The 243,793-nt window shown below is 51.8% G+C and overlaps 5 protein-coding genes across 9 annotated transcripts; 2 read left to right on the top strand and 3 right to left on the bottom strand.

The window, feature by feature from the left end:
• Nucleotides 1–64,768: 64,768 nt before the first annotated feature.
• On the bottom strand, nt 64,769–82,330 carry Mvk (mevalonate kinase). Of its 3 annotated transcripts, none has more exons than XM_021634760.2 (11): nt 82,236–82,330; nt 81,131–81,222; nt 80,053–80,200; nt 76,430–76,574; nt 73,829–73,984; nt 72,019–72,122; nt 71,477–71,522; nt 69,354–69,444; nt 68,927–69,043; nt 66,143–66,296; nt 64,769–65,345 (listed from the first exon to the last, which is right to left on the bottom strand). In XM_021634760.2, exons 2-11 carry the CDS (start codon nt 81,206–81,208, stop codon nt 65,197–65,199), a joined length of 1,188 nt encoding a protein of 395 aa, XP_021490435.1. In that variant the 5' UTR covers nt 81,209–81,222; nt 82,236–82,330; the 3' UTR covers nt 64,769–65,196. The 3 variants fall into 3 exon arrangements, with proteins under 3 accessions (XP_021490435.1, XP_021490436.1, XP_060238562.1); XM_021634761.2 differs by having other exon boundaries at nt 81,131–81,219; nt 82,236–82,303; XM_060382579.1 differs by lacking the exon at nt 82,236–82,330 and adding an exon at nt 82,121–82,140.
• Nucleotides 82,331–82,560: 230 nt separating this feature from the next.
• Mmab (metabolism of cobalamin associated B) lies at nt 82,561–95,657 on the top strand. The gene is made up of 9 exons (XM_021634778.2): nt 82,561–82,724; nt 83,936–83,997; nt 86,985–87,078; nt 88,920–88,977; nt 89,918–89,990; nt 90,239–90,336; nt 90,558–90,622; nt 91,776–91,835; nt 93,436–95,657. The coding sequence occupies exons 1-9, from the start codon at nt 82,609–82,611 to the stop codon at nt 93,521–93,523; spliced, it is 714 nt and encodes a 237-aa protein (XP_021490453.1). The 5' UTR covers nt 82,561–82,608; the 3' UTR covers nt 93,524–95,657.
• A 10,166-nt stretch (nt 95,658–105,823) lies between these two features.
• Nucleotides 105,824–149,201, bottom strand: Ube3b (ubiquitin protein ligase E3B). Of its 3 annotated transcripts, none has more exons than XM_021634684.2 (28): nt 149,149–149,201; nt 146,048–146,129; nt 142,992–143,173; nt 142,757–142,877; nt 141,528–141,587; nt 141,098–141,202; nt 138,675–138,771; nt 136,987–137,072; nt 135,980–136,062; nt 133,584–133,689; nt 133,190–133,310; nt 132,239–132,416; nt 129,766–129,929; nt 128,625–128,792; nt 126,344–126,515; nt 124,830–124,948; nt 124,239–124,353; nt 123,501–123,600; nt 120,997–121,116; nt 116,907–117,083; nt 116,687–116,797; nt 115,590–115,727; nt 115,269–115,334; nt 114,086–114,144; nt 111,707–111,889; nt 111,333–111,444; nt 108,474–108,566; nt 105,824–107,562 (listed from the first exon to the last, which is right to left on the bottom strand). In XM_021634684.2, the coding sequence occupies exons 3-28, from the start codon at nt 143,150–143,152 to the stop codon at nt 107,371–107,373; spliced, it is 3,207 nt and encodes a 1,068-aa protein (XP_021490359.1). In that variant the 5' UTR covers nt 143,153–143,173; nt 146,048–146,129; nt 149,149–149,201; the 3' UTR covers nt 105,824–107,370. The 3 variants fall into 3 exon arrangements, with proteins under 3 accessions (XP_021490359.1, XP_021490358.1, XP_021490360.1); XM_021634683.2 differs by lacking the exon at nt 149,149–149,201 and adding an exon at nt 148,811–148,969; XM_021634685.2 differs by lacking the exons at nt 142,757–142,877; nt 142,992–143,173; nt 149,149–149,201 and adding an exon at nt 148,811–148,969.
• A 24-nt stretch (nt 149,202–149,225) lies between these two features.
• On the top strand, nt 149,226–169,419 carry Kctd10 (potassium channel tetramerization domain containing 10). Its single transcript, XM_021634707.2, has 7 exons — nt 149,226–149,352; nt 152,898–153,111; nt 160,402–160,571; nt 162,814–162,900; nt 163,431–163,483; nt 164,649–164,844; nt 167,008–169,419. Exons 1-7 carry the CDS (start codon nt 149,350–149,352, stop codon nt 167,230–167,232), a joined length of 948 nt encoding a protein of 315 aa, XP_021490382.1. The 5' UTR covers nt 149,226–149,349; the 3' UTR covers nt 167,233–169,419.
• On the bottom strand, nt 169,007–229,901 carry Myo1h (myosin IH). Its single transcript, XM_021634706.2, has 32 exons — nt 229,796–229,901; nt 206,888–207,049; nt 204,922–205,037; nt 203,180–203,378; nt 202,316–202,396; nt 198,387–198,566; nt 195,442–195,540; nt 194,001–194,114; nt 193,603–193,674; nt 192,701–192,820; nt 191,533–191,600; nt 191,088–191,193; nt 190,378–190,458; nt 189,933–190,024; nt 186,548–186,642; nt 184,901–184,947; nt 183,780–183,860; nt 182,682–182,787; nt 181,570–181,687; nt 179,434–179,547; nt 177,974–178,050; nt 176,774–176,842; nt 175,285–175,369; nt 174,409–174,568; nt 173,621–173,704; nt 172,910–173,003; nt 172,718–172,773; nt 171,836–171,971; nt 171,578–171,648; nt 171,358–171,455; nt 170,703–170,802; nt 169,007–170,023 (listed from the first exon to the last, which is right to left on the bottom strand). Exons 1-32 carry the CDS (start codon nt 229,805–229,807, stop codon nt 170,000–170,002), a joined length of 3,117 nt encoding a protein of 1,038 aa, XP_021490381.2. The 5' UTR covers nt 229,808–229,901; the 3' UTR covers nt 169,007–169,999.
• Between the last annotated feature and the right edge of the window lie 13,892 nt (nt 229,902–243,793).

Consider the following 243,793-nt stretch of genomic DNA (forward strand, 5'->3'; position numbering starts at 1 on the left):
GGATGAGGGGGATGGAGGGGGAAGAAGAGAGTAGGAGAGGAGTAAGAGGGAGGAGAAGAGAGAGAGAAAGGTGGAGGAGGAGGAAGAAAAAAGGAAGAGGGAAAGGAGGAGAGGGGGAGGGGAGAAGAGGGAGGAAGAAGAGGAGAAGAGGGAGAAAGGAGGAAGGCAGAGAAGAGGGAGGAGGAAAGGGGCTGAGCTGGTTCCTAGGACAGCACACCCTGTCCTTTGAGCCACAAAGGAGCACAAATTGTGGCCCTGTCTCAGATTGGTGGGTCTGACTGGACAGAGCTGAGACCCTCCATGCTGCCCTCACCACCCCAGGCCTCTTTTCTGCAGCAGAGGAGAACCCATTTTGTCACACGGGAAGGTCAGAGCAGAGGAAAGAGCTGGGAAAACCACGTGAAGCCACCTGAGGCCGGGAGCCTCCTGAGATCTGCGTCTCACAGAAGCCCTACGATTAAACTGACTGTGCTACCCAGAAGGCACCGGGCTGAGCTGCCCTGTCTGTACTCTCCTCTGTCCCAGGCAGCTGGAACTTTCCAGGCCTACGGGGCATATGTCCATGGCTCTCCCTGAAGCCTGCAGCCTTCCACACCGAGCACCTGAGGAGCTTCCCCACCGCAGACATTCCTGCCTGGTCCACTCCAGCACTGGAACACGCGGCACACAGAACATCTTTAAAACTCCCCAACTTCATCTTGGGGTGTGTTCAGGGACCCAGACACAGCAGGTGAACTGCCAGCCCCACCCGGGCAGACAGCAGGCAGGGGCCTGGCGATGGTGCCACCTATAACAGGTGCCAGGTGAGTCTGTGCAATCTCTCATCCCCACCTGCCAGTGAGGTCCAAAAGGAAACGGACTCAGAGAGGTCAAGGACCCTGCCTCAGGTCCCGAAGTCCCAGTGTTTAAACCCAACACTGGCTTCTCTGATGCTAAACACTTTCGTGTGAGCCAGGACCAGCCTTTTGTCCATCCGTCCATCCGTCCATCCATCTATCCAGGCGTTCCTCCCCCCTTCCTTTCTTTTTTTTTTCAACAGGAGAGGATCTCATGTAGCCCAGGTTGGGCTTGAACTCACCAAGTAACCAAGGGTGATCTTGAACTCCTTAATCCTCCGCCTCCACTCCAAGTGCTAGGATAACGGTGTGCCTCCCTTTTATTTGGTCCTGTGTATCAGACCTAGGAGTCTGATATGCTCTGTCAACTGAACTACATTCCCAAAGCAGAGTCAGGGCTTCCGTGACGCCGAGTAACCATGACCACACCCAGAGATAAACAGAGCTGATAGGAGACCCTGAGCTTGGGCCTACCTTCTACTTTCAAGTGTCCGTCTCTGTGAGGAATTTCCCCAGGTTCCAGTCCAGGTAGCAACGGTCTGAATCTAGAATGTGCCTTGCCCGTCACAGGCCGACCAGCCTCTAGGGCCCAGAGTCAGCCCTGGCACCTTCTCTGTGGTCACAGGACACCTTGGACCCATCCCACCTCCACACAGGGAAGCGCCTCTAATGGAAGGTCAGATGTGTCACCAATGTGGGACAGGATAGAGACAGCCGGAAACCTGCCGGCCTTCCCAAATATGGATGTGACATTCTGGTACCCGGGATGCGTCCCTGTTCCTGCTCAGTACACCGTGGGCTTCTACCTGAGATTTACACCTAACAGAGACCTTCCTAAAAACCGGTGGGGGGAGGGTTCTGTTCTACAACATTTTAACAGTTTCATGGTGTCTGACCCTAAGACAGGTGCTAATTCACTGACAGGGTGGCATGGGAGAATCACTGTCTCCAGAAGGGGCAGTAGTCACATGATAAACCTGCTGTCCTCTGTTCACCTCTCCGTACCTTCTGTGACTATCCACTTTTTCAGCAGGAAAGAATGTGCTTGATCAAAGGGGCTCAGTGACTCCTCTAATGCTGTCCAGCAGGGGAAGGACGGATGGAAAGCCGGTGGCCACTCTGTCCCGTACCCTAGCCAACAGTCCGAGAGGCTAGAGTGATGCTCAGTGGATGAGAGGATGTGCTGCTCTTCTGGAGGATTCAAGTTCGATTCCTGGCACCCATGTCAGGAAGCTCACAACCCCTGTAACTCCATCTTCAGGGTATCCTCAGCCTCTGGCCTTGATCAACATGCCTGTGACCCCAGCACAGAGGGTAGAGGACGGGAGGCCCTCAGGAACACCCTGGAAGACTTGAGACAAAAATCACAATAAAAATTAAATTAAATCAAAAAACTTAACACTTGGTGAGGATGTAAAGAAATGCTGGCAGGGTGGCTATGCAAGTAAAGGCGCTTGATACCAAGTCTGATGGTACCAAGTCGGCTCCCAGGACAGACATGGTGAAAGAAGAGGACAGCTCCCTCAGGTTGCCCTCTGACCTCTGCACATGACCACAGCAGGTGCATGGCTCCAACCCCCAAATAAATACACAAACAAATAAATAAATGTAATGTTTAGAGAAAAAAAATTGAGGTATTTATAGCCTTTAAGTTAACATGTAAGCAAACAAACTTTTTCTTTTTTTTATGTTTTTGTTTTCTTGAGGCAGGGTTTCTCTGGGTAGCCTTGGCTGTAGACCAGGCTGGCCTGGAACTCACAGAGATCAGCCTGGCCCTGCCTCCCGAGTGTTGGGATTAAAGGCGTGTGCCACCATGCTCAGCTAGAAACAAACTTCTTGCATTGTAAAATGCTGCAGCAAGTGAAAAATAAAGTGGTATAAGAAAAAATAAAAGGCCAGAGTTGTCTCCGTGTCCCTCAGTTTCTCCCTGGAGGATGCTGCTGTGGGCAGAATTCTGTATGACTCTTTCCTGTGTAGTCTGCTGTGGGCAGAATTCTTCATGACTCTTTCCTGTGTAGGGTTTTGATCACTCTGGGCATGTTGGGTGAGCGCTCTGCTCTGGTAGACCCTATTGTTGTCTTCTGCTGTTTTTTTCAGACAAAGTCTCACTCTGTGGACCAGACTAGCCTCAAGCTCATGGTGATCCTCCTGCCTCTGCCTCCCAACTACTGGGATTAAAGGTGTGTGCTAACATGTCTGGCCTATATACTCTTTTTTTTTTTTTTTAAATCTATCCATCTATCTATCCATTTGTCTATCATTTATTTTTGGTTTTTCTAGATAGGGTTTCTCTGTGTAGCTCTGGCTGTCCTGGAACTCACTCTGTAGACCAGGGTGGCCTCAGGCTCACAGAGATCCTCCTGCCTCTGCTTTCTGAGTGCTGGTATTAAAGGCGTGAACCATCACCACCCAATTTTTATTTATTTATTTATTATTTTAGATTTATTTATTTCATGTGTATGAGTGTTTTGTCTGCATGCATGTCTGTGCACCATTTGCATTCCTGGTGCCCACAGATCCCTACCCCTCATCCATGTGGTGCTGGGAATCGAACCTGGTCCTCCAACTCTCCCACCCTGGCCCATAGCCCATGCACTCTTAGTCAGCATCGGTTACAGGCATGCTTCTTCGACACACATGGCCGTGCAGCACTGATTTGCCTTCCCTATCTCACGTCCACTCTCTCCTGTTCCAACACAGCTACTTCACTTTCTTTTCCTTGCTGCCTGCTCCTCCCTAAGTGAGTTCATTACAGTCTGCATTACTGTTTGCTCGGTTTTGGGTTTGGCTTTTGAAGCACAATCTCCAGGCTGGCCTCTGTCACTCTGTGTAGCAGAGGCTGGCCTTGAACTCCTGATCCTCTTGCTCCCATCGCAAGTGCTAGGACTATACCACTGCACACAGCTTTCTAATCTCCATTTCATCAGTCCTGTTCTGGCCTGGATAACTGTCCTCCGAGACCCATATGGTAAAGTCTTGGTCCCCAGGCTTGGCAGGTGAAGGACACTTTAAGGTAAGAGGAGGCACCCGAGTTGCTCCAGCCCAAGCTCCACGGTGGAGCTCCCTGTTGTCATAATAGAGGAAAACTGATGGACACGGATCCTTTTCAGAGGAAGAGGAACACCTTAGTTGGTTCCATTCTTTGGACTTTTATTTGTTTGTTCATTTATTGATTGATTGATTGATTGATTGTTCTTTGTTTTCTGTCTTTTTGAGACAGAGTTTCTCTGTGTAGTCCTGGCTATCCTGGGCTTGCTTTGTAGACCAGGCTGGCCTCGAACTCACAGAGATCCGCCTGCCTCTGCTCCCTAAGTGCTGGGATTACAGGTGCCTGGCTTCTCTGGACTTTTAAAAGGTGCCCATGGGGGCCGGAGAGACTCCTCAGTAGCTCCTGTTGCTGCCGCAGAGGACCCAGGTTTGGTTCCCAGAGTCCGAATGGTGGCTCACAACCCATCCATAGCTTTAAACCAGGGGATCAATGCCCTCTTCTGACCTCAGTGGTTACCAGGCATGTAGATGGTACACATACATATATGTGGACAAACAAATATTCATACACATAAAGTAAAATTTAAAGTTTGCATTTGTTTGTTTGAGACACGGTCTCACTGCGTAGCTCGGCTGTCCTGGAACTCACTATGTAGACTAGGCTGGCCTTGAACTCACAGAGATCTATCCCAGCCTCCCAGGTGCTGGGATTAAAGGGATACGCATGCCCAGCTAAAGTCAGTACAGTACGAGGTGGTCAGAGACATTGTGAGCATTACTTATTTAATTGTTGTGTGTGTAAGCATGGCACCTGGGAAGGAGCACAGCCCTGGTCACGTGTGGAGGAGGGAGGACAACCTGGAGAAGGTGCTTTTCTCCTCACTTCCTTGTGGGGTCTGAAGATGGGACTGCATCTCCAGTCTCGCCTGACTCCCTCTGCCGGCCCAGTCATCCCCACCACCCCGGGGCTCCACTTATTTCTTTGCCCAGTCAGATGCGCAGAGGCATCCTCTGCACAGCGACACCCTGCTGTATGGCCCTGCATGGCCTGAGCACCCTCTCCCTTCTGGGCTTTGCTCCTCACTGCCCTCTATATTGGGGAGACCTCAGGAGCCTCCTGGTCTCACGCCTGCTGGCTCCCCACGGCCCCAGCCTCTGCTGCCTCCTCTGCAGGTCCAGCCTACAGCCCTCAGCCTCAGCGGCGCTAAGATCGTTTTCACTTTCTACTGCTTCCTTTCTTTTACGGCAGGCAGGGGCCACTTCAAGTGAGACATCGCCCGCAACATTGCTCACAAGGAGTTATGACAGTGGACCACTGATGCCCCGGTGGCCGACTGCTATGAAGGACCTCTGTCGGCTCTGATGTTGGGTAGTGGCAATTCTAGAATGTTATTTTCTTAAAAAAAAACAAAAAACAAAAAAATACCACAGAACTATTACAAGAATGTGCTCGTGTTTTAATCCGAGGTGTAGGGATACGGGGCTGCTTTGGACTGTCCACAGCTGCTGACTAGGATTTGTCTCGTTCTAGCAGAGATGTGGTTTTGCCAGCTGCAGATAGTTCCTGTAATTGCATGACATCTAGAATTTTGGGAGCTTTTCAGAGGGTGCATAAATGCTAGGGCCTTGAGAGGCTGGGTTGGTGGGTGTTGGTCATTCAATGGGGTTGGTTGTGGTGCTCAAAGAAAAACAAGAAGAAAGAAACTAGGATCAAGAATCTCTCTCTCCTCTCTCCTCCTTTCTCTCCTATCTAGTGGTAGGGGGTGAAACCAGGAGGATAAAGGGTGGGGGAAAAGTGGCTAAGGCAGGTTACAACATTGCCCATTTAATGAGAGCTACTAGTTCTGCAAAAATCGGCCCTAGAGCCAGTGGCCCAGGGCATCGCCTAGGTCAAGGTCAAGGGCAAAACAAAAGACCTGTTACTGGGAAGAGCTAGCTTGAACTTACTTCTTCCAGGGAATGCTAGCCCTCCCTCCCCCAGAGGTGCCTGTCTTGTGTGTGAGTGTCTGGAATCTACCTCCTGGTCACCTTCTCTTCAGGAATTCACCTGTAGGAAGTGGCCTTTTTCTAGACTGTCCAGCGTCAGTCAGGAACTGGACTCTGTAGCTAGCTGGCTTTGCTCATGGCTACTGAACAGGTCTCTTCATGTTGGAATTTTGAATGACTTCTGGGTTTGCTGTAACCTTTGTACTTGAAATTTGAGCCCACACAGCTACCATTCATGCGTGCATAAAACATCGCACCGGTAAACAACAAACAAATATACCGAAACAGAACAAACATCCAAGATTTTAGAATGTCAGCTCTGGCGGAAGACAGCCTCCATGTTAGACGTGCGATGCCACTGCAATCGCCATGATGTGAGGAAGCACAAACCGGTCATGCTAGGAGGCTCTGAGAAGAAGAGGGGAGCGGGCAGCCACAACAGCCCCAGTCTTGGAATCTATGCCTTAGACATGTGAATACAAGGGCCACTGTAGGCATTTCAGCCCCGGAACAAGCAACATTGACAGCCAGACAGGGGCCTTACGTGTATTTGAAGTCTTCCAAGCCCCCAAATTGGGCAGAAGTCATCACAAATCGGAGAGAACTGCCATGTCCTTCCATGGTTCCAGGGACTTGGACCTGCCCAGGGCCGTGAGGAAATAAAGACAAACACACAGAGAGACACGCAGAAACGTCTGGGATCGGGTGGTCTGGCCTCTGATGGAGAAACCGCAGCACCCCAGAAGCTCAGCGAGCGTTTGTTATCTAGAGTTGAACAGAGAGGCGGGGTTTTTGCATACAGCTAATCAAGACGAAGGGTGTATGGTGCACAGCTGAATGAGGAGGCAGGCTTAGCAGTCTTCAGGCTGAAAATATCCAGGGTGGATGCTTTCCGTACCCCCTCTCAACATCCACACGCGGACCAGAAAGGAAGGCTTTGCCATTTCCCTCTGAGGCTGAGGCTCCGAGGTCCTTGACATGGCTGTGCTCATGTCAACAGCACACACTCACTTGGGCTTTGTTCATGCAGGGCTTCCATGGCTCTCTACAGAAGACACTCTCTCCTCCACGCCTGTCTTTCTCCCTATGCCATAGAATGCCAAGGGCAACAAAAGAGTCCTTGCTTACACACCGTATGCATGGTTTATACCCGGATGTGAATTCAGGTCCTGCCGTGGTTCTGTGCATAAAGGTGGGTGAGTCCCTTCCCTTTAGTGTGCCTCGGTTTTCCTAGCAATGGACTAGGAGCTGGAGAGTGTGGAGTGAGAACCTCTCCCGGGTTTCCTTCCTGAAACATTAGGAAAAAAACATGGTGAGGGGTACTGGGCCTCCGATTCTGAGTCCCAGGTTCGAGTCTCAGCACTGTCAGACACGTGACTTGTTCTCCAGTACAGCGCTCAGGGCTTCGCCCTCCTGCCTTCCTTTTTAGCTTTGCTTTCCCGTTGCACTGAAAATGTGTGATGGTAGATGTCACCACAGACAGAACTGTGGCGAACGCTGCAATTTACATTGCTGTCTTCAAGCGCTTTTGATGGTTCAGACATATTTTGGCAACACTGGGTGTAGGGGGGGAGGCTGTTACGGGCCATTGAGACGGCTCAGCGTGTAAAGTGGCTTGCTGGCAAGCCGAGCAACCTGAACCCATCCTGGGAGCCCACTGATGAAGTGAGCCTGATACCCAGAACCTACATGAAGACGGAAGGAGAGAACCAGCCCTACAGAACTGTCCTCCAACCTCCACATACACCGTTTGCTGGTGCCCAAACATGTAAGCGTGCGCGCGCACGCGCGCGCACACACACACATACACACACACACACACACACACACACACACACACACCCCAAAGGACCAGGGAGATGCCCAGGGGGTAAAGGCCCCCGCTGTGAAGCATAGTGCCCTCAGTTTCGCCCTCAGCCAGAGCCCACATGGTAGAATGAAAAACCAACTCTGACCTCTGTATCTTTTCCCTGGCAAGCCCCGCCCCCAAATAAATATATGTAAGGAAAAAAAAATTAACTGAAAACAGCATTGAGCATGATGACATCTATGTGGAGTCCTAGCACTTGGGAAGCAGAGGCAGGAGGGTCAGAAGTTCAAGGCCAGACTTGGCTGAACACACTGGACTACCTGTGACCTTGGTTATTTTGGTTTTTTAAAGAAAAGGAAAGGAAGGAAGGAATAAAAAGGATTCACACAGTAAACACTTTGTCTGTGTTAAGTAGCCTTCCTAGGTGGCGTATGCTCCAGCCTCAAGCTTTCTCTGAGCAGGACGGGGACTGTGGCACCCGTGTCCCCCCACAACCTGCATACACACAGCATCAGAAGACCGGCCTGATTAGAGTCAAAGGGTGGCTAAGATTAAATACGTGTTGATTATGCCAGCGTCTGTTCCTGCTTATTCTCATAAATAAGGCATGAGCCCCAACTCCACTCCCCAACCCGCGTGCCCATGCGCACCCTTCCTGGGGGCGGTATTTATTATATGCAAATCCGAAGTAATCACTTGTTTATCAGACGGCGTGTGGACCGGGTGGGAAATAATAACCTGGGGTGACGGTCTATCCGGATGCCACAGGCTTGCATCTGCCTCCAGAGAGCTCTGGACCAGTCATGGGCTGGGGTCCAAAAGGCTGAGGCAGCCTTGATCTAAGGCCCACTGCTTCCTGCCTGAACAGCTCAGGGCATGCTCTGAGCGGCCTTTGTTCGGTGAGTTAAGAAGGATGCAGGCGAGGGAAGCTGCAGGGGAAGGGCCCCTGCGGGGTGCTGCAGGTTGGTCTGGACAATGGTTTTCAGGAAAGGTTGTGGCCGGCCTGGTTCAAAGGTTCCACCTGCTGCTTCTTGCTGTGTGACCTTGACCTCGCTGCTGCTGTGCTGGCTCGCTCTCCATCTCTTTATCAGTCAGATGAAAACCACGGTTCCGGGCTCAGCAGTTAAGAGCACTGGCTGCTCTTCCTGAGTTCAATTTCCAGCAACCGCATCGTGGCTCACAACCATCTATAATCAAATCTGATGTCTGTCACACAAGCACACATGCAAATAGAGCACTCGCAAAATAACCCAATGGAGAGAGAGAGAACCACAGTTCTGTCGTGAGTGTGGCTGGAGTGAGGCACTTAAGAGTTCAAGTAGGCCCTTCCCCTCTGCCCATTTCCACCTGGAAGGAGGATCCACCTCTTAAGCATTTCTCCGTGTCTGGTACCCTGTGAATTGCCTGTAAGTGCTATATCCTTGTTAAGCCATTGTCAAACCACATCCACGCCAAAGCTCAGAGATCAGGACCCTGACACACTCGCCATCTTGAGACCAATCTATCCCTTGCCCCATTGATATCCTTTTTCAGCCTAGAAGTATGCTGCGGCTCCCTAGTGCCCTCTAGACAAGAAATCCACATCTTTGCTGTGTCCTCTGAGGATACGTGGCCTGGGCTCTGCCGCTCCATCAGCTACATTTTACGCAGCTGCCTCTTAAACGTTCAGCCTCTCGGATCCCGGCTCGGCCCTTTAAGCATGCCCAACTCATTCCTGGCCCAGGTCTTTGCCTTTGCCGATGTCCTCAGCCTGGAACTTCCGCCCCTGGCTCTCCTCGTGATTCTGTATTTACATGTCACCTCCCCAGAGGAAAAACGCTCTATCTAAATTAGGTTCTCTGCCTGTCATTTGCCCTCTCCGGGAACCTTGTCAGTTTCCTTGGTGACACAGACCCCAGTTTGTCACGGGGTTGCTTATTTGGGCTAACTGGCTTGTAGGTCTCTCTCTGGCAGATGGGGACGGGGCTGGGGTAGGTTCTGTTCATCAAAGTGGCTGCAGAGAGCAGGACCAAAATCTCTGTACCTCCAGGGTAGCTGTAAGCACAGGCAGGGCAGTGGGGTTTCTGAGTGGGAGGCTGTGTGCCCCAAGGAGGCGGGAGACACATTGTCCTCCAGGGATGCTTTTCTGCCTGTCCCTAATGACTTGACATACAAGGTCCCGGTGACAGAGCTCCCTCTGATAAAAGATGCAAAGTTAACATCTGGCGGTTAATTAATAAAGAACCAAGGTGTCTGGCGGGAGCGGGTGTGCTGACGAGGACAGTTTCTCCACCCATCCCAAGAGATGCTGACATGAGCTACAAAAATGGGGGAGAAAAGATCGATTCGGAGCGGGCCCTGCTGACAAGGCTCCCAAGGGGCTAGAGAGCCCCTTGCCTCCACTTAGGGGTTGATTTCTTTTCCCTCCTGTAGGGGCAGGGATGCTGCACGGGGGACCCGTATGGAGTATCCATCATAAGGCAGGCCCAGTATTCCCATGGCTTCTCCCAGAGACTATGCCTGGGGTCATATGAGGAAAATGAGGCTCTGTGCCCACCCCCATGCTAGGCGTCATCTCTTTTTCCAGGGAGCAAGGGCACCCAGCAGTGCCAGCCAAGGAGTCAGCAGGTCCCTGTGTCATGCTCCTCTGGGATGCCATACAGCCCTGCCAGCATGGGCCAGGTGGACCCAGAAGAGTATTAGCGAACCGAGGACACCAGGTGTGCCCCTGTGGGCGGAAGTGTTAATCCCAAAGATGGGAGGAGAAAGACCACAGACCCAAGCCATCGTGGCCAAATTAATTAAAGCAAGCAATTGATTAAAGTAAGCTTTTAAAATTTTTTATTCACACACACAGGATGCCCCCACTTAAGGCAGGGTTCAAGGGGTCAGCATTGGATGTAAGGAATACAAGACTTTTAGATTTTAGAGCTCAGGGGTAGGGGGTTTCCAAATGGGGGATTTGGTGGACAAAATAGGCGGGGTTACAGGAACAGAACATAAGCATAGCAAGTAAGTCATACACAGGGAGAAGGATTGATGGCCATTGATGGCTAGAGGGGTTGGGGGCTGCCAGAGGACGAAGCCCAGCTTTATTCCAAGTCACCATTTCCACTGATATCAAGCACCTGGGTAGGTTCAGCTCTGACGTCTGACCTAGGGGACTGTGGGTAGTCCCAGGTAGCCTCCAGCAAGTACGGGGGCCACCAGCCTTCTGTGGCTGGTTCCTTGGGTCTGGTTAGTGGCCACTTGCTGTTCTATTCGAAGGAACAGGGGAAGCATCACTCGATAGCTTCCTCGGGTGACCAGGAGGCCACATGGTGAGGCAATGGTGGCACAAGATGGGGAGGTCGGCACAGGGGCGGGAACTGGGAGAGTTGGAGGCTGCAGAGGGAGGCATACAGAAGGATGTATGGAACCGGGAAAGAATCGGAGCCCCTTTCTCCTTCTCTGTGGGTCCACATAGGGTCTTGCCTGTAGACAGCACTGGACACAGATGCTGAGGTACCTGAGATGCAAGCAGACTTGGCTATAACTATTGGTCTCAGGGCTCTGGGGCTACATGAAGTGCTGGCCTTGCCTTTCTAGGTCTCAGTCAGAAAAATCGGGTGACAGGAAAAGTGGAGCACAGGGCCTGGCACAGACGACAATCCGACATGCCACACAGAGTGTTCCAGTTGTCTTGGGGAGTCCCGAAGGCCTCCTTCTGCTTCTGCCTGGGAGATGCCGGGTCGCTGGCCTGGGAAGGGGCGCCAGTCAGCCCAGAGTCCCTTCCATAATCCAATTGTCCCTGACCTCCAGTTGTCACTGCCCGACCTGTCCTGTGACTCTCGGCCACAGATGTGATAATACACCATGCCTGCTGGCCCGGATGAAGACGCCAGGCACCAGAGGTCTGGAGGCTGGGAGCTGTAGCTCTGTCAAGGGCTTGGGGGCGTCTGCGTAACGCTTCTCTCCTACCTCCCCTAACGCCAGCTGCTGTGCTCTTCACCCAGTCTTAGTCCTGTGTCACACGGGGTGGGGGTGGGGTGCATTTCAGCCTCCAGCTTTGCTGGCTCCACTTAGGAAGATGAAACTCTGACTTTCTGATGGGACAGTTGCTGCCTTCAGGACCGCGCTGTATTTGGCTCACAGCTCAGGACACCTTCCATCAGCGCAGAGAGATCTGGGACTCAGGAACTGGAAGCAGGTGGTTACTGATTGACTAGGACAGAATGAGCTAACGGCGAGACAAAGCCGTATTATATATATAAATGCAGGTTTATTGGGAGAAGGGAGGGAATGGGGGAAGGGCAGCGGGCAGGTGTGCTGGGGATGGGGAGGGGGGAAGAGAGAGAGAGAGAGAGAGAGAGAGCAGGAAGAGGGGAGAGGGGGAAAAGGGAGGAAAGGAGCTTCAGAACCAAGATGTCTGGATTATATAGTGAAGGGCCTCTGGGGGAGAAGCCCCACCCCTAGGTAGAGGGCAGGGTTCAGCAGCCATGCCCTGCAGCAGGGAGCGACTTTCACAGATCAGAAAGAGAGCAATGAATACACCCTGCTGCCCATCTCTTCACTTACAGCACCCGAGATCACAGCCAGGGAAGGTGGAGTCCCACTTACCGCCCAGGGGTCCTCGTCCTAGGTAATCCCAGATTCTGACAGTAGCAGTGACCATCCCAGGCTCTCATACACATTTTCCGCTGGCTTTGAACTTGAGCCTGCTTCTTCAAGCCTTCCAAGGGCTAATACTCCAGACATGGTTAGCTTCACACTTTATCATAGAACTAGGCATTGTACTAGATGATGTCACCCGCCGTAGGCTGATGTCACTGTTCTGAGCACATTCAAGGTCGGCGAGGCTAAGCAATGTCAGTGTTCGTGGGGATTAAAAGCATTTTCGACCTAGGATGTTTTCACCTTATGATCGATTTATTGGGACTGGGCCTCTATCGCTAAGCCAAGGAGCGGTGAATGTGTCCTGCCCACAACAGAAGATCCTTGTGTTAATTCCACTGCTCAGCTGAGGCTGAGGGAAGGAAATAAATGTGTCCACAAGAAGGACAGAAGGAAGTATGAGATCAATACTTGAGCCCAGGTCTGCTGGTCACGTTTGTGTGCGTGTGTGTGCATGTGTGTGTGTGTGTCCCCACACGTGGAGGTAACTTCCTCAGTTGTTCTCCATCTTATCTTTTGACACAGGGCCTCTCACTGAACCTGACATCTGTCCAGCTCAACTGGCCAGAAAACCGCAGGGATCCTCCTGGTTGGGATTCAGACCCAGAACAAGCAGCTGAGGTACCTATTTAACCAAAGTAGCATCCCTCCGTCCCATCCCTACCTGTTCAGGGACATGGCTGGCATTCTCCTCTCTCTACCCTGACCTCTTCAGCCCAGGGTGGGGCTTCCTCTCCACCAGAGGCTCTTCACTGTATAATCCAGACATCTCTCTCTCTCTCTCTCTCTCTCTGCATTTCCTCTCCTCTCTCTCTGCACACCCACTTTCTCTCTCTGCCCCCACCCCGTTTTTCTGTTTCATCTGCTTGGTGACTTCCCTGACCTCCTCCTGTGAGCTCAGTGAACCTGCCTGTGAACGAGCTTTCGCTGGCTGGCTCTGGCTGGCAGAGAATCCTGTCACTCCTGCTCCACGGGGATGACTGCTGGCTTTTTACACTGACTGAGCCATCTCCCCATCCACTTTCCATTTGTTGTTTGAGACAGGGGCTCACCGTGTAGCCCAGACTGGCCTGCAACTAGGTGTGTCCTGCTCTGACCCCCGGAGGGCTGAGAGGACAATGATCCCAGGGTTGCCCTTGAATTAGAAATTACCCTTGAAACAGACGCTGCTTTTGCTAGGAAACAAAACTAAGCTAAACAACACCTGATCTCCAGCTGGGTTCACAAAGCTGGGCAAGGCTAAGTTCTTGTCCTAGACCTGATCATCCTGGGTTTCTAGGAAGAGCCTGACCTCACAGGGCCAGCCCACCCTCCGGATGGTCAGTTATAGCTCTTGTCCCCTCTCCAGTTCTCCTATTTAAAACCAGGGTTCACATCAGCATCATGAGGTTGGTGGTCGGTTACCCCATGTCATCCCTCTTCCCAATACGGCCACACTGAATGAATCCTCTTGAGCAATGCTTGTTTGTTGGACTGGCATACCCGGGTAGGTAGCTGAGCCTAGCTTGTTGAAGCTACTGGGGCAGACTTTTACCTCAAACCTCCCCTCGTCCTCCTGCCTCAGCCTCCCAAATGCTGAGATTACAATCCTGCCCTTCTCTGGCCTCAAGCCTTTCTTCCTCCTACTCTTTTTGGTGCATCTCCTACCTGGCCTAGAGAAAGGTTTGGGTACCCTTCCCTGATTCCATATATCCCCAGTCCTTCTCTTTCTCCCTGCCCTTCCTCCATCCTGCCCCGAGCAATCAATTTCTTCAGATATAATTTGGGATTCTAATGAACGGAGTGATTTGGCATTTAAATAATTATCCACTCTCTAACTGTTAGCGCTGCTGAGTCGGGAGAAATTTCCGCATCTTATTTATGAATATGGTTTCTCCCCCTCATGGGGTGGAGGTTTCCCAGCCCGCCCCTTGCTGGGCACCTCCTATTTTAAATGCCTTTTCAGCTCCTGCTTCCAGCGGCAGCCCCCTCCACCAGACCCTAAGAGCTATTAACAACTTCTCCCTTCCGCTCCGAGCCCCTGTTCACGCCCCTTTTTATCTTTACATTTCAATATCATTACAAATCCTAGTGTTATTCAAATTGCATCAATTATTCAATTTCTCCTCCCGAGTGCAGGCAGTGGCTTCCCAGTGGCTGAGCAGGAAAAAGCAAAAGTCTTTGAGGGAGGGTGAGAAAGCCACCGGGGAACCGTCTCCATTCCATTAACCTGGGCTTTCGGCTTCCACAAACCATGGAATTGATTAAAACACACATGGTTTCCATTTGGGCGCTAGAGAAGGCCTGCTGCTGAGAAACACACAGGGAACAGCCCAGAGAGAAATCGCTCCGGCTGTTCCCACATGGCCATCCATGGGGTGTTTGCCCAGCTCCTGCTGTAAGACCAGCAGCCCCTCATTGAGCACTTGCTGTATGCCAGGCACTGCTGCAAAGCTCTCTAGAGAAGCCACCTCCTGGAAGGTTAGGGCGAGCTGGCGGTGCACATTTCTACGGTAATTTCTTCCTCTTGTTTTACAGAGAGGGAAACCGAGGCTGAGAGGAGGAGGCTGCTAGCTCAGTGTCAACATGGGTTTTGTCTTCGAAGCCTGGGCTCTGAAGTTCGGCATGCACAAACTTAGCGTTTGCGTTCGTTTATTCAAGACTCTCATGAGAAGCTGCTTACACCTGGTTCTTGGGGGAGTGTCCCTTTTCTTCAAGGTCTTGGCAGTCTCTCAGCTGACAGTCTCTAGAAGCTGTATGTATAACTGACAGGATAAATCGGGGAAGGTGGTGGGGCCGGACCTATGGCGGGCCGTCCCAAGGTGTGCCCCTAAGAAATTACACCATGCAACAGATCTAGTGTAAGAGGTTTGTTGGAGGGGGGCAAGAGTGGCAACACGAGGGAAAGATAGAGACAAGACAGGCAGACAGAGAGAGTGAACAAGATAGGGAATGAGAGAGAGCACGAACGAGACAGAAAGAGAGGGAAGTTGAGGAGAAAGAGAGCTCTGGGGTGCCTGGGGCCTTTTATGCCCCACACCTGGCACACCTGGCACACCTGGTGGCAGCGAGGGATGACGTAAGCTGCCGCTAGGTCCCTGAGGGCAGCCTGGCTGCTGACAATGGCCACACTTCCTCTGCCTTGACTGCAGGGAAACCCTCAGCCCACGGGCAGCCATCTTCTCATCCAAGCATCTCTAGCTTTGCTAGCTTGGTAAATATTTGAGAAGCACTGGAAATCGTTCTAAAATGAGTTCAGTTATAAATGCCTGAAAAAAAAAAAAAAAAAAAGAAAGAAAGCCTAGCAGGTAAAGAAAGATGACCTGCGCTTGATTCCTGGAATCCATAGTGGAAAGAGACAACTGAGTGACTCTCCCAAGTCGTCCTCCGCCACATACAGAGGCATGTGTCCTTGTGTCCTTGTGTGCGTGTGTACACACTCTAAATTAATACATGTAAAAACATTTTTTTTTCTCAAGAGTTGCTATTAGTCAGGCATGACATCACTTGCCCCAGGACACACAGTAAGAGGCAGGTGGGGCCGTAGTCCCCAGGCCTGCAGAACCCCCTTCCCTCTCCTAAGGGGTGCCCCCCAACTCTCACATCCCTGCCACAGTCAGGAGACCATTGTGGAAAGACTGCACGCGTCACAGGCTAGTACACACTCCTTACAGTGTGCCCTCTCTTGCTCTCCCCACTGAATACAGTTGGGCTGGCCTTGGATTGCTCCTGTTTTAGAAGTCTATCTTGGGTCATGTGATCCTGGCCCCTCCTCTGAGTCCCGGCTGCTATCTCCCCGACCTGCAGGGGCAGGTGCAGACCCCAGGGAATTGTGTCACTGGGGTCCTAGGGTTTCCTGATGCCGGGGATGGAATATGACGGACACTCCCACTCCAGCCACACACCTCCTCCCTTGCTTCCTATCCTGGTTGGGGGAGGGGACTCGCCTCTGTGCTGAGCCAGAGGTTTGGCATCTCAGTGGGTCCCAGGCTGTCTAGGAAGGTGAGACACCCAGTCAGTAGGTGGAGATCCGCAGACCAGGAGGGTGTAGGCAGAGAGAGGGGTCCCCCAGGAGAAAGGACTTCGTTTTCTGTGTGCTACTCAATGTGTTACTTCCCCAGGAGCGCCAAGCTCTACCTTCATGGACAGCTTTTCTTGAACATCATGTGATTTATTTTGTGTCTCAGAATTGACATTTTAAGGTGACGCCAACATTCTGTGTGTGTGAGGGGGGATGATCTGCTACTTTTGAGTATCCTCTGTGACCCTGGTAGGGAAGCTGAGACAGAAGGAGGGGAGTTCAAGGCCAGCCTGAACTACGAAGCAAGACCCACTTCTCCAGTCTTTCATGGTTCCTCACAGCTCCCCAGCCAGCAGGGAAGCCACCACTTTGGTCTGCTTCAGGAGTCTGTCATAAAATGTCCTGCATCGGGCGTGGCCGGCTGCTCCTCTGTAACTTCGAATTATGGTTTTGGAGGCATATGCAGGCAGATCTCTGAGTTCGAGGCCAGGCTAGTCTGCAGGGTGAATTCCACCACGGCCAGGGCTACACAGAGAAAACCTGTGAACTCTTTCTAACAATCAGGAACAGGGAACCGTGACTTACAACCAGCACTTGTGAAGTCAGCTTGCTCCACACTGCACAGGCCAGAACAGGGAGTTCCCCTTCAGCTGGGGACCTCAGCAGTCTCCACTAGGCCCTGTTAGCACCTTCTGCGGTCAGTGCAGGCCTCGTACGTGCCAGGCCTTCTGCGCATGTGTGACCCTTCTGCGCCTGTGTGACAGCCCTGCTCCTACGTGGGAAGGTTATCTCGTCATAACCGTTTGATGACAGGTAGATTTTACCTGTGGACTCTGGAGTCCCCAGGTGTGCTTTCTCTTCCCACATACCTCCAAAAGCCACAAGACTTCTCACTGGGTCTTAAAAGCCCTCAACACCCCTGCCTGTAAATGAGTGGCCTCGAGGGCTTTTCTGGTTTGAAGGTGGAGGGCTGTAAACAGAACGAGGCTTCCCTGGGGCTGGAACTGCGAGTTCAAGCAGCCATCTCACAAGCCACTGTGACTGGCTCTGACGCTGGGCTGGGAAGCCAAGCGCAATCCTCCTAGACTCAAAAAAAAAAATAAAAAAAAAAGGAAATTGTGCATATATACCCCTTTAACAGAGGAAGAAATGGAGCCTGGGGACTTGGCCAAAGGGTGTGTGCTTATAGCCTAACCCCTCTGGCTTCCTTTTAGCTCCTGGCTGGCGTCTTTCCAGCCAGGAGAGCTCTGCCTATGCCGCCCATAGTCTACGACTAGAAAACTTTACACACACACACACACACACACACACACTTAGACAGACACACACACCGCTCTGAGCAAGCATTAATCATCCTCTTAAGTCTGGAGCTTCCCAGGTCTCCTCTGTGCTGAGGCGTTGGCTGTGGCAGGGGCACCCCTGCCCTGCGGAGGCGCTGGCAGCACTCTTCACGAGCCAGCCCTCCTCGTTCACTCATTCACCTTCCCCAGCTGTGGAGTGGCTCTGATGCCCACCCTTCCTATACAGACAGGACCCCGCAATACAGAGACATCGCATGACTTGCCCAGTGACACAGCCAAGGGTGGACCATTTCCCTTGGGTCCCGGGGGAAGGGGTGATCCCACCTTTAGGAACCACATCTTGGGAAGCGGGTTCCTTTAAATGAAAGAAAACACCAGGGTTGGATCCCCCCGAGTTCAGCTCCACTCCTGTAACCATGAGAGGTTGTATCCCCTCCTTTGACTCCCAGGCAGCACTGAGTTCTCTGGCCTCCTTCCCTCCCCTTCTGTGTTCCCAAGAAGAGGCGGGTGACACCCTTGAGCTCCCACTTCACCACCTCTCTGCACCCTACTCCAAGACTGAGGCTCGTGAGAAACTCCCAAGGAGCCCCCGCCCCCACGCTCACTGCACCCCCCACTCCCCAGTTTACTGCCAATGACATCCAGATAAATGGCTACTGTCAGCAGCAGTCCCACAGAAAGGCGTGCCGAGTGATGTATGGCATCCGCGCTGAGCTCCGAGGGGTGCTCTCCACCCCAGCAGCCCCTGACCCTCGACCACAGCTGGGCGGTGGGCTTTCCTCCTGCCCGGCCCTGGGGATGAGGCCCCTGTCCAATGCCATTACGGGAGTCTTTAATCACAGGCTTCAGGGACCTCTTCTATTTTCCCCAAACACCCACCCAGCCCCCTCCCTGTCCGCTCTAGTGCACCCTTGGTCTTCTGGGGCTCAGTACCCCAACAGGGTTGGCTCCAAGGGAGAAGGTCCAGTATAGCCCAGCAGGGAACACCAACAGGAGCCCGTGAGGCCCTGGAACACTGGGGCCAGCAGCCACCCAGAAGGGCCAATCAATCAGACTGGTCCTGTTATCACCAAAATGCCCTCTCCTGATTCAGGGCTTCCACCAACTGACAACTCCATCACCAAAACAAGAGACAGCTGCCCCTATAGCATGTCCAGGGTTTTCCGGGGTACAAGCCCCTACCAGGATAGTAAGCACAGGCCCTAAATTTCCAGTCGCATGTTATACAAAGTCACATACGGCGTTAAGGGGGTGACTGGGGTGAGCTGCAGGGAATTCTGGGGACCCATCTCTATCAGGTTAAGACTCACACCATCAGACACGATGCTGAGCCATTGAGACGAACACCCCAGAACTTCAACGTTTCCCTTCACAGACAAACAGCTGAGGCAGAGAGCTTCTCACTTGTCCAAAGACACACAGCCAGTGAGTTTCAGGGCTGGGTCTTGCTCTTGGGAGTCAGGCAACAGATGCCCTGCATTAGCTGCCACCCAGGCAGCAGGGCAGAGCCGGGGTGGAGATCCGGTGAGATGGGGAGCTAGTTCACGGGATGAGACACTTCCCAAGCAATTGTGAGGACTGGAGTTGGGGCTCCCCAGCACCCACATACAACAGATGGACAAGCATGGAGGCAGGGAAGTCAAGCCTGTAGCCCCGGTGCTCAGGCGTAGAAACGGGCCCCTCACAGCAAGCTGGCTGCCAGACTAGCCAAACCGTCAAGAGAAACCCTGCCTCAGAAAATACAGTGGAGAGCAGTCAAGGAAGGCACCCAGTGTCAACCTCTGCCTTCTGCACACGCATGCACATGTGCATACAGACACACGTGAACACGGATATAGACATACGTACACATCTGCAAAAAAAAAAAAATGAGTTCACAATAAAAAGTGCTTACTGCCAGCCCGGAGCCAGCAGACACCAGATCTCTTAGCCTGACCCTTGGGAGACAGGCTTGCTGTTCCTGTACCCCACTGTGTGCCTTTCCTGGCAGAAGTAGACATGGCTTATGTATGGCCTGAAACTTGCTGGTGAACATAGACACGTGTGCAAACAGTGTTTTCCCAGCACTTCTTTCTCCTTCCTCGGGGTTTAGCGAGCAACTCCTAGACATGTTGATGGGACAGAGGGAAAAGCAAGTTGCTCTGAGACGTTGTCAAGGTTCTCGTGATCAGCCTTGAACACAGAACTGCATTATGGGAAATCCAGTGAGCAGACTCCTGGCTTCCTGCCCACTCTCCTAAAGCCTGCTCTACCCCAAGGGGAGACGTTGTCTGAGCCCTGAGACCGTGGGAGCCACCCAGGCCATCACGCCGGCACTTCACTGAGGGCTTTGCTCCAAGGGCAGCCTTGAGCTCATGCGAACTGGTGCCTCTGTCAACCCTCCAGCCCCTCGAAGTGTGGGTGCCACACTGACTTGGGTCACTGGTGGGTCTCTGTCCTGTCACCTGCTGTGACACTCTGGCTCTCCCTTTATTGGCAGCTCACTTCACTCTGTCTTTCTCCTCTGCAAGGCCTGTGAGTTTCATTCCAAGGGAAGCATAGCACAAAGCTTCCTCCAGGTATGTCTTTTGGGGGACGAGCTGTTTGGAGGGGAGATGTGGTCCCTCTCCAGCCCCCAAGGGAAGTCTGGAGGAAATGGCCACCATGGAACATTGCCTCTAGTCCCTTTCACAGAAGGTGACAACTTGGTCAGAAACAACAGATGTCACTGCTGTGTCTACAGGGTCTTCGTGCCCCAGTCCATACCAAACAGCCTTCTCTTCTCAGAGCCCCTACGAGCCTTACTGTAAGCCACAACCGTTTTCAGCCCCATTTAATGAATGGCGCTAACATGGCTCAGAGAGGTCAGGCCACTCCCTGGAGGATACAGAGTCAGGCCTCTGTAAGCATCCTTCATACTGCTTTGTGATAGGAGAACCTCAGGAGTCTCGAATCCCAACTGCCCAGGTGGCAGCTGTCCGGGGCTTCGTCAGTGCTCTTAGAGGCCTGTGACAATCCCCCAACCCATGTGCTCCCGAGCAGCCAGGACCTGTTATCTGTTTTGCACACGGCTTGCGCCCGTCAGGGTAATGGACTGTGCCTGTCCTAGCAGAGGTGGCCTCTGGCAGGGATGATGTATGAGGCGCTATTGTTTGATATGAATGCATTAGGCGACATTCCCGATAAAGACTTTAACCAGCAGAACCGTGCGTGCTGGCAGCAGCCCCCATGGAAGGAGGGGCAGAGGCAGAGGGAGACCACCTTGGGAGGCAGACACACTGGGCTGGACGGGCTTCCACAACTTCTGGGGTCTGGAGCCACCCTCTCGCTCATTTAACACAGCCCACCAGGCAGCAGGCTGGAGCCCCACAGGTCTCACTCTCCCAGGGTCAGAAGCTGAAAGGCTATAGAGTCCTGCGCCCCAGCCCGAATGACTCCTCAGACGCAGCGTCTCCTCGGGGAAGCCTTCTGGAGCGGTTTCCCCGGGGAACCTGACACAGGTGGTTTTCCATCCAGGGATGACAGACCCTCCCTGAGTGTGAGTCTGGGGCCCTTTTGCTAAAACCCCTCCCCACGGAAATACGTAAATATCACCTAACCCTCCTCCCAAGGTCCCAACAATGAGCTGAGGTGCAATTTGGCCAAAGTTCACTCGGGGAAGCAGAGAGTGTGTTGAGCTTCCTTACAGAACGTAGGTGAGGGGGGCTCCCTCAAAAGGCCTCACTAAAAAGCCCTAGCCCAGTGGGGATGGGGCCCTCCCTTGTACATGCACTGATACCCCCCAACCTTCCACAGCCTATATTCTCCAGGCCTCCCCAAGGCCATGCGTAATTAAGGCAGTTGCATACACTTGGCAGAGAGCGGCCGGACACCCAGATGAGGAGGGTCTTGTTAGGTGCCCGGAAGTCCCTCCACCAGTCCTTTGTGTGTAACACAGTGGAACTTTGTCATGTTCAAAGTCACCCTTTGCATCCTGCACCTCCAGGACAAGGTGACCAGAAGTCAGACATGGGCCCTAAGATGGGCATCTTAGGGTACCAGGAAGGGTCTCAACAGAGATCGAGTGACCCGGAGTCCTGGGACATCAAACAGGAAGGTTAGATCCAGCAGAAGACGCCCCAGGAGAGGAAATGAGTTTGTGCTGGTTAGAAGCAGGGTAGCTTCCGGCACACAGCGAGTTCGGCCTATGGGAGTCCCACGAGAAAGCCAAGCCTCCTTAGCCCATCACTCCGCACATGGGGTCGTGGCTGTGTGTGGTGCTGTCTCAGGCTGGAGCTCAGTGGTTCCCCCAAGCTGAAGGCATGCCGGGGTGGGGGGAGGAGGAGATGCAAGGCAAATACAGGCAAAAACGTCATGGAGCTTGGACACTGTGCTAAGTGAAAGAACGCAGACACGAAAGGCCGCACACTCCATATCTGCTCCCTGTCCTGAGGCAGGTGAAGCTCTGTCTGGCAAGACAGAACAGCCTCAGCCTCGTACCTTAGCAGCCGCGGCCAAAGCCGCACAGCTCCAAGTGACACGTGCTCACGAATCCCTCTGGACATGTGCAGCCATCCGAGCCACAGTGTCCCCTAGTCCATCTGCCATGGCGGGGCAGGCATCCCTACACTCAGAAGGCAGACCCCATTCTTCTGGGAGGTACGCCCTCCCACACCATGTACAGGATTCCCCCAAAGGAGCCCCTCACTCCAACACGCTCAGTTTCACGGCTTATCCCCCATAGCAGGGCTACACGGCTGTTGCAGGCCAGCCACCCCGTACCACACAGGCATGTCAGAACTGCTCCCACAGACACTCCACCGTCGGAAGAGCCTGCGCATCTTGTCACCAGCGCCGCCCCAAGCTGCCACTTCTCCCATGCTGATCTTTGGTTCTCTTGGTCTATGTTTTGGCCCCAGTTGTCCCCTTTATATTTTTTTCCCCTGCCGGTATCAGCGGTTGAACCTAGGCACTGACACACGCCAGCCAAGTTCTCTGCGGGTTGACTACAGCTCCAGCCCTTGGCTCTCAGTCAACTGTGTTATTTGACTTTTTGGGGGGTATGGGGGGCAGAGATTTGAACAAATGTCTATTTATTCCACACAGGAAACCAACAACAGAGCAAAGAAATTATGTTGGGGTTTGGTCTGGTGCTATGTATTCAGATGTTAAGTTCTGACCCCCGAGATCTGGTTGCATTCTCACCTCTTCATTGTGTAAACTTTGCTCCCCAATTATCTCTGATTGGTTAATAAAAAAGGCTGGACAGCCTGTAACTGGGTAGAAGAGAAGTCGGTGGGGCTTTGGTTCCTGGGGCTTGAAGTCTCAGGTAGTGACCACGAAGCCAGGGAAAAGAAGCAGAGGAAGGAAGAAGGAGGTGGAAGGGAAAAGGAAGGAAGAAGATTCAGAAAGAGGACATGGCTTGATGGAGCAGATGCAGCCTAGACAGGAGGAATATTGGCAGACAGCTTGGGGAGTGTGGCTAGGAGGTAGTCAGACTAGCATAGCAAATTAGTTTAACTCATACCTCCCCAGTTATTGTGCTAAAGTTTAGTACCTGTATCAGTAGGTCTCTGTCTCAGTTATTGGAGAACTAGCTGGGTCATGGAAAAGCCCTCTAGAATTAATAAATATTCTACAACAAAATGATTCTACCTAAGTTGAGCTTGGCGAATTAGTGAGTTTACTGAAGTCCCTGGCCAGATTGTAGGCAGCTACTCCCAAGAGTTTCTTTTCATCCAGCAATTCATTTCTGCCCGTGTAACATAGGAGTGGGGCCTTCTGGGCCTTTTGAGTTCCTTATAACTTTTTATAACTTTCCTGGGAGTTATGAAGAGAGTATTTCAGAGGAAATCGCTATGCAGTGGAGGTTTTGAGCAGAGGGGACACGCCACCCCTTCTCTGAAGACCTTCCCTCTGGCACTTGTGTTGGGAATAGGTCAACTGAAGCAGGGGTGTGAGGGAGGCCAGGCTGAGTGGAGGCTGGCCTGATGCAGATGGGTGACCTTGACTGTGCTGGTGGGAGGTGGCTGGAATTTGGATGTTGCAGGAGGTGGCGCTGACAAACGGCTGATGGGGTGACCCTGTGGTGGGAGAGCTGAGGACACGGATGACGGAGCCATTGGTGACCAAGAAGAGAAACACAGGGAGGGAGCAAGGTAGGGCTGGGGACAGCTGGGGTCAAGCTGGCAATGCCTGTGGTGGCAGATGTTGGGTAACCAGCTAGAAACCCAGGCTTGCCTGGAGCCTATCAAAAGAGGCTGTGGGGTGGGGAGGTGTAGGTTCCACGCCTCAAATGCATGAGGCCCTGGGTTCCATCCCTAGCGGGGCCAGCTGGGGTGGCAATGGAAATAGAAGTATCTCCCAGGGAGGATATATCACAGGAGCATCTGAACGCTTGGTCCCCAGTCGGTGAAGATGTTCGGGGAGTCCTAGGAGGGGTGGCCTTGTCGGAGGAAGTATGTCACTGTGGCAGGCTTTGAGAGTTTAAAGACAGCCATTTCTAGTTCTTGTTCTCTGTGTGTGTGTGTCTGTCTGTCTGTCTCTGTCTGCCTGTCTGTCTCTGTTTCTCTCTGTCTCTCTGTTTCTGTTTCTCTGAGTCTCTGTCTCTCTCTGCTTTTTGTCCATGGGTCACAGTGTGACCTCAGCTTCTGTTCCTGTGGCCATCATTTCCACCTGCTGTTTCTGTTGCAGCCAGCATGGACTCTAGCGCTTAAGGAAACGCAAATAAACTTGTTCCTGGTGTTTGACTGAAGCAACAGAAAAGCAGCGGGTCCTGCTGGGGATGGAATCCAGGGCTTCATGATGTGAGGAATGCAACCCACCACCTCCCCACCCCACAGCCTCTTTTGATAGGCTCCAGGCCTCTGAATGATCCCAGCCCTCAGTTTTCTCATCTATAAAATGGGAGTGTTTTAAGGCACCCTCAGAAGGCCATGGCCAGGAAAGGCAAAGTGATGTCCAGGACTGGCTAAAGTGGCCCTTCCTTCCCAGCCCATCTTGGCTGGCTTAGAGACTCCAAACACCATAGGGAAAGCCTGGAGATGCGTGAGGCCACACTTGGCTCTCTCTGTGCTCCCCATTCCCACCTGCACTCTCTGAGTGGACACCAAGTCCCTGGCCCTGTCCTCATTTCCCCTCTTTTGACTTCTTGCCTCTCTCCAAAGTTCACCCCTCCCCAGCCCTGTCTCCACGCACCCCATATCCACCATCAGGATGTCTCCTTGCCTCAGTGAGCCACATGCCAGGAGCCCAGCCACACTCCACCACAGAAACTTTCGAGATAAAATCACAGGAGCAGTGGGGATTTCCAGCCTGAGGTTGTCCACCCTGCCCAACCAAGCCCTCCCCAGGGCTCAGCAGACACAGGCTTCACAGGGTAGGCCAGCAGGTGTGTTTCTTTTTTAAAGGTGTATTTATTTATTATGTATACAATATTCTGCCTGCACGTGAGCCTTCTTGCCAGAAGAGGACACCAGATCTCATTATGGATGGTTGTGAGCCATCATGTGATTGCTGGGAACTGAACTGCTGGGACTTTTGGAAGAACAGACAGTGCTCTTATCCTCTGAGCCATCTCTCCAGCTACCCCATTCCCCAGATGTGATTTTCAAAGTTAATTTTTGCTCCATATACACAGGCTCCAGATGCCAGGGATCCCTGGCAGATTTATCTGAATGCCAAGGGAAGGATGGGGAGGAAGGGCTAGGTCTGAGCCTGGGCATCTCCACTCAGCTTCTCCTTTCTCCTAGTCCAACTCAGAGGATAGCAGTTCGTAGTGTACCCAGCATTCATTGCTCCTTCCCTGAGCCCCAAGCCCTTGCTCCCCAAAACTTCCACGGTTGAGTCACAGATGGCAGGCAACCTAGGAATACAAGTCCCCTGCCATGGTGGCTCCTGGGCAATCAGGGTCTTACCCAGTGCTTCTAGGGCTGTGTGACACAATCCTCCACTGGCTTCAGTGGGTAGAATCATATGGTGGAAGTTCACGAACCAGCAAAGGGGGCCTTAATTAGAGATGCAGCCACCCATGGTTACAGTGATGGAGAGGCCTTCAAGAGTTATAATGGCTCAGTGGATAAGAGCACTGTCTCCTTTTCCAATGGACCCAGGTTCAACTCCCAGCATCCACATGGCAGCTCACAACTGTCTGTAACTTCAGTTCCAAGGGATCTAATACCTTCTCACTGATGTATATAAAATAAAATAAAAATATTTAAAAAAAAAAAGAGTTATTGAGGACCCTAACACACAAATAAGATCAGTACCCCTTTAAAAAAATCTCAGAGTCAAAGCTGAGGCTTTTTTGTCTTCCTGTCCTTCTGCGGTGTGGGGACACAGCGCTGTCCTCCTTCAGAGGACTTATCATGTCACCACCCTGCACACAGAGAGTGGCCATCACGAGGCCAAAATGGCCTTGCCTTGATCTCAGATTCCCCAGCCCTAGAACTGAAAGACTCGCCTTCCCGTCCTCTCCCTGTCAGTCCCCATTTGCGCTGCTTTGTCATACTGCCGTGGTCTGCTCAGATGGAAGAGTTAAGACAAGGGCCAGCGGCTGGCAGCCTTAAAAGAAAAGAGAAGCCAGGCACGACACACATACCTAGGTTTTTAGCACTCAGGAGGCAGAGGCAGGTGGATCTATATGAGCGCAGGGCCAGCCTGGTCTACATAGTAAGTTCCATGCTAGCCATGGCTACATTATGAGACTCCGTCTCAAAAAAGTGAATGAATGAATGAGAAGGAAGGAGGAAATAAATAGGGACTTAGACATGGAGGACTGCTCCCCGTGATGACAGACTCATATTTCAGGGGACCAGCTGCTACTAAAGAACTTCAAGGAGCAATAAAACCATCAGAAACCAGAAGAGATGCCTGGGGGTGGGGGCTGGCATGGTCACACACACCTGTGATCCCTGCCCTTGAGAGGTAGAGGCAGGAGTATGAGTTCAAAGCCAGGCTGGGCAACATAAGGAGACCTTGTCCCTCACTCCACGTCCTCCCCAAAAAAGAGGTGTGAGGAGTCCTGTTGAAGTAGTTTTCGGACTTCCTCCCATTCATGATCCCAACTGTCCTTGAACTCTCTAGGAACCCAGGCTATATTTCAGGTGACTTCAAAGCGAACACTGATGGTATGTCAAAAAGAAATTTACAGGCCCAGCTGTGGTGGTGCAGGCCTTTAATCGATCCCAGCACTTGGGAGGCAGAGACAGGTAGATCTGTGAATTCAAGGCCAGTTTGGTCTATATGGTAAGACCTTGTCCCCAACAAAACCAAAACAATTCTTTGGTGTATATACATGCACATACACACACACATGTCACTATATGTAATTTTTCATTTATTAATGATGAAAGCAAATTTGCATACTCATGAGATGAAGGCACTTATTTTTACATTGAGAATTATTGGCTAAATATTTGATACTGCAGGATCTTCAGCATTTTTGATTAACAAATATTGATTAACAGAGTTAATCGATATTTTCTAATTAAAAAGATTGGCGATGAGCTGGATAGTTTTATGTCAACTTGACACAAGCTAGAGTCACCAGAGAGGAGGAAGCATCAATTGTTAAAATGCCTCTGTAAGATCAAGCTGTAGGCAAGCCTGTGGGGCATTTTCTTAATTAGTGATTGATGGAGAAGGCCCAGCCCAGTGTGGGTGGGGCCACCCCTGGGCTGGTGGTCCTGGGTTCTATAAGAAAGCAAACTGAGCAAGCCAGGAGGAGCAAGCCAGTGAGCAGCACCCCTCCATGGCCTCTGCATCAGCTCCTGCCTCCAGGATCCTGCTTGAGTTCCTGTCCTGATTTTCACCAATGATGAGCAGCAAAATGGAAGTGTCAGCCAAATAAACCCTCTCCTACCCTATTTGCTTTTGGCTATGGTGTCTCCTCACAGCAATAGTGACCCTGACCAGTGTGTGGGCATGCGTGCGCCAGTGCATATGTGTGGTCTGAGGACGACTGTGGGGTTGCTCTTTTCCCTCTATAATGTGGATCTTGGGGTTCAAACTCCAGTCTCTGGGCCTAGTGGGGAGCACCTTTATCTGCTGAGCCATCGGACTGGCTCCCTGATTTGGGTTTATGATCGTCAGTGCTGGCAACCCTGACTCACATAAATACGAAGCAAAAAAATAAAAATGGGAGAAGTATGAAGTATGTTCAGTGCCATTTCAGGAATTGCTAGAAATTCTGTCCTCATCCTGAGCCAAAACCCAGCTAATGTGTTTACTTTCACTGAGGCTCAAGTCAGCAACTCAAATGGTAAGTTTTTTTTTTCTTTTTAAATCACATATTCTAACACAAGCTAGTCTGAAGATAGACTAATTTGACACTGAAAAATGGCCTGTAGGAAAACATGAAACCTCCCTGTTTTCTGTACTTAAACCACTGTATCTGTTCTTATGTGAATAAAAGCCTTTGTATATAGAATAAGAACATTGTAACTCACAGCATACAATACTCTCAAGTCTGAGCTGAGGTATCTGGGACAATGTTTGTTGGTGTGTGGCGTGATGTCTGTAGACCAAAGTGCTACAGGTGTGTGCCCAAGGCTGCAGTGTGGCTGCGTGACTCAGGGTGGATGGGTGGGGGTACTGCCAGAGGCACCTTAGACCCATCATGCTGGCTTGAAGATGCACTTCCAGAAACTTTTAACTGTGGACAACTTTTTTTTTTTTTTCGGGTCTCAGACTTCATTATGTGATCACACCTGGGGGCAGGGCCAGAGTGTGAGGAGCTGAGTCTTAAAGGATACTAAGTGTGCTCCTTTGCCTCTTGCAGGGGCTCACCAGACTAACACAATGGCCACAAGAGTCACGGTGGTGGTGATGGTAATGGTGGTCATGGTGGTGGGATGGTAATGGTGATCATGGTGGTGGGATGGTAATGGTGGTCATGGTGGTGGGATGGTAATGGTGATCATGGTGGTGGTGATGGTAATGGTGGTCATGGTGGTGGGATGGTAATGGTGATCATGGTGGTGGTGATGGTAATGGTGGTCATGGTGGTGATGGTAATGGTGATCATGGTGGTGGTGATGGTAATGGTGGTCATGGTGGTGGGATGGTAATGGTGGTCACGGTGGTGGTGATGGGTTTTTCTTTCTGTGTTAGTCTCTCTCAGTCTGATATTTGGCAAGGATATGTTAAAACCTCAAATATCTGAGACATACTGCCTTCTTTTCCTCTTCCTCCTCTCCCTCTATTCATCTTTTTCCTCCATTTCTCCTTCCTTCCCATCTTGTTCTCTTCTAGTACTTTCTAAGTTTCACCTTTTATGATACTCTAAGCTAGGACACTGGAGACCCGGAGCGGGGGCGACCACACCCCTACCTACCTCTGTGTGTGTGTGTGCGTGTGTGTGTGTGCGTGCGTGCGTGCGTGCGTGTGTGTGTGTGTGCGTGTGTGTGTGTGTGTGTGCGTGTGTGTGTGTGTGTGTGCGTGTGTGTGTGTGTGTGTGTGCGTGTGTGCGTGTGTGTGTGTGTGTGCGTGCGTGCGTGCGTGCGTGCGTGCGTGTGCGTGCGTGTGCGTGCGTGTGTGTGTGTGTGTGTGTGTGTGTGTGTGTGTGCATGCACATGTCTGTACAACACATGCATGCAGTACCCTGGAGGCCAGAAGCAGGTGTCGGACCCTCTGGAGCTGGAGTTATGGATGGTTGCCAACCACCGTGTGGTAGCTGGGATTCAGATGCCAATCCTCGGCAAGAGCAGCCAGTGCTCTTCACCACTGAGCCATGGCCACCTCTCCGGCCTCCGTGTCTCAGCCTCCTGCTTGGTTAGTGAGCGGCGTGAGAGGGTGAAGCCCACTGTGGACAGTGTCACCGCTGAGAAGGTGGGCCTGCTCGGTCCCTACCTTTAGGTAGCTTGCCGTCCAGAAGGGGTTGGGGCCTGAGCACAGCAGTGAGAAAATCAGCCTCACTGTGGTGCCCAGCTGGGGGGCCCACTGTGCTCAGGCCTCTCCATTCCTCTGCTCTTCTGAACTAGTTTCCTCTCTTTTGCCGTGATAAACATGACCAAAAGCAGCAGGAGGAAGAATGTGTCTGTTTCCTCTTACAGGCTTTAGTCTATCAGGAGCTCAGAGCAGGAACTGAGGCAGAGGCCCTGCAGGAAGGCTGCTCACTGGCTTGCTCCCTGTGGCACTCAGCCTGCCCTCTTGTATAACCCAGGACCACCTGCTTGGGGTGATGCTCTCCACAGTGGGCTTTACCCTCCTATGACAGTCATTAATCAGGAAAACACCACACAAACATGGCCACAGGCCAATCAGGTGGAGGCAATTTTTCAATGAAGGGTCCCTCTTTCAAGGCACCCTAGTTTTCTTCTGTTGCCAAGGTGAAACACTGGGGAAAAACAAGTTGGTAGAGAAACAGATCTATTTGGCTTACTGATTACAGTCCATCACTGAAGGAAGGCAGGAACGTAGAGGCAGGAAGTGAAGCAGAGACTGTGGAGCAAAATGGCTTGTTTTCATGGTTTGCTCAGCTTGCTTTCTTATGCAACCCAGATCCACCTGCCCAGAAGTGTTACCACCCAGACTGGGCTGGGCCTTCCCATACAAGTAACAATCAAGAAAATGCTCCATAGTCGTGCTGATGGGACAGAGGCAAATCCCCAGCAGAGGGTCCTTCTTCCCAGGTGACTAGTTTGTGTCAAGTTGACAAAAACTAACCGGCACTTAAGCACTTCTATAAACATTTGTCCTTTCACCACAGGTAAGTGTAGTCTTCACCCCTCAACAAGGAAACTTGTCTTTGGAACAGGCAGAGACCATTACAGGAAACCACAACCAATCAAAACGCAGAGTTGTGGAGCCCAGTCCCTGTGAGTCCATCTACAAAACACTGCTGCAGCGAAGGCTCGGAGAGCATTGAGGAAAAGGGGGCAGAAAGACTGTAAGAGCCCCAGGACCAGGGACTTTGCTGTGAGACTGTGTCTCCTAGGAACATCAGAAGGTACACCCACGGAGTCTCACCAGCATGGCCGCCCAAATGTGAGCTAAACAATGGACAGGCCAAAGTGCATGGAGACAACCCCACAAAGCCTCAACCCTACGTAAAGAACTATGGCATCTGAAGAAAGCTGGGAGCTGGAGAGGGGTTCTTCCCCAGGGAAGAGCACACTAATGGTTACCCGGTGTCAAACAGCCCTGAAAACACACATACAAGTAACAGTGCACAGACTGGGCTGGAGAGGTGGCTCAGAGGTTAAGAGCACTGACTGCTCTTCCAGAGGTCCTGAGTTCAATTCCCAGCAACCACATGGTGGCTCACAACCATCTATAATGAGATCTGGTGTCCTCTTCTGGAATGCAAGCACACATGCAGGCAGAACACTATATACATAATAAATAAACCTTAAAAAAAAAAAACCCTCATACAGACTGAGCAGGTTGTATTTACAAATACATACATACATATATAAAAGCAATAACAATTAGGTTTTTTTAAGGCCATGAATTTAAAGGAGAGTGGGAAGGGTTTGAAGGGTAGAAAGGGAAGGGAAAGTGTTGTAATTAAATTACAATCTCAAAAAAGAAAAAAAAAAACTAACCAGCTCAAACTCCAGCGTCTCTCCTGCTACTTCCATGACCGCAGCCTTCATGGACAGACCTGCCCTGTCTGGCCCCTGGGATCAGCAAAGGCTGCTGAGAGAACCAGTCATCTAGATCCTGGAGGGACAATGTTGTGGATGTAAACATGTTTTTGTTTTAATCCTAGGTGTGGGATGTGGGACGGATTCAGATGGTCCACAGCAGCGGACTATTTGCCTCATGCAGGCTCTGAAAGGAGCTCTTTGCCAGCTGCAGATCGTTTAAATCTGAGGACTCTGGAGAGGAAATAAATGCCAGGGCCCAGAGAGAAGAGAGCTCCAAGAAAGAAGGCTGCTGGTTCTCCCCTATGCTGCTCCTGGTTGCTGGTGATACAGTTCGATGACAAAAAGTTGGAGATATCCTGAAATGAGGATTAGACTTGTGCTAAAGATCCCAACGACCCTAGCCAGCAGGAAGTAGCTAAAGAGAACTCTGCCCCCTCTCCCCACTAACATTCCTTTTTCTCCCACCTGGTGTTGGGGTGTTAGAAGGTATTGGGATGGAGAAGGGAGGAAAAGACATAAGAAACACACACACACACACACACACACACACACACACACACACATATATATAATAAAAAGTAATAAAAAAAAAGTAATATCAGCAGGTGCCCCCCTGTGGGGCCCCTCCACTTTTCACCTCTTCTCTCTCTCCAGCTCACTGAAAAGGCTGTCCAGGGCTTCTCGATGAAAAGGCTAGGCTAGGGTTAGGGTTAGGGTTAGGGTTAGGGTTAGCCTTTCCCTGTCCAGGGCTTCTCGATGAAATGGAGAAATGACACACTGACACCTTAATTACAGCCACTGTCACAGGGCATCGTGGAGACTGTCTGATGATCCCTTGAGAACCAGCATTAATGGTCATCAGAGCATTTGATTCCCTGTGGCAGGCTGAAGAGGGAAACCAATGGTGATCCAGTCCACTAAAGGCCTGGAGATCCCTGCTGACCTCTCTCCTCACATTCCTTCCTGAGAGATCGTAACAAGGAGCTCCTTAGAGGAGACATGAGAGGCTGGTCTGCCTGTCTGCCTGCCTGTTACTTCTGGACTCGTATCTGCAGAACAGTCGCCTGAAGATCCCCCACCTGCCACTGGCAGACATACCAATGTGGCTTTGGGACCTGTTGAGTAAGAACATGTGTGACCCCAGAGCTGCCCTCCATCACAGCACCAGGAGAGGGTACCGTTATCTTCCCACTTTACAGACGGTGAGCTGCATGGTCCAGATGCTATAGAGGGCAGAGCAGGGAGTCTGGCAGAGTCAGCTAACAAAGCAGGGAGGATTTGTTAAGGTCACTGGATCTCTTGCAGCAGGGAGCAGACCGGGGCAGCAGGACCTCCGTGTAAACAAAAGGTTTACCGAGTGGGGGAGAAGAAAAGATCTGAATCTCTTTGCATTAGAGTTTTACAAACTGAGGGAGATCTAGGAAACTCTGGTCCCTGGAAGGCTAGCCACTTTTGATAGGAAAGAAAAAAAAGAAAGAGAGAGAGAGGGAGAGAGAGAGGGAGAGAAAGGAAGGAAGGAAGGAAGGAAGGAAGGAAGGAAGGAAGGGAAAGAAAGAAAGAAAGAAAGAAAGAAAGAAAGAAAGAAAGAAAGAAAGGAAGGAAAGAAGGAAGAAAGGAAGGAAGGAAGGAAGGAAGAAAGAAAAGCCACATTTCTTGTACAGGAACACACATCTGCAAACAGGACCTGGCTTCCAGGAGGAGGAAGGCTGGGCTTGATCCTGCAGACCATGGGCCTGGTTTGTCACCTTGGTAAAGGACTTCACATTGCCAATCCTCAGATTCCTCAGCAGTAGATGAGGTATTGAAGTGACACTTCCCTTCTGGAGACACCAGCGAGTGCCCAAGAAGGCTGGCTTCTGAACCCATCCCTGAGGACCAGCTCAGCATTCCCAGGATTCTTCCCCCACACACAGCAGAGGCCAGCGGTTCCTAAAGCACCTTCTCCGTGAAGCCTTGTCATTTCGAAGGTCCTCCAGCAGCTCTGGGATGGAACCTTGATTGTGTCTGCTCAGCTGGTGAGGAAGTTGAAGCTCAGAAGTGAGCAGGCTTGCTAAGACATGGAGTCAGCATTTGCTACGTTGAGAATTCTCCTTTCTTCCACCCTTCTCTACCCTTTCAACTAGATAGGAGAGGGGGAAAAAAGGATAGAAAGGAAAGGGGGTTGATGTTATCGTTAGACTACTTCCTGCTGATTAGGCATGCCTAGTTCCTTGGGGCAAGTTTGATTTTTGCCATAAAGATATCTGATTTCTTCTTGTTGTTGTTTCTTCTTTGCGCACAACTACTTAACAAACCCAAACCAACCACCAATCAACAAACAACCAATGAGGGTCCCAGCATTTATATACCCTCTGAAAAGTGACCAGATTTCCAAGCATCACACAGTCGCAGAAATTATCTGCATCTGGCAAAATCTTGCCGCTGATAGAGCACGAGGCAAATCAAAATCAGTTGCTGTGGACAATCTGAAGCAGCCCCATATCCCACACCTGGATTAAAATAAAACCATATTCTTATTTCTGTGGTTTTTTTTTAAAAAAGAAACCAAACTTCTCACTATAAAGACACTATGACAAGCTTGGTGGTTTGGATGAAAATGGACCCAAAGGCTCAGAGGGAGTGGCACTATCAGGAGGTGTGGCCTTGTTGGAGGAAGTGTGTCTCTGGGGGTGGGCTTTGAGGTTTCAAATGCTAAAGCCAGGCCCAGTGTCACCCTTGCTTCTTGCTGTCTGCCAATCCAGCTGTAGAACTCTCAGCTCCTTCCCCAGCAGCATGTCTGCCTGTGTGCCACCATGCTTCCAGGCATGATGACGATGGACTAAACCTCTGAAACTGTAATCCAGCCACAATGAAATGCTTTCTTTTATAAGACTTGCTCTGACCATGGTGTCTCCTCACAGCAATAGAAAACCTAATGAAGATGACAAGTGACTCAAGACCTCCGGTGACCATCAGGGCCCCTAGCCAGAGCACACCACTCATCACCTGAGAAATCCAGAGCTCACGAGATGCCATCATAGGGCTCAATTCTACAGCCCAGTAGTTCTACCCCTTAGTGTCCATTTGGAAGAAACCGAGGCTTGTTCATGCCCAGACTGGTATGGAATATTCTCAGCAGCATCACACAGGAGAGGAAAGCTCAGCCAGACTAACCACCGACCTGTGGAGGAGCAGGCAAGAAAAGCACGGCCTAGCTATACCATATGACCTATCCATAAATGGGAGTACTAAAGCAAACCGCAACACCATCACCATTTAAATGTCACAATCTGGAAGGTACTAGTCACACTAACCACATGCACTGTGTCCTTGTCAGGAGACGCCAAAGTCAGGCAAATGCACAGACAGAGTAGTAGGAGCCAATGGTTCTGTGTATACACACACACACACAGGAATGGATTCCTTGTGGGAGGGGAAATTATAAAAATGCTCTAAAATTTAGCATGGTTCTACTTGCAAAATTGAATATACCAGTATTTGCATAGATGATTCAGGAGGATTCACAGAGATCTGCCTGCCTCTACCTCCTTTAATCCCTGTACCCAGGAGGCTGAAGCAGGTAAATCTCTGTGATTTCAGGGCTAACCTAATATAGACCAGCCAGAGCTAAACAGTCAGACCCTGTCTAAATGAAACAAAACAAAACAAATACATGAACAAAGAATATATTCCCTCACAAAAATCTGGTTATCATAAAAAACTGGTGATATATCGGGGTGGAGACCTGTAATCCCAGCACTCTGGGAGGCAGAGGCAGGCGGATCTCTGCAGAGATCACTGCAAAACTGGTGGCAATGAGGATTGTTTACATCAGTTTGGCAGGCAGGCATGTCTGTGCAGCATTGTCTAGATTGCTAACTGATGTAGAAAGACCCAGCCCACTATGGGTGGAAGCATTCCCTAGGCAAAGGGTCCTGAACAGTATAAGAGGGGAGAAGGCTGCCTGAAAGCAAGCAAGCAGCGAGGACAGCTTTAGACTCTATTTGCTCTTGACTGTGGCTGTGACGTCACTAGCTGCTTTCTTCTCTATGTTTTTGTTGTTGTTTGGGTCAGCAGCAAGATAGTGACTCATTGAGATCCCGGGCTTGGGATGAGAGGGTTGGGAGAGGTGATGTAGAGAAGCCCCTGTCAGACTGACCGCCCTCAAGAGGCTCTGGATGTCATCTTTGCCACCTCCCTGCTCCATCAACCCTTCCTGGGCTGCTCAAGAGATTGCAAGAGAGCATCTAGGAGCCCACAGCCAAGGTCCCATGGCCCAGTCCCCATCACCACCCTGCCCCACTTCCGGCTGCCTTTGTACACACCATAATTCCTAACCACAGCAGCAGAGACCAGACTAGATTGTAACAAGACAGCTCAGAGTGCTTTAAGTTGCCTTTTTAAAGCCTCAAAACTTGTTGTGTCAGGGAGACCAGAGTCAAGGCAGTAAATGTTAATGGTTCCACCTGAAGAGCTGGCTGCTTTCCCTGCTGAGAGGAAGACCCACATCGAGGGCAATGAAACCATAGGTGGTTACCTGTCCCCACTTTTTGTTTCTAATTAAAAAGCCCTTTTTGCTACTCCCTCTAAACAAGGCAGCTAGGGCTCAAGACTCTCTTATTCAAGGTCTTTAAATAATAAGGCAAAACTTCAGCCCTACAGGAGGGGGTGTGGTAGAGATGGAAACCCAGGGCCATGGTCAGCAGAGACAAGGGATCCAGGCTCAGCCCCCACCCTGATCTATGATGGCACAACTATGCATTATTCCAAGAAGGAGCTCTGAGTCTTTCCTGTGGTGGGGAAGTATCCAGGCCAGAGATGATGACTCAGACCTATAAGATGTACACTACCCGTCTTCAGGGATCTCAGGAAACCTTTGTCTGCTCACCTCACATTACCTCACCCTGGGAGACATCCCTAACCACCATCATCTGATCTCTCATTCCTCCTAACGTTGGCTACCCAGACCTTAGCTGCTACCAACCTTCCATCCACCCACCTGCCATGCATCCATCCACCCATCCATCTACCCATCCACCTGCTTATTCACCTCTACTTATTCGCCTCTACAGCCTAACAAGGAGCCAATAGGCTCTGAGCCATTATTGTAAACAACTCCATGTACGTCTCCAATCAGATTCTCATGGACTATCAGGTACACTCCATCATGTTCATCTTACAGATGAAAAAAAAAAAGTAGGCTCTGAGAGATTTAGATTGCTTGCCTGAAGGCCAGGAAATGGACAACTAGTTGAACGCTTTTAGACTAGCCACAGGACACTGATAGTGAGTTGTTTGGGCCAGGAAAGAAAGACCTTCTGATCTAAATGATGTGCCCATGTCCCTCCCCAGCTCTGCTCCCCAAATCCCACAACCAGGCTCCTGGACCAGGCATCACCTGCCGTGCCGTCTCTTCCCCAGAGTGTTGTAGGAAATGGACAGCACCAGGACAGGGTGTCCATTGTGCCCGCTGGATAGCACAGGCTTCCTATTGTGTGGACGCAGCAGCAGGTGGACTCCAAGCTGCTCCTGAAGCCTAGGGCCTGTGATTCAGCTTTGATTGTCACCATTGTGTGGCTACAGGGGTCCTTTGTCCCCAGAGGGCTCTCTGCTCTGCCCTGTCCTGCCCTCCCATAACCCCAGTCATGTGGTTTACAACCAAGATAAAGGGAGATTCAGAATCTGGCTTGAGAGTCCTAGCCCCTTCTTAGAGCCTCAGTTTCCCCATCTGTAAAAGGGGTGATTCCTACCATGCTTTATCCATACTGATAACGAGGGTATGGCATTTGGGGGTCAACCTGAGTGTGGGATTGGGCCAAGCTCTTTCATTGTCTGCTGAGTGCCCTGCCCCCAAAGCTGGTTCCCCATCTTCATGGGGACAATAAAGCAGGGCCTGTCCACAGGAACAGTGTCACTCAGAGCGGTCAGCTCTGAACTGTGCCAACAGATGGCAGCTGCCACTGTGGTACAGTCATGGTGGCACTGCAGCTCGGTAAGGATTAAAGGGCTTGGCACCCCAGCAGAGAGGTATCCAAGTGTCCTCGATGCAGCGACAAGCTGTCAAGACTCCTCTTTAGGTGGTGTCCTACCTCTACTCAGAGAGGACAAGCAATATTTCTAAGGCCACACAGCAAGGGAGTCCTTAGCGTGGCTTCCAGATCCTCTTCTAGATTCTCATCCTCTAAAAAGGGCTTCTTATCTTTTTGGGCTTGAGATCTCTTTTTGCTGAAGAAACTTTCATGCAACCCCAGGTACATAAGCACACAAATCAAACACTTGCTGATGAGAAATAATGAATGTTGGTGAACTTTTATCGACTTTATTTGGGTTCTTATACCTCTACCTCCCTTACAACCCCCAACACGAGGTAGGAGAGAAAGAAGGTTAGAGGGAAAAGAGGATGTAGTCCTCTTTAGACTTGGCTACTTGGGACAAGCCCAATCTTCGTAGTTAGGATATTCAACAGTCCAGCGAAACAGCAAATAGCAAGTCCATCGGCAGGACAAACCAGCAGCAGGAGAAGGTAGCAGCTGGGAGAGTAGCAGCCTCCTCCTTCCTTCAAGTGCCCCTGTCCCTCTCTGGGCTCTGGCATTTATACCCTCCCAGAGTCCCTCAGAATTAAACTAGCTGCAGCTGGCAAAGATCAGCCCCTCTCAGAGCACTAGACAACCACAGTTAGCAGCTGTGGACAAACTAAAGCAGCCTCATATGTCATACCTAGGATTTAAGTAAAAACTATGAGCCAGGCCTGGTGGCTCACACCTGTAATCCCAGCATTCGGGGAGGCAGAGGCAGATGGATCTCTGTGAGTTTGAGGCCAACCTGACCTACAAAGCAAGTCCAAGAAAAACGACAAACAGACCATGTTTATGTAACATAACTGTCTTCAAAAAAAACTAAAATTTCCACTACAAATGAAATTTGTTTAAAAAAATTTCAGCAGACTGGTACGTTTTTATCATTTTATTAAAGATTAAAGCAGATTTGCATATTAATAAGATGGATGTAGGCTTGGCATTCTCACTCTCTCTTTTTTAAAAAAAAACCCATCAGTGACTGCACATGCCTTTGATCCTAGTGCTTGGGAAGTAGAGGCAGGAGGCTATCTCTGAGTCTGAGGCCAGCCTGGTCAACAGAGCTATTTCTAGGACAGCCAGGGCTACACAGAGAAAACCCATCTCAAAAAAAAAAAAAAGAAACCAAAACCCCAAAATTTCCAAACCCCATTGAATCCAGCTGGATTGACCAGGCACTCCCAGGCCTGGGGCCTGGAGTGTGGACACGTCAGCTATCAGCTATCACACCATTACAGCCCCCTCTTCCTGAGGTAAGCAAATGCTAAGAGCTCCTCAGGGACTTTGTGCCCACCCACCTCTTCCACGCTGGGCTTTTGTCTGGTGTGAGCAGGTCCTGTGTACTGTGTCACAGTCTGTGAGTGTGTATGTGCATGTGTGTTGTCGTGTCTGGAAAACAGTTTCCTTGGAGTCGTCCACCCCATCTGATTTTTATATTTCCATCCTTTCTAGACTTTCTTTTTTTTTCAAGACAGGGTTTTTCTGTGTAGCCCTGGCTGTCCTGGAACTGTTTGTAGACCAGGCTGGCCTTGAACTCACAGAAATCATATCTGAGATTTGAGGGAAAGTGTGTGATATGTATCTCCCATTTGGAGCTGAGCACGACAGTCTTTACTTTTCTGTACATTGACTGGCTGAGGGTTTCTGTTAATTGTCATCTACTGCAAGAAGCTTTAGTGAGACTCACATCTTCAACATTTTTCAGAGTTTCACATCATTTCGGAAATTGCTGGAAGTTCTGTCTTAATCCAAGCCAAAATTTATTGAATGATTTTTTTTAAAAAACCAAGTAAATGGTTTAAACAGCAATTTTCTTCCTTCCTTCCTTCCTTCCTTCCTTCCTTCCTTCCTTCCTTCCTTCCTTGGCTTATAGGTGTGTATCACACCACACCGGAGCTTTGTTTCATTGTGTTTCCAGTGACCCGGGCCCCTCCTGCTACCTTCAATTGCCCATGTAGCTGAGGATGACCTTGAACTCCTGATCCTCCTGTCTCCCACCCCACAGGTGCTGGGATTGCAGCCCCATACCTCTTCGTTTGGCTCCAAACAGCCGTTTTAGAAATAAAATATTTGGACATAATACAGCCTAAGGTACTCTGACACTTCCATGCTGAGGAATGGCAGTGGGAAAACGTTAAAACACTTGCTTTCTGCAATTATATTTCTGTAAGAGCAGAATGCTTAAACATCTAATTCATAATAGACAGTAATCTGGACTCTCTGGTAAGGTGGTTTGTGGGTGTGTCCATGTGTTCCAGGTGAGTGATCACATGCATGGTGTGTGTCCTTTTCCACTACTCCCGCTTTTTTTTTTTTTTAGACTGGCCTAGAACTTGCTAAGTCCACCTGGCTGGTCCCAAACTAATAGAGAGCCACTTTTGCCTCTGCCTGCCAAGTGCTGGGATTAAAGGTGCTCACTGCTGTGCCTAACCCCATACTGTGTGTACACAGATGGGCATACATGCCACAGCACACACGTAGAGGTCAGAGGACAACTTGGTGCAGCCGATTACCTCCTTCCGCTGTGTGAACCCCAAGGATTGCGCTCCGGTTGTCAGGCTCCGCAGAAAGTACCTTTACCTGCTGAGCCAGCTTTTCAGCTCCGACATCATCATCATCATCATCATCATCACCATCACTACTACTGTTTTTGCCAGAGTCTTTTACTGGTCCTGGGCCGAGTCCCCGAGTCTCCTGTCTTCACCTCGCCATGCTAGAATTAAGCCATCCCATCTGGCTTTTGTATGGCTGGGGCCCCAGACTCAGTCCTCATGCTTGCATGGCCAGCACTTTGCCTACCGTCTCCCCAGCCCTGAGGTGCTTTAGGCAGCAGTCCTTGAGTTGGATGACGTGAGGGTGTATCCAACGCTGAGTTACATGTCCGGTGCTCAGAACCAAGACTGTATGACATCATACATTGGCAAGGGCTGCCGGGAGCACATAGGAGTCATTCATAATGCATTTGACTTTGAACTAGTTTTTGGTATTGTGTGTTTAAAGCCCTTTTACTGGGCCTAATGTTCTTTACACAGCTCTGCATTGGTGCACAGTTTAAGAAACGGGCTCTACCTATGAGCACCTTGGGAATGGGGCCTTGGTCTGGGCGTCGTTTGCTTGGGGTGTGAGCTCAGCTGGGCTGGACTGGATCCCCAGGTCTGGAACCGCCCGTTGCAGGGGTGCAATGAAGGGATCCATAGAGGGCTGAGGGAGGCCCAGACAGACAGATTTAGGAGTGGCAGGAAAGGCTGGGCGGTGGTGGTGCACACCTTTAATCCCCCCACATAGGAGGCAGAGGCAGGTGGATCTCTGAGTTCGAGGTCAGCCTGGTCTACATAGTGAGAACCAGGACGGCCAGGGATACACAGAGAAACCCTGTCTCGAGAAATAGAAACAAACAAACAAACAAAGGGGTGATGAGGAAGGGCTCCAGGCCAGGATGGAGGATCCGATGCCTTCTGGGGGAGAAGTGAGAAAGAACAACAGGGCCGCTGCCCAGAGCGGTCACCCTACTGCAGTCCCCTGACACACCACCTCTGTGGCGGCGTCCTCTAAGCCTAGGTGGAAATTCAAGGGGTTGGGCGGGGTCCCTGGCCTCTTTGAGGACTCAGGGCATAGTCTAGGGTCCCCGGTTAGAGCCCAGAAAGGATTATCTCCACTTAGGCGCCTAATGTGACTGGACGGTGTCACAAAGCCACACAGGCCACCCAGACGGAGAAGCGCATGGCTCCCCAGTGGTCGTGGAGACTGATAAACGGTGCCGCACACACAATAACGTCACAATAGTGGTGCCACGGAAACAGACTGTGTCACACAGACATGTGGGGGTCATCCTGATGACGTCCTGGAGACTGGCAAATGGTATCTTCTACAGAAACAGATATAGTGCTGTCCCCCCCAACACACACACACACACACACACACACACACACACACGTTACTCATCCGTGGACCCTGATAAACAGTGTGATGACACTGACTGTGTAAACTCAGAGGGGACCTGTCACACCCCCTCACTTGCAGCGTCCTACAAGTGTTCCTGTTCACAGACTCGGACAGCCTGACGGAGGTGTCACAGAGAGAGCCCTGTACCCGGCGAATGAAATGCATCTGAAGGACACTGACTGCTTCAGTGCCTGCTCCCTCTCCTCCCCAGCCAAACTCTTCTACTTAGCTCCTGAGGTCAAGTGGCAACTGTGTCACACAGTCAGTCGGGTCACCTGCCGGTGTCCTTGAATGCAGATGCTGTGTGGCCAGCAGGCCCTGGGCATGCTGTCGCAGAGTCCCCATCACGCATAGTGTGAGATGCCCTACCTACATCCGTTCCCAAGGTCGTACACATGCCCCCTTAATTCATGGATCCGGAGCTGAGGGTCGGGACCTTCCGTGGGGCTCCGGATGCAGGCTGGATCCCGGTGTGTCCTCTTTGGGGGTCTTCTATTTCTTTTCTGCTGGGCCACTGTGTTTTCCAGAGAGAGGGTACAGGAGCGACTGTCCCACCTCACCCCACCCCACCCCCACCCCAGGCTCCCAAAGGCTTCAGCCAGGTGACATGCAAGCAGGGTCTAGTCCAGGCGGGCATGATGTGGGTGCTCAGTGTGCATTGGGAACGCCTCATGCATCTCATGACTGTGAAAGGCCCCTGGGTTCCCACAGTAGGCTCTGAATATAGGGGCTGGGCCTGGTCTCCAAGGCCTGGAAGCCCCCAGAACCTTGAAGGGTGGAGGGATGACACAGAAAGAGAGTCCTCTAAGGGAAGCGGCCCAAGACTGCATACCTCTTACCAGGAATGGATTTATCTTGGAGGACCTTGGAGCCCCTTCCTAGATGTAGGCTTGGAGGGGCCCAGGGCCTGTGCAATACTGACCACCCTCAGGACATGGGGATTCAGAAACCTGTTCTCTGTCCACCCAAGTCTATTTCCAAGGTCTGGAGGGCCCTTCTTGAAGCCTACCCAGGGAGCCTCCTTCCAGGAATGGATCTACTATGGATGGAGCAGAAGGCGGCCAAGGTACTTTGAGGGTGAATATGGACCCTGGAAGTGTTCCCACGAGTGTGCATTAGGCCCTTCCAGACACAGACAGTGGAGGGAGGAGAAGCTGGAGGACAGGCACTGGGCAACTGAGTCCACCCTAGTCCTTATCCCTTGAGTATCAAGGGCCAGCTGACAAAGGGCCCGGACATTGCAACTTCCAGGTTCTCCTCCCCACTGGTCAGGAGCAAGACAAAGCCCAAGCTTGAGACTATGAGGCTACAGCCTCCTGGACCTGCCATGGGACCGGTGATGGGAGCCAGGGGGTTTGTGCTGGAGCTGGTGATCAACCCAGGGGGCATGCCTCGATTGAGCTGATGACCTGGCTCAGCCCAGGGCACAAGTTTGCAGAATCAGGCCACCAGGAGCCATCCAAGATGCAGCAATCTTTTCATCCCCAGGTTGAAATTCTGGCCTCATCTGCTATCAGTCGTGTTATCTTGGAAACGTTCCTCGACCTTCCTGAGCCTTTAGTCCCTTTCTTCTGAAAGCCAGAGACAAACTCTGTCTCCTAGGGATCTCAGATCAAACAAAACCATGGAGGCAGGCATGATGCCATGCAGCAAGACCTTGTCTTGAAGAAGAAAAACAGCCAAGCAGTGGTGGTGCACACCTTTAATCCCAGCACTCCCTGGGAGGCCGAGGCAGGTAGATTTCTGAGTTCAAGGCCAGTCTGGTCTACAGAGTGAGCTCTAGGACAGCCAGGGATATACAGAGAGATCCTGTCTCGAAACCTACCCTCCAAAAAGAAAGGAAGGAAGGAGGGAGGGGAGGAAGGAAGAAAAGCTAGGACTATAGAAATGGCTCAGTGGCTAAGAGTGCAGACTGCTCTTTGTAGGGACCTGAGTTTTTAGTTCTCAGCACCCATGTCAGGTAGCTCACAACCACCTGCAACTCCAGCTCCAGGGAATCCTACAACTCTGACAACTCTGGTCTCTGATGGCACCATTCTCTCTCTCTCTCTCTCTCTCTCTCTCTCTCTCTCTCTCTCTCTCTCTCTCTCTCACACACACACACACACACACAGTGGGAGGGATTAAAATAAAGTAAATCACCAGGCAGTGGTAGCACACGCCTTTAGTCCCAGCACTCTAGAGGCAGGGCAAGGCAGGTCTCTGTGAGTTCAATGCCAGCCTGGTCTACAGAGTGAGTTCCAGGCCAACTGGGCTACACAGAGAAACCCTGTCTCAAAAAACAAAACAAAACAAACAAACAAAAAACACAACAAAAACAAACAAACAAAACCTAAATAAAAACCAGAAGGCCTGGGTAGTTCAATCGATAAAACTTCAGACCCTGAATCTGAAAGTTTAGGGTTCAATTCCCTAAACTTCAATTCACTCTGCCAGGTGTGGTGGTGCATGCCTATAATCCCAGCATTGGGGAGGCAGAGGCAGGTAGAGCTCTGTGAGTTTGAGGCCAGCCTAGGCTACAAAGTGAGTTAAGGACAGCCAAGGAAACCCTGGGGGGGGGGGGGGGGGCGGAAACAAAACACTAAATAAATAAATAAATAAGATCTTTCAAACAAAACAAAACAACCAGAGCTTTTAACTGTCTCTGCATCCAAAAATAAAACATCCCCAGAGCCAGTCTCAGGGAAGTGAGTGTCGAGTGATTTTTAAAACATAATGTACAGGGTAAAGGAAGCGGCAGCCCCCTGCACAGCTTCCAGGGCCCCGGCCCTCCCCTCCACTCTGCCTGTCTCTGCTGGAAGCAGCTGCAGCCTCTTCCTGAGGTGGGGACTCCCCTACCCGCTCTGCCGGCCCCACCCCGAGCTGCAGGAGGCCGGACGCATGTTCCGAGGGGGCATTATCTGTGCTCGGCTGAGTGTAAACGTTTAAGCGGAATTGACTGTGTACTCAGCCACTTTCAAACACAACTAATCTCCATCGGGGCGACGGGAAGTGAAATATGTTATTGTCGGTGGCAGTAAATTACCCGTGCCAGACCCGGTGCGGGAGGCATTACGGGGCTGGGGCCAGTGCACTCCTTCACCCGGCTGCCGCCGGCTCGCCCTGAAATCCATTACTGCCGACCACCCCGGACATCTCCCGCCAGGCCCAGGGACAGCCCCTTGTCCAGATCTGGCCCCCATCCACCGAGGGCCAATGAGGTCAGGGGATGGCTTTGTGCGTGCGTCACCTGCCTCACACTGTCTGGGTAGGAGACACAGTCACGGGGCTGATTCTTAGAAGAGCGGGATCCGGGGCCCCGCCCAGTTTCTGCCCCTGCAAGAAGGGGTCTTTCGGGGGCTGACACTTTACCACTCTCTCTAATGCCTGGTTTGAAGGAACGCAGCTGGACGCTTGCGTCTGCCTTCCACTGGGGATGGGAGAAGGTGCTGATGTGACTACAGCGGAAGATCAGGCCATACCCAGGTACCAGCCTGAAGAGGAAGGACACCAGGTTCTGTGATAACGAAACTCAAACACCACAGCTGAAGCCACATTCCTCAGCACGTGCTCAATCCAAACCCTTAGGTTTGTTTTGCTTGTGGAATGGAACATTCACATCGGTCACTGGGGAAATACTGGCTTGCTGAAGTCTATGGCTCTCCCAAATATTGATATATTTCACAAGGTGGTATATATTTTTTAAATTTAAATTACATTTATTTATTAAGGGTGCATGAGGTGGTTACAGGACAACTTGTGGGACTCACTTCTCTCTTTCTACCATGTGGATCCTAGGGTTCAAACTCAGGTCATCAGGCTTAGTGAAAAGTGTTGTTTTTGTTTTGTTTTGTTTTCACTGAGCTGTCATCCCAGTCCACAATATGATAGTTTTAACATGCCACATTCATGCACACCTTTAATCCCAGCAGAGGAGGCAGAGACAGGTGGATCTCCAGAGTTTGAAGCCAGACTGGTCTACAGAGCAAGTTCCAGAACAGCCAGGGCTACACAGAGAAACCCTGTCTTGAAACAAACAATTGAGAAGCCACATTCGCTAATACCACCACTTATATCTTCAGGAAGGAGAGTAGGAATGTCAAACCTGCCATGGCAGATGCAAGTTCTCCAACATTCTGATTTGGCGTGAAAGTCCAGCGCTGTCGCTGGCAACAGCAATGCAAATTGTTTTTCTTTTCTTTTCTTTTTGGAAAATAACTGCCAAAAGTGCAGCTGCAAAAGGCTAGATAGGCTCTTGTTCTAAGTAGCAACAGCGTCTCAGGCTAGGCCGCCTCAGCAGCTCTCCCCTTTTCTCCAGCAGAGTGGAACTGACTGTTTCCCCACAAGGAACTATCTGGAAGCTGTTCATCCTAAAGCTTCAATTTCTAAAATGAGTGACCGGCCATTTCTCACTAAGGGCCTCCTCAGGTGACCAGGGTCTTAGGGTTACCATTGCTGCGATGAAACGTCATGACCAAAAGCAAGTCGGGGAGGAAAAGGTTTATTTGGCTTACACTTCCACATCACTGTCCCATCACTGAGGGACATCAGGGCAGGAACCTGGAGGCAGGAGCTGATGCAGAGGCCATGGAGGGATGCTGCTTACTCTTCACGGCTTGCTCAATTCGCTTTCTTATAGAATCCAGGACCACCAGCCCAGGAATGGCACCACCCACAATAGGGTGGGCCCAGTGAGCCCTCCCCCATCAATCACCAATTAAGAAAATGCCCTCCAGGCTTGTCCACAGCCCAGCTCTTACGGAGACATTTTCTCATTGAGGCTTCCTCCCCTCAGATAACTCCAGCTTGTGTCAAGTTGCCATGAAACTGTCCACGACATCCAGGGGGAGAGAGTGATTCCTGGAACCTTTCCGTTACTCAGCTCATGCAGTCAGGCCAGCAGGCTTTTCCCTTTGACACAGGTTCTTGCTCTGTAGTCCAGGCTAGCCCCAAGCCCACAACCTCTCTGTCTTTGAATCTCCATGTGCTTTGTGGTCCGGTGCCCCAACTTTCTGAGGCCAGCTGTAGTTAGGGTCCGTCATCATCCCTTCTCTGACTCAAATGTCAGAAACAGTGACAAGGGTAAATAATGTCTTTGCAGTATTACTGCTTTAACCTCACAGACCCACAGGCTTGGGACTCGAGGTGTGTGGGTCCACTTTGGGAACCACTGATCCAGCCTGATCCTTCCAGGAAGTTGGGGGTGTGAGGAGAGGTAACTGAATTTTGTAAACGGCTCTCACTGCATCCGAAAGAAGCCACATCATGTCTGGGACCACCTGGACAGCCTCCCCATTTCAGGACGTCTCCAACCCCAGACCCCGGACTAGCTAAGGCTGCTAATAAAAATACTTCTATTTCTTTGAGACCCTGCCCCAGTGGCCAAGTTCTTGCTGAAGCCTTCCATCAGTGGGAGTCTCTTTTTCCTGATACAAACTGCCAGTAAGTCCACACTGTTGTCTTTCTCTGGCAGCCTGGCTTCCTTGCCAGCACCCTGTTCTGGGCATACTAAGCCTGCAACAGGCCCCTGTTGAGACAAAGGAATGAAGATGCCGTACAGGTCAGGGCTCATTCACCAGACTGACAGTCCCTTGGTGAGCAGTCCCGGAAGCTCCTGGGAGTTTTTGCTCTGACCCATGTACCACAGGCCAACCCATTAAGGTGGCTAGGGAGGTGCACGGCAGTCAGGGACAACACGGGCCACTGGTCATCTACAACGTGAGAGGCCCCATGCGGGAGGGGGGTGTGTTTGCCATGTTAGAGTGAGAAAGAGAGGCCGCGCTGAACTTCCTGATTGGTCCTGGATACCCACCACTTGTTCTGGAAGCTTGCAGCTGCTAAACGAAGCATCTGTATTGTATGTTAAAAAAAGGAGGGTGGGGAAGAACAACAACAACAACAACAAAACAACAACAGCAAGGAGTTGGTGGCGGCGGCCGAAGTTCCTTTCAGCTTCTGAATTCTGTGCGGGCCGCCTGCGCTGTTGACTCTCCTATTCCGGTACACGCCAGCTTTCTGGGCCACCGGCACTGGCGCGAAGCCCGATGCTGATGTTCGGATGTTCCCCGACGTCATCCGATGCTATTGACATCACGCTTGCACTTCAGCTAACCCGTGAAAGGGCTCGCGTCCTGACATTTCAAACGTCCACTGACATCAAACACTCCAGAATGCGTGCACTGTAGAGCACAGCCGGCTTCCTCTATCATGCCCACAGCCTGGAAAACCTGTGGTCCCTATGCGATCTCCAGAGTGAGACTCGGGGAGCCGTCAGCTCCCGCCTCACGGTCCCTTCTGTCACAGGGAGGACTGATGTCTCAATAACCAGCTAATGTCACTCCCACATAAGCCCCACAGTCTCTGCATTCGGATTCTGTTTTGTAAAAACACAGAGCTGTCAAAGCTGCAGCCCTGGCCCCCAAGGCTTCTCTGTTCCCCATTTTCTATCTAAGACCTCGCCACTGTGGGGCTGGGGGCAGAACCCTAGGGGAAGTCAAGACGTAGGGGTGGGCCCACAGGCAGGATCTCTGGGCCTGTCACCAGGCCTTCCCCCTCCTCTGGGTACTCCCAGCTCAGGCAGGGCAGCTAGGCATCTGTGTCACCCTAGGCAGCTGTCCAGGCAATGGCTCCAGCAGCCCTTGGATGGGCCTCACCGCTCTAGCTTTTCTTTTATTCTTTTAAGAAAGAAAAGAAATTCCTGCAAGTTGAACAATCACTGTGCTGGGTTTGGGAGATGTTATTCCTCGTGACAGACAAGGGCAATTACCTGCGATCCGCCAGCAGTTTTAGCCTAATTTCATTACTGCTGTGCGAGTTTCCCCGAGCAGCGAGTCTATCAATGTCTCGCAGAACGGATTAGCGGGCACTTTCTTCATCTTCAAATGAATTTTAACTGTCATGCCCTTGATGAATAGAGCAGGGACAGGCAGCTGACCCGGGCCTGGGAGTGGTCATGGAGTGGCCGGGAGTGGTCTGGCTCTGGTGGGAGAGTGAGGTTGGATGGCGTGGTCCTGGGAGGGGAGACAAGGGGCAGGGAGTCAGGAAGTCCACCTCCCTAGAACACTCTGTGCCCTCCTCATGACCCGAACTGAGGGATGCTCTGTGGTCTTGCTCAATGGGGTCTTAGGCACCAACATCCCTTCCTGAGGGCCGCTCCCTGGGTCCCAGATTGAGAATACAGAAGAGAATTTTCTTGCTAGGAACACCTGACAGGCACCCAAAAGCCCACCCATCAATACCTCACCTTCAGGATACAGGAGGCTTCCAAGGCCCCTGCACACTTCCGGCCCGGAGATGCCCAGATCATTTCACAGCTGGACAAACGGCTCTCAGCGTCCCTGTAGCCTGTCCTCGTGTATGGCAAGCACCCAGGGACTGTCAGATGACTGGACAATGCAGCAGAGGTTAAGAATGAGGGTGGGAAGGGCAGAGACCTAGAGTGCTCAGTGCTTCCCAGGCATGGCCTGCCTCGGCCACTACTCTGCCTGGCACTGGAGCAGGCAAGCTGGGAGCTGGCATAGGAGGGCCTATTTGGAGAGATCCAAGTATCAGCAACACCGGGTGAGGCTTGGGTCTGTTAGGACTCCTGGTGCCCGCTCCTACTCAGGAACCTCACCCACAAAATACCTCACTTCTTGCCAAGAGGGGCCATGGTGGTTTGCTCACTTTAGGTTTTAGTTTTTGAGACAGGACCTGCCTATGTAGCCCAGGCTAGCCTCAGACCCATGGTCCTCTTGCCTCAGTCACAGAGGGCTGAGATTACACACCTGAGCCGCTGTAATCACAGCCTGTGGTCAGTTTCTTCTTCCTGTCACCTGTCCATTCTCTTCTGGTCAGCTCTGTACCCCGGGAAGCTGACCTTCATGTTCACTCCCTGAGCCCTCCCCCACCCCTCCCCCAAGCAGGTTACCTGATGGGAAGCTAGGGGGTAGGAGGGAGTTTGAGGATCCCTGCTCCACTGTACCACTTTCAGGGGCTCAGTACAATGTTCCTGGTGCTGGCTGTGTCCTTCAAGATCACAGCTCACCTACGCTGTGCGCCCCAACCCTGGTGGTTCTAGATTCTCCTAGCTTTGACAACTCTAGTTTTGTCCCATTAAACCTGGGGTCAGCTTCTTCCGTAACGGTGGTACCTGAGCACCCTACATGCTCGCCTGTCAGAACGCTGGGGAACGGAAGGACAACAGTTTTATCATTTAAGCCTGGGCTACACAGTCAGATCCCGTCTCCAGTCAAAAACCAACCAACCAGATCAATCATCCACAGAGTCCCTCTTGCAGGAATTCAGGTTTCCCTGAGGCTTGTGAATCGGATGTGAGGGGCCCTAAGATTCTCAGCTGTACCATACCCATTTTATATGTGAGGAAACGGAGGCAAGGGTAGGTCGAGGCTGCCTGCTCGTCAGGCAGAGCTGGGAGTCTCAGACAGAGGCTGAGAACTCTGCATGGAGCCGCCTCCCCCCACTTTCCAATTCAGCTTTCTTCTCCTGCCCCCTGAGGACTCTCCCAAGTTATCGATCGCCAAGGCAACCTTGAGTCAATATGGTGCGCTTCGCTAATTAATCTCTTCCAGATAATTGCGGGAAATTATTGGTTGGTGTGAAGACAGGGTAGAGAGGCAGCTGCGCCTCCCAACCTGTCCAGAGCAGCCTCGGGACCCAGACTCCACTCTTTGCCCGTACTCTTGCCCATTGCCGCTCACTTCTGCCTCGCCCAGATGAACCTGTCTGGCATCCTTAGCCCAGAACACCTACCAAATTAACCCTTGCCTTGGGGTACCCCCTCTGAATGTGGTGGGAAGCATTGGGGCAAACTGTGGAATCAAATCCCAATTTTGACAGCGTCTTGCTGTGGGCTGTTTAGCTTCTCTGGGCCTCGGGTGAAAGTCAATACAGAACGAGCAATCCCTGCGTTCCCGGCTGACCTCCAAACAAAGCAGGCATTTCACAGCAGGGTTTGCCACTGATCTGCCCGACAGAAGCAACCCCGACAGCCCGCGACACCAAACAGGCTTCACTAAACGCTAATGCGTTTGGAATGTCTGATAGGTCTTTTCATTATCCCATTTTGTGGAAAGGGAGACTGAGGTTCCAGCTCGCGATCACACAGAGCCCAGTGAGAGGCAGAGCCTGGATCCTGAGTGACCAGACACTGATTCCTGCTCCACACTGTCACCAAGCCCAGCTCCAGATCACCTGAAGCTAGCCTTCCGCTGTGCTCATCTCGGGAGAAGGGAAAGTGGTTACTGGGGTGTCACAGGACACAGAGGCACGGGAGGTTTCCCCTCACGTCTAAATTCCGGTGCGCCACGAGGTGGACTCAAGGTCCCACGCTTGCCACCGCTGGGTGTGTTGGATGAAGTTTCCTCTGTGTGTGTGTGTGTGTGTGTGTGTGTGTGTCTTCTTCCTACCAGATATCACCATTTAACCCGTAAGCACACCGGGCCCTACCTACCTGCTCCTAATAAACCTCGAAGACGTTAATGAACTAAATAGCAAATTACTTTTTTATTCAAGAATGAAATTTCATCATATTCATAATTCATATTTTATTTCAGACATCTGCTGCTGATTACATTACATTTAACTAAAATTAGATGACGCTCAGAATGCAATTAAGGCTCTGCCAAATTCTTCGGCCCACCAATGCCGGCGGAGCACAGCGGGGGCCGCCAGGAACCTAATATGTAATTAGGAGCTATTTTCTAGCTGTTTTTAAAGTCTGAAAATTAGCTGCCTTTATTAATCACACAGACAAATATAAAGTGGAACCGACGCTCGCTGAAATTTCTAAAAGGGGTTTTTTGTTTAATTATACACGGCGGAGCGCCGGGACTCGTTTCGCATGTTGATCTGTTGTGCGTTGACATTTTGACAACTCGCTCTCAATTTGTCTGTCGTAGTTAGGCAACAACAAAGCCGACGGTAACACTTTAACTTTCAAAACCTTCAGTGTGCCAGGGAGTAGGAGAATGGCATTCCTTGCTGCGGGCTCAGGGCTTAGGCTCTGGAAGCCGCAGGGGTCAGAGGTACAGGGAAGAGGAAGGGGAGGTGGCAGAGGCCTCGGATGGTGACACTGGGCCAGGAGTCCAGGGGATGGGGCAGTGGTTTCTTCTTTCTTCTCGTCCCAGGGCTCAGTTTCCTCATCTGTACCACTGAGGCACTTGGAGTCCGAGATCTCTAAGGGTCTTCCTAGACGCCTAAGACGTACTGCCTTGTTTTCTCCACATGCATCATGGCCTCCTGACCCCATGAGTGGGATTTCTGGTTTTCCCACTGTACAGAGCATGAAGCTGGGACTCAGGTGGCCACTGCAGAATTCCAGCGCTCCCGGCACACGCCCCTGCCTGGGTAGCTCTGGGCCAGCCACAGCTGGGGTCCCACCATGGAGAGGGACTTAACTCCTGAGAGGGTTTCTCAGCCCCAGAGCAACCCCCACACTCACTTCATGCCTGAGGAGGCCCCTGTGCCATCCTGCATCGCCATGAGTGATTTCCTTTGGGCCCTCCGCAAAGAGTGTCCACTGAGGAGCCGGCCTCCACACTCCTCACCACACCTGAAGGCTTCTCTTCCTGTGCCTCGTACATGCTGACACTTTTTACATTCACTCCTCCTCAGACAGACTTAAAACCATACTGGAAATGTCATTGTCCCAGCCCGAGTTCAAACCCAGCTGTTGTTGCCTCTTCTCTGGTCACATGACCAGGATGCTGGACCTTTCTGAGCTTCTGTTGTCCCAGCACTAAGATGCCGATAGTGATGGTACCAGCCTTCCCGGGCTCAGGGTGACCTGAACAGGATAACAATGCTTGGCCTGGATTTGATCTCAGCCCATGGCGGTACCGAGTGCTCCCACTTGGTGGATGGTTATGCTGAGGCATCACAGGAAGAAGATCCTCCCTGAAGTGCCCAGCACCAAGCTGAGGAATGCCTTTGGGTGGGTGTGAGGTCATGGCCCATATTCCCACCCTATCACCTTGCCTCCTAAGTGCCACCTGGGAGACTGCAGAAGGTCTTGGAATTCTGTGGGGTCTAGGCCTCCCCAGGGCGCTCGTCATCCCCTGCCTTTTGTCCTCCTTTGCTCCTGGGGAAGGGGACACCGTGTAGGGTGTCCCCAGGGCAGGGACACTGGCACCACGTGTTTTTAATCCAGCTCTGCCTCCTCTTCCCACCCCAGCATCCCTGATGAAAATGCCAAGTGAGGGAAAAAGATTTGGTGGGGGGGGGTGGGGGGGAGACAATGAAACTGCCAATAAAATCTGGGACGAGTGCTGGGAGTGACGGTCTCAGTGACAGCTGAGCTCTGCCGGGAAGGAAGGTGGCAGGCTGTGTGCCGACGAGAGCACACTTCTTCCTGAGCACAGCCCGGGAAGAGGTGTGCCCAGGAGACCTGCCTTGCCCCAGTGCCACCCACCCTGTGGGTAGACCGAGCTGAGGCCATGAGAAGAGATGCCTGGACTCCTGGTCTCTCCAACAGGCGGCTCTTCCCTGACCCCCCTCTGAGTGCTAACATGTCTGAGGACCAAAGGTGCAAACAACCCGAAAACCTCTCTGCCAGGAGGATGGGAAGGGACAGCGTCCCTCCAAACGGACTGAACGGGTCTGGCCTCCTGCCCCCTCCCCCACCTGGGCCCTAGGGTGTGGCCTTATTAGGAAACTCAAGTGTCTGTAGATATATCCGGGTTTGATGAGGTTTGGGTGTGTTCTAACTCACTGGTGTCCTGGGAAAAGGCCCCAAGAGGCAGCGCAGAGGTGATGTGGTATGTTGCTGCACGGGAGAGACCCGAGGGCCACAGCCACAGCGGGAAGAGAGGTGAGGGAGGGTGCCCAGACCCTGGACTGGGAGAGGTGCTGCTCGGTGACGCTCTTCTCTGACACACAGGGTTTGTTTGCCAAACAGCCTCTGGGAGGAGAGTGCCAAAAGACAATGTACCCGGGCAGTGTGGGCAATCTGAGCCTCAAAGCTGAGAGGCCCCTTTAGCAGCCGTGAGTGTCCCCCCTGTCCCCACCACCCACCGTACTTGTGGCTTTAACACCCCTGTCCTGGAGAGCCACACCCCACTCTGCACCAGAGAACCAGAGAACTTTATGATTCTAGCATGACCCTGCCCTCCTACTCCTTTACTCACTAAGGCTCGCCTGGGCCCTTGGCTAAGTCCTGCACACTCACTCCATGTGAATACAGGAATGCCTGCACTGGGGGGGGGGGGGTGATGGGGGCAGGCCTCCGATGCCTAGCATGCTCTCCTTCACCCGGGACTGGTGGCTCAGTTAGGAGACTGTCTGCCTGGCATGCACGAGGCTTTGGGTTCGGTCCCTGGTCCCAGGCATCACATAAGCCAAGCATGCTAGTGGATGCCTGAAACCCCAGAGTCTGGAAAGTAGAGGCTGGAGGGTAAGGAGCTTAGGACCATCATGAGCTATACACTGAACTTGAAGCTAGCTTGGGCTACTGAGACCCAGTCTCAAAAGCAAACCAAACTACCTGGGTACCACATTCTTCAAGATGCCCCCTCCTTGTCCCCTCCCCAACCCCAGCCTGCATTGCAGGTTGGGAAATGCAGCCCTCTCTCCTTGCTGGGGCTCCATTGGGAAGTCAAAACTCACAGCTCTGTCACACCAATACTTGATCATCCCTGAGCCCAGAGTCCATAGCCTTTCTGGGCTGAGGCAGGGCAGGGCAGCAGGATAGAGAGGTCTCTGGGATCCCAGAGTCTGTGTCCCATTACCTGCTGGTGGGGGCTTTGTCCCTCTGAGCCTCATTTCCCTCTGTGGGGTACTGGGCTGAACTGTAGTGGTCACTAACGGCCATCTGTACCATCAGGACTATGGTGGTTATTACAGCACATCCCTGCCCAAGACCTGGGTGTCTCTTGTGCCCTCCTCAGATTTGTGAGTCATGCACATACCTTGTGACATATGGTTTCTACCTGATGCTGTCATAGCATTCTTGTCACCCTTTACATATGTATTGTCCTGGTTGGTATCCTGTGATGAAACACCATGGCCAAAGCAAGCCGGGAGGAGAGGGTTTATTTAGCTTACATTTCCACACCATAGTCCATCTAAATAGTCAGGGCAGGAGCCTGGAGGTAGGAGTTGATGGAGAGGCCATGGAGGGCTTGCTCCTCGTGGCTTGCTCAGCCTGCTTTCTTATAGAACCCAGGAACCACCAGCCCACGGATGGAGCCACCCACAATGGGCTGGGCCCTCCCTCATCAATCACTAACTAAGAAAATGCCTTACAGCTGGATCTTATGGTGGCATTTTCTCAATGGAAGTTCCCTCCTTTCAGATAATTCTAGCTTGTGTTAAGTGGACATAAAATTAACCGGCACAATTGACTCCTTGTCAACTTGACACACAGACACCTCACTGTCACGCCATAGCCTTTCCTTTTTGGTTCTTTCCCAAAATCTCACATTTATATAAAATTTAAAAGTCCCACAGTCTTTAAAAACTTCAAACACTTTTAAAAGGTCAGTCTTTTTAAAAATCAAAAAGTCTCTTTTAGAAGCCAAATTTCTTTTATAAATTCAAAGTTTCTCAACTGTGGGTTCCTATAAAATAAAAAATAAGACCAACACTGTCTCGCTTCAAGAAGGAAGAACCAGGACATGGTCACAATCAGAACAAAGCAAAACCAAATTCCAACCATAAATAACTCTAATGTCTTAGGTCCACTCATCATTTCTCTGGCTCCACCCTCTGCAGCACACACAGCTTGTCCTCTAGTGGGCTGGCTCCACCCCACCGCTGCTGCTGTTCTTGAAGGTCATCCCGTGGTACTGGCATCCCCAAAATGCTGCTCCGACGGGTCTGCAGTTTCACCAATGGCCTCTCCAGCTCGCTTCAGGGACTCCAGCCCTGCCTCTACACTACCAAGGTCAGCTGCCAGTGTGGGGCGCAACCTTGGCCGCCTCTGGAGCGCAGCTTCTGCGTGCCTACCCTGAGGAGACACTTCCCGAAGACTTTACCTCATTGATGCTGGTCTCCTCCTCCTCCTTTTTTTTTTTTTTTTTGGTTTTGTTTTTTTCCAGATAGCATTTCTCTGTGTAGCCTTGGCTGTCTTGGACTCACTCTGTAGACCAGGTTGGTCTCTTCTTAAGCTGATTTTTCAGTCTCAGCTGACCAGAACCCAGATTCTCAACTCAAAATAGTAAACATCCTTGACAGAGTTTTTAAACTTTCCTCTGGAACGTCATAAGCCAGGCCTCCACCGTCTGCAGTGCCCTCAACATTCTTATCCTCCGAGCTCCCACACAACAGCTCACTGAGCTCTCAACACTCAGTGGCTTTTCTAGCACAAAACCGCCAAGTCTTTCCACAATCCTCGCAAAACATGGTCAGGTCTGTCACAGCAAACCCCCACTAAGTTGGTTCTAGTTTGTTTTAGTCAGGGTTACTATTGCTTTGATGAGACCCCATGACCAATGCAACTTGGAGAGAAAAGGGTTTATTTGGCTTACACTTGTATATCACTGTCCATTATCAAAGGAAGTCAGGACAGGAACGGAAGCAGGGCTGGAGCCTGGAGGCAGGAGCTGATACAGAAGCCATGGAAGGGTACTGCTCACTGGCTTGCTTCCCATGGCTTGTTCAGCCTGATTTCTTATAGAACCCAGGAGCCCAGAGGATAGCTCCGCCCACAATGGGCTGGGCCAGCCCCCATCAATCACTAAGCAATGTCCTACAGCCGGATCTTACAGAGGTACTTTCTCAGATAACTCTGGCTTGTGTCAAGATGATGTAAAATTAGGCAGCACAGTTCCACACTGGGTTGGGGTGGGGGAGCTTCTTGAGGGGCTGAGTAACATCAGTCTAATAGGAATCTGAAACAATCCAGGGACTGGAGCGGAGGTGGAGACCACAGGGAGAGATTGCTTCCACCCAGCTAGCTCTGCATCTGGCAGGCCCTGAGAGCCTCACCCCTCTGAGAGTCAGGTTTTCTCTTCTGCGGCATGAGGGACGGTCCCTACCGCTCCAAGTGTCCGGAGACAATGTACATGAAGCAGCTGTCACACAGCAGGTGTCTAAGCTCAGAGACCTGGGTCTGGTCCCAACCCCAGCACCCTTGGGTGCTGACAACAGGTCTGACGGATCCCCAGTGAAGAATGGCAGGACTTGGAGAGGAGGAGAGCCATGGGGAGGGCTGCTTCAGGAGGCCAGAGGACCTGTGGGAAGGCTCTGTGAGGACAGCAGCAGAATGAGCCCTGGGCTAGTTGGGTTAACAGGGCCAAAAGGACCAGAAAGGCTATTTCCACCTGTTCCATCTTTCTGCACACCCTGTGATTCACAAAGCACCCAAGAGATGGACCTCTCCTGCAGGCAGGCCAGGGATGGGGCGGCTAGGCTCACCATTATTTCGCCAAGAGTCCTTCCTGCACCCTGCCACTGTAATAGCCTGGGACTGAAGTGTCACTGAGTGGTGAATGCTTCCGGCCCGGGGCCAAATGCCCCACCCAGCACCTCCCTACCCACACAGCCACCTGGTGAGCTGGTTCACTGGCTCCGTTTCCAGACGAGGGATCAGGTCCGGCCATGCATCTGGCTCATTAATCTCAGCTGAGGCAGGGAGGTTGCTATGAATTCAAGGCCAGCCTGGAAGGCATAGGAGAGCTGGTCTCAAAAAATGAGTCAAACAAGGCTGGAGAGATGGTTCAGCAGTTAAAAACACTTGCTGCTCTTCCAAAAGACTAGAGTTCAATTCCCAGCACCCACATGACAGTTCCCGGCTGTCTGTAACTCCAGCCCCAGGGGATCTGACACCCTTATACACACACACAGAGAGGCAGAATACCAATGTGCATAATATAAAAAATAAACAAACCATTAAAAAAAAAATGAACCAAATGAAGATGAATAGTTGGAGGCTCAGAGGGAGCCGGTGCTGCTCGCCCAGGGTCACACAGCCAGCACGTGGCAGAGCTGAGCTGTGTGCCCAAGTCGGGCTGGGCCTTCTTCCTCCCTCTGCTCACCGTCCAGGCCCTCAGGCTGCAAGATGGGGAAGGAGAACAGCAGAGACCAAGGGCCCCCAGCCCTGCTTGAGAGGAAGCAGGTCCCAGGGGGACAGTACCCTGGCTGCTCCATAAATAACCAGGTCCCTGGGCCCCGGCGGCAGTGGCTCTGTGTGTAATACAAACAGCTCTAATCCCCTGTCAGTTAGACTGGATATCAGAGAAGACAAGCTTCCGAGCGGGGAGGCCTAATTGAATGGAATTGAAAAGGCAGAATGGGGGGCGGGGCCTGGGAGGAGGGACAGTGGCCTGGCGCAGCTGGCTGGGCTCCATGGCCAGCAGGGCCTTATTTTATGCCCCGGAGGCAGGGAGCCAGGGGTTGGGGGGTCGATGGGATTGGTGGGGGGCCCTAGCCAAGGTGCTCCGCCCCTTAGGCCTCCTCTTTATCTGCTGGCTCTGCCGTTTTTTTCTCTCTCTCGCTGACCCTTTTTCTGCTTCCTCTGTTATCTCAAATAATGTCACTACCTCTTTAGAATCTATTCATCAAAGCAGAAAGAAGCCAATACTGACACTGATAAAAAAAAAAAAAAAAATTCTGTGCCTCCCGGGGACAGAGCTGGGTTCCGAGCGCTGGCGCCCTGCCGCCCCAGCCTGCCATTTCACCACACCAAGGTAATCAGATTCCACAGGGCAGGCCTCGTCCTCCCACCCTTGGGCCCAGCAGTCTTCCCCAGGACTGCTCCCTCAAGGAGGACTCACCCTGGAGACCTTTCAGCTTGGCCTGGTCTTTTTTTTTTTAATTGGTTTTTCATTCTTTCTTAACAATATTTAAAAACTGAATTGTACCATAACAGCCAGATTTTTGGAATCTCATTTTCCAACAAGATGGAGGAGGCAGGAATGGCTGTGGATATCTGTAAATCTCAGCATTTGGAAGGTGGGGAGTTCAAGGTCATCCTCTACTACATGGCTAACTGGATGGAGGCTAGCCTGAGCTATATGAGACCCAGTTTCCAAAAACATATATACATAAATAAAATAAAACAAATAATTATAAAACTCAACAGAGGACCAGGGCTGGAGCTACAGACCTGAGTTCCACACCTGACCTGACACAAGGGCTTGGACGGCGGCCCCATCCCTCCTCCAGGACAGTAGCTGGCTGGGGCCAGGGTCAGGCAGTGAACAGTACACCCCTCCCCGCTAGACTGGAGGTTGGTGGGGTGAGGCGCTTGAGCAGAGACTTTTCAGTGGTGTCAGAAGCTGTGGAAACCAAGGCCAGGCCACAGGACTGCAGAGCATACCCTCAGAAACAGTAAGGAGACAGGGCCCCAGGAAGGCAAGAAAACTGCTCACTCACCAGCACCCTCCTCAGCTTTCTGGCACAGGTGGGAAGTCCTGAACTTAGGGCTCTTTATCTCAAATGCCTCCAGTCCAAAAAGCCATGTAACTCCTGCATCTGGGAGCCCTCGGCCCTTGGGGCTGGCTCTGCTAAGCTCAGAGGGCCACAGGGAAGGGATGACAGCCGAGACAAGCCTGTTTCTCTAGCCCTTTGGTCTGGCTGAGCTCAAACCACTGTCCCCAGTCCTCTAGGAATCCGGGGCCAACATTCCAGCTTATTGCAAACAAACTGTGTCCAGGGGCAGGCCGCTTCCCAGCCCCATGCCTCAGTGTTGCCATCCACAGTGTGGAACCTTGTGGTTCCATTGGGGATGGTCTTGGTGGGTTCTGCTCTTTGAGGTAGATGGTTGGAGACAACAACCTGGAGGGTCGGCTGTGAGGGCCACTTGATGGCTGCCTAGGACAGGCCAGCCTGTGTGCTAAAGACCCCCGTCCTGTGGGATCACAGGGGCGTGGAACAGATGTGTTGTCTTGGTAACAAATGGCAGGTGCACAGGCCCAGGAAGCCTCTTCCTCCGAGGTCACGTCCTCCAACTCTCAGAACCCTTGAAATCCGGTGTGTGGGCACTGTGGCTGAGGCCCAGGGTCCAGCTCAGCACAGCCAAGCCCACCCTGCTGCCAGCCACCTGGAAGAGCAGAAATGACAGCTTTTCCTGCCTCTCCTGTAGAACCCAGGCTCCCCCGGAAATGAGTGGTGAACCTTCCCTGGCTTCAGCAGCTGCTGTTGTCAGGCTTAAAGCCTGGGTCTGCTGCCCCGAGCTCTTCCATGGCCTCTGTGAGCCTCAGTTTCCCCTGTAAGAACAATAGCAGCTCCACTTCCTAGATGATCAGGCAACACGTAGGATGGGCAAAGGAGCCAGTCTCCAACGAGGAGGTGGCCTGACTAACGTCCTATGAGTAGTGGGGGCTGCTGGGCCATGAGGCAAAATCATTCTGAGTACAGAACTCACCAAATGTCCATCAGCGGGAGGACTGAAGAAGACATGAGGTCAAAGGTCCTGGCAGTCAACACAGTTTCTACAGATAGGGAGACTGGGGCTCAGAGGGGGCAAAATACCTGTTTCCAGTCGTACAGCAAGCTGTCTCTCCTTGCCTTGTCCCTATCCTGGCCACTTTGTCTCTCTCATAACATCTCATCCACCAGCTTAAGACAAAGGTGGCGATGGTGTCACAGAATGAGCACTGTGCTGAGTCCAGAGACCCAGCTCCGGCCCTGATTCTGTGACTTGGAACATGGTCTTTCATTCTGGGCCTCAGTTTCCTTTTGAGGCTCGTGTACCTTCTTCATAAGCTTGGTCTGAGTGAAGAAAATGAAGAGCCAGTGGTTCCACTAGGGTAGGGTAGCCCTGGTCACTTCTCTGAGGTCTGGCTTAGTTCCCTGCACACAGTAGGGGTGCTGAGGACTCTGGGGCAAAGTCTGACAGCCTTGGCCCTTATAGGGAGGCAGCATCTTCCTCTGGGAGGAGGAGGAGGAAGCTCTGGGTAGCATCCTGGGAGCTTTAGGGAATCCTGGAGGAGCCCTGGGAACACCCCACCTCAGCCTACACATCAGGGAAGGGCCTCTGAATGCCTTCCCAGTCATCCGAACCTCACAGTGAGGGGCACGCAGGTCAGGCAGCGCACGGCCCTAAGCAGGCTCACCTGGCATGCGCCTCATCCCCTGGGTATGAGTTGGCTCTATTAACTGATGCACTCCAGCCTCCCTGACACTCCCTTAGGCAAGGAAGGAGCTGGGGAGGGGCTGGGAGGAGAGGGAGCCCCTTCCCTTCTCTTGGGCTATGACCCCTTTGGGGGGGACCCCAAGAGGATCCAGCTGCCGGAGGTGGGTCCCATCCCCCTCTAGCTGCAATCTCATTTATCATGCAAGTCTATGGTGAGGAAAAAAATAAATGAGACAGAAAACTCAGATTTGACTAGATGTGTGAGTCAGCAGCCCTGGGCCTCAAGCCCCTCACGAGACTCAGGCAGCATGGTAAGGGCCTGGCATAGCTGTCTCTTATCCGGAAGCAAGCTCTGGTCAAAATCAGCCAGACTGGCAGTGCTCAGATCCAAGCCAGTCACCCAGCCTGCCTGAGGGCACAGCTGTCTGGTTGCCTCTCTGTAAGATGGAAGGGTCACTCTGCCACTACCCAGGGTGCTCTGGGAAGGGTAATTCTGCTATAGGCGCTATTTTAAAAACTATTTTAATGAGGTTTCTTAATGCCTGTACCTCCCTTCTAACCCCCCAACCCTAGGTAGGAGAGAAAGAAGGTTAGAAAGGACTTAGTTCCGGCTGGTTAAGATCATCAGGTTCTTTGGGAAAATACCAATCTCAGTCGTCAGGATAGCTAGCAACAGCAAAAGGCAAATGCAGCAGGACAATCGAGCAGCCTTCTTCCTCTTCTGTCTCCTCGAAGCCCCTTCCCTTCTCTGGGCTCTGGTATTTATACTCCCCCAGAGTCCTCAGAATTCTACTAGCTCCAGCTGGCAAAGACAATGCCCCTCTCCTAGCCACAGGAGGCTGTTAATAGCTGTGGATAAACTAAGGCAGTCCCATATCCCACACTTGGGATTGAAACAAAAACATACTCACATAACATAAATGAGTTTTTAAAGAAACCCAAACTTCCATTACACTCTGCCACTACCCAAGATGCTCTGGGAAGGTCACCCTGCCATTACCCAAGAAGCTTGAGGGCTGGCGTTTATGTGACACAAATCCAACATTAGCTGGCCTATGCGGTCCGTTCTATTTTTGGTCTTTTCCCTGCTCAGTGAGACTCTGCACACCTTCACACAACCAGAAATCCCATGGTGCACTGCTGGGGACTCCAGACAAGGGGCTGTATGTGACCCTGTGAGCTGTGCCATGGGACCATCGCACATGATAAAGATGACAACCGCCAGGGTGTTGACCACGCTGCCTGGCTTTGTGCATGTAGGAAGGCAGACCGAGAGCTGGAGTGGATCCCCCACGCCAAGCCGGGCAGGGTGTGCAGAAGTGAGGCTGAGGTGGCTTTGTGCACAGCATTCTGGTGACGGAGAAACAAAGGCAAAGGAGAGCATGAGGTAGCCCACTGTGTGACCCTTGGCAGGCCTCTCGCCCTCTCTGGGCTTGGTTTTCCCATCAGTACCTGCTCGAGTTCCTTCCGCTACGCCACTGATTTTTTTTGGCTCACACATCTTTGGGTGACGCTGGGGGCGACTGTGCTTGTGCGTTTGTTTGGGGAAGACACGTGGAATGTGTGGCCTCCTTCGACCTGGCACCAGGCTTCCCTCACAGGTGAAAAAGCTCCAGGCTTACTCCAGAGAGAACGTGTGTATCCTCCGGAGCATCTCCCTGTTGTTTGTCGGGTGGAGAAGCTCCTACCCATGGGAAGCCTTCACGGGCTCCAGAAGCCTAGGGACAGGACACCTAGTAGCGAGAATGACCAGCACAAAATGGAGTGTGGTGGGAGTGTGCGCTTCGGGCTCCTGTGGTGGATTAGAAGGGATTTAGCGCTGGAGGAAGCAGCTGTGTGGCACTCTATGGGGCTCCACATTTGGGGCAAATTGAGGGAAATGTGCTGGTGGCCTGGGCACCAGAGATCTGGGCACCTGGGCACAGAATGGTGACTACACAACAAACCAGCAGGTTACCAAAGCATGCGCAGGCGTGGAGAAGGTGGGAACTGATCAAATGGAGTGGTTTGAGACAACACTGCTTTTCTTATGTTCATCACAGTGAACTTATGTGACTGTCAACTTTGGGGGGGAAGAGAGACAGAGTGAGTGTACTGTATGTGTGACTCTCACTATGTAACTCATAGCTGTCCTGGAACTTGCTATGTAGATCGGGCTGGCCTCAGAGCTGCCTGCCTCATCCTCCTGAGTTCTAGGGTTAAAGTTGAGCAGCACCAGGCTCACTGTTATACGAAATGTGTGAAGACGTTTCTAACGACAATGGCTAAGCCAAGAGCCCAGCCTGGAGCCAGAGACCCCAGCTGTGGAAGTGGCTCTCTAGTCCTTGCTGGAAGACGGCAGGTGCCTAGAGAAGTCCATCCAGAATGAGCCAGGCAGCCAGGGATCGTTCAACTTTGCTGGGCGAGACATGTGGAGTGGGGTGCCTGCCTGACCCAGAAGGGCAAAGCCAAAGGGCAGAGCAAGGCACGTGGAGGGGAGGTTGGCAGGTCAGCCAGGGCCTGCACCAAAGGCTGGCCAGTGGCACCAGGGAGAGCAAGGCTTCAACACCAGTTCCCATCTGGTACAGCCTTGGTGTCTGGAGCCCGCCTCCCCATGTGAGGGCCTGCTGTGCACTGGAGGCTGTGCAGGGTGCTGTCAGGGCCACAGCAGTGGCAGAGGCGCTGTCCTGTGCCTGGCAGAGGGTGGCAGGCCGTGTTGGTTCCAAGCAGAGTAACTAGAAGGGATGAAGCTGGGTAGCACTAGCGATTTTTCCACAGTGAATAGAGGAGTATCTGACCGGCAAGGCTGGTTTTGTTTTGTTTTAACCAGCATGAGGCACTGAGGTTTCTGGGAAAATTATTGAGCATCCTGGTGTACATGAGCATCACAGTGCCAAGGGCTTGCTGTGTATTCTCTCACTCGATCTTCACACGGATTCTCTAATGGCAAGTCCGTTCACCTCAACTTATTTCTTTCTTTTCTTTTTTCGAGACAGGGTTTCTCTGTATAACCTGGGCTGTCACCTCACTTTCTAAGAGAAAGTCTGCAAAGGTGACTTGGTCCGAGGTCACATGGCCAGAGGTGGCAGAGCTGGAATGGAGCTTGCCCAGAACTGAGCTCAGGCACCAGGTTGGCATGCCAGAGGTGACCTTGAGGCCCTCTGGTTTTAAAGGTCTCAGGCCTGAGCGTACGTTGGAAATTACCCAGGAGCTTTGAAAAGCTGGCAAGATGGCTCCCTTGGTAAAGCCAGTGGCCCACTAGACGGCTCTGCTGGTAAAGGTGCTTACTGCCAAGGCTGATGACTTGAGTTCAAGCCACAGAGCCCACATGGTGGAAGTGAACCGGCCCACACAAGCTGTCCTTTCACTCTCCACACACCCACCACGGCACACCACAAATAAAGGTTAAAGAAAGGAAAAACAGGTGAGGCCTCTAGCGCTGGGGCCTCACCCAGAGCAGTGAGGGCAGAATGTCTGAGGAAGAGGACACGGCTCTCTTGGGTCTTTGGGAAGCTCTGGGGCGGCTGAGAACAGCCAAGTGACGCCACTGTGTGAGCAGTGGCGGCTGCAAAGGCCTATCAGACGGGAGGCTGGGTATGGTGGCACTAGGTGCACAGGGTGGCCGTGCTGGCTGGGACACACGGGTGGCTGCTTCCTGAGGGCCAGGGCACCATCTCAACACCAGGAGCTGCACCCAGCCGCAGGGAGCACACAGACCCTGTGGATCTCCATCTCTGACACTCCTCTCCAGCTCAGAGCTGGCACGATGGCTCACCCTCCCCATCCCAGACTCCACAGTGGTCCCATGCCTCTTTCCCTGCTGCTCCTTCAAATAGTGTGGTAAAGAAAGCATCTGGCCCCGGGCTTGACCAAGTACCTCTGAAGGAGGGGGGAGTGGTGCTGGGGCAGAGCGGGTTGAGGGCAGGCTTTGGAGTCAAACGGCCTCTGAGGCTGATCAGCTGCGTGGCTCCAGACGGATACTCACCATCTCTGAGCTCTGGCTTCTCGGCTTGTTAACCGCGGAAGAGACTTCACAGACTGTCCCACTTGTCCTCAGGATGAACATTATCACTTCCTGTATTGTTTCTAAAGGGCAGGGCCACAGAAAACACACTGGGCCTTAACTTCTTATGGCCCTGGAGCTGCGGGCCGTGACCTCCAGGTGCTGCACCCCAACCCAGCTGCCACCTACCCTCCTCCTGAGGGTGCCGAGAAAGGCACCAGCTGCCCCCTAGCGGCTGAGGGCAAACGCACACTGATTCGTCTGAAATGAACTCAGCCTAGTCCATCTTTACAGGGGGGCCTGGCTCCCACAGGTTCTGTGGGGGAGGCACTACTAGTTCACCAGATTTTGGTGGTCCCTGCCATTCCAGGAGCACGGGAGAGGGGTGTCTCCTCCACCTAGCCAGCTGACATCAGAAGGAGGGGATATCTCAGGTCCTAAGTTTATTTCCAAGGCTTCAGGGCTTTGTGCACTGGTGGGTACCTGTGGTAGCCGCACTCTGTGCTGTGACTGAGGGAGACAGCCCCTGTCCCTACCCAGCAAGGACTACTCAGGAAAACTCCCTCCCTGAGCTACACAGCAAAATCATGGCCGTCTTATTTCTTTCAGCCCCAGAACTCACAGAGAGAGGGAGGGTGCAGTGGAAGGGCAAGAAGCAGAGTGCAGCAGCCCTACCTTCCCACAGGGCGGAGGCTTTGTTTGTACAATCTCTGTTTATTTCCCCCGCAGGCAGCTTTCCCACAAGCACACATGGAGAAGGAACAGTCAGCACACCTTGCTCAGCTCAGGATCCCTGAGAGGACGGCAGACAGGAACAGTTCCTAAGCAGCCACTGACAGCTGGACAGAATGGTGCGTGGCTAGGAGCCACAGAGTTTGTGCGAGGCAGATGGAAGCCAGGCCTGGTCAGAGGCACCCACAAGAGCTCCAGGGTGAAGGGCCTCCACATCAGTCTACCATCTCAGGAGATCCTACAACTGATGCCTGTCTGGCTCCAGGAATGCCAGATGAGTCACGGAAGCAGCGCCTCTCAGAGCCCAGAAAGCGCTACCACCAGGAGAGGTGTCCGGTCCCAGATACTCCAGCGAGGGGCTTCTTGGCAGAACTGTAGTGTAAGATCATCTCAGAGGCCCAGGGCTTGTCGGACAGGGCCAGCCACGGAAGCAGCTAAGTGCGCGGAGACCCCAGGTGCTCCGATACTGGTCTCCCAGCAATCAAACCCGCAGCCGGTTAGGGCCTGCTTAGCGGCTTCCACTTTGGCTCGCTCCAGACCTGGGGAGGTAAGGCACTCAGCAGATGCTCCTGCCCCCCAGGGGTAAGGCCCTCCTGCTGTGCGTCTCCTGACTTCTGTGGCTCATGGCAGCAGCTATGAGCCATGTGCCAGGCCCCACATGTCCTCATGGGCTTTAATCACCGAGACCCAGCCTTGTCATGCTCATGTGGCTTCAGACTTAACTCCCACGTGGGCCTCAGTTTTGCTCCCTGGGAACGGGGCTGACACTGCCAACCCCGCCCCCACCTGTGTCTGGCCAGCACTGGTGTCCTGGGCTTGCTCTTAAAGCATTGACTCGGTAGGCTTCATCCCTGGGCCTCCTAGAGGGAGGACACTGCACTCCTTGAAGCCAGAAGTCACTCCTGAGATCAAGGGGCTTTGGAAACAAAAGTGGGTTGTACAGAGTGATGGGACAGAGGGATGGAAGAGGAGGAGGGCAAGCAAGAAGGCCAGGAGTGGGCGGAGGTGGGCGGTATCGCCTACTGGATGCCTGAGCAAGAATTCCTCCCACTCTGGTGTGGTGTGGGGCTCCCTTCCCTCAAGCCTGTTCCTGGGTCTTTCCCCTCAGAGGCCGATGAGCACGGCCATTCACGACGAGCTTTCCCGGAGCAACAGTCCAGCAGCATTCCTGCTATCACCCTTGTTTTCCCAGAGGAAACAAAGGAACAGAGAGGTTAACTCACTTGTCCAAGGCCACAGAGCAGAGCTCAAGTCTCCCTTTCTAGGGAATTCTCTAGCCGGCCTTCCACCACAGATCATGCTGGCAACCATCTCCCGACCCCCATAGGCCCCGTACCCGGCTTCAGGAGGGTGATGCCACAGCCGCCGCCGCCTGCGCCGGTTAGTTTGCTGTGCAGTCCGTATGTAGCTGTCACCTGGCAGAGCTGGTCCAGGGAGGCGTGGCCCACACCGAGGGCGTTCAGATGGTGCTGGTTCATGTCCATTAGCTCCTGGAAAAGGTGTCATGTGTTCCTGCCTGAGCCACCGAGGGAAGCCTCCTGTCCCCTGGCAGGGGCTGATGCGGGCAGCTCATGTTCTCTGTAGGCCAGTACTGAGCCTGCCCTTGTGACTACGTGGGATGGGTGGTCAAGCAGGCAGAGGGTTCTACTTGAATGGCTAAAACTAGTGGACTTCAGACATTGGCCACTGAACCTCTCCACCTGCCCTGTGGTCCGAGATCACAGGAAAGACTCCTAACCACACAGCTTCAATCCCTGGATCCCGCTACGCTTGAAAGCGTTACCACTGCTCCCTTACTTAGGGGCCCGTTCCTCTTCCACTAAAGGCTAGTGGGGAAGGCTTTGCCATTTGCAGGAGAAAATGTCTCCAACAATATGTCAGTCTACTGCTGCCTCCTGGGCTGGCTTTCAGAATAAGAACCAGGTTGTCACTCCAGCAAGGTCATGAGTGAGGAAATAGCTAAATATTGGTCTAGGTTTCTTCAACTATGTGCAATAAAATTGCTGCTTGCCAAGGACCAACAAGGCGTGTGTGGATAAATGCTGAAGGCAGCCGCTGTTGGCCTTTTATTGGAGGCTGGGTACACAATGAGCACTGGAGAGAAGAGCCCACCCAGTCTCTGCACTCCCTCCTGGGCCTGGCCCTCAGGCAGGCTGGGCGAGGCGAGGCTCTGCCCTCCCCAGCGCTTAGGCAGGGTCCTTTGCTAGAGCATTTCTCCCATGAAAACAGACAGTGTGAGGTCTGTCCTGTCCTAGCTGCTTGACGGGAAGGACCTGTGCTCGGCAAACACCCTGTGGGCTACATTTTATCACTGAAGGCCAGGGGCAAAAAGCCTGTCTGGGGCTACCCATCTCTAAGGTATCCAGTCAGCGCCAGAAAAGCAGTGCTGGAGCTTGAGGGCATCCTTGGCACTTCAGACGCCTCCTCTTGCTCTGGGGAACTGGTGTGGCTTGTGCTGGTCAAGGCTCTGCTCTGAGCTCAGAGCTCAGGATGCCTGTGCGTTGAGGGCTGCCCATCACTGAGACAGCTCTGCCAGGCCCTGCAAGGTGCTCTCTCTGGGGCCCACCCTGCTTGCTGGCATTCTGACAAATGAGCAGACAGGCAGCGTGGCCCGGTGGCAGCCCTGGGTGCCTTTTACAAGCCCGGGGCTGCGTGCGGAGACTTCTGGGGCCTCTCGGTGTGCCTGAGCTATAGGTGTCATGTTGTCAAGGCAGGTTCCAGACACCTGTCACATTCTGATCCAAAATCTGTCAAAGATCAGATGACAGACTGTGACACCAGAGAACGGCTCGCTGGTTCACGTGCAGAGCTGTCCAAGAGCGGAGCTGTGAGCTCTGGCGGCTGCGGCAACCAAAAATACCCACACTGTGTAATCAGCACACTACTCCCCGGCACTCCGGGGCTCGGCGGGGCGCACTAGAGCAGTTCTCTAGCTTTATTACTTTCCTGCTCAAGCTGGCGATTCTGAATGTGGAAGGAACTGAGAGCTGGGAAGCAAGGCTTGGAGACTGCAGGAGGGTGCCTGGGGAATAAGGACAGAGGCTCCAGATTATGTGGAGGCCTTGTGTCCGGCGCACAGTAGGTGCTCAGCAAAGGTCTGAGCGATGCTGGGTATGATGGTGCACACCCCAGGCAGGTCTACATAGTGAGTCCCAGGCCAGCCAGGGCTACGTAGCTTGACACCGTCTCGAAAAATAAAAACAAGTAAGTAAAACCAGTCAGTCATTAGTTTGGGTCCTGGCCAGCCCCTAGCTGGTTAATAAAGGAGAACGTCGGTCTTTTTGGACCTCAGCTTTCACACCTGTAAGAGGGAGACACAGGTGGTTGCAAGGTGTGAGAGTGACGAGTGACCTTGCCCTGAGCTTTGTTGGCTGCTGCACACTGGGATGCCGGGAGGGGTGGAGGCCGAGGGACAGTGCTAGAGGCCACGCAGAGCAGCAGCGCACCGGGCCGTCTGGAAGGGACCCTGCCTGCACCTTCCCATGACTGTTGCTGCTCAGCTGCTTCAGCCTGGGGCTGCTGGGTCTCCTTGTGTTTTGGGGGAGGCCAGATGGCTTTTTACCAACAGCCCAATTTACCAGACCAGATGGCCCATGTCTGTCTGAGAGGGAGGCTTTGGCTCTGAGCAGGGGGCACATGGGCACTGAGAGCAGGAGACCCTGGAAGGGAACAAACCTGTGACACCCCAGGGAGGCCACCAGCAGGCAGCGAGGGAGAGAGAATTCGGATGCTCAAATGCTAATTGCTCATGTGCTGTTCTAGAATCATGAGAATGGTGCTGGCCGTAGTCAGGGGACCACAGGACAACTTCAGGGCACCTGACCAGAGTAGCAGGTGGCACAGAGTGGGAACCAGGAGGGTAGGCATCTCCCCAGGACAGACAGGGAATGGGGGTTGGCAAGACGAAGCGCCTTCCCACTTGGGCTGTTCCTCAGTCTCGTGACCCACACCTGCCCATGCCGCCGCCGCCGGGCCTCAGTGTGCCAGGCTTCCAGGTAAGACACGCTTGTCTACGTGGGCACACACATGCTCAGGGCCCAGGCCTGGGCAAGCTGAGGACGGGGGAGATACTACCTGAACAGCAGCGGGGTGGGTGAGGGGTTTCTGCAAGCAGGCTTACTTCCAGCACAAGGTAGTGGTCAGGACCCGGCGCTGCCACCATCTCTCCTAGCACGCGCTCACACTCCAGGGATATTGCGTCAATTGAGGTCAGGATTGGGGCCACGATCTCAGGGAACTGCGGGAGGTAAGGCGGAGGAAGGCAGGCAGAACGTGAGGTCTAAGGATAGGGGAGGGCAGACCTTGCCATAGCAGGGACACACCATCTACACCAGCCCTCGGGGAATCTCCTCCGGTGTGGCCCTGACATCTGCAGGGCGATCCTTGCCACAAAGCCAGTGCGACTAAAGGGACGGGCCTGTTCCAAAATCCCCCATCCTGACTCCGGCCTGGGGGTGGCCGCGGTCAGCACCTTCCTTTCTGCCCACGCTGCCTCCTCGGATTTCCCTGCTACCCAATATGCTCAGCACCCCTCCATCCAGCAGCACCTTGACTAGCCTGCTTCTGATGCCAGCCACAAGGGCCTTAGTGCTCCGTGGGACCTTGGTGTTGGTGAGGAGGATCTGCAGAGCCGGGAGCCTGAAGTGAGAGAGGAAGGCAGGCTGGAGGAGGCAGGCCTAGGACAGGGCATCCGTGGACAGGAAGAGGAGAAAGGAGGTCCTCCAAGACTTCACCATCATGCGGTGTGAGGACTGGGGCAGGATAAAGACCATAAGGGCAGAGGCTGCGGCAGAGCGGTGTAGGCTGGGCCTAGAGGTGGCAGGTCATGACCCCTCACTGGTCGCATGTTCAAAGTGGCTAAGGCAGAGTACAGGGAAGGTCCGAGGTGGTTCTCAACCCTCAAGCTTAGATGGGATGACAGACAAGCACCCTTCTGCAGAAAAGCCCCAGCTCTCAGGGTTCTGGGAATTCGGGACTATCTGCAGGGGCATCAATTGCTGACCATCCTTTATCTCTCCTGTCGGGCTGTGTGGGAGGGAGTGAGGAGGCTACTGAGGAGGCCAGCTGCCCAGGAGCTCGTTCTACAGTGCCCAGAGCAGCAATCCAGGCGGGAACCCTGCTATAGGGAGCCAAAGCCACACCCCCAGCTCCGCCCTCGGGGAACTGTACATTCCTGACTGTCCTTGAGCTGAGTGGCCTCTGGAGGAACCAGCTGCTCTTCCTTGTCATCCACTATGCTCTGCAAAGAGCTGTGGGCTGGGAAGGAAGCAGAGAACCTGGAGGTGGCCCTGTAAGATGCCCTCTTTACAGTTCAAGACTGTAAGACCCCGCAGAGGTGAAGAGGCTGCCGGAGGCTGGCTGTCTCATGGCCCAAAAGCCCAGGAAAGGGGCATCAGTCCCTGGAGGATAGCACTTGTCTCTTTTAAAGACTGTCCGTCACTCAAAAAGACCGCGTTCAGGGAAGGTGGACCTGAGCCACACCACCAAGGTGCTTTGTACAGGACGGCACCATGCATGAAGGCGGGACTGGCTTGAGGGTTGGGTAGCTTGTGCAGCACGCCTTCATCCTCAGGTGCAGTCTCTGCTAAAGGTTTACTGCCAGCCCACGAAACCCATCAGGTCCAGGGCCCACCACTCCAGGCTCTGCTCTGGAAGAGCTTCTGTCCTCTGTCCTCCCCGACTTCATCTTATCCCATCTCCCCTCTTCCCCACTACAGGTGTCAGTTACCCTGGCCTGGCTGCTGTTCTATACCAGCCTCAGGACCTTTGCACTTACATGCATTCTCCTGGAGGCTGCTCCTTCCTCACAGCTGCGAAACTCCTATTCGTTCTGGCCTCTGCTCTGGTGCTACCTCATCAAAGGCCCTCGGGCACCCCATCTGGTCAGCTTTCACCAAGGCACACTTTTGGTCATCACAGCTGAGGGATGCTGTGGGCATCTACCCAAGCATGCTGCTGGTCACCCTGTGACAACCACCATGGGTGAAGATGGCAAGAAAGTACTAGTGACCCTCCCAGACACATAACCCACCACACAGCCAAACAGGCTCCTACTTGCCACAATTTAATCCGAAATCCCACCTTTCAGCTAATGGCAAAAGCACTGGCTGGCAAGATTCAGTCTGTATGGCTGACCAGGTGGGGCACAGGCTTGCAAAGCAGCCCATGAGCTGCCAAGCCGGAGCCTTGCCCGAGCCTCCCACTGAAGGCTCCAGCCCGCCTAAGCCTTGCTGGCCTCTTTGTCATCTGTTGGCTTCCAGACTTATCTGTCCAAACGCTAACCTCATGCCCAGCAAGAGTTCCCGGAAACAGCCCAAGAGGTATGTCTGCGTTCCTGGGCCCATAGATGTGTCATTAGGAAAAGCAAGGAAGTGCCTAATGTTTACTGACTGAATGGACGGACAGGCAGCCACAGTCTGCTGACCAGCTTCGAGGGGAAGGGGTAGTCACGTGTAACTTCCACCTTTAACCACAATGAGGAGAGAGATGATAGCCAGGCCGGCTTCACTGTGCCCCAGGCCAGCTTCACTGTGCCCAGGCCTCCCTCACCCTGTGGTACAGCGGGAAGGGGGCAGAAGGACACCTGACCCTCACAACCTCACAAAGGCACAGTGCTCTCCCTGGCTGTGTGGAGCAGCTGGGCTGGGCACAGCAACAGTGCCTGAATTACCTCTTCAAGGACGACATCTTCCCTTGCTGGTAGCGCAGGGCTCCTCCTAAAAAGAGGGACAGTGGCTATCACCAAGGGTTAAGGCTCAGATGTGCATTCCAGGGCAGTGTGAGGTCAGTGTGGCCCCAAGACATGCCAGGTTGAAAGACATGCCCACCCATTCCAGGTTCAGCTGTGGAGGACCCAAAAGGTATCAAAGCCTGTGGGACCTCGGCCTTCTGAGCGGCCTGGTGTCCTCAATCATTGCCCATGTGGTGGGGCTAAGGCCCAGGGCTCAGTGGCTGGGCCTGCCAGTGAGTGTTCTGTCAGGGTGGAAGGCTGCTTGGGTGGTCTGCCAACTCCACAGCAGCAGAGTTTCCTGTTTTCCAGGGCCTGAGCCCACCCCTCAGAGAGCCGGAGCCTGAGATCGTCTCCCTGCCTAGAACAGGAACGAGCTCTTTCCCTCAGACGTCACTAGCTGAACCCACCCCACGCCGAGAGAACCAGGGCAGCTACCAACATGAGGAGACTCCCAGGAAGGATGAGGACGCAAGCACACCTACCCCAGGTGCTGACAGCATTGTCCACGCCAGAGGGGTTCCCGTGGATCACTCTCTCCCCCTTGTAGGCCCACTTGTTAATCAACTCCAGGTCCTCCTCAGGCCACCTGGGCACAGAGAGTTAGGGGCTGGGGTCACCTTGGACAGCAGGAGGAAGCAGCCATGGGTGGCACATGCTGCTAGCACAGGACTACCCGGAGCCCAGGGACTGATGGGGATTCAGAACAGAAGAGTCTACCCCCGCAGCTCAAGAGGACACTGAGCCTTGCTTTCCTTTCCCCCAAAACCATGCAGCAGCACGGTATGAGTGGCCTGGGCTTCAGCTTCCTAGCGGCCTAGGCCTCAGGGGTTGGTACTCTCACTCACTGGGTGATTCTGAGCCCCACTCTCCTCAGGGATAGAATGCTTAACTTCACTCTCTCCCTGGCCCAGTCATGTGTGACGGGAGGCAGGCCTTGTATCTACATGGGACTTGTGGTGACCACCTCTGCTCAAGTGCCGGCTCTTAAACCAGGTCTGTCCCGGGAAGGACAAGCACAGGCGAGCCCCCCGCTTCCTATGTGACCACTGGAGCTGGAGGTGCGGCTCAGCAGCAGAGCTGGTGTGGGGGGAGCTGGTGTCCACGGTGGCACGCTCCTGCAACTGTGCGCTTGGGAGACTGGGGCAGCAACGGCGATGGTGTCACACACCGAGATGCTGCCTCAGAACAAACGAACACGCCACCGCCAGGAATCCCTGGTGGGCACCAGTCACCTCTGCATTTCCTTAAAGCAGAGGAGTATCCTGCGGACGGGGTGGGCTCAGCACCGGCATGTGGCCAAGTAAACACTAGCAGAGAACTTGGAAGAGCAGCCGGCCTGCTCCTGCTCCTCAGTCTGGCTCCTTCCTGCAGATCCCCTCCCCTTGCAGAGCTGTGCGGGGTGCTGTGGGCTGGTCAGACCCCACCTGCTACTCCAGTCCTCCTGTCAAGCTAGACCTTCACCTCTCTCATCTGTGAAGCCAGAGGCAACAGCATGCTGTGAGATGGATGAACACACCACTACTGTACAATGCTTGGGGACAGTGGCCTAAGATAGGCCCCAGGGACCACAGCTCATGAGAGTGTGCAAACCTGGCCCAACCTCTCGCTGAAGCAGCTGCTGCCTCTGGGTCTGTTCTCATATGCCCTGTGAAGATTTCACAGGTCTGCAACTCACACAGTAGGAGGGGCTTTGATTAATGACAGCTGGCCATGGGTGATGCTGCACACCTGACGACCCAGCAGAGAGAAGGCTGATGCAGGAGGATTGTGAGTTAGAGACCAACCTGGGCTACATAGCAAGATACTGTCATTAAAAAAAAAAAAAAAAAAGGCAAAGAGGAGAAGGCTCAAGTGAAGAGAGAACTTGGTGTACAAGGAAGAGGATCTGAGCCGACCCCGGGTCTCATGTAGCCTGGGAGGAATGACACACACTTGTAGTAGCAGCAGCTCTGCGGTGAGATGGGAGCAGAGCACGAGGCTATCTAGAAGTTCACACACTAGCAAGACTATTGCACCCAGTGGCAAATAAGATCCCTGTTTCTCAAGGTAAAGGCCAGGACCCACACCAAGATTACCCTGACCTACATACACGCACACACATACCACAGAGAGAGACAGACAGACAGACACAGAGAGAGAGAAACACGGAGAGACAAAAATATCCCATGGGAAAGGCAGGGCTACCCCCTTTCACACAGAGGGGAAACTGAGGTTCGGATGGGTACAGCAGTGTTCCAGGCTGCAGTGCTCCACCACGGGAAGGACAGCAAGCAGGACAAAGACGGTCCTTACCTGCCGGTGGAGTCCCTGTCCTTGAGGGGGTTGGTGACTTCCTCACAGCTGGTCAAGAGGGCGGCAGCCAAACACACCGAGTAGGCGGCGCTGGAGCCCAGGCCCGCTCCAGGCGGCAGTTCCGACCACACCACGATGTCCAGGCTCGGGAGCATCCTGAAACACACCAGGCACAAAGCATGGCTCCCGTGAAGGGTGTGAGGGTCCATTGGGAAGCCCGGGCCAGGAATGGACATTGGGGGAGGGGCTGACTGAGCATCTGGACCTGTCATGCAGACACATCCCCACTGGATGTCAGCTAGGTGAGCCAGACGACCAGGAAACAGGTACCTGGCTTAAATCACTGCAAACGACAAAGCCCTCCTTGGAACCCCTTCCTACTCCACATAGCTGGGCTCCCTCCTGGCCTGGCTCTCAACACAAGCTGTCCGTCTGTCTGGCACAGCCTTCCATCATATTATCTCCCACTATCTTTCTAGAGTGCACCCAGTGCTTCAACTGGACACTTTCCCAAACCACCCGCAAGGCCCGTTCCTGGGCTTTAAGGGACCCATGTGCAATCTGCCTCCACAGCTTCTCCTCACAGCACCCAGTGTGGCCCAGGAGGCCTCTCCCACTGGACACCACCCTTGCAGACTTGGTCTACTGCTGGTCGGTTAGAAGAGAAGACACACCACCACAGAAGCCTCCCTCAGGCAAGGCCTGACATGGTTCCGCAATGTCTGAGTCCTACACATCTAACGCCGAGCATGACTTTCAGAGCACACAGGCCCACGCTGGGCAGATGGGAGTCTCTGCCCTGACCCACTGAAGCCAAGTGTGCTACCCAAGCTCAGGATCCCCAGATCAGGTACAGGCGACGGCCACTGATGAGCTGTCCTCAGCACGGGGCCTGGTGTGTATAGGGAGACACCTGCTGCTCGGAATGCCTTTCACTTTGCATAAAAAATACCACTGGTGACAGGTATGGTGACACAGTCCTTTAACCCCAGCGCTGCAGAAGCAGAGGCAGGCAGAGCTCTGTGAGTTTTGGGCTAGCTAGGTCTCACAGTGAGTTCCAGACCAGCCCAGACTACGTGTCTCAAAACAACAACAAAAAACCCAAACAACTATATACAGCCTGTCATGGCCACGGCCAGTTGCCATCTTAAATATATTCCTAATCCTTATTACGTTATCACTTAATGAATTTACTGTGTGTGTGTGTGTGTGTGTGTGTGTGTGTGTGTGTGTGTGTGCATGCTCACACAAGCAAATTTTGGAGAGGGTCCAGTGAAGCCTAGGCTGACTTCAAAGCTTCTGGGTAGACAAGGACAGCTCTCCACTTCTGGCCATCCAGCCTCCACCTCCCAGGTGCTGGGGTCACAGGTGCGCACCACCACACCAGGCTTTATGTGTCACTGGGTCACTTTATGTGTCACAGAATTTAGGGGTGCACACACGCTAGGAAAACACTCTAGCCACATCCCAGCTCCACTTGGTGTTGTTTGCTTGCTTGCTTGCTTGGGACAAGGTCTCACACTGCAGCCCAGGCTGTCGGCCTTTCCTGGAAGTCACTCCAGGGTCCATGCACACGGCAACCCACGCAGTCTTCTTGCCTCAAGTCTCCTAAGTCCTGGGCTCACAGGTATAAGCCACCGCTTCCAGCCTGAGGAAATGGTTAATGGCCACAGTAACCATGCCTCCAGCTACGTGCCAGGCTCTGGGCTTGTGCTTTAGGCAGAGTAAAGGTCACTATCCCCAGAGCTCGGTGCTGGCAATGCATGCATTTTAAATGGGGAAGCTGAGCCTCAGAGGGAGCAAGTGCCTCGAATGAGGGCAAGTGGGCTGCCACCAGTGTCTGGTGCTCACGCCAACACGGTCTCGGCAGTACTGTCATGCTCTAGGCACCAGCTCTCCAGGTCTCTCTTTAAAGGGGCACTGTAGCAGCAAGAGGATGCAGGTGTGTGCCTTCCAGCCATACCACAAAGAGGTACCCCAAGGAACTGCAACAAAGCCTTTGTGCCCCTGAACTAAAGCAGCAGAGGACGCGGTACAGTCAACATGCCACTGTTCCTGAGCCGTTCTCGCCACAGTGCCCATGTGGCTCAGCTGTAAGGCCCTGGAGGGGCTAGCACAGGCCAGGTCCCACCTGGGCAGCCTCTGTCTGTGATGCACAGGAGGCGGAGCAAGTCTGACCAGCTCCCTTTATAATCACTCCCAGCCTCGGGTTAGCAGGTGGGACAGAGCAGGGTGTGGCTGTTGGGAAAGTTCAAGGCACTCACTAAGAGTTCAGGGGCCGTGTGCTGAACAGAGTGACGATACATTCTAGAGGGCCAAACCAAGGGGTCAAGGAGACCCCAACATTGCAGAGCTCTGGGATGGACACGGACCAATCCTGGAGTTTGGAGACCTGGACCCTTTCTGTAGCCTGACCAGCTAACCGTTCTTCAGAGTCTCTATCTCCGGAGCCTCTGCTTCCCCAGGAGTAAACAGGTGGAGCCTGTCTCCCAGGCTACTGCCGCCACACCAAGAGGACAGCCTACGTCCCTAGAGGCACAGGGATTCTCCGGAACACTCCCCAGGGAAGGCCGGGTGGACGCCTACAGACTATGTACACACCTCTGCTTCTGGCAGATTGCCAGGTACAGGTAGAGAAAGGCAAGCACGGCCAGGCCCTCATTGCCGACACAGTCCTCAGGGAGGCCCGCCTCCTTCTTCAGCTTCTCCAGTTGCTCTGGGGTGGGCGCTGGGACATCACCTTGCTCTGTCACATAGGCAAACACACAGGTGGGTGAGAGGCCTGCTGGAGAGGTTATAAGCCACAGAACACACTGGGATCAGCCTGGGGGGAAAGCAGGGTTTCAACACTCCAGTCCTGTGGGCCCATCACTTGCAGCCTGGGGGGCAGGCAGCCTTAGGTATGGGGCTTGACTGTGCCACTCACTACGCACACAGTCCTTGGCCAGTGGCATAACAGCATCACCTCTGCAGGAGGGTGTTGTATAAAAGCTCAGGCGTGCCCGGCCCAGACCAAATGCTTGACTCACAGTCTGAACACAAAAGCTACCTTCCAGCCTTCCAAACCAAATGAAATGAAATGAATCCCAGGTATTTTTCTCTCTCAAAGAGGAAAGGACTGGGGATGTGGCTCAGCTGTAAGGCCCTGGAGGGGCTAGCACAGGCCAGGTCCCACCTGGGCAGCCTCTGTCTGTGATGCACTGGAGGCTGAGCAAGTCTGACCAGCTCCCTTTATAATCACTCCCAGCCTCGGGTTAGCAGGTGGGACGGAGCAGGTGGGACGGAGCAGGTGTGGCTGTTGGGAAAGTTCAAGGCACTCACTAAGAGTTCAGGGGCCGTGTGCTGAACAGAGTGACGATACATTCTAGAGGGCCAAACCAAGGGGTCAAGGAGACCCCAACATTGCAGAGCTCTGGGATGGACATGGACCAATCCTGGAGTTTGGAGACCTGGACCCTTTCTGTATCCATACTGCTGGTGTAACCTTTAGCTTTAACCATCACAGCCATAAAATGGAGATGAATGATATAACCCACGTTGGGGACCACTGACGGGAGACCACACTTGAGTCACAGCCCGGCACACGGGCTAGTACCTGGTCACTTTGCCTGCTACTGTGTGGAGGGAGCACCAGACCCCAAAAGATAGAAACCGGTCTCCAGGGGGCCCCTTTACTTTCCTACTGAAGCCGACTTACAGCCCTGGCACCCATCTCTCACCCTACTGGGACCCCACAGCAACCCTCGGCCAGGTCACAGGGCCCTGGGCCCGGCAGGGGTAGAGACTTGTTGGGACTTGCCAGTGGGCTGTGTGTTCTTGGCCGGGAGCTACCATGCCTGGATGTTGCCGCTTTAGAAACTGACTTGGAAACTTAGAAAAGCAGTGGCTGGGCCTCATGGAACATTCTGCCCTAACCAGTACCTGGTGCCATGGAAAGCAGGTTCCAGAGGCTCTGAGACGCAGGGGGATCTCAGGAGTCACCTGGGGAACTTCTTACAAAATCTAATCATTCCCAACATCTCTACCAATCCTCCATAGGAGAGGAGCAGGGCCAGGAACCCACAGACACCAGGAAACCAAACAAAGACCCCCCCCTTCCCCAGTCAATTCTAAGGCACAGCAAGGAGAAAAGAGCCACTCTAGGCAGACACAGCCTCTTCCTTTCCTTCTACAGGGGATCAAGCCTAGCTCTCTGCTGCTGAGCCACACCCCAAACCCAAGTTTTCACTACCGTTCCACATCTGGTGGCAGATGGAGGGGTTTGGATGCAGGCTGGAAGCAGTCCCTGGAGCCCTCTCGATTGCCCTGGGCTTGCTGAGAAATGCATGAGCCAGAGAAGAGGAAGCAGGCTGGGATCAGAGCAGGCAATGGGGCAAGTGCCACCCTGCTGAGTGAAGGGAACTGGCCTGGATGGGTGTAACCACCTCTCTTCCCATGCCACCACCACCAGCAGCAGCAGCAGCAGCGTAGGAGCCCTGGGCTAAGCCAAGGGAAGAGTGCTGACACCCCCAAAAGAGAAGCACCCGTGTCCCTAGGATGTTGATACAGCCCGACCCTGTTTCAGAGAGAAGGACTTTCCCTCTCGGTCACTCTAGGTCCCCATTTCCTGCAGTCGGTCCTGGAGGGCTGGTGCCAGAATGCCCAGGTTGCTGCTGAGGAAGCTGGAGTGATGAGGTGTCCATCGCCTCCTGTTTGCTCCTCACTGGCACTGGAGCCTGGCAACTGCCATCTGGGGAGTTGAGCTGCAAAGAAGCGACTGCCACAGCTGGCTTTGCTGACTGCCTGACCCTCACGGTGGGGCAGAGGGGTCACAGAACCCTCACCTGAACACCCAGCTGCTCCTTAGCACCTACTGCGTGCAACTCTGCCTTAACTGCACTCGGCCTTGGGGATAAAAACCTTCTGGTGAGGACTTTACGTGGGGGTGCCCACACTCCAAGAAGCAACCCCTGACTTATGCTCTGTACAGAAGCCCAATAAACTCCTTGGCTCCCCAGGGTGAACTTTGGTGGAATTGTGCCGTGGTTTGTCGCTGGGACCTCAGCAGGAGGGGCAGTTTTGTGTTTCCCCTGGGAAGCGATTTTAGCCATGCTTCGTTGGTGTTGACTGGAGTCGCTGTAATAAACAGTTGCTACACATACATTCCACCACTGACCTACCCCAGCCCTATGCTCAATAACAAATTACACAAAAACAGCAGTGGCTTCGCTCGTCACTGAATGCAGAATCCAACGGCTTCTTGGTCTACTTCCTGCCATGTTATCGTCCCCGGGAACCAATCACCGATGTTAGGGGGTATCTCTTCCTGAAGACTTTGCTTTTGCTGCACGTTTACCCTCTGGCCTATGTAAGTACCCACACCGTTTCATACCCATGACAGTTAATCCTTTTGTCCTCTTCTATCCTATTTAGTTTGATGCAGTCTCATGTAGCCCAGGATGGCCTTGAACTTACCATCCAGCTGAAGCTGTTCTGGAATTCCTGATCCTCTGGCCACCACCTCCCACGTACTGGGAGTGCGTTAGTGCACATCGAGAGGACTCAGAATCAGCTAGGAAACAACTCTGGGCACGTCTCTGATGGTGCTTCTAGAGAACACTGTTTAACTGGGGTAGAAGGACCCACTCTGAATGTGTGTGGCACCTTCCCAGGGGCCGGGGGTCTAGACCTAGCGGCAGGAAGAAACAGGTGTACGCCGGCATCCATCTTTTCTGCTTCCTGCCTGTAGAGGCAATGGCTCCACAGCGACAACGGTGACCTGATGCTTCACTCCTGCCATGAGCAGGGTGGACTGTGCTCAAACCGAGAGCCAACATACAGCCTTCCTAAAGCTGCTTTGTCATAGCAACGAGAAGGTGACTAATCCAACAGCTGAGCATCTTTACAGTGAGCCTGAGTGCTCTGCCCACCACGGTGCAGAGATCCTGGGCACAGCTTTACACACGGAAAACAAACTTGCTGGGTTTGTCCCAGTACTTGAGGGGAAGACGCGGGCAGATCTCTGTGAGTTCTAAGACAGTGAGGTCTACACAGTGAGACTCTATCACAAACAAACAAAATTAAATCATATACTAAATGAATGAAACCAATTTCCTGGGGTCAGAAGAGAACAGCTGTCCTCTGGTCCCCTCACAGACAGCCTGAAGTAACTACCCTGTCACCACCTCCTCACTTCCTTCAGAGGCCAGGCTTTTAGCACATCTGCCCCCCCGCTTTATACTAACCAAGAAAGCTTGTGTCCAGCAGCTGAAGCCGGGCCACATCCCAGACCTGCTTAATACCAAGGTTTGGTAAATTGAGGCTCACTTTCCCATTGCTCTGTGGTCGAAGCAGGAGAAATGTTCTCAAGTTCAAGGCCACTGCCAGCGCAACCTGTAGAATAAAGGGTAAAAGCAGTAAGCCTGGGGGGTGAGTGGTTCAGGAACTAGCATCCATGTGTTTCGGAGGTGGAGACAAGAGGATCCCTGGGGTTCACTGGCCATCAAGCCTAGTCTATTCCAGCAAGCTCTGAGTCTTACAGTCCAAGACAATGAGAAGTCTTGCCTCAAAACCTGAGGCAGACAGTCCCTCCTGAGGTTGTCTCCTAGGTCCCACCCACAAACCATAAAGAATGACAGTTGGGGGGGGCTGGAGAGATAGCTCAGAGGTTAAGAGCTCTGACTGTCCTTCCAAAGGCTCTGAGTTCAATTCCCAGCAACCACAGAGTGGTTCATAACTGTCTATAATGAGACATGATGTCCTCTTCTGGTGTGCAGGCAGAATACTATATAAATAATAAATCTTTTTTCTTTTTAATGACAGTTGGAGTGAATGAGGAAAAAAAAAAAAGCCTTAGGCCCAGACCCACTCAGGCTCCCTCTCAGTGCTGATGGTACAATGTGCTTGGTCAAGTTACCAATTCTCTCTCAAGCTGCATCTTCCCTATCTGTGAAATAGAAGACCACAAACTGGACCCCTGGGTTAAGTCTGAGGGTTAGATGAGATAATCCACGTGTCCAACACCTCTACCAAGCCATCTTTCCATTTCCTCGACATTGGAATGCCCCAGAGTCCAGACCTCCAAGCTCTTTCCCCTCCACCAACACTCACTTGCTAAGTGATTCCACCCAACCCGTAGGGTTTTACAAACATCATTTTGCTGTTGTACCGGATGGGGCCAGAAGTCCTTTCTCAGCTTAAGCTTTGTCTGGCTGAAGAGATTCATCCTGTCTACCCCTCAGGCCTTTCTTTTGCCTTCTTCAGATTCAGTGTTAGAGAGGAGTGGTACCCGATTCTTCATGGCTCAGGGTGGGGGTCTTTTACCTTGCCATGGACCACAGCATGTTCTCCATGGAGGATGACTTTCCCTGGAGCGGATACCAGCAGGACCTCTGACAACATGGCTCTTGAGACTCCTCAAAGGAAAAAGCAGAGAGAAAAATAAAGGTTCCCAGATGTTAGTTGGGAACATCAGAAAGGCTGGGCTTGGTGGCACATGCTTTTAATCCCAGCAGCTGGGAGGTAGAGGCAGGTGGATGTCTGGGGGTCTGACGTCAGCCTGGTCTGCAGAGTGACAGGCAGGCCCGTCTCAAAGAGGGGCGGGAGAGGAAGCATCTGTCCCTAGAGGAGGACAGCTGCAGCACATAACAGCAGGACATGTACCTCCAGCACTATGTACAGTGTGCCATTTGGACAATGAAAAATACAGGGGTTCGGACCCCAGCCCTTCCGCTCCCCCAGCGACGTCATTTTACGTCAACTACCATGACTCTGTTTCCCACACATCAGAGAGTGGCGACACTGGAGAGCGAGTCAAAGGAGTAGAAGCAGCAGGGTCTGTCTGTCTGACAAAGTAGACAGCAGCTTCTTGACTACTGATACCTACTCAGCACCGGCCCGTTCTCAGTCCAGCGTTTATGAGTACCACTACTGACGGTAAAAAACTGACACGGGCACCCACTGCGAGGCCCAGCAGTGGTCTGCTTGTCTACCACGAAGGCCATGTGTCTGACGGTGTGGAAGAGCGATATAAAATCTTGGAGAAGAAAGAACTCTTTCAGAACACGGGGACCGCAACCAACCTGTCTCAATTATAAACCTCAATTATAAACAGGCTGCAGGACACACCTGTTACGCCTCGTGCTGCCCATTTAAACAAGGAAGAGTCTCACCAAGCGTTTCTGCTGGACATACGAGTGCATGCATTTTACACTGTTATAAATAATGCAAAACCCACCCGGGTTCAAGGCTTCTCGCGAACTCTCTCACGCAAACCATCCCACTGCAGACCCCCGTCTCAGGGAACTGTCCGACCTGCTGTCGCCGACCGCTCAGATCGAGGAAACTAAGGCAGAGGACTGGGGTGCCTGGCCTGGGGTGTCCGGGACCCCGTCCTCTCGCAGCCCAGCCCTACACCCAGGCCTCTCACCTGCCACGGCCAGCGCCCAACTGTGCCGAAACCCCAGCCACAGCTCCGGCTCTTCTCCATCCCGGAGGGTAGAACCCCACGGAAGTGGGCGCGTCTTGCCTCTGACCAATCAGAGAACCGGAGCCGAGGTTCCCTTTACGGATTGGTTACAATATGGACCAATGGGAACTTCAAACAAGCAGGGATTTCCCCGCCTCTTTCTAGTTGTAATCCAATGGAAAACAAGTCCCGGAGAGTGCCCCGCCCTGGTGCGAGGGCCACTGGCCAATAGGAAACGGCAATTGAGAGGTGGTGCGGCCGGCTGCGGGGCGGAGTCAGCCCCGGGTCTGGACGGGTGCCTGGCCGGGTCATCCCTCGACGCGTTATCACACGCATGGCTGTGTGGGTGTTTGGGGGCCGCTTTGGCCTGCGCGGGCGTCTCGGCGCCTGCAGGCTGCTGTGTCCCCGCTTCCAGAGCCACGGTCCTCAGGGCGGGGAAGACGGGGACAGGTGAGTTTCAAGTTGGGAGGGTAACTCCAACCCCTGGGAGGAATGGTTGTGTTGCTCGTGGGTACGTCATCGGTACACCGATGACGTGCTCTTTGTGGCCTGACGTCACAGCATGGCGTCAGAGGCCAGTATTTCTTGGTTCAAATTCAAACGCAGGCTAGCTGTGCTCATGTCCGAGTGGATTTTTCTAGCCTCCAAAGCGGTTTGTTGGGATTAGGATTCAGACACCAGGCACCATCTAAGGAAGATACGGTAACACAGAAATTTGCACCCGGAGACTTCCAGGAGCTTAGAACATGCAGACTCCCATTAACTTATTTTAATCAGCGTTTCCGGTCGAGTCTTCTGACTTTTGAATAACTTGTGAAGTCACATTTTAACTTTAAGCTATATATTTAAGTTATGCACTGTTATTTGAATATGGCATTCTTTTGAGAAGGGCGAGCAAGGACAGGTGATGTTCCGCACTGGTGGAATGTTGGACTAGCATGTCCAAAGGCCGAGGTTCAATCACAGGCCTCAAAGAAAAAAAATTAAAAAGTGAAAATACCATTTTTCAAGTTCCATTTTGGCAGTGTTTTTGTTTTGTTTTGTTTTTGCCACATTTGAAACCTTAGAAAATGCAAGTGGCCCAGTTTTCCCTCCCCAAGAAGTCCTAACTTTGTAATACAGAGGGCAGAGTTAGGGAGGGGCAAGAGTTTGGGGAGGGTAGTAGTCCCAAGCAGGCTTACGGCAGAACAGTCTTGGGCGTGAATCCCAGCTCTGCCTCTTCCTGAAGATCTAGGAAGGTGAAACTTTCTTGGCTACAGTTTCCTCATGGAGGAGGAAAGGTAATAATACTCAGGGGCTAACTTTGGGAGTATGGAAAACGCTAAAGGATAATCCTGGTGACTTTAGTCCACTGTGCGGCCTGGGCTATATGGAGTGATTGGTTAGTTCTTCCAGCAAGTATTTGTCAAGCGTCTCCATTGAGCTGTGCACTACAGCAGCTACTGTATGGGTAGAGACACCGACAAGAAGCTGAGTTTGTTCACCCGGGACTTGGTTGAGAAGGGATTGCAAGGGAAATGGTGGACAAGAGAGCGCCACCCGGAACTGGGACAAATGCTGCCACTGAGGTTACAGGCAGCATGCTGGGCCTCACTGAGGGGCACCCTGTAAGCCGCCCCGACTTACTATGTCTTGACGTCTGATGTGTTGTTTCTCACTAGGCTACAGTCATCCTCGAAGGCACCTAAGACCCCCAAGATTTACACCAAGACAGGAGACAAAGGTAGGGTGGGGACGTGAGAAACGCAATAAGACACACAGCAGGCGTCGTTTTAAAGTTCTTCTGGCCTCGTTGTAGCCGTGGGGCAGATCTGGATATGCATCGTAAATGTGAAGCGATGTGAAAATGCACACACTGTTATTGAGTGTCAGAACGAGTTGTAAAGTGCTCAGGAGGCTGAGGTAGGAGAGTTATGAGTTCAAGGCCAGCTAGGGTGACATATCAAGCTCCAGGCAGGCCTAGGCAACCATGAAAGCCTATCATGAAGAAAAGGAAATATGAGTGGTAGAGTTTGAAGAGATAGAGTGCTTGGCTAGTGCTCTGGAGACCCTAGGTTCAAATCCAGACCTAAATACATAAACAAACAACTGTGGCACAGTCTAAGAACTCGAGTCCTGGGTGAGAGAGATGAGGGTGCAGGGGTTAGGAGCCTCTGCTGCTCTTCAGAAGATTCAACTTTGGTTTCTAGTACCCACACTGGGTGGCTCACAGCTCTAGAGGGATCCACTTCCTGTGGCCTCTGGGCACCTGTCCTCATGTACACATGCATGCGCACACTCACACACAGTTAAAATTATTATTATTATTATTATTATTATTATTATTATTTTAGCCAGGCTTTCTCTGTGTTGTCCTGGCTGTCCTGGAACTCACTCTGTAGACCAGGCTGGTTTCAAACTCAGAGATGTGCTTACCTCTGCTTTCCGTATGCTGGCATTAAAGGTTGAGTGCTACTACCATCTGGCCTAAATTTAAAAAGAACTTTTAGAGTGTAATGGTGGGCATGATGGCACAGACATGTAGTCCTGGTACTCTGAGGGTTGAGGCAGGAGGATCACTGTGAGTTTAAGACCAGTCTGGGCTATATAGTGAGAGCTTGTCTCTAAAGAAAAGAAAAAAAAATGAGAGTGTGTTCAGATATATCTGAGAGGTTATCTTTTTGGCTTTGGGGTTTTGGTGGTTTTGTTGTTTTTTTTTTGTAATTTATTTAGTGTGTTTGTGTTATGTGTGATATCACAATGCATTTGAGGTCAGAGATCACTCAACTTGCAGAAGTTGGTTCTCTCCTTCCACCATGTGGTTCCCAGGGCTTGAACTTGGATCATCAGGCTTGGCAGCAAGTGCCTTTACCAGCTAAGCCATCTTGCCAGTCCTGAAAGATTTTATCTTTGGCTAGTAGCCAGGAGAGAGATTGAGTTGTGGGAGAAAGAAATATACAAAAGTTCACATACTTTTTTTTTCTATTGTTTCTTTCATAATGAACATTTATTGCTTCAGTATTTTAATGAATACCAGATGTAACGTAACGGGGAGATAGAGCATGTCCTGAAATTTAAGACCATGCAGGTCATTCATAGCGACTGCTTTTGGGGTATATTCTCTCATACTGAAGAATTCACACATGCAGGATATAGGTCCCACCACTGAGCTGTGTGCAAACAAGAGGTCAGAACGGTAAGTGTTCTGTCGTGTGTATGTTACTGCAATGATAAGAAAGCAGACGTGGAGGAGTGACCGATGGCAGCACTCTACACCAGAGAGGTCCAGGGACAGCTTCTGGTCAGTCAGAGAGGGGCCCCTTGGCTCACTGTGGCCCAGCAGCAGAACGTCGGAGTAACTGCTGGACAGGACTCTTTGTAGGGTGAGGCTTAGGCTGGGTGGCACAGCCGCAGAGTCAAGGCAGCGGAGCTTTGTTCTCCATCTGGTGTGGTCAGGAAGCAGCGATACTTCTGTAATTGAAGAGACGTAGTGATTTTTTTTCATAGACGGTGGGAGAGACAGGGAGGTGCTGGGACTGTGACAAAGATGCATTGTTCATTCTCATTAGTCAGGAGAGCTGATCCTGGCTGGGATTTTATGGTGGTGGGTGGGGGCTGTTTGTTTTCTCAAGCTAGGGTTTCTCTGTGTAGTCCTGACTGTCCTGGAACTCACTCTGTAGACCAGACTGGCCTCAAAAACCTGGAGATCCTCCTGCCTCTGCCTTCTGAGTGCTGGAATCAAAGGCGTGTTCCATCACTGCCAGGCTGCCTGGTCGTTTTTGTGTCTTTTGCTCAGACACAGGTACTTTGACTTGTTGAGGCTGGTTTGTCACAGCCACAGTGTGGACATCTGATGGCGCTCTGTGGAGTCGTTTTACATAACAGCAGTGTAGCAGGCTATCTGACTGGCCACCAGCACTGAAGCCGGGCCGATGGCGCCAGGCAGGAGCTGTGACCCAGGCTGAGACCCAGACGACTTACGATACAGAGACAGCGTGTGATACCCCAGGTGCCTTATTCTTGACCAGAGGCTTCATTCAGGCATGGCAGGGAAGAAGAGGAGACACTTGGTGTCTCTTGGTCACCCTTGGTGGTACTGACCAAAAGGACACTTCATGAATATAGTCATAGACATACATGTAGATAAGACACTCACATACATGAGATAAAAAAAAGTAAATAAATCAGGGCTGGAGAGATGACTCAGAGTTTAAGAGCCCTGGCTGCTCTTCCAAAGGTCCTGAGTTCAATTCCCAGCACCCACATGGTGGCTCATAACCGTCTGAGATAGGATCGGTGCCTTCTTCAGAAGTGCAGGTGGACTGTAGGCAGAATACTGTATACATAATAAATAAATGAATCTAAAATAATAACAATAAATAAATAAATATTTTTAGGTGTGCCATGAAGGAATCTGTTTTCTTATAAGATGTATTTTCATTTGATGTGTATAAGTGTTTGCCTACATAGACGCATATGTGTCACACATATGCCTGCTGCCTGTGGAGGCCAGAAGAAGGTGACAGATCCCTGACTGAGAGTTGTGGATGGTTGTGAGTCACTATGTTGGTGCTGGGATCTGAATCTAGGTCCTCTGCAAGAGCAGTAAATGCGCTTAAACCACTCAGCCATCCCTCCCTCTAGCTTCTGTTCCTCCCAGGGAAACACACACACACACACACACACACACACACACACACAAATCCTAATGTGCTAAATATCTTTCCCCAGGGTTTTCTAGCACCTTCACAGGAGAAAGGAGACCTAAAGATGACCAAGTGTTTGAGGCTGTGGGAACCACAGATGAATTAAGCTCTGCTATTGGGTAAGGGGGCAAGGATGGGCCTCGATGTAGTGGGGCATCGGTGGCCGACCCGCGTGACATTCTCGTGAGCACCAGAGGGTCCTGGAGATTGCCCTGGGCGGGTGTGTGTGAGATGTCAGCATAGGCTGGTCTGCTCCATGTGGCTACAGGCTGTAGGCCAGTCCCTCTGTCAGCAGCAGAGCAACCTTCTTCTCACTGTCTCTTGTTCTGTCACTGTGAGCACACATGTGCCATCAGGAGACAGTAGGGGAAAGTGGTGAGCTCTGGTGATCGGCAGTGCCTCAGGTGTCTCTTTCGTGGATGTGGATGTAACGTGAGGCAAGGTTTAGAAGGCTTACTCAATGATTACACTCCTCTCCCATCCCCGACTGCTGAGCACGTCGAAGGATTATTTCCCAACCTTACCTCAAGTCATGGCTTACTGGCTGTCCCTCTGCCAAATACGGCCTCTGTGGAAGCCAGGCTGGTGAGACACCTGTCTAGGGCAGTTTAGGGCCTGGTGAGGCTCATGCTGGCTCCCAAAGCCTCCTGTGTGACACCTCTCATTCCCATAATGAGTCACAGCCTGGCACTGTGGGGTGGAAAAGGCCAAATGCATGAGGATGACCACGTGGGTGGCCATGCTTATCCACACTGAGGTGTGAGCACTGACAGGCCTGAGTGCTGCTCTCGAGATCTTACCTGGCGCTGTGCACACAGACATGTAAGGATCAGGAAGACCCGTGTTCAGCTTCTGCCGCAGCTTACTAGCTGTGCGGCTTCAGGTTGAACCAGCCATTCTGAACCCCAGAGTATTGGTGTGTGAAGTAGTCACAGTAGTACTCACCCTCTGTTCTTACGAATTAGTTCACTAAATCTGCATCTACACTAGGACAGGACTTACCACAAGTGATAGCGCTGTTTACACTTACCTTTACCGTTGCCATGGTAACTTCCAGGCTCATGGCTGCTGGATGCCAGGTATGTAGTAGACAGTAATGACAAAGACATGTCCCAGCCAGCGCATGTCCTCACCGTCCAGAGGAAGATGGACATTAGGAGTGAATCGTGTGTGTGTGTATTGTGGGTGTGCATGCCCTGCTCTGATTGGACAGTGGGCTGGTTGGTCCCAGCTCACCCTGCTGACCTTTCCCTGCCTTTCGGCCTCTGCCTGGGTGGTCGAGCAGAGGAGCTGCCAGCCCTGCACCTGGTGTCCTGCTCTTCTAGGCCCACAGGGTCCAGCGATGGGAAGCAGCAGAGTGGGTGGAGGACATCCTGGGAGTAGAGGCACGCTGTTGGCCAGCCGAGCATGGCCCTGGCAGACTCTCCCCACTGTCTGTCCCCGGCTTCTGTTCTTGCCGTCTTTACCTTGGGTCGTCAGTTCCTGTATTTCCGATCACATCTCTGAGATTGTCCCTCTGAGATTCTTCCTGCTAAGACCCTTCAGTGTGCTACCAAAATGCTGGAGGTACAGCATTTTTGACCTGTCTAGGAACTTTGTTTCCTTTTCTGTCCTACTTCACCGAGGAATTCCTGTTCATCCTTCCTCTTCACTGGTCACTAAGGACACGGGTTATGCCTCCCTCATTCTTAATTTGGCACTATGGTGCACAACAAAAATCTCTGTCCCCTGCTGGACAGACCCCAGGTCACCTGCTCCCTACTGTAGCAGCAGGGCCAGCCTGAACAAGTGCAGAAAAACAGCTGGCTGGGGTAGTGAGTGCAATAAATGCACTTTAGGAAGCAAATGCCCCTGTCCACGTGGGCTTCTGTCAGCAAGGAAGACTGCATGGCGCTGTAGCTCGTTATCTTATCGCTCTCACAGCATTCGATCAGAGGCTGATTCTTCCTCACCCTCCTAGGTTTGCCATGGAGTTGGTCACAGAAAAGGGCCACGCATTTGCCGAAGAACTTCAGAAAGTAAGTACCATCGTTGTCGCCCACAACGGGGCCTCTTGTCCCTGTGGCCCCGTGTGTCACTGGCTTCACCCTGGCCCGTTGCCTCTTTGCATCACAGTAGCTAATCACTCTTGAGAACCGTGCTGTCCTGAAATCAGGATATGTAATCCTCCGTGAGGTGAGGGGTGGTGTGTGAAGGGTGGCTCTGCTCTGCAGGGTGTCCGCAATACTGAAGGAAGTCTGTGCTTATCCCATCTGGAGGTGGGAAAGCTGCTGGAGTCAGTATCCTACATTGCCCCTTGGACAGCCTCTTGGCAAAGAGCAACCCAGCGCCAGTGGCCGCAGCCCAGGCTGAAGAGCTGTGTGCGTGGGAGCCCAGCTGTGGGTCTCAGCAGGCGGACCTGCACTGTTAGCGCTGCTGTTGAGTTCCCGCAGGGATCTGCCGAATTGGCAGCGTTGGCATCACTCTAGAATGCCTTGGAGTGCTGAGGTCTCCAATCATCACCGTAATCTGGTTAGGGCCTACATGGGTTCCAGGAATAGACATCCCTCCTTCCTGAGTTCTCCTGCCCTGCTGACTGCTACACTCCACGTCCTGCCCTTCATGATTTAGGTGACGCTGGCACATTTGGTCTCTGGGTCTGGTGAATTAGAACTCCAGAGCTGTCAGAGTAGAGAAGGAAGGAAAGCCCTGGGTGCAGGGCTGTGGGAGCCATAGATCAGGCCAGGAAGGTGCCTCTTGGCCAGTGCTCAGCAGACCCTCTCTTTTCTCAACTCCCCTCAGGAGGCCTCCTGGTGCTTGGATATGAACCCTGGAGGTCTGCTATCTCCTCACAGCCCTGTGCGCATGCTCCGCTGGCATGTTTTACGGTGTCGCTGCATGTGTGATTGTATGGTACATTTGTACGATTTCCACACAGCCTGATGCAAACAACCTTTCCTCTCACCTCTTCTCCCCCAGATCCAGTGCACGCTGCAGGACGTCGGCTCTGCCCTGGCCACCCCACGATCCTCAGCCAGGGAGGCTCACCTAAGTAATTCCCAGCATGCTCAGGGAGTTCTCAGGGTCCTGGGGAGAGGGCTGCCCCTGAGTGTTGCCCACTGGGAGCCTAGGCCCCAGAGCTCTCTGGCAGGGCAGACATCCTCGCTCTCTGCCTTGGGAGAGCAGTTATCCTGAAAGCTTATAGAATCAGTGGGCAGGACACCCAGGCCGAAGGCAGGAGGGTCCCTGGTGTCTAGTGGCATGCTTACAGTAGTGGCCTTTCTGCTTTTGACTTTTCAGAACACACGGCCTTTGAGGAAGGGCCCATCACGGAGCTGGAACAGTGGATTGACAAGTACTCCAGCCTGCTCCCCCCACTCAGAGCTTTCATTCTGCCAGTAGGTGTTGGCCGGTCCACCTGGGGTGGCCAGGTGGGGGTAGTGACAGAAACACATGGGCTTGCCATGAGTCCCAACAAAGTTGGCCCCCAGCACCCCAACCCTTTCCTAGCTCTTCCCACTCGAGGACAGGCTCCCAGGGGTGTGCCTGGTAGGGCTCTGGGTGGCAGAAGACCGCCCAGTGTGGAGTGACACTAGCCCACATTCACCTTCTCTTTCAGTCCGGAGGCAAGAGCAGTTCTGCCCTGCACTTCTGCCGAGCCGTGTGCCGCCGAGCTGAGCGACGGTAAGGGTCCCAGGGCCAATGCCGGAGCCTCATCATATCTGAGCCTAGGTGTCTTCATCTTGCCGTGTCCTGAGCCCCGTATCACACAGGGGACTGTGATAGCTGATTGCATCCTGCCTAGAGGCCCAGCAGAGTGTTCCCTCCTGAGAGCCACAGGCTACCTAGGATGAGGCAAGGGGAGAATATCATGAGAGGCCCCTGCTAGAAGCCGGCAGAAAGGACTGTAGGGGCCCTGTGGGTGGGGGCCGCAGGCTGTCCACAGTCTCAGGGGTTCCTCATAGCAGCTCCACTCCCCAGGAGTCAGGAGCAGGTTAGTGAGATTCTGTGTCTGGGGACCCCCTTCCAGAGCCCCCCACATCACAAAACAAAAACAACAACAAAAGCTTGGGCCTCAAAAGAGAAGTAGTCATTTTACAAAGTCACCCACATCAGCAGGGCTTACAGCAGTGAACAGTGGAGTGGCCCACAGGCCCATGGCAGCACAAGGCTGAGCTGGTGTGATACACTCCGTGTGGCACACAGCCTGGCCACAACAGCAACCTGCCAGAACGCTCTCAGGGCACATGGGCACGACCGTGCTGAGTGGGAGGTGCCTACAGGCAGGGCTAGACAGAAGACTTCTTGGGCTACTGGCCAAGTAGGGTCTTGGGTAGGACCAAACCCCCACCCCCACCCTGAGGCCGACTCAGGGGAGAGTGCCAGCCGGGGTCAGGCAGCACAGGGCGTGGGGTGGGGTGTGGGCACACCACAGTGTCCAGCGGACACACTGTCCCAAGTGTATGCTCACAGACTGGCATGGAACCCCTAGGCCATTAGAATTACAACTGAGTACCAGGAGCTCTTTGGGGATTAAGGCCCGATAAACCCTTCTTTGAAAACCTTACCCACGAAGGAGCCCAGGCCAGGCCTGTTGGCACAAAGGCTAGCAGGCTGGGCCGTTGGCCCGCCTACCCCCAACCTTGCCTGCTGTGCCTCCCCACTGGCCCTCGGTGTGTATGTCCAAGGTGAGGAGCCGGCTGAGGCAGTGGTGGGACTCGGTATGGAGTTTGTAGTGTCAGGATTAGGGTTGAATGGTGAGGTGGAGCGTGCGTGTTCCAGGTTCCCGCTTCTTGAGCCTTGCCGTGTAACCTGACTGTGCGTCCTCTCTTCACAGCGTGGTGCCTCTTGTCCAAATGGGAGAAACGGACGCAAACGTGGCCAAGTTCTTAAACAGGTGCTGAAGTGGCGCGTGGTGGGTCTGTCTGAACCACCCGGCAGGTTGGCGGGTGACAGCGGCGCAGTGAGCCCTAAGAGCGGCCAGGAGTCCCTCCTTCCCTCTCTCTCTCCCTCCATCATGTCTGTATGAGAGTGCGCTGTGCCAGGCAACCCTGTCTACTCTGTGAGGTCAGGCTCTCGTTAGGAAATGCTGGAAGAGCTCGCAGAGGCAAACCTAAATCAAAGGAACAGGTGCTCTCAGGGTCTGTTCATGGAGACTGGTGCCAAGGGCCTTGGTGGTGGCCAATAGTACGGCTTTGGAAGCTGAGCCTGTCCAGCCAGCAGCTCTTCCCAAAATGCCCCAGGCAGCCCACAGCCAGGCCATGCCAAGCTTAGGCTGCAGCACAGCACGTGGAGAGCCAGCTCACTCGGAACTGCATTGCCCCGAGGTCAGCCTCTCTGTCGCAGCTATGTCTCTGGTGTCTGCCGCAGCCTGGCTCAGGTGACGCTGCTGCGGGCCAGGCAGAAGTCCAGGAGCCCGTGGAGGGATTAGGGAGGGATTAGGGATTAATCCTAGGGGCTGCACCTAGGAGCTGCCTAGCTTTGCAGGAAGTGACCTCACTACAGAACACCCCATGTTACCCCTGGGATGTAGACTGGCTTAGGTCCTCATGGGTTTCCTTCCCCCTAGGAGAGAGAGATGGCTCCTGTTTAAACTCAGAAGCAGGGACCCCAAGGACACTGGCTGGTCCTGCAGTGATGTGTGGGCCAGAGCAGGTCATTTCCCTTCAGGGAGCACATGGCCGCTCCAGGAACACAAGGCTCAGAAGGGCAGTGTCAGGGTGGAGTCTTGTCCTCACCATAGCCAGCAGTGGGCCCCAGAGTTAGGAGCAGGGCACCAGACGACGGGAAGGTCCATGGAGCTGGCCTCAGAGTTGGCGGGGAGCAGGAAGGTAGAGGAGAAAGTGAACAATCTTGCTTTGAGCCTTGGAGAGCTAGAACAGAGCCCCGAAAGAACCTCAGGCAGCTGTGGCATTGTCTCGTAGTCTCTGTCCCTTTCCCTGCAAGAGGCCTCTTGCCTTGGGCTCATCATTGCTGGGTCCAAAGAAGATCTAGGGACTAGAGCCTGATCATGAGGATACTCCAGGCCACTGACCCTCAGGTGGGACATCAGCAGTGTCTGGAGACAGTCTGGACACTGGGTGCTACTAATGGTGTATAGAGGCCGAGGATGCCATTGGCCACCCTACACGCACAGGAGAGCCCCAGCCACCATCCAGAATGTTGGTAGTTCCGAGGTCAAGAGCTAAGGCCTCTTTATTCGAAATGTGACCCCTGAAACAGCAGTGCCTGGAATGGGAGTTGACCTGCAGGCTTGTGGGCTGGCGCAGCTCTCCTGAATTCCTGGGTATGCAGTAGCCTGTGCCATAAGGAGCTATCCAGGAGGGCTCCAGCTCTGCCATCCATCATGCCGGAAGGGCCAGCCATCCACACTCCCCACACAGGGCTCCTGGGAATGCAAGGTTCACCCCTCCTCCTTGAGGGCCAGCTAGGCAGAGGCCAGGCAGCATCCGTCTCTCATCTCCCACCCTTCCTGTTGCTTCTCTCTGTTCCTCCAGACTCAGCGATTACCTCTTCACCATAGCCAGATATGCAGCCATGAAGGAGGGCAGCCCAGAAAAAATATACAAGAAGCGTGACAAGTGAAGCAGGAGAAATGGTGAGGGGAGCCTCACCCCTCTGGAGAGACCATGGGGAACTCAGTCGTGCTGACAGACTGCAGGTGGGCCTGAGGTACACACTCAGCATTGCCGCACACCCCCTGCCATTGCCCCAAGGGACCGCTCAGCCTCCTGCTGGCTTTGTGAGACTGAGTGTCCATCCTGCAGGAAGGAAAGGATGTGAACCATGCCCAAAAAAACATGTTTGTGTGTGTGTGTGGGGGGGGTGCTGTTCAAGGACTGGGAATGTAGCAGAGGCCGCTGGAATTGTAATTGTGATTTACCTGTGTCAGCGGGGCTGTAAATGTCACATTTATAAAGGGAAGGCGGGCAGGCTTGAGTTTAGTCACCTCTGAGCTGCCGGTCACTGCCACAGTGTAGGGGAGAGACAGCTGCAGGTCCACAGGGGTGCAGCTCGGAGAACCCTCTCCATCATGGCTGGAGGCCGGCAGCCCTCCCTGCCCTGGCAGTGGCGGGAATGAGGTCTTCCGACTGACACTGGGCTCTCTGGTGTCCCACTTGGCTGGTTTATGCTTCTGCGAGCCACACCACGGCTGTGTTTTATTCCGCTTGTCACTACTGCTTCCTCTTACTATGAAATGACATCGCCAGTGGCAGCTGTGTCCTTGGGAGAGGGATATTTATGGAAGGCTGCAGGCGGCCCGAGAACCTAAGGATTCCATACCTCATGGTAGGCAGTGACTTAGGAAGGGCAAGTCTGAGACACATGAGGATTCAGCTCAGCGATCGCTTCTTCTCTGTGCACCTGTTCAGGTCCCTCCCGTGCTAGGGGCGGGTGGCTGGCCCCTCGTTGTTGGTCAGTCAGCAGCTTTTGATTTCAGCCCAGTGTCTTTCTACCTCCCCGCTGGTGTTTCAGGTGGGCAGCTGTATGTCTGTCTTCTGGGTCCTTTAAAGGGAAGGTGCCCAGGAAGGAGGAATGCCCCCTTGGAGGCAGCCCTGTCCAGTGCCCCTGCAGCCATAGTGGGGTAGGGGTTGGGTACAGAATTGGTGCTGTATGTGCAAGACCAGAAATAGAAGGCACAAGCTGAGGGTGCTGCTGTTCTGGGTCTGACTGGGGAGCCCTGTTCACTCTACCTGCAGCTCCAGATCCTCCTGAAAAAGACAGGATGAACTCAAAACAGCAACTCTTGCCCCTAGCCTATGCCTTGACTGCTTTCAATACCTCTCCCAGGATTTGGGGTGGCTCTTACAGCATTCTGGCTCCAAGCATTGCCGAGCCTTGAGCACACCATCTGCAATTTTCATAGGGTGATTCCCACTGCACACTTACGCGTGCAAACAGGTGCAGAACTGTTTCTTTAAATTGTACCCACTTATTATTGATCTCTTTCTCTTGCACTCTCTTTTTCTCTCCCTCTCTCTCATAATTCCATCCCTGAAAACATTGCAAAAGGTTTCCTATCTTTTAATGAACTTTTGCAGAAGTTTTATTGAGATACAATCTGCCCACCATAAAATTCTTCCTTTTAAAATGGACAGTTCAGCAGTTTTCAGGAGATGGCCTAGTTTTTGCCACCCCACACCCCACAACCAGGAAGATGGTCGATAGTTCAAGCTCATCAGAACAGTGTTCACTGTCAATCACCAAAGGTGAACCCCACCAGTGTTGCCTGCCAGTGCTCACGCTGGCCCTCACCTGAACATCATAGCACTGGGGGTGGGGAGCTCACATTCCTGCAGGAAGGGAAACTGAGGCTCAGACCTGACCTAGGCTCTTGTCTCATGACACCCCACCCCAAACCCACCAGCACTTGACAGTCGTTTTAATCACAACCCGGGCCTCGGCAAGCAACGCCAGGCACTAATAGATGGCTGTCGCATTTCTCAGCCGAGTTTCCCTTAACTGATATTTCATGGCTATTGTTAATGTGCATTTTTCACTGAGTAATTTCCAGAGCCTGAACTTGCAGCACATCCCAATGATAAACGCCCGCAGTTCCGAGTCCCCTGTCAGCTGCAATGTCACCCTTACCTCCTCCCCAGCACCTCCCGACAGCCCATCCCGTTTTATGATCGCTCTGTCCCAGTGATCACGACTGAACCCTTAAGAATCCGGACGCATTTCAAGTTTAATTGAATAAAATTCTTTGTATAATAAATTCCGCATGAATGCTACATAAATCAGTGCCTGGAAGGATTTGTGGCTCATCTCTCTCCCCAGACGGGGTTTGAGGATCCTGCTGGCAGTGCTGTGCCCAAGCTGGTCCTGTCTTGATCACCAAGAGGGATAAATTTGCCTTTGGGGTCCTGGTAGGGGGTATGGCTTCCATGTCATGACCTAGAGCTGGTCTGACATCCTGGAAGATGGCACTTTGTTCCATCTGGAGGTCTGGGAGCTTTGGGGAGGGGGTCTCATAGTCATTTATGGAATTGAAACTCCCAAAGCCATCATCTATCACCTTTGGATCCTGGAGGAAGCTGCCGCAGTCTTTGGTGTGGTGCACACACTCTAGGTTGGTTGCCAAGTTTGCATGCATCCCGGGAGTTCATGTAAACCCCAAGGTTAAGACCCCCTTGCAAGCTAGGCACTAAGGTACATGTCTGTTGTCCCAACCACCTGGAGGGCTGAGGCAGGTGGATTGCCTGCACAACCTTGGAATTTAAGAGTAGCCTGGGCAACAAAGCAACATAAGACCCTGTCTCAAAAAAATAAAGTGAAAATACCTTCTTCAAGAGCTAAGTGCAGATCCAGGCAGCTTCCTCCAGCAGCCACTAAGGGGTTCACTAGCCCCAGCCTCAAAAATCAGAAGAAACACCCGGGGCTAGAGAGGGAGGCTCCCGGGAGACTGGGACGTGTAAAACCTGGAAGGGCAGCGAGTGAATGCCGGCACTCAGCTTCAAGCTGGCCTCCCTAGACCCCGGTCTGAGACCAGCCCTGTCACGTCCCAGCTTCTGACCTCCGGACGTGTTGGTAATCTCCTTCTTGCTTTGTCACTGATAAAATGACAGTCTTCACGTTCTGTGGGTGGTCGTGGGGAGAGCCTAATTAGGGAATGTTTAACAAGGGCCCGGCAAGTGTTGTTTGTTATTTGAATTCAGATTACAGCTTTCCTCACTTCTAAGCTGAGTGACCTTGAGCAATTCATTTAACCACTGGTAGCCAGCCCAGGCCAGCCCGGACCTTGAAGGGCTCCCACCTGAGTGCCTCGGATGCTGGGGTTAGAGGGTGCACCTCTGTGCCTGGCTGTTCTCGTCTTTGTCACAGAATAACATCAACTCCCTGGGTTGGAGGCTGACTCTGTGGGCCTGGCCTGTGTGGCTGTCCCCCTCAAATCACATTCTGAGCTCCAGGCACGGAGCTTTGGGACAGGGTATTGCTGCAGAGCCAACTGGTCTTAAATTTGAGATCCTCCTGCCTCAGTTTCCTCAGTTTCTAGCTATGTGTCCCCATACTCAGGCCACATACAGAGCTTTTCGAACCCTCACACTGTGGGCTGGTGAGATGGCTCAGCAGGTAAGGGCACTCGCCACAGATCTGATGTCCTGAGTTTGACACCTGGTAGGAGAGGACAGGCCCCTACCATTGCCTTCCGACCTCCGTGCATACACAACACATGCGTGTCCATAAACACACATAGACAAAATGAGAGAGCAACATGCCCACAGCCGCCCCAGCTAGCTGCCCTTAGTATCTGTTATAAACACAGAAACTGGGGCGCTGGTCCACTGCTGCCGTGCTGTGAGAGGCCACGCTGGGCCTTGAGCTTGGATCCTCCTCTAGCCTAATTACCTCCGCACAGGGTCTGCACTGTGCCTGTCTCGCTGTGGTGGCAGCAGAACCTGTCGGGTCACCCAGCGTGGCCTCCCTGGGCAGTTACCTATTAGGGTTTGGGTGCGGCTGGTGATTAAGTGGGGTTGGCCGATTCGCTAGGAAAGGAGGAAAGAACTGAAACCTCCCCGGAGGCCCCTGGTTGTCCCAGCCAGAAGCAGGCATTCCAAGGAAAATGAGAGAAGTAGGTGCCAGTTCAAAGTGACACAGACTCCGGGGATGGTGGTGCATGCCACCCAGCACTCGGGGAGGCAGAGGCGGGCGGATTGCTGTGAGCTCCAGACCAACCTGATAAGCAAAGTGAGTCCAGGACAGCCAAGGCTACACAGAGAAACCCTGTCCAGAAAAAAACTAAAACAAAACAAAATCAAACTGACACAAAGACCCCCAGAGAACTAACCAAATAGCATAAAATCATCCTGATGACTCCAGACCCGGGGTGCAAGGTGACCTCTCTATCAACCCCCTGAGGCTGGTCTCAGGTCGAAGGCCCTGCGGTCCTCCTCGCCGGCCATCTGTAATGCCCACATCCCTCCCCAGCTAGTAGGTGCCTTTATTTATGATCACCTTGGAAGGGTCGAGCAGACATATGTTGCTAAGGGGCGTTTATTCTTGTTTATAAAATTTATGGCTTCACCTCGATTGCACACTGTCAAAACGGGAAGGATCGGCCCCAAAGCCTCTCGCCGCCTGACTGCCTCAGACGGGCGTACATCTGTTAACTCCACGGGAGCTGTACGGGGAGATCAGGTCCGCTATAACTCAAGCTCGCTGTCCTGCCATGAGGGGTGAGCTGCAGGCCTTGAGCACACATCCAGGCGTGCACATGCTCAGGGAGGTGGCTGGTGGCCGCGGTGACCATGCCAGGTGGCCAGCTGCATGGACTGGCCACGGCCTCCCTGTCAAGGTGCTTTGAGCTGTGGAATGTGGGAGAAGAGGACTTTGTTTTCATTGCCTTTGGGGTACAGCAGCTGCGGAACTCCAGCAGCTGGAGAGAGTTTTGACCCTGTGGCTTTCCACCTGGCGGCATCAGTGGGAGAAAAGCAGAGTGTCCGGGAGTGGAGGTGGGCATGAGTTTCAGGAGGACAGTTTGGCAACACTGATGCAAGTCCTGAGCAAGTATGTCTCGGTCCCTCAAGTCCCAGCCTGAACATCTTAGAAACATGGCAGTAGAGTGGAGAGGGTCCCATTCAGCAGCGTGGCTCATTAGTGTGAAACAGTTGGAATTAATGTGCTACACGAGGCAGCTAGTCGAATCAACAGACACAACACTGAACAAGGAGGGACCGTAAGAAATGTCATGACCACTGAACGCATACCACTCAGAAATGTCCACTAGGTAGTAAGTGGTTTGGGGACCCCGTTGCAAAAGTTGCAAAATGCCGTGTGCAGATGCACAGTGTGAATTCTGTGAGATCAAAACGCCTGTGTAAGACGCCACAGGAACACCGCGTGTGCTAATAGTCCTGGCCTCTGAGTGGAGGGTGGAGGATCATGGCGGGGAGCACTTCTTGTTCATCTGGGTTCTCTAACTTTTCTGCAGTGGATCTGGGTTAGGTTTGAGGAGGGCTCGAGGCTGTAGGAGACACAGGGAGAATGGGAAGTGGAGCTCGGTGGGCACAGCGCTTGTGTAGCATGCACGAAGGGCTGGGCTTGGTGCCAACAGGAATAAACTGCTGTGTGTGTGTGTGTGTGTGTGTGTGTGTGGTGTGGTGGTGGTGGTGGTGTGTGCTGTGGATCTTCGCACTTGGGAGGTGGAGCCAGTAGTATCAGTAGTTCAAGATCAAGGTCTTCTTGGCTTATCAAGTTTGAGGCTGCCATGGGCTGTTGGGGAAAGTGGGGAAAGAGAAGACCAAAAGGGAGGAAGACGTGCCCACCCCCGTGTGCACTGTATGACCTTCCTCCCTTGGGACAGCTGGAGTCGTGGGAGTCCCCGGAGGACAACATTCTGTAGATCCTCCCCACCACCCGTGATACTGAGTTGTTGCTGTGAAGAGATGCCATGACTACGGCAACTCTTACAAGGAAAACATTTAACTGGGGCTGGCATCCGGTTCAGAGGTTCAGTCCATTGCCATCACAGTGGGGAGCATGATGGCAGGCAGGCAGACATGGTGCTGGAGAAGGAGCTGACCCATAGGCATGGGCTTTTGGAACCTCAAAGCTCACTTCCTTCACCAAGGCCACACCTCCCAGTCCTTTCAAATATGACCGAGCATTCAAAAGAGGGAAGAGGAAGTGTCCCCATCCCTTCGTGGATGCCTCACAGGGGTTGGGGAGACTCTCCATTACCTCAGCCAGAAGTTGAGGTGCTGTCAGCTCTGCCTCTCCTCTGTCCACGACAGCACCCTTTATTAGTCCCCTCTGGACAAAGGGGAAACACTGAGAAAGGGGAGGATGAGCCTAAGATGCTGGCGTCAGCAAGTGGCAAAACCGGAACTCGGTCCCAGCCTTTAGGAGCAGACCTGCTTCCCTTCGCCTCTGTTCTGCTGCAAGCAGGGAGGGGCTTACCCCAGGAGGGGAAAGAGAAAGGAATCCAGTGGATTGCCAGTTATAAGGAAGAAGGCTGAGCCAGGAGGCCAGATTCTGTAGCAAGGAATTTGGTAATCCACTAGGACTGTCTGCCATGGCCTAAGAGAGATACAGAGTAAGAGGCATGCTTTTGATACTTCCACGTTCCTAGGGTAAAACCCTCTCTGATCTCAAATGAGGGGAGGCTTCATAAGTAGGTGTGGTCTCGACTGCCTCAGGGGGGTCATACTGGCCCTCCAGGTCAGCCCCTCAAGATGGTTCTCCATGAGACTAACTAGCAGGGGAAAAAATTCCAGGAGCTTTGAGGTGACAAATCAGGGCCCTAGATCTCAAAGAGTCAAACGCTTATAAATCTGACTAATTAATTAGTCAGCCCTGACGAGCTCCCCGCCATAATTCAGCATCTGCAATTAGATTTCATATTAAAGCATGCAAATTCAAGATTAAAACTAGTGAGAGATGGCGTGACAGCTCCACCCCCTGCCGCCTCCCGATCCCGCACCACCAGCGCCTCAGGGTGCAAGTTCCAGAACCTTCCCCATTGTGCCCTGCTGGGCAGTGCCCAGCCGGGTGAGGAAGAGGGGCCAGCGCCTCTCCTGGAAGATGGCTGCATTTAGGTGGGGCAAACATATTGGTCCAGGGACATTTGGGGACGTAAAGACTGCAAAGTCCTGCAGCCAGCCGAAGGTCGTGAAGGAAACCTCTGGATAAAATGTAGGCAGGGCTACCTGGCTGCTAGAGTACAGGCACGCCATGGAGGAGCAGGGGCTTTAGGCTCATGACAGGTGACTGCAGGAGGGGGCTCCAGATTGGAGGAGCTCAGGGAGCAGGGCTAATTCTATGAGTATTTCATTTCATTATTTATTATTTCTTACTTTTTCTGTAGCCTTGGCGGTAGCCTTGACTCATTTTGTAGACCAGGCTGGCCTCAAACTCACAGAGATCCACCTGCCTCTACCTCCCCAAGTGCTGGGATTACAGGTGTGCACCATCACGCCCAGCTGATTGAGTATTTAAACAGACTTTTTTTTTTTTTTTAATAGGAGGGAGGAGCCAATGCTCTACAGGCCTACACAGCCCCCGCTGCTCACAGTGCTCAGTGACTTTCTGACCAGTGAAGGGTCACACTTGTGACAGTGACAGGCCATGTGAGGGGTGTGAAGCAGCGCACGGTTTGGGCAGTAACTTGAGGTTCAACACGCACCACACCCTATGCCTTGTAGCCTCATTTGATCTCGGCAGCCCTCCATAGGAAAGGACAGGCCCACTGTGCAGGACAGGAACCGCTCCAAGTCACAGTGCCGAAGGAGCCGTGGTGGATCACAATGCCACTCAAATTCTAGAGCCTCAATCTTCACTACCACCAGCGTGGGCTTTGGAGAGTCTGCAAGCCGCAGGGATCTTTGGGGACACTTGCTGGGCGGGCCTTTCACCAATGATGTGTGACTGGCTGTTCCTTGTGGGACAGGATCTCTACCGTGTTTCCTGGCTTCTTGCCTACACCCCAGAAATTACCTTACTAGTTTCTGTTTGTTGATTGGCTTGCAACAAACAGACTGAGTCCCAGAGCCTGGCATAACTGGTAGCCAGACAGTGTCTACTGGCCTAATATGGAAGAATGACACCGGAGCCCAGGCCCAGCCACTGAATCTCCGTGAGGTGCTTATGTGCACTGGGCGAGGACAGCTCACCGACTGCAGCCAACCCAGTCATGCCCATGGCGTCCTAGATGTTCCCACTACCCATGGGTCCTGAACTGCCTACGCAGGGCATCCATCCACCTGTGGCTTGGGCACACAGTCCAGCAATACTATCTATAAGGCATTTCTTAGGCTGAGCTGGCTCCGTTGCATGCTGTTTAAGAATCCTGGATGACTAGAGGCTACCCCAACGGAGGTGGGCAGTTTCCATTTGTTCAGTGTAATAGTTTGAGCTCCTGGTGGCTGGAGCCAACAGCTTATTCCCCAGGGGCCAATAGGACACACTGAAAGGGAAGATCAGGAACTCTGGCTGCTGCTATGCAGCCAGTGGCTTGCCCGCCGTCGTTATGAAAATATCTGGGAGCCGAGGGATGAGGAAGGCACGCATACAGGAGGCACCACGGTGTCCCTCCCAATGGAATGTACTCAGAGGCAGTGAAGGAGCCATGCCGCTTGTCTTGCATGGGTCTGTGCCCCAGCTGGTGAGGAGTCTTCAGACTTGGGATGAGCTGAGGGGTGGGTTTCTGGCCTTTTTCCTGCCTTCTTTGCAGTGAGTTTGTAAGGCATCAGGGGAGAGTGGATACCACAAAGCAGGCTCTCAGGAGCAATCCCAAGGCTGGTGCTTTCCTTTGGCTGGGCGCTGGGGCCCAGCAGCTGCTCCATGGCCTGTTCCATCCACTGGGTTTTCAGGACTTGGGAAGCCAGAGCTTGGGCTTAAAGCCTGTAGGGAATACCTCACACAGGTGTGATTGTGTCAGCTTCCAGGAGCCTTTGGGAGGTGATGGGACCAGGCAAGGGACAGAGCAGCGCTTCAGCTTTCTGCCCACTCAGCACTGCAGTGTTCAGACCTGGAAGACTAGGACGACAGTTTCTGAACCTCAGTTTCCCTAGCTGTTAAGTGGGTATCATAATGGGCTCACATGGGGCACTGGACAGAGTGACCAGGGTATGTGATGACACATTTCTTTCTTTGGAGTAGTTACAACTCCTTGGAGTAGGGACAGTGCCCACATTACTTGTGGCTGTAGCTACACCTGTCCCAGCCGGAGGCACAAGAGTTCTCTGGGCCTATTTGTTAGGTGAGTGAGGGCCCGTCAGGCTTCCTGGGCCAGCTCCCGGCTGGAACACCTGCCAGCTGCTCAGCCCATCTGGCACCATCTGGGCGAGTGACAAGACCATCCAGCAGACTGTACACAGAAGCCCCTACAGTATGTACCTGGACAGTGTCCTGTGGGGACAGAAGGTTATGGGGTGCACGGGAGCCCCTGAGATGAAAGGATCATGGCCGCAGATGCCTAGAGCTGGCAGACATCCATGCTTGCCCCTGGCCTACCTTTGCTCCCCTACCTCCCCCAGGGACCTCTCTCCCGAGCCTAGCTTTGGCTGCCTGTTTGCCCCCACTGACTTCACAGTCTCAGTCTGGAAGACAGCCCGAGCCCTGAGCCCCTGCTCTGGATACAGCACATATCCTCCAGGGCAGTGAAGTCAGACGCCCAGGCTCGGGACTGAATCTCAGTTGTGGAGTTGTGACCTCCTGCACGCCAGGTCACTCTCCTAACCTTGGTTGAATGAGGCCAGCCATACCCCAGTTCCTCCGATCCCGGGGCAGATTTACAGGAATCATCCATGCAGACGTGAAGCACAGTGGGCAGGGCTCGGCCATACTACTTGGCATGTGGGGCCTGCTCATGGGCCAATGGTGCTTCATCTCCCATCATGCCCCACCTTTACATGTTTAGTCTTACTTCTGCCTCTGCCGAGGAGATGCTTCCCTTTCCACCTCCATGGTGAAAACTCTGCCCTGGGGGAACACAGGAACACCTTCCTTTCTGACCCTCTTCACTGAACCTGTGCATGACTTGCCCATAAATGCAGAGACCATGTTGGCTTCAAAGTCACAAAGACCTACCTGCCTCTGCCTCTTGCGTGCTGGCATTAAAGGTATGGGCCAGCCCACCTGATTCTTTTTTTCCTTAAGACAGGGTCTCACACTGTAATCACACTGTAATCTTGTCTATTGAGCTTGCAATCCTCCTGCCTGAGATTCCCAAGTGCTGGGACTAGGAGTGTGAGCCACCGTACAGCTGGCAGACATTTTGGGAAGTCCGACTCAATGTTCCGTTTTCTCAGATGAGGACAATGAGGTTCCAAGCAAGGTGGCCAGAAAACCCATGGCTGAATCAGCCTTGCCCGTATGACTAGTAACTCCAGCTCTCTGTCAGCAAGATGATCCATAGGGATTGTTACACAGGCAGGAGAGTGGAATGAAGCTGAGTTAGACATTGCCCAGGGTCAGCTGGATGACCTGAATATCTCTGAGGCTAAGTTCAGCATTACATCCGCCTGCTTCAAACCACCTGGCGCTCTGCCATTCCCCCATCCCCACTGCACCCCAAACACCTACCAGGGTAAGAGAAGTGCAAAGGAAAGGCAGCCATGGTGCCCACACCAGGAGCGTTGTCTAGAGAGTGGCAGGAGACTGAGGTGCAGCCCGGGGTACCAGCACGGTCTTTGACCCAGCAGCAGATCTCTGATAGCTGCTGGTAGCAGTGAATGCTCCTACCCAGGAGTGTAAAGACCAAAGGAACTCCAGAGAGGATGCTGACTCTATCCCTGGGACAACCAGTAACCATCAGAAGCCCACAGATGGCAGAGACCAGGCTCTCTCAGGCCCTTTTCTCTACTGTCCTGGAGGGGAAAGTGCAGCTCCAAAAGCATGGGCCTTGGCCTGAGCTCCCTGTTGGTGGGTGGCAGAGTTGGGACATGAGCCCTGTGGCAGGATGATCTCGGCCCTCAGAGCACACTCTAGAACTACACCATCTGTTACACATATGCTCATCAGCAGCGCTGGCTGTCACAACCACAATGAAGAAATGATTTCACTAGGACCCGTGTGCCAAGGGGTGGGGACTGCTGGCCTAGGTGTTGATGCAGCCTCTCCAACGCTGGCCTAACACCAATGTGGGACGCACAGGCGTGCAAACTCCTCAGGTGTGCAAACACTTCAGCCAGGCCTCTGCTGGCTGAAGCATCCTTGCTAAGGCACCGTTCCACACAGATGAGTCCCCGGCCTGTGCAAACTGCATGAAGAAATGGCAGGTGACCTTTGTCCTGTATCTACGCTGACTGTGAGGGACAGGGGTTTCCAGTCAGAAACCCCGGGAAGCTTGGTCTGGAGCATCAGGTCTATGGATAGCTCTACATTCTTTGTTTTTGTTTTGTTTGTGTCTTGAGACCATGGCCTGCTGTTTATCCCACTCTGCCTGGCTTAGCCTTAACTCAGGAAGTGACAGGTGACAAGAAGCAGGAAGTAGGCTGCCCTCTAGATGCTAATCCTGAGCCCGGCTGGAGGCTCCAAGCATCTCATGCTATCACCACACTGATTCTCAGCGCTCAAGTCTCCCAGAAGAGTGGGTGTTGTTTGCACCCGCCTCTGACCCCACAGCCTGGACAGTGAATCTGTCCACGGTTCTGCAGCCGATCTGAGAAAATGTAAGGTTCCAGTGAGGTGTGATGACATGAGCCTGTGACCCAGCACGCAAGCAGCTGAGGCTACATAGTGTACCCAACCTCAAAAACAAAGAACCAAAACCCAAATCCAGAAATGACCCAGGGCGCACTGCACACCCACTGCCGAACTTAGGGAGAACCCACTGTGTCTGCTGGATCCCCGCTTCTAGCAGCACAGCTGACAGAGGTCAAGGGCTGATGGCTTTGCCACTGCCAGAAGCGGAGTTTTGCACTTCACCTAAATGTTCCTAAGTACCCACAAGCCCAGCGGCCTATCAGAAAATCCCACTTGTTTTCCAGTTATCAGCAAGCTAGCCTTTCGAGCTGGTACCTCCCATTCTAAAACACCGGAGCCGGGCTGCAGTGTTCAGTGGTGGCCATCACACCGCAGGCATATCTTGGGGGGGTTGTAGAACTTTCCTAATACTGGGGTGTTGGAGGCACCCCAGGTGAGAGGTATGTCTAAGCTATTGGGGCTGGCTTTTGTAAGCACCATGGAAATCAGAACCTACAGAATACACCTGCAGTCCGGGTTGCTGCCTATAGGAAGGGAGTGGAGGGAGACTGGCTCTAGGGACGCATCTCTGAAATGGCCCCTCTAAAAACGAAGCTGGGCACATGTGACAACTGCCCAGCTCTCTTAACTCAGATCTAAAGCCAGGATATGTCAAAACACCCCACGTCTTCTTGCTACTGTGAGTGCCCAAGCTATCCAGACACAGGGCTGGGTACAAACCACAGCAGAGCCATCACGTGCTCAAGTACAAATTTAATAAAGCCCTGACACATCGTAGTCCATAATTACCTACGAAAACAAAAATCCCACTCCTTTTTGGAACCACCAAGAGCTGCTGGGGTGTCAGTGAACAGCAGCAGGACACAGGTTGGTGCTTGGATACTGTGATGGAACTGTGGGAAAGCAGGCTCTAGTGAACTTCAGACAACCCTACGTCAAAAGCAAACAGGTCAAGTTGATGTTGGGCTTCTAACTCACCCTCCCCATGTCCCTGCTGTAACTCTCAGGTTCTGTATTACTCATGCACGCTGTGCATGGGGTACAGGAACCTTTGGGCGAGCTGGGTACACACACAGGTGGCAGACATCTTCCAAGGACCTTGACAGCCTTCCATCCAAGTAAAGCTGGCGCTGCTCTCCAGAAGCCTGGAGTCTTTTGTTCCTCACTGAAGTGCACAGGTTCCTGCTGGGAGGAGTTTCCTTGCTTTGAGCGATGCTACCCTAAGCTGGCACCACAGAGTGGAGGAGGGACCAGACACCTGGCCTTCACCAGGGGATGGAGATGCAAGAACCGCACGAGGCAGGAGATGCATGGCTGCTACCAGATCACTAAGCCTCTGCCTCAACATCCTGAAACTGGAGGAAGTTCTTCCGATAAGGAGAAAAGGAGGGCCCAGATTGCGATGGGTGGGAAAACAAAACTAAGTGCAAAACAAGAGCACAGAGCCAACAGAGGCAGTGTAGAGGTGTGCGGTATGCAGCCTCAGCCTCTGGGGCCTGTCAGTGCAAGAGGATGGGCTTCTCAGTCCCTGGAATGAAGTACTGCCCAGAGCACTGGGCACTCTAGGCTCCCATGTGGTTCTCCATAAGGTAACAAAGGGCCGACACATAGAGCGAACAGGCTCTGGGTACCCCAGAAACGGGGCTGTTTGTCAGGAGTGGCAGGGGTCTCTCCCAAACTCAGACACTGATGCACAGGCCAGGAGCCAACAACAAGGGTTCCCTGACAGTGTGGCCTGCTGAGGGATTGGGAGGGAGGGCTGTGGTGTGAAACACCTGGATCCCTGTACGAGACCCTGACTGTGCTCAGCAGCCTCCCTGGCAGGAGCTGGGCTTGGTTGCCTGGCAAGAGGCTGCTGTGGACAGGGTAGACGCAGGGTCTTTGCCGTGCATAGAGGCTTGGTGAGGCCGTACCTGAGTTTTGAGAATGGGAGGAGGAGCTCACAGGCACAGGCTTTGTGTACTCAGAGGGCAAGGGAAGACAGAACTTCAGAACTGCCCCACACAACTACCAGGAGTCCCTCTGCAATCACAAGGTCCAGGTTTCAGGCCCCAGAAGGCAGGGAGAGGACCTGTGTGGGCAGAACTGGGCTTTATTTTCAACAGCCCTCCCTCCCCAGCACCCTAAGGGCGCTGTGCACCCCAAGCTTGGGTGTCTCATGGCTATTCAGAGGGTGTGAGGGCTGAAGTAACCTGGCCCCACTCCCAGGGGCATGTGGCCTCCAGGAGCTGAAGGGCTCTGTAGTGTGGGTGCCCTCGGGGCTGGTAGATGAGATAGGGGTTGGGCTAGGAGAGCTCAAAGCCTGTGTTCATGCTGATGGCATAGCGCAGTTTCTCTCGAAGGACGCTTTTCTTGCTGTAGTTGGGCAGCTTGAGCAGGTTGAAGCAAGTGGAAGAAGTGGGCAGCCGCCCACCTGGCTCCCGCTTGCGGATGGTGAAGAAGCCCCTGAGGACGCTGCCCAGGGTATCCCCAGTGTCCTGCAAGCACACACCACAGCTTTGGGTCAGAAGGTGCCTGCATGGGTGCAGAGGAGATGCCCAGCTCTGGACAGCGGGCTGAGAGGCTGAAGAGGAACACCTGCTCCTCTGGCCACTCACACCTGTGCCTCTGGGTACTCATACCCATGGCTCTGGATATTCACATCTTCTTCTCTTAGAACTCACACCACGGCTCTGGGCACTCACACCTGCTGCTCCTGATACTCACACCTGCTGCTCTAGGCACTCACACCTGCTGTTCTGGACACTCCCATAGGAGTCCTGTGCTAGGTCACCTGAAACAATAGGCCTCCTGGCTAATGGACACTTATCAGTTAACTAAGGGATCCTAACACCCTTCCTCTGTCAGTACCACAGCCCGCAACTGACTAACACTTGGCTCAACTTTTCCCAAAGTCTGGAGGTGGAGGAACATTTAGTATGTGGCCAAGGGGAACACAGCCTGTGGCCTGAAGAAAAGTGGTGAGACAGGGACACCCTAAGGCTTTCACAGGGTGGCTACATCTGAGCTACACATGGCCAGGCTCTCATATACTGGGCAAAGAGTCCCAGGGCATCCTCGGTCAACCTGTAGGCAACAGCAGCTGGCATGGGTGTGCATGGCCAGCAGGGGGAGGAGCTGGGGCGCACAACTGCCCTTATCCTGGGTGTCACCCTCTCCGTTGTGCCACTTGGCCTTTGAACCTAGCTAGATCAGCAGTCATGAGAACAGAGTCCTGATCACACACTCCCACAGGCTTTCCCAAGGAGGGACCTCAGGCAAGTGCTGAGCCCCATTTGTCTGCAGTGCCCTCTGTGGGTGGCTGGCAGGAGTGGGAGGCACACGGTGGGCACAGCAGACTGAGCAGAAGGAAGGAAGGAAGGAAGGAAGGCAGCACGGCCTTAGTTACCTGGTCATCTGACACTTCCACACAGCGGATGGAGAATGGAGGCTTGAGGTAGGCGAATCCTAGGAGCGGGGGCCGGGAGCAGCTGGTCACAAACTGTAACACAAGGCAGGGTCAGCAGGGACAATAGGGGCTTCTTGCTTCTGTAGCCATGCTGGGCTCCTCTCCATGTGCTACTCACTGACCTTTCTCTAGAACTAGGAGTATTAGGGAGGTGCTTGCCCCACTAGTGCCCAGGAAACATCACATTTCTCACAAGTGCCACTCTCTAGAGCCAATGCTCATGAAGTCATGGCCCACTGTACAACACTGGTGGCTTTTAGGGCAACTCGGGGTGACATGCATGGAACCGTTCTCCTTTTTATCACTGTCTGACAAGGCCAAGCTGGCTTTCAACTTGTTGCTCTGTAGCTGAAGATGCCCTCTGACTCTTGGTGTACAGCACCACACCCAGCTTACAGGGGGTGGGTCTCTCACTGCACTGTCCTACAGTGCAGTGACAGATCAGTGACACCTGTCCTCAGGGAGGACAGCAGGGCAGCATCTGAGGGGGCCTAAGTGAGCAGATGCTGCTGGCGCCCATGGGCCACGGTCTGGAGCCAGTGAGCCCTAGTGTAGCTTGAACGCCTGACTTCATGCACCACACACTGGTGACTTGCACGTATGCAGAGCATCCCGTGGTCCAGGCTGGGGGCGAGGTGGGTCTGCTGGAGACTCAACAGCAATCAACACACTGAGAAAAATCCAGGTCTACAAAGCCAGTAAGGCCGTGGGGACGAACGTGTAGGACACCGGCTGTGGCAGCCAGCACACTTTTCAGCAGCCGCTGAGCACCTCCTGGCATTCTCCACATACAGCACCTGCCTCAGCGCTTCAGAGAGGATTGTTCTGCTCCAGACACAGGTCAGCCCCACCGGGACGACCTAAGCAACTCTAACTCCGCAGTAACCACATGCACACTTTTTCAAGAGAGGGAATACCAAGCCTGGTTCTGAAGTTCAGTAGCTAATGTAGTGTGGGTCATATCACCACGTAAGCGATGTTAAATGGCAAGACAGCTTGATGTGTCATGCTTCAAAAGGTTTTAGTAAGTTACTATGTTCCTGGGGATGGAAGACAAGGCCCAGTTGTTAGAGTGCTTGCCGCTCTTCCAGAGGACCTGGCTACAATTCCCAGTACCCATCTCAGGCAGCTCACAACTGCCAGGAACTCCAGGTGGCCTCTGAGGGCACTCACACAGCATATACTTACACAGATATATATACACCAATAAAAAAGTAAATCGTGTTGCTGCTCTGGTGCATTTAACTTTGCATCTGGGCTGGCCCAAGGGGGTGGGGGACGTTAGCTCTCATGACACCTAAGAGCAACAGGGTCACATTCTCTTGTGCAGGGACTTCCACTTCCTTCAGCTGCACTGATGCCCCTGCAGGCAGGTCCGCTGACAGGTGCCCCAAAGGCACAGACGCACCTGTTGCACGGGTGGTGACTGTTCAAATGTGTAACCTCACCAGCAGCAGCCCGCTGTGCCAGGCAGTGTGCTGCTGGGAAACCAGCCAATGCTCCCAGAACCACTTGTTGCAACAAATGCCCCTGTGCCCTGGACACCCATGGATGAGTGGAGCCCACGTGAACACCGGCTGGATTGGAGTGGGTGAAGGCTCCTTCAGCAGGGGGAACTCAGTGCAGAACAACCAGCGGGGAGGAAGACCAGCTGTTGCTTTGGTGATACCAGCAGGCTGTCTTCACAAAATGGGTCGCACCAGAAACTCACATGCATAAAAACTGGGTGTGGTGGCACACACTTGTAATCCCAGTATTTGAAGGTGGAGACAGGAGGACTAGGACTTCCAGATCATCCTTGGCTACATGTTACGTGCAAATCTGAGAGCATCTTGGGATACGTGAGACCCTGCCTGAAGAAAAGGACAGGGTGGAGGCAAGAGAAGACAGAGAAAAGTGTGCGAGCCAGCCAGGAAGCCTTGGGGCAAAGATTCCAAGGCACTGAATACATTCCTAGACCACAGCTTTTCAGAGAGAAAGAGAGCAGGTGGCAAAATGATGATGGGTTTTTAATGTCAATCTACTCACACATGATACAGAGACAAACGTGTGTTACTCAGCATCTCACAAATGCTTATACTCTGCTGATGTCATTCACCAAATCTGGCAGCACTCAGGGACATAGTGGACAGTCAAGACTTCCCTGATACCAGGGGCAGCAAGCAGTTAGCTACAGATACTGTACTTGAGAGAGCACATAATACTCCAGGCATGGTGGCCAAACCTGGAATTTCAGTACTCCACATGTTGAGGCTGGAGGACTGCCCTGAGTAGGCCAGCCTACAAAGTCCTGCCTGAGCTACATATTGAGAACCTGACTCAGGCCCATGTACTCCCTCAAAGCTGGCCTCAACAACGGTGTGTGCCTGTGCACGTATGTGTGCGCGTGTGTGTATGTGTGTGATACATGTATTATACTACTGGGAAAGAGCACCTTGGGGTAGTCCCTTAGGTAGAAGAAACTCTACATTGGAGTGATATTTATAATTGTCTGTATTTTTTTCTTTTCTTCTTTTTCCTTCCTTTCTCTGAGACAGTGTTTCTTGGTGTGGCCTTAGCTGTCCTGGAACTCACTCTGTGGACCAGGATGCTGATGAACTCAGAGATCCCCTGCTGGGACTAAAGGTTTGCCACCATTGTCTTAAGGTAATGAGGCAGTGCTGAAGATGGTGAGGGTGGGGCCTGCCTCTGCCTCTGCCTCCTCAGGCACTGGCACAGGGCAGCAGCTATGCTGACACTATGTGGCCCGAACTCTGCACATGCATTCGGGAACGCACATAGAGGTTGTAAATCAGGTACCTTCAGGAACATGGCTCTTTCATCGGGCGTGAAGTCGGAAGCCAGAATATCCCAGAGCCAGATGATGACTCTATGACTCCCGTGGAAGCCGCCGTAGTACACCGTGTGCTTCCTGGAAACAATGGGGAAGAGGGCTCAGGGCGTGGCAGTGACACGGGTGCAGGCAGGCCCACTGACATAGGCTCACGAGTCACGGCCTCATCCTCTGGAAGCAAACCAGACGGAGGCTCCAAGGCAGTGCTGCTGTCACAGGGACCAGTGCCGGAGCCTCAGAGAGCACCCCGTCCTCAGGTGGCCCCGCAACAACTGGACTAGAAGCCAGGAAGCTTCTAAAGGCCTGAGCAGGTAATCCTTCCCTCTTCACTACCCCTTACTTTAAATCTTCCAGATCGATCTCAGCGTTGTCCCCAGAGATGAGACGCTGAAGCTCAGGGGTAGAAAACATTCGGATCCACTCCGGCTTAATGATGGAACGGAAGCCACTAATGAGAGCAGCTGTCTGGTTTTTGATTTGAGTGTGCATTCGAAAATGTGCCATCAGATGGATGTAACTAATTCTGTTAACAAGAAAGAGAAACATGGAACTAGCAGGCTAAGCACACTGTTGCCAAGTGGGCTAAGAGCTAAGCCTAGTGCTCTTACCATTTCCAAAACACAAACCCAAAGCATCTATGAGAACAGCGTTGGACCACCCATGATGGCACTCCCAAGTCACACACTGTGCCACCACGACAGCACCAAGTGTCTACGGCACAGCCTCACTCACTTGTCCCCACAGCCCCCGACTGAACACCCTGGGGTGACCACCCATCTCTCAGGAATTGAAGAACCATGTCATCAGAGAAAAGCTGCCTCATGTGCAATGCCACGTTCAAAGCTCCACTAAAGCCTGGAGGGTTAGATGGGCCCAATGTTTTCCAGAAATGCTGCTAGGTTATTGCTGGGTTCAATAGGGAGGTCAGATTAGCCAACACTGATGGGGCTCAGGGCCTCCTGTCTCATGCACACAGGTCCAGCTGATCTGAGCTCCAGGCTGATACTCCAGCCAGCTTACCAGTGTCGTTCATCTGTTGGCAAACATACCCAAGCACAGTGTTAAAGTTCCATGTCAAATATAGCCCAGATGAATCTGTGTGCCCCACGATGCCCAGGCCAAAGCTACTGTCCTTGAAATAGTTCTAGTTTAAAAAGCATTCAGCAACAACATTATACGTTAAAATAGTTATTTTTAACCTCTATGAAGGAGTTACTAAAACTTGGTGTGTGTTAGAGACAGAAGCAGAAGGAAGCAGAGAGAGAAGCTTCACTACCAAGAAGCTAGGGATCAGGTTATCATCTCTGAACGGGGGAACAGGCACGGCCAGGCCTCTGAGTCAAGTACAGGACTGAATACCTTTGCCATATACCTCTGCCATAGGTCAGGGTTTATGGCAGGGTAAGAATCATATTCCAGTTTAGCCTGCAAGGACTCACCTCCCTAGCCCTTCAGGGTGCAAGGACTCACTTCCCCAGCTCTTCAGGGTGCAAGGACTCACCTTCCCAGGTCTTCAGCATACAAGGACTCACCTTCCCAGGTCTTCAGGGTGCAAGGACTCTACTGCCTAGCCCTTTGGCCTGTACAGATTCTTCTGGCCTTTTGGCCTGTGTGAACTCAGCTTTTCTGTTATTTGTCTCTTTCTCACATACATACAAATACATCACCCTTTGCTATAGCTCCAGGCAAAAAGATGGCTTCCCTCGTCTACAGGATATGTCCCATATCTGCTGTCAAAAAGTCTAGGCCCCCTTTTCAGCTAGCTATCTCAAACGCTGTCTTACACAGTATTTCACAGCTGCCCTCTGAGGAAGTCACAGGCAGGAGCAGGACTCAGCCTCAAAGCAGCAGGACTCAGGACTCAGGCTCAACACAGCAACTCTTCTCTGCAGGTAGCACTTTGTTTCATGTTTTCAAACCAATGCCCTGTGGCTAAGGGCAACGCTGATGGATTTCACCCTGCTGACTACTGTTCAAATTAAAACACAAAGCCCCCAGGCAACAGGCTGCCAGACTAGCTGACCCAAGAGGAACAGGGTGCAGGCATGCTGCCCTGGGACCAGGTGACACACAGGGCCAGAGCCCTCGCTTGTCCCTGTTGAGATGAATGCTTACACAGACAGTTTAAATCTGAGGTGGGGTGGCAAAAAACTGACAAGAGGGCCAATGTCCCCTCCTCCTGCAGTCCTACCCTTTTAATCAGGCAGGGAAGCCTGGTGCAGACCATGTGTTGAGGGGTTTGTTTGTGGGATCAAAAGGAATGAATTTATGACATTACTAAAAGCACATTATCTGTGACAGGAGCGGCTCCTTTAACTCCCGCCTCTAAGCTCGTATCTGCTGCATCTGCACTCACACTCTGTCTTCCTGAGAACAACCACATACAGTCATTCTGCAGTGTCCCTGCTCGCCTGCCCTTAGGACAGCATGTCTAAACTGCTTAGGCTCCATCCATCCTCTCAGCAGGGCCATCACTACATTCCTAAGAATGGTGCCTCTGACCTTCCAAGGGCTTCTGCAAAGAGTAAACCATTCACTCTTATTTTGCAAATTGAATTTAATACAATTCCGGCCTATGAACGATACCAGAAAATTCCATTATGATGTTTATGGTCTTTTTCCTCTTCAATCTATCTTAATAAATTCTCAGCATAAGTCCAGAGAGCCAGAATGAAGTCTTTTCAAGTGCTGACTGTAAGCATCTAATTGCTGTACTCACTTATTTTCATTTGTAACAGGAATGGTCTTCCCTCCAGGAACCAGTTCATGGCAGACAAGCTGGGGGAGAAGACGAGGGTAATTACTAGAGAGAATTCAAACAGGAGACCAATGCTTCCCAAAGGCGAACTTGCCCCGCACAAATGCCCATGAGGAAGATGGAATCAAGATGCTACGTGTTTGAGACGGATCATTTTTCATAAAACCCTGGGGCTGAAACATCAACACATAGGCCTCATGTGATCAACAGGAAAGGTTTCTCATCCAATCCTTGTCCAAACATTTGCACTAAGGATGCTGGATGCCATAGAGGGAAACATGCTGGGATGGAGACAGCAGCGGGGCGTGAACACCCACCCTTGGGAACACTGCACGGCTACCTAAAAGCGTGCTAAGAGCACGAACATACTGGGGGGGGGGGGAAGATTATATTGCAAGAGACAAGGAATCATCTCTGCAGCGCACACACGTGTGCATGCACACATGCGCGCGCACTTGCTCATGTGCATACACAGGTGCATGTGCCTGTGGGGAAAGTCTAGAAAGACATGGGCCACATTACAAGGGTGCACTCCAGACGCAGGCATTGCAGGTGCTTTAGAGATCAAATAACCTCTGAGAAGACAGCTCTGCACCAACATGCTCACAGTTTCTCCAGAGCAGACCTCAGGCCACATGGACAGAAAGCCTCCCTTGGGGACACAAGGGGAGGGGGCAGAGTCGTGGAAGAGTTGTGCCAGTGAGGGTGATGGAAACGGCTTCTGCCAGCCTGACTTCAGGAGCCTTTCCTCCTCTGCTCCCAATGAATGTGAAATGGAATGTGAGCTCCCTAAAAGAACTCCCCAGGGGCTGCCTTCACACTGAGTCAGAAACACCCACGTATACCAGCCAACCCTCACCATGGATTTCCACACTGAGACTCACAGCTTGCCACAAACTATAACAGGAAGGCTGGATGTAGGCAGATCCTGTCTCAAGTCCCAAGCTGTGACACAGGCAAAGCATGGGCTCCATGGGAGCTAGCTGAGGTGAGCATGCCAAGGCCAGGATGGCAGGGAAGAAACAGGAAACCCTCCCTCCTGGCCCAGTGACAAACCAATCCTCAATGGGCAACTTTCTGAGGGAAACCTTATGAGTTGGCTGCTCTCAAGACCAGAAGAAGCCTGCCAGATCAGCCCACATACCTGGCCCATGACGTCCTCATCATAAGATAGCGTCAGCCCGAGGTCAGCGATGTCTCCCTCATAGCGCTAACAGAAGAGAGAAAGCACTGAGGCTTGTGCTGGTGAAGGTCTTCCCTCCTTGAGGGGACTTGGCAGCTACACTGTCCCACTTTCAAGCAGAGGCCACTTGTTATGAGAACAGAATAGGCTGTGAGCCTCAGCTATGAGAGGGGCCTCAGGGGTGAGGTTGGGGGCTGCTCAGAGTCTCAGTGGCAGGTAAGGTGTCACTGGGCTCTGGCTTCATGCCAGCGCTCTTGTAGCTACTGGCCACTCAACACTAACCTTGATGGAGGTGAGGTTTTTATAGAACTCCGAGTCCAGTGAAGGAAGCTCGTCCACTGAGCTATAGAAGATGCTGTGGTGGTGCCCGAGCATCTGGCTCAGGAAGAAGGAGGCAAACGGCACGTCAACCACGATCCCCTAGGAGATGAGAGGTCGGGGCTTGGTGTCAGCTCTGGGTGGCTTGGGCTGTGGGGGCAGCCTGGGGACACCAGTGCAGTCTAGGTATCAGTCTGGAGCTGCACTGCCCGCCACCTAAGAGATGACCTAGGAACCTTGGCGAGCAATGGTCGTGGGCACAGGTCTTGGAGCCTCAAAGCCCAGGGATGAGATCTCAGCTCAGCTAACTCAGGTGGCTCTCTCAACCTGGTTGTCCATGGCAGGGCATGTGAGGGACTCTCTTGAAGCCCACACTATCTTAACCCTACAAACTCAAGGTGCAGAAACCAACAACAGTCCTGGGCCCCCGACCTGGTGCCAGGTATGGACCTCACTTATTATGGATGACAACTCAGGCACACAGCTTTTCTCATCCCTACTTTACTGATGAGGTGTTAGACTTACAGGAGGAAGGTAAGTCAGTTGGCTGCTATGCTGCTGGCTACACCTGTCTCTCTGTCCCCGTCTGCTAACTCCTAGAACTGTCTTCTTCTAACATAGCCACTGAAGTAGCAGATGTCAGCGCTGGTGCGGCTTGGTGGCAAAGTGTTGACCCTAATGTGAGGGTCCCCCAGACGGACCATGTACACAGCACTTTATTTCTTTTTTTTCTTTTGTTTATTTATTTAGATTAATTTATTTATTTTATGTATACGAATGGTCTGTTTATATGCACACTAGAAGAGGGAATAAGATTCCTTATAGATGGTGGTGAGCCACCATGTGGTAGCTGGGAATTGAGGACTTCTGGAAGAGCAGTCAATGCTCTTAACCACTGAGCCATCTCTTTTTGAGATAGGGTCTTGCTACATATCCTAGGCTGGCCTCAAACTCAGGATCCTCCTGCCTGGGCCTCTGAGTGACAGGATTACAGGGCGTGCCGCCATGTCCGGCTCCCAGGTGTCACTTCACACTTGCTCCATGCTCCTTTGAGCTCCTACCTCATACACAGCCTTTCCCAGCATCTTCCCCACAAACTCGAAGAGCTGTAGGTAATTCTCATGGATGTAGGATGTGGGCGAGGGATACAGCCTCTCATCCCCGCTGGTGGTCTGCCAGGAGAAAGCACAGGGAGAGGTGGAAGTCAAGAGGCCTGCCTTTGCTCTGCAGTGGTTCCCTGTGTCTGGCTGCTGCCAGCCCCACTGGTGCCCCCTTGACCACCTTGAACAGGTTGAGTGCTGGGTCAAACACCCTCTTGATGATCTCCTCCAGAAACTCCTTAAAGACACCGTCCTGGTCAATCCCAGCTTCATCCACCCCAAGGTCGTTGACAAACTTCACTCGGATCACACCCTTCATGGCGTGCTGGGAAAGCTGCCGGAGCTGTTCATAGCCGTCCTACCAAGACACAGTGTCAAGCAGTGAGGAGCACAGTCATGACATAGCCATGCAAGTCAGGACAACCACCCATGGAGGATTCACTTGATGGGCTGTGGTATCTCGCTGCTTGGCATGAGGAGACTGCCCCCAGAGGACAAAGAGTTGGACGAGAATTAGACAGAATGAGTCATGCTAGCTCTGGCCATCACAGGAGGAAGAAACTGGGACAAGATGGGTCTCTCTCTTCCTCCTTTAATGCTGAGACTATCTCTTAGCTCAGGGCAGAGCCAGGCTTACAGGACATGGTAAGATGAAAATGCAGGGTCCTGGTGCGACTGGGGGAAGGAGCTGGAGAAGTCGGAGCAGCCAGGCTGGCTTTCTGAACTAGAATGACCGGCCACAGCAGGGAGGGTGCGGCAGGAGACAGGCGGGAAGCCCAGCCCACATGCAGCAGCAGTGCTGAGTCTGTGTGATCGTGGTGGGAGAGCCCTGAGCTTTGCTGGTGTGGGATGTGGCTCTGCAGCATGAATGGCAAGGTGTGCTTAGCCCATGCCGAGCCCTGATGTGAACAGAAGCTCTGGAAACCAAGATCAACACATGCAGATAATGAGTGTGTGTCTCCTGTCCAGAAGCTCACATACACATTCCAAGTTTACTAAACCACATGTGCTGGCTAGTTTTGTGTCGCCTTGACACAAGCTACTGTCATCTGATGGGAGGAAGCATCACTTGAGAAATTACCTCCATAAGACCTGGCTGTAGGCTATTCCTTAATTAGTGATGGGTGGTGCCCCCCCTGGGCAGGCGGTCCCAGGCACGCTAAGAAGGTAGGCTGAGCAGCCATGGGGAGCAAGCCAGTAAGCAGCACCCTCCATGGCCTCTGCATCAGCTCCTGCCTCCAGGTTCCTGTCCAGTTTGAATTCCTGCCTTGGTTTCCTCAGTAGACTGATTCAAGATATGTAACCCTTTCCTCCCCATGGTGCTGTTGGTCATGGTGTTTGTTAGCAACAGTGACCCTAACTAAGGCAGCTGCCTCTGGGTTCTTGTCTGCAGAGGTCTTCCTGGCATCTGACTGTCTTTCAGGTTGTCCTGGTGTCACATTTAGCTAATATGAAGCAGACCACGTCCATGGCACCCACTCATCAATTCATGTGCTGTCCTGGCTGCCTTTGACACAAAGCCAACAAGCAACCTGGCAGTACAGCAATCCCTCTTCCTGTCTTAATGTCATACTTAGTGATACAGAAGTCTCTCTCATGTCTTTGCATCTTGTCAGAAACAGACTCAGGTTGAAGAATCGCTTCTTAGTCTGCAGCCACCGGTAGAAGGAATAGGAAGGCAGCCTTGGGCACACCCACGAAAGGTGAGCACAGTCAGAGCTGAGGCAGAACCCCTGTGAGTCTGAGACACAGAGGAGACCCTGCCTGGAAAACAAACACAACCACCAAACCGAAAACAGCTGAGACAGAAAAGGAGAGTGTTGCTATGCAGCTGCTGTGGCCGTGGAAGCAGTGTGAACTGGCATTCCTGGGCATGAGTGCGAGATGGGCAGAGGCTTCAGCACTGTTGGTGCCTGAGGACTTCTCTCTCCAGCCTGTCCTGGGAGCAGGTCTGTGTACTGTGGGGCCAATGGCACAGTCCTTAGCCAGCATGTGGTGGGGCTCAGGAAGAGCCACAGCAGCCTCTCAGGAGGCTGTAAGAGGAGCATGCTACCTGCCTCCTCGGCCGGAGGCCTGCCTGTGGGTGCTGGTGTGGTTATGGGAGGGTTCCACATGATCCACAGGACCGTCAGCGTCCTCTCAGGCTTCCACATGCTGAAAAGCAGGACAGTGAGCTCTTACCTGCACCAAAGGGGGCCTAGAACACAGCCCCAGCTCTGCTTCTGACAGGGTGAGGAGCAAGTCTGAGCTTCCTCCAGTTCTAAATCACTAAAGACAGACTCCACTCACCCTGAAGGGGGTGTTCCTGCAGGATGGAGAATCTACCATAGGCTCGGCAAGCCAGAGAAGCCATGCATGAGAGAGTCCAGAACACTGAATCAGATAGCAGCTTCTTGATGGTCCCCTTCACAGCAAGCAAAGGTCATGGGCACTCACACCACAGGCTCAGGAGAACCAGGATCATGGAGTAAATGAGCCTCTCTCAGTCTAACTCAGGCTCAAACCAAAGCATGTTTTCATGGACCGAAAATAGGAAAATAGGCTTTGCCTAACTTAAGAGAGACTGTCACCTGTGAAACCCAAGGGAGGAACCAAGGACTCCCTCACAGCACACACCACAGTCCACTGCTCCCAGTTCTTCTAGGAGCTGGGTGCTGGCACTATCTGATGGAGGAGCACTGAAATTTCCAGAGATGAGGTGGCTACACTTGGTTCTCCCGAGGAGCATGCCAGGAGACAGTTTTAACATAAATAAGCTTTTGGGTAAAAGCAGTGGCTACTACAGGGGCCGCAGCTTGAGATGAGTGGCCAACACGGCCTTCAAGGTGCCTGGCAATCTAATCAGTTCACAACCTAACAGATCTGAAGCTTTAACAGAGAACCCTGAGTTTGTGGTTCTTCTCTTAAAGATTCAGAGCCCCCTGGAACCCACATGTCCACATGGCAAGTCAGATGTTGAGTGGTTGTATATCTCTGGGGTGACTGACAGGCTACCCTCTTTTCCACCATTTCCCCAACACTGAAGGCAGATTCTGGTGTGTTAACAGTTGCCTGCTCCCTGGTGGAGCTGTCTTCCCTAAGGAAGGCAGATGGCGAGGGCTATGTCTGAGAGCACTGGGTGGAGCAGTTCAGGTAGAGGACACTTTTTCTTGTTAGCACACAAACCAAATGCTCACTGAGGAGGCACACCCGGCCAGCTGAGCTCAAACATGACCTCTTGTTTTCTGGTCAGCACTGGGGATGGTGGCCAGGGCCTCAGCAATGCTAGGTGGGTGCTACCGCTGAGTCACCCCCTCTAGATCTTACCTTTAAGGTAAAAACAACTGCTGCACACATTACCTTTTTAAATAGCTCTGGGGTGGGAGCTAAAAGAAGCCCCCCAAAGAGGTGGCATAAATGGCAAACGTGCTGCTGGGCCACAGTACACATGGTGGCTGGTCATGTGGCTGTCACACATAGGCGGAACACACAAGTGTGGATAGAGCACAACGAAAGCTCTGAGGGGTGACACAAGGCAGTGAAGCCCAGCCCTACTAAGAATGCTGCGGCAGACACTCGGGGGAGGCTGTGGACCACGTGATCTATGGACATATGTGGCGTACATCAGAGGCCACGGCAGTGCTGCAGCCATGGTCAGAATGTGGGTTAGGACTCTGTTTCACAGGGCACACAGCTGCGTGGCAGGCTTCCACGGCCCTCTCTGCTCACCTCAGAACGCACTGGACACCGTAACGATGTGACACAGAGGAGGGGTACTTAAGGACAGGGCACCTACTGCTGACTTGTGAGGTGGCCACACAGTGGAAGCCTGCAAGATGTGGCTTGAGAGGGTAACATTACTTGAATCTCCTGTTGCATCTACAGAGGCCTTTGAGTCTGTGATAAAAGCATGTGCCTGCAGCACATCTGCGAAGGCAAGGCTGGGGGAGCGCTGGCAGGACAGGGCACCCAGCACAGACCCGGGAAAGGCAGGCTGTCACTGCACTGCACTCTGATCTCGCCCTCATTTTACAGAGGCATTAGGACCCTGTGCTTTAGCAGGGGCTCTTGGGGGGGGGGGCACAAAGAAGACACTGGAGATCCCCAGCACTGAGGACATGCTACACTGAGCAGCTAGCTTCTCAGAGCAGCTGACTGGCTAAACACCCCCTTCCTGCTCTAAGAGCCTCACTTCGAGTTTTCATCCCTACCACAGAGCAACAAGAGAGTTTTAAAGAGGTCTCCACTAGATCCACACGACACAGTGCTCTGCTCTGTGAGTGGCCACTCACCTCCAACATCCGCGACCTTCGGATAGTGATGTGGGTGACGTGAGGGGAGGCAGAGCTGGTTTCCACAAGCCCCAGCTTCTCTTTCTCTTTGGTAACCATGTTTCGGAACAGGAGCACTCTCTGAAAGGAGCAGAGGTGGGACCAGAAACAGACTCAAGAGATGTCAAAACAAAACAAAGCATCAGTCCCACCGTATAAAATGACCTTTCAAGTAACCTAAGATTCAATTAACTTCAGTTCCAGAGTACTGGACGCCTTCTTCTGCTCTTTGCAGGCACCAGGCACGCATGGGGTGCACAGAAATACATGCGGAAAAAATATCCATACACACAAAATAAATCTAAAAATTTAAAAATGGGGCTAGTCCTAAAACCAGGGGCCTCCTTAAGTACAAGAGAGAAAAGCAAAACCAAGTTGGGAGTGGCAAAGCATGCCCATAATCCCAGTACCGGGGGGGTCGTGTAGGGGGTGGGAGAACAGGTCAGGTCAGCCTGGGCTGCAGAGACCTACCCACCCTCAAAAAAACCTGCTACATGGTAAGGCAGTGAGTTCAGCCACTACAGAAATCAGCAAAACTAACCCTGCAACTGCCTTATCACCCAGCTATAGAACTTCTGGGCATGCACCTGAAAGGAACGCAAGACACCACACCACAGACACCTGCACCCATGCCTTTTGCTGTACTGTTCACAACAGCAGAGCTGCAGGCCCATCAGTGGACTGACACAGAACAATGCAATTCTATCTAGCAGTAAAGAAGAATGCAACCTATCATTTGCAGGGAAATGGGCAGATGTGGAGACCATCATCCTAAGGAAACTCAGCCAGATGTAGATGAAGGAATTTTCTCTCACATGTGGAGTACAGATTTAAAAATATAAACCTATGTGTATGACATGAAAGCAGAGCAGGGACAGGTAGGAAAAGAGGGAAAGTGGAGGAGTAGAGGCATCAAGGGGAAAATATGAGCAAAGTACAATGGTGTGTGTGTGTGTGTGTGAGTGTGAGTGTGTGTGGTCTCTCGCAGGATGCCCCTCGTTCCTAAGGGTCTGTCAATGAAGCAAGAGTCTAAGCAGCCACATCACTTGCTCCAGCAGAACGAAGAGTGACTCAAAGTGTGAGGTCAAGGTCAACCAGCAGTGAGGACCCAGTACTTCTAAAGAGTAAGACTTACACAATTTCGTTTTTGCTTTTTGTCTAAAAAAAAAAAAAAAAAAAAAATGTATCTATTGGGGGAGGCAAGCAACGGGGCCATTTGTGAGGGGGCACGGTGCTGTCCATGCAGGTCCATGCAGGACCAGAGTAGTGTCTTCCAGCATCCCAGATGCTGCCACTCCAGTACCTGACCCTTCCCAAGGAAGTGACAACGCATCCCTGGCTCTCTTCCGTCTCTCTTCTTAGTGGCCTGTGATGAGTCCCTGGACCCCTCCCTCTGCCCTGGTGCCCTGCAGTAGATCTGTGATCCCACAGGCAGCTGCAGCCCCCACCTTCACTGCTTGAAGACCTGCTTTTGCCTCCAGCCCTTTGTGCTGCTGAATGTAACCTCTGGACTTGGCCATCTTTGTCTTCTGGCCCGACAGCTGTGCCCAGCCTCCATTGGTGTCTTTGCATCTATGCAGTCCTCACACACTGGCCAGAGCCCTCTCTCTTTAGCACTGCTCTGACCAGGCCTTCGCTTTGGATTAGCCTCGGGTCCTACCTTTGCCTTCATTCCTGACTCTATCCTCCATCCTCTCATCCCAGGCCCTGGAGCTTGCCGCCACTTCTCTCTGACTTTCAGCAGAGTGGATGCCCACTTTTCCTGACTTAGAGTAAACTGACTGACAAGGTGTAGATGAGACCTAAGGAAAGTGACTTTAAATCTCCCACACAGTGGGTCTCAGACCTCACACAGCCAACTGCAAGATCTAAGCTGACTTCCAAGTAATGAGAAAATGCACCCATGGGAGATTGTTGACAGCGGATTTTTTAAAAAGATTTATTTATTTTATGATGTATACAAAGAGGGCACCAGATTTCATTATAGATGGTTATGAGCCACCATGTGGTTGCTGGGAACTGAACTTGTGATCTCTGGAAAAGCAAGCAGTGCTCTTACCCTGAGCCATCTCCCCAGCCCGACAGCTGATTTTGTAATTAGAATGATGTTTCACTTACACAAATCAACTAATTAGTGTGTGTACACTGCACGTGTGTGTGAGTACCTCCATGTGCTGTGTGGAGGTCATGAGGATAATTTCTACCATGCATGGAACCCTCTCTTGACCCCTTGTCCTCCCCGGTGGCTCAATAGGCCCACGTGCTGGGACTTGCACAGCACACATCCCGTCACCTGACTGCACACTGCCTCCTCAGTCTGTGCACCCCAGAACTCGGCACAAGCTTCCTGAGTAACAAAGGTCACCACAGCGTGTGTGGGATGAGTGATGCCCCACAGACTTTTCCTGTCTTAATGCAGAGGAGCCAGAGACCACGGAGGGACAGAAGGTGCTGCATCAACTCACGTTCTTATGAGGGACAACATGGGGGATGTGCTGCAGGACCAGCTGGGCCCTCTTGCGGTCCTTGTCAAGTTCCTGGAAGAGCACGCCAGGCTTGAGATCCCTTCAAGAGAGACACAGGTGTGGTTGCTAAAACCGGAAAAGCCTTCTTTAGTGCACAGCCAGCATTATAGGGCATGTGTCCCATGTCGGCCGCCCACTTTCCTAAGTGTTATGGGAATCTGGCCACAACTGCTCATTCCTACATGCTCGCCTGTGGCACGGCAGGAGTGCTGGGGCAGAGGCTGTCTTTATGGCTAAGTCCGTGAGGTCCTGCTCTGGTGCCAGAACTGCGGCCATTTCATGAGATCTGACGGGTCCCTGCCAGAAATGCCTATATGCTGTCAGAGGCTCCCAATCTGGGGGCAGTTTTCACCCCGGCAATTCTGCTGATAAAAATCCCCATGAAACTACCACACTCTGTTGATCAGGTCAGCTGAGAGAAGCTCTCTTCCCAGCCCAGAGGAGACGTGACCTGGCTTTGTCACCATCCATTAACTAGACTGACACTGGTGGGACAGAAGGGCTGCCAAGTGACACACCAGACAGGTGCTTTACAGAACAGCAGTTCCTTCAGACTGGACGGGGTGCACGAGGGGAGGAGGCTCATCGCCCTAAGCACAGATGCAGAGCACCTGGGCACCCGTGCTGCAGGCGGTGAGGGAGGATGCGGCTTGGAAGCCCGTCCCAGCCCGTGCTCACTTTCGCAGCCAGTGGTCCTCAGGAGCAAAGCGCCTTCGGCAGTCTCGCTCATACAGCACCATCAGCCACCCGTGGACAGACTGGAACAGCTCCAGGGTCTCACCCTTGGCGTTCTCTGTGCAGCAAGCAGGAGGGGGTCAGAGCTGGTCAGAGGGCAGCTCCCAGCTGCTCTGACATCAGTGGAGCCCTAGGCTCTCTGGGGGTGTTCTACTGTCCTTGGGGCCTGGCTATCTTCTTGGGAAGTCGCTCAAGCTGCATCCCAAGCGTGCACCATCCAAAGGCCCTTTTCCTCTACCAGCAGGGACATGCTAGACGGTAGACTTGCCCACAGCAGCAATGGACACAGCTCCGGTTTCATGGCGATCAAATCATAGACGTAAAGGGTGTTTTGGGGCAGCGCTAGTCACTAGTAACAAACCCATGTGCACAGTCTGAAGGAGCGGGCAGAGCGAGCCCTTTGCCAGCACACCTCCATCTTACGAGCTTATCTAGCCACATGGGTGGATGTGCATTCTCTAGCTGAGGCATAGCTGAGGGTACAGACTGACCTCCTGGGGTGGCATCAAAGAACAGCGGGCGCCTTCGCCTTACCTACAATTCCATCCCAGATCATCTTGAACACGAAGGAATTGAGGAAAGAGGAGATTGTGACCAGTTCTTCCAGCTTGAATGAGATTTGTTCTTCATAAACTTCAATGTCATCGAGGATGCTGCATGAGGCAGAAAACTGCTCAGAATTTCCCACTGAGAAGGGGAAACAAATGAGCCCTCAAAACAAACAAAGGCAAGAAGGTGCTGGCTTTTCTAGACATATCCTGCACAACTTGCAGACAACACGACCTGAAGTCTAAGATCTGTCCCAGAGTTAAACCAGGGAAGAGGAGCTTTTTGGGCTTTAACTGAAGCAAGGCTGGCCATGAGCTGGTAACAGTGTTGAGGGCTCTATAATCTTCCTACCTTCTGTTTACTTGAAATTGTTCAGAGTAGGAAGATAGACTAACTAGGGGAAAACACTAGGTTCTACTCAGGGCCTTTCCCAGTGAGCGCCTGAGGCAGTGTGATCGCGCTCATCCAGGCCTGAGTGCTTCTTGAGGAGCGCTCTGAAACTATCCCATATCTAGAAAAGACCAGTGGCATTTAGTGCCTGTGAGCAAATGAATGTTTGAAAAATATGTATGAATGAAGGAGTGACTGACTGAATGAACGAACACATGACACAGCTAAAGTGAAAGTTTACAGAAGCCTCTCCACATTCTTTACAATACAGCTCAGTGTTGGGTTAGCCTTGCCTCAGCCTTTGGGGTGTTTATCCGGTCACTAGACCCTTTCTCCCAGCTAATGTCACTGAACTCTCTTGATACAAGGTCTTCTAGTCTGAGCACAGTTGCTTGAGGTCCATCCTAGATCTTTCCAGCAAACTCTGGGAAGCATGGAAGATGGACAGCAGCAAATAAAGACGGGAACACAGGACTCTGGTGAACGTCCCAGGCTTATTTACTTTTCGAATGGTAGGTGGAGTCGCCTCCACTCCACCAACAAGGAAATGCCGCTCAGCAAGGTCGACCAGCTGTCTCCAGAGAGCTTGCTGCGGGCTAAGCACCAGCACTAGTTAATCTGTTAATCCTCACACACGCTTCAGTAGGGAAGGCTGGTAGGGAAGGCTGGGCTGCTTCCAGTTACTTCCATCTACTGGCCTGGGTTCTGCACGGGGGTTCTAAGTCTGGAAATCTCCTGTTAATCTGCTTACCAGTGAATAATTGGCTGAGGTGTGATCTGAACACATCTCCAAAGACCCCGAGAGCCCACAGCAGTGCCCTGAAAGTACCTAACACCTGCTGAACACCTGGCGTCAGCTTTGTGAATGTCTTATCTACTTCCCTGGTGGGAGGTGCAGAGGGTTATGGGTTCTTGCTATGTTGCCTAGGCTGGCCTCAAACTTAGGAGCCTAAGTAACTTCTGCTTCAGCCTCCTAAGCAGCTACGATTACAGGTATGTATCACCATGGCCAGCTCTTGGCCAGTTCTTGCATGACTCCACCACACAGGTGCAGTTACTTGTTTCCCTGAATTGTTGATAGCCAGGGCGTTCAGCCCCTATCAACCTACGTGATGAGGTGCCGTGAGCAGTCACAGAATAGCATCAGCATGGCCAGGAGCTGCTTGGACTCTCCAGTGTCATTGTTCAGGCACTCCAAGAAGAGCTTTAGCCCTCCGTGGGGCCCCAGCTCACAGATAAAAGCCCACAGCTTAGGCAGCAGGTCGTCAAGGTACGTAAGACCTGGAAAAGGAGAGAAAGCCAAGCTTCAGGTGGGGGCGCCAGCTGGTGTGCTATTTCTTCTCCAGTGGAAAAGACTTAAACCAACATGCAAGAGAAGGTGTGAGCACCCTGAGCGCCCCAACAGCAGGGGCAGCTCCACTCTGCACGGCTCTGAGCAGCCCCTGGCCAGAGCCCACAGCTCCGCTTTCTAAGTGGGTTCAGTTACTGCCCCTCTCCCACGGCTGGAGTAAGTGCCAGACAAAGAACTCGGGTCTATCTGATGCAGCAGCATGTTTTTAAATCAGAAAACCAGCTAAAGTCAGAGTGTATTTGTAAGAATTGTAGGCCAGGCAATCTCTATTTTTAAAAGCTTGAGACAAATTAAATTATCAGAGTCCCTGGACAGTGGTGGTGCATGCCTTTGATCCTAGCACTCAGGAGGCAGAGGCAGGCATATCTTCATGAGTTCAAGGCCAGCCTGGTCTACTGAGCTAGTTCCAGGACAGCCAAGGCTACACAGAGAAACCCTGTCTTGAAAGACTAAAAACCAAAACCACAACAAAACTGAAAACAAAACCCACATACAGAAACAGAGCAAACATACATTATATTGGGCAAAAATAATAGATCTTACTGAACTAAGGAAGAAAACAACTGTCCCTGGAAGCAAGAGCCTCACAGGTGAATGCAGGACAGGGCATGTTGGGGGTGGGGCAGATGTGGCAAACACTGAGTGGAAGGTACAGGACAGCTTTCCTGCTGTGACACCACACCACCTCTGTGCCAGGGTAGAGATCACAGCCACAACAATGGGCTCTGTACCATCTTAGTCTCAAAGCATGGGGGCAGACATTCAGTTTCAGGCTTGCACACAGGGAAGTTTTGTTGTGAGATCCCTTAAAGAGACAGGGATGGTAACATCTGAACCCTCCTCCAAGAACCTCTGAGGTCCTGGGTAGCAAATGTCAGGTGGCCTCTGCCCTGCTCTCCTCCCACTAGTGTCTTCTCGGAACCTCCATGGCCTTCCCCTGCCTCCAGCTCAGCAGGGAAGCCATGGAGGTAACCCGGCCCCACGGCTAGTGTAACCTCTAGTCTTCAAATACAATGTGCCAGTGAGAACTACAGATGCATCTGGAAATACCTGAAGCCCGCCTGCTCTGTCTCTGTCACTGCTGCAATCACTGGGGTGACCTGGTACCACCCGGTCATGGGGAGGAAGTCTAGCTCAGGGTACCAGCCTACACTAGCAGACTGCCTTTCCAGAGACTGTGCAGCCATCAACAGAGCAAGGCGAGGCACTCTGTTCTCGTCCGGCCAATGGCCTGTCCCACCTTCACCACTCGGTGGACTGTTTTGCTGCAGGCTGCAGACTGCCGATCTCACTGACTCTAGACCACAATCCAAGGACAGACCCTGGCAGTCTTATTTACCTTGGTATCCTCAGTGCCCTGCACAGACAAACTTCTGTCTGGAGTGAATAAATAAGTGTTAAGGACAGAAGCAGCAGCTGTGGAAGACTTAAAGATACACAACATAGGAGAGTTTATATTCCTTTCTGAAGCACACAGCTTGCCCAGCTAGAAGGACCACCTTCACTCAGAAGATCAACTCATATCACAACGCCTGGGCTGTCCCTTAAAAGCCCTTGACTCCCAATTCTATCCTTATAGAAGGGGCTTTCTTGCTCAGCTGAAAAAGAACATGCTGGGCACATCCATGCGATGCGTATCTTTGAGGTGCGAGGAACTGAGTGATGGTCAACGCTCGTGAGTGATGGGCAGGGACGGGTAAGATGAGATGAGTCTGTCTATGCACACCTACACTGGCTGTGAGCACGCTCAGCAGACGATTACCACTGGAGTGTGCTGTTTGTGTTCTTCCTGTCTCCTATCTTTGTGTCCTACTGTTGTACTTCTTAAGTAAAGAACCAATAAGAGGAACAAGCTGGCAGTGCCATGACCAAGGATGGCCTGAACTATTGGGGGCTCACCAATGTCTAAGAATAGCTCAACATGTCCACCTCAGAATCTATTTTCTGAGTCAAGCAAGCAGAAAGAAAAGTCCACCTTTTTCTAGAAACAACTAACTGCCCGCCAGCTCTGAAGTGGGAGCAGGGCTGGGCTCTCTCACCTGTGAGAATCTGCAGGCGGATCTGGGTGAGGGTGGTCAGCGAGGTCTGGTAGAGCACACAGATGCTGCAGACCTTCTGCACCTCAGCGGAGTCCACGCGGCGGCCCCCGACAGGCCTCAGGATGTTCCGAACTGACGCTGACTTCTGAAACGCTCGCTTGAGGAGACCTGGGGTGGAGGGAAGAAGACGCACAGCAGCTCAGCCACCTGCCAGCTCCACCTATCAAGGAAGGGTACTGGCGAGAGCCCCAGTCACAGGCAGAGGCTGCGGGGCTACAGCATGCACTCAAAGCATTCCTTTGGGACATGCTGGGAAGATGCGAACACTGGGTTTTCAGCGCAGCCCAGTGACCCCTTCAGGTCACTACAGTACTTTTCAGCATAAAGTCTGGCATGTTCACCTCTGACATGCCATTCTCTTACTGTATCACCGAATTTTAAGAACACAGAGGGGAAATGTTGGAAATGTATTGGAGGGGAGAGGAGAGGTAGGAGCTGGGCCCAGGCACTGTTTCTGTGTTTTGGAGGGAGGGCAGCAGACACCCTCAGGCCCTGGGTCCTGGCTGAACGGCATTCCACTTCAGCCTTTGGCTTTCCTGTTCACAGGCAGCTGAAGCTGAAGAGTAGAGCTCACACTCACTGCCGGCATGAAGGGCAGAACCATCACCCACCCCAGGTTAGCAGTGTAGGCAGAAATCTTCCCCTTGACTGTGTTTACAGCAGAACAAGAAGCCTTTCTTTCTAGGGTGCCCACCCTGCATAGGGTATGGCTGAGGTGCCACCTAGCCTGTGCCCCAGTGGCTCCTTGGAGGAGTTCTATGTGGGAGGTTTATGACTAAACTCAGAAAAGCTTAAAGTCCCTTATAAAATGAACTTTCTGCTCCTCCCTGATAATAAAAAGAAAGGGTCCACAAAGCCCTTTCCCTGTCGCTATCAGGAAGTCTACAGCCAAGCTGAAGCTCAGAGCCAGCAGAGAGAGCCCCTAAGCACACTGGCTGCCTCCTTCTGTTTCACTGGTTCTTATTTCTATTCCATGACCCGTCCCTGTCTTGCTGAATGTGGCCCTGCAGATGGTGGAGGCGAGCAGTGGGGAATTCACACAGGAAAGAGGAGCTGCCTCTCGCCAGGCGTAGGCACTCACTCTTCACTGGGAGCACGTTCTGTGGGGATGATGGCTGGGCAGGGGCTGGCTCCGGGTGCTCCAGCAGCTTCTTGCTGAGGATGTCACTGAAGAGAATGCGGATGAGCGGCACCCCCCACAGGAACTGCAGCTGCTTGGTGATCAGGTACATGGACTCATTAAGGCTAGGACAGAGCAGCAGACAGGTGTGTCAGTGCCATCCACTGTCTGCCAGGGAGAGCCCTGCTCCCTGCCCTGGTGACCCTCTAAATAGAGGGGCAGCCTGGGCTGGCACTCACACACAGAGAGGCTAAAGAGGAACAGAGTGGATGGGTCACAACCCAGTGCTCAGGAGGCTGGAGGATGCAAGTTAGAGGCTAGGTTGACCTGCATAGAGAACTTTTGTCTAAAAACCAACTAACCAACCAACCAGAAAAATCCAAGGGAATTTCTTGTGAAAGGAAGCAGAATGAGGAATCTGTCACTGAGGGCTGGGTAGGAAAAAGTACCCAGTCTATACTTGCCTATCACTCAGGCCAACCTCCCATGCTGCCTTCCCTGAGGTGGTCATCTTAGGCCTGCCTTCCTGCCTGGTCAGGCAAATGCTCTCTCCCGCCAGCTGCACTGCTCTTTGTCTCAGCTGGCCCAGCACCTCTATGGTTCATACTGCCACAGTATCTCCTTGCCTCAGGGTGCCTCTCCACTGCAGGCTGTATTCCCACAATCACCAACTCCCAGACTCCATCAAGACCCTAGCTGGCTCCCACCAACTTGTGGGAACAGCTACAACCCACTGAGCATAAACCAGGCCCTGGCATGCAGTATCAAGACACCAAGAGAATGCTATCAGAGTCCAGAATTAGCTAGCCACAGACAATCTTAGCGGAGGCATGAGGTCCACCACCCCAGATTTCAGATGAGGACACTGGGGCCGAGAGGGTGTCTTAAAGGCCTTCAGGGAACAGTCTAGCACTAAAGCAGGACAAAGCCGCCCTCGATGGGGGCTTCTGCCCTCATGCCCACTACATGTGCTGTTGTTCTCCAGGTGGGTGCCACACAGGAATGGCCTTCCTTGGCAATGTCCTTTAATATGTCAGGTCTCAAGGGTGTTACTCAGGTACAAAAGGAGGAGGAGGTAAACTCCTGGTTTACCAATAGGGAGCAGCGGAACATCCCAGATGGCTCAGCCCAATGTCACCCGAGATCACACACTTCTGTCTGTGCAGCCGCCGACTTCACCTCTGCCCTTGCACTCTTGCCTTTCTAATGGTTCTGAGTTTATGACATTCATATCTACCTCATGGAATGGTCTGGGGACTCCTATCCCTTTAAATCATTTGCCCTACTCAGCATCAACAAGACATGGTTGCCTTATCAATCAATGAAAGTGATACTGAAGAAGAAAAAATATCATGAACAAGGTTCACAATTTACTAATTAAAAAAAAAAGTGAAAAACATATGATCTATCTCTTTCTCTCTAAAAAAAAAAGAATCAGTAAAGAATAAGGATGAAAGGCTGACCACTCAGATAATTTTACATATGGGGATTAAGGGCTATTAATGTTCTCTTGGCTGTGGGCCTTGCACCCAGGGCCTTGCACATGCTTCAGCCCTCTGTTGTAGAGGAATTTTAGTCCAGAACCATGGCTCTTGTGGCAAGGGATCACACCTGAAGACCTTTGTCTTCAGGTCTATGTGATCCAGCTGGAATGCAGACATGCCACACACTTTTAATCCCAAACAATGAAGGTGAAGTTAGTTTGTAGAAGCAAACACCCATGTTTGAAAGTGATGCCTAATTGAGAGTCAAAGGGAGAAAAATTTGACAGAATGAGCTAGGATAGGATACATCCAACTCTCACCAGAAGAGATAGGAAAAAGATGACTTAAGAGCAGGGAAGAGGAAGAAATGGGGGAAGGCAGTTTTACCAGGACAGTTGTACAGAGACAGGTTAAAGAGAGAACAAGCTAGACACAGGTGAAGACAGAATGAGCCAGAGAATGAGAAGGAGCCAGAAGATTAGAACAGATTGCCAAAGTTAATATGAGGTCAAGCAAAACAATTCAGTCAGAAGATAAGAGAAGCCAGAATGAATCAGTCAGCTAGGAGAGGAATCTGAGCCAGAACAGCTGAGTTGAATCAGGCAGCCAGAGTTCAGAAAGAACTAGAAAGAGTGAGCTAATTCAGCAGTAAGTCTCAGAGCTGAAAACATTCTAGGCCTAACATTAGATTGTATGTAGGCTAGAAGCTTCCAGGACTAGGCTTAGATAGCAGACGGAAGCAGTAAGCATCTGAGATAACATTTACATCTGGGAAATAAAAGTTACTTTAAAAGTCTACCAGTAAGCCAAATCCCCAGGCTGTATCTATGTTATACAATAAATACGGATTATTTTTATAATAAAACAAAATCACTGAAAGACAACACGAGGTGGGAGGGAGGCAGGGAGGTAGGAGGTGGAGGCGGCAGGAGCCTCTCTCCGGGACATACCCGTAATCCACAGACTGGGAAAACCAGCCGAGCACAGGGTGCCAGTGGGTCAGGTTGGACTTCTTCTGGGACACGTACTTCTGACAGTAGCACAGCATCTGCGTGAGCAAGCTCACAAACCCATCTGTTTCCTCCTCTAACACTTTAGGGTTGAGGGAGCCCAAGTGTAGCAGGTTGCCTACAAAGAGAGAGGGCTGAACATGACAGCCAGACAGGTGCGCTGCAGGACATCCCAGCTCTGCAATCTGCCTGAGGCACGGGAACTGTGTCTTTATGTGAGGGATTTCTGTCAGGGGCTACAGTGGCAAGAACCAGGCCCACCTGACTTTAAATCACAGTGTGGCCACATATAAGCCACGTAGCTTTCAAACCACCTGAAATGGCTTCCTTATCTGTAAAGATGCCCGCCTTCCTATGGCAACCCTAGGAAGACACTGGATTGCCAGGCACACAGAGGGACGCGATACCCAGCATCACATTTTAATAGGACAGTTAACACTTAAAAAACAGGAGGAACACAAGATGTGCATCAGCTAAATGTCCTGGGAGATGGCTATATTTGGTGTTTACTGAGGTACTCTCTCCCTAGGGTCCAGCCGAAAAAACACAAATGCTGTAACCAAGGCTAGCTTGACTGGTCCAAGGGGGGCAGTCTCCAAGACCAGCTCTATCTAAACGCTCTTTCTTCCTCAGGCACACAGAGCTAGGTGTCTGCCCTGTGTCCAAACGCTTCTGCTCCCATCAAAACACTGACACAATGAGGTGGCTCTGCTCTGAGCCACGATCTCCTCCCTTCTAGGAAAGGACTCTGAGGCCAGCTCACCACACAAGCGTCCATATGTGGCTCTAACTGCTCATCTATCTGCTCTGTGGAGAGGGCTAATGACCTTCATAAACACGAGGGCTTTCCCCAAGGCCATAACCAACCCAAACCCAGCCTCCTAGACTCACCCATGAGACACAGGGTATGGCAGCCTTCTAAACTTTCACAAGCGTCGCGGCATCGGTCTCTGTCTCTCAGGAAGACGATGAACTTGCGAAGCATGTCATGGGACTCTAAAACACCGAGACGCTACAAGCAATGGCAGACAGTTAACACGGGGCCAGGCAGGGCTTTTCTGTGAGGTGCGGGCCTGACCAGTGCTTGTGTCCTCACTTAAGCAAGAATATTGCTTTCAGGGACCAGGGACAGAGAGGATAACAACAGGAAGCTGCTCTTTTGTCTGGTCACAGGAACATGCCTATACCAGGTACTGGAAAGCTGGTGGGGGAGGAGTGGGAATGGACAGAGGTACTGCTTTGCTTTTGGAGTCCAGCAAACCAGAGACAGAATAGGCATGCTCACCTCGGGGGTCACTGTGCTGAGATGAGTCACGAGAGCTGGTACCGACATGATGTGGATGACAAAGGGCCGCATCAGATTGTCTGAGAACTGCGCAGCAACTACAGGGCTAGACAGAGAGAGTGCGCTAGGACAGACGAGCACACGGGCACCACAGGGTGGGCGCTGCACAGATGACACGGGCTGCACAGCTAGGAATGGTCAGATCTGAAGTAACTGGCCTGAGAAAATGCCTGGAAAAAGAAAATCCGTGCCTGGCACTTCACACAGGCACCTGGAGATTCCAGCCTGACCCAGGTCAGTACAGTCAGGGAGAAAGGCCCTGGGCAGGCCACACAGGCACAGACCACAGGCAAGCATGCCTCCCGTCCACCAGCGAGAGATCAGCAGAACTCTTCTCTGACTCTATTGCTCTGCAGCCATCTCAGGTGATAAGTTGGCTGTCCCACAGAAACCTGATGCAACTGTGTGGTTAACAAGGCTAGACATGGTGGAGAGCTTAGGAGACAACCAGGCTGGAGTGGGCAGGGACAGGGAACACAGGAACCAGGACCAATGAGCCACAGCAACGAACCGGGGCTACAGAGGGACACAGGGAACAGATGCTCTGCTGGCCTGAGAAATAACACGTTTGGGAAGGATCCTCTGTGCATATATATTGTTCTTGGGATAGAAGTGTCTCTACTGCCCCAGGCAAGCATGAGAATATGGAGCTGTGTGGGCTCTCGAGTCAGACTGACTAAGATTTATTTCCTAACCTGACCTCTCTCTGCTGTGTGACCGAGAGTAAATATTTTGACCTTTCTGGGCTTTAGCTTCCTTATTTGTAAAACGGAGCTAAGAGACTGTGGTAGGGAATCAACCAATGAGTTTAAGAAGCCCTAGAAGAATGTGAGGTCATGATTTCCAGCTTTTGGAGGACTTCGCCCTGGAGGACTTAGCACTTGATGATTTAGTATGTCACATCTTCCAGGATTTTCACTACATTCCTGACAATGGCAACACTATACGTGTTTTTAACTTTATTTATTATTATAGTTTGTGCACATGTGTGGGTGGATCAGCTAAGGGCTGGGGTCAGAGGACGATTTTGTGACATCTTCTCTGTCTACCTTTGCGTTGACTGTTGGGCCCACGTGAGTGCCTTTCCCAGGAAGCCATCTCGCCGACCCTGCATCTTATTTTAAGATGGTGCTCACTGGTGTGCAGAGACTGCAGGGAACACCACCAGAAGCTCCGGGGCAGCCTGGCCTTCAGCAGGGGTCAGTGGAATGCACCAAAGTACAGGCCCAGCAGAGTCTGCATTTGCTTTGTGTTGTTTCCTAATGGGGTCCAGGGTGTCCCAGGCTGCCTCCATCTCACTATCTAGCCATGGCCGATGACTCTGAACTCCCAGTCCTTCTCTTCTACCTCCTTACAGGCATGTGCACCACACCCGGCTGCTGTGATCCTGGGGATCAAACCCAGGGTCTTTCTAGCTCAGCCAATTGATGATCAGGTGTGGGAATGATGGTGAATGATGGAAAGCTCTACCTGAACCACCTGCTTGTCTACGCAGCACCTGCTCTCCCACTGCAATGACAGGAGCTGTCACAGAGGCTGAGTAGCCCATAGAGCTGGAGCTGTTTGCCTTCCAGCCCTTTCAAGAAGACTCCAACACAGACTTGGCAGTGTCACCATGCAAAGGGGCTCCACAGAAGACAAGACTGGGGATGAGAGCCAACATACCTACAGGTAAGGGACTCCATGCTCAGACACTGGGCTAAAGAAATCCAAGGGGTCTGTGAGAACCCAAGTCTCGGATGCTCGGCACTGAGCTGTGCCAGATGTCTACTGGAGGAGGCACGGTAGGCTGCTCATCCTGAGTGGCTTGGCAATGGCGCCCTTTCTCCCAGGACCAGTTACCAAACTCTTTCTGAGTCAGTGATCCTCTCAGCAGACTACAAATACTCTAGAGCAGTTAGGAATGCAGCTCCCACCCTTGGCAGTTCTTCGAACTGTAGGTCTGAGTTCTCTAAAGAAGCCTTTCGAGTTTACACCCTCACATGCTCCCTGAGGCTTAGCTCCAATGCCAGGATCTCCCACCTGTGCACCCCTCCCACCTCTGGACCCTCCTCCTGCCATGGGCTGGTCCTTCCTTTACTCTTAGTAACTCAAAAACAAAACAAACAAACAAAAAAAAACCCCATACAGCTACTGGCAGAATGAACCCAATTCACAGTGAATCACTTCCTTCAGATCACAAGACAAAAATACTTGCACACACTGAAGGCAGAGGGAAAGTGTGAATTGTCACAAAATGTCACTTTCACTAAGGTAAACACTTCCTGCAAATTCGGACAAGCACCAAGAGGGGGGAGGGAGTGCTGGGGCAGCTAGCCTCACAGAGGCTTTCTTACCGCAGTGCCAGAGAGAAGGCCGCTGTCAAAGTGCCCTTGGACAGACAGGGCCGGGCTCTGGCCAGGCCTCGGGTCAGCAGTACCTGAAAAGAACAGTCAAACCGTCAGGGATCTGGGCATGGTGGTGCGTGCTTTAATCCCAGCACGACAGAGGCAGAGGCAAGAGGATCTTGAGTTGTTCCAGGCCAGGCTGGTTACACAGTCAACCCCTTCTCAGACAAAACAACACGAAGGAGCAAACACATAGAAGGAACGCTTCAGGTAACCCTGCATCAGAATGGAGCTTGAAAGGAAGGAAGCCTCTGGGTGTGGAGGTGCCTTCTGCTCATCCCTGCCCCAAATATTATGCTGAAGCATTTTCATAATGAACAGCCAAGAAAATGAGTATCTGCACGCGGGGTGTAGTGCGCCCCTCTAGTCCTGGCCTCCTGGGGTTTGAGCACAGCAATCCCCAAAAACAGGGAGTGAAAAACTCCATGTCAAACGTGACTTAAGCATAGTATCCATTGATCCAGCCAAAGGCAACAGTTGACACCCAAATGTTTTGCCACCAACTACCATGTTGTGGAAATGTGACAATGAACTGGAAGTCAGCCCACCCAGCACTGGGCAGAAGGAAGAGGCAGATCAACATTCCTTTAAATGCCTCAAAGGCCCATGGTACCCCTCAAGTGCAACGGGCTTCTCCCCACTCTCCAGCCTGAGACTTGGCATCACGTACGGGATAGCGAGAGGGTCATCTCAAGTAGCTGAGGTAGAAATACACCAACCCCTCCACAAAGAAGCTGGAAGAGCCCTGGGGCCTCCATCCGAGCCTGCAATGTCAGCCACAGCCATTAGACAGGACATTCTAGGGGCTGAGTGGCAGTCCTCCCACCAAGACCACAGTGACCAGAAGCGAGGGAAGAGGACACTGAGCCTTCAACTCTTCCTGCAAAAAGTTGTCTGTGAGGAGGACGCAAGGCATATATAAACCGACAGAAAAATCTAATTCAGTTGTCACAGACCTGCAACACAGAGTAGAATCCATGCTGGTTCAGATGGCCCATTATATTTGCACAGATGTGGTTTAGGGCTGGCCGAAGGCTCTCACCTAAATGAAGAAAACAAATTGAGAAGACAATCTCTTGCCACAATACAACCAGTTTACACTGGTCAGAGGACCTGGCCTCGGTGGGGAGGGGATGAACGACTAGGAAGGTGTGGAACTGAGTTGTACAGAAGTGGAACTCCACTGGAGGACATGTGTCCCAGGGTGGCGGTAGGTTTTGGATTTTATACCCCTGGCCACTCTCTGTCCCCTCTGTTTCCTGCGTACAGATGAAAGGTGCCCACTCTGGTTCCCCATGCCACACCAGTCAGTCCCTAGCTCCTGCTGCCAACCTTTCCCTGCCATGATGGACTGTACCCCAACCCCAACTGTCAGCCAAAAGGGCCCCCCTTTCTTCTCCTAGCTGCATTTGTCAGGGTGTTCCAGCATCTGCACCCCAGGCCATGGTCCCAGTGGAGGGACATCCTCTCAAGATTCCTAACCCCTTGGGGCAAACCAGAGCCCTGGGAGACTGATTCCCACAGGTCTGGCTCAAGTGTTACCTCATGGGTTTGACCCCTAGCCAGAAGAAACACAGCCGGCACTTCCCTCTAAGGCAGGGCTGAGCCTCCTCTCCCTACCAGGACATGCACTCTCCCAGCAGGGCTCAGAACTCGATCGCTTTAGGACCCTGCCCGAGTCCAAAAAAAGGCATGAAACAAATCGTTCCTGCCCACCCAAGGCAAGGCACAAAACAAACATCCGCTATGTATTTTAGACCACCCCTTGATAATTCATAGCACTGGGTACAAAATAAACGCTCGGGAGCTTGCGGCTATAACACACTGAGAAGTAATGGCAAGAAAGAGTCTGGATGTGATTGCTACAGATGTGACAGTTCCAATCTGCAGCTGGCTGGCTCCACAGCTGCAGAAGCTGCTCCTGCTTGGAGGCCACCTGCTCTCCAGCTCTCAAGCTGCAGCTCTGCACGCTGCACTTCAGTGTCTAACACAGCACTTGGGATGTATGAGGTTGTTTGCTGAGTGTGTGTCAAACACTCGACAGTTTTTAGGGAAGACGGCAACTTCACAATAAATGTAATGGGCGTAACTGTATTACTAAAACCATTTAGGATCTACTTTTATTTGAGTGCTCTGCCTGCATGTATGCTAACACAGGTCAGAAAAGGACTCTGCATGCCCTGGAACTTGAGTCATAGATGGCTATGAGCTACCATGTGGGCGCTGGGACTCCAGCTCAGGTCTTCTGGAAAAGCAGTCAGCGCTCCTAACCCGAGTCACCTCTCCAGAACCTTTCTGTTATAGAGATTTTCCTGCCTCTGCCTCCCAAGTGCTGGGATTAAAGCCTTGCGCCACCACTGTCCAGCTTAATGAGTTTCAATAATTTAATGCAAGGCTTCAGTGGATTCCATCATTCACAGGGGTGATAGAGAGTGTGGGAACGTGAGAAAGGAGAGGGAAACAAAGCCTTTCCACACATGCTAATGCACACTGGACTATACAAAGCAGCCTGGCAGGAAGTACCAAGTGGAGGGAGCACAGCCCCCAGCTCATGTGGCCAAAGCTTCTTAGGCAGTGGAGCTGTCCCCTCCCCCCTCAGGGGAAATGCTGGTCGGGAAAGATTTTTCAATCGGGTCCCACACACCTTTTCCCCGGAGAATCTTCCATGTTGAAGTATCTGTGAAGGTGACAAGCATGGTGAGGTGCAGCGTGATGAGCTTGGAGTCTTGTAAGATTTCTGGCTGTAGACGATGGAGTAGGGTTAACATTCACGCCCAGATCCCAGTCCATGGAGCATGTGCCCCACTGTGCAGCCAACTCATATGGGAATCCACTTAGTATATTCTAGACTTCCAAGCTGTGAATACTTCACCATGAGATCAAACGCTGCCAGGAATGGAGAGCTGAGCATCCTGGGAAACAGGATCCCAGGCTGCCTCAACCTGTGTGCCCACAGCCTGGGCAGGGCAGTGACAGGACAGCTGCAACACAGACTGATGGGGACTAGGGGGTCCAACCGAGCCCTGCTACTTACTGGCTGTTTGACCTTGGAGAAGTTTCATAAACCCTCTGTGCCTCAGTTCCCTTATCTAGTCACTAGGGACAACAGCACTATTTTCTTTAAGGGCTTTGTGAGAAATAATGGCTTACTGAACAAAGACCCAAGAACAGAGCCCTGAATGTAGCTCAGCCCAGGTTCTGTCGCTGCTTCTTGTAATGTTAGGATTGCCCTGTTTTGCAAGACTGAGGCAGGCAAACTCTTGACTGTGTTCTAGGCTCAGGGAACCTACCATACATCCACCTGCCAAAGACCCCAGAGGCACTTCAAACCCAGCTCACAGCAGGGAACACGTGGAGGACTGGCAGCCTGAAGCCCAGAGCCCTGGCTCTAGTCCCATATCCCCTTTTGCACTTGCTTCTTCGTTTTTCTTTCTTTTTTCTCAGAATGTTTTACAATTTAATTTTTGAAATGTGCACGTGTGTCTGTGTGAGTGTGGTTGTGGGGCTGTGTGCACATTAGTGTGGTTGCCCACAGAGGCCAGAAGTGCTGGGTGCTCATGGAGCTGTAGTAATAGGCAGCTGAGCTGCCTCATGTGGGTGCTGAAGACGGAACTCGGGTCCTCTAGAAGAGTTGCCAGTGCTCTTAACTGCTGCGCCATCTCTCCTGCTTGTTCTTAGGTTTTCAAAGGAGAAGGGCCTCTTGGCAGTGAGTGATCCATTGTGGAATGCAGATATAGAAAGTAGGTCAGAAAACCTGCCTGGCTCAAGTCAGGGTGGTGTGGAGGAACCACCTGCCTGCTTGGCCCTGAGGCATTCTGGTGGGATCTCAGCGCTTTAAGGATGGGGCATGTGTGAAAACATCTGCTCTGTTCCCAACATCTCGCCTGACAAGCTGTGACATGTAGCTTGCTACTGGCTCATTGCCTTGGTAGGGCTGTGGTGAAAGCCATGCATCAGCTCTCAACACGATCACTGGGGACTTTGGGGACACTTCACCAATCACAGTGCAAGCTCTGGCTCCTATGGAAGTAGCTGCTCATGGTCTACTCCTGTCCTGCCCACCTCCATACAACACGAGAATGCCCACAGGACCACGAGAGTGTCTCTAAGATGGGTTCAGGGTCCAGCCCAGGATGCTCCTGGGGCTTTAGAATTCCCTGGGATTTCCTTGCTGAGTAAGGAGGCCTTCTTTCCTCTGTAGTCAAGACAGGGCAGGGGCAGGGTGGAAGGGCAGAACTGTGACGATGTGATTACAGGAAAGACAGAAGGATGAGCCCAAAAGTGAGAAGAGACTTGCGTAGCTTGTCACATGGAGGAGTTCTCAGGCTGTGGTTCTGTAGGCTACTTTTAACAAGAGGCCTCATTAGTATCGCAATAGAGACTGCTGTACTACAACATAAAGAAATCACTACACCAAGAGAATAGAAGGACAGCTTCCCGATTGTTGGGTTTTGTGCGTGTGTGTGTGTGTGTGTGTGTGTGTGTGTATGAGTATGTTTGTGTGTTTGAGTGTGTCACTGTGTGTGGTTGAGTGTGTGTATGTTGTGTGTGTAGGGGGACTATGCATGTATGGTCTATGTGTATATGTGGTATGCTTACATGTGCAGGCAGATCAGGACTTTCAATGTCTTCTCCTATTGCTCTCTCTTGTATTTTTTGAGACCGGATCTCTCACTGACCCTGAAGATCAGAATTTCAAAAGGCTAGGCTGGTTGGCCAGCTAGCTCCTACAATCCACCTGTCTCTGCCCCATGGCTGGGCTTAGGGACACTCACGGTGATGTCCAACGTTCACGTGCTCGGGATTCAGATTCATGTCCTGTTCCTTGCATACCAAATACCCTCACCCACTCAGTCACCTTGCTGACCCTGAAGAAAGTTGCTTGGCATGGAGACCATGGCAAATGTAACCAGTGTGTAATATGTGCTCCTGAGACAGTAATTGCAGCATCTGCCCTCCTCTCTCCCAGACAGTGGTTCATCCAAAGGCACAAACAAAGAGAGAATGACGGTGACTGAGGCGCCAAGCGAGGACAGATGTGCTGGTTTGGGTTGTGGGTTGGTTTACCTTGAGCTGTCCAAGGAGCTCACAGCAGTACCACAGGATGCTCTTGACCTGCTTAATCCACAGCAGAGTGATATCCTTGGAAAGAGCCAGGGACACGTACCATACCTACAGGCAGCAAGAAGGGCAGGAGCGTGGGCGGTTATGGGGCTGTGTAACACATGTTCTATTGAGGCAGGGGGACTGGCTGGGTGAGCAGGTGAAAAGCAGCACACTCTTTAACACCAAACCCAGACACTGAAGAGCCTAGAAATGGCTGGCCTTTACCCTATTGAATAAGAGGCAAGAGTGAAACACAGCTTGGAAGCTGAGGACCGAAGCACCATTCATGCACCCGATACTCAACTGCATATCTGTATAGTGCACTGGGCAGGACCTTTCGACCACGTAAGCTCACCCTCTACAGCCCGCAGGAGACCCTCAGCCCACTCACCTTCGGCTCATTCTCTGCATCCATGCTGCTCAGGATGCTCCGACACAACTTCTCCAACCTCTGGAGGGGCAGAAAAGCTAGCTGTCAATTCTCCAAACTCACCGAACGTGGGACAGGGGAGCGAGTGTTTGGTGGGCACACAAAGCATGCAGGCAGCATGTCAGGTGGTTCGTACACACATCATCATATTTAATCCCCGCTTAGAGACGTAGACACAAGAGAGCACAAGGCTACAGGCAGGTTTCAAACCAGTGGCTTACAGAACTCATGCATTTCATAGAAAAATCCAGAATTTTTTGGCTTCTTTTGGTCTCACTCTGTTAGCCTGCCTTGCCCTCCCAACTCCCACCATTCCTAGCCATGGCTCCTTTTGGAAAACTGGGCTTGGACTCTGCAGACTGGCAGCTGTCTTTCTTGCCTGCGACCTACACTTTGTCCCCCTGAGCACAAGCTCTGACCTCTGCCTTGCAGCCGTCACCCAAAACCTCTTCAGTCATCATTTTAACCTTGATACGAAAATCAAGTAGAAACTGGAAGAACTGCTGACTTGGCTGTTCTGGCCTGGCATCTGCACCTGAGGAGGGTGCAGTGGTGGGGTCACGTCCCAGAGCCTGAAGGTCCTCATCTTTGTGATCGTTGCTGCTTTTCTCTCTGCTGGGCTAGGAGTTCCATGACGGTGGAGACCTTGCATGTCTGATTTCCCTTTGGGGCTCCCCAGTGGTACCCTGAGTGTGATCATAGCACCTACTGCTTCCCCATCATTCCAATGCCACAGCAGCAAAGTGGAATGTTTTATGATGTGAATGATGATAAAGAAGATACCAGCACTTAATCTTAATCAGAACATCAAGCATGACTCAAGCCTCCAGCACCCTTCTGGAAAACTGAAGCCTGGGCCAGCACTGCCCCTCGGGCCAGGGCAGGGAGCAGACCCCACTGCTCTCAAAGAGCCTCACCCCTGCAGCCTACCACGTGCTGCCTGGTGACCCCCGTTTTCTACAGTGCTGTCTCTAGCCTCTTTCGCCATGTCCCTCAGCTGCCTGATTCTTACATGTGAGGATCACTCCTGTCTCTAACAGTGAACGTGCAGAGACCCCCCAGAAGCATGGCTGGATCTCTCCAAAGACTGTGGGCAGCCGTGACTTGTGCCTCATGTAGGTGCCTTAAACAGAAGGGCCTGAGCTTCTGGAGCATCAGAAAGAACCCTGGATGTGACTGTCAGGGCTTACCTCACTGTCCTCCTTAGTTTTATATACGAACAGCAGCTTCCTGGCAATCTTAAAAATACAAAGTGCACTTCTTTTACTTGAGCCAGCATCATCGGCATTAAAAAACTCATCTATCTCTCTCCTAGAGAGGGAAGGGCAAAAAACAGAAACAAAGAAACCAAACTAAACAAATGTTCTTAGTCAGGAGGCTGAGCATCTGGGAGCCTAGCACCCTAGCACAGCAGCAGCACTTCACCTGAGGTCTCTGTGCAGCCGTCTCCGGCAGAGGAAGCTGCGGACCAGAGCCTGAACCATCACGGCCGAGCGCTCCCGCTCCTTCTGCTCCAGCCTTTCTTCTCGTGCCTGCCGGGCCTTGTCAATGAACCATGCTCTGGAGGTCTGAGATACAGTGAACATGTCTGCAATCTGACACGAGCCCTGTGAGGACAGGAGAGGAGCTGGTGGGTCACGGTGTCACGTGCACTTCCAGGTAGGGGCTGGGGCCCGAGGGGCAGACCTGGCAGCGGCCAGGGCGCTCAGCGGCCTCACGGCTCTCCTGACACACTCTCAACTTCCTATAGCTCCTTTCACACTGCTCACGGAGACCAGGGCCACCACGGCTGTACTAAATATGGCATTTTCTTATAGATTTGCGGAGCGGAGGCAGGCTCCCTGCAAGTTTAAAGAGCGCACAATGTATGAGTCAACCCATCCAGAGAGCCAATTAACACCAGGTGTCAAAGGTCCCAGACGTTTGCCTTCTCCGCTGCGTTCCCCATACTTAGAAGACAGTAAAACATACACCTTCCATCTTGGCAGGCAAAGACTTGAAGGAAGAAACAGACATTATTATGTCGTCACCACTTTGGTTATGCATTTACTGGTGTCTGTGCTGTGCCCAAGCACACACGAAAAGAGGTTTTGCTTTGTTTTGTTAAGAAAGGGTTTCTCGGGGGGCTGGAGAGATGGCTCAGAGGTTAAGAGCACTGGCTGTTCTTCCAGAGGTCCTGAGTTCAATTCCCAGCAACCATATGGTGGCTCACAGCCATCTATAATGAGTTCTGGTGTGCAGGTGTACATGCAGGCAGAACACTGTATACATGGTAAAAAAAAAAAAAAAAAAAAAAAAAGACAGGGTTTCTCTGTGTAGCCTTGACTGTCCTGAACTCTTTGTAGACCAGGCTGGCCTCGACCTCATAGAGATCCACCTGCCTCTGCCTCCCCAGCGCTGGGATTACAGGTGTGCACCACCACACATGGCTAATTTTTTTTTATATTATTATCTAAAAATGTTTAATTAGATTTTATTTGAGCATGTGTACATGTATACACACACATACCAGTGCCACAGTGATGCCCGTCACACCTGTGAGGCCTGGGGATGGAACTCAGACTGCCAGGCTGCGCAGCCTGCTGTGCCACGGTGCTCGTAATTAAAAAGTTAGTGTGTGTGTTGTTAGTGTGTGTATGTGTGGTGTATTAAGCGCGTGTTAGTGTGTGTGTGTTACTGTGGACAACTGTGTCATGGAGCAGGTGTGAAGATCAGCAAACAATGTGAGGGGTCAATTTTCTTTCCACAGGTTTTGGAGCTCAAAATCAGACGTCTACCCGAGCCAGCTACACCTCTACCAGAGTCTGCCCCTCTACCACTGAGCCACCTCGGCACACCAAGGTCTGTCTTTACATTTACTGGGGCCAGAGAGCTGTCTCCTGGGTTAAGAGCACTTGCTGCTCTCGCTGAAGATCCAGATTCAGTTTCCAGCAGCCACGGTAGCTCACAACCACCTGTCACTCCAGTTACAGAGACCCGATGCCATCCTCTGGCCCTGGGGCACTGCACACTCACAATGCGCACACATGCACGCAACACACTCAGATACCTAAACTACAAAGAGAAACCTTTTTAAAAGATGCTTTTATTTTGTGTGAGCATGTGTGTGTGTGTGCATGCACACACGAGTACATGTGCGAGTATATGGAATGTGTGGGGGACAGAGGAAAACATGCAGGTGTCAGTAGTCTCCTTCCACTAAGCAGGCTTCAGGGATCAAACTCAAGTCAGGCTGGGCAGCCACTGAGCCATCTTCCTTCTTTTCAAGAAGCCATGGTTTTTGTTTGTTTTCTGCTTGTGTGTGTGTGTTTTGACTTGGTTTTTGCCTGTGAGTATGTTTTGATTTGGTTTTCACTTGTGCGTATGTTGAGTGTGTGCACATGCACACAGAAGACTGCAGGTGATGTCATGTCTCCTCCATCGCTCCCCAGTTGATTTACAGCTTTTCACTGAACCCAGAGTTTACAAATCCGCTGTCTACAGATTCTCAAGTGGCCTCAGGGACCCCATTTCCGCCAGTGAAGTGCTGAGATTACAGATGGGTGCCACACCTGCCCAGCACAGACGGGCTCTGGGGATCTGAACTTTAGATCTCGTGCCTGTACGCCAAAGGCATGTTCCACCAAGCATGTTCCCAGCTGACAAGGCAGCCCATTTAATCTGGACAGGGGACATTCCATATCACTTACTCCGCAGCCTGGTGGTGTAGGAAAACTGTTCCTCCTCACTGACAGGTGCTGTGCAGGGCAGACATGAACAGTGACCAGTACAGAAATCTACTATTTTTGCCCCAAATGGGTGGCTTTGACTAACAGCCAAATGTAAACAGCAGTGGTCCACTGAGACTTCTAACTGGTGACAACTTCTTCTTTTCCTCCTTCTTGCCTTTTTTTTTTTTTCCTAAGACACACTTTCTCTGTGTAGCCCTGGCTGTCCTGAAGCTCACTTAGTACAGTAGGCTAGCCTCAAAGTTGTGGTGCTCCACCTGTCTCTGTCTCCTGAGTGCTGAGATCAAAAGGCCCAGCCCCAAACACACTACCATCAGCCCAGGTGACTGAACCATTAACATGAATCATGCTCAAATCCAGATTTCTGGAAAAGCATCTTTTATCAGGTTAATTCATTTGATGCACCAGCCACTTCAAAACACATGTAGAACAGAAGGTGGAACCAGACTTCTGTCACATGAGCACACCGAGGGACCTCTGTAGCCCCTTCCCACCTGACTCATACCTGTGAGACCACACCCAGGGATCTGCCGACATACTGACTGGCCTATGGTCAGCAATGCTCAAGATAACGGTTGTTTTATGCATGCCAGCCAAACACACTATCACAAAGCTCCACTCCCAGCCAGTCCCATCAACACCTCCTGAACCAGCGCAGCATAGGCTGTTAGCCACAGGATAGGGGGGAAGCTGAGCTGAGAGAGGCAGCTGTTCCTAGCTGCTCCCTCTTTCCGCAGGGTCTGGAGAGCTCACCTGAGGACCTGCCTGTGCAGCAGAGATGCTAGGTGACCATCAGTGACCTCGTGCAGCTTCTGGCTTCAGAGGAGTTGGGTTTCTGGCAAAAGAAAGATTCAGAATTAGTACTGTTTTGTAGTCATGGCATTGTAATGTTGCTGAGTCAGACACTGTGGTTTTTAAACCCATCTAGGAGCTGGACGTGGTGGTGTGCGCCTTTGATCCCAGAACTCAGGAGGCAGAAGCCAATGGATCACTGTGAGTTCAAGGCCAGCCTGGTCTACAAAGTGAATCCAGGACAGTCAAGGCTGCCCTGAGAAGCCCTGTCTGAAAAAAACAAAAAATAAAAATAAATTAAAAAAAAAAATTCAACACCCTCACACAGACATCCATGCAGGCAGAATACCAATTCACATAAAATATAAATTACTTAAAACACACACACACACACACACAGCTCTTACACTCTTACGTCTCCTCTAATTACACTCTACCTCAAAGTAACTCCAAGAGGTGACGCAAGGTAAAAGATGATTACCCATCACATTTTTTTCAATGCTCTGAAAAAGGGTTTATGTCTTAGAAATGGAAAAAACAAAAAATGGCTGCCTGCCAGACGGCCAGCTCTTCTTGCAGAGATCAGGGTTCAAGTTTCTAGCACCCATTGCTCTAGAGGATCCAGCGCCCTCTTTCTGGTCATGGGTACCAGTCATAAACATGGTGGATGTACATGTATGTATGCATAAAGAAAACTCATGCACCTAAAGTTAAAAAATAAATCTTTAAACAAAGACTGAAGATGTCTCCTGTAGTAGGCAAGACAGAGGAGCAGAAAGAGAGAGACCTCCTCCCAGTGGAGAAACAAATGACTTTGTGCAAAGTGTAACTGGCATTTTTGACTACCTCAAAGGTTTCACTTCTCCCTGAGGACCTCTCGGGATTTGATCCCTTTCTCGGGATTATCCCCATCAAAAATCTTATATATTGGCTTCTATTTGCATTGCATAAGAGCTTTGTGGGTTTCTTCATTTTCTTCTGTACTTTTTCCACTTGCATGGATCATGAATCAACTAAGACCCACAACTGAGTATTAAGTTCTCATCCCCCCCACCCCAAAACCCACAGAGAAACAAGAGCAAAGATGTAACAAGAAAGGCCTCAGGTCAAAGAAAACGACCCTCAGCCGTTTTTGTCCAGATTCTACCGCTCATTTCACTGTTACTTAAGTAGTCTGGGTCCCTGTTTCTTGAGGATAATAACAATACTCAATCTTAGGGTTGTCAAAGGATTGCTTGGACATTTGCCATTCTTTTTTTTTTTTTTTTTTGAGACAGGGTTTTTCTGTGTAGCCCTGGCTGGCCTGGAACTCACTCTATACACAAAGCTGTTCTGGAACTCAGGAATCCACCTGCCTCTACCTCCCAAGTGCTGGGATTAAAGGGGTGTGCAACCATGCCAAGGCAAGAAGTGCCATTCTTAACCTTAATTTATTCACTGTAGTGTTGAGATTAGAAATAAATAGGAAAATATTAATAACTGGCATTTGGAAGTTCGGCACATCTAAGGAAGCCTTACTATACTGTCCCTACAAAGCTTATAATCGGGTTAGGGAAGTAAGAGTTACATACGCAGAAAGATTGGGAAAGAGTAAGTTGTTAAGAATCCAGAGCACCTGGAAGGGAAAATAAGCCAAGTGTCCTCTAAGCGTCTCATCTAATAAGGGCAGCAATACTATGAGAAGATCAGTTCTTGCCTTAGTCTGGATTATACAGTTAGTTGGCAGCAGAGCCAACTTTTCAAGGCTAACAGACAAGACTCAGACTCTGCATTACCTCTACGCTTCAGGCAACCTGCTTAAAACCAATCTATTCTGGCTGAGAAAGCACCAAAACTGCACAAGAGTCGAGACCATGAAGTAAAATAAATAAACTACTAAGCGATTTTCCTACATGGTAGAAGTAGCTATGTTTACAGGCTAATGGCCACCACTTAAGGGCAGACCACATAACAGACACTGTAGACATATTTATCTAGGCCTTCCTTTGTATCAGGCTCTATCCTATTAGACTACCACACGGCAATTTTAAAAACTCAAGAATAGAAAAGAGAGCTTAAAGAAACCATTTGCAGTCCAAGATATTTCTCACAGAAAGCTACAGTCTCTCCAGATGGGGAAATGAAATGCAGATAGGCACTTGCCAGTGTCCTCCGGGTTCCTGAATATGGACCCCAAAGAAATCACTTCCTGACAAGCCAAAGGATAAGGTTCAGGATTCCCACACAGAGAGAATGGCACAACAAAGAAAAGTCAAGAATGCCAGGCTCCCTTGTGCTAGGCTGGAGTCAAAATACGACCAAGCTGTCAGGAACCACACTAAAACGTACTATAAAATAACGTCTGTGAAGCAATCTAATTACTCCGTTTACAAAGACGGAAACTGAGGGTCAGACCTATGACTGATTCACCCAAGGTTACACAGCGAACGTACAGGACTCGAATTCCACTTAGGGTGATTCTAAGGTCCAACGCCTTTCATTGACACCAACATAAACAACCACAATAACAAGTCCGTCTCGTCCAGAAACAGTTGGCTGGTAAGGCCAGTTGCCTCAACGCGAAAGTCGATGGAAGGGGGCCACGGAGATATCCCTGAGCCGGAAAGTCAGTCCCCAAAACCACCCTCTCCGACTTCACTAAGCCAAGACTCGGCCCCAAGACAACCTCCCTCGGTCACTGGCCCCGCCACCCAGAGAATCGATCATCTTGTTCCCACTCGCTACCCGCTGGACGGAGATCTTTATCCGTTCGAGGGCCCCGCGCTCGGGGTCCCGGCCGCAGCTGCCGCCGCCTCAGCCTGATAACCCCGAGTTCGGCCAGACCCGGGGCAGCGGCCGAAGCCCGGCCGCCATCTTGCCCCGGGTGTTGTGCTCCGAACTCCGCCTGGAAGCAATTAACCAGTTCCGGGAAACAACAGTTCCGCACAGTTTCTTTGGCCAGGAAAAAAAAAAATCAAAAAACAAAACTCTCTTCATCCTGTCCTCTTCCTTGGCAGCCGAAAGGGAGAAACATCCAGAAGTGGGATACAAGTCTGACTCAGCTAAGGGGAGGTGGAACCCACCCGAGAGGGAGCAGTTGAGAGGATGATTCCCCATCTCGGGCTACAGGGGACACTTTAAAGTGCGTCCCTCTACGGGACGGAAGTGGGGTGTGGACAACGGAAGTGCCCGCCCCGGCCCCGCCTCCGCCCCTGCCTTGAGTGAGCTGGGTGTTTCCTGCCTCTCAGTCCGGATTTGGAGACTCCGGCGTCCTCCGACTTTTCATGGTCAGGGCGGTGGCTGTCGTCGGGGGTCTTCGGGCCGGGCGAGGGCGGCGGGCGGAGGCGAGCCCAAGGGTCAGGGACCCGCTGGACCAGGCGCGGTGGGCGGTGGACGCGATAGCGGAGGAGCTCTGGGTAGCGCGTGCGGCCGAGGTCGGGGCCGGGGAAAGGCTTTGGATGAAGAACTGGGGAGCCTAGGAAGGGGCGTTTAGACTTGGGGAGATGCACCGGGCGGCGAGTGGACGGGCTCAGACTGGCGATGCGACTTGAAAGATTGTTAGAACAAAGAGACGGCGTCGAAATAGACGCTCCGGGAGGAAAATGAGGATTCCAGGGCTTGTGGAGAGGGGCGAGCGGGAATCCTTGGAACAGAGCGTTTGGCGTTTTGGAGGCTGTGACTTGAGTGATTGGGTTCCAGGCAAGAGAGGAACGGGCTTCCACGTTCCTCTGAAACCACGGTCTGGAGCGAGATGACCTAGTGACTGAATTCTGGGGAAGGATGCCAGGTGCCTGAGGCCGGGAGGCTATCTTGACCACAAGAGTCTCGCCTCAAGTGACACCGGGGTACCCTGCCTAGTCGCTTCTGTTGAGGCCCTAGGTGACTACACCTCGGGATCTCAGGATGTCTCCTCTTGCTGTCTGGGCTGTGGGGCGGTTTCCGTTTACTTGAGATTCTCAAGGGTCTGTTCCTTGAATGGTTCTTTGTCCTTGGGTGGGGATGGGCAAAGTTCAACCCAGGTCCACCTTGTTTGCCACCTTGCTTCCCTAGAAGATCAATCCCAAACTGAAGACGGATGACTCACCTGTATTTGGGTTTGATCATCTGTTTTGGGTAAAATAAAGAACACTGGGAGAAGAAGGCCAACACGGCCAGTAGCTCTCCACTGGTTATGTCCCAGCAGCATGACCTGGGAACATGTTAAAAAGCTGCCAGGTTTTCAACCCTAACCAGATAATCTGTGCTCATCAGTGTCCTTTTCCAGTAGGTCATTAGTGATTTGGGCTATGAGATGGAGGCGTTTGAAACTGGAGCACCTACACAATTCTAATTCTTAGCTTTCTTTCCTGTCAAGCAGGAGGGACAACATCCTCACTAGACTGTTGAGAGAATTCTCGTGAGCAGGAGAGTGGCAGTGGGTCAGGTTCTCGGAATTGGGGGGAACTGCCTTAGATGGAGCTCTATTGTAGCAGATACCTTAGTATATCTTAGCTGGGGATCATAGCACCTCTTCACCCAGATCCCTGAGGCTATCAGATAAGCTAATCATCTGATCTTACTTAGCATCCAAATCACCTGAATCTTTTTGTTTTGTTTTGTTTTGTTTTGTTTTGTTTTTAAACCCAAGTTACTGGCAGCGGCACTGCTGGTTTGGGGTCTAGCCTAGGTTGGCACCAGTGTTTTTCAAGCACAGGTGACTCTAGTAGCCCCGGCTGAAAACACCTGGTCTTTAGGAGGTTCAGGAGTAGAAGGGAAACCTAGAGAGGACTAGGTGGCTCATGCTTTATATTTTCTTTAGGGGTATGTGGGGGAAGGCAGTATTAGGGAGATAATGGCTTTAACAGTCTTGTTTTACAAGTTAGGAAACTGAGGCTTCGGTTCAGTAGCTCTTGTGAATATGACACAGAAAGTGATGGCCTGAGACTGCAGTCCAGGTTTGCTTGATCCTGAGCTCACAGGAGAGAATGTGCAGGGCTTTGGTATTTTGATGGTGTTTTGCTTGTTTGTTTGTTTGTTTGTTTGTTTTTCCCTGTCTTATTTGTCAACACTTTTCTTTTGGCTGATTTTTTTTAAAAAATCTTTTCAAGCTGTAGATGGCTGCTTCCTGCCTTCTGATCTGAAGCTGTGAAGTGAGACTTTTATTGATGAGGCTTGGTTTTGGGTGGGGGTCAGGATTTCACTGGGCCAGCAGAGAGGATAGTTAGCTTCTTCAAGACCATAGAGCTAATTATAGCTGAATTAAGGAATACTGAGCCTTTTAGAATAGAGGCTTGTCATTTTAGCTGCACATTAGAACCAGCTGGGGAAAAAAAAAATCCCTGGGTCACACCCAGAAGGGTGATAGCGTCAGAATTTCTGTAAGATCTAGGCATTACTATCTTTTTAAAGTTCCTCTTGGGTTCTAGTGTGTGGCCAGGTCATAAGTTCCCCAACAGTGATTTCCCTTCACCCTTGAGTGTTGGGGGGTCAGAGGTAGAGAGGACAGAAAAATTGGGTAATCTTGAATCCTATGTCTTATGGTTTGCTCACTGTCTCTGCTGTAACGAGTTGTTTTTGTTTGTCTCCTACCTATTTTTAAAAAAGATGTACATTTTGCCGATTATGACTAAATAAGCATTTACTGTAGAAAATCTGATAAAAATAGGAAGTATCTTCTTTCAGGTAGCTTGAAGTTTTGTGCTGTCAGTGTCCTCTAGCCAAAAGATAAAGATAAAAGGAACACAGCTGTGCCCAAGATGCCTGGGTTACCTCCAGGCTGTACTGAGGAAGTGGGAGATAGGAAGAGGAGCAGGAGTGTTCAGAGAAGTGGCGCTGCAATGTTTGAGGTGCTGTCAGCAGGCAGCTAATTCCATGCTTGGGCCTGGTGATTCTCATCTGAAAATAGGACACCAGGACCAGCAAGCAGCAAAACAGCAGCAGGGATGCACTTTGCCCTGGGGTAGTGTGTGGCTGGTCCTTTTGTATTTGGATACTGTTCGTGGCCTCTGTGTGCTCAGATGTGATGGTGGAGTGGTCTTGTTTTTTTTTTTCTTCTGTGGCAGCATGGCCCCAGAGTGGCTTCATGGGAGGGTGGAGTTCTGCGGCATTGTCCAGGGCCTTGCGGTGCTGGCAGCCCATGGTGTCTGTTGGGGCTGCTTTTTTCTCCGTCAGTTCTTGCCCCAGAGAGAGCAGATGCAGCCCACACCTGGACATCACAGGCTCCAGAAATGGATGGACAAAAGGACTGGTGCTAACCCTGCTTTAAGTACACCTTCTGGACCGTAGGATCTTGCTGTCTGGTGACCTTAGGGCAGGAAATCGACCCCTTTTGTGAACTTGCTTTCTCATCTGGCTGTTGCCTGTGCTCAGGATCACTCTTCCCCAGAGGAAGTGCTAGGAGCGGGAGTACGGATCTTGCCAAACTCACAAAGCACGATAGTCTGGAATTCATTTGAAAGATGGTCTGCTTGGCTGCCTTGTCATGCAGTCCAGGTGTTGATATGGATGGAGGATATCACAAAACACAGGTTTAGAGACAAGCCCATGCCTCCAGGGACAGCAGGCAGGGTTGGCCTGCGAGACTAGGTATGGACTGGAATGGACTGAGGGGTGCACTCCTCTCCTTTGGGGCAGTCAGTCCTCCAGCAGCCACCGTTTGCCCTCCTGGCCCAGTTGGCCTCTGATTTTAAGAGAAAGTAGAAACTGGGTTTTTTTTCTCTGAGCTCTTGAGTTACCAATATTGGAAGTGTTAAGTGCAGTGTATACATGGCCAAACAATGTGGATATGAATCCAGCCTGAGGTTGAGAAGAGTGGAGCGGGCCTGGTGTGCTGACCTTGTCTTCTCACTGGCAGGAAGAGATGTCAGGAGAAAGCGTGGTGAGCTCAGCGGTGCCAGCAGCAGCTACCCGCACCACTTCCTTCAAGGGCGCCAGTCCCAGCTCCAAGTACGTGAAGCTGAACGTGGGGGGAGCCCTCTACTATACCACCATGCAGACGCTCACCAAGCAGGACACCATGCTGAAGGCCATGTTCAGCGGGCGCATGGAAGTGCTCACTGACAGCGAAGGTGAGTGCGCCTGCCAGTCGCTGTGCTGAGTGCCACAAACATGCCAGCATTTCTGAGGGCTCCTGTCTGTTCAGAAGTCCAGCGTTCAAGGGCGGTTGTACATACAGTTGATTGCAGGAAGTCCTGAGAGTCTTAGGGACACTAGACTTAGTCTGGGGGTGTGGTAAGGGAGGGCTTCCTGAGGAAGTGGCACTGGCTGAGACCATACTGTGAGTAGGAGCCGCCTGTGTAGATAAGGACTCGTGGTCTTGACCGATCAGCTCTGCTGTGTGACTCTGAGCAAGCTTCTTACTGTTCCAGGCCTCAGCTTGCTTCTGTAAAACGGGGGGGGGGGGGGGAAGGGGGGGCAGGTAGCTTCCCTTGCTAATTCTCTTACAGCTAAGTGGAGTCAGAGCCCCATTGCCACTCTGTGCTCAGATTGAGAGAACAGTGTTTTATGAGGGGAGGCGCCCTTTGCTGCGTCACACCCATACTGCAGAGTGTTTGTGGAAATCAAGACAATGGCACCCCAGCTGCAGAAGGAAATAGATGCTATCTGAGAACCCAGGATCCATGTGCGATTTCGTCCTCCCTGTTGCGTCTTGGCAAGGTTCTGGAAGAGCGGCTCCAAGAGGCTAGGGACACTTCCTGAAGAAAGCTGTCACCTGAGTGGCCTGAGGCCATATTGCAAACCACACAGGGCTTACAGCCCTCGTCATTCAGCTGGGCAGTGTCTGTTGACCAGCTGGCCTACTCCTGTTGTAGACACATGCTAAGGGCAACCTTTGTCCCATGCTAACTGGATAGCCCAGCATCTGGGGAAGTGTTGTCACCAACATGCCAGACATGTCACTTGTACCCATCAGCCCCCAGGCCTCCAGCCCTTCTTGGAGCTCTCAGTCCAGCAGTTCATGGCTCTTGTTTCATTTCATCCTCAGCCTTGTCCTTTGACTATGGAAGTGGTTAAATGTGTTTTTGTTGTTGTTTTGTTTGTTTCCAGAGCTTTAGGGCTAGAAAAGGAGGTAAAGTTACTGGCCCTGCGTTCTCTAGTTCTTACGCTGTGATCAGGCATGGGCCCTTTATCCAAACCAGATCCCTTGGTGGGTTGGCCACTGGTTTGGTACCAGAGCCCTTCAGCAGCCCCATGGAGGCCTGGCTGTCAGGCTAGGTGTTCTGAGCTCACCTATCACCCTTGCCAGGTAGAGCCATCCTGTTACTCTAGAAGAGAACACTGGATAGCCTGACCCATGGCCTACAAACTGCCCCAGGAGCATGCTTAGGTACAAATAGGAAGAGGTTGCTTATATCTTAAAGAATCACCCTTATTTTGGGGACCCCATCACTGCCTGGTGAAGTGACACTTGCTGTAAACAGAAATGCCAGGGCTGGACTATTGGCGTACTTTTTCTTCCTACTCCATCCCAATCCTTTCCAACACCCCAACAACAGGTAGGAGACAAAAAGGGTTAGTGGGAGAAGGCGACGCAGTTCTTAGCTGCTTTATACTGGTTAGGGTCATCAGGTTCCTTGGAGCCAGTCGAATCCTTGTTTCAGGAAACCTCCAATTTCTTGTTTCACAGTAGCAACCAGGAGCAGCAAGGGGGAAGCAGGAGCAGAATTGTTCTTCCTCTGATTTTCATACTATCTGAGCTCTGGCATTTATTCTCTCTAGAGTCCTCAGATTTAAATTATCTGCAGCTGGCAAAGAACTCTCAGAGCCCGCAAGAGGCAAATGGTCTACTGTTGTGGACCATCTGAATCTGTCCCACATCCCATACCTGAGACCAAAACAAAAATATGTTTGTATCCACAACACTGAACACATGGCTTGATTCTTATGAAGGACTGAAGTTGATTCCCAGCATCTGTGTCAGACAGCTCACAGCTGCCTGTAAGTTCAGCTCCAGGGGATCTGATGCCTTCTGGCTTCTGTAAACCCCCACAGGCATATTATCACGCAGACACAACACAAGGACACTGCCTTTAAGAAATGTCAAGAGCAGTGGCTGAGAGAGAGCCAGAGTAGGGCTTCCCATGACAAGAGAAGATTTTGAGTCCTCGTAGTTTAAGTGCTGTGTTGCTAGACATCCCAAGAGCATGGCTGAGAGAGTAGCTTGAGAAGAGGCCTCTGTTCAGGATGCTGGGAGTGTCCTTTTGTCACTGCCACTAGCCTGAGTGCTGCACCGCGTGCACACAATTCCCAAATAAAGAAGACCATCGATGTGGGAAGCACCTCTGGGCTTGAGTCCTGGCTCTGCCACAGGGCAAGATCACAGCTGACTTTTATGGAGCCTCTTCTTTGCGTCAGGCATGGTGTCAGTTTTGCCTCACAAAACTACAATTGTGACGTTGAGTGAGTGGCTCTCTTTGATCCTCATCTCATGCTACTTGACAGGGTTGTTAATATGCTGGAGAGCCACATGGTCAGTGCTGGTACTTTGCTAACCGAGCCAGCAGGCATTACAGAGAGGTGCAGAGATGGAAGAGCCTGCAGACAGCCTGATGGGAGCCTGCCTCCATTGGGGTGGGGGGAGGAGCACCATCTTGCCCCTCAGGAGTGGATGTGCTTGTGGTTAGGAACTGCGCCCTAGGGCTGCCTTTTCTGAGAGGACACAGTGACAGGGAGTGGGCTTCCCCTGACTTCTGAAAAGTTGAGTTCTGGCCATGCTAGAGTTTTCCTTTGAGCCCTCGTCACCATCTTCTATGGCCCAGAGGGTTTGTGCAGCAGCCCTTGCAGTAAGAATTGGAATCTGATGCTTGGGTGTGGCTCAGAGGGTAGAGTGCCTGCCCAGCATGCTCAAAGCAGGTTCAGTCCCCAGCACAGCATAGAAAGCTGGTTGTGGTGGCACATACCCACAATCCCAGCACTCTCTATGACTTTGAGGCCAGACTGTTCTACAAAGGACAGCCAAGGCTACACAGAGAAACCCTGTCTCAAAAAACCAGGGGTGGGGGAGGCATTCAAGGCCAGCCTGGGACTCCGTTCTCCCCATCTCCTACTCCTCTTTAGGCTGGCCTGCAGTGCTTTGTTACTGAAGCTTGGACCCAGCACTGTCCCTGCCCCCACCCCCATGGCTTCAGGTCTCTGACTAATGCATTCAGAATTAGGGAGTGGAGAGACCAGGCTGAAGCAGTCATTTTATTACCCGCACATCCTCTGAGAAAGCCACGGAGACTAGCACAGTGTGCCCTGCCTGTACCTTGTCTGCTTGCCTCCCTCCTTTTTTGTGGCAACTGTTAGTCTGACTTGGGGTTAGTCCTAGGTGCAACTCAGACTGCTCATCCAAGGACTGCAAAGCTTTTGCCTGGGTTCCTGGTGCAGGCAACCAGGTGTGAGGCAAGCCTTTGGCACGGTAAGCTCCCCAGGCAAATCCGGTATGCAGCCAGGGTCGGGAGTTGCATTTTCGTGGCTGTTATGTTTACCACTGCTGTGGAGATTGCTGACCAGTGTTTTGTTTGCATGGCTTCAAACAGTATTTGGTGTTCTTTTCGTTGTTGTTCATTTAGCATTATGCTTTTAAGTCATGACTAGCTCCCCTAATCATATATTCCCCTATGGTAGAGTAATCCCTTCTAGGCACGTACTGCAGCGATGGAGCTTGTCGGGTGATGGCCCTACAAATGTTTCCAGTTCCCAGTGTTAGGATCATTGGCTCCCATGGGGATGTGGGCAAGAGTAAGCACTCACCCCTTTCTTGCCTGTCCCTCCCTAGTTTGTTCCCAGAAACTGTTGGAGATGGTATCTTCCACTGTGCTGGATATTTCCAGAGCTTCCTCTCAGGTGGCTATGTTCATATGCCTCACAGTGGTCTGGACCTGGGCCAATACTGGGCACTATTGAATCTTTTAACTGTTGCCAAGGTGCTGTTCGGGTCCAGTGTCTGTTTCATTTTGCATTTCCTAATTCTGATGTGTTGTGCATCCGTTTTATAGTAATTGGTTTGGGTTTCTTCTTTTAGCTGCCTGACTGCATCTAATTTACAATTTCTTTATTTTCTTTTATAATCCTGGCCACTCTGTAGAAGCACATGATCTGGATTCTGTTTCCTTATGGTTCTGTTTATAGAAAACTCCCAGTCTGACTTACCTCAGCTTTCTTCCGGTGCCTCTATATTTATGCATTGCTTTAGGTCTCTGCCTCCTTTCTCCCTTCCCTCCTCCCTTTTTCCTCTTCCCTGCTCTCCTCTCTTCCAGTCCTGGGACTAGAGCCTGGGAACTGTCACTTGCTAGATAGGACTCATGTTCTTTAGCCCCATCCACAGTTCCTTGATCTGCCTCAGCTGTTCTCAGATAAGCATTGTTGTTGTTTTTTACCTCAGGGACATTTAGCAAAGATGTTTTGGGTTGTCACAACCTGGGTCCCTGAACAGACTCTGCCTTCCAGATCCTGCCCTGAGGCTCAGGCTCTGGAATTTGAATTTGTAACAAGTAGGTCAGTGCCTGTGGAGACAGGTTTGGAGTTGTAAATACCGCCTGTGGGGAAGAAAGGCTTCCTAAAGAAGAGAGGGGGAAGGAGGAGGGAGCCCAGTAGTCTGTGCCCCAGCGTCCCTCATCCACACCCCATAGAGCAGCCCTCTGCTTTGGTACCCTGAAAGCCACACTGACTTGTCTCTGGGTTCTGGTGCTTGCTCTCTTCTCCAGCAGCAATGAGGTGCTGTGCTCGTTGTCACATACCTGTAGTTAACTGCGAGTGCTGCCAAGAGGCCATTGCCGGGCTCTGTGCTTTCTGTCTACCCACCTGTGTGCCAGCACTGCGCATTCCATGTGGTCTGAAGTAAGGGGGAGTACTGAGGTGTGGAGCAGGCAGGTGACAGAGCTGGGATTCTGACAGTGGCCTCTGCTTGTCACCACTGTGGTAGGCGCTGAGACATCCTGGAACTCAGTCAGAGCCTCTGGGCTGCACTGCCCATCCTACTGTCCTGATGACCCTGGAAGCTTTCCTCATGCTGTCTGCTCTGAGGCAGCTTCTTGACTGTTTGAAGTTCTCCATGCAGGCGGTTAAGCTGCTGTGAGAGATAGATTCCTGCTTTGAAAGCAACCAAAATATTTCAAGTCAGAATGCTAATTGAAACCTCATGGGGAGTGCGCCTGGCTCCTTTGCCCTTATTTGTTCAACTTTGCCTTCCCACAAGCATTTCCTGACATTCTTGAGCTGGAGCCCAGTGTCTCAGTCCGCCTATTCATTTATGGAAACTCTGGGCTGTCACTGGGGTAATGGATTTGGGGGCTCTCGGCCTTTCCCCAGCAGCTCGAACTGATCACGTATGGAAGGCAGGACACAGGCAGGCTCTTTGCAGTCAGCTAAGTTTAACATTGGCTGCTGTTTGTCTGGAAGCGCAAGGGTCTTTATTATTAGTGGCTGAACCCTGCTCCCCTCCCCTTTGGAATGCCACCAAGCATTTTAGGGACTCTATCTGGAAATGCAGGGAATGATCCTCCCTAGAAGAGCAGATGAGGAGGTAATACTTTATTCCATATGGTGTCAGCGTTTGGTCTAGGGAATGGGAACCTTTAGACCCAATGCATGTAGACTGAATTCAGCCCATATACATATACATGTTTAATTTGCCTTTTGATGGGTTGAGAACTGTTTGCTTTTTAAATTGGTTTACCATCATTTTAAAATTAGAATTGACAGGAGGATTTGAATTTCTGTCCTTGCCTGGAATGCTAGAGTCCAGGAAGCCCTAGACCCACTTTCTTGGCCACTTTTACTGAATCAGGTAGAGGCTGCACATGGGAGAAGGGGGGGCACTTTGTAGCCAGCCACTAGTGCGGAGCACCCAGCTGCATGCACAGGCTGTTTGCTGTGGGCTCTGTACAATAGTAAGTATGCGTCTTGTTTTCTCAGAAAGAGGGACAGATGGCACCGGGGGGTCACTGTAGAGGGTTCACCTTTCCAGCCCGCATCTGCCCTGTGTTCACAGATTGGGCCCCATCTCCCTGCTCCACGCAGGAAACACAGTGATTTTCTTTCCCACTGAAGGTCTTGGAGAGACCCATCCCTTAGTGAAAGGTGCAGGCACAGCAGTCTAAGGAGGCCCTGGGGAGAAACATGGGGATGGTCTTGTCAGTGTACAAGAGATCGCAGGCAACACCAAAATTAGGAGAGGCCTGGATATGGGAGACAGAAGGAGCTGGCCAGGTGTGTGACTTGACATACGAAAAAGGTACTTCTGTTGTCTTCTCTCCCTGGCTCGGGGCTCACAGGTCTGAGAATCCTGGGCAGGACACAGTGGGGTCAGGAGTAGAGATGTATGTTCCTTCTCCCAACAGAGGGCAGAGGGGAAGGCGGTGGGAGCCCACGTCCTGCTTATACCTCTGTGTTTCTTCCAGGAGCTGAGTCAGGAGGCATGGTCAAGTGCCCTTGCCTGGAGTCACTGTGTGGTCTAGCTTATTCCAGCTGACTGCTTTCTTTCTTTTTTTTTTTTTTATTTGAGATTTATTTTTATGTGTATGGATGTTAACCTGAGTGTGTCTGCACCGCCTGAGTGCACTGCACCCACGGAGGTCAGAAGAGAGTATCAGTGCTCTGAGACTGGAGGTACAGATGGGTGTGAGCCACCATGTGGGTGCTGGGAATTGAACCCAGGTCCTGGAGATGAGCAGTCAGTGTTCTTAACTGCTCAGCCATCTTAACCAGCCTCCCACCCCACCCTGACTGCTTCTGAGAGCTTCCGGTGCTCTCAGGAGAAATCACCGGGCTTCACCCCTTTCTCCCTCTTCGGTGCTTCTTTGTTGCCAGGCTCCAGGCCTGGCTACTCCTGACCGCCTTCCAGAGATGTCACATTTCAGGAGAGGAATTTTAAAAACCAGTGGACTTGGGTGGAGGAGGAGTGAGTAAGTGACCATTGGAGAGGACACTGATAAGCTGAAGGGGTAGTTTTCTTGCCTCTTGCCCCCGCCTCTTGCCCCCGTACCTGGTGCGGGCCAGTAGGCAGGACATTCTCTATATCCAGTGAGAACTGGTTCACCTTCTCTGGTGACCGAGCCCTCTGATGGCAGTCTGTGGTCCTGTTGCTAGCCCATAAGTGCTTGCTGTGAGAAGTCATGGCTCGTCTCTGCTGCCCAGTCAGGGATGTTTGGCAATTGGCCCTGCTGCTGGCAAGTAGATGGCTGTGCGCAGAGCACAAACCGGGCTTTTGGTTTCTTGGGTATTTGCAGGGGTCTCCAGAGCAGTTTCAGGCTTTAGAGGCCTTGGAGTTGCGAGGGGGTTGACGACCGCAGGAGTCGGTAGGCTTGTGCCCCGCCGTGGTGCTTGCCTCCCCTGAAAGGTGCCACATGACTAATTTCCCTGTCGGCCCCCTGCAGGCTGGATCCTCATTGACCGCTGTGGGAAGCACTTTGGGACGATACTCAACTACCTTCGAGATGGGTCTGTGCCCTTGCCTGAGAGCCGCCGGGAGATTGAGGAGCTGCTAGCGGAGGCCAAGTACTACCTGGTGCAGGGCCTGTTGGAAGAGTGCCAGGTGGCCCTACAAGTACGCACCCCTTCTTCCCCATATGGAGCATACCAAACCTATTTGCCACCTCCCTTTACCCCCTGCAAAATGGGCCCTGCCTCATGTAGACACTGGGAGACATTCTGTAGAGAGAGCCTGGGACCTGCTGCAGCAGTTGGGAAGCCATTGCCCTGTCATTAGGACGTCATCTGCACCATCCCATCTGGGATGCTGTTGTCTAAGGGATGCTTAGACAAAGTGGCACTCCATTTTGCCCTACACAGCACGAGCCGCCTGGCACTCTGAGCTTTTTTATATTGTGCCCGGGGTCATCTCATGCAGATCGCAGCCCTTCGTCACTGTTGGAAGTCCCGAGACGTCTCTAGATACCCTCCCTTCACTCTTCATTTGTGCCGCAGCAGGCCCAGTGAGAACCAAACCCACAAAACAAACGTAGTCGTAGTCAGTAGCTGTACTTTGGAGCATCAGAAGGTCCTTTTGTGCTGTGGTAGGGTCATGATTTGTGTATGAGGCCCCTGTTTGTACCTCCCCTGAGCCATGGCCCTTGCAGAAACAGTATTCATAACACTGAATTCAAGGTATTGGCCTCGCCACCTGTGAGCCATCGGAAATGTTAAGAATTTCGCTGGATTTACTCTTACATTTATTGACATTCTGTAGTAACATCATTCAGGAAGTACAATAACACTACATGATTGATGGCTCTTGTCCACATAGCCTTCCCCACTTCCCATACCCCCTTCCCCAGGCAGGCTCTGTGCTTCTGTATACTCTCGGCTTTGGACATGGTCTACTGGACTGATAGAAATTAGACTTCGCCTCACATAGTCCCTCCCTCCTTCACCAAGCTTATGTGTTCCTCCTCCCAGAAGAGTTTAATCACAGCTTTGGGTTAGACAACGTGTTGGAGTTCACCCTGTCGTTGTCCTTATCATCACCCCTGTCACTGTCACTATGGCTGTCAGTCTTGTGTCTTGGGGGATTTTGTTTGATTCCTAAGTATCTCCACTTGAGCCCCGGGTTCATCCTCTGCTGGACTGCCAGATGTATCAGATCCTCTGTGTCCCCTCTGTGTGGGGACAGGTCCTGGCTTCCTTGTCCTCATGCTGTGCTGCCCCTGTTCAGAAAGCGTCACATCTGTCCTTGGCTGCCCGAATTCCATCTGAAGTGTTCTGTCTGTTCTTGAGTGACTCTGTCTCTTGAGTCTTCACTTTTTGTGTTGGTTCCCAGCATAATTGAGTGACCCCTGGCTTCCGTTGAGGCCCAAGGAAAAGCTGCATATGTGGGGCTGGGAGTCCTGTCTGTCCGGGCCTTCATGGTTGATAACAGACTGACTTTCACCTGGAAGCCTCTTGAGGGGAAGATGTTGCCCTCTAAGGAGTCCTTTGCTGCCGGCCAGAGGCGCCTGTAATCGGGGCACTCCAGAGGCAGAGGCAGGAGGCCAGCTCAGGCTACATAGCAGCACTCATTAAAAACCAAAGAAGCCCTGCACCTTTTCTGTCTGTGGGGTGCAAGTATGGCTGGGTACCACCCATCTGAGGCTGGTCGGGCTTGGGGGACTTGCAAGGTGTCCAGAATAGTGACACATCTCTGTCCTCTGCTCTGCCCCAGTGTAGGAATGTAGGCCCTTCTTCTGATTGACAGTGGGGTGAGAGGGCTCTGGGGCTAGTGCTTGCTGACGGGAGGCCACCCTCGGCCCTCACCCTGTGCCTCTAGCCTGTGATGGTCCCCTGAGGACTGTATAGGCTTCTTTCCTCCCCTCACGTGGGCTTTGCCTCTGTCTCTTTCCTCATCTTGGCTGCAGTCCATTCACCAGCTCAGCATTTGGCTCCATTTGTCTTCTCACTTCCCGTCTCCCATCCTTTCTCTCCTTTTCTGTTCCGCTGCTGTCATGGTGGTGTGGTTGAAGGACTCACTCCCATCCTTTCTCTCCTTTCCTGCTGCTGTCATAATGGTGCAGTTGTAGGAGCGTTTAGTGCAATCACCTGCCATATTGAGGGTTGAGTTTTGCATGGCTTCCTGGGCAGAGAGAGCTGTGTTGTTCCTGTATTTACCGGACATTCGGGCATACCACAGCCCCACACAGAGAGCAGATCCCTCCCTAGTCTTACCCCTTCACCTAACAGGTGCAGAGCTGTCCTCTTCCCTCGCCATGACTGTCCTGTGTCCCCTCATTAGGGCCTGGCTCCCTGGCTGGCCAGCATAGACAGCCCTGTGCTAGGCAGACCCCCTGGGCTGAAAGCGTGCTTTGTCCCAGCAGAACAAAGATACTTACGAGCCCTTCTGCAAGGTTCCTGTCATCACCTCCTCCAAGGAAGAACAGAGGCTCATAGCGGCTTCCAATAAGGTGTGCAAAGGCTTGGGGGTGCTGTGTGTGAGTGTGAGGATATGGGGGGGTGTCTGTGTACCTGTGTGGGTGTGAGTGTCATTGGGGGAGGTGTATACCTGTGTAAGTGTGTGTGGAAGTAAGAGGCTCTGAGTGTACCTGTGTAGTTCTTGGGTGTCAGCAGGAGGTCTGTGTGGGTCTGTGTGTATTTGTTGAGGGGTGAGTGGGGGGGTTCCTTGTGTACCTGTGGGGGGTCTGTATGTATGGGGGTGAGTGGGGGGGTCGGTGTGTACCTGTTGGAGGGTTGAGAGGGGGTTCTGTGAGTGTGGGGGGGTCTGTGTGCCTATATTTGGGGCAGGAGAAGGGTGGTATACAGTGCCCATTTTTGGAGATAAAGGCTATTCTGAGTGGGAAGCCCCATCTCTCATGTTGCTCCTGCCCCTGGGGCATGCAGCAGCCCTCCTCCTGTAAGCTCTGCCCTCAGCCTCTGGGAAGACATTGTGCATGGCACCTTCATGACTACTCACTGTCCTCTCCTTTAACCCCCACAGCCGGCCGTGAAACTGCTGTACAATAGAAGTAACAACAAATATTCCTACACCAGGTGAGCGCCAGCCACCGAAGAGTCGGGCCAGGCTCTGTCCCCTCTCACGAGGACCACCCATGCACCATAGCTGGGTAGATAGGTGGGTCGGCATAGGGTACTTTGAGGTGGAATTCACCATGCCATGAAGTCCCGCCATTTTATGTTGTACGGCTGAGTGGTTCTGATGAAACGAACCTATGATGTGCAGCCCCCAGGATTCTTTAGTATAGGGCGTTTTTTCACCCCACTAGCACTCTCCCTCACCATTGCTGGCCTCGGGCAGCTGTTCATCTGCATTTCTGTGTCTGTAGATTTTCCTGTTTCAGACATGTCATGTGATAGAACATGCTGCATTCTGTGACTGATCCCTTCGCTTAATGTAATGTTTTCAGGGTGCGTGTACATGTAGCACCATCAGTATGTCATTACCTTGTATGGCAAAATGCTCTTTTATTGTATGGATCAGCTAGGTTTCATTCGTTCATCAGCGTGGCCACTTGGGCTGTTGGCAGCTTCTGGCTGTTACGATTAATGCCGCTGTGAACACTGACGTTCAGGTGTTTGTGGATGTAGGTGTTCCTGTCTCTTAGGTAGACAGTAGGAGTGGGCTGCTGGGCCATTTGTGACTGGTTCAGATGCTGGGGACTGCTTAAACAGTGCCACCAGCAAGTGGCAGATGTTTCTAGAGTACCCTTTGGCTCTTAGGAACATGCTCTGTAAATGAGCAACTTGAGGCATGTAGGGATTTAGTGAGTTCAGTAAAGACCCACAGGCTGACCTAGGATCAGACGTCTTTCTCGGGCATTGCTGCCATGTACCTTACGTGGCTTGGCGGGGGAAGGGGTAGGGTGGGCTCAGTAGCTTATGCCCAGAGGCCCTGCGTTCAGTACTCTACTGAGGCCTGTGTAGGCAGACATGCAGCCGTGGGTTGGGGGTACAGCCTTCAGGCCACAACTGCCTTGAGACCCAGCTCTGCCATTTCCGCAGTTTGGGATTTGGTAGCGAACTATTGTCTTTGGGCTTCCTTCTTTCTTGAGCAGTAGACACTACGGTGCCTTTCTCAAGGGCTCACTGTAAGTAGTCATACAGAATAGGAGCCAGACGTCCCCGTGTGCAGGAGCACTGGGCAGACGTCAGCAGCTGTCGCCAGCTTGCGCTCACCTTACCAAATGCTCTTTTATAGCAATTCTGACGACAATATGCTGAAAAACATTGAACTGTTTGATAAACTGTCTCTGCGCTTTAACGGGAGGGTCCTGTTCATCAAGGACGTCATCGGGGATGAAATCTGCTGCTGGTCATTTTATGGCCAGGGCCGCAAAATCGCTGAAGTCTGTTGTACCTCCATCGTCTACGCCACCGAGAAGAAGCAGACCAAGGTAAGCGCTGTGTAGGTGGCGATGAGGACCGTGTTAACAGAGGTGTTTGCAGCATTTCTTCCTACCTGTCCAAAGCAAACTCTAGGGGGGGGGTGCCTTTTAACATGCTCTCCCTGCCTGCCTCGTCAACCTGAGGTGGTTCCTCCTGACACTGGGCAAGTAGAGAAGCCCATGCAACCACCAGCTCTGGGCAGTCCAGGCAGACTCTTGCTCTTGCACCCATGTGCACCCAAGCTGCCAGTGGGTGGTCATCCTCTGGGCAGCAGTGCTCTCCGCAAGCATGGCCCCATCAAGGATCAGGTCAGAGGACACAGCTGCCTTCCAAAGCTGGCCCTTGACTACCCTTGGCCGTCCATCCTCTGTCGTCCTCTTTCTGCTGACCTAGGTCTGTCTTCCACTGTCATAGGCCCCATACACCATTCCTTTTTAAAATTATGTGTAGGTATATGTATCTGCCTGTGAGTATGTGTGTGTGAGCCCAGGTGAGTCGGATCCCCTGGAGTTAGACAGTTGTGAATCACCTTACATGGATCCTGGTGATCAAACTCTGGTGTTCAGGAAGAACAGCAATGCTCTTAACCTCTGAGCAGCTCTGTAGTCTCCCATGTGTCACCTTTCCAAGCCACCTGGCTTCTTCACTGAGCTGGGTATTGGATTTATGTTTGCATTGTTCTCTCAAGCCAGTTAGTGTCCACATCACCCTTGCTGAGCTGTCCTACATAGCTGGTCAGAACTGTACCTCTCTCTCTCGGCCTGCCTACCTGCCTTTTTTGGACTAAGGAAGAGGGAGGGCAGCCTCCCTCCTTCCCACACTCCCCTTCTGCTTGCTGTGCATCTCATTCTCATACTAAGTGATGTCTACATTAATTCCGCCATGAGCAAATTATCAAGGTTCTAGTCACCAGTGTGTAGTCCGTCAAGCACGTGATGGGGTCACTATCAATCACTCCTGCCACTTTGGGAGATGTGCTTTCATGGGACCCCAGAGCTGGCAGAACACTGATGATAGAAAAGCAGACCAAGAAGAAACAAGGCCCTTTCTAGTGGATGGCTGATGAAGTCACCTGATGAGTGCCATGTGCTGCATGTCCGCCAGCATCACGGCCACCACCACGGCCGCCACCACGGCCACCACCACGGCCACCACCTCGTGATGAACATCTTCATGCTCTCCTGCTCCTCCCTGGCCCTGAGCTGGCTGAAGACCTGAAAGCAGCTGTCACTCACAACAAGACAGCCACAGTGACCAGTAAGGCGCACAAGCAGATTCCAGCGTCTTGCATCCTCCCAGACAGGCATCTGTTGATTCAGCTTTCCCACAGGAATTGAGATTTTTCTTGCTTCTTCACAATTCCGAATAATTGAGAACCATGTCCTGTTTTTTGAGTATCTGGTGCAGGATGCTGGGTCTTGTCTAATACGTAGGAAACTGTTTATTATTGTTGTTGCTTTTTTGTTTTTAATATTCTGTCTGTCAGTCTCCTCTCCCTTCCACAATGGCATGTGGATGAAGGTCAAAGAGTAGTTTGTGGGATCTGGTTCTTCCCTGTCCATGTGGGTCCTGGGAAGTAAACTCAGGTTGGCAGGCTTGGCACCTTTGCCTGCTGAGCCATCTCACTGGCTCCAATATGATGTTTTGGTTTGGCTGGCAAAAAAAAAAAAATCTCTGGGATTTAGGTCCCACATTCCACCCAGCCTTGTCATTGGAGTTCTAGTGGCCTTCAGCCTTCAGCCCTGCTGTCTGTGGCCAGTCTATGTGGGTGGGGAATGTCTCCCTGCTGGTGTGCGTGAGGTTTAGGAGCAGATCCTGCTCCAGGTACTCATGGGTAGCTTCTGAAGCTCCTTCTTTCACAGCCCCTTCATTGACCAGGGTTCCCTGTCTCACTTGCCCAGAAAGCTGGGGCTTTGCTTATCCCAGCTGCTCAGACCACAGCCCTCCACCAGAAAGGAAGGCATCACCTGAGTAACAACAGGTTCTGGTTGCAGCCATGAGTCTGCTGGAGGCTGCAGTGTAATAAAATGGAGGACAAACAGTGTCGCAGTCTGACACTGTTGACTCCTCCAATGCTGTCATTGTCAGCGTAGGGGCCTATTTAGCATATCTGAGGTGCTGGTTGAGTACAGCCTGCTAATGTCCCTGCTGTGTGTTTTGTGGGGATACAGGTTGAGTTCCCTGAAGCCCGCATTTATGAGGAGACCCTGAATATTTTGCTGTATGAGGCCCAAGATGGCCGAGGACCTGACAATGCACTCCTAGAGGCCACAGGAGGGGCAGCTGGACGCTCCCATCACCTGGATGAGGACGAAGAGCGGGAGCGAGAGCGGATTGAGCGCGTGCGGAGGATCCACATCAAGCGCCCAGATGACCGGGCCCACCTCCACCAGTGAGCAGGCAGGCACAAGCTGCCTCCGCCCCTCTGCCCCTGCCCCTCAGACCCTGCGGCTTCTGGGCACCTCCCACCTCCCGGAGTCTGGAGACACTTTTGTAACAAGCCAGATGGTTATTTTATATTTCTTGACAAAGTGGATTGCTTCTGTGTTGACCTAGGTGTGCACCCCTTCTGAACAAGCTGTGTCTATGAGCCTGGAGCCCAGCTTTCTTGGCTCTTGGGGGGAGAGTATGAATGAGATTGGTGTGTATGTGAGAGCCTTTGTTGCAGTATTTATTTTTATGGGTGTTGACTACCTATAAGGGCTTCTTAGGTGACACTCCCTGAAGGGCTTAGTTTGACACTTCTGAGGGACTGTGTATGGCAGCCAGCCAAAAAGGTGTCCATGAGCAGCCTGGCCCCTGTGTGCTCCGAGCAGGCAGCCTCATTCTTTCCTGGGAGTCTGCTCTGTACACGGTTTTGTGACGGGAGCTCATTGGTCAACAGTTGCAGCTTGTGGAAGTGGCCCTGAGTGTGCGTCCAGCATCTCTGGGGCCCCTCAGGGCAGCAGACCCACAGCAGGCAGGGAGCTCCTGGCAGTGGGGTGTGCCCTCGCCTGTCCTTTGGATGCACCCCATCCAGGAAAGCATCTTACTGCCTTGGAGCCAGCACTCCAGTCTGCTGCTTCAAAGCTCTGCTCCCTTCTGCATGGCTTCCTTTCGTCGTCATGTTGGTGCCTTGCTCTTTGGTTAGGAATTGTGCAGCCACAGACACTGTGGCAGCAGGAAGGGACACTGCTAGGAGCTTGCAGCCTGATTGAGGGCTTTCCCTGCTGTAACCCTGCAGCTCCTTCAGTTTTATTTCTGTGCCGAGCAGAGTTGGCTGCAGATACCTTTGGGTCTTGTATGTGTTCAGGGGATGTGTGTGACTGCGGTGGGACGTGTGAGTGTGGACACAGGCGCTGGTGAGGACGACATGCCAGGTACTGCCAGTCTCTGCGCCTGTGCAGGAGTCGTGGCTGACAGGGTTGGTTGTGTGTAGACTAGTTACAAGGTGGGTGCGGTAGCGATGGATTTCGGCTGCTTGGCAAAGGAATTGTTACTAATTTTTAGACCAAAGGTATTATGTGGGTAATCTGACAAGTTTTAAAGTTAATATTTTGTGACGGTTTTTACAGCTCACTTTGTATGTGACAGTTGTATACTTTTCTCCTGTATCTGACAATATTCAAACAGTCCCGACTGGATCGAGGAACCACATACAGGATAGATGCTTTTTAAACAATGCTGTGGGGAACCTTTTGTATTAAGAGCCAAGAAAGGGAGCTTATAAATCATGTTTCATAAGTTTTTATACTGTTTGTTTTAAACGTCAGTCCTGCCCTGTGGGTTCAACTTTTCTAGGAATTTAAAGCGAATGAGTGCTGGTGTTCTCTGTAGGAGTGGAAAAGCCATTGTATACACTGCTCAAATGATCAAGTGCAGAATGGCTTGGCAGCACAATCTGACCTGCCTTGGCCTCTGCGCCTTACGGTTACTGTTTTGGCAGCTCTCTCTACCTTCCTCTTTCCTCAAACCGTGTGCCTGTAGCTTTGCACCTCTGCTCCCAGGGATAGGCCTAGCAAACATTCCATGGTGCCTGATACTGCGGGCAACTCTGTCCAGCTAGGGCCTGACGCAGTGTCGGTGAGGCTGGGTCTGAATCTAGAGCTTTGCTTTCAGGTTCCGTAGCCTAGCATGAAGCGCAGTAGTCAGCATTTCTAGGTCACCATTCAGTGAGGCACTGGCCTTGGGTTTGGTGTGAAGAGTGATGCTTTACTGCACACGAAGGGCTCACAGTTAAAATACATTGGATAGCTTTTTGTTCATGGTAACCAAGTTCAGTGTTTGTGGCAACTAGGGCCCACACCCCCAGCAAGTCCTGGCACAGCCTCCTGTTGCCTTCCTGTGGAAGATGGGCTGTTGGACCTCCCTGGAAGCTGTGGTCCCATTTAGGTGCAGCCTCCCATACCTGCTGCTGGTCCTCGGCGCTCCCCCAAAGTATGTGCAGGCTAGAGGGCTCCACCCAGTCACTGGTCACGTTAAGCACATCGCTAACCTTCCTGTCTGTGCACTATGAAACAATGCTGGGAGTTTTAGAAGTGCTCACTGTTGTACAAGCGTCTGCAGACACATGTTAAATAAACGTTAAACTGTGCTTCTCCTCATACCCGCCTCCTGGTCTTTTCGGGACACCTGGCTCAGCAGGACCACTGACATTCAACAAAGAGCAAGGCCACTACATCCTACTTCAAAGTCCAGTCATTTGTCAGTAGGCGGAAACACTAAGGAAGCTGAGGGGCTTGTGAAAAAACAAGGAATCAACTGGTGTTACCAGATTGGGTCAGGCTCTACTTACCCTCTGGGATGTGGGAGCCTAGCCCAGTCCCCGGCAGCATGTGAGTATCATTTACAGCAGAGTTCAAATTGGGTCTCAACAAAATTCCCTTCAGAGGTACAGAGACCCCCACCCCCACATGATGACTTCTTTGTGTGCCTAGATTGGGTTCTACTGTGGACAGGGGGGATGACTACAGGTTGGCTCCCAGGAAACATCTGGATGCAGTGCCAGCTGGCACCCAAGAAGATGAGGTCTGGCTTTGCCACAGCATAGGTTCTGCTGTGCAACCCATTTTCCAAGAGCTGCTGGCACTTTCCTTGGGCGTGGGTAACTGGAGCAAATCCCCTCTTGCTCAGTGCTCCGCTCAGAGCAGAAAGAGTGACCGTGGAAGGCAAGGTCATCCTCTGTCAGGTCTTCTTTCCTGCTGACACCTGGGGAGAGGGACACCTGCTTTAGAGCCTGAGCCCTTTGCCCTGGAAGAAGCAGCTTCCCCTGGGAGCCCTCTACCTCCTGAGGGACTAGCCAGATTAGAAAGTGGTGCAGAGACTCGGCAGCACCTTCAGCCTTGGGTAGGCATGGGCGAAGATGGACCGTGGCCAGAGTCCTTCCCTTCACTTGTCCCTGGGGGCCATTGTGCTGTGAAAGACCCTTGTGAGCTATAGGTAAGATACAAACTGAAGTGTAGCTAGAGGATGCATCTCATGGATTCCTTGCTGCAGCACCAGAACACACCCAGATTGCTGCAACCCCAGAGTGGGCTGTGAGGGCCTTGTGATGGGTATGTGGGAGTTTGGCCCCCTGTTTACACCAGGCAGTGGTTTCAGATCTGAGTCTCCTTAGACCTAGGCCCTTCGCATCTTGAGTGGGACCTGAGCACATGCAGAGAGAGCCTTTTGTGAGCCAGTGAATAGCCGGGCTTTAACACTTGAGAATGAAAAAGATTTCATGGGAACCCTGGTTCGTAGTTCCTGCCCACCTCATCTCACTAACTTACTATCGCAACATCATTTTGTTCCCCTTTCCCCAAAGTACAAAGGACTGCAGAGGGAATGAACTTGCTTTTGCCTCATGCACACATCATGTAGCACTTTGTCCCACGCTGCCACTCACCACGGTTAACTGTCCGTTTTTATCCTTATAGACTTGGTCTTCCGCTCCACTCTGAAAAACTATTGTGCCTTCTTTCCCAGGACCGATGTAAAACTGTAAACTTAAAATACAGAGAGTAATAAAGTTACAGACTTGCTTTTCTGCCTGTGAAAGAAACTCCCTTGGGAGCACATACTTCCCTTGGGAAACTATGGCAGGTTATGACTGAAGAGTAAGAACACCTGTGAATTCACCCATTAAGAGTGTAAGCTGGGGGCAGAGAACAGTCCTCTGTCCGGGAGCCGCTGCCTGGAGCAGGAACTGTATGAACATAGAGCTGAGTGGCTATGGCCACCTGGCAGAAAGCAAGCATCCACACAGTCTCTGCCAGCCTCGCCTCAGCCATTCTGGGTAGCCTGAGCTCGCTTGCCCTGCTCTGGAATGGAACACCTGAGGTGGTGTTCTCGGTGCCCCTTCTGCTGGCCAGTCCATCCACACCTGTAGCCCTGCATCTGGACTTCTGAAGAGCCAGCCAGCAGCACCGGTGGACCTGTGCCCGTTGAGCACACTGGGGAATGGTAATGAGTCTGTCTCCCTGGAACATCTCTGGTGCCTCCCAGTTCCTACTGGAGGACCCTCCCCCCACCCCTTTGCAGGAGCCAGGTGGGGCTCCTACCTTCCTTGAACAACCTGGACGGCGTGCTCCTTCTTCGTCAGCATGGCAAGCTTAGTGGTCACCTCAAATATGTGCTCACACTGCAGGATGACGTCCCCCTGTGGAGGCGTGGCAGTGGGTTCAGGATGAGTGGCCTAGTGTGGAGGTTACGCAGTGCTCAGCCCGGGGAAGCCAGCCATTGGGGCTGGACCAATCCGCAGAGGCTGGAAGCCGTAGCTACCTTTTGCTGTTTGTCCACCGGTGAAACATGAAGGACCAGGATTCCGTCACTCAGGCTGCTGGTGGAGGCGCCTAAGATTCAGACTTTGGCATTAATAAAGAAGACAGGGCCTGGGGAGATGGCATGAGGGTCTGAGTTTGGATACCCAGCACCCACGCAACAGGGAGACGTAGCGAGTGCATGGGAGTGGGCTGGGCTCCAAGGCTTGCTGAGGGGCCCAGAAGAGAGAGGCGTCCATTGAGGCTGCCCAGCCCTTACCCCTCAGCGCCGAGTACTCTATCTTCTGCTTGATCTTGGAAAACTCCACCACGTATGCCGCTCTCGGAGTGAGAAGGAGTTGGCGCTGCCGTGCCTTGAAGCCTTTCCTGTCGTACTTGATGACCGGGGCACCGTACTGCAAGGTGGCTAGTGTCACCAGGAGGGGAAGGCTAACTCACCAGGGGCTGCAGCGGACAGAGCCTCTCTGCTTGGAATCCTGTGGTGCCCCCTTAGGGGTCAGGTGCTCGGTCTGACTCAGCTTTTGTGGAAAGGCTTTTGCATTGTTACCTTATGCCCTGCCCAAGATTGCCTTTCGGAGTTCTGTTTTACTGCTCGGCCCCCTGAGGAAACTGAGGCTGTGGCTCCAGCCTCCCAGGGCTGCTCTAAGAGACTGGCACAGATGATAGCATGCATGGTTCTTAGGTTCTCCTAGTCACAGGGGAATCTCCATTCTCTCCTGCTGCTTTCTGCCGAACCAAGCAGGGCGAGAGTAGCCAGCAAGCACACAAGCTAGGGCCTCGCCCATCCCTCAGCCACCCCACAAGCCACATATGAATAAGAGCAGTGACCTGCCTAGGACTGACCTCCTGGCCGCTGTATTGAGAGACCAGTGTCGGTACTGACTGGGGTCACCAGTCCACTGCCCCTCATGATAAAGGTCCTGGCTACATCTGTTTCATAGCAAAGCAAACCAAGATGGTTTGGGGAATGACAATGCAGGAATGGCAGCAGCCCTCTGTTGGTGATCTTAATGCCTAGAGTGGCAGTGGGGAGCCCCAGCGAACCCAGCTGCATCCCTGTGTTTAGGCACCATACACACGGGGAAAACACGCCCTTGGCCTAAGACAGAATACGGGGTGTGGTGGAAGCCACACGTTGTACCTGGATTTTCTCAGTGCCAAGCAGTTGAAGCACTTTGGGATTGATGTCACCATCATCTAGGAAAGGAACCAGAACAGCAGGTGTTGTCACCAGCCCTGTGAGGAAGATCTGTCACCTGTTGTCCTCCCTGCTGTCCTCCCTGCTGAAGCCTCTGCTGGCCCTCCCATGACTCTTGCCAGAAAGCGCACTTACCCAACCGGCTGCTGGCAAAGGGTTGGTTTAAGCTCTCTGTGTAGCCTGCCTTCTTCCCCTTAAATATGTCACTGGTGACCACCTTTTGCTGCATCTGGTAATGACAATTCAGAGCATGGAGCCTGCGGCCCTGGGCTGTTTTCCCACAGGAGCTTCGTTACAAAGGCCCTATAGCTTACACTGGTGGAGAGCGGGCTGGTACTTCTGTGGGTGCCTTGCTTACACTGGTTTCCTGAAACCTGTGGAGGTTTCAGGGCTTCAGGGAGCACCTCTCCTAAATCAGAGCTCTGCAGCTCCAGCCCAGAGGCAGCTTGCAGCCTGCTGCTTGTGTTTATAGGTAAAGCTTATTGGGGCACAGCCGTGGCGTTGCTGTTTACATGTCTGTGACCGCTTCTTGCCATAGCAATAGAGCAGAGGAACAATAGGGCATTCGGCCCCGAATGCCTCAAAGGTGGACTCTGCAGCCCCTCACAGAAAAGATTCCAGGTAAGAATCCTCAGCACAGGGACTCCTACCCCCCTCAGTGCAGGGACTGCCTGGATTCTGTCCCTGTGGTAACTGACTGGAGCAGCTGATGGTCAACCCCTCTACAAGTCATGGGAACAGTGTGACCCTTGGCTCATCAGAGGATGGCACAAATCAACTTAGGGCTAATGTGACCATAGGACTGGTCCCCAGTACCACGCTGCTGCCACGTGTCCTCTCTCCTACCATGGCTCTCCTCTCAGCTGTGACTCCACGGCAGTATTTCCGAACAAGGTTCCGCAGGCACATCTTCCTAAGCAGATCAGAAGCCTGTGTGGAGAGCACACTTCTTTCTCAGCTGCCTCCCTCCCTGCCTCGGGCTGTGATGACCCACCCAGCAGCTTTAAGGCAGGATATCAGCATCGCAACACTCGAGGCAACCAGCCTTCTGGTCCCCCTCCAGCAGGTCAGCACTCCTGAACTAGATGTTGCTAACTTGGATAAGATTAGAACCTCCAGCAGGGAGGCTGCAGAAATGGGCCTAGGAGTCGTACACAGCGGGGCTTCAGGGGAGCTGAGGTATCTTACAGTAGCTACCACCAGAGAAGAGCGGTACTGTTGCATGCAATATAGGACAAGGATATCCTATCTCCTGCATATCCGATACTTACGATTCATAACAGCAGAAAAACTAACTTAAGAAAACAATTTTATGGTTGGGGGGGGTCACCACAACATGAACTGTATTGAAGGGTCCCAGCCTTAGGACAGTTGAGGACCACTGCTGTAGAACATTCTTTATGGAACCCACAGCAGTCGCTCAGCTTCAGGACTGCTACATCCTGGTTGGAAACCATTCAGGGTGCTCTGACATACCTGTAATCTCAGTGCTTGGGATGCTGAGGCAGGAAGGGCCCAAGCTCAAGGTCAGCCTGGGTTACATATATGTGTTTGCAAACACGGACTTGGAGAAGCATCTCTCGGCTCCCGGTGCCCACATCACCCGCAACATGAGCATCCCACTCTCCACTTACATTTTCCAGGATGCCCGGAGGCCTTAGCCAGCTCTTGTCCAGGACACTTTTTGGCACATGGTAGCGAAGATTCAAGATGTAATTCTTCCTCACGAGCACCACAAACTCCTCATTGTCAGGACACAAGGGTTTGTCACGGTTGATGAAGCCCTTGACAAACCTCAAGAGGAAAGTTGACAGGGTGGTTTACACAGCCATACAAGCCAGGAACCGATAACATGGCACCCTTGCCCCTCCCACCCCTGCCCCAACAGCGTGTTTTGTACCACCCACACTTTCTGGTTTAACTAGCTTGAGTTAGTTGCCAGTTAAAAAAACGAGCAGCGTTGCATAAAAGCCAGACTTTGGCTTTCCCTGAAGAGCAAGGCTGGCCACACGGGCTAGGCTTGTCTCCACTGGGAAGAATGGTGACCACTGGCCTCCTGAAGTGGCCTAGCCTCCTCATTGGCTGCAGTCCCCACAACCCGTCTGATCCCCATTTGTGGGACTTTCCCTGCCTGGCTCTGGAAGACAGATCTGGACGCTCAGCTGAGCTGAGACCTGTAACAGTCGGGACTCAGAGCAGAGACAGCTGGATTCCCAGCATGCTCTGAGGGCAGCTCTTTTCTGTACAAAAAAAACCACAGCTGGAGAGATGGCTCAGAGCACTTGCTGCTCAGTCCCAAGGGCTCAAGTTCAGATCCCAGCACCCACAGCTGGCAGCTCACAAAGGCCTCTAACTGCAGCTCCAGAGAGCCAGTGCCCTTTTCCGGAAAGCACTCACATTTGCACATGCACAGGCAACACGTTTCCCACCCCCCCCCATCCTAAAAAACAACCAGAACCCCCACAAAGGCCGTGACCGCACTGCAGCGCTGGTCCCCGTGGCGATGTTACCTCCGTATGGTCTGCACCGCCCATTTCCTCCTCTTGATCTCCTTCCGAGCCAGGGCTCCACGCCAGTGGGCTTCTAACTTAGTGGCTGAAAGAGCCCACTGCTGCTGTTAGAAGGTGGGACAGCCATGCGGAAATATGCAAGGCTTTTTCCAGAAGGATCCATCAGCATGTGTCTGCCCACCAGAGGGCTCTGCTGCTCCCAGAGGTGCATGCCGTCATTTCACACCCGCTTCTCAGAGCCTGCACGCACCAGGGTGACAGCAAGGCTGAGAGAACCCTTGTGGAAGACGGAGGTTCCAGGACCCTCTGCGGTCTTTGTGGGGAGCTACACTTGAGACAGCAACGAGCCTCATCGCTTAGTTTGTCTCACCCAGTGCTGACTTCCAATTGCCACATTCAAAGATGAAGATTCGTAAAACAAATGGGGACATGACAAGGTAGGTCCTGGCTTGTCTCTGGGTATTGGTATTTTTCTTTCCTTTTTTTTTGGTTCTGTGGGATTTCAAAATGCCCTTTCTTCCCCAGATCAACAGTGTTTCTTTTGGAGAACAGGTAATTGGAAGTAACACATTCCAGCACTCATTGCCCAGGGCCTGGAAAACTGAGGTCTGGAGACCAGCTGCCTGTTTATATAAAGTTTTATTGTAACAGTTAAATCCATTCATTTACATATTCCCTAAAGCAAGTTTGAGGCAGCAATGGAAGAGTTAAGTAAGTGTGGCAACTATGTGACCTATAGATTGGAAATACACCAGTCTTACTGATCTCTGTCATAAAAAAATATGCAGCTTTGAAAAGAAATAAATATATGCATCTTCTGGTTGAATTTTAAAAACAATTCGGAGAACAAAAATCTAGCCACAAAATAGCAACACCAGTCAAATTATGCTGTTTAGTGACATCCATAGATGGCAAAACTATAAAGTGTAAGAATTACAAAATTGAACAGAAAGTCTAAGAAATGGGTGGGAATGTTGCTTGAAAATGTGATTCCAAAGGAGTTCAAGTGACGTGTAAAACTTTAAAGGAAGTTACTCCTAGGGCTTGGGAAGATGGCTCAGTAGTAAAGTGTTTCACTCTTCAAGCACAAGGACCTGAGTTTGAATCCCTCATACCCAGGCAAAAAGCTGGCATCACAGCACATGCACAATATCCCCGCGCTAGGGGATGGAGGAGGAGGCAGAAGGATCCCTGGGACTCGACAGCCATTCTGGTCAAGTCAGTTCCATGTTCAGTGAGATTCCCATCAAAAAATATGGTGAGGATAAAAGACGCCCAACATGGACCTCCAGCTTCCACAGGCACACATGAACATGTACCTGATCCACATACATTGTTTGCAAATGGGCGTGCAAAACCTGTGCATGGAACAGGTGTGGGGTACTGTGCTACAATCTCAGAATGAGGCCTGAGGCAGCCCCGGACAAAGGTGTAAGGATGGGGTGGGCAGAGAGGGGAAGGGCTTGTCACACTTCTGCCCAGGCCTTACCTGCTTGTCTCTTCCTCACGAATTCTCTCCTTCCTAGGCAGCCTTTGTATGCGGCTTGGATTCTTGAAACTTAAAATAAAACGAAAGTTTTGGTGAATTGGCTTCCATGTCTTGGATGGTGATTTCCAGAAGCAGGACCGACCTCCAGAGTGGGCAGAGAGCCTACAGTGTAACCTCTCTCAGGGAGCTGGCAGTGTTGGAGAGACGGGAGCAACTGGCCCCATTAGGCCTGGCTCCCAGACACCCTGGTTCTCTTTCCTTCCACAGGAAAAGAGGCAGAGTGAGAGTGCCCAGTTCACAGACCGTCCGCACGACCCATCCACACAGTGGGAAGGACGTCGGCACGTCTCAGAAATAGGATGTAGGCTCACATGGAGATGTACAGTGGCCTCAAGATCATAACACTGAGCAGTGGGAACCCAGGACACTCCACAGCTCTAGCCTTCACCACACCTCTGTAGTGACTCAGGTTCCCAGAGGCCAAGTTCACAGAGGACCCTGCACACCAGCAACAGCACACCCTCTAGGAAGAGGTGCCGGCCCAATCCGCAGAGCCTGGCCAAGCCAGTGCCTGCTGCTCAGCCACGTGGGTGGCCATGGGTACGGGATGCTGGAGGAGTAGCTAGTGGTCCTGAGCTTGCCTAGTGTGTGCAACCATCAGGCTTTGAAACCAGACAGGCACAAGTTCAAGCCCCGGCTCTGCTGCTAACCAGCTGTGACACTCGGCAGTTTACTGTGCCCAGCCTCCCTAAACAGAAAGAGGGAGCCGCAGCAGCCGCTCACAGGCTTGTTCTGGGGATACGGCCGTTGGTCAGGGACTTCGTGTGCACGGCAGAGAGGAAGGACCCCGGCACCTGCTCCCCCACCCAACAGCTGCCACTTGCCATTCACAAGGACACCCTGGCTGTAGGCTTGGAGGGCACAGCTCTAGCCATCAGATACGCAAAAGAAGTGGTGAAGCCTGAGCTGAGGGGCTGTCTACCCCTGTGAGACACCCTGGACAGGTCACTGTCCAAGCCTGCCTTTGGAGCCCATCAGTTCAGAGGCATCCCATCATAATCTCGCCATCCCACACCTTTATCCCTAGTTCTTATGTGAGGCCTTCTAACACGTCAGGCACCCATGTTTATAGTTTTTCTTCCCCCCTCCTGGTTAAATATGTTCATTCCTGTTGAAGTTGGGACAAAAAGAATATCATACCTAATTGATGTTTACTAAATTCAAAGGCATCTTCAGTGGCAAACAGGGTTCTGGGGAAGCGAATGAATATTTTGGTTCTGGAAGCAAAAAGAAAGAGAATTGTTTGGCTGGTCAGTTGCCCCCTATGATGGTTGAGTAGAGTCCCGCCCCCAATGCACGCTTATCAGAACTTCAGAATGTGACCTTTTGGGGAGGGGGAGAGGTGTGTTTGCAGATGGGATTAAGGTAGGGGTAGAGGGAATCCAGCTCAGTGTTCTCTGTGAGAGCAAGGAAAGGTCACGGGGACCAAACAGGCAAGAGTGATGCTACCAGCTAAGGAAGGCCAGGGCTCCTGGGGCTTCGGGAGTTGGCTGAAGAGCCTTCAGGTAGAGCCTGGCCTGCCTGTGTCTTTATCCCAGACCCTGGGCAGTGAGACCATGCATTTCTGCTGTTGTGACTTGTTATGTAGCCCTAGGGAGCGGATCCTCAATGGGACCAGAAGTAGCTTACAGTTACACCTCTGGGCTTTCAGGCAGGGTAATAAGGGGTATCAGCTGCGCCAACTACACAGCACCTTGTACTGGAGACTTCCCAGAGCAGCTGCTGAGCAGGCAGTAGCGTGCTGTGCCCTGTGATGCCATTTCCAGGGTTATAGGACAGAATAGATTTGTGTGGCCCTCTCAGGGATGTAGATGGATTAATAAAGCCAAAAGAGAGCAGCTGGTCCAGGGGTCACATAGGCAGGAGCTGGCAGGTAGATCTGGAGGCAGTGATCCCTGAAAAGGCAGGCCCTGATGTCTGTGAACTGGTCCCCCTGAGGCCTGAACATGGTTCTTTGCAGCCATGTTAACCCTGACTAAAATAACTAACAGTACAGGCCCACGCCATTCTGGCTAATCCTACTGATGCCTGAAAGCATTCAACAATGCATGGGGAAGCTCTCTGCTCTGGGATATCGAATCCCTACGGTGGTACCCAATGTTCTGGAACACCATTATGGGATGCTGAGAATGAAGCAAGATCCATTAGCACTCTGGGAGGGGCAGTGAGAGACCCTAGGCCAGCACAGGCAGGGCCCCACCCTGGCTGCCTCTTCATGTTGTAGACAGAGGCTCCGCCCAGCAGTGGAACCAGGCTTAGAACACCCAGCTTCTTTGGGACCATCGAGTCTCACTGTAACCACCCAGCTGTGGTTAAACTCAGTAGGAGAATTGGTGTGCAGACTAAGTCTCCAAAAAAACCATGAGGCAGTATCAGGCCAACTCTGAGCCTGCCTGCAGCCATGGACAACTGTGAATGAGAATTTTTAAGTTTTTTTTTTTTTTTTTTTTTTTCAATTCAGTTGAGTAGTTCTCAGTGAGAACTTTGTAGGTAAAAACACTGTACCTCCATGTCAAAGGCTGAACATGCCTGCTCCATGCAGGTCAGCACCTGAGATCAGGCAAGTGTCTGAAAGAGACAGTCTAGGGCTGGCCACTTACTTTCCTAGCTTGTAGTCCTGAGGTTGGTAGCCAATATACTTGATCAGCCGCTCCACACCCTCTCCGGGGGGTCCGTGCCAGTGCGGCCAGGTGTCTGGGCACAATGACTTGTACCTGCCAGAAATAGAGAAGGATATGTAGACGCCATCAGGACAGCCTGCCCTGCCCTCCACACATCCCCAGAGGTCCCCTGGACCCCTGTGTACCAGCCACTCAGCAATACAAGCAGGGCGAGAGAGAAATGAGAGACAGCGGTTCACACGGCTGTGAACCCTTGGCCAAGGGACTCATCCGCTCCCAGGTCGCTATCCAGGAGCTGCACCCCTTGTCCCCATAGCCTTGTTCACAACAGCCCAGAGGGGGCAGCCCAGCCGTCTATCAGTGGGCAGCTAGACAGGCAACAGAGGTGCTCATGCCCCAGGAGTAAAAAGCACCGTGCTTGGTACTCATGTGAGTGTGTGTGAGGGTACAAAATGTGAGGGTACAAGAGGGCATGGGCACTATGCACACATACATACGTGCGTGCGTGCGTGCGTGCGTGCGCTTGCATGTGTGCCAGATGCGGGGTGTCTTTCTCAGCTGCTCTTCACTGTCCACTGAGGTAGGGGCCCTCACTGAACTCACAGTGTGCTGATTTGGCTTGTCCTGGCTGACTCCTGAGTGCTGGGGTTACAAGTGGGCTCTCAGGCCGGCCTAGCACTTATGTGGGTGCATGGTGAGGATCAGAACTCTGGTCCTCACACTTGTGCAGCCCCTTCTCCCCCAAGCCACTTCATCAGCCCAGCCTCCGCAATATTCTTTTTCTTTTCAGACAGGGTCAGAGCTTGCTCTGTAGACCAGGCTGGCCTCAAACTCACAGAGATCTGCCTGCCTCTGCCTTCCTTCTGGGTGCTGGAATTAAAGGCGTGAGTTACCGCACCCAGCCAGAAAAGGTTTCTCTCAGGGTAGCTTTGGCTTTACGGGATCCCAGCACTCACCCCTGGAGCCCAGCTAGAGTGCTGAACTCCTCGCCCAGCAGGCAGCCTGGCGCTCTCCCCTTTCCTGGACTTCTCTAGGACAAGGAAGTACTGCCCTTCCCATAGGCCGTCTCGGGGGACAGTCACAATATCAGCGGGAGAAGGGGGCGTCTGGCATGCAGTAGGAATTGAACAAAGGCGTGAGATGAGGCGTGGCAGAAACCTTAGGTGGGTGTGAGTGTGTGTGGAGGCAGGTGACAAGTATCAGGCATGTGCTGAGGGCGCAAGGGAGTAGCTGTGGCCTCCCAACTTCTCCACCTGATAGCAGGTTAAGGAAACAGATGAGGTGAGCATTAACAAGAGGCAGATGCAGGCAATGGAGGTACCGAAGGGAAGGGTGATAGGAAATGCTCCGTGGTTCCCTGCAGTGCTTAACCCGAAGAGAATGGTCTGAAACAACCAACAAGTGAGCATTTTCACTTATGCGGATGGCCACCTTGGGGTGCTTACCCAAGGGTGCTTTGCCATCTATGTGTAGGGCGGTCATGTGTTGCCCATCCCCCAAGAAGCTGCCCTGGGTGCGGTACTAAACCTTCGTAAACACCTGACGCCACTTTAACCCCTGCTGTGGGTAAAGGACTGGATCACATCTGTGAGGCTTACAGAGGGTCTTGACCGGCCTGGGGTTTCAGAGTCGGTGCCTCCCTGACACCTTCGCCGTTGCACCCACTGCCCTTCACAGCCCAGGACAGAGGTGTTAACCCTTAGGGGTCTGGATGGACAGTGAACCCCTTGGCAGTGGGTCTGAGACCCCAGCCTCTCCCTCGCACTGCAGGAAGTTGAGTTAGGGCTTAGTGCGCTCAACAGAAGATGGGAAACTGGGCCCTGGCTTGGCAGGATACATGTCAGTGTCTTGTGCTTCAGATCTGATCTCAGCTCCCTAGGAAAGGCCACCCAACTGGCCACGCTGTCTCCCGGAGGCCAGCGTTAAGACTGAGGCTCAAGAGCCTGGCATGGTGGAGCATGTCTGTAATTCCAGCGCTGGGGAGGCAGAGGCAGGCAGATCTCTGAGTTCGAGGCCAGCCTGGTCTACAAAGTGAGTCCAGGACAGCCAGGGATGCACAGAGAAACCGTGTCTCAAGAAACAAACAAGACTGAGGCTTAACAAAGCCAGCCTCACCTCTGCAGGAAATGCTCGTACTTGCGCCTGTAGGCAAAGCCTGCCCGCCGCACGCGCAGATGCTCCATCAGCCCCAAGTATTTGATCTGATGGCTGATGAGGAAGTCGTCAAACTTGCCTTTGGAGAAACAGAAGGGAGAGTGACTTGAAACGCTCGGTTTAATGCTCCACTTAAACCGAGGCTCGGGGATGCTGCTCCGGGCCGGGCCTCAGCCCAGAAACTGTTACTAGCCCTCAGCTGTGTTTCTCAGGTGGAAGGATTTGATAGGAGAGTTGTTTCTCCTGCTAAGCAATACCGAGGTCCGCTGACGCAGCCTCACGTGACGAAGAGTTGTCTGAGGGCTGACTATTGCTAGCTCTATCAGGAGAGCACGCTCCAGGCCCTGGACCCCTGTTGACTGGTGGGCTCACCTGCCTGGGTCTGGCTTCCCTTTCTTCCACAGCACAGAAGAGCTTAGGGAGCACCCTAGTCACACCCCATTTTGGGAGCTTATTCACCGCTGCAGCGAACTCTCCTGTCACCTTGGACACCTGCCTGGCATGGCCAGGTTCTGAGCAGTGCTTCCTCTGGACCATCAAAGGAGCCCTATCCATACGTCTGTCAGCTAGTGTTTTTTCTTTTCTACTCTGTTTCTTTGTATTTTTCTTTTTCTTTCTACCCCTCCTCTTTCCCTGTGCCTCGCTCTGTCTCCTGAGTGCTAGGATTAAAGGTGTGCCATCATGCCCAACCTTTTTCTAAAGGTTTAGTGTGTGTGAGTGTGTGTGCTCATGTGTTAGTCCTCACCAGCTTCAGCTAGGTTCTCCTAGGTTTTCTGCTGTGTACCAAGACACCCTACTAGGGCACACGCTAACCAGGGATTCTGTCTGTGCCTCCCATCTCTCCCTAGGAGCACTGGCATTACTGTGTCTGGCTTTATGTGGGTGTTAGGGATTTGAACTCAGATCCTCATGCTTGCCTCCGCTTAACCCACTGTGGCACATCCCAGCCCCTGTTGTTAGAGAAGGAAAAGAGTTCATGTCCTAGGTTGAGGCTGTGGTGGCTTTGAAGTTCTTGAGCGTGGCCCCTCTCTTTGCTCCTCCATCGTGCTCAGAGCTCAGTGGTGGGGACTCACTGGGCTCCTTCCGCTCATTGGGTTTGATGCAGCGGATGTACGAGGGCTCCTTGGAGATGAGGATTTCCAGGAGGCTGCTCAGGCTGTTCTTAAACTGAGTCCCAACCTGTGTGGTGAGAGAACACACTGAGTAGACGGCCCTGCTTCCGGCTGGACTCTGGAGACAGCTCCTGTTGGGGAAGTTTAGTTTCCACTGCTTTGGGGCTCTCTGCCACAGGAGCCACTGGCCTCTCGGGCACAGGGAGACTTTCCTAAATAAAAACACAGAGAAACATGGAGAGAGAGGCTGGGCTGTTGCTCACGAGCACGCTGTATATGAGGTACTAGGGCCCTGCTCAACATCAGCCAGGCCCTTAGCTCAAGAGTGTAGCCACAGCATTACCCCTGAGGTCTGAGATGTTTCTTAACGGCCCATGTACTGAATCCATGGTCCCCTGGGCAGCAGCTTTTATCCCTCTGTCTGGCCTCACTGACAGAGGGATGGCTGATGGAGTGAGTGCTGGGGGTGGTGGGTTCTTTGGGGGGGGGCTTTTTAGGAGGGGCATGTCCTCTTTAAAAGGAGGGACCTCCTGAGAGGAAGAAAGCCACTTGATTGTGCTTTGAAAGGCACCTTTCCCCCAGTCTCTCCATACACCTTCTCTGCTGTGGAACGCTGTGGCCCACAACAAGAGGCCATCGAGCGCCATCTCCAAAACCAGGAACCAAGTCAGCTTTTAAGTTGTTTTCCTCAAGGATCTTGTCAAAGTGCTGGAAGGCTGATCCACACAGGCTGATTCATCTCATGGAGCCAGGCCGCAGGGTCTAGCCCCCTCTGTCCTCTCCTGTAGGTTTCCTACGCACACTCTCGACCTCCCAGACTGGGAGCCCTTTGAGGGCAGGGACCCCCCAGCCCAGTACAGTTGCCTTCACAGCAGGTGTGCAGCGAACGTCTGCAAGGGAATGAACTCACACACACACACACACACACACACACACACACACAAGTATGTTGTAGTTATCTGTAAGGGGAGGGAGAGTGGCTTTAGAGGAGCAGGTAGCGAGTAGTCCCTGTCCCCCTGTGACTCTTGTTTCCTTACTAACTTCACCCCAGCATCTCACCGTGGGTGGCCGCCTCCAGTTTTCAAGCTCTGCCACCAGGAAACACTCCCTCAGGATGCTGTTCTTGGACCTGCACAGCACCTGTGTGAAGAGGAACCAGCACTGAACTCGCTGCTCTGGGACTCGCCATAGGCTGTGAGAAGGCAGCAGAGCCACCCAGTCCGTGAGCACTTGAAGAGACGCCCCACTACAGGAGAGTGGGAGAGAAGCACAAAGAAATGGGGAAAGGGGCTGTGGATTGCTCACTTCCTGTCGTGAGACCCCAGGTTCTCGCAGCCCACCCTAGTGCTGTGGAGTAAGCCGACCTACGAAGAGTCAGGCAGAAGAAGGCGGGAGTGAGCGATGTGCCATGTACTGCTGTGTGGAGAAAGGAAACCGGCTGGCCTTAGCCACCTAGAGGGGAACTCAGAAACCGGCAGATGCTGCCTCTCAGGAGACACACACGGTGGCATGATGCCAAAGACTCTAGGCTCTGTATCGGCTGGTCCTGCTCCATCGATTTTCAAAATGATCTGTTATAACAAAAAGGCACCCCCTTTTTAGTCTTGTTTACAAATCATACTTGGTGCCTTGCCTGTGCTGAGCCACGGTCCCAGCCTCTGTCTTTGTCATCGTCATCATCGTTGTCGTCATTGTCATCATCCTCTTCCCATTGCTGATTTTGTGTTTTTATTTTACACATGTTCGCTAGCTAGCCCAGGCTCACCTTAAATGAGATATCCTCCCATTTCCCCCTCTCAAGTGCTGGGGTTCCAGTTGTGTGCACCACATCTGGAAGAAGTCTTTAACTTAATAAAATTGAGACTATATAAAAAAAAAAAAGGTCCTTGTATTTCTCTACTAAAATATCGTTCAGCCTTAAAACAGGAAATTCTCTGGGTTTTCTTAGACAGGGTCGTATGTAGTTCACAGCCTCGAACTCCCCCGAGGCTGGGGCTGACTTCAAAGCCCTGGTCCTCTTGTCTCTACTTCACAGTGCTTGCTAGGAGGATAGGCCGCCTGTGGTCTCAGCTTATGCCATAGCCCGTGGGCAAGAAAGTTCCAGAAAACCCAGAGCCACCGCTGACTTCTGCCACAGCCAGTGTCCTCCCTGAGCACGGAGGGAGAAGATTCACCCTTACCTCCTTCAGGTGTCTGTATAGCAGGTCGTTGTTTTTCTCCAAGAACCCTGTTTAAAAATAAATAAATAAAAGAGTCTGACTCAATGCGATTCCACACTGACTAGTTGCTAGGACACATCCCGATGATGCCTGAGGTGGGGGAGAAAGGTGTTGGACCAGGCAGTGAGCCATGAGCTGTGCTGTGTGCTAAGCATGGAGCAACACGCAGGCCCCCACTCATGCTAGAAGGGCCTCCCCTACCCGCAGTGACCGAGCAGGACACCATGGGGCACACACCCTACATGTCCCCAGACAGAGGGGGACGCTGTCCCTTCTAACCCCAGAGAGAGCCAGATATTCTGGGAGGTTAACTCTAGGGTTCCAGATACCCTAGGGGACAACTCTCCAGGCTGAGGTGCGGGTCCTCAGAGGTAAATTTACAGCGGGCTGTTGCATGATGTGATGTGTGTCCTTGATTCTAAGTGATCCAGGAGCAATGACCTCCTGGCAGAGACAGTGGAGCCCTGGGTGGCCAGCTGAGACCACCACATGGCTTACTAGGAAAATCAGCCCAACTGAGAAAGGCAAACTCCAATGGTGTCCTTTTCCACCCCCTGGCAGTTTTCTGGTTTGTTTGTTTGCTTGCTTGGTTGGTTGTTTTAGACAATCCTCCCAGACAGCTCTGACTGCTCTGTGGACCAGGCTGGCCTCTCACTTACAAAGACCCTCCTGCCCCTGCCTCTGAGTGCTGGGATTAAAGGTGTAAGTCACTCTGCCCAGCCTTTCTCCCTTGGCTTTTTGAACTGGGTCTCATATGGCCCAGGTTGGCATCCAGCCACTAAGCAGCTGGTCTCCTGCCTCTACCCACCAACCACGGAGATTATAGACATTCATCAGCATGCCTGGGTTCACATGGTTCTAGAGGCCGAAACCAGGAATTAATGCAGTTAGGCTAGAACTCTACCAGCTGAGCCACACCCCCAGCCTGGTCTACAGCATCCTTAAGAATCAGGAGTGGTGACACACGCCTTTGATCCCAGCGCTCCCCAGTAGCCAACCCAGGAATTGAACAGCACGAGTAAAAGCAGCAGCTGCCGAGTGTCAAAAGGCCCAATAAACAGCTCTCAGGTGTCAGCTTGTGAGTTTCATTCCTGTGAAACGCAAGGTTTACCACATTGAGAGACTGGGAGATGGCTCAGGTGGTCACCCATGGAAAATGCAGGTGTGGGGCACAGGCCTGTAATCCTAGGCTCCCCCACCCCAGAGGCTCTTCACTGTATAATGCAGACATTTTGGTCCCCCTCCCCACCCCTGCATCTCTCTTCTTCTGTGTATGCAACCTTTCTCTCTCCCCCCCTTTCCCCTCCCCCCCCAATGCTTTTCTGTCTGGGCCCTGCATGACAACTTCCCTGGCCCCGTTCCTTGGGACCGGTGAACCTGCCAAGAGCTGCTCCCAATAAAGCCGCATTTATAAAACTTTAACTTGTCTTGCATTGGCTCATCTCACTGGCGGAAGAATGCCCATCAGCTGTATCCGAAGCTAATAAATAAAACAAGAAGACCTTTCAGGCGGCACGCTTGAATGCAACTTTGGGGTGGCCACAGATAGCATTTCCTTGGAGGACGTGGGCACCTGCGTGGCTCTGACCCACAGCCTCTGCCACTCACCTTTGGTGCAGTAAGTGACCTCTCCTGCGTAGTGCAGGAGGCAGAACTCCAGGCAGCCGATCCTCTTCCGGCCCCTTGGACCAGCCAGCTTCCGGCTGCAAGACACAAACACAGACCACCTGATCCTTCCTCCTCCACGGCAGCAAGAGAGACAGCGAAATCCTGGGCCAGCTGCTCAGGGACATTGCCATCTGCATTGAAGCTGACTCCGTGGAGGCTCCAGAGGGCCTGGCTCCCTCTGTCTGGCTGCGTATCAGGTCTCTCAAAATTAGAGCCTTCCTTCAAATAAGCTAGTGAGGAAGAAAAACGTACTTTTGTCTGTGAGAAACATTCAAGTTTCGTTTTTGTGCACATCAAACAACCTGAGGCTGGGGCCATGACTGGGTAGTAGAACTCTTGTCAGGCAAGCATAAAGCCCCAGGTCCCCTTAACAACGCAGGGTTTTTGTTTTATTCTTAAGTTTTGTATATGTGGACATTTTGCCTGCGTATGTGTGCTGCATTTGTTCCTGGTGCCTGTCGAGGCCAGAAGATGATGATGGATGCCTAGAAGTGGAGTTAGAGACGTGTGAGTGCCGAGAGTCAAAATCTGGGTCCCCTGGAAGGGCAACAAGTGCCCTTAACCTCATTAACCTCATTAAAACAAACAAATAAAAACAAAACGACAAAAAAAAAGAGAGAGAGAGAGAGAAAAAAAAAAAGGGGTTAGGTATGGTGGCACATGAGTTTAATTCCAGTACTCAAGAGACGGGAAGATCTTTCTGAATCTAAGGCCAGCCTGGTCTACAAAGCGAACTTTGGGCTACCCAAGTCTGCGTAGTAAGACCCTGTCTCAAAAAGGAGAGGAAAAAGAGGAGGAGGAAGAAGAGGAGGAGAAAGAAGGCAGAGGAGAAAGAAGTTTTGAAGGAGGAAGAGAGGAGAAAGAAGAGGAGGAGGAAAGAGAAGTGGTGATGACGATGGTGATGGTGATCCAGTGAGATGGCTCAGCAGGTACAGGTGCTCGCCACCAAACCTGTTGACCTGAGTTCGATCCCTGGGACCTGCCGACTACAAGTACAGAACTGACTCCTCCAAGTGTCCTCTGACTGCCACACAGTGTGGTAAATTAATATATGTATTTTTAAAAGGTATGGTGAAATAGTTCATCTGGCAAAATGCTTGCTGTGCAAACATGAGACCCGAGTTTGATTTCCAGAACCCAGGTTTTAAAAAAGTCAGGCTTGGCGGTATGGATCTGTAACCTGGAGTCAGGCTGGCCCCTGCAGCTCCCTGGCCAGGCAGCCAGCCTAGTGGACAGACCCTGAGTCCCAATGAAAGACCATTTGTGACTGAGCCATTTTCCATGCTCATTTCATTTGCACATGCAACTTCATCCATGTGTCTTCCGGGTCTGATAGGGCCACTGTCAGTGCAATTTCTGTGGAGCGTCACAGAGCTGGGTAGCGGTGGTGATATCCTACCTTGCAGAAGGGGGTCAAGCAGAAGAGATTGCTTGCATCGGCCTCACCTACTCAAGAAGAGGTCGTGCTGGGACGGCGATTCAAGGCCTTGTTTTGTTTGTTCATTTGTTGGTGCTGGGGACTGAATCCGGATCTCAGGCATGGGAGCCCCTGACTGCCGAGCTACACTCCTGATGCTCAAAATCAAGTTGTTTCTGTTCAAAAATATGTTATTTATGCATGTGTGCTTGTGTGTGTTCTTCTGTGTCTGTGTGTATGTATACATGTGGACGCTTCATGCTCTCACTCAGCATCTGCTCTGCCTCTGACTGCTCACCCGGCTCAGAGCACTTTTAAAAAGATTTATTTGCGTGTCTGTGTTTTGTGTGTGTGTGTGTGTGTGTTTATGTGAGTGAATTGTGTGTATGTGTGCATATGTCTATGAGTGTATATGCTTGTGTGTTTGTGTGAATGAACATGTGTGTATGCGTGTATCTATGAGTGTGTATGTGTGTGTTCTGCCTGCATGTACCATCTGTGCACTGAACACATGTAGTGCCTGAGGAGGCCAAAAGAAGGCATCAAATCCCCTGGAACTGGCAGGTGAGCTGCCATTTGGGAGCTGGAAAATGAACTTGGATACTCTGAAGGAGGATGCTAACCACTGAACCATCAGTACAGCACTGAGATTATATATATATACATATATATATACACACATATATATATACATATATGTATAAATCTACATATATATACACACCTCTGCTTGACCAGGAACTTGCGGTGTAGACCAAGCTTGCCTCAGACTCAGAGCTCTACCTGCCCCTGGCTCCCAAGAGCAGGTTTAACAGAAAATGCATGCTGTCCTTAGGTCACGTTTACATTTTCTCTTATTTGTCCCACAGACTAAGTTAAAACTTGGATTTCCTCTCTGGGCTATTATGGATGCTTCTGGTTGGCCCTGGGGTCACAGAGGTAAACATTCAGGGGCTGTAGAGCTGACTCAGCAGGTCAGAGCACTTGCTGCTCCTGCAGACCATTCAAGTTCAGTTCCCAACACCCACATAGGGCAGCTCACAACCGCCTGTAACTCCCATGTACAAATACACACTCACTCACACACACACGTACTCCCTGCTGCACATTCACACTTCCATCGCTATTTTAGACCCGGCTCACTCTTCATTTTTGTTTTGCCAGTGCTGGAATGAAGCCCAGGGCTTTGCACACGCCAGGTTGAGCGCCAGCCCTCCTCACCAGGTTTTACTTACTTGTTCATTTGTTTTAAGGTCTTCTGAGACAGTGTCCTTCAGTGTGGCCCCGGCTGATTCCTGATTCCCTGCTCAGCCTCCGGGTGCTGGGCTGACTAGCCTGTGTCACTGCATCTGGCTGTGCCTACTGTACCTAAACGTTCAGAAGGACTGTCTCACACCCGCACCACACACGGAACATCACCACCGCTGAACAAAGCAGGACACTCTATTTATAGTTCCTGCCAGTCCGATTTCTGCTAACAAGGGCATGCTGGCGTATGAACCCGTTTTCAGGGTGCCGTTTTGTATACACAGTCACTGCACTGCATGCATGTGTGTATATATGAACGTGTGTATATGCTGGGCACACAGAGATCCGAGGAGGACGGACACTGCTGTCCTGCTCCGTCACTCTCTGCCTTCTTCTGACAGGGTCTCTCACTGAACCCGGAGCTAGGCTGGCCCCAGCGAGCCCCAGCCATCCTCTGGTCTCAGCAGCCACAGCCCTATGGTTATGGACCAAGCTTTTCACGTGGGTGCTGCCAGCTGAGCTCAGGGCCTCACGCTTGCACTGCACGGGCTCCTACCCACTGAGCCCTCTCTCTGGCCCGAAGGATTTGTGCTTGGACACAGGTCCAAGAAAGAAGACAGCACTCTCCCCACAGGACAGCCTTTCGAACAAAGGACGCACGTTTGGAAGTGGGCATGCGTGCCCACTTTCTCCTCCAGCTTCTCCAGAAAACTCAAGTCTGTAGCAGGGCCTGGGCGGATGCATTCTTCATCCTTTCAAATGAAAAGAAGACATCTCAGCCCCACCCCATGGCATACGCTGGCGAATTCAGAGTCTAAGTGCTTTCACCAGCAGCAAAACACACACACATACACACACAAACAAATGCACATACAAACACTCTCTCTCACACATACATCACTCACACATATACACACTCTCACACACACACACATTTGGAGACATCCCATTCTGTAGCCTAGGCTGCCTTTGAACTTACTGTGTAGCCCAGGCTGGCCTCAAACCCATGGCAATCTGTGTGAGGTGCAGGGCCTTTCGAACCCCGGCAGCACTCACCCAGCTGTGGCAGACACCCAGGGAACGAGCCAGGCCGTGGGGTTCTCACCAGAATAGAGATGATCCCTCTGTGCCTCTCTTCTACCAAGTCGCAGATGATCTTGTTGTTGAAGTACTGGACGGGCTCCCACTAAAACGACAAGCCAGAAGCGTTCTCCCAGCATGCACAGCATGTGGCTTATAACTGCCTGTAACTCTGGCTCCAGTCGAACCTGCCCCTTTTCTGGCCTCTGCTAGGACCTGTACTGACATGCCCATACACACACACACACACACACACACACACACACACACACACACACATCTTAAAAGAAAGTCTTTTTTTTTTTTTTTTTTAAATGATGCTTTGGGGGGCTGGTGAGGTGGCTCAGCAGGCCAAGGTTTTGCCACACAAGCCTCACACCCTGAGTGTGGTCCCTGGAACTCATGCAAAGGTAGAGGAGAGAGCTAGCTCTGAAGTTGTCCTTTGTGACCGGCCCACCAACACCCACATCATGCAAACACACGCAAAATGCTGAAAATTTAAAATCCTTAAATGATACTGTCTAAATATCCCAAGCATTTTCCTAGGGAAGAACTAAAACCCTTCAACTCAAGAAATATCCAGTGAGGTAACATTGCCCAAATGAATGAGGAGGGCCGGGGTGGAGCTGGGGGGTAGAGTGTGTCACCAGTGTGTTCCTGGGTCAAAGCCCTGCACCCTCCCCCATCCCTCCCAGCCCTTCTCCCCGCAGCCCAGCTTACAGGCCCTACGCTCACCTCGATGCCTTCGGATTCGTACTCAGCCTGCTCGGCCTTCAGCGTCCTCTCTATCAGCAGCTGCTGCAGTTTCTCGTTGCAGTAATTTATACAGAACTGTTCAAAACTAGAGACACAGGGGATCTCGATCACACAAAACATGCAGACAGATCAGGTACAGCCAGACCACTTGTTTGTGAGCCCGAGGCTCTTATCTGCAGAGCAGTCCACTGATAAACGGGGAGGATCATGTGGAAACAGGCTCGGTTATTTACGGTTCTACTTCCGGGGCAGTGTGAGAGCGGCTAGGGACACAGCCCATGGGCAGAGCGCTTGCCTGGAACAGCGTGTGAATGGAGGGCTGTGGATCTAGAGACAGGGACACCAAGTCCAGGCTCCTTAGCCACAACGTAGACTCTGACTAAAACCAAGAGGCTAGCACAGCAGGCAGGCGGCGCCAACTCACCCGTTTTTGTCAAAGACTTCAAAGCCGTAGATGTCCAACAACCCAATCACAGTCTTTTGGGTGAAGTCCTAGAAAAATGCATGCCTTAGCTGCTAGTGCTGTGACTCTCCCTAAGCTTCTTTGTTTTTTAAACACTTATTTAATGTGTCTCTGTGCATCCGCCACCTGTTTGCAGGTGCCTGCGGCAGCCAGCAGAGGACATTGGATCCCCTGGAGCTGACGTTACAGGCAGCTCGGGGCTGCCCAACACGGCTGCTGGGAACCAAACATGGGTCCTCTGCAAGTGCTTTTAACCACCGAGCCAGCTTCCTTTTTTAAAGCATTTATTTATTTATTATATATACCATGTCCTGCCTGCATACTAGAAGAGGTCACCAGATCTCACTAGGGATAGTTGTGAGCCACTACGTGGTTGCTGGGAATTGAACTCAGGACCTCTGGAAGAGCGGCTAGAGCCATTTCTCCAGCCACCCCCTCACTTCACCCCCTCCCCAGCCATCTGTCTAGCCCTCACCCAAAGTCTCTTGTGTTGAAACTTAATCCTCACAGCGAGGCTTTAAGAGAAGAAAACTAATTTTGACTATGGAGTTTGGTGGAGGGGACTTTGGGAGGCCATCATCGGGATAAGAACATCGGAGCAGGGACCCTATGACCCTATGCTCCTGATGTCCTAAAAGAGAGAGACCAGAGGAGACGCATAGAGGATGCTCCTTCTTCTCTCTTGGCACGGGATGCTCTATTCCTCATCATCATCTGTTAGAGTAACAGAAAACGGACAGGTTGAGCCAGGCTTGTTTTGCGATACCCGTTGCTGACCCTAATTGGGGCGCAGCTATAAAGCGCATGGCTCCTGTCTCTTTCCTCAAGGCTGGCTTACGGGGTAACCTTTGGGGCCTGCTAGCCTGCTCCTCCTGTTGGCTCCTCAGCTGGACCTGCCTGTGGCTTCCCTAGGCGATCAACGCCTTGCCTTCTGACTCACTTCCCCGGACTTTGGGAAGCACTGCCAAGACGACCGGTGTGCACAAAGGCACCAGAAGACCCAAAAAGACATAACCCCCACCCACGAGGAGCTTACAGTTCGTCCCCACAGCCGCCCCACGTCGACTATGAGGACCGTAAGACATTACCGCGTTAGTGAGAACCAGACGCCCAGCATGTGTTGACTCACCTTGTTAACTAAGGAAGAATTGATTTTATTGACCAACCAAGTAAATGTCCGTCCGTAAACAGCCTTTGCCATGGCATCTCTGGCATAAACAGAGAGTTCTCCTGTCAGTGGGCATATCACCTGGAAAGAAGGGTAAGGTGGGTCATTACAGACAGAACTAGCCCCGCCCTCGGTTTTTACACTTAGTCTTTGAGGGTAACTAAGCCAAGGATACAAGTTAGGAGACCAGGACCCAGATGCACAGTCCTGGTTGTTTGTGGGCTCAGCTTGGGGCAGAGACGGGCGTTCTGAGGAAACATTCAAAGGTTCACACAAAGGAAAGCCATCGCGCAGACTGAGAGTGGCAGGTCCGAGAGGAGAAACATGAGGGTGAGGCGGATGATGGGGAGGGTGCTTGACTCAGGGCTCTGAGGGCCAAAGGATGAAGAACAGGGAAAGGTATGCCAGCAGTGGGAGCAGCCTGCGCAAAAACCCCGTGAGGAAGGATGCAGTAAGTTCAAGGCAAGAGCTGGGGTGGAGAGGGATGGGGGGAAAGGGTGGGGATGGGAGAAAGGGATGGAGATGGGGTAAAGGGTAGGGAGCAAGAGGTGGGGATGGGGTAAGGCATGGGGGGAAAGGGGTGGGGATGGGGTAAGGGATGGGGAGTAAGGGGTGGGGTTAGAGGGTGGAGATGGGGTTAGGGGTGCAGGAGAGGCATAAGGGATGAGAGGTGATGATTAATGGGGATGGAGGAATGAGGGTACAGGTGTAGGGAGGTAAGGCTGGGACCCCAGCAGGAGCTGAGCCCCTCAGGGCCTGGTGGGGGGGTCACAGGGTTTGCTCTCCGGGAGGACAGCTGAGTGCTGCCATCTGAGGCAGGTGGCCATGGCAGGGGCCTCACATCTCCCCGGTGCCAGCTTTACCTCCTCTGTTTTGGCTTCAATCTTTCTGTGGGTGAGAGCTTCCAGAAGAACTGCTGGGCAGAGCCCCAGGAGCTGCACGAACGAATTCCGTTGTCACTCAGTGACCATAGGGAGCCCACGGACTCTCCAGGTCCAGCACCACCCACCTTCCATCCCTGCTGTTCTTTAGGGCAGAAGGGGCCTCATTGGAACAGCTACGGTGGTATACTCCTGTAATCCCGGCACCCGGGAGCCCGAGACAGACAGACAGACAGACAGACAGACAGACAGACACAAGTTCACCGATCACAGCTCCCTCTAACATTCCTAACCAGCACCAGTGAAAGAAAAGTGCCAGCCATCTGTGCTTCTGGGGTTCCCTGCTCCACCCACTGTGTTCTACTGAAAAGCAAGGTCACCTTGGCAATCCACTTGATTTCGTGGGTGTCTGGCACGCTGGCACAGCCTTGTTTGTCCTCCTTGAAACAAATGTTGCCCAGGTGCAGGACGCTGGCGATAATCCCAAAGAGGTTCTAGAGATGTGGGTAGGGGGCAGCGACAGAGAGGTCAGCAGCAACTCCCTGACAAATGGCATAAAGTGTCTCCTCCAGCAAGCCCCATTGCGGTTCACAGGGCCCTGTCCCTAGAAATGGGCCCTGGTAACGTCAATGCTAATTATCTTAAGGAGGAGAGGTGGTGGAGGGGAGCCGCTTTCAGCCTCCAGCACAAAATGTAAATGTGTAAACATTGTATAAAAAGCAGTTTATAAACAGGCAGTGATGGTGCACACCTTTCATCCCAGCACTCAGGAGGCAGAGGCAGGAGGATCTTTCAAGAGTTTGAGGCCAGCCTGGTCTACAGGGCTAGTTCCATGACAGCCAAGGCTACGCAGAGAAACCCTGTGTTGAAAAACAACTATAACAACAAAAGCAGTTTATGAAACAAACTTCCAGCTAGCCAGGGTGGCATATGCCTGTAACCCCAGCACTTGGGAGGCTGAGGCAGGAGGATCATTAGTTCCAAAACAGCCTGGGCTACATAGTGAGGGCCTGTCTCAAAACCAACAAACTCTACAGGCAAGCCATTTAATTTTCTAATTGCACAGTCTCAAGTATTATTATTTTATAAAACTACATCTTGGTCCTTGAAAGACGAACAGGTTTACAATCAAAATGGGGAAAGAAAAAGAGAGAGAGAGAGACAAAATTCTAGTTAATGTTTACCCACGATGCAGTTCATTTCAAAACTGAAGAGTAAATAAAGAGTGAACGAGCAAGCCCAATGGATCTAAACCAAGACTGGACTTAACCTGGGGGCAGGGCCATATCACCTCTCTGCATACAACCCTGGAGAAACTGAGGCTGACAGGAAAGAGTAAATAGAAAATAGTAAATGCCCATTTACTATTTGACTAGGCTTTGAATGATCTTTTAGGGCTGTTAGCTACAATACTTGAGCCATGTTTATACCAAATAGTCTTCATTATTTAACTCAAAGTGCTCACATGACAAGAGGCCCTGTATTTTACCCTAAGCATGTTCACATGTATGTGTGTTCGCACACACGTGCAGGCACATGCTTGTGTTTATGTGCACGAAACAGAGGACGATCCAGGTCACAGGCATCATGACCTCCTTTATCTCACTGGCCTGGAATGTACTGGGTAAGTCAGGCTGGCCAGCGAGCCCAGGGACCCACTTACACTGCGCCATCCCCCAGCCCAATCCAGGATGTTCACTGTTTATCAGTTCCACCGGCCCTGATGTGTGCCTTTATTTTCTGAGTCCAGTGGTCCTACAGTGTCCAAACCCCAAGAAAACACGGTGACTCCCCCCACAGGCAGAACCCCAGGGCTTTTACCTCAAGGTCAGCCGCAGTAAAACCAATGACAGAAAAGGCACTGGACACAGTTTTCCAGTCATTCTTGTCGTTGATGGGTGTCTCTCTGGCACAGTGACCCTGTGACACAATTGGATCAGGTAGTGACATTTTAAGGACAGTGGAGCATTCACACACCTGTTCCTAGCCCAACGTGGTTTTCTAACAATGCAGAACCTACTTCTGTAATGTCAGGAACTACAGACAAGAAGGTTTTAATCTACCTAACAGAGATCAGTTCAATTTTTTTTTTTTTTTTTTTTGAGACAGGGTTTTTCTGTGTAGCCTTGACTGTCCTGGAACTCACTCTGTAGACCAGGCTGGCCTCAAACCCAGAGATCTGCTGCCCCTGACTCCCCAGTACTGGGATTAAAGGCATGCGTCACCAACGTCCAGCCTTATTTTCTATTTTATTTGGTATTTTATCTTTAAAATTCCCTGTCCCAAGAAACCTTCAAAGCTAGTGAACTGTACTTTCAGGACCTGTTTTAAAGCACTTTCCCTTTTTCAGTTTTGCTAAATAATTGGAAGGCGTTTGTCTAATTTCTTGTTGAAGGAAAGAAATTGCAGTGTTTATATTTGGATGACAGCCTTGATGAACTTGGGGATATTTTCCAACCCCCCTCACTGCGGGGCTAGACTGGAGGCCCTGCTGAAGGAGAGGGGGTGCACTGTACAGACTGGCAGGCAAGATGCAATGGTGGGGGACCGGGCTTCTCAGCCAATCCCGAGTGTTGCCTTTTAAATAAGTAACGGACCCACTGATGTCACACGCATGCATTTACTTATCGTGTGTGAATGTGTATGTGTGTGGGCACACATATGCCAGGGCACATGAGCAGAGGTCGGAGACAACCCGCAGGCATCGGTTCTGCCCCTCTGCCGTGTGGAAGATACATGTCAGGGGAAATCAACCCTGGCCATCAGGCTTCGAGCCAAGCAATTTAACCCCTCAAGCCAAGTTCATGGCCCAACACTGTCCCATTTTAAAGAGAAAACAGTACAGACATTTAAAAAATTATTTTGTATTTGGGGTATACAGTATTCCCAGTTTGCTGGCTACCTGAGGACTTATCATCTTGAGACATTTCTGTATTATACACAGCGTCCACCAGACAGTCAGCCAGAATAAGACTCACACTTTTGGAAAACAGAGTTCCAGGACTGTGAGTTCTGTGTCCTCACAGTCAACCAGAAATATTCAGGCAGGTTGTGTCTCACTGGGCATGTGCAGACATCTCTTGTTAATGCTCTGAACAATCCAGCACAACAGCTGTTTACTTACTGTGTGTGTGTGTGCACGTGGTTCCAAGCCTGCACACGGAGGCCAGAGTCCACCATTGGGTATCTTTCCTGATCGCCCTCCACCTTATAATTTTGAGGCCGAGTCTCTCACTGACCCCGGAGCTCACTGATTTGGTTAGACTGGCTGGGAGTGAGCCTCAAGGGTTCCCTCTCTTATCTCCACCTCCTCACTTCTGATGTGGATGGGAGGGATTCAGACTCAGCTCCTCAGGCTTGTGTGGCAAGCACTGTACTGACTGTGTCATCTTCACAGCCCCATAGCATCCTGGTATTATACTGCACGTGGTCTCACAGAGGACCTGGAGACAACTTAGCACATGCGGAAGGATGTGTAGGTCACGTGCAAAACACTTTGCTGTTTTATATAACGGACTTGAGCGTCCTTGGCTGTTCCCATCCCATCTGAGAGGGGTCCTGGAATGGGTTCCCGTGGAAGCTGAGCAGCTGTTCCTTCCCATAGGACATCTGCTCCTGCCCCCGGAGGAAAACCGTGTGCAGATCTGTCCCTCTGGGGCACACGCTTGGCTTAGAGCAGTGCAAGCTGCAAAATAAAGCTGAATGATTCCCCAGTGCTGTAGGCATCAGGGAACGGACTCAAAACAAAACAAAACACTGGCAAACTGCTAGAACTGTTTGCAAAGCCACTGGGGCATACAGGTCAGAATGAAGCAGTAGGGCCAGGAAAAAAAAAAAAAAAACTACAAGAATAAAGGTGTGTGTGTGTGTGTCCAATAGAGAGATGTGGTTATCAAAGGCAAGAGAAGATATTTGTTGAAATGACCAAGGGCTCCGTCATTTCACTCCTGTACCAATCAGCCCTTCCTGATTATGTACCAAAGATGACACAGACATGTGGCCATGCTGGGAGAACCAGGTCCTTACAAAACAAAACAAAACAAAACAAAACAAAACAAAACAAAACAAACCCTATCTGTCGCCCTGCTCCAAGAACCAGCTGCAGGGTTATCCAGTGCAGGGTCTTTGAGCCTTTGCATTTGGTTTTAAAGTTATTCCTGCTCTTTTCCTAAGGGCTGTATGCCCTCATTTTTTTGTGACATTTGCTTTATAAAGCCTTGTTCTCTCGCCTGTGTTCTACAGTAATGACCTCAGGTGACCTCAAAGCCAGGCCCAATGAGAAGGAAAGGAAAAAAAAAAAAGCTTCGGGAAAAGAAAGGTGCTAGCGGAATCAAATGCCTCACACGGCCTGGCCACCTTAGGACCCTGGCACAGGTGGCCTGAGCTGTTTCATTTCGCATCTGAGCTCTCAAAGTGGAGGCTTTGAGGGGAGTTGGAGAGGGTTCTTCTCAGTTGGCCAATGGGGTCAGAGAGGGACAGCAATGCCTGTGACACCTGCACCAGCGACTAACCCTCACCTTGGCTGCGTACAAAACCAAGGGACGTGTGTGTAGCACTGGCACTTGTGCCTCCCTAGCAGGTACTCTACCACAGGGCTGCACGCTCATGACATCCGGTTGCTTTACTGAGGTGAGATAGCTGTCCGTCATGAGGGAAGATGGGTTAGCCTGCTTGTGACAAGTGTCATTCAGGGTACGATCTGAAAAGCAAACGCGCCCAACCCCCTCCTCCCAAAGACCACCAAAGCCAGGCACGGCCCTTCCAACCTGTGAGAGGTACTTGTACAGCTGGGGGTCTTGCTCGAGCCCCAGGGAAGCAAGGCGCCCCGCTTCCCCACCGGCTAGCAGCTGGTAGAAGATGTGGAAATTCCGCTCGCCGTGGTTTTGATGGACGACTCGGGATTTTTCGATCAAGTAACTGATGATATGCCCACCTACAGGAATGCCCTTCAAACAAACAAACAAACAAACAAACAAACAAACAAAATGCAGGGTGGTGGCTATGACAAGCCCCATCCCGCTGAGGACCTGATAGACAACAGTGGTTTAGCTTAGGGTGTGTGTATGTGTGTGTGTGTGTGTGTTTGTGTGGAGGGAAAACAGAATTTTAGTAGTCCAGACTGGCTTCAGCTTTCCTGTGTAGTCCAGGCTAGCCCCAAACTTATGCTTTTCCTGCCTCATCTCCCAAGCACTACAATTACAGGAATGGACCACATCCAACTCAGCAGCTTTACAATTTCAATGAATAACAATCCCTCAGGATCAATGACTGATGTTTCCTTGGCTCTGGTTTTGCCAACTCCAAGGCCAGGAAGGTGTTTCCTCTCCTTGTTTTACTGTTTAATGTTTCAGACTAAGGTCTGTTGGTATAATGTTCTTGTGGAATGTATATAATTTACCCTTGTTCATTCAAATGCTGATTTCTCTACCCCACTATCTGGTTTCAATCTGGACATTGCATTGCAATGCTTATTCTAAGCTTCATCTGTCTCAAGTTTGTGTAAACATGCCACCATTTGTTCTCTAAATTATCAATAAAAACAACCAGCCACAAAGCTGAGCAATGGAGAGGATAGGGTGGGACATCCTGGTCCTGAGGGAGGAGAAGGAAGCGAGGGGTAGGAGCGGAGAATCCGGAGGAGAGGTCTTGGAACCATGTGGAGAGATGGACCGGACCTAAGATATGACTAAAGCAAGTATAATGGGTGAAATCTGAATGGTAGGAAACTATGTGGGCTTGGAGGTTTAGGATGGAGTAACTATTGCCCAGCATTGTGCTCTAAGTTAATTAAATAAATCCCAGTCTATGTGTGGTGATTTGGGTATACAGTTAGTTTAGGACTAACTGCTGTTTAACAAAAAGATAAATCAATAATAAATATTAATAATCCATGACAAAGGTCCCTCATGCTAATTTAAAAATAACGTAAAAATATATTTACAAGCATGCACACATGTGTACCAAAGCACATATGAGGAGATCAGGGGACAACTTTCAGGATTTGATTCCTTCCTTTCACCGTGTGGGTTCTGGGATCAAAACTTTGTCGTCAGGTTTGAGTATTGTGTTGTAGTGTTTGTACATATCAAAGCTTCTTGCCGACCTGTACTATTTAGCTTTTGTGTATGGTGTGAGGTAAGGGTCAACGGTCTTCTAAATTCATGATAACACTCAATGTCAGCAAGAGCATCATTCATTGGAACGATGACCTCATCCCTACTGAATCTAGTGCTGATTTTCAGAAGATTCAAGCCTGGAGAGACAGCACAGTTTTTGAAGGGAGTTCACATCCCAGCAGCACATCAGGCAGCTCACAGCCTCCTGTAACTCCACCGCCAGGGGACCAGAAACCCTCTTCTGGCCTCTGTGGCCACCCACACCCACATAGCACATACTCACAAAAACACAGATTTCTTTTCAAAAATCAAATATTTTAGTCACACATACACACATACACACACACACACACACACACACATATATATAGTTGTGTATGTGGGGGGGCACGTGTACCTCAGTTTGGGTGTGGATGTCACAGGACCAACCACTCGCAGTTGTCATGCGGGTCCCGGGGATTGAACCCAGGCCATCAGGTGTGGTGACACATGACTTTACCATCTCCCCAGCCCTACCTCAGCCTCGTACTAATTTAAAGGAGTTACCATAGCGCTACAGTTTTACCTCTGGATGGACAAGAATTACCTCTGGCAAAGCCGGGTGTGGGTGGACACACGGATGGCTAGGAACCCACACGCGTGGCCGCTGGGGTTCACGGTGAACCCGTTGGGAAGCGGCCATCGCACCGGTGTGACAGGCTCCCGTGTAGCGAGGCTGTTGTCACGTGACCCAGAGAACAGCCCAGTGCTGTGGCACACAAGCTCAGCCCGCAGGAGGCTGAGGCAGGAGGATAGCCATGGATTTGAGGCCAGCCTGGGCTTTGGAGTAAATTCTAGGCTATTCTGCATTGCAGTGTGTGGCATTAACACTGTGTATTATATATATACATGTATTTTATTTTTCCCGGCATTCCTCAGTTAACATGATACATTTGAGGAGCCTACTTGCTGTAGGCAAACCTGTCCACTTAAAAAAATACTTTGTGTGTGTACGCATGTATGTGTGCATGTATGTGTGTGCTCGCGCTCCTGCCACAGCCCTTGTTTGGAGGTCAGAGGACAACTTTCAGGAGTGAGTTCTCTCCCGCCGTGAGGGTCTCAGTGATCAAACTCAGGTCCTCAGACTTTGCAGCAGGCCCCGTTACCCACTGAGCCGCCTCGCCACCCCCGTTCACTTTGGGTTATATGTAAATGGAGACTGTGAAAATAGTGTCCCTGCCCGCTGTGTCCTTCCGAGTCTGCGTGCATGCCATCGGCCCCTCGCAGGCCAGCTTCGGGGAGGCCCAGAGCCAGGCTGACGTCACTGCCCATCTGAAACCTCAGAGAGCTGCTGCGCCCCGTCTGTCGCTTTGCCACTCGGAACATATGTCTGTAGGGAGACTGTGGTCGCACGCAACAGACACACTTTGATTCTGTATGTAGCACCACTCGTTCATTCATTCATCCATCCACCCTTCATTCATTCACGTGCCGCTATATGGCTCCCTTCACGCTACGATGGATGGTGTTTTGATTGAGGTATTTCCTGCCCCACCCTATTTGAGGAGGTCCTGGGTTCCCTCACGCAGGCCACACCCCCGCACAATGTGCCGTTTATTTGTCACTCGTTTTCAAGCCTTATGAAAAATGGTAGCCAGTCCATCTCCAGCGCCTCCCCGCGTGATGCTGAGCTGTGGTGCCTCTGTGTCACCTCACTGTGTGAACACACCCCGAGTTAGCCGTGAGTGGACAGGGAGCCCTCTCAGGCTGGCTGCTGTACCCAGTCTCCTGCCTTGGTGAGCAGGGCTGCTGGTGAACCTGCTTACACGTCTGTGGGATACCTCCGTGAGTGGAACGCTGCTCCTCCCTCACACTATAGCCCAGGCTGGCTCCAGTCTATGGAGGTCCTCCTGCCTCAGCCTCCTGCGGGCTGGGGTTGTGTGCCACAGCACTGGGCTGTTCTCTGGATCACGTGACAACAGCCTCACTACACGGGAGCCTGTCACAGGTGCGATGGCCGCTTTCTAACGGGTTCACCGTGAACCCCCGCAGCCACGTGTATGAGTTCCTAGCCATCCGTGTCCACCCACACCCGTCTTTGCCAGAGGTAATTCATCAACAGGTGGAACTATGGTAGCTCACGGGGGCTGAGGTGGGGTTGGGAGATGGCTCTGAGGTAAAGGGCTTGCTCTACAGTGGGAGGGCCTGGGCTGGGACCCTCAGTCTGTGTCCTCGGCATTCTCAAAGCGAGGTGAGAAGCAGAGCTGCCAAGAAGCTCACAGAGTAGCTGGCCTGTCATACACAGTGGTGAAACGACAGGCCTTGTCTCAAACAAGGCAGAAGGTGAGGACACCTGAAATTGTCCTCTGAGCTCCACACGGGTGCTATGCTATAGGCTTCTGAGTGCATCTGCATCTCCATGCACACGCGCGCGCGCACGTGCACACACACACACACACACACACACACACACACACACACGCACTTCAAAAATTTATCCTGACCCTGCATTTCCCCCACTGTTTGGCTCAATAACGCCTTTCTCCTGAAGGTTGTCTTGGTGAGGGGTCCCTGGAGCCTGCACAGGAATTCTAGCATACCTGAAAGTCAAACTGGATGTCCATGTATTTCCCAAATCTGCTGGAGTTGTCGTTCCGGACTGTTTTGGCATTTCCGAAAGCCTTCGAATACAAATGTCACACAGTGTCACTTTGGCTCACTGCGCTGGGCAGGCCCCTGCCCCCAAACAACATGATCGTTATGAAAATGGAAGACAGGAGGAGGAGCTAGAGAGGGAAAGCACACTTCTGAAAGAGTAATTAAGCACAGAGGATCTAATTCTAATGCCACATTGAGACATGGTAAAAGCAGTGGGGGAATCCCCCTACAATTTCTGAAGAGATCTCTTGTAAAGGACCCAGGAGAGTATCTGACTCTCTGCCTCCACAGGTGTGGCTGGCAGCCTGTCACCCCGTTCCTTCTCACACCCAAGGGCCAGCCGCAAGCCTCGTTGGCCTGAGCGTCTCTTGCATACAGGGCAGCCACCCAGGGCACAGTGACTCGTTCCGAGTCAGCCAGCAAACTGTCTCGGTAAAAACGACAGATGGTTTCAGCTTGAGGAAAATGCAAGTCACGTGTGTTTCAGAGCTTACTAATCCCATGAGCTCTTGTCACTCATCCCGCTGGACCCCCAAGACCTCTGGAGAGTCCAGTCCTCTGAGCAGACACATCCCCTCAGCTGGGAAGATGGGCTGTGGGTCCAAGGCCTTTGTGGAGCCTTGCTGGATTCCATTCAAGCCTGCCAGCCTCCATGCATGATTGCGTCCCTTGCTGTCAACAATGCCTATGAACTCCCTCTCCTCAGCAGCCCCGTGCTATTCTTTTACTGCTGTCCCGGGCAGAGGAGGGCTTTTTCTCTGGGGGCTTCCTGGAAGTCCCCTCAGGAGGTCCTCGAGCCCACTCACCTCCAGGACCGGGATGGAGAGCAGCAGCCTGTCTCGGGCTATTTGGAGTGACTCTGTCATGGGGCAGGTCACTGCGAAGTACTGGAGGATCTTCTTGGAGGCCTCTGTCTTCCCAGCCCCGCTCTCCCCGGAGATGAGGATGAAGTGGTTGTTGAGCTCTGAGCACATCATGCGATAGGCATTGTCGGCGATGGCGTAGCTGGAGAAGTGCGAGGAGGCACACCCTTCTTAATGCTGCTCGCTCGCCCTGCCTCTAAGAGCTGCTGGGCAGAACCCCCGCCTCCAGGGAGCTGAGGCTAGCCTGTGCCACCTTGAGAAACCCCTCTGCCAGGATCACCCAAGTGACCCGGTACAGAGTGCGTGAGATGACAAACCCCAGTGACACCAAGGCTAATGGCAAAATCTACCCACGTGGTACTTGGTGGTGACTGCGTGCTGGACAGTCTCTGGGATCACCTGAGAGATGGGCCTGCCTCGGGCACTGTTCTCTGCCTGCCATCTTGGGCTGTGTAACTAGAGGTGGAGAAGTGGGCAGCAGTGTGCCCTCTGCTTCCTGACTGTGAATGCGGTGTGACCAGCGCCTCGGGTTCTGCCTCCTTAACTTCCCCGCCACTGTCAGGCCCTTTCTTCTGTAAGCTGCGATTGTCAGGGCGCTTTATTGAAGCAACAGAAAGTAACTAAGACAACCTAATTAATTGGATTCCAGAGATTGAATCAAGGCTTCCTGCATGTCTACCACCAAGCTGTAATCCGGCCTCACCTATCTATCTATCTATCTATCTATCTATCTATCTATCTATCTATCTATCTATCTATCTATCTATCTTTCTAACTATCTGGCTTTTCAAGACAGCATTTCTCTGTGTAGCCCTGGCTGTGCTATAACTGCTCTGTAGCCCAGGCTGGCCTCAAGATCCCCTGCCTCTTCCTCCGGAGCGCTGGGATTAAAGGTGTGTGCCATCCATTTACATTTCTTTTGAGAAGTAAGTCAGATTTGAAGTCACATCCTGTGAGACACTGTATTAACTGTAGGTAGAAACAGCACCTTGTCTAAATGTTAAATAGCTCCGTAAATATGAGAAAATACTGTTTTCTCAACAGCTGGGATGCAGGGGGACAAACACAAAAGTTAGAGACCCTGACACCCTCAGCACAAGAGGTGACGCTACCATGAGCAGCTTATCCCCAGGATCAGAAACCAAACTCAAAGCTCAGCTGAGAGCCGGTGAGGGTGAGCTCAGGGCTCCGTGGTAGGGCCATTGTTGATAGTGCTGAAGACCCATTAAGGGGAATGGCTTAGCCTCCAAGACAAGTGAGGGGAGAACAGACCCGTAAATCCCCAGCAGAGGGAAGCAGACAGCTCAGCAAAGCAATGCGCAGACGAGGAAAGAAATTGCTCAGGGGTCCTTAGCCGCAGTGACACGTGGGCACCAGTAGGTGACACCACAGCAGCCACATCCCAGAGAGGGTGACTCTTTAGCCTCACACATTTCTGAGCCCTCCTCTCGTCCATTTAGGCTGGGAGGCAAAAATGGCCTGCAAACATTTTGTACTGCTTTGACATGCAAAAACCTAAGGAAGTCCATTAAGGAGGTGTGAGGATGGTGGATGGGTGGATGGATGGACGGATGCACAAACAGATGGATAGCCAGGAGGACATGAAGAAGGAAGAGAGAAGGATAAAATATAGAATAAGGAAAAAGAAACCTGGGCCCAGACCTGACCCTGGGGAAGGTACTTACACGTGTGGGGGCAGTTCAAAGAAGTTGACCCCTTGATAGAGTTCCATCTGGCTGGCAGTGTAGATCCCCAGTTCCTGGTACGGATTCACAGACACAAGCAGCGTCCCGATATATGTCTGCAGGGAGGCGCCACACCACAGGCACGGAATTCAGTATACAAATAGTGTTCCGCACTCCCATCCCCCGAGGCGCTGACTCCAGGTGGGGGATGTAACCCAGCAAGGAAGTCAGGTGTGTACCCTGTTGAGATGGAGCCTGTGTGTGTGTGGGGGGGGTGAAAGCAGATGAGCAGCTCCGGCTCAAGAAAGCATCAGAGGAGTGTTCACAGGTGTGCAGAGGGCAACAGGCGGGAGGCTGTATTAGCCCTCGGGCTTCCAGAAGCTTCCCTTGAGGAGTGGACATCAGTGTAGAAGCTTGAAGGACGAACAGCTAGCCAAGGCCAGGAAGTGTGCTTTAGGATGAAGGATCCAGAGGGCAAGGCTGAGAACACGCAGCAAGGGCAGGGAAAGCCCGTGGGCGTGGGGAGCTGAAGGGGAAAGAAGCCGCTGGAGACGGCCCTGACCATATGGCCTGAGCTCTGCAGGAGCTGGCAGCCTCTTCTGAATACAATGGGTGGGGCAGGCGTGCTCTCCTCGTGAGGAGCCAATTAATGCTTCACAGCTGTCCCTGTGAATACTGGCTGAACGGACAACCAGCTGATCCGAACCCTAAAACCCCACGCACGCCCAGCCTCCCAACAATCCTCCAGACTTCAGCTGTTGAGATTCAGACCGTTCCGAGTGCATAGGTTTGCGACCTTCTCATTGGCAAAAGACCCCCTGGAATGCAACTGTAAATAAACAGGGTGCCTAAGGTCTTAATGCCAAACAAAACTATCTGGGGCCCTTTGGGATGCTTTCAGATTCTGACTTTGCCTTTTCTAATCAACTAGGACAAAAACCAACTAGAGACCTGGAACAGAGAGGGATATTTTGATTAAAAAAAAACTACTTTAATCAATGCCTTGAGGGTGGCAAGCGCCTCTGTAGTTCACACACTCAAACTGGCAGCTCTTGGTCTAGTCCTGATGACCCTGTATCCTACATCGCTTACATTTTACTGGTACAGAAAGTCTGTTTGTTTCTACTTTTACAAGTAAGGGTGATAATTCTGAAAGTCAGGGGTTGGAACATATAATTTAAGAATTTTTTTTTCTAGTAACCTTGGTTTCAACACTCTGAATGATAATATATAGTGTATATTTTATATAAACACATACAATTTATATTATGTGCTATTATTATAATTATAAAATAAATGTAAATATATATATTTCTCACCATATGACATACATTTTTGTTTCTGTTGGAGATCTAATTAACCCAAGGCCCTGTACATATCAGGCAGGACAAGATCGACCCTTTCTATTGGTATTGTTTTCTTGGTCCTTGAAGACTTACGGGTACAGAGATGATCTCTTATATTCCCTGCCTGGTGTCTATTCCTCTTGTTTCAAAAGATTCGGTTCAGGAATGGCCCTGTCCCAGCTCTAGGTCAAGGATGCTGGGACTGTAGCCTTCTCCTCCAGAGCCGGCTTTAAGCTGTTCTGGCCTGTGGGGATTGGTTGAGAGGCAGGAGCTTGACCCAAAACGGGCCAATCTGAGCGAGCACCTGCTCTAACCGCGCCAAACTGAGGAACTGGTGGTCTTCCTGCCGCTCAGCAAAGAGAAGCTCCACCATGAGCGGTCAGCGGCCCAAGAGGGCAGAGCGGGGGCTCCCCGAAACCCTACTCTGTTTCTGTATCCTCAAGTTAGCTGAGGGAGCATCGTGGCCTAGGGGGGTTAAGCCACTGCCGCCTCTCCCTACTGGGTGGAGCGCCCTCTACTGGCCCCTTGCGGCTGCGTCAGTGGTGAGGTCGTTCAAGGGCACCCAGGCCGAGCACAGGCCGCGAGCAGACACTGAGGGCGGCCAGGGAACGGCCACCTACATAGATGAGGTTCTCCCGGAAACGCTTGCGAAGATTCTCCAGGAAGGCGGACTCGCTGGTGTAGGCGTCCAGTAGCACAAAGTCCTGCACTCCGACCTTGTCCCGGGCCGTGAGAGTCCCTTCCATGTGCAGACGGATGTGTTTCCTCCTCGCTTCTTCCTTCTGTGGGGAACAGAACATTCCTCAGCGGCCCCGTTACCCAGGAATGTGAGTCCGGTGCCTGCCGGGAAACAGCTGCGAAAGCCCGAGACAGTCCCGAGGGGCCCCGGCTGAGGTGCCAATGGCGCCAAGACAGCCTGAGCACGTATTTCCGCTGCTGTCTTCGCCATGCTTGTTTCCTGCTTAGGCATGTTCGGACACACAGATGCTCACCATCCTGTCACCACACTCTGGCGCCCATGTGTGCACACACGTGTGTATGCACGTGAGGATCACAGGCTGCCGGCCTGCTGCTGGTTACCATGGACCAGTCTGTAGTGCTTTTACAGTTACAGATCTGAATCATGGCGTGTTTCTCAGAACATATCCACCGTTAAGTTCACATGATATATGCATGTGTATGCATGTGTGTATCTGTGTATGTATGTGTGAAATGTGCATATTGTGTATGTATGTGTATATATTTATATATATGTTTGTATGTGTGTATATTGCATAAATTCCTTAATTTTATTTTAAATTAAGGAATTTAATTAAGGAAGTATTTAATTAAGGAAGTATTATATTGCGTGTGTATGTATGTGTGTACATGTGTATGTCTCTGTGCAAATAGCAATGGCAGCTCACAGAAGCCCAGTACTTACTGTGTGAGACTCTATTCTAAAGGCTTGGCTCGTAGTGGGCTCTGTTATTTCTGGTCCTGATACTCTGCTGAGGTTAGTGAGGAAATTGAGGGATGTTACAACGATGATCCAGATCTGCTAAGAGGCAGAAGCAGGTGTGAACACAGGGAGGAGATGTTTCGGTTGGTAAAATGCCTGCCGTGCAACCATGAAGGGGGGAGGTGAGCAGATTCCTGGGGTTGCTGGCCAGACAGCCAGACAGCTGACCCGTGGGCCCCAGGCCACAAGAAGTTCTGTGTCAAAAAGACTGCAAACAGCCAAGCCAAGGTGGACAGCTCCTGAGGAAGAGCCCAGAGGCTGTTCCCTGGCCTCCCCATGCACGGGCACACATGTGCACACCCATTGGCCCACACCCACATATGCACACACCCACACACATACACAAAATAAAAATTGCAGTTAAAGCAGCCTGACCTAGCACTTGCTTCTCTGACCTGCCCTCCACGAGAGCTGACTGTCTAAACTGACCTTGGAATTCCCAGATGAGAGATGGGACGTTTTCTTAGTCTGCTTTTTATTGCTGAGATGAAACACTGACTTCCAAAAGCAGCCTGGGGGAGGAACGGTGGCTCACGGGTCACCGTCCATCACTGAGGGAAGTCAAGGCAGGAGCCTAGAGACAAGAGCTGAAGTGGAAACCACGCCAGAGCGCTGCTCACCGGCTTCACCCACCTGCTCAGGGACGGCACTGTCCATGGTGGACCCTCCTGAATCAGTTAGCAACCCAACAATACCCACAGATTTGTCCTGCAGCAGCCTGATGGAGGCGCAACCGATTCCCTCCGCTCAGGGGTAAAGCAGGAAGCCATCATCGGCCACCACCATCAGAGGGCGTTCTTGTCACAGTAGATGCCTCATGAAGGACAATCTTGGACTTCAGACCTCACTAGAAGGCGTGTTGGGACGTCACTGGGCCGACACAGCCAGAGCTGGCCTGTGGGACGTCACTGGGCTGACACAGCCAGAGCTGGCCTGTGGCCCCCGGGCAGTGGACCCAAAGCATTACACAGTGGGAGGCAGGAATCACCTTTACTGAGCTCAGCACAGAGCGTGGAGGGCTGTGTGCCCTGGGTGTGCGCACCTCTGCAGCTTCCAGGCTTGGCGTGTGAACTACGTGTCAGAAGATTGGGACAACGTGGTCAGCAAGGGGTTGTGTCACAGGCAGATCGCAGCCATAAACTGAAGAAAACCCAGAGTTCAACAGGGAACGAGGAGAGAGCCGCCGGCGGACGCTGCAATGTGTCTCCAGCGCCCTCTAGTGGATAGCTGAGTTAACACAGCGCTAACTTCAGGGATAGCGTTTTCATGCAGGGCGGGCGGGTGGGACCGGAGGGCGAACCTTGATCTGGGAGGCAGTAATTGAACAACTGGAACAGGCAGGTCAAGGTCCTGGAACGGCCGAAAGACCTTATGAAGAGAAACGAAGGTCGGGGGCTCACACATTCACCCTGAAGTGGCCAAGACTCTTCACGGCTGGACACAGCTCCACAGTTAGGAGTGCCTGCTGTTCCCAGTATCTCTGTCAGGCAGCTCATTGCTGCCCTTACTGGCCTCCACAGGCACCTCACACGCAGGTGCACAGATACACGACTTAAAATTAAGTTTGTGGTTTCTTTTTCATTCCCTCCCTCCCTCCCTCCCTCCCTCCCTCCCTCCCTCCCTCCCTCCCTCCCTCCCTCCCTCCCTTCCTGTTTTGGTAAAGTACCAATGCACTTAGGGGAAGAAGTGGAAAATCATGTCAAGCAATGGGGCAGGAATCCTAACTATCTACAAGTATAGCTGCAGCCCAGCCCTAACCTTATGCCATGGGGTGTGCACCCATACACACAGTGTACAGCCGAGCACGCAGCCTGAAAACTGAGGCGCTCTCAGGTCTACGTGTGAGTGTAGAAATCAGTGAAACTATTAAAGGTAAACGAGAAGTGTATCTTCCAACCCGAGGAAGGCAGAAAGTGTTCTCAGGTGATATGTGGGAAGAGATGACAGTTAAAGAAAAAGAAAGAAGTTAGACTTTAGTGCTAAAGCACCTCAGAATTAAGGAAGTATTTTAAAAAATTACAGCTGTGAAGGGTCTGTACGTGGACTAGCAGCTACCTACAGTTCAGAGTCTGAGCGAGTATGAGGCCCTGAATTCAAACATCCGACACTCAGCTGAAGACTCAGGCGCAGCTGAAATGGCCAGCTTCTGCTTCGGTGAGAAGCCCTGGCCCTCCGTGACGCAGCAAGCGTAGGGAATGGTGCAGCAGCCCAGGACTCTGCTTGGTTTGGGCTATGCACACCCCTCTCTCCTGATGGCGCATCTGGCAGCCTAGGACCCTGAGCTGCATGTACCGTGCACACATACCTATCTCTGAACAATGCACCTAGCAAGCTTCGAACCCCACCCCCACCCCACCCCTGTAGGCTTACTGTGCCTCTCAACAATAGGATATGTCTCTCCTCCTAACAGCCATTACACTCAGATTCTGTTCAGTCATACATGAATTATGTCTGGCATGAGAACAGGGGACACAGAGACCTCCTGAAGTGGCTTGGGTGACACGCAGGGAAGCAAGCTGTGTCCTCCAAGTGAACCTTAGGGAGAGAGAATCCCGCATTAGCCCCATATGCACAACCTGACATGCATATGATTGGAATCAGATGCATTAGGGGTGTGCACAATGAGCAAAGGCCTTCCTCATCCAAGACTATTTCGGAGCCTGATGACCTGAGTTTGATCCCTGCGTCCCGTATGCCCACAAGTAAGAAAGGCCAGCCCACAAGTAGTTCTCTGGTTCACACTCGTGCACACAGAGTAAATAATTTAAATAGAACTATGCTGTTCCTAAAAACCAGACTCCTTCCAGTGAAAGAAGCTGTAAGCAATGACCTGGGGCCTCAGAGCCCCCATTCACATGGCCTCTTAACTTTTTTTTTTTCCTATGTAGTCTTGGCTAGCCTGGAACTCACTATGCAGACCAGGCTAGCCTTGACCTTATACAGATCCACCTGCTTCTGCTTCTCAAGTGCTGGGTTGAGAGTGTGGTTCACCACACCTGGCCTCACATTAACTTGACAGTATTTTCTTTCTGAGCTGTTCTAGCTCTTTGCTTTGAACAAAGTTTATGTGTTCTTTTGTAAATATATTTGGGCCTTAATTTCAGTTCCTTGAATAAAAGGCCAAGAATCCAGAAACATCTGGCCCAGACCCAATTACAAATAGCAAGGACAATGAGGAGCTGGGGAGCCATAGAGGAACACACACACACACACACACACACACACACACACACGAGGGGGAGGGGGGCTTGAGGGAAGGAGAGAGAGTAAGCAGATACCATAGCCCAAATACAAGAAAAAAAATCATTTAAAAATGGGCAAAAGACCTAGACAACGTAATTACAAAGGAAAATAGATAAATGGTCACTGGACACAAAGTGCTCAGGGGAGATTATCAGGGAGACGCCACTGAAAAGGCCAAGCTGATGCCACTGGAAGAGGCCAGGTGAAGATCAACGCCACCGAAGGTGACTGAACTCCAGGCCTGTTGCCGGCAGGAAAGGCGGCCTGGCGGCTCCTAATGAAGTCAGCCCGGTCTCCAGCCTTTGATCAGCACTCCCACCCGAAGTATTTACACAGGAGCAGTGTCAACCCAGGGCCACAAAAGACTGAAACACCAAGTCCAGCCCGCGCACAGCTTCATTTAGAGTGGCCCGGAACTGGAAACAGTCCAAAGACCCATCAACTGGAGCACAGATGTGGCCTCTCTGTACCGAAGACTGAACATAGCAATGAAAGCTAAGTAAAGGGTTCGAGAGAGCATGGAAGGACGCTCCCGGACATTGTGAAAGAATCCACAGACAAAAGGGCAGGCACCGTGCGATTGCATTTGTGCGACTGTCTGGGGCGAGCAGAGCTAATCTATGGGGGACACTCAGAACAATCACCGCCTGGTGGGGGCTGCCAGGGCAAGGACATTTGTGCCGTGATGGAAACTTTCTGGACCTGATAAAGCTGTGAGTCAGCAAGCCACAGGCAGACAAGTTGCTAAGGCATGCAGCTTTCAGCCTGGCTGTGCTTGATCGGTTCTTGTTAGACAGAACCATAAAGATGACGGAGCCGGAGGGGATGGAGAGGTGGAGGCACGTACGAAAAAGCGGCGGCGAGCAGGCCTGGGGCATGAGGCTATCCTGTTTGCTTTGCGTAATTTAAAAAAAAAAAAAAATGTTTCCCTAATAAAAAGTTAAAAAACAAAAATATCGAAAAACACTGGCCAGCAGATGTCTCCCTACACTAGCTCACTAGAGCCGAAGACCCAAACCTCTACTCTTCCTGGTTTCTCTTGCAGTTGGTCGAATTGAAACCGGGACCCAAGCAAGACCCAAATTCACATCCTCTGGAAGAGCAGTAAGTGCTCAGAACCACCAGCATCTGACGCTTTTCACTTCCATCAATCATCCTCACTCAGGATAGTCCGATTTTACTCCTGGGAGTCTGCTTATCGGGCTGGAGTCCTGTGACCTGACTTACCCCTCTTCAGCAGCTTCACTGCTTGCCAAGAAGCCAAGATGGTGGCTGGAGCGACGGCTCGGTGGTTGAGAGCGCTTGCTGCTGTTGCAGAGATCAGGTTGAGTTTCCAGCGCTCACAACCGTCCTCAAGTTTAGTTCCAGGGGATGTGGCGCCCTCTCCTGACCTCCGTGCCGCCAGGCACACATGTGATGCACAGACACACATGAAGGCAAAGTGCTCATCATATACAAAATAAAATAAATCAAAGAAGGAGGAGGACGAGGAGAAGAAAGAGGAGGTGGAGAAGGAGGAAGATGATGATGAGGAGGAGGAGAAATCAAGATGTTTCAGGCTTATTTTATGACTTATAACCCACACCTTGATGCCGGCTTCTCATTGGGAGGGTGGATGGACGCCAGAGATGCTAGAGAACTTGCACACGTGTCTGCGCATACGTTTCTGCACACACGTGTGTGCACGCGCTTGAGCTGTGGACCTATTAAGTCAGTTACTGAGGTTCTTGCTACTCGCTGTGCCTGTCTTGAAACTCCTCCCTCCCCATTTAAGTTCTAGTTTAATGACGGGAGAAACTTCTCACTGGTTTCACCCCATGCTCTATATACCTCAGCATCTTAAAGCCAACATCAGCCCTGACGCAGTTGCTGAGCGCTTGGGTTTCTTAAGGAATATCTGGAATTTATTCTTTGACCTTATACGCATACACAATTTCTCATGATCATAGTGCCTCAACCCCCCCCTCCTCTTTTTACCTTCATATCCTATTATTTATTACAACCCACTGAGGCTTTCTTTTCTTTTCTTTTTTCTTTTTCTTTTCGTTTTTTTTTTTTTTTGAGACAGGGTCTCAAAGGATAGCAAGGCTGGTCTTAAACTAGCAGTCTCCTGCCTCAGCCTCCTGAAGGTTTAGGATTCCATGGATGCATCACTGTGCCAGAAGCAGTCTGAATTTTGTGAGATATTTAAAATTGTTCTTTTATGTGTATGAGTAATCTGTCTATATACATGTCTGTGGCCACGTGTGTGTCTGGTAACCATGGAGGTCAGAAGAGGGCACGGATCCCCTGAAACTGGGCTTACAGGTGGCTGTGAGCTGCCGTGAGGGTGCCAGGAATTGAAACCAGGTCTTCTGCAAGGTCAGCCAGTGCTCTTACACACTGAGCCATCTCTCCAGGCCTAACACGTTGGGTTTTAATGAGTTGTTTGTTCTCCAGACAAACCTCACCAGGCAGAACACAGTTCTGTGTTTTAATTTCCCTTGAGATAATTGATCTCTGTGGCTGGAGTGTGTACTAAATGCACATTTAAGCTTAGGTCTACCACCACCACCACCATCATTCTCCATCACCATCTGCACCATCATCATCTCCATCACCATTATCATCATCATCATCTCTATCACCATCATTACCACCAGCACCTCCATCACCATCACCACCACCACCATCACTACCATCTCCATCACCATCATTATCACCACCACCATCATCTCCATCTCCATCACCATCACCACCACCACCACCACCATCATCTCCATTACCATCATCACTACCACCACCATCACCATCACCACCATCATCATCACCATCACCACCAGCACCATCAGCGCCATCAGCGAGTGCAGTGCATATGGCATGGCATGCACGAGGCAGTCAGTTGAGAGCACTGGGGAGTCGGTTCTCTCCTTGCACTGTGGGTCCCGGGGACTCGACTCGGGCGGTCAGGCTCACACACTGAGTACATTTATCTGCTGAGCCATCCTGTGGCCCCAGAGCCACCTTCCAGCTCAGCAGTGTACACATGTTCTGAGACATGCGAGCAACTCTGCAGAGTAAACAGGCGTTTCCTGGACACTGCTGAGGAGCCTGTGTGCTAGGAGACAGACATACACATGGAGAGCGCAAGGAGAGACCACCTCCTCCTCGCCGGGATGGCAACAGCGTCAGGTAGGAGCGAGTGCCGAGGAGGAAGCCAAAGGCTAGGCCTCCACTCAGTCTGCCAGCTTCTCCAAACAGAGCCACTCTGTGGCTCTGTAGTATTCCATTATGTAAAAATACCACAATTTCTGGACCCATTCCTCCGTTGATGGACCACTCTCTGGCAGGCTCCCAAGGGCAGAGGAAACACGATCGTGTCTCGTGTTGTGATGAGGATCTTGTGACCCTTTTGACACTAAAACCACAGAACGGTAGTGAAACATGGATCACATGGCCTATGGGTGAGGGCTTCACAAAACTATTCATTTTCTTGGTTTTTTTGAAAAGCTTTTCCTTTTTTTTTTAAGATTTATTTTTTATTTATTATGTATACAATGTTCTGCCTGTATGTGTGCTTGCCCGACAGAAGAGGGCACCAGATCTCATTATAGATAATTGTGAGCCACCATCTGGTTGCTGGGAATTGAACTCAGGACCTCTGGAAGAGCAGCCAGTGCTCTTAAACCCTGAGCCATCTCTCCAGCCCCTACAGCTATTATTTTCAAGTGTGGAATAAAATGTTTATTCATTTATTTTTTTTTAATGGGTGTGTCTGAGTGTAGACAGAGGTCAAAGGAGGTTGTCGTCATCAAATCCCCTGGAATGGGAGTCACAGGCATTTGTGAGTCACCATGTGGGTGCTGGAAACCAAAATAACGTCCCCTGAAAGAACAATGCCCTTAGCCTCTGAGGGTGTAACAGATCCCAGTCCTTAGCACAACTGACTCCATGATGGAAGTACCATTCAGGATGTAAAACTCAGTAGGTGGATAGCATCACCTCCCATGCCACAACTAAAAGGCCTAATCCATCAAAATCTACCATTCTGGGAAGTCTTTGAGAGCACTAACCTTGCCTTTTGGCTTCTGTAGTTCCACTTATGGCTAACTGTTCTTGTCAACTGACGTATGTTAACTGAGGGTGTGGTTTTAGTGATTAAAAGCTCACCCCGAGAAAGGCTCAGGGCTACACTGGGATCCCCAACATGTGGTGTGGTCGATGGCCGGCAAATAAAGACTTCTATGGCATAAACTCAGTCTGAGCAGTCTTCTCTTACAGATACCCCACACCAGAGGGGGACAGGGCGCTCCCAGTAATCACGATGTATAGATTTGGGAGGTGGGTGTGGCACCAGGATGAAACCCAGTGCACGTGAGCCGTTAGACATGACTGAAAACAAAACAAAACAGACGAAAGGCACATAGCAAGAACAGTGTGGAACTGACATGGATTCTGATTATTTTTTTAATGATCTAGAAAATCTGAATGTTGAATTAAATCAAGGAATCAATAATCTGGTACTGGGGTCGTGCCTATGTTTTTGAAAGACTGTTACTTGGACACAAGTTCTGAAATGCATCCCAGCTGAACTTACATCAACTAGACTACCTGGGCTGGGACCCCCACCCCCCATTCCGGCACTGGAGCGTTCTGCCGTGCCTGGTGTTATGAGTGCAGGAGTTCTGGGCTCAGGCCCTCATGCTTGCACCTGACTGAGCGATCGCTCCAACACCACGTAAATGACAAAGTCAGAATCAAAAGATTTACTTAATAGGAAACGTAATAAAAGACACAAGGCCACGGCGGGGGAGCATTACACGATTGTACAAGATCCCGTGTCGATAAATCCACAGAGGCAGATGCCCTCTGCTGGCTGCCAGAGGATGGGGGGAGGAGCATCGGGGAGAATCCTTCCTGGGTTAGGTGTTGTGTTTTGGAGTTCTCCAACGAGAGACGGCGTGGGTCCGAGACACTGCGTGTCCGAGGCACGGAGCGGCTCATTTCACGTTACGGGAATCTACTTCGCTAAACTACTGAAGGAATTTAAAGGAGGCTGGGGACCACTGGCCAGCCACCAGCCCAACCGGCAACCTCTAGCTTCGGTGAGAGATTTTGTCTAAAAATAAAGATGGAGAGCTGTAGAGAAGACTGCAGATGTTGAGCTCAGGCTTCACGCGCATACACAGGACGGACTGCTTGCACACACACACATGGATATGCAGGCCTACACCGCATACCACACACACACACACACACACACACACACACACACACACAAAGCGTTTCGCAGAGGAATCGGCCAGATGATGTGAATGTTAAAAATGCACTTTGCACACCAACAGGAGGTGACCCTGTCTCTGCCGAAGGAGACGGACTGACCAGGCTCTGGAGTGGAGACAGCCTCACCAGCTGCTGGTTGGCGGAGGTGGCCAGGGTGGAACAGGCACATCGTCTTGCAGGGAGGTGACATTCAGAGTGCAATGCCACAATCTGTTCCAGGGGCTGCACAGTACCAGACGCCTGTGAATTCACTCAAGACGGCCCACACGCAGAGATGGTGGAGGGCGGGTGCTTCAGGGGACAGGCGGAAACCGGAAGTGGAGAGGAGGGCTGGTCATGTGGCCAGTGTGAGCCGAGACTAAAGCAGAGTCACACACACACACACACACACACACACACACACACACACACACCTACAGGAATGGAGAGCGCACGCCACATCTGCAACCGAAGAATTGACAGTCACACGTCCCTTCAGCGACGTGTCGTTTGCAGCCAGGAGAGCGAGGGCGTGGTCGGTGCCACTGTGCTCATCAGCGTCCATCCACTCTCTAAAAAAACGGTGCACTCGAGGGCAGCAGGTCATGTCCGTGTGCAGAGTCTGAGACTAACTCAGAAAGATTCCAGACGAGCGTCATCGAAAAGGCTCCGGTGCGCGAGGCAGCCTGGGGGCTGCTGAAGCCACAGGGAGCCGAGTGTGGTCGCCCACAGCATTCCCTGGTGGAGGCAGGCGGGCCTTTGTGAGTCTTCACGCTAAACACGCACCACCGCTAAACACGCACGCTTTCCGTGGTGTCAGAGGACAAGCTGCTCCAGCCAGTTCTCTCCTTCCATGGGGTGCGTTCCAGGGATCAGTGCCAGCTCACCAGGCTTGTGAGCGAGCATCTCCAGCAGCTGAGCTTGCCTGCCCACAGCACCCACCTTACAGTAACATAAAAGAATCCACGCAGCTGGGCATGGTGGTGCTTGCCTTCCAATCCACGCACTCAGGGGCAGAGACAGGTAGAACTCCGAGTTCAAGGAAAGCCTGGCCAACAGAGCTGGTTCTGGGACAACTGGGGCCACACAGGGAAACCCTGGGAGGGAGAGCAGGATGACCCCTTAACCCTCTGGGGTATCACTAGCTCAGGATGGAATTTGGTACAAATTGAAACTTCAGAGAAAAAAAAAAAACAGTGACCATTTTTGGCTCAAAGTCGAACTCAAATTGTATGCCAACGAGGAGGGATGCTGGGCTATCCCCTGAGTGGAGGCCTCTTCCCCCACTCCCCAGAGACAGTACACAACACAAAGCTCATGGGGGGCGGCACCACAGCAAGTGCCTGGCTAGTGCAAGCAGTCTGGGGTACTCCCCTTTGAGCTAAAAAAGCCGGCCGAGCCTCTGGGTAGCCGAGCGACAAGCGTTGCTTCTGACTGTTCTCTCCTCCCCGACTTATACAGACAGCCACCCACCCTGAGCAGAAGATGGACGTCACAACTCCCATGGCCCCTTGCTTCAGTCACCATGTTTGCTGTGGTCGGAGGGTTGGCCACAGAGACCTCCTCCCATCTCGCTTTAACTGACAGAATCTTCGCAGCAGCTCATCGTACTGATTCTTAATCTGTAGCTCCCTCCTCCTCTATGCCTGCCCCGATCCGACCCGACCTGACCCAACCCAACCCATACTGAGGACCAAACTCAAAGCCTCCTGCTAGTCATGTAAGCACCCTACCACTGGGTCCTATCCAGCCCTTGGGGTTGAGGGGAGCCTTGCCATTTGCCACCTTCTCAAACCTTCTGTGTATTCCAGGCTGGTCTGGGTTCCTGCCTCCTGCCTGAATCCTAGGGAGACATGAGCATATTTCCAGGCCACACAAGCACGCACACACACACACACAGAATTAGTTTGCACAGGATATAAAAACCCACCTCGTCTGTGGTGGCTGTGAGGGAAGCCAGAGAAGGCAGCACTGATGGGCTTTCTAGAGGGCTAGAACAGTCTGTCCAGACCCAGATAGTTAGACATGCATATGGTTTATAGCAATCCAGTAGGCTCCACACTTATTTTACACACTTCCCAGTATGCAAGTGACATCCCATGATAGAAGGCCTCTAAAAGGCTGTCTCGTCGCATTTCTAATGCTCAGAGGGAAGCAGTGAGCTCACAGTCCCTGCAGAGTCTGTGCTTCCATGTTTTCATTTTTTTCTGTGCGTAAATTGTACCAGGAACTCACGAAGGTGTGAAGCCTCGTTTCCTCTGGAAAATTGGACTCGTGGGGCAAGCAAGCAAATCAGCTTGCTCACATTCAGGACAGGTCACTGCTCCCCCTCCACCTCCTGAAAGGTTTTTGTTTCAATTTGCCACAAAGTCCTGAGGCTGTCTCCTCTCTAAGGCTTCAGAGAGCAAGGCTTTCAGGCTCCATTTTGCAAGCGAGACCCATTATATGTCCATCAAAAGCTCTAATGCACAGACAAGAGAGATTCGTTCTTTGTCTACTATCTTCGAGTGATTTCTTCCTATCTGGGAGGGGGAAGCGAGAAGGAAGATGTCTGGGGTCTATGAATCGAAGTTTCTAGGAAGAAGAATGCCATACTTAGGAAAGTGTTTCCAAGGCTGAAGTCCCAGTTCACGCCTCCTCAGAGAGTGCCAGACACAGGTGCGTGTGGCCTGAAGGTCAGCCTGGGACATCAGGAAGCTGGAGCTGCAGCCCCCCACCCCACTAGCAACGAAGCAGAGAAAGAGAGACACACACACCTACAAGAGATAGAGGGAGGATGGTAGGCTAGACCAGCCTCTGGATGACACACGAGCCATCCAGTTAGCAAGAGGACAGCGCTCAAGCTCCACCATTCACCTTGCACCAATTCCGGAAGCCCCAGAAACTCCTGTCTCCTGTAAGCACTCACACTTGAGCACCAAGGCGCCGTCCCAGAAAGACAGCAGCCAGCCAGAGAGAAAGGAAGGAATGGGGGGAAAGACAGACCAAACGTGGTGAAGGGAAAGTGGCATCCCCCCATCCCCGGGGTCTCAGGCTTGAGGCTGAGAAGGGGCGTCCAGAGACTCCTCTGGAATGGACAGAGGTCGGGGAGCCGCTTCTCTTTCCCAAACCCAAGGGGGGGCAAGTAAGTGAGAAAATCGCCCAGAGTTCAAACATTCCTTTACAACCACAACTTTAAATACTAAATGTGTTTCATGGCTGCCATCTTGAAAAACATTAGTTAGCCAAAGGCGCCCTTTGATTCCCATCTGGGATGGAAACACTGGCAGATAATCCATTGAAACGGTCCAGGCACAAAGGCCTTTCTGCGACAGTCATGGAGCTTGTGAAGGACAACATTTTTGTGTGCAAAATAAAACGTTTTAATGCGCTACAATCCATTACACATATAGCTCTCCATTTCCTTTCAGTAATGATTCATTAGAAAACATTTAACGTCACTGCTGATTTCACACTGGGCAGTCTGGGCACAAAGGACGGGAGATGGCCCATTTAGAAGGGGCTGGAGCCTTCTTTTCTAATCTGAGAGACTCCAAGGAGGTGGGGCCCGCAGGACACAACAGGCCAGCTAAATTGTGCGGTTAACGGTCAAAGCACCCCCGCCTACTTTGACACTCATTTCAAGATGACAGCGGACAATAGAGTTTTGTTCCGGGCAGCCCTTTCTTGCCTGCCGTCTCCATCCCAGCGCACACGGAGCCCGCCCGCCACTTGGCCCACCTGCCTCCTCCCTCCCGCCTCGTCCACTCCCTTCTCTGCTTCTTTGCCAGCTCCCCCTTTAACACAAAGAGACAGGTGAAGAATATGAGAAAAGGGGGCATTCAGTGTGTCAGCTCCCATAACACAACTGCCTGTCAGGTTCCCTCCGAGCCCTCAAACGTCTGGGCTGAGGCCAGACACCCCGCTCCGAGCTAGGTTAGTTAGCGGGTGAGACAGCTCGGGAGCCGCTGCTTGCATGCCCTGTAGAATGCCACCTCCTGGGCCCGGCCGCTGCAAACCATCCTTCACAACAATGGCAGCCACAGTTTGCTGTCAGGGCAAAGATCGACCCACTGGGCCATGCGCACACTCCTGTGTGCATTGGTGCCAGCAATTCCAAACATTTGCTACAAAAAAAAAAAAAAGTATACAAAGTCTCTCCTGTAGAAGAGATTGGAAAAGTCTTAGAGCCTTTAAACACACACACACACACACACACACACACACACACACACACACACACTCAGGTGTGAAGGGCTTCTCCTGTGCTTTCTGTGCTGACGCTTCAGTCACAGGCACTTGGTGATGTACTCAGAAGAAATCAGTGGGTGGGTGGACATGGTGGCTCACGCCCGCCTCAGGAGGCTGAGACAGGAGGATTATGACTCCAAGGCCAGCCTGGGTTAGAGAGTGAGACTTTGTCTCAAGAAAGGCCAGCAACGGCACTGATGAGGGGAGGAAGCAGAAGAGCGTTCAGGCATGGGCGGGCACTGGCCTTCACATTCCTGTACGGCCATTGCTCCTGCCCGAGCAGCCCTCATGTGGGGCTCACTCGCCTCTGGTTATCATCACCAGTTACTAACAACCACGTTTGAGGGCTAGCAAGATGGCTCAGTGGGTAAAGCAGGGCTTACTGCTAAGCCTGAGGATCTGAGTTCAATCCCAGGGCCCAGACCCAACCCCTGCAAGTTGTTCTCAGACCGGCACACACACACAAAAGTAAACAAATATAATCGGCATTTTGATACACAAAGCCTGCCTGGGGCCAACCACTGGCAAGCAGGGACATGCTACCTGACATGGCACAGAGAGGAGTCTAAATTCCTAATGAGGCTGTTGGCACTCAGCCAGGCCAGTGAGGCTCGAGTCAGAAAACGTGCAGCGTGCTCTGGGCAGGGATCTGCCAACTGGTTCAAAAGCCTGATCCAGACCTGGCTCTCCCGGAAGGCCAAGCACACTGTGGCTTTTGAAACGACTGGAGGAAATCGAAGAAATACTTTGTAACACAAGAAGAGAGTAACAGGAGCAGAGCCTACGAGTTCACATTTCAGTGTCCGTGTCGGTGTGTGTGTGTGTGTGTGTGTGTGTGTGTGTGTGTGTGTGTTTTCAGCGGAGCACAGCCAGCATTCTCTCCGTGTGTATCTGTCTCTCTGTGTTTATGTGCATGCGTCTATGTGTTTGTGTGTGTGATATGTGCCTGTGTATGCGTGGCTGTCTCTGTGTGTATACATGGTGTGTGGTTCTGTGCATGTATGTCTATGTGCCGCTGTCTCACTGTACAGATAGATGTATGGCCGCCGCGCCACAGAGGCAACATGGTTCTTAAAGCTTACAACAGTCTCTCTCTAGGCCCTTGTAGCCAAAGTGGGTGAAAGAGGTTTCCTGGGCCGCTTAGCCTAATTCCCTTGGGACATAAGACCCAGAATCAGTGGTACTTAAATCACAGGCGCCGATAGGACAAAGTGAGATGCAAAGGTAAGCCCATCCAAATACAGCCCAAGGCTGCTCATCCCTCGACTTGGGGCTGCGATGCTTCCAAGCTAAAGCTCAGCCAGGCTTGGTGGAGCCCGAGCATTCCTTTCTACTGCTGAACCGGGGGATGAAGAGTTCAAGGTCAGCCTGGGCTACATCAGCTAGGCTCTCAGAAAGCCTCTGGGACAATGTTCTCCCCAGTTCTGAATGCTGGGCAGCTAAAACCGAACCCAAACATTTGCTCAAGGATGGATCCCAGGCTGGCGGCAGCCGCAGTTAAATGAGGGATTATCTTCTGATCTAACGACCAGCAGGCGGTTAGCGTTTTACTACCCAGCTGCAGCCTCTTAATCACCGATGAGCGCAATTATGGGTATCAGCAAACGGAGTGATGCCTCTAAATTGCCGAGGATTAGATGAGCTGCTGGTGAAGCTGAGAACGGTTCCAGGGGTATTAATTGGTTCGTGGGAGGTACAGGTGGAGGGAGAGCAGTTACAAGCTCGTGGCCGTATTCTTCAGTGAAGTACTGGGTGAAAGGTATGGAAGGGAAGACTAGAATTTTCTAAAACATGCTAAGTGAGAAGGATGCCGTGGGGGCTGGGGCGTCGCTTCAGGGGCGGAGAGGGCTTGCTGCTCCTACAGAGGATCTGCATTTGATTCCCAGCACCGAGTAGCAGCTCCAGGGGATTCGACACCCTCTTCTGGACTCTGTGGGTACCGGCACATCATTTCAAAACAGTAAAAATTGATAATAATAATAATAATAATAATAAACTGTGCAATTTACAGCCATCGTAAAGGAAAGCCAATCTCTTCAGGCGCAGGTAGCCTTCCCTGAAGGACCCCGGAGTCCTTCGCTGGGCTCACGTTCACGTATGGGCTTGTGAAGGAAGTGCTTTCAGGAGCATCATCCTGTCTTCTTTGGCTACCCTCTCCAAGACCAGAAGCTTCTCCACGGCCTGGGAGCCCACAGCAGAAATCGGCAGTGGGTATGTGTGGACCTAAGAGGACCAGCACAGTGGACATTTTTTCCAGTTGCTGGATTTCAGCCTCCACCCTCCCCTTCCCATGCCTCCCATAATACACTCCTTCTTTTCACTCAAGTCTGATTCTTTTTGTGTTAAAAGGAAAATTAGTAGACTGCACAACTTTTTTAAAAAATGGGGCTCGTGAGTGTGTATATTTATATGTGCACACGTATCTGTGAAAGTGCCTGTGTTTGTGGATGCTGAAGTCAATCTCAGGGTATCCTTCAATGTCCATATCATCATCATCATCACCATCACCATGGCAACAAGCACAGCATATCCCCATTCTTCCCTGCAGAGATGGCTTAAAGGACCTCATCTCAGATCCATCAGAGAAAAAAGCTGGGCACATTCTGACCCCAAAAGATGCCGAAGATGCCATCAGCACCGAGACCCCTTCCTCTTCCTTTGGCAAAACACCTCCCTTTGTCCCAAAGGTTTAATAAAAACGTAAGGTTCTGCTAGGAGCTGCGTGTGCTTAGCAGGGCTGCCTGCTCCCTAGTAGGCAGCTTCTCAGGCACCCGCCCCAGGGAAGTGGTCCTAGGTATCATGGGCTGGAGTTTTTGTAGTTTACCAGGTAAAGGAGGGGAGAGAGGGAGAAAGAGAGGGAAAGAGAGGGAGGGAGGGAGGGAGGGAGGGAGAGGAAGACACAGAGACATAGGAGGACCTCACAGAAGCACCATTAGGGACTTTTTCTTTTAAGGAAAAAATTGAATGTGTAAAATTATTTTGAAACTTTTCCGGATTTCACTATGACCCTTACTGATCTATAATGAGGTGATGAGGAGTGTCTTTGCTAGATAAGCAGCTCCTGAAAGGTGCAAATGGATATTTAAAAATATCTTTCAAAGTTAGGCACGGTGGCCCACACCTTTAATCTCAGCACTTGAGAGGTAGAGGCAGAAGGATCTCTGCATTCGAGGCCAGTCTGGTCTACAGAGTGAGTTCCAGGACAGCCAGGGCTACACAGAGAAACCCTGTCTCGAAACACAAAACAGACAAACAAATACCTCAAAACTTTCCTTTTCCTGGTCTGATGACAAAAAAAAATGCACATTTTACTTTATATGTTCTGAAAAATGTAATAAAGAGGATTTTAAAAAATCCTGCAGTTCAAAAGTCACCAGCATTTTCTGCCCATTGATGGATGAATGAATAAAGAGTGACACACACACACACACACTGGGGGGGGGGGCGCTCTGAAAATAAAGGCAGTCCTATTACTTCCAGTAACATGGATGGGGAGGGGAGGACATCCTGTTAAGTGAGCTAAGCCAGGCCCAGGGAGACACAACCAAATGATCTCAATGGTAGGTGGAAGGTGAGAGCTGATCTCAGAGACTTGGAAGAGGTAACCCGGGGCACTGGGAGGGAGCAGGGGAAAGGGTGTTTGGCGAACGCATTTGGGGGTATGTGGCAGATAGCAATTAGGTGGAGGTTGCCAAGTAGCTGGTCTAAAGACCCTTGAATATTCCAACCCAAATGATAACTGAGGCCATCATCTTCCAATCACCGTGCAGCGAAAGCTGCGCAGCCCTGAAACATGCCTTTACACACGCCAATTAAAAATATACGTATCCATAAAAGCATACATGAATACATGTACATATACACACATGTACACTGCGGTGATGGGGAAAATTTTGTGTGTGCAGAATCCTGTTTGGGTGTGTGAACGTGCACATGAGGAGCAGAGGAAGGAAGGATACGAAGTATTCTGGATCACCCCCCCCCCCCACCTTTAGAAACAGAACCTGGAACTGACTGATCAGCGAGGCTGGCGGGCCAGTGAACCCCAAGAATTCTTCTGTCTCTGCCCTGGGATTAGTGACACACCCAGTTTTGATTCCGGCGCTGAGAATCTGGGGTTCGAGTCCTCTTGGTTTAACGGCAAACAATTTCATCCATGGAGCAGTAGCACCAGGCCACCTCCCGAATAAGGTTTTAAAAGTGAAACCAATCCTTTTGATCCTCTTTGCCCCAGTGGTGTGTGCGTGCGTGCGTGGGTGCCTGCCTAGCTAACAGCAGGATAGTGGTTTCTGAACTTTGTACTTCTCTGAAAAACAGCATTCTGGCTCTTTAAAATCCAAAACCGACTCTGAACATCACGGGACGACAGCGCTGGAATCTGGCCAGCACTGCGAGGTTAGGAATCTGCTCAGGGCCTCCGTCCGTTCCTCAGTGACCTCGCTGGACCAGTGAGCACTGTCTGGGTCCGCTGGCGACGTCTGGTTACAGTCCTTACCCTGGGGACCACGCCCACAGCCGTCAGCAGTGTTACCACTTGAAAGTATTTTTAATGCATTCACGTGCTCACCTGTGTACATACGGAGGCCAGAGGACGGCCTCAGGTGTCACCCTCAGGAACACCACCTGTCCCCTTGGTGACGAGGCCTCTCACTGATGTGGATCAATGATCGGGCTGGCCAGGGAGCCCCAGGACAGTCCTGTCCCCCCCCCCCCAGCACTGAGGTTACAGACGTGCACTCTGGTCAGCTTTTATGTGGGTGCGGGGAATCTGAACTCCTCCCGCTTGAACACTTAACTGGTGGAGCCGTCTCCCAGCCCCCAAAGCGGCAGGATCTTACGGCAGCTACCGTAGCTATGGTAAACGTTTGCCTTGGGCTCTCTCTTGTCATTTGGAGATCAAGGGGCCTGGGTGCACTCTGTCCTTTAAGGTTCATGTATCAGAGCTTTGGGCCTCAGTTTGGCGGTGGTATGTTTAGGAGGAGGAGGCCAGTGGCCCCTGGGTCAGTGAGGGTGCTGCCCTCAGAAGGGGTTAAGGGCCTTCTCACAGGACCCTTTGTTAGCTTGGGGGAAGAGGTCCGCTGGGGCAGGACTGAATGGGGTCTTCGGTGCTCTGCTCTCTTCTCTGCAATGTGATCTCTCTCCAGGCTCCCTGCTCTTGAATTTCCAGAGTTGTGAGCTAAGCACCTGCTTTTGCTTTTGTGTTTTTTTTTTTTTATATTTTTTTTATTAAAATAAAGTTACCTAGCCTCTAATATCCTGTAACAGTAGTGAAAGATGACTACCATCAGCTTGGCAATTCGAATAACTCCAGCTTCTAGGGAAGCAAGCATGACCACAATCGTTATTCTAAGGGTTTTAACACTTGAGCAAATCACTGGGTACTTTCTGAGCCATGCACACAAAGCGTCGTGGGAGGTTAGTGGTCCCTAGAAATTTACGATATGTTTTGTATGTGTGGGTGTGGGCATGCATGTTCACAGAGGCCAGAGGCCGGCACCGGGTGCTTTCCTTTATCTCTCTCGTCGCTGGACCTGGGGCTGAGGGTGAGGGACTGGCTCTCCTAGCTGGACTGTGAGCCTCTGGGATCTCGTCTCTCTCTCTCCCCCTCCCTCCGCATGCTTCATTAGGAAGTCGCTTAGCGGCCTCAGTCCCCGTGACGAGAGGACATGAAGCTTTGCTTTCTTCCCAAGTTTCCCTAGAAAATGTTTACTCTGCCGCTGAGTTTGACTGGAGGGAAACGCCCAACCTGAGGGTTTTCAAACCAGCTCTGTGAAGACGCTCCGGCACGCTGTGGACGCGGCTCTGCCCCTGCAGGCGGCCACCTGTGCGGAGCGGCGGGCATCAGACTTTACGCAGGGTCGGCTGTCCAGAACAGAGTGCGCTCCGGCCTTGACGCCGAGAGGCTGGCTTCTTAAAGATCGGAGGGGCGAGACGGCCCGGCCTGAGCTGAGCTCCTTGGTACAAGCGACTAAGTATCTTCATTATAAATGACACTGGGCTGGCGAGATGGCTCAGTGGGCAAAAGGAGCTTGTTTGGGAGCCACCATTTCATCGCTGGGGTCCACATGGAACCATTTCCTGCAAACTGTCCTCTGACTTCCACAGGAAGCTGGGCATACGCACAAGAACTACCCTCCACAAGAAAGAAAGAAAATTTAATGTTTTAAAACTAATTTTTAAATTTATTTTTTAATTTATTTATTTTTTTTACTTTGAGGGCTATTTTAACAAAACAGTCTCTCACGATTCTTTGCTTGAAGCTCAGCACTTCTGTTTAATATGAGCCATTCTTTCACTGGACTCAAGTAAAATCGAATGGTTTTTAGAAATAACTCATCTAAGTCTCAGACATGTGTTGACTTTCTAACAATAGTCCGCGGCGATTTGCGGCAGGGATGATGGGCCCTGAAGACTGTGAGTAGTTGTTTCTGGCTGGGGGATCTTGAGTGACCTGTTTTTTCTGTTAACCTTGTACAGTTCTGTAACACTCGACGGTTAGTGGGTCAAGGAGTAAAGGTCAACCAGCCTGACCCCAAGTCAGAGCCCTGGGACACACATAGAGAGCCAAGTCCCAGAAGGTGTTTTTCTGCCTTCCACACATTTGCTGTGGTACACACATTTACAAATAAGTACCTCCCCCCACACACATAAATGCCACAGGATGTTAAAGACACATATGATCAGTCAGGCACACCAAAATCAATGCAAAATTAACCAGTGGAGTGTACCCTAACAGCTGGGAGGCTCATCTGACCTCAGTATTTACAGAATCTAGCTTGTTACAGGAAGCTCTTCACTGCCTTTGAGGGACTCCTTTACCAGAGGAAGGACAGAGAGGCCTAAAGGGGCTGACTCAGCACCCAAATACTCAGGGTGGGAATATCTCTTCTCCACAGTAGGCCTGTCCCACCACGACGCCACAGACGCAGCCACGTGGCACAGACTGTATACTGTGCCGATGGCCTTCACCTTGCACAGAATTTAAAGCATAATTAGGTTAAAGTAGGGCCAGAGTGCAGGAACTTCCGGGTTCTGTTTTTACAACTTTTGTGAATCTACAGCCGTCTTCAATAAAGGGTCAAGGAGTCTTGCCTTTGGCCCGCATGGTGCAAAGTCACGAACTACGCTCTAGCCATGGCAAGGCGTGTGCTGGGAACACGTAGCCCATCGGACGTGGCTGTAAGCCCTGGGTCTCTTGCTCCGTGGCCAACACAGCTTCCCGACTTCTTACCAAATTCCCTTGCAGAGAACAGTCAACCGTCCAGGCTATGGACCGTAAAAAGTGAGGTTTTGACTGTGTCACCCTCCACGCCACGGCGGGGTGGAGAACACAAGGGCACACTACCTTCCCCTCTGCCTTGTCTGTCACCCACACACAGGGGTGGGCAAACGGCTCTGCCTTCAACAAAGCGGAAGCCGAGACCAACGGAGAGGTTGTGCTGTGACCTCCCCGTGTGCCCCTGCAAGCACATACGTCACCTCATACACACACGCACATCATATGCACACACCACACCACACACACACACACACACACACCAGCCGGAAATGTCTTTTTATCCGTTTTAGACAGCAAATCATACCTCTGTGAAGGGATGTCAGACAAAAGGGTTTGAGGACCTGGGAGGTAATACCACAGATGGGAACACACCTGGGGCAGGAGCTTGCAGGGGACAGGGCTGTGGGTCCCCACTGCAGCCCTAGGTCCTGGTTTCTGGAGACCAAAGCTCATTTCCGGCCTTGTGGTGGGAAGGATGTTAGTGCCATGGGGATGCTTCCCCTAAAAGGATTGACATGGCCCGCTGCGGGTTAGGGAAAGGTGGGGCAGTTGCCTCCCCCGAAGCCGTGGGTCCTCAAGTGGTTTCAGGCACAAGCTTGACTCTTGCAAAGGGAATCTGGGAATTCACAGAGACAGAGGAGGAGGATCCCAGTTCCAAACAGAGCAACCTCGGGAGCCAAGTGTGTGTGGTTGCTGAGATCTGTGTTTCTGGCTACACAACCGGCTCGGTGGCTAAGGTGCTTGTTGTGCAAGCCTGAGGCCCATCCCCAAAACTTAGGTAAAGCCAGGCGAGGGAGGAAGCACACATCTGCCAGTCCTTCACTCCTGCAGCAAGAGGGGAGGCAGAGGAACCCGAGAAACTGACGGGCCAGCTGGCATAGGGCAGGCGGTGGGGAATGAGAGAGACCCTGTATCAAAGCAGGTGAACAGTCAAGAAGGAAACCCAGGGCTGTCCTCTGACCTACATGTGTGACACACGAAGAGCCACACACACACACACACACACACACACACACACGATTGCATGGGTACACACGAATACACAGCCACATTAAATGCTACCAGTGACCTTGTTTGAGGACATGCCTGCCTTTTGCCCTCCACCAAGAAATCAGCTCAGGCTCTCCCCACCGAAGCAGCCTCCTGCAGTCTCCACTCTGATAAGTTTTGTAGCAACAGCAAAGAACTCACGCTCAGGCCCACACCTGGGTGTTCAGATACATGGCCTCAAGGCCATTGTGAATGCTGGTTGCCAAGGCAACAGTAGTTGGTGCTATAGAAATGGATAGTTAGCTGACTGGATCCCTGGCAGGCTGTTCCTGGTGTGGGAGCCTCCTGTGGGAGAAGCTACTGAACTACATGTGGGACTGTTCCTGGGACCTTATTTGGGCACAGATAAATTACGTTTTTTAAACAGTCATGCTGACATTGTTCTCTCAGGGAAGAAAACAGACAGACAAAAAAAAAAAAAAAAAGTCCTCTTAAGTCTGTGTAGAATTAAAATAGCCAACAGGTTTAAATTGAGTCTGTCTCTGCCTTTGGTGGTTTCTTTGGGCCCTTCCCTCTGCAGTTTGGATAAGGAAATTCGCAGGTACCCTTACATTTACAGAGTCGCTGTCACAGACCACTCTACACAGGCTAACACGAAACCACCAGCTACCTGATAAAAATTAAGAGAAATAACATTTCCATCTCCAAGACACACCAGCCACATCTCAAGGAAGGGCTCAGAAACCACCCTTGCCTCTCCGTCCCAGCACTGGGCATTATGGGAGGGACCACTCCATCACCACAGAAAGCTATGCTGTTTGCAGCTTGAAACAAGCAAGAAACTCTGCCCCGCTTCACTCACGTTGGTACTAAATGATCCCATGTCCTTCGGGTGAGGAGACAGGTGCAGAATTTCATATGCTAACCCAGTTCTTTCTTGCCGACTGGAAGGCAGGGTTGGGGTGGGGCCTGGGCAGGGGGTTCTGTCACTTAGATGTGGTGAAAGAGAGATCCCCAGGGAGGGACAACCTTCGAGCCCCTTACCTTGGATTCCATGGTGCTTGGACTGAGAGCTTGTTAGCTGTACTCTGCTTGCACCCGGTGGATCTTGCCTTGAGGTGGCAGGCGATCCTGAGACAGTCGACACTCGGCATCAAGGTCCGTGGAGATTCTAGATGAGGCAGAGAGCAGTGAATAATTCACAGCAGGAGGCGGGGCCTGCCGCCCAGGCTGCTCACCTGAGGACACAGGGGCCCTTCAAGGTTACAAGAACTGGAAACCGGACCCCCACCAGATCACGTTACGGCCACTGCTGACCTCCGATTGGTCCCGCCAGAGCTGAGACAAGGTAGGGCCCTCCCTGAGCTGTGCCCACACCTCCTCCATTCCCACAGACACCCGCAGGAACTCTGTCTACACTCTCAGACCTCGGCTGCCGTTAGAGAGCTGAGGACGCCTGTCTCGGAAGGGGCCTTTTGTGGCTCTGGGTTCCACCTCTACTACCCAACACACACAAAGATGGGCCTTCTCTCAAGACTGGTCAGCTGCCTTGATCATGTCCAAACCTTGAGGGTGGTGTCGCCCAGGGTTCCCCTTTCTCTGTCCTCACAGCTCCCCAGTCACATCTGTGCGGGCGTGAGTCCACCTCCCCCTGTCTGTGCTTGACAGGTCCCACCAACCAACAGTCCCATGATCACGAGGTTGAATGGGCTGATGGGAAACGAGTAACTAGAGCATCCAGGAAAGGAAGGGCGCAGCTCTAAGTCCTTCCTCCCCTTGGTTAGCGGTACAGGGAGCACTCAGGGCCACCAATGCCATTAGCCTGTGCTCCTTTGTGGCTGTGATGAAGATCATGACGAAAAGCAACTTGGGGAGGAAAGGGTTTACTTTAGCTTACAGGTTACAGGTCCATCCTCAGCTGAAGCCTGGGCGGGAATCAAGAACTGAAGCAGACACCGTGAAGGGACGCCTGCTTGCTGACCGGCTCAGCTGCCTTTCTCATACAGCCTAGGGATGGCGCCGCCCGAGGTGGGCTGGGCCCTCTTAAATCAGCCAGCAATCAAGAACATGGCCCATCTGATGGAGGCCAGTTCCTCCACGGACCAGCCCTCTTCTCCGGTGTTGTCTAGGCTGTGTCAAGCTGACAAATGAAGTCAGGCCCAGCCTAAGAATGAAGGCTTTATGGAGGGCAGAACCGAATAGAACCGCTCAGAAATAGGGTCAGGGAGCTGATGCCACTGCGAAAATGCTACATCACATTGGGCCCGAAGCCCCACCCCTCTCTGGTATTTTCAGTTTTATAAGCCAGACTATAGCTGCAAACCTCTGATAAGCCGACTTCAGACAGACTGACGTCTCCTCTCAGATGTAACTTGGCGGTGTGCGTGTGACAGATGGAGCACACAGATCCTGAGATGGTGTAGAACAGGCCATCCTTGACGTCACCAACGGTCTCCCACCAGCTCCTTCCCCTCTTCCATCTCCTGCCTTGTTTGTACCCACCTGCGGCGTGAGCTGGGATCCACCCAATTTCAGATGTAAGAGCTCGTTATTTATAAGTAGGTAAACATGGTCTGCGGCCTTTACAGAGCAGGACACCCAAGGACAGGCCAGGGATGTGGCTCACTTAGGCGATTGCTTCTTTGCAAGCATGGGGACCCAAGTCAATTCCCAGAACCAACAGTTTCACAAGAGCTGGACATGTTGAAGTTGCTTGCTGGCTCAGCACTGGGGAGACAGAAGCAGATAGTTTTTTGGGCTTGGTGGCCACCCAGCCTATAGGTAGTTCTGGGCCAAGGAGAGACCCTGCCTCAAAACACAAGGTGAAGGGCAATGAGGAATGATAGCAACGACCTCTGACCTCTGCACACCCTTGTATCTGCATGCATACGAATAAAGCAGAGAGACAAAACCACTCTGTGGGTGTAAAAAGAAAATAAATCCTGTTTCCACTGGGGCCTTGGCTCAGTGGTGGAATGCCTGCCGATGGGTGAGTCCACTCATGTGGACTCCTTCAGATTCATGGATCCACAGGACGTCTGGCAGAGCTAGTGAGACTGCCGGATGCCCGGAGTGGCCTCCAGTCCTCATGTCTGGTTTCTGACTGGTGTCAGTCACTGAGTGCCGCTGGGGACATTAGGATCCCTGCTACTTTGCCATGCTTACAGCAAACAAGGTGCCAAATTGCAGAAAGATCTTATTTGGGTGTCTGTTCAGAGAAGCTCATCTGTTCCACCTGACAGTGCTTGTGTCTGTGCCGCAGGCTTTTCGAACAAGGCATTTTAAAAGGATGGACGTTAAAACTTCATCTCACAGGAATAGAGATTGGGTGAATGGCTCCTGAGGAGTGATCACAGCAACTCTTATAAAGAAAACATTTAGTTGGGGCTGGCTTACAGTTCAGAGGTTTAGTCCGTTATCATCATGGCGGGAAGCATGGCGGCATGCAGGCAGACGTGGTGCTGGAGAAGAAGCTGAGGCTTCTACAGAGAGAGAGAGAGAAACACTGGGCCTGGCTTGAACATCTGAAACCGATGCCCAGTGACATACTTCCTCCAACAAGGCCACACCTCCTAATCCTTGTCAAGAAGAGCCACTCCCTAATGACCAAGCATTCAGATCTGTGGGTTCTTATTCAAACCACCAGGTCATTATTTTTAACAACCATATCCAGCACACACAAAGGAATAGATCAGTAAGAGCAGCTAGCCCGATATAGTGTGATAAATGTACTTTAAACTGATGGATTATTTATTTCTGTAATTTTCCACTTGATATTTTCAGACAGAGATTGATAATAGGTGACTGAAACCAAAGGAGAGAAAACTGCAGTAACTGAGTGATTTCTAAGCTCTGTACAGTAACTTTGCTGTTTAAGGAATTATCACCAGGCTGGGCAGATGGTTCATTGGATAAAGGGCTGACATGCAATCGTGAGGAACTGAGTTCAAATCCCCTAGACACTACGGAAAGCTGAGTGTGATGTCGTATGTGTATAATCCCGGCTTGCTTCAGCAAGATTGGAGGCAGAGACAGGAGAGTCCCAGGCGCCCACAGGCCAGCTAGCCTGGTGCACCTAGAAGCCAGTAACAGACGGACTATCTCAAACAAGGGGAGAGGCAAGGACAGACACTTGAGGTTGACCTCTGACATCCACATGCTCTTTGCGGTACACACATATTGTGCTCACACACACATCAAACATGCACACACACATGTGCCACAGAACATCACCAAACCGGCCACAGCTACAGGAGGCAAGATCTCAGAGGACACTCAGACACACGGTGTTGACGGCCCCACGAGGCCGAGCACTGCACACGAGGGAACCCCCTCCACGCCATGCCAGAGCAGGAAGAATACAAGAGACAAAAGACAGCCGTGGTGTTAGGGGGTCTTTTCCCGCCCTCTCTGTCCCCCGAGGAAGCCAGTTGACCAAAAGCCTTTTTTGAGTCCCTTCACAAGGGTGGTCTCTCTCTCTCTCAGGGGCCCTGGGCACCAAGGAAGCCCAGGCGTTGGATCTGAATCTTTGGCAAAATGTGTGGGGATCTTGGAGCACCCTGCCTCCTCCTCACATGCCCCAGTCTCATGGCCAAACTCAGAACTCTCACCAGAGTGGACACTGGCCGCCCAAAGCCTCAGAAGGCTTCCCATCGGCAGAGAAGGGCCAGCGCGTGTCTGGGGATGCAGGGCATTTACGAACCAGATGTACATCACACGGTCAAAACGGGCTTCCTTGAGCATCAGCCAGCTTTTTGCAAGGACAGCTATCTTTTGGAAACTGACATTGGATACAATTGGAGAGAACTGCATTGTGGGAATTAGGCCAGTCTCAGAAGTGTGTGCTTTCTTCCATCTACGAGCCTAGATTTTATTTATATAGAAACATAAACACACACACACACACACACACACACTTGACATGAAACTACAGTGACAGGTCCAGGGAACAACTGGAGCTTATGGGGAGAGGGTGTGGGGATATTGTTCAACATATAATGCACATGTCCATAAAAGCTCAAAGCAAACAACAAATCAGGGGCTAGAGAGATGGCTCAGTGGTCAAGAGCACCAGCTGTTCTTGCAGAGGACCTGTGTTCGATTCCTAGTACCCACAGGATGGCTCACGCCCATCTGTGACTCCAGTTTCGAGGAATCTGACGCCCTTTTCTGGTCCCTGTGGGCATGGCATGGTGTGTTTCAGACAGACACTCACGCAAAATCCGCACGCACGTAATTGTTTTTAAATAAAGAAATTAGGTCATGTATTATCATAAAGCTTTTAGATGTTTAGTCACAAAAATTATTTTCTCTCTCATAGGCTTAGATATTTTAATAGCAGAATATTAATATTTAATTTCCTTAACTATTTTAATTAAATGTTGAAATTAATAACTATTTTAACTGTTAGGGTGATTGTGCTGGGAAAATTCAAAGCTCTTGATAGTGGGAAAGCGGAGCACGGTGGCACACGCTTGTGACAGAAGCTCTGGAGAGGCTGAGGCAGGAGACTGGACCCAGAGAGACCCTGTCTCTAGGCAGAGAAGTAGGCAAATGGCTGTGGTTTCTCCAAACTGGAATTCCTAAGTGTGCCTGGCACCACCAGTTCTGCCGTCAGAAGAGCGTTGAAAACCAGGGGAGCCTGTGAAGATGGGGGAGTCACTTGTTTTGAAGTTAATTAGGAAAATTGGTGAAAATAAGTTTCTTTCAACGAGGGAGTTTGATTTATTCGTGCCCACGGCCGAATCTAAATGACACTTAATTGAGCAATCCGTCCGATTGCCTGGGATCGTGATAGTCGTAAAAATACTTCAACAATGGCGAAGACTGTGCCTAAAAGCCTGGGTCCCTCGACACCGACACGGCCCGACGCAAGGGCTGTCTTTAGCCTGACAGCTCTGAGTGACAACGCGGAAGAGCGGAAAATGGTGTGAGTTCTTAGGGGTTCCCAACTGCAGTTCGGCTTTGAACTTGCAGACAGCAAATACTCGGGCATGAGCCGCTCTCGCGCTGTCTCCTTCCAGAACGATGGGCCCCAATTAAAAATAACGAGGCCTGGCTCCAGCCACCAGACCCAATTAGAGGAATGAGGGCTGATGGCTCCTGACAGAGCAACTGGGGCAGGGCTCTTGGTAGGGGTCACTGAGGGAGACCCGGCAACAGACTGGGGGTCACTTGAGTTCCGCAAGCCCCTCTGACTCTGGTTATTAAGTGAGGAAGTAGGAAGTCCTCTGCCTTGGGTGTGCACCCCACCCCCAGCCTCCCGGCACCCTGCTGCACCCAGATTCCACACAGCCAGATGGTGTCTGTGCCATGAAGACTGCCCAGTAATGAGAACAGCGTTTAACATTCTGACAAGGTCAGAGGGACAGAGATGCCCACTGCCCCACGTCCGTCACCCGCACTGTAAATACGCATGCCTAGTAACGGCAGCCAAAAAACTGCCCAAGGGCTCAGGGTGGAGCACGGTGGGAAGGTGGGGGCCAGTGCGGGTGGCTCTGAGCTCATCTGCCGCCAACCCACCAATAGGGAAAGAAAGGAAAGTAGCAGAGTCAGCCCTGAGCCCAAGAGCCCAGCCACCTCCTCCTCGGTGATCGAACACCACAATTCTTATATCATTTACTTTGTCTTTAAAAAAAAAAAAATGAATCGCAGTGCAAAAAGCCCCAAGTTTACCGTCTTTTAAAACGGGACATGATATACAGCTTAGGCTGGCTTTGAACTTGTCATCCCCCGCACCCACCTCCCTGGCCTCAGCCTCCTGAGTGCTGGTGTCACCTCACCTTGTGAAGCTGAGACATCAGTCTAGCCCACGGTAAGAGCCCTCTTTCCCCTTCCCGTGGCCTTCAGGAGACACCGCTCTGTTTCCTAGCCCCGTGAACTCATTATTGAACGTTTTTCTTTCTGTCTGCGCCTGGCTTCCCTCAGCTGAACAAGTGTCCTGGAGGGTTAGCCACCTTGCCACGTGTAACGGGATGTCCCTCTTGTTCAAAGCCAAATACTATTCCACAGCAGGTGTGATACCACGCTCTGCTATTCATCCATCTATCCACAGATACTCTGGTCGCTGTGCCCGTGGGTAGGTCTGCTCATAGCCCTGCTCCCAGTTCTTTCGGGGTTCTATTGTATTTGGGGGCCAATTCTTTGATTCTTCAAAGAATCTGCAGGAACTTTTAATACAACCAGCTGCAGGGCTAGTGTTGAGTCTCCACAGATTCCTGCCCCTCCCCCCTCATTATCGCGTGACGTTGTTTTGCTCAACTAAGAAGCCAGTGTTGGGTCATCCCGTTGTGGCTTTTGAGATTTTAAGACAGAGTCTTGCTCTCGTAGCCCACACTGACCTTGGGCTTTCAGAAATCCTCCTCCTAGCCTCCCGAGGGCTGGGAACACAGGCGCATGTGTTTAAATCCCACTCTTTTTCCATCAATGTCCTCTTCCTGCTGCAGGGCTCAGGGGCGACACTGCTCTTAGAGGACAGTCCCCCATGCCCTCTGGCATGGATCATTGCTCATTGTGTTTTTCAGGACCCTAATGTTGAGAAGGTTGGCCAAGCACGCCGCCGGTGGCACCTTGGGTTAGAATGCTGAGGTCTTGTCCCAGGAGCAGGTTGGGCTTAGGGACTTGGACCAAGAGCCTCCACGTGTGCGTCTGTGGTAGAACACTCAGAGACTAAAGCAGAAAATCATAGGTGCCGGGCCAGCCTGGGATACATAGCAAGATTCTGTCTCGAAAACGAAGAAAGAAACTCCAGAGGTGCAAGAGAGCCACAGGGGTCTCAGGTGACTCTGTCTCTGCCACAGTGAGTTTCTGGCTACTGTCCTGGAAAGCTTCCTCCAGCGTCTCTAGCAAGAAGCCCCTACGAATTACCCCCCTAGAGATGTGTGGCTGGGGCAGATCCTCCCCTACCCCTACCCCAGCCCTCTGGGAGGAGGGATGTAGGGAGATATGACTTGAAATTCTCTTGTAAGGAGTATTTCTTTTTATTTTTTTGTCTGGATAGACCTGTGGACATATTTATTTTACACGTTGAGGTACAACCCAAGTTTGCTCACCTCTGCCTATCTCTTCTTGTTTTAAGCAGTGTGCCAACACATTATAAAATTTGTATTTGACATTTTAATGTGTACTTCAAACTGGATAGAAACAGGCTTTCCAGGGCAGGCAAGCTGGTCCAGGAGGTAAAGGTGCCTGTAGCCAAGCCTAGAATCCTGAGTTCAGACTCAGGACCCATGTGTCGAAGGAGAACACTGATTCCTCTGACATCCATGCATGTGTTATGGCATGTGGGCACCCCCACACACACTCACAACCCCCCCACAAAATAAATTTAATTTTTAAAAAAGGCTTCCCAAGGAATGAGTCTTGCCACAATCAAGGTTACAGTGTCATTGATTCTGAGGCAAAGGCTTTGGTGACTACTCTGAATGGGACATTATCCAGCCTGAGGGACAGTTGGACAGTCACCATTTGCAGGCACGGCTGGCATCAGCCTGACGCTTACAGGCGTCCCTTGGAGACAGGGCCGTAAGCCCCTCCTGGGGAGGTAATTAATTGGTCCACGAGACAGGACAGTGCCATTATGCCGGAGCTGGCCCAACACTGCCCCAAATCCCCGGCTTTGGGGATAAGCAACAGTAAGGTATTAGCAAATTGTCACGTGCTGTTTAGCCGTGTCCAATGTGGACTCTGGGAATGAAGAGGCCTCCCAGTCTCAGCCGTCTACGTCAGCCGTCCTCTGAAACTCTCTGTCCTCTGTCAGCCTGGCTCCCTAATCCTGGGGCAGGGAGAGGGGAGAGCAGCAAGCTCCCAAAGGGTTAAAAATGTCCCGTCCTTAAGAACAGCTAGGAAGTATCCCTTTTCCCACAGAGGATGCTGTTTCTAACCCCTGGAATTAAAAATGCTCGCGGGGGCTGGAGCGGTTAGCTGAGCAGTTAAGAGCGCTTGTTTGTTCTTCCAGACGAACCACGTACCCACATGGCAGAGTACAACCAACTGTAACTCCAGTCCCGGGAGAGCTGACCCCTCCTCTGACCTCCTCAGGCACCAGGCACATACATGGGGCACAGACACACGACGTAATTTATTGAAATGCCTGGAATGGAACCAGGAAGCTGGATGGTCATCCTTGGAGAGGACCTGAAGAGCACGCTGCCCGGGAGGCCTGGCTGACAGCCTCCCCTTCCCCAGTCATCCTGGCTGGGGGCTTGTGAGGCCCTGTTCTAGAGTTCCTGCTTTTTCTTTTTCGCTCTCTCCAGTGAGCACCTGACCTGGGTTTGTTCCTTGCAATTTATTCCCCTCTCACTTGCTTAATAAACATACTTATCGGAGACTGAAAGTACAGCAACGGTAGGTCAGGCTCCTGGCAACACAGAACAACAGACCAGCGTGGGCAGCACAGGCCTAAAAGACAAAGCCAGCCCTGCTAAGGGCCCACGGCTGAGGAGGCCAGAGGTCCCGGAAGCTGCTATGCTTTTGCTAAATGGATATGTCAAACTGCTTCTAAATATCCATGTTTCCAGCCACAAATGGCTCTCAGCCTTGAGGCAGAGAGTTACAAATGGTCACAGAGCTGAAAATAAGTGACAGAGCGCTCAGTCTAAAACCGGGCATCTGTGTGGACTCCCCCTAGGCTCAGGGACCATCATGGAAGAGGGATCAAAAAGACAAGGTGTCAGGTAGCCCAGGCTGGCCTCAAATAACAATGTAGCCAATGACCTCAAGTTCCTGATGGCCTTGCTTCTAACTCTCAGGGGCTGGGATTACAGGCGTGCAGAGCCAAATCATGCATAACTGGTACTGGGCTGGAACCCCGGCTTCAAGCATGCTGGGCAAACATTCTACCCCCCCCCCCCACACACACACACCAGGCTGTTAGAGTCTTCTCGCCTGTCTCAGTCAGTGTATTCTCCTGACTGCGAGATCATGCCTCAGCCTCTGCATCTAAAATCAAACCAGAAACCACTGTGGAGCTCTTGATCATTCCTACAAGCTGTACACGAATTTGGATTACCATATCATAGTTATTCTCTGATTGCAAAACCCCATAAAGACTTATTAAAGTGAAATTTGGACTGGAGCGGTCAGCGGTGGATTGCTTTCCTAACATGAGCAAGGCCCTAGGTTCTCTCTCTCCAGCTAATCTTTATTTTTATCTATATCCATATCTACCCATCCACCCATCAACCTACCCACACATCATCCACCCATCCATCCACCTACCCATCCACCTGTCCACTCACCCATCCACCTTCCTTCCCACCCACAGATCCATCCATCCACCCACCTACCCATCTGCCTGCCCACCCACAAATCCATCTACCTACCCCCACTCACATATCCACCCACCCACCCGCCCTTCTACCCATTCACCTACCCACCTATCCACCCTCCCACCCACCCATCCATCCACCTATTTTTCACCCACACATTCATTTATTCAACCCCCCGTCCATTTACTTATTTGTCTACCCACTCATCCCTGACTCCACCCACCTATCCTTCCATCCATCTAATTTATCTTTTCTTTGCGTTTTTAAAGCAGCCTTTATTTGGTATTCCCAGCACACACCAGCAGCTCACTACGCTAAGATGATATATATTCAATCAAGACTCTGTGTTCCAGCATGTCCTCAACACCAGAAACGCCAAGGAATTTTCAGTTGGGGGCTCAGCTGGTTGACAGTCTCAAAGTGAGGCTATTGTACTTAAGTCTGTTTTGTTTTGTTTTGTTTTGTTTTTTTAGGACAGACACCGATTAATTTCTGAGGCAGTGATGACTCCACCTCCATCTACAGAGGGCACAAGGGACTCTTTCTGATAGTGAACAGCAGGTATCTGCCCCCAAAAAGGACTCCCAGCTGGCACATGTACCCCATTCTCATGACAGGCTTCTCATGACACTGTGCTTGAACATTCTGACAGCACGCTGGAGAGTTAACGCTAAACACTCCCAAAGAGCAGAACGCTTTGCAAGCATTTACTCAGAGATTTCGCAGGACACAGAATGCCTGCAGAATCTGTACGTGAAATAGGGTGTGGAGCCGACAGTCTTAGGGATAGGAGTGTCCCAAACAGGTCAGGCGCTAGGACCTCCGCCGTATTCTGCAGCCTGAGATGGGGAGGTCTTTTTTTTTAGTCCGTTACACCCATGCATGTAATCAGCGATTGTTCCCATTGTAAACTGCAGATTCACCATCTGTATGCTCCAAAGGGCTGGGGGATTGTTAATACTCCATCCCTGTGGGATTAATCTGCAATTTCACACTAAATGATTTTTAAGTATAATTTGTTACAATGGGACATTACCACTTCTAAAACAAACAGCCGGAGGACTGCTGCTTTGAGCCGGAGCAGGCTGCCAAGTGCGACAATCAACAGCTCTCGGGCTACTGTTTACCTTCACTTTGGAAACAGCCCAGTCTAGAACCTTGGGAACAGGCTAGTGTGTATGTGTGGGAACTCGTTGTTATGGGGAGCACTGTCAGACCAAGAAAAAGCTTTAAGGCTCAAGGGAAGAGTTCTGAGCAGTTCTTCAAACCCCATTAAAGGTTGTTTAGAGTTTGGGGGATCCAGCTGCTCAGTGATGAGTGATGAGTGAGCCCCGCAAATTAGTCTGTGATGTTACAAAACTCTGGCTCCTGGCAAGAAGAAGATCCGTTTCTTTCCATAAGACACACTCGGCTGCAGCATCTTAGCAGTTACAACATTATCTATGTCAGCGTTTCTTAACCCTCCTAATGCTGCGACCCTTTAATACAGTCCCTCATGCTGTGGTGACAATAACCATAAAATTATTTTTTTCCTACTTCATAACTGTGATTTTGCTACTGTTCTAAATAGTAATCTAAATATATGATATGCAGAATATCTGCTATGCAACCCCCAAAGGAGTCTGGATTCACAGGTTGAGAACCTCTGATCTGCGTATTTTAGATCTGGGCAAAGCAAGAATGCCAACTGAGGGCATTTCCAGGTGCTCACTCTGGTTTCCACTTTAGTGGTCTGTACATAGAAATGTTATTTTCCTCGACTGCCTGTGGTGGGTTCAAATGTTCACTTTTACAGACCACAGGGATGGCATGACAGATGCAGTCATGTGACAGAGCAGTAACATGGTCTTTTAAAGTATGACGCGTGCTGCCTCTGCAGAGAGGGGCAGGGAACAGCGACTCCCTGGCACACAACCGCATGGCTGATGTGCCCAGACCTGAGTCAGGGCCATAGGAGATAGGCTGTTTCCTGGCTGTCAGAAAACACACCTCTCACCTGTGCAGAGAGGCAGGAGGGAGGAGAATGTGACATAGGTCCCCTGCACCAGGCACAGACACTGTCAACTAGAAAGACTCGACATAGCAAAATCCACAGAGTTCAACTCAGAGCTCTCTCCCTCTTCCTCAGATGGGTGCAGATCCACAGCCTTGCAGTCTTATCAGGAGGACCCAGGAAAGGGCACAGAGCAATTGAGACACCGCTGGACAGAAAAAGTCAGGAGGGGGAGGAGGGATGGAGGAAGGGAGAAGGGATGGAGGAAGGGAGAGAGACAGAGATAGATAGACACAGAGACACAGAGAAAACACACAGGCTCGCTCGCGTGTGTATACACAAAGAGAGAGAAAGAGAGAGAGAGAGAGCACTTAGGGCTGGCAAGATGCTTAGTGGGTAAAGACGTTGTACTGCCAAGTCCACATGGTGAGGAAAAAGGTCCTACAAGTTGACCTCTGACCTCCACATGGTGTGTGTGTGAGGGGTGCTCCCACCGCATACACACAAACAGAACAAATAAGTGTCTGAAGAATTAGCACCCAACGGTCTTTGGTAGGCATTAGCAGGGACATACGTGTGCACACAACCACTTACTCTTGTCTTTAGTATAAGAAAAACACCAGTGGCCAATGAGAACCATGTGCAAACACTTGGGAAGACCTAGGACTTAGGGGCAGGGCATATCGTTACCTCTCTAATGGGGCGGAGGGGCACAGCTGCACTCAGTCCCAGCTGGTGGCTGTGTTAAGACTTTGTGGGCCTCCTGGGACCAAGGTTTCAGGTTTTCCAAGCAAAGCTGGAAACCCCAACTCGAGTAGTCTTTAATGCTGGCATCTGATTTAAATTGTTGAAAAAGAAGTCGTGCTCCATTGCTCTGGTGGGCAGCTATAGGAGATCATTTTTAAGAAATAGAGAGAGAGAGAGAGAGGAACATGAGTGTGCCCACTGCAGGAGTCTTGAGGCATAAGCCGTAAGTCCTGCATGGTAGAAAAATCACCCCGTGAAACATACACAGTCTAAATGAAGTCAGTTATGGAATCCAGGGGCAAGGCAGCTGTCCCAGCAACTGACAGCAGAATGTGATTTCCTGAGGAGACTGGAGGGTAAGAATCCCCAGCTCAGCCTAGCCTGGAGCCGTGATGACGTCATCCTGAAGGAGCTAGCCCCTCTGGGCGGCAGAGCTGTGCTGCACCTTCCTGGCCATTTCAGTGAAAACCCAATTTTACTGGATGAAAAAGTCGAGATCCTTCTCAAGACAAAGACTTTTCTTTGTCTGCTTTTCTCTGGGAGGCTCACTCTGTTGAAACACCTGATGACGGGGCCCTCTCCATTGAGTGCCCACAGGCATCAGGTGCTGCCTTCTGCAAGCCGACGGCCGTCACTCTTCCAGGAAAGGCTGGGAAAGGAAGGCCAAACAGACGAAAGCTGCACGGCTGGAGATGCCAAGACACGTTACTCACTCCCCCAAACTGCTTCGAGCTAAGACTGTGCCACACAACCCATCATGCCCTGAAGAGATTTGGGAGGTGTCTCAAAAGTCTTCCTGGCCTAATGACTGCCACTTAACCGTCTAACGATGGAGACATGCATTTAGTAATAGCCAACAAGAGACAGCCGAGACGAAGCTGTTTTGATTGTAGACACCCATTATAGCTTTGACGTTATTTACCTTGTCTTTTGAAGGTTCACCCAAATATGATAACTGCTTGACACTTGGGGTGTTATCGCAGCCGAGAATATATTCACTGACGTTACAACATGAGGTTTATCCCCAAAGCATTTACCGGGAGCCCCTCTCTGCTTTTGGGGAGGGGGTGTCTGCTGCCAGTGTCCATGTCTGTCACAGAAGGTCTGATCTGACCTGTTTCCAGAATATGGATCCTTCAGTTTCTGCATCACAGCTCAGGCCAGAGCAGACACGGCCCGGGGTTTCTGAAAGCCGGAGAGTTTTTATATCCACTGTAAGAATCCTTGAAACACTGAACTCAATTTTTTTTTTGAGTCCCAAAAGAAAAAAGACCCCACCTTTTGTTCTTTAGATCCTCAAAGAGAAAAAAAGAAATCTCAAATGAGAAAATACATCCCAAAGGAAAAAGGACCACATAGGAATCCTTGTGCCGACATATTGATAATGACAACAAAAGTAAATGAGGTCATCCTGGACTTTGTCCCGTGTGCCTTCCAGGACCCGCTCCTCAACAGGATTGGCTTTATAAGTGATCTCTGCCTTTTCATGAGCTGGAAACATGACAGCCACAGAGCTGGGTCCAGGAGGAGACCACAGGTTTCACAGATAGAAATGAGTAACTGCAGTTAGCTGCGGCAGGCCCTCTATAGTCCCCCAGGGACCCTGACCCACAGGTCAGCCACGAGAGCAAAGGAGTGTCCTCCAGCACCTCCCCCAGAAGGAGCCCATGCTTCGGTCAGTATCCAGGAACTGTTTTCAAGCAAGTTGGCAGTGGCCTCCTTGGGCTACTGAACCTTTAGAAATCAGAACGAGAAGCCACTGTCTTGACCACCCGTGGAAGAGGGTGCTGAATGGTGTTTCCATCCAGAAATGTATCATGTCACCTAAGTAGGTGTTGTTTCCATCCCATCACAAAGCCAGGAAAAATATACCCCAACTCTCAAGCCTACCCTGTGCATGACACAGCCAGGGGCTGTGGCCCTGGGTGGTTCCAGGGAAGAAAGATCTTAGTAATTCTGCTCACAGACACACCCTGCAGCTCAGGAGGCCAAGCAGCTTGGGCAGCTCCGAGGTGCGTGTGTGTCGGGGACTGG

This window comes from Meriones unguiculatus, chromosome 4 (assembly GCF_030254825.1).
Source record: "Meriones unguiculatus strain TT.TT164.6M chromosome 4, Bangor_MerUng_6.1, whole genome shotgun sequence".
Classification (NCBI taxonomy): domain Eukaryota; kingdom Metazoa; phylum Chordata; class Mammalia; order Rodentia; family Muridae; genus Meriones; species Meriones unguiculatus.

Excerpts from the sequence above, each read along its gene's own strand:
- Mvk (XM_021634760.2), bottom strand. The coding sequence starts at position 81,208 with ATGTTGTCAGAGGTCCTGCTGGTATCCGCTCCAGGGAAAGTCATCCTC. Across the intron at positions 66,297-68,926 it reads ACCACTACCTTGTGCTGGAA|GAGCTAATGGACATGAACCA; the intron begins GTAAGCCTGCTT and ends CACCTTTTCCAG. Across the intron at positions 65,346-66,142 it reads CATCACCCTCCTGAAGCCGG|GTCTGGAGCGAGCCAAAGTG; the intron begins GTACGGGGCCTA and ends TTACCTCCCCAG.
- Mmab (XM_021634778.2), top strand. The coding sequence starts at position 82,609 with ATGGCTGTGTGGGTGTTTGGGGGCCGCTTTGGCCTGCGCGGGCGTCTC. Across the intron at positions 87,079-88,919 it reads GAATTAAGCTCTGCTATTGG|GTTTGCCATGGAGTTGGTCA; the intron begins GTAAGGGGGCAA and ends TCACCCTCCTAG. Across the intron at positions 90,623-91,775 it reads TGCCGCCGAGCTGAGCGACG|CGTGGTGCCTCTTGTCCAAA; the intron begins GTAAGGGTCCCA and ends CTCTCTTCACAG.
- Ube3b (XM_021634684.2), bottom strand. The coding sequence starts at position 143,152 with ATGTTCACTGTATCTCAGACCTCCAGAGCATGGTTCATTGACAAGGCC. Across the intron at positions 132,417-133,189 it reads CCATACCCTGTGTCTCATGG|GCAACCTGCTACACTTGGGC; the intron begins GTGAGTCTAGGA and ends CTCTCTTTGTAG. Across the intron at positions 128,793-129,765 it reads GAACGTGCTCCCAGTGAAGA|GTCTCCTCAAGCGAGCGTTT; the intron begins GTGAGTGCCTAC and ends CCTCCACCCCAG.
- Kctd10 (XM_021634707.2), top strand. Across the intron at positions 153,112-160,401 it reads AGTGCTCACTGACAGCGAAG|GCTGGATCCTCATTGACCGC; the intron begins GTGAGTGCGCCT and ends GGCCCCCTGCAG. Across the intron at positions 164,845-167,007 it reads CCGAGAAGAAGCAGACCAAG|GTTGAGTTCCCTGAAGCCCG; the intron begins GTAAGCGCTGTG and ends GTGGGGATACAG.
- Myo1h (XM_021634706.2), bottom strand. Across the intron at positions 191,194-191,532 it reads GAAGTCTTTGACAAAAACGG|TTTTGAACAGTTCTGTATAA; the intron begins GTGAGTTGGCGC and ends CTGTGTCTCTAG. Across the intron at positions 178,051-179,433 it reads CAGGACTACAAGCTAGGAAA|AACCAAAATATTCATTCGCT; the intron begins GTAAGTGGCCAG and ends TTTTGCTTCCAG.